The sequence below is a fragment of the Heloderma suspectum genome, chromosome 7, assembly GCF_057233095.1.
Source record: "Heloderma suspectum isolate Gila_16-S chromosome 7, 16-S_ref, whole genome shotgun sequence".
NCBI classification, from domain to species: domain Eukaryota; kingdom Metazoa; phylum Chordata; class Lepidosauria; order Squamata; family Helodermatidae; genus Heloderma; species Heloderma suspectum.
The window spans coordinates 100,962,912-101,197,094 of NC_139464.1; the positions used below are offsets into that span (position 1 = coordinate 100,962,912).

A 234,183-nucleotide genomic window follows, 5' to 3' on the forward strand; every position below is an offset into this window, starting at 1 on the left:
AACTTTTCCAGCTCTACCTGCAGATAATCAGGGATTGAACCTGGGATCTTCTGCATGCAAAGCAGATGTTCTACCACTGAGCCACTTTGGTTGCTATTCAAAGTAATGTTTGAAAAATCCTATAGACAGCTTATTTTGACAGGATCCAGTAAGCTAAAGCAGTGTGACTTTTAAAAGATTAGTTAGGTAATGCAAATTGACTTGAAAGTGAGCAGAGGCCATTTTTCAGACTAGAAAGACCTCTTAATGTATTACAGCCAGACAATGGCAAACGGCAAATTAAGTTATGATTCAGTGTAGCAGGCACACTTGATGCTTTGGCAGCTTTTCCTGAGCTTCACATTAGGAACTCTGGGTCTCCATCTAGAGTGCTGAACTTTGCCAAGCATCAAATACTGCTCTATTGTTAGAGAGGCTCATTACTAGAATCCTAACATTGGCTCCTAAGGACCACACAAGTGATAATTTCTATCTAGACTTGGCAACCTCTCTCACCTTTTGATCATGCCACAGCAAGTGACACTGAATATCTGCCTGGCTCTAATACAGCTGCCAAGGAAATAATAAAGCAATGACCAAAGCTTAAGAAAAATGGAGATATACCAGGCAGGCTTACTGCAGAGTCCAGAGAAACGACTTGTTAATCTCATCTTGTGCTCTGCCTTTGTGAACTAGAAACCTCTACAAATAGAAAAGCAGAGACCAAAACGGCCAAGGAACTGTAACTGAGAGCCAGGAACACTGCCTAAAAGGGGGGGGGGGTAGAATAAATGAAGCAGGACAAAGGCTAATAGAGTTTTGCCAAGAGAACACGCTAATCATAGCAAACGCTCTTTCCCAACAGCACAAGAGGCGAGTCTACACATGGACATCACCAGATGGTCAATATCGAAATCAGATTGATTATGTACTTCGCAGCCAAAGATGGAGAAGCTCTATACAGTCAGTAAAAACAAGACCTGGAGCTGACTGTGGCTCAGATCATGAGCTGCTTCTTGCAAAATTTCGGCTTAAATTGAAGAACGTAGGGAAAACCACTAAACCATTCAGGTATGACCTAAATCATATCCCTGATGAATATACAGTGGAAGTGAGGAATAGATTTAAGGGATTAGACCTTATAGACAGAGTGCCTGAGGAACTAGGGACGGAGGTCCGTAACGTTGTTCAGGAGGCAGCAACTCAATCCATCCCAAAGAAAAAGAAATGCATGAAAGCAAAGTGGCTGTCTGATGAGGCTTTACAAGTAGCTGAGGAAAGAAGGGAAGCGAAAAGCAAGGGAGAAAGGGGAAGATATACCCAACTGAATGCAGAGTTCCAGAGAATAGCAAGAAGGAGAGACAAGAAGGTCTTCTTAAATGAACAATGCAAAGAAATTGAGGAAAACAATAGAATGGGAAAGACTAGAGATCTCTTCAAGAAAATTGGAGATCTCAAGGGAACGTTTTGTGCAAAGACGGGCATGATAAAGGACAAAGAAGGCAGGGACCTAACAGAAGCAGATGAGATTAAGAAGAGGTGGAAAGAATACACAGAAGAACTATACAGGAAAGATCTTAATGTCCCTGATAGCCATGATAGTGCAGTCACTGAACTTGAGCCAGACATTCTAGAGAGTGAAGTCAAGTGTGCCTTACAAAGCATTAGTAACAACAAAGCTAGCGGAGATGACAGTATTCCAGCGGAGCTATTTAAAATCCTAAAAGATGATGCTGTTAAAGTGCTGCATTCAATATGCCAACAAATTTGGAACACTCAACAGTGGCCACAAGACTGGAAAAGGTCAGGTTACATTCCAGTTCCAAAGAAGGGCAATGCCAAAGAGTGTCCAAATTACCGTACAATTGTGCTCATTTCACATGCCAGCAAGGTGATGCTCAAAATCCTACAAGCTAGGCTTCAGCAGTATGCGAACCGAGAACTATCGGAAGTACAAACTGGGTTCCGAAGAGGCAGAGGAACTAGAGATCAAATCGCCAACATTCGCTGGATCATGGAGAAAGCAAGAGAATTCCAGAAAAATGTCTATTTCTGCTTCATTGACTACACTAAAGCCTTTGATTGTGTGGATCACAACAAACTGTGGCAAATTCTTAAAGAGATGGGAGTACCAGGCCACCTTACCTGTCTCCTGAGAAACCTGTACGAGGGTCAAGAAGCAACAGTAAGAACCAGACATGGAACAACCGAGTGGTTCAAAATTGGGAAAGGAGTACGACACGGCTGCATATTGTCGCCCTGCTTATTTAACTTATATGCAGAGTACATCATGAGAAACGCCGGGTTGGATGAATCACAGGTCGGAATTAAGATTGCCGGGAGAATTATCAACAACCTCAGATATGCAGACGATACCACCCTAATGGCAGAAAGCGAAGAGGATCTCAAGAGCCTCTTGTTGAGGGTGAAAGAGGAGAGTGCAAAAGCCGGTTTGAAACTCAACATTAAGAAAACTAAGATCATGGCCTCTGGCCCCATCACTTCCTGGCATATGGAAGCAGTGACAGATTTTTTTTTCTTGGGCTCCAAGCTCACCGCAGACGGTGACTGTAGCCATGAAATTAAAAGATGCTTGCTCCTTGAGAGGAAAGCTATGGCAAACCTAGACAGCATAGTAAGAAGCAGGGACATCACCTTGCCGACAAAGGTTCGCATAATCAAAGCTATGGTTTTCCCAGTGGTAACGTATGGCTGTGAGAGCTGGACTATAAGGAAGGCTGAGTGCCAAAGAACTGAAGCTTTCGAATTGTGGTGCTGGAGAAGACTCTTACGAGTTCCCTGGACTGCAAGGAGGTCAAATCAGTCCATCCTAAAGGAAATCAACCCTGAGTGCTCATTAGAAGGACAGATACTGAAGCTGAAGCTCCAATATTTTGGCCACCTAATGTGAAGAGAAAACTCCCTGGAAAAGACCCTGATGCTGGGAAAGACTGAAGGCAAAAGGAGAAGGGGACGGCAGAGGATGAGATGGCTAGATAGCATCACTGATGCAATGAATATGAACTTGAGCACACTCTGGGAGACAGTGGAGGACAGGAAGGCCTGGTGTGCTATGGTCCATGGGGTCACGAAGAGTCGGACACGACTTAATGACTGAACAACACAACGTTTCAACAGTATCTCAGCACAAAATTTAAAATAAATTGTTGAAACACAATGCATTATTCTGGATATATTTTGACAGCCACCATCCAAATGCCAAGTATTACGTCTTGTTACAGAAAGCTTTCAGTAGTTGTATTGTTATCTCTCCCCACCCCCTCCCACCTTTACCAAGGTTTTCTCAATGAATTATTATTTTTCAGAGATAAGAAATCAAGTCATCCTGCAATAAGCACTCTATACACAGAAAGTACATCTATCCAGCATTGTCTGTGATAATGGCTAGCTAAATGCCTTTGAAAAGTTCAAAGTTCAGCAGAAGATATTATGGAGAAAATCATCTCGTTTGTATCTCTCCCCATGTGTCTGAAAGGCCATTGCTACTGTGGCCAAACTACTAAAGAAGATTGGATACAACACAATTCACAATTGTTTTAGGGCTTTATTATGTTCCTATTGATCCATCAGCATCGTTAGAGATGGTTCTGCATTTTCAGAGGCTGTGGGCAGGAGGGAAGCAAATGACAGTACAGTAACAGCTTTAAACTCCTCAGAGTCAGTGAGATTTTTATTGTGCAGGTGGTACATTTTCATTCAGCACAGCAAAACAACAATACTTGCATGCATTATAAAGATCTGTTGTAGATTGAACTTGGTCCAGAACATGGGACAAGGACTGGCTCCATGACATTGATAATGAAACGTGACATTAAAGCTGATCTTGCCAAGGAGGCACATGTTCCTTGCCATTTTGATTATTTCCCCAGTACCTTGTTCCAAAGTTCCCCATTTTGCTTGGAAAGTTGGTCTATTAACAGGATGAATGACCAAGGCCACAGGAGGTTGAAAGTATACGCTAGCTTTTCTCTGTTAGCATGAACATGAGGAGCATTTACCACCCTCTGTTCAGTAGGCATGGAACCCCCAGAATGTGTCAATGCCCTTCCCCTCACTCAGCACTAATCTAATCAAGTCACATGGCACATCTATTGTAGAAAGGTAGAAGACACCATGCAGGAAGCACTGTGAAACCCATTACTAGAACAATACCAGGGATGCATTAACACCCATTAAGATGATTTTATTTATTTATTATTAAATTTATTAATCGCCCATCTGGCTGGTCACCCAGCCACTCTGGGCGATGTACAACATACAATAAAAACAGTTTAAAACAATAAAATTCTACAATAAAAACATTTTCTAAAATACCCTAACCCACCCCAAATGCCTGCCTGAACAACAACGTTTTTAATGCACGACGGAAGCTCATTAAAGAGGGGGCATGACGGAGTTCCCTAGGGAGGCAGTTCCACAGAGTGGGGGCCACCACAGAAAAGGCCCTCTCCCTCATCCCCACCAGGTAGCTGTCCTGACTGATGGGACAGAGAGAAGGCCATCCGAGGCTGATCTTGTTAAGCGGCCTGTCTGGTGCTGCTGGAGGCGCTCCTTAAGATAGGCTGGGCCGGAACCATATAGGGTTTTAAAGGTCAAAACCAACACCTTGAATTTGGCCCGGAAAACAACTGGTAACCAGTGCAACTCCTTCAGCACTGGAGTGATGTGATCTCGCCGGCGGCTGCCTTTAATCAGGCGAGCCGCCGCGTTCTGTACCAGCTGCAGTTTCCGAACCGTCTTCAAGGGTAACCCCGCGTAGACCGCATTACAGTAGTCTAAACGAGAGGAGACCAGGGCATGTACTACCGATGGGAGCAGATGGTCGGGAAGGAAGGGGCGCAGCCGCCATATCAGATGGAGTTGATACAGCGCTGTCCGGCTCACAGCTGACACCTGAGCCTCCATGGACAGCTGGGAGTCCAAAATGACCCCCAGGCTGCGGACCTGGTCTTTCAAGGGTAGCCGTACCCCATTCAACACCAGGTCAACATCCCCCAGCCTCCTCTTGTCTCCCACCAAAAGTCCCTCGGTCTTGTCAGGGTTCAGCTTCAGCTTATTCCTCCCCATCCAGCCACTCACCGTCTCCAGACATTTGGACAGGGATTCTACAGCCAACCTTGGTGAAGATTTAAACGAGAGGTAGAGCTGCGTGTCATCCGCATATTGATGACACTGCACCCCAAACCTCCTCATGATAGCCCCCAGCGTCTTCACATAGATGTTAAATAGCATCGGGGAGAGGATGGAACCCTGTGGCACCCCACAAGTAAGTGGCCACGGGTCCGAAACCTCCTCTCCCACTGCTACCCTCTGGTACCTGCCGGAGAGGAAGGACCAGAACCACCGCAATACAGTGTCCCCAATGCCCAACCCCTCCAGGCGGTCCAGGAGGATACCGTGGTCAACGGTATCAAAAGCCGCTGAGAGGTCGAGGAAAACAAGGAAGGAGCATTCACCCCTATCCAGAGCCCTCCTCATATCATCTACCAAGGCGACCAAGGCCGTTTCTGTCCCATGCCCAGGCCTGAAGCCCGACTGAAATGGGTCTAGATAATCAGTTTCTTCCAAGTGTGCCTTCAATTGCACCGCCACTACCCGCTCAATCACCTTGCCCCAAAATGGCAGATTTGAGACTGGGCGAAAGTTGTTCAAAACTTGAGGATCCAAGGAGGGCTTCTTTAAGAGCGGTCTTATCACTGCCTCCTCAAGGGAGGCGTTCACCACTGCCTTGATCCCCTCAACCAGTCTCTCTCTGCAGCTCATAATGAGCCAAGATGGGCAAGGATCAAGTAAGCAGGTGGTTGGCTGTACTGATGAAAGCACCTTGTCCACTTCATCAGGAGGAAGACGCTGGAACCGATCCCACAAAACCAGTTTGCCACAGGCCGCCTCTTGCTCACTAACTGTATCCACAGCGTGCAGAGTAACACACCTAATCTGATCAATTTTATCTGCAAAGTGCCTTGCCAAGGCCTCACAGGAGGCCTTAGAATGCTCCAGTGGTTCCAGAGCCACAGGACCGACCAGGCTCCGGACCACTTGGAACAGCCTCCTGGGACAGCACTCTGCAGACGCGATGGAGGCAGCATAATATTCCTTTTTTGCTGCCTTCACCGCCACGTGACAGGCTGAAGATACAGCTCTAGCCCGTGTCTGATCGTCTTTGGAGCGAGACTTCCGCCACCAGCGCTCTAGCCGTCTTACCTCCTGTTTTAGAGCTCGTAACCGCAGATTGAACCATGGTGCAGTCCGAGCCCTGTTCAGGGGGAGAGGGTGTTTCGGAGCCACCTGATCTAATGCCCCAGTGATTGCGGCATTCCAGCCACCCACCAGGGTCTCGACCCTACACCCCAAAAGGTACAGATGAAACCCTTTTTGCACCCTGCACATTTTTTGGCACCCAAGTTCTTCCAGATTATTTGTCTGGAGGCAACCCTCAAGGGTACCATTAGGCTGCTTCTCGAATGGTTAAGTGTAATATGGGGTACAAATGGAATGCTGTGTAAACCCTCCACAATAGTGAACTCCCTTTTTGCAGTACTTCCCCCACTACTAGTTTAATGCCAAGCAGCTTTAGTTTGGACACAGCTTGAGATGTATGCACTTTCAGGCATAAATTGATTGATAGTGGTACCTTTTACATTTTTGCAGCAAATTTAGTTGGTGGTTGTTTTTAGATTTCACAGGGACTACCTCATTATTTATGTTATATTGGATTGATTCAATTTAAATCTACCTTCCTCCTCTGACTGTTATATCCCAACAGAATTGTTAAAAAGCTAGCAAATATACATTTCAAATACAAATACATACCTAGATGAAACAAATATATTCAGAGAATCCTTTAACTGTCATCTAAAATGAAAAAAGGGCTTTTCTTAGAATAATCCACCTCAGTCTGTGTTTCCTTTGGATCTCCTTGATGTGACCCCGCTGGCTAATGGGTATGAGATAATTTGAAATGGAGGGACTACTGTCATTATCTTAGACACAGATACTTTTGCTATCTATACACTAGTTCCTAATGAACAAGGTTTATAGACTGAAATAATAAATCAACATATACATGAGAAGACACAAATAAATGATTAATGTTATTTTCTCCTTAGAATTTGATAAACCTATATATCTCCTTTGATTCCTCTCTCCAGGGCTCCACACAAAACCAGCATAACTGATTATGGTTTATATAAAATACACTTTTAGCAGAGGAAAAGAGCCTTCAGCTTTGGATCATTTAGTTCTTTCTGAAAAAAAAGCTTTTCTTGTGCCCGATATGCATCAAAGATTTCAGGCAAGTGCACAAAACCAGGTAATAAGATGTACATGTTTTGGTCATGATTCAATGAGCTCATTTTCCATGTGCACATTTTGTCTATTTTCTCCTACTTTCCTTTGGGGTTTTTTTTAAATATAGGCATTTAAATACAGGAAGCACAGTCCACTCCCACTGCACAGCTGTACTCTTATTGGAGGGATCGACCTCCAATAGAGCAAGGGTGGCAACTTGTGGCCTACAACTCCCATGATCCTTCAGCATTGGCTGTACTGGCTAGGGCCAATGGGAGTTGTGGCCCTGCAGACTCTTTGGCTAGCAAGTTGCCCACCCTGCATAGAGATTCTACTGACCCCTTTCCTACTGGCCCTCAGCTCGGCACATTTCTGCTGTGCCACAATGTAGCTTGACCGTTATCAATGGTCCTTCTGCTCTTCACAGGAGGCATTCCGTGTCCCATGCCTCTTCCAGTTCCTGGCATGACAAATAGTAGGGATATTATGTTAAGAATCCTTACTTACCTGGAGTAAGCCTCACTCTCCTCTCTTAAATGTTCCTCTGCTCCATCTAGTTATGTTCTGAGTAGACACGTATAGGATTGCACCAATCTTCCATTCTTGCTGCATTCAATACCAAACTTTTCCCCCCGAGAGATATCGCAAACAAATATTCTTAAAGAAGGGGTCATATGGCTAAAGGAGCCAACACTGGAACAGAATGAGCACATATTTTGGAATTAAGTTACAGTCCCGTAAATTTGTTCTTTTTCTGAATTGTTTACTCTATATTGCCACAACAGACTAAAAATATGTGACTAAAATGAGACCAGTACATTGCATTTTTTGAATGTCAGTTTTGAAATCTTACCATTACCATTTGCAAAAGCACAAGTATCTCTACTGGCTATATCGACCTTATATCGATATTTGCCTCCATACAAATCCTTCTTTAGTTCTTGTTATATAGCCTCTCTCGCACCAATAACTTCACTCTCATCTCTTAAAGATACTGCTGTTATTGTACCAGAAAGAGTAAGATTATTCATTTTAAATTAGACACTATCACACGCAGTCTTGGGTACTTACATTTTATTGTAGAGTTCTCAAGTTAAATACAAATCTATGGGCTTTTCCATATGAAATTAAAGACTAGTGCAACTAGTTCGTTATAATATAATTGAGATGTACAGATGACTGCAAGGTAGTTATATTCTTTTCTTATATTATATTTACATTTTAATACACTGCTTACTATTTACATTTCTAAGCATGTAACACAGATATAAATTGGTTATCTGCACTGTACAGTTCTTTTGTCTCAGATATTAGTTAATATTGCATTTATGACAGCAGCACCTTCAGAGACTTCCCTATGAATTCTATGAAATTTCAAATAAGGCTAAATGAATGATATGTCCTGAAAGTATTAACATAAGAATATCTATATTAGATACCAATTTAATTTTTTTCTATTTATAATAAAGGGGTGTAAAAATGGCAGAAATATTTATTCCATGTAACATTTGGTTGGAGTGGCACTTTACCTGAGATACAAAAAGATGTCAAAAACCAAGTATAATTCCTTTTTAAGAGGAAGTTATACAAGGAATCTATAATATGTATATAGGGAAAAGTGCGCATGAGATTATATTAACTGTCGGTAAAAGACCCAATTTTTATAAAACAAGAATGCAAATTATGCATTTAAGAAAATCTCCACCCTCATCTACCAATGTGCTCAAGCTTTTTTTTTTTTCCTCACCCATCCAGATCCTTTTTGCAGCATGATGTAGTAATTTTTAAATGGGAAGCAATACAGATCCTAACAGAGCTTGGAAGGTGCAATAAGTCAATAAGGCCCTTACAAAGGAGAGAGTGTCTGTTTTAGATATTCACATTTTTGTTGCATCTAACACAGCAAATTCTTCTGGACGCATTGCTCATAACTGAAATTCCAATGTAAATAAGGTAATTCAAAATAAATTCTTATAACCATGTATACTGCATCTTATAATTTTTTTCTTCATCAGCAGGTTTTATATATTATACTTTTCTGCTTTTTATATTCTGTTATTGGAAGATGTTTTGTTAGGCACAAGGTGACACTGTAAACCTAAGTGATAGCTGTTATACAGAAATCATATCCTGAACTTAAAATTAGAAATCTTCTGATGTTTGAGAAGACATATACCCTCTAAGAATTAGACATGCTGAGCCACACCACAGAATTTAATCTCCACTACATTATTAGTGTGTAATAACTTTATGACAACCTACAGCAATGCTCTCTAAGGCTGCACTGGCTCCAGATTCCCATGCATAGGACACTGCTGTATAGAAGATGGGAGAAGCAGGAATAAAGATGCTCCCCCTAAAGTAATGGTGCATTATGAACTCCTCGGTAATGCAGCTCCACCGGGTCACCCTTACTATTGACATGGAATCCCTCAATAATTTTATCCCCATAAAAGAGGCCACACTCGTCTGTTATGAAAGTAACAGGGCAATCTTATTTTACTTCATTAAAGCTATTGAACAACATGTGTTGGAAAATGAGGAGTTCAAATGGGGATTATACTGTGTTTTACAGTCTAATTTCCCAAAACAATTCAAATGCATGGCTAAATAGTAAGACACTTGTAAATAATCTGCTAGTTATAATACCTTAAGAAAAATAAACCTTGAGACATTTTTGTAGCCTCTTAGAAACATGCATCTATTATATTTTTAAGTCAATCCTCCAAAATAAATTGGGGGGATGGCATGGCATAACAGATAAATAGCTCCATTGCCTGTAGTTCTTGTATATTCAAGCATATATATATATGGCAAGCAGCAAGCTAACATATATAAACAAGCTGAAAGGCATAAAGAACAACCAAAGGAGTTAAAGGCACACTTGAAGAGCTCCTGAAAACAAGCAATTCCATTTATAGTATAGCCTAATTTATGACCAAGTTGATGCAATCTACAGACTTGAATGATAAAAAGCTTTTCATAGATTATGCCTGCTCTAGTAGATGCATGGTTGCATCACTGAATGCTTGTCCAACAACTCTCCCTTCACATAGAGATCTAGCATATCAGACAGAAAAGTTCAGCCTAGCCTTCTCAGTGGTATGCTAGATTCTTGTGTGCAGGGAATTTTTATCTGTAGAATATTCAAACATTCAGTACTCCACCTTTTGCCTGAAGTGGCACAGCACAGGAAAAGCTTTTATCACTTGACTCTGCTATTTAAATAAACTGGCCCTTACGTTTGGTAGAGCCTTCTATAAAGTATGTAAATAACTTAAAAGTCACAAAAATAAAAGTTTGTTCCATTTTGTTTGCATTTTTAAAATGAGATAAGCTTCTCAGACCAGTTTGCGCAAAATCCTCATGTATTCTATGGAGGTGAACTCCTCTGAAAGGTACCAGATAAATTGACATACTCCTTTTCTACAGGAATGGCTGAGGTTTTAACCAATCAGCCAACCTGATCAGTGAGGACAGCATACTGATCCTGGAACTCAGGAGTCTTCACCAGTTCAACTTTCCAGCCCTTGCCCCATACAGTGCAAAATCCATGCTTATATTCCAAAGGGTGGGACAGCATCATGGCTGTTGGCCATCAGGCAATTGACTCCTTCTGTGCTTCTCTTCCACACTCCAACCAGCTCATGCCTGGTGGTGCTGAGGATAAAAGTTATCAGATGCATGCACTACTTTTCTGTCAAGTGTTCCTATCACGTTAGAAATTCAAGGTAAGGCAATAGCATATTCAAAGTTATTACTGACTGTAACCTAAGACTAAGATTAGGAAAAAAATCTGTGAAGATAAAATGTCTATATACTGAAAAATATTTGATAGTTTTAAAGCATTAAATTATGAATATATTATTATGGTAGAAGAAATCTATTTCTTATTTTATAGTCAGTATAGTTTAGAAACTCTAAAGTGAAACTTATTAAACACTATGTGCACACCACAATGTATAGTATCTGGGGATTTCTTGTGATCATGAATATGGCATTCCTTTCAAGTTCCAGATGTTGTGTTCCATTAAACATTATGTTACTGGTTTTCACTTTGTAAGCAAACACAACATTAAAGGCATTTAAATATTTTGTGTCAAAATAAAATAAAAACAAGCTTGATTCATTTGTCCTCATTTCTATTAGCTCACAAGCACATCAGACACCAGAAATACTTCCATCAAAATAACGAACATAATTGACTAGGAACAAAACTCATGGAGACAAGACAATCAGTCATTAGATACCAATGAACATAACACCCTTTCTTCATTCACATAGTAACTCAATTACCAAAGGAAAAAGGGAGCATGATGAAAAAGAAATTGAACTTGCATCTTCGGTGGGCGCTGAGCATGAAAGTTCACTTTTCAGTCAAGATAGTTTTCACAATAGCTTGTGTGGCTCATTTCTTTGGTAATCCACTAATCACATAACTTCTTGTCGAACTATAATGGAAAGCTTCATAGAAATACACACGTGGGTAAGTGTGTCAGCATAAAGAAAATGATACTATGCAACAACAAGCAGATCAGCCATATATGATTCCTTGTTCTTTCATCTCTTGTAATGGTTGGGAGCATCTGCAAATGCAAACTTCAGTCTGTAGGCTTCTGCAAGAAGAACACTGATATCTTCATTTCCCCAGTGCATTGTGGGCAAGTTCTGTAAAAAGATTAGTAGTTCCTTGTGGGGGAAAGAAGAAAAAGAAATCAGAACAGGAGATATTTAGTAAATATCTTGCATATATTAGGCAGATTAAAGTATGTTTTGTTATAGCAACCAAAAGCTTCAATCAACAATGGAACCACATGCTACTTTGAGCTATTTCTAAAATGGTTTAATCTTAAACATCTGTATGCATACAGCAATTCTGCTAACAGTGCTGTTGATTTTAGGAAGCACGCACACGATGAGAGCAAGTAACATTTTTTGTGAGCTGCCCAGAGAATGTGTGTTATGGGACACCTATATGAATTTAGTAATTAATAAATCAAGAAATACATGAATGAATAAATAATAAATACACACAAAATTCCAAATACAAAAAATATTCAAAGAAAGGATGGAAGCATCATCCAGCTGTTAGTACATATGGAAAGGCAAAAAAGGAAAAAAATAACAACCAAAGATTGGTTAAATCTTTCTCATCTAGAATTTTCTAATCCGGGGCAGTATCCAATGGAGACTGGCCACAAGCAGCCAGCCCCAGTTATTCCATTCTGCAAGCAGCGCCCACTGCTTCCACAATAGAGTTTTTGGGCTTCTGGGGGCAACCTGAAATGAGCAGAAACTCTAGTTTATGGAATGGGGCGTGCTGGCAGAGCTCACATAAAGGCAAGACGTCCATAGTGGGGCTCTTCCTGCTTCTGTTCTGCTGCCCGCCAACCTGCCCTCTCCCTCCCCTCTGGTCTCAATCTGTACAACCACCCAGAGAGAGAGAGCGTAAGGAAAGTCAAGGAAACTGCTCTGTCTTTTTACTCTGGTTCCTGTTTGCATGCTCAGAGAAGGCAACTGAACAGGTAGTGAGACTGAGGAGGAGGAACAGCAGGGCCAGGAGATTCCAGGGGCTGACAGTGGCCCTCTTCCAGAGGATGAGCCTTGGCAGCTGCCCAGTGATATCCCAGATGCTGGCTCTGCCAACTCCTGAAATTCACCTTTAAAATCTTATGTATAATGTCACATAAATGCAGTAGACTTATTAATTATCCTAAATGAAATATAGCTTTCATTTCAGCCTGAAAAAGCATAGCACCCTTTGTTAATGATTTGAGTTTATGGCAAGAACTACAAGAAATCTACTCCGTACAATCAGTGTTACCACTTATTGTCATCTAACAGATAGCACTAAAATAACCATGATTATGAACTGTGTGTCAATAATGAAATCAAGTTTATTGGCGTCATTCACCTTGAATTAAAACAGTTTAATATGCTTCACTGAAATGCAGTAAATTCTGATGCTTATTTAAAGTGTTGGTGTGAGATGGTTCAAAAATAAGTTCTGGGACATACTAAGAGTTTGAAAAGAATATATATTATTTATTAGGGCTGATTCCCACAATCTCCGAGTCAGAAAATCTGTAAACATGGTGAGGCAGTAAGCCCAAGCTTGTACTTCATCTAGAAAGGCTTAAATAATTTTATCCTTGTGAATTCTGATATGAACTGACCTGATCTGCAGCTCCTGAACTAATGTGCAGATTGGAAAGGAGCTAGCCACCAGTTTCTGCACTTCTCTGAATATGGTGGCACAGTTCTCAGCTCAATAAAAATGTGTTTAAAAATGGCTATGTTGAGATAAAATACATTCAAAAATATGTATTTAAATGTCTATTCTCATGCAGATTGAGGAAACAGGATTGTGAAAGAGAAGTGGCCTGGAAACAGACCAATTCATCCATCCCGACTCCAGCCACATATATAACATTACATGATGTAGCCATACACATGATTCCCGTGATCCTGTCCCCACGTTGTACGTAGTGGGAGAGTGTGTATGGAGTCTATTTACCTTACTCTGCCTACTTCAATTAATTTGTTTTTACTGTTTAAATTGTCACTTGTTAAGCATTTCTTTACAGCTTTGATTCAGCATTAGCTGACCCAAAAGCACGGGGTATACTCTATTGAGGTTCAATGGCATATGGTGTAGTAACAGCCAGTAATGTCATCAACTACAAAGAGATAATTCTAGCACTTCGTGAGCTTCTTAAAATGACTGTGTATATTCTGTGGGATATTAACCACATCAACGCTACAGTAAATACCTATTAAATGGTAAAATGATTTAAAATTATTGCCCTGCCTTTTAATAGTACAAGATACTAGCATTACCATGCTGTAAACGATATACCTGCAAACTGACAAGAAGAAACTCTTAGCAGGAATGCATGAAACACTTCAAAATTTCAAAGTTAAGTTGAATTAGGGCACAATCCTATGCATGTTCAGACAGAAAAAAGTCCTACAACTCCCAGTACCCTTAGGAGGATCTGGAGCCACATATTCTAGATATGCAATAAATCAGTGACTGGGTTCAGGGGTAAAAGAAGCCATTGTGGCTTCTCCCCCCACCCATGCTGCAATTTGCATAATTATCTGCGATGCAGCGCCGTGTGGTCAGAACCCGGTGCAGTGCACAGTGGGGATGGCTTTTTACCCACGCCACAACCCATGGCTTTTAGTAGGGGCTGTGGCACTGGTAAGAAGCCATCCCTGCCGCACCAGGTTCAGATGACATGGCAACCTGTGCTACATCGCAGGTAATTATGCAAATTGCGGTTGTGTGCACAGCAGGCATGGGGGCCAGGAGAGAAGCCAGGATGGCTTCTTTTACCCCTGTGATTGTCCAAACACAGCCAGTGTCACTTAGAAACTGAAGTTCATTTAATAGTTCTAATCCCCCCTCCCCCACCTTTCACAGTTTACAAGTAAGCCATCAATACATGCTGGATGACTTCATCATTCAGATTTTTAAATCTTGGCAGTCTGATTTAATGCCAAACTTTCTTACTTTTCTTGGTAACTATTAAATAAACCAAAAGTCAAGGATTATTTTTCCTAATAGTTAGATCCTTCAGTGGAGTCTGAAAGTCTGGCAAGGCAATTGCCTATAAAAATAACATTCTTATTGTTAACCTTTCTTTCACATTCCATGACCTTTTAACCAATGGATCAAACAGAACACAAGTGTGATCCATAGAAAAGATTAAACTATGTGTAGACAAAAAAAGGTCAATCCACACATGGATTGAGAATAGCTAGATGTTAAAGTGGATATGTTTCTCTCTCTCTCTCTCTCTCTCTCACACACACACACACAGTTAATGTATCATAAAAACCAAACTGTCTATGCCATCACATCAGATTCAACGTGATCCTTTGCTTTCACAAAACCTGTTTTTCCTATTTTTACATATCACAATTGTGATGCCTTTTAAAATGTCACCACCCTTTAGAACACTTCAGGACTCTGAGCTGGGACCATGCAGTGTGACTTTTTATCCATCTCCCACAAAATTATCTCTGATCTCACAGACATGGTTCCAGAAACATTCCAAGCTCCAACCCCGAATGAATAAGTAAATACAGTCTTTTTAGCTGATTTCTTTGACAATTCTGTTATTAGTCTGGGGAAAAAACCTGTCAAGTTCTGCAAGAACCCAGCCTCTAAAAATAGAAAAATAAGTGATAGTTATATTGGACTCAACTGCCAGTGTTTAAAATTCGTCAACTAGGGCTGACAGTTCTCAACAAGGTGAAACTGAGAAGGTGACACTTTGACAGAACAATCTTCCATTAATCTTTCGATAACATAGGGAGATATATTGTCCATGTGATTAATTTCAAATTTTTCAGGAGAAACCATTTCATGGAAGGGAATGCCTCAAGGTGCAGAAAATAAAGGTAACAAATTGAGGGGGGGTGTCCCTTTTTATATTTCAAATGGCATACAAAGCAACAGATTTTCAGAGCATTGCACAGCATATTTTGAGCAGTAAAATAAGTCAGATGGATCTCCATTTTATCTAATAGGAATAGATATTTTTACCTTTAGTTCCCAGTCTTGTAGTATGTTTGCAAGAACACTTTCGAAGTCTATTCTAGTCACTTGGGAAAGATTTACATCTTTATAGCTTAAAATAGTTATTATTTGAGAAATTTTCTCCACTTTTCCTCTTAAAAAAAGGAGTCTCTCTTGCCAACATTAATTTAAACATAGCAGCAAATACAAAAAACAAAACCAACAATCAATAACACTGACACAGAATCAAATGCTTGTTATTTATTTACTTACTAGTATGAAGTTCATGGATTTACACTCACAGATATGTGTACAACTTGCTACCTAATGGGACATCAACTACTAACTATAACTTAAGAGAAATGACCAAAAGCAAGGTAAGATATTGGGAACAATCAAGGAGCATCAATCCTGACAAAAGGTTGTTCATGAGGGCGACCAAGGCCATTTCAGTACAGAAACACAGGCCTGAAACCAGACTGAAATGGTCTGGATTATCTACTTCCTCCGAAACTGCCTGGAGTTGAATTGCCACTACCCTCACCAAGAACTTGCCCAAGGAGGGGATATTAATGACTGGGTGATAGTTGTTAAAATCTCCTGAGTCCAAGGAGGGTTTGTTAAGGAAGGGATACACAATTCTGTCTTTCAGGCCAGCTAGTTCCACCCCTTATTTAAAGGAGACACTGACTACCTCTTGGACTCACCCAGTCAATCCTACCCTTCCACTGGCTAATAGTCAAGACAGACAAGGATCAAGTATACGAGTGGTCAGCTGCACCCTTCCAAACACTTTGTCTACATCCTCAGGCCGAATTAACTGAAAACAGTCCCAAACAACCGGACTAGATGGGTCTCTGGACATCTCCACTGGAACTGTGTCAATGACGGTGTCAGGTTTAGGGTGGATACTGCCTTGCAAACTTGCCGTAGCAGGCCACCACATCCAGGTCTGATTTCAACAACCTATTCACCACCCAGAAAAGCTTTTCTGGATGGCTACTTAATGCAATGAAGGCAGAGAAGTACGACTACTTTGTTGCCACCACTTACTGTGGCTCTTGCAATCATTATGAAACTGAAGAGTTCCCCACAGGACAGCTAATAAGCTGTCTTTGGGCATATGGATACAGAGACCCATGCATTTTCACAGAAATCCACACACCCCTTAACCAATGGATGGCCAAACTAGGCTCAAAGTAGGCACGATAATGTGTTTACAGTCATATTCACTGTAAGATTTACGCCATCTGCATTCTAATCATTGTTCTGCCTGTTTCATAGCCTGTAGGTCCCCTGTAAACCAGGGAGCTAGTTGAGCTCAACAGCACTCACCTCAAGACAGCTGTATGCACATACTTTTGTGGTTTCTCTCATGCTGCTTCACAGACATAAAGCAATATCCTGTCATACAGCTGGCAACCATCCTGAAATACATCTCCAAGCCTTCAATGGCTCTATGCAGAGGGGGCTAGTAGTGATAAGAGGCCGAATAGAAGTCATGATTGCCTTTGTCATGACAGTCAGCAGTAGAGGAAGGTTATCTGGCTCAGTTCAGATCATTCATTCCTGAAACCTAGTTTGGCCATCCATTGGTTAAGGGGTGTGTGCATTTCTGTGAAAATGCATGGGTCTCTGTATCCATGTGCCCAAAGACAGCAGATTAGCTGTCCTATGGGGAAACTCTTCAGTTTCATAATGATTGCAAGAGCCACCCAGGGCTTACAACAATAGACAATCTGTTACAAAAGCCATTTCTAGGAAAATTTTAAATCTAATTTGTTTACAACCAGGAGACAAAACAATACACATAATTCCGCTTATTTTCAGAGCTCCTGTTGCAGTGTTGCAATTCTGTTGTAAGATAACAAAATCTACATGTACCAGCATTTACTGAACCATAAGACTAGACGAAAACGAAAAAGTAAATCACTCCTCTTATATCAGCTTGTCTGAAAAGAAAGGCATCTGTCACCTCATTCCATATTCTCCATTTCATACTCCAAAAGCTTTTTTGGTTTCTATTTGTCCTCTTATCAGCAGCTTTGATTGAATTTGGTAGTTAAGCATACAGGGCTCCTGTCATTTTCATTTTCACTGGGGGCTACACACCGATAAAGCCAGTAATTTACATTGTTATTCAGTTTCTACTGAAGAAAGAAACACAGAAAGAAAAAAATTTCTTTAGAGCAAGGCATCTCCAGTGACAGCTATGAATTACCGTCTAAACAGAATTGACTGCCAGGACATTTAAGCAGGGCAGGTCACCTAAACTGCTTAAGCAGCACTAGTTAGATAATTTCCCTCTCTCTGCCTCCTAAAGGGAATTTTCTATATTGAAATAGGGAGAAACACACCATGTAATTCTTCTGTGGCAGTTACTAAAACTAAATGTATACATCACTTGGTTAGGGAAAAGGATATTCACCAAACTGCCTTGACAGTAAATTACTTGTCTGTGGTTTTACCTGACCACCTTGTAACACAGAAATGAGTTTATAAAACACATTAAAAAATTTCAGAGATGAATAATGAAGAGGAGAGTATGGTCTATACATAGCACCAGTATACAGGCAAGATCTCCATCCATGAGTTAGATATTTTAATAAGCATACCCTAGAGGTGAAATACTATACGCAAGAGTACAGATGGGCAAGTTACTCATGGCTTCCATCAGATTGACTCAAAAATAAACCAAGCCATCTCACAAAAGATCTGAAAGTGGCTCAGCTCATTTCCAAGCCAATCTGAATTCCATCACTTACCTCCAATGTGACAGTCAGGGATTGTCTGTAAGCCACCCAGTTCCCTGGCCCTCAGATGATCTGTCTCCTGGCTCTGCAAAGCATTTGAGGTTAACATGCTGTGCATCCCAAAATAGCTGGGAATTAGTGTCCCCCACCACCACCACTGCAGATGACTTGGGCTTCTCCATACTGCTGTTTTTCTATGTCAAAACCAGCCAAGGATCATAGGAAATTTTGCTCCTAGCTATGCAAAGCTCTTGCTTTGAGAGTTCAGGATTGGAAATTATTCTCCAAATCAGATTTTAATCCAAGCCAGTTAATAATTTGGGGGTGTTTTCACTTCTTTTTGTGGTAAATATTGTAAGTCCCTGAAGCACATATTAGGTCCTGACTGGCATTTCCATGCAAGAGCAATCCACCCCATAAAGGAAGAGAAAAATCTATGCTTAACACCACACACTGCAACAAAAGCAGATCTTTCCTAAACTGCTATCTTAAACCACATATACAGAGTGGCCCAAAAGTAGGTGTACAGTTGTTTAGAATGTTGATGGAAGGGGGAGAGAATGTGTGAGTAGAAGATGTGTGGGTGGAGTCAGAATGACAGTTGGAAAGAGTGAGTGACAGGGAGTGACAGTTAAATCAGTTAAGTGTAGAGTGAGAGGGGAGTGAAGCCCTTAAGTAGGTATACAGTTGTTTAGTTGTTTAGTTATTTTTTTTTACCGATATTGTGAATGATGGAGGTGAACTTGAGTCAAGAACAAAGAAAGTGGATTCTAAAGCAGTACTGCAAGACTGAAAATTCTCTTCCCCTCCCATCAACATTCTAAACAACTGTATACCTACTTTTGGGCCACCCTGTAGGCCAAAATTCGTGTGTTTATTAGATGCTTCTATATTACTAAGAAAGGATGACCAAGACAGTAAGATGTTCATTGGCTTGTCTTCCTTGAGGCTACTTCAAATGACGATTGTTGCTATTATTAGTGCACAGTATTTTTCAGAGCCATTTTTTGGTATCAGAGCTCTTTCTTCTGTTTGCACACAGCTATTACAGCCTTCCCCAATCTGGTACCCTCAAGATGTGCTGGAGTAAAACTGCTATAATTCCCAGCAAGCATGGACAATAGCCATGCTGATTGGGAATTATGGCGATGGCAGTCCAACAAGTCTGGAGAGCACCTGGTTAGGAGCACAGAAAGCTGCCTCATACTGAGCCAGACCGTTGGTCCATCTAGTCCAGTATTATTGACACTGACTGGCAGTGGCTCTCCAAGGTTTTAGGCAGGAGTTTTTCCTAGCCCTACCTGGAGATGCTAGGAATCAAACCTGGGACATGTGCTCTACCACTGAGCTATGGTTGGGAGAAGCCTGAGCTTCTGAGTTAGGCCCATAAGCAAATATGAGCACCACATTAATTTGTTTAAGGTGATAGTGGCCCAGTTCAGTCTGCATATAAAGAGCACAATCTAATCAAATTAAACAGTACTTAGTAACAGAGATTTCAGTGGAAGAGTTAAGTATGTGCTTAATTTTGTCCCATTAAAATCAGTGGGACTTATAGGTGCTTAACTTTAACTGGATCATGCCCAATGTTCAAGATAAATACATCAACGTAAGATTGTTAATCCCATTTTATAGGCAAAATGTTTAGAGTAAAAAAACTAAGCTGGGGTTCCCAGGATGCACATGCAGCCGTTGTCAGCAACAGGATTAACAACCTGCTTGTCCCCCCCCCCCCTCCACTATTAGATTGTCATATATAGCTTAGGGTATTTGTTACAAAACTGTGGCTTTAGCACCATTCACATCATTCAGTCTGCCAATGAAAAAAGGATAAAAGAGATGGAGAGAAATCTCTCTCTCTCTCTCTCTCTCTCTCTCTGTCTCTCTCTCTCATACACACATATACATAGAGCTTTCAGTCAAAGATGAATCAGGATAAAATGGGGTGGGGGGGAACCATACAGGGTCATGAAGAATTTCAGGATCCTTCCTTATAAATCCCAGTCACATTTCTACCTACTCTCAATAGCCCATAGCCCTAATCCATACCGCTACAAGTGCTTCTTCCCCTGTCACTCAATGAATAGAAGAGTTTCAGGTGAAAATGTTTATATATGGAGACGTTCCCCTCCACTGACCTGAATAGGAAATCTTGCAGGTAAGAGCTCTATGCACATATATCGGAGACACTGCATCCACAAGAAATTACTGCACTGAGATAAATGAGTCCTTTCCCTATTTATGTTCTCTCCGTTATCCTCTTCTGCAAAAAGGGGAGCATACCTAACATAGTATGGTTGGCAAGGTCTAAAACCATTACAGCCATCTGTAATCAGATAATATAATAGGCATGCTGGATCAGACCAAAGCCCCATCTAATTGTGTCTCCCACTATGGCCAACAAAATGCCTCTTGGGAAGCCCTTATAGTCCAGTTTAAAATTTTATCTGTAAGCACAATTTCACAAACACATGATTTACAAGATTTATTCTGGTTTTTGTAAGTGTACAGAATCTGTTAGCGAGTTCTGGAAGTGGTTTTGGGAACGTAGTCACACTCTTGTACCTGGCGTGGGGGCAGAAAAGAGGACAGAAGAACTACCTCCATCACTTCTGCTGTGGCTCGATGATGCCAGCTCTAGTCAGTCACTGTCCATCCATGCTGCAACTTGAATTTCCTTCCTGGCCAATCAGCTTGGCTGAGGACTATGTATGAGGATTTCGGGAAGGCGGCAGCGGCAGGGAAAGAGAACCTCTTCCCTGTGGACCATGCCTGGACAATATATTGGAAGCCCAAGCTATGTGCCAGCCAGTACCTTCCTTGCCTGTGCTGGGTTCAAACATAAGAGAAGTGCTCCTGCTGCCAAAGGACCACACTCAGCTGCTTTTCAAAAAGCTGAAATCACTGTGGGCTTTGCCCACTGCAGCCCAGGCCCCAGCTTCTTGGAGCCACTCCTGAACGTGTCTTGAGGTGTTGGTGGAACTCATGTCATGGGGTGGGGGTGAGGGGTGCTAGTAGGCAGGACTTCTTAAATCCATTTCATAGACCGACCATATTTTAGGCAGCCAATACGGTCTAGCCTGCCCTGCATGCACAGAACTGAGAAACAAAGCAGATAGATGTGTGGCAAAAATTACCTTGTTGGCAGTCAGTGCACATGTCTTAACACAGTACTTACGTTTTTTTCTGTATTTGCTAAGCCCACGCTCTATAAATGGGGCCAACGCCACGCCCTTGTTGCAGCTGCAGACAAGTCTAAATGATGCTCTACATCACTGTCTAATGCACTTTAATAAGTCAACATTGGCTTAACGCTGCTGAATGCAGAAAATAAGGCTACTGTTGCTTTACTATTAGATATGCATCTGCTAGGCAGAACAGTACAGAGTGAAATCTAAGAAGTGCCTTTGTGTATATAGTCTCCAGAATTTGGAATACCTAACCTATTATTCTGGCCATTAGAAGTCCATACAGGATAATCTCCAAGTAAAAGGGGACAGAACAACTCTTCAATTTTGTTTCGATATGACATGTAAAATTCCTCTTTATAGGTGTGTTTGGAAAATAATCACATTTTCTACTTAAATCAGGTACTTCATTATTTTCAGAACACACCTATAAAGAGGAATTTTACCTACTCTTCCCACGTTTTCCAATTTACTTTTTTCTCAAGGGTGTGTGTGTGTGCGTGTGTGTTTTGCCAAGGGGAAGTCTTAGTATAGTTACATGTGTGTTTGTGCACATGTACACATTGTAATATGTAAAGCAGCTTGGTTAAGTCTCAAGCAAAGATGGGTGCTCAAAATCAATGCAAACGTGTGACAAAAAGTGACCACAGACCTCTGAATAAATGAAATAATTAAGAAAAGTGCCAAAATTCTTTTAACAGAGTAGTTCATTTTGTGATTAGCAGCGATACATTGCTTACTGGTGAGGAAATATGCCAGCACAGGGGAAATGGTAGCACATAAACAGCAAGACTGCAAGGAGAGAAGATAATATGCCTGAATCATCAGCCGAGCATGAATTCAGTCCATTTAGGATAGCTGGAACCACTCCAAACATAACACCACTTCATTTATTTCTGTATATTCTACAGAGATAGGAGGGATGCAGTACAGAGCTGGCAATCCAAAACTGTCCACCTGCTGAGTCATGCTGCTATTCTGCTACATTGATGCCGCTATCACGTTACTTTATGATGGGGCTTTCATTATGGTCAAAGCAAGTGCAGAAATGTAGAAGATAAACTACATGTCAAGACAAACAACACTTGCTTCCCTATATGCCTATCTGAGATTTCATCGAGAGACAATTCTATCAATAAAGAATACTGTAAGTATCTCTCAAGGATTATACCACAGTTTCATAGGCCTTCGCACATGAAACCCATAGCTATTACTCTCACTAACATTATAGCTGACTTTATAGAAATCCTTTCCTAGCCAAAAGCAGCTACATAAGGCTGTGTTTTCCATGCTTTATGAGGAGACTGGCTTATCTTAGTTTTCTAGTATTTCTTATAGTAGTTCTTCATCCATTTCATGTAACAATAATAAGAGAGAGATTTCAAAATGATTTCCAGGAATCTGGAATGCTTGATCATCTTTATTCTTTCAACAGGAGGTGGAACATCCGGGGGGAGGAATAGGGCTATAGCTAAGGAATAGGCACTAAACCTTGCCACCTACAGTTAAGGAGCCTCAACAAACACTGCAAGAAACCATGGAGAGCTAAATTCAAAACCATGGCCAATTAAACAGGTACTCAGCATGACAGGCAGTTAAATTATCATTTGTCCTATCATCATATATACTAATAATAATGAACTGAAATATATGCTATGTAGCCTAAATGGGGCTACCAAGAAACAAAAGTGAGATCATCATGCTTGGGGAAAACAAGCTTTGCAGAAGTAGAGAAAACTCTACTTTGTGTGTGTGGGGGGAATTAAGAGGGCAACCTCCCACCCACAACACTGAGCATATTCCGTGACCACAGAATGCTGGCTGTTGGAGAGGGAAATAGAATGAAGTATCCTGGAAAAGGGCATTCAGAGTATCCTGGAAAAGGGCATCCAAAGCTGGATGGAATAGTGAACAGGAGCACTCCACACAGTAGCATTTTGTTACAGGTCCCATTTGTGAGTCCAAAGCATTTCCACAGAGAAGAGGCTGTCTATTACATCTCTGCATGATTGCCAATGCTGTCCTTTTTTCCTTCCAACCAGCCTGTTCTGGTAATGGGCAATTCTGGCTGTGATTCTGCATCAGGCATGACAAGATCATTTAATCATTCCTGATGCAGAGACACAGAAGAAATTCCTGCCTTTAGAGAAGGCTGTCCATTGCATTTCTATAGGAGTCACTATCACAGGCTTGCCTCCTTCCAAGGAGGAGGCACTCCCAGACCAGAAACATGTAGAACACAGGGGGTGTATGCCTCTATGCCAATGTTTTTTCAACCAGTGGTACAAGTACTATCGATGGAAAAGCATTGCTCTGAAGCCAGGTAATCCTTAGGGCCAATGAGGTGTGACAGCTGGCTAGTTGCAATTCACATATCTAGTTTTCAAAATCTTAATAGCAGCAATGAGAAAGGATCAGATCCTGGCACAGTGAGAGGGGAGTTGACCCTTCCCCTGCTCATAGTCCTAATGAAAAATGCCTCTGCTGCCCACCCCCCAACCTGCTATTAGACCTGGGAGGGAAGCATCAGTTGACACCAACAGAAGCTTCCTTCCTAGGCATAATAGCAGCAGGGTGGGGGGGGGGAGAGAGACAATTTTCATTGGGGCCACAATAGGGGTGGGTGGGTTTAACTCCCCTCTCCATGCACCACAGTCCTGATCACTCCTCCTCCCCCACTCTTGGTCCATCAGTTGGTCACTGTCACTCTGGTCACTTCCTCTGACCACCTGAAGGTATTGTGTGTGTTGGAACTCTGCAGGTGACTGCTGTATTGTGAATATTTTACCTCAAAGAGTTTAGTGTAGGTTAGCAAGCTTGTTACTTTTATTTATTTTCAAGTACCTACTCTGCGTTCCCTTTTTGTCTCTTATTATATTCCTTTAATAAAGATCTTCATTCAGTTTGGACCTGATTCTAAGAGAGGCTTTTCTCCCTACCTGCCTAGCCACTTGGTTCACCTGCCTGTATTTACCTATTTCATGCCTATAGGGAAGAGGAAAGCAGGCTGCCTGCCCATGAACAGGAGGCCTCAGCTGGTCACTACCTTATCCCAGGCAGGTAACTTAGCTCAAAGCTCTGCAGTCCCCTTACCAGGAACAGAAGGGAAAGGGGATGGTGGCAGCATCCTACTGATTAGACAGATGTGTGTACAACTGGCCTGCATCACAAGGCAGTTGTGGCACCGCAAAACATTACAGTGTGGACCCAGGAGAGGGAAAAATATAGACTGGGAAAAAATGCCACACATGTGAACTACAGAGATCAAAAATGCTGAAATAGTCCACTGCTGGAAGTCAGAGCTTTTTGGATATACCCAAGCTTCATAGATTTGTCAAAGGATATGAAATACTCAGTTACGTCATAATTGCTTTGTGCAGTTGCTGAACAATATCACAGTGTGCACAGAAATGCTTTCACTGATTACAGGACAGAGCATAAACAGAAACTGACCTTTAATGCTTGAAAGGACTAGCTAGTTAGATGTGATGAAACAGCCTGAAATGACTGTACTTTGATTTAAATCTGGCTCCAGCCATACAGGTCCATGAGGGAAAGTAAGGGAACCCGTGCGACCATCTGTGTTGTGTGTTTTTAAATTATACCACAATGGATAGCTGTGAAACCTTGCTATTATATACTGGGTTCTGTGGTTATGCTAATGGTGCATAAATGAAATGTGGAAGATATGTACAACATATCCAAAATCTGCAGAACTCCCATTTATATATTGTGACTAGTAGATCAGTTGCACTACTTTCTTCAAGGAGAAGACTTCAACTTTTCATCCTAGAGGAGGAGCTGTAGCTGTCTCAGCAAAGACAGGAGGGAAGATAAGATGGAGTTAGAGTATCAGCTTTGAAGAGAATCTGCAGAGAGGATTCTACGGCATCTGCAGGAGGCCTTACTGAATCTCAGTGAAAAGCTGATGAGACAAGTAGAAGGAGCAATCCCAAGACTAACGTATCTAACACCTAGCCTGAGGAATCAAAGACAAATACCATGTCTGGAATAGCAGTGGTTATTCTAACAAGGTCAAGACTGCTGCTAAAAGAGGTATAATGGACTCAGAACCCAGTAAATGCCATTATATTCATTTGGAAATGCCTGTATATACTCCCAAGTGAATACAGGATCCAGATTTACCTGTGTGCTGCTATGTTAGTGGACATGGACTCCACACCCCTCCACACAGCAGCCCCTCCAGTCCCACCCCCCAAACGCTACAAGGGTCAAGGGACCCTGTTGAATTGGGTAGACTGTGGTGTAGGGAGCGTTTCTCCAAATCAGCCAGAGGAACCTTCCATGAGCGGAGCTCCACTCACAGAAGGTGAATCTCCATGATTTTCACTTTAACACTTGAATTCATGCTGAATGCCTTGATGACATTTAACTGCAGTCACATGCTCAAAGTCTTTCCAGCTACTGGACCCACTCAATGTGAGAAATCTGCTCAACGCTGCCATTCCATTTGACTCATATTCAGTTCATAGCAAACAATTCTCACCCCATCCATTGGAATGACAGATTCTGGGCAGAACTTTGGACAGGTCTTGTAACAAAAGAAATGCTGCTGAGATTAATAAGTCTGACACAGGGGAGAATTATGACGGAAGCAGGCAGTTAGCCTGGATGTATATTATGCAAATACGTGCCCACATCCACATAGCAATGACCACACTTACTGAAATTTTGCACATATGTAGCAAACAGAATGTTGAAAGTGGAACTTCTAGGAAGTAACATGGTAACATGGGCCTGAACTAGCTGAATTAATGCTTTGATGACAGTAACACATTCAGCATTACTGACAGCAGCCTCAGAAGTCTGATAAGCAGTTTGTACGCTGCTTTTGGAGATGGTATTAACTGCGATGAAGCAGCAGAAAGAGGAGCAACAAAAATAGGCATCATCAAATTGGCACAGGTGGAAGCTTTCCTCCTTGACCCAATCAGAGGCCCTGTGGTGGCTGTTTAGAAAAAAGACCCTGGAATCCACATATGTAATATTTAGTCTAGTTAGGTCTATAGGTGGCTGGAAGGAGTTGATGCTCTTGTGGGAAATAACCACATAATCTGCCAAGACCACCTAGTGCAAGATGCTAACAATGTGACATAGATCCTGACAACGGGGAAGTGGTAATGGAGATATAGAGATATAGAAATATATAAGGTGTACAATATATTTTGATGAAAAGTTTTTATTTTCTTAGGAGAAACACTGCAATAATTTACTGTAGTCTGTCCCATTCCACAATATAAAATTCCTTGCGAATTCATGCTTTTTAATCTTTGCAATTGCTCCTAATTTATTCAATGAACTTGTTTACATTTATGATGTTGGCCAAATTAAATACTTTCAGGTCACTGGGGCCATTCCCTAAATTAGACCCATGTTGCTAGTAGTTCCAATTTGCCCTCAGTATGCTAGTACAAATGACTATTACCATAGGAAATCAGACGGCACAGTCTTATTTTACTTTCCTATTTTACTTTCACAACCTTTTTTTATTACTGATTTGGCTTAATGCCAACTTGCACATTTTAGAACTGCCTTTGACTTCTTAAAAAAATAAGGATGGTTCTTTTATTAGTTGCCATGAGGCCTAATTTATTTTTATGTTCTGGTTTCTATAAACACATTAAATGATCAAACTTTCCCCACTTTTCACACTTGTAAAGAAAATTAATATGGAACACCATTCAAAATTACAATTTTCATATGAATACAAGATAACTGAAACTTTATCCACTAATCCAGAAATACCATCCACACTCTAAAAGAGCTCTATAATGTCTTTAGTTTAATCACAAAACAATTTTGTGAAGGAAATCCTCAAATACCAAAAAAGAAACTACAGGACAGGATCTTGTTAAGGAACCATAGAACCATAGAATAGTAGGGTTGGAAGGGGCCTACAAGGCCATCGAGTACAAGCCCCTGCTCAATGCAGGAATCCAAGTCAGAGCCTCCCTGACAGATGGCTGTCCAGCCTCATCTTGAATGCCTCCAGTGTGGGAGAGCCCACCACCTCCCTAGGTCATTGGTTCCATTGTCATATTGCTCTTACAGTCAGGAAGTTTTTCCTGACGTTCAGCTGGAATCTGGCTTCCTGTAACTTGAGCCCATTATTCCGTGTCCTGCACTCTGGGATGATCAAGAAGAGATCCTGGCCTTCTTCTCTGTGACAAGGAGAAAAACGGTCTTGCAAGGACAGTCTTACACATGCCAGTAGAAGTGTTCTTTAAATGTACTGCACATCTTTGCTTAACTATGAACATAGACCATGTTGTAATAGAAGAGAATCATATAAATTTAAGGACAACTGGCAAGGGTGTGGCTGTGGAGGCACAACCTATTTATTTTACCAGAGGTGAAGCAAGAGGCATAGTGAATACAAACAGGCAAACTCAGAGAAGCAAGACCATAAAAAACATATTACAAAGAAAACATAGGGCATAATTCCGAGGCAACTTGAGGAAGAAGGAACTGTTCCTATTTCCATTTTGAAAGAATTTAAATTTAACAAAAATCTATAAAACCAGTCTATTATGGTTTCAAGGACTACTCTGGATGATCCACATATTTGTCAATCTAAATTTAAAGTGTATTAAAATCCATTTAATATATAGTCCTCAAATAGAGGACATATCAGATATTAAACAGGCCAATTCACAGGCCAGGTTGCACATCTGACACCTTAGTTAGGTTGACTGTTACTACCCCATCCATTGGCCACAAGTAAAAATGATGTAGGTGGAAACATTTTAACTTTTATGTTAACTGTCTCTTTCCATTCCATATTATATTAACATGACAATGAGCAAGAGGCTCAAGGTTGTATAAGACTTCTGAATAGGGCAAAATAAGCTTTGAAACACACACACAAAGCTTTTAAAGAAAAGAAAAATATAAATCCTGGCATATACAAGAAAACATAAAATTTTTAGTAGGCAGAAAAACCCACTATCTTAGCTTACGATGTTAAACCAACACTTAATACTTGGATGTCAAAGATTTCACAGTTGTCTAGCCATGTTAGAAAGCAAAGCAAGGGTCTCTCACAATTTGGCAGCACTGACACAGAAGCTTGTCTGTTCAGGAAGAAAAACCTGAAGTTAGACAAATATATTTTTTCTGGAAATGTTGAACCTCCTATAGAAGGGAATTAGGTCAAAACAAATAAACCTTGGGGCATATTAATTACAGAAAAGTTAATACAACAAATGTGCATTCAATAGGTGAGACAGAATCAGATCACTTTAGTGACCAGTACTTGCATATTTGGAAAGTGAACCTTTAAACTCGGATGAACTGAGCAAATACAAAATTATATGTCTGTATTAATTGAAGCAGGAGACATTGTTTAGGTTGAATAATTATAAAACTAGTGAACATACCCAGCTTCGCACAGGTTAGAATAGCCCTTAGTTTGATACAGCAAAGCCTTGGCAGAAAAGTACACAGCTGTCAAAGCTGGACATATTGCACCCAGCCACACACTGGCATCCCCAGGCACTCCACCTACCCTAGGCTTCCTCTGAGGGAGGCTTCCCCACAGGAGAGGGTTATCTCTAGCCCTTAGTTTGCTGCACCAAAGGCTTCTCAACATGAAAGGGCTATTTTTTTCCACATGATTTTCTCTCTAGCACTTACTTTGATGCACTAAACCTTTCAAGGAAACTTGCATTGTCCCCACCCCCTCTGAGTGAAGCCACAGCCTCTTGCACCCCTGTGCCATGTGCCTGCCTTTTTCTGAGGGGGGATTCCCCACTGCAGGGGGTTATCTGTAGCTGTTAGTTTGCTACACACAAGGCTTCTCAACATGAAAGGGTAATTTTTTTCCCCACATAATGTTCTTTGCAGGCCTGAAGCAAAGTTATGCAGTCTAGAGTTAGATACATTGTGCCCACCCCATCTGAGTGAAGCCACACCCACTGGTCTCCTAGACACAACCCTTGACCTAGTACATCCCTAATTTCCACTGAGGGAGGGGGCTGTCCCACAGAAGAGGGGACAGGGCAGGTGTATAACTCTGTCCCTGAGCCTACTAATTTCTCATAGCCCCATTTGTATTGACTGCAAAGCTATGCACTCATTAGGGAAGTTTGCCCCTAGTGACCAAAGACATTACTGCAGGCTCCAACCACACAGACACATTAAAATTAAAATTAATGAATGCATTTTAAAAACAAATAACCCTGAGGTGCATACCTTTAGGGTACCCTTAGTATGCATTCCAAGTTTCAGGTGTCTAGATTTCACAGTCTTGGCGCTGTGGTGCTGATGGACAGACATCCTGTTTTATTGTTATAGATTTAGAAGAGCAGCCTGGAGTGGTTATTTCTCTCCTTCATAGGGAAAAGGATTGTTTCCTGTAACATCCCACCCGGCCAGGTTCCATCCAATGTCATGTGAGTGGACTTCCGCTTGTGTAACACAACTCCTCCTTCCTCTCCTCGCCTCGTCCTTCAGATCTGCTCTGGAGGGTACCCTAACCCTCCAGAGCATATTCTGGTGGCACACAGTGGGCTGCAAGAATTTAGAATCCGTTCCGCCAATGGCATCCATTCCTTTGGCAGATAGACAGTGCTGGATTTCACCCAATAATTTTTTTTAAGGCTTATTAATGTAAGCAATCTTGATGCAAACACACACGTTAAACATTCTCTCCAGAAAGGGCATATACAAATGACTGGTCATTGTGGCCAAATTAAGGGTGGGAATGGACCTCCTAACAAAATTAGGAAATATCACCATAGATATGGATTCAGATGTCTGGCCGAAAGGCAGAAAAGGGCTCAAAGGGTTAGGCAGAAAAATAAATCAGCATTTCAGGAAACTAGGAACAGTTTAGTCTGAAAAGCTACATCTTTCAGATTAGGTAGCCTTGATGTCTATTTTTATCATCAAGATGGCTACAATATTAGTATAAAAAACAGGCACACTTTAATATTTGCCCATACCATCACAAACGGGTTGCAAATTATCTAATGATCCCAATTAAGCAGCAGTAGTATAGTGTGAAAGAAGAGCAAAAAGGTCCTTTTCAAGTAGATGCCTAATTACTGAAGTTAGGGTCCAACTGCACTGTAGCTGTTACCGTGCTGTGAAAGCTAAAACCATTCAATATTTATTAAAATGTCCTGCCATATAAAACACAGAATCCTTATTCACATTTATTTAGTTCTATGTGCAAATGTTTTTCATTTGCAAAGATAACAACTTGCCTACAATCCACCCCCCTGCCGCCGCCACCAAAGTGTTTGCTCATATAAGAAAACCTTCTTTCTATTTATTGCATTTTGCAGATGTATCTTACAGCTTATTGTTCACATGATCAAACAGCCCACTGTAGTTTATGGGCAGCTGCATGGGTACTCATTTCTAATATTCAAGTCGCAACCACAGCTTGGCATGATGTCTGAACATGGTGGGGGTGCGATGTGCAAGGGTTAAACAAACTTCACATAACCCATGACCTGTTTTAAGGTTTACAACCCACCTCTTCCAGGTTCGGACAACGCGACAAGCTGCAGATGCAGCCTGAATATTCAAACGCTGCCTGATACATGCTGCAACCCACTGTGGCTTATTTAGGCCATGGTGATCATGCGAACCAGATAATTCTCTTAAATCATGTTATCCTCTTACTCTGGGGCCGTTCACATGTTATCCTCTTACTCTGGGGCAGGGTGGGTTATTGTGTTGTCTGAATGCAGCCAGGGTGGCTTGTTAACCATGTGCTGTAGCTTGTTAACAACTCTGAACAACCAACAACAAACCATGGGCTCTCAAAGTGGCTTGTTTGAGAAAATAAGCCACCCTTGTTAACAAACCACCCTGGCTGTGTTCAGACACCACGCTAACTCACTGTTCAACAAACAACCCACGGCTCAAAACAACCCACACTCAATTATTGAGTGTTGGTTAGCGTATTGTGTGAACAGCCTCACCATGTTATTTACAAAGCAGTTTTGCTTTATTTGTTTGTTTTATAAATCCCCTTATGTAAATAAGAGTATTTCAGAGAAATCCAATTCTTAAATGGCTAAATGATCTATACTCTACCTTTTGCTAAACTGTTAAGACATGCTTTTAAGACTCATTATACACATAATGGGTAAAATCCAACATTGCATGAGCAAACTTCCACTCGTGCAATGGAACTTTCTCTTCCTCTCCTCCCCCCATCCGCCCCCCATGAGCTCTTTGGCAAACTGCCCCCTCCCCATTCTGCTGATGGAAACTGAGGGGCACTAGTTGGATTCCACCCAATAGTTCAACATTATTGCTAGTTAACTTCCCCTTTGTAGCACCTTATCACCATCTTCATGTGATGTTACATCATGCAATCCCTTCAAATGAAATAAATGCTTTCTAACAGGAGGGATTTAAACTGAATCCTATGGGGAAGGGAGATGTAAAGTTGGGGGTAACAATGCACTGCAACAGAGAGAACAGCTCTAATAGCACCCAATAATAGTCTTCAGACACATGTAGGAAGAAAGCCAGACTATGAAGCACATGGTATACGATGCCTATATATTAATGCCCAGAGTATGGGAAACAAACAGAACAAACCTGAACTCTTAATACAGGATGGAAATTATGACTTGATAGGTATAACTGAGACTTGGTGGGGTGACTCTCATGACTGGAATACAGCAATTGAAGGATATAACTTGTTCAAAAAGAACAGGAGGAACAGAAAGGGAGGTGGGGTTGCACTGTATGTGAAAAATACGTATCTCTGCACAGAAATAAAGGAGGATGAGCTTGGTAGCCCCATCGAGAGCACCTGTGACAAAATAAACGGAGCAAAGAATAAAAAGAACATGGTGGTTGGAGTCTACTACACGCAACCCAATCAAGGAGAAGAAGAGGATGAAACTTTTGAAAAGCAAATAGCCAATGTTTCAAGGAAGCATGATGTAGTAGTAATGGGGGACTTCAATTTCCCCGATATTTGTCGGGAGACAAATTCTGCAAAACATGGCCCCTCCAGGAAATTCCTGACTTGTGTGTCGGATAACTTCCTCCTACAGAAAGTAGAGGAAGGAACAAGAGGATTGGCTATCCTTGACTTGATCCTAACCAACAGAGATGTAGCAGTTACAGGAACTCTGGGGGAAAGCGACCATGTTATACTTGAGTTCTTGGTTCTAAAGGAAGCAAAGGCCAAGTATAGCCAAATGCGTACCCTGGATTTTAGGAAAGCTGATTTTAATAAACTCAGAACAATGATCAGTAAGGTCCCATGGCAAGTGACTCTAACGAGAAAAGGAGTCCAAGATGAGTGGGAGTTTTTAAAAAAGGAAATTCTAAAGGCACAATTACAAACAATTCCAACAAGAAAAAAAAGGCGGAAGTCAACAGAAGAAGCCAATGTGACTTCACAAAAAGCTTAGAGATGACCTGAAAACAAAGAAGCACACATATAGGAAGTGGAAGGAAGGACAAGCTACAAAGGAAGAGTACAGCCAGGTAGCACAGAATTGCAGGGATGCTGTCAGGAAGGCTAAAGCTGAGAACGAGCTGAGGTTAGCAAAGGATGCTAAAAGCAACAAAAAGGCTTTCTTCAGATATGTGCATAGTAAAAGACAGAGGAAAGAAATGGTGGTTCAGCTATTAAATAAGGATGGCAAAATGATAACAGATGACAAAGAAAAGGCAGAAGTGCTCAATTCCTACTTGGGCTCAGTCTTCTCCCAAAAGAGGGTCTATGACCCCCCTGGCAAAGGGGAACTACAGGCTGAAGGGGCAGGATTGCAGATTGAGATCGATAGGCATATGGTCAAGGAACACCTAATTACTTGGCATGTGTTCAGATCTCCATGGCCAGATGAACTGCATCCTAGAATAATAAAGGAACTGGCAGAAGAGCTCTCAGAACCACTGTCTGTTCTCTTTGAGAAATCATGGAGGACGGGGGAAGTGCCAGATGACTGGAGGAGGGCTAATGTTGTCCCTGTCTTCAAAAAGGGTAAAAAAGAGGAACCTGGGAACTACAGACCAGTCAGTCTGACATCAATCCCCGGGAAAATTCTGGAGCAGATGATAAAGCAATCCATCTGGAAGCACCTTGAAAACAATGCCATGATTACTCGAAGCCAACATGGATTTGTCAAGAACAAATCCTGCCAGATAAATCTGATCTCATGTTTTGATCAGGTAACCCCCCTTGTGGACTGTGGGAATGCTGTGGACATCATATACCTCGACTTCAGCAAAGCTTTCGACAAAGTGCCCCATGATAACCTGATGAGCAACCTAGCTCAAAGCGGGCTAGATGAAACAACGATCCGGTGGATCCACAGTTGGCTACAGAATCAGACTCAGAGAGTGCTTCTCAATGGGACCTTCTCAAACTGGGGAGAGGTAACAAGCGGGGTACCGCAGGGCTCAGTCCTGGGCCCAGTGCTCTTCCACATTTGTATTAATTACTTGGAGGAGGAGGTGCAGGGAATGCTGATCAAACTTGCAGATGACACAAAATTGGGCGGGATAGCTAATACTTTGGAAGACAGAAACAAAATTCAAAGTGATCTGGATAGACTGGAGCGCTGGGCAGAAAACAGAATGAAATTTAATAGGGATGAATGCCAAGTTCTGCACCTAGGAAAAAGAAACCAGATGCACACTTACAAGATTGGGGATACTTGGCTCAACAACACTACAAGAGAGAACTATCTTTGAATTGTTGTAGATCACAAGCTGAAGATGAGCCAACCATGTGATGTGGCTGCAAAAAAGGCCAATGCTCTTTTGGGCTGCATTAAATGAAGCATAGCTTCCAAATCCTGGGAAGTACCAGTTCCCCTCTACTCAGCACTGGTTAGGCCTCATCTGGAGTACTGTGTCCAGTTCTGGGCACCGCACTTTAAGAAGGTGCCCAAAACAAATTGGAGAGGGTTCAGAGGAGGGCAACAAAGATGAACAGGGGACTAGAAACAAAGCCCTATGAGGAGAGACTGAAAGAACTGGGCATATTTAGCCCTGACAAGAGAAAACCATGGGGAGATAACGATAGCGCTCTTCAAGTACTTGAAAGCTTGTCACAGAAAGGAAGGCCAGCATCTCTTCACGATCATCCCAGAATGCAGGACACGGGCTCAAGTTACAGGAAGCCAGATTCTGGCTGAACATCAGGAAAAACATCCTGACTGTTAGAGCAATACGACAATGGAACCAATTACCTACAGAGGTAGCGGGCTCTCCCACACTGGAGGCATTCAAGATGAGGCTGGACAGCCATCTGTCAGAGATGCTCTGACTTGGATTCCTGAATTGAGCAGGGGGTTGGACTCGATGGTCTTATAGTAGGGATGGCAGAGAATTCCACCACGGATTCCAGTGAGGCCGGATTCTAAAGAATCCCGGAATCCGTGGTGGAACGGCCTCCTGCCCCCCCACGGAATCCCCCCGGGACAGCACTTACCTGGGGCGGATGCAGCGGATTCGGCAGTGGCAGTTCCGGCAGCGGCTGGTCTCCTGGCTGGCTGTGGCCGGGCTGCTGCGGCCGCCATTGCTGTCCTTGCAGCCGTGATAGGCTATGTAAGAAATTACGTAGCCTATCACGGCTAACTCCCCCCCCCAAAAAAACCCAGCGTATGCAAATGGCGGCGTATGCAAATGGCGGCGGCTATGGCGGCCGCCATTTGCATTCCCTATTTTTCGCCGATTTATCTTATGTAAATATTTACGTAAGATAAAACGGCGAAAAAAAGGGGATCGCAAATAGCGTAGTGGGCGCTATTTGCGTTCCTTTATTTTTCGCCGTTCTAGCCTACGTAAATATTTACGTAAGATAAATCGGTGAAAAATAGGGAACGCAAATGGCGGCCACCGTAGCTGCCGCCATTTGCGTACGCTGGGTTTGGGGGGGGGGGTTAGCTGTGATAGGCTACGTAAATTCTTACGTAGCCTATTACGGCTGCCTGGCTGGATGCAAATGGTGGCCACTACGGCAGCTGCCATTTGTGTCCGCAGCAGCCCGTCCACAGCCGGAAATCTGGCTGCGAATAGCCCTGGCCGGCTGCTCCACAGCCTGGCTGCGGAGTGGAGCTGGCCATAGAGGATTCTGGGTGGGAGGACCGGATCACCTCCCCCCCCACCGCGAAAGATTCCGCAAAAAGGTAAGTCAGTTTCATACATCCCTATCTTATAGGCCCCTTCCAACCCTACTATTATATGATTCTAGGAAAATATCACACATTTTACTAGACACAGTGCCCAGATTTTTGTTTTTGTGGGGTTGTGTTTTCTAAACCTACACGGTTTATGTCCTATATACTGCTGCACTGCTCCTTCCATTGTGTCCCATCTCAACCTCTGCCATTGGCCAACACTGGCCTTCTCATTCTACCCTTCATTAACCAAGCTTAAGTGTCAAAGGGTTATACAGAAGCACTTTGCTCCAAATCTCAAGCTTATAAATTCATCTTCCCCAAAGTCCAAACTCACCTAAGTACATTAATTTGCTAATACTCTTGTCCTGACTGGTAAAAAAGGCTTCAGGCCCGGTTTTGGAATGGAAACTGCCTTGGTTGTACTGTAGGAATGACCTCTGCCGGGAGAGGGATGGGGAAGTGCGACCTTGTTGATTCTCCTGGACCTCTCAGTGGCTTTCGATACCATCGACCATGGTATTCTTCTGGATAGGTTGCGTGGGTTGGGAGTTGGAGGCACTGCGCTGCAGTGGTTCCACTCCTACTTGGATGGCCGATTCCAGAAGGTGGTGCTGGGGGATTACTGCTCTGTGCCATGGCAATTGTGCCATGGGGTTCCACAGGGCTCTATTTTATCCCCCATGCTGTTCAACATCTACATGAAACTGCTGGGGGAGGTTATCCGGAGGTGTGGGCTGAAGTGCCATCAAAATGTGGATGGCACCCAGCTCTCCCTCTCTTTTTCATCAAACCCAGGTGAGGCAGTGGCTGTTCTGAATCAGTGCCTGGGCATGGTAATAGACTGAATGAGGGCCAATAAACTGAAACTCAATCCAGACAAGGCTAGGTGATGTTCAACCTGTTCTGGAGAGGGCTGCACTCCCCCTAAACCATCAGTTTGGGGGTGCTCTTGGACCCAGAACTGTCACTTGAGGCACAGGTGAACTCAGTGGCATGGAGCACTTTTTATCAGCTTAGGCTGGTCTACCAAGTACGCCCTTATCTGGACAGAGATAGCCTAGCTATAGTTATCCATGCTCTGATAACTTCTTGTCTGGATTACTGCAAGGCATTATATGCGGGGCTGCCTTTGAAAGTGGTCCAGAAACGTCAGCTGGTCCAAAATAGGGCAGCAAGTTTTGTTAACAGGAACTGGCCAATGAGCTCATAGTATGCCAGTACTTTCCCAGCTGCACTGGCTGCCAGTCCATTTCCGGGCCCTATTCAAAGCGCCAGTATTAACATTCAAAGCTCTTGATGGCTTGGGGCCAGGTTATCTGAAGGATCGCCTCCTCCCATATGTGCCTGCCTGGACCCTAAGATCATCCTCAGCAGCCCTTCTCTGTGAGCCCCTGCCAAAGGAAGTGAGGCGGGTGGCTACCAGGAAGAGCGCCTTTTCAGCTGTGGTACCTCAGCTGCGGAATGAACTCCCTAGAGAGGTTCGCCTGGCACCTAAATTGTACTCCTTCGGGTGCCAGGTGAAGACCTTTTTATTCTCTCAGTATTTTAACATTTTAGCTTCCTAGTTTGTTAGCTTTGGTGTTTTAAATCTGTATTTTAAACCTCTGCATTGCTGCTAGGTTTTATTCTGGTTGTACTGTTATATTATGGTTTTAAGCTTTCGTATTTTATATTGTTTTATGCTGCGCTTTGTGGTTTTAATTTTTGTGAACTGCCCAGAAAGCTTCGGCTATTGGGTGGTATAGAAATAAATAAATAAATAAATAAATAAGTTTATTACTAGAATTATTTGGCATTTCATAATATAGCACAACTAATCACTTGGGAACAGTGCGTGTGCTCTCTAGAAACAGATTCAGAATACAAATGCAAGGGATTTTCCCCCCTGAGAGTAGAATTACAATGTGCACTTGAGCAAAATGTAACAGCTGAGCCCTAAATGACCTCAATGCCGCAGTCTCTTGTAAATGCATCCGAATGAAAGTAACTGAGGAATGGGAGTCAGAAAAATTCAGCTGCAGTTATTCATGACGAAATATTCTATAAGACCAAGACAAACTGTATTCTATGTGGATCGCCTTGACTTTCACTTGGTATTCACTTCTTATTGCTACTGCCTGTACTTTTTATCCTGTGTCAGTTCATCCAAATAACACAAGGAAAACCTTGGACAAATACAATCACTTAAGAGATATTAACCCATATTAAACATGTTGCCTCGATTAAAAAAAATCATGAATAGAAACAAACCCCTTTGGTTAGCATGAATTTCATTACGTGTGTGCCCATTTCAAGAATTCAGAAAGCATTCCTGGAGCAAATGCCAAGAGCTGACCAACGACATTGCAAGGTTAATAGCGCTGACCTAATCATATTAAAAAATATTCAAGTTTGAAAGAGTCTACTGGAATTTGCATTTTATTAAACTGCTGAACACTGCAGAAAGATGGCATTATACACTAAACGTATGCTTTATGGGATTAAAATGTTAGGATCACAGACTCTGTAGAACGGAGTGAGCTTGAAAATGAAATCTTGCATAAACTAGGGTTGGACGAATTATTGTCAAAGCCCTTAGGTGCAGATTAGACTATACAACTTTTGTCCTTTTCAATCCTTTGTTTTCTTTCAGACCATCTTTTGACCCTGAAACTGCTATAACTGCAGCTCTTTAGAGACAAAATGAAGTAATATGTTGGTGATATGCTTCTTAGGTTGCTATGTTACAATGATTATCTAATTAGCTACCTGCCTGGAGTGAATAATAATGGCAGCATTTAAACAAATCGATAAAATACATCCAATCAGTTCTTGGCAGGCCTTTATGCAAGTTTTATAAATACCAGCTTAGCAAATAACCATTCAAAAATATGCTTGGGCAGCTTCACACAGGGCCTGTACACTGTAAATGCTGACACATAAGACAATCTTTTAAGTGGGCCGATTTAACTGGACTAGAAAGCAAGGTCCATTCTCTGAAAGTGTTGATAAAACAAAGTTAATACAATAAAATGTTAATGCTATTTTTGCATCTTCTCTAAAAGCAAATATAAGTTACAAAAGAGGATAACTCTCCAACAGCAATGATCATACATTTTCTACAGAGTTTCAAGTTAGGCTTCTATGAAACAAAGTAAGTGTAAAGCTAATGCAAGAGCAAAGTTTAACTAACTTGATAGGATGCTCTAGATATTCCTTCTTTATTTTAAAGATTTAACATACTAAATGTGGCTCCAGAGAGCTTTACTGTGACTAAGAAAATTATGTACCAACAGAAATTTAAAGTCATACCCACACAACAAATCAGCAGCAGAAAAACATAAGCAGCTATCTGAATGCACCAGAATTCACAAGTTAGGCTATCATTTTCTAGAGGCCGGTGCGGTGAATATAAAAGTCAGTAAGAGGTGCTCTTGGCCACAGCCACCATCAAAGGCTCCAGAAGCACTTCAGATTCAGAAACACCCCCAAATTGCATTCCTGACCCTGGGGGGTGGGGGGAGAGAGAGAGAGAGAGAGAGAGAGAAACCCCATCCCAGCTCCCAAACCTGTACCTTCTAGTGTGGGCTGAGCTTCACTTTATCCACTCAGTCCACACCATCACCCATTAAGTTCATCACCAGTGCTAGGAACCTGTTTATGAAATGCCTCACCTGGTTCTGTGGAAAAATACTGAAGATACTCAGCTCTAGATTTCTGGACAACTCAGACCTAAAACCACAGGGAACAAGACTGAACCTTGTAGCACCCCCTAGGACATGGATAAACAGCAGTCACCTAGCACCACTTCTGAGACCTAATAGTTAAGCATGGAACTTCTCCAGCTCCCAACCTAGTCAGACCTAGAAGGATATCGCCATTGATAGAATCAAAATCAGCTGATAGGTCTAGAAGAATCAACATAATTGCACTAATTCTTCCTAATTCCTGGCATAGTTCATTCACCAGGGAGAGCAAGATAGTTTCAGACACAAAACTGGGCCTGAAGTCAGACTACTATGGATCAAAATAATCAGTTTCATCCATAAGTCCTTGAAGTTGCACTGCCATCACATGCTGAATCACTTTGCCTAACTCAGAGCAAAGCCAGTAACTGAACTCCATGTTTCTAGAAGTTGTTTATCATAAAAACACTGCCTGGTGTCTGCTAGGATGTCCCATTCATACCCTATCACCACAGTTTTCCCCCTAAATTATTCAAGGTGAATTCTGAAGAACTGTGGCATGATACAGTGGCTGAAGTTCACCACCCCCTTTGAAATACACACCCCTTATGAAATCCGGGATCAGCCAAGAGGCAGTGAGCTGCAATCTCATCATGGTAACCACAGAAAAAAGAAAACATAGACTGGGTTCAGATTATCACAATGAGGAAAGAAGCCACTGTGGCGTCTCTCCCTGCCCCACCCATTTGCATAATCCCCCACAATGCAACATGGGTTGGTGTGTCATCTGAACCTGGCGCATGATGCAGTGGGGGGCATTTCATACCCAGCCTGCAACCCATGACACGCAGTAGAGGTTTTAGGGTGGGTATGAATTAACCCTGTTAATTCTGCTCAATGGCTCATCAGCTTTTGATTCCATGGGATGGGTATTGGAGGCACAGTGTTACAGTGGTTCTGGTCCTACCTACGGGGCTAATTTCAGAAAGTAACATTGGATGACTATTCCTTGGCCCTCTGGCAATTGAACTACGGGGTACCGCAGGGTACCATCTTGTCCCCAATGTTGTTTAACATATATATGAAGTGGCTGGGAGCAGTCATTAGGGGATTTGGAGCTAAATGTCATCAATATGCTGATGACACGCAGCTCTATTTGAGGCTGTGCAAGTCCTGAATCAGTGCCTAGACTCAGTAATGGGCTGGATGAGGGCCAATAAACTGAAGCTGAATCCGGGCAAGACGGAAGCCCTGTGGGTGAGTGGTTCCTGGGTCTGGGAGATAGGCTCATTGCCTGTCCTGGATGGGGTTGCAATCCCTCTGAAACATCAGGTTTGTAGTCTGGGGGTACTCCTAGATCCATCATTGTTGCTGGAGGCCCAAATGGTTGCAGTGGCTCGGACTGCCTTTTACCAGCTTTGGCTGGATCACCAGCTACAGCCTCTCCTGGATAGGGATAGCTTGACCATGGTGGTACAGGCATTAGTAACCTCAAGACTGGATTACTGCAATGCGCCCTATGTGGGGCTGCCCTTAAGGCTGGTCCGGAAGCTGGAGCTAGTGCAAAATGCAGCAGCTTGGCTGTTTTTGGGAGCTGCCCCTTTTCAGCGTGTAACTCCTCTGCTGAGGGAACTGCACTGGCTGCCTATTTGCTACCGGGCCAGGTTTAAGGTATTAGTACTAGTGTACAAAGCCGTAAACAACTTGGGACAAGAATACCTGAGAGAGCGCCTCCTTCTTTACCAACCTGCCTGGTAACTGAGGTCATCAGAGAGCATGTTCCTGGTGGTTCCACATGGACCCATGGCCTGGTTGCAGTCCACCAGGAAAAGAGCATTCAGTGTGGTGGCCCCCTTCCTGTGGAATTCCCTGCCTTTAGAGATCAGGCAGGTGCCAACACTGTGATCCTTCTGGCGCCTCTTGAAGACGTTGTTATTTCAAGAGGCCTTCCTTGCATGGCCAGCCATGGTTTGTTAAATTCTACTTTATCGGGGTTTGTCTTTTTAAACATTGTTTTAACTCTTTTAACCTGTTGTTGTCCAGAGCCAAAGGATGGCTGGGGGAGGCGTGACTCCATCCTCTGGCCTTTGTTTGCTGCTCTGCAATGCCAGGTCTGTTACCCAGAAAACATCCCTCATCCATGACATGATCCTGGATGGGGGTGCAGACCTGGCGTGTATAACGGAGACCTGGCTGACTGAGGCCACTGCTCCAACTCTGGCGGCCATGTGTCCAGTCGGGTTTTCGTAAGCACAGCAGCCGAGGGCTGGGGATCGGGGAGGTGGAGTGGCTGTTATCAACCGAGAGTCCTTGGTCTTCACCAGACCCCCTCTCCAGGAGACCAAGGTTGCTGAGTGCATGTACTGGAGGTTGGGCCCGAAGGGCAGTCTGGGGATTCTGCTCGTGTACTGTCCACCCCGCTGCACGACTGACTCCCTGGCTGAGGTGCTTGAGGTGGTCTCTGATGTGCGTGTGCAGTCCCCTAACTTATTGGTGCTGGGGGACTTCAATGTACATTCAGAGGCCGTCCTCACGGGGGCACCTCGGGACTTCAGGGAGACCATAGTTTCCTGGGATCTGCACCCTATTCCAACTGGGCCCACCCATGTAGCCAGTCATGCGTTGACCTTGTGTTTGTTTCTGGAGAAGCGGGGCGTGATCTGGAAGTCAGGGGTATATCCCCCCCCCCCTTCTCATGGTCAGATCATTATCTGGTGAGGTTGGACTTCTCGGTTCCACAACCCCTCCGCAGGGGTGAAGGACCCATTAAAATGGTCTGCCCGAGGCGTTTTATGGATCCGGATGGATTCCTGAATGCGCTTGGGGATTCTCTGGAGCATGCCAACGACCACTTGGTTGAGACCCTGGTGGGTGGCTGGAATACCGCATCTGATCTGATCTGGGGCATTAGATCAGGTGGCTCCGAAACGCCCTCTCCTCCTGAACAGGGCTCGGACTGCACCATGGTTCAATCTGCAGTTACGAGCTCTGAAACAGGAGGTGAGACAGCTACAGTGCCGGTGGCGGAAGTCTCGCACCAAAGACGATCAGACACAGGCTAGAGCTGTATCTTCAGCCTATCACGTGGCTGTGAAGGCAGCAAAAAAGGAATATTATGCTGCCTCTATCGCATCCGCAGAGTGCTGTCCCAGGAGGCTGTTCCAAGTGGTCCGGAGCCTGGTCGGTCCAGTGGCTCCGGAACTGCTGGAGCATTCTACGGCCTCCAGTGAGGCCTTGGCAAGGCACTTTGTGGAAAGAATTGATCGGATTAGGAGTGTTATTCCGTGTGCCGTGGATACAGTTAGTGAGCAAGAGGCGGCCTGTGGCAAACCGGTTTTGTGGGATCGGTTCCAGCTTCTTCCTTCTGATGAAGTGGACAAGGTGCTTTCATCTGTAAGGCCGACCACCTGCATACTTGATCCTTGCCCATCTTGGCACATTACGGGCTGCAAAGAGAGAATGGGTGAGGGGATCAGGGCGGTGGTGAACACCTCCCTTGAGGAGGGAGTGATGCCATCAGCCCTCAAGGAGGCAGTGATAAGACCACTCTTAAAGATGCCCTCCTTGGATCCCCAAGTTCTGAACAACTTTCGCCCAGTCACGAATCTGCCATTTTGGGGCAAGGTGATTGAGCGGGTGGTGGCGATGCAGTTGAAGGCACACTTGGAAGAAGCCGATTATCTGGATCCATTTCAGTCGGGCTTCAGGCCTGGGCATAGGACAGAAATGGCCTTGGTCGCTTTGGTGGATGATATGAGGAGGAGTGAATGCTCCTTCCTTGTTCTGCTCAACCTCTCAGTGGCTTTTGATACCGTTGGCCATGGTATCCTCTTGGACCGCATGGAGAGGATGGGCACTGGAGACATCGTATTATGGTGGTTCCGGTCCTTCCTCTCCGGCAGGTACCAGAGGGTAGCACTAGGAGAGGAGGTTTCAGACCTGTGGCCTCTCACTTGTGGGGTGCCACAGGGTTCCATCCTATCCCCGATGCTATTAATATCTATGTGAAGCCGCTGGGGGCTATCATCAGGAGGTTTGGGGTGCGGTGTCATCGATATGCAGATGACACACAGCTCTACCTCTCATTCAAATCTTCACCAAGGTTGGCCGTAGAATCCCGGTCCAAATGTCTGGAGACGGTGAGTGGCTGGATGGGGGGGAATAAGCTGAAGCTGAACCCTGACAAGACCGAGGTACTTTTGGTGGGAGACAAGAGGAGGTTGGGGGATGATGACCTGGTGTTGAATGGGGTACGGCTACCCTTGAAAGAAACATTAACAATCTCAGATATGCAGATGATACCACTTTGATGGCTGAAAGCGAGGAGGAGTTGAGGAACCTCATGATGAAGGTGAAAGAAGAAAGTGCAAAAGCTGGGTTGCAGTTAAACCTCAAAAAAACCAAGATTATGGCAACCAGCTTGATTGATAACTGGCAAATAGAGGGAGAAAACATGGAGGCAGTGACAGACTTTGTCTTTCTAGGCACAAAGATTACTGCAGACGCTGACTGCAGCCAGGAAATCAGAAGATGTTTACTTCTTGGGAGGAGAGCAATGACAAATCTTGATAAAATAGTTAAGAGCAGAGACATCACACTGACGACAAAGGTCTGCATAGTTAAAGCAATGATATTCCTTGTAGTAACCTATGGCTGCAAGAACAGGACCATAAGGAAAGCTTAGCAAAGGAAGATAGATGCTTTCGAACTGTGGTGTTGGAGAAAAATTCTGAGAGTGCCTTGGACTGCAAGAAGATCAAACCAGTCCATACTCCAGGAAATAACGCCAGACTGCTCACTTGAGGGAATGATATTAAAGGCAAACCTGAAGTACTTTGGCCACATCACGAGAAGACAGGATACCCTGGAGAAGATGCTGATGCTAGGGAAAGTGGAAGGCAAAAGGAAGAGGGGCCGACCAAAGGCAGGATGGATGGATGATATTCTGGAGGTGACGGACTCAACCTTGGGGGAGCTGGGGGTGGCGACAGCCGACAGGAAGCTCTGGCGTGGGCTGGTCAATGAAGTCACGAAGAGTCGGAAGCAACTGAACAAATAAACAACAACAACCCTTGAAAGACCAGGTCCGCAGCCTGGGGGTCATTTTAGACTCCCAGCTGTCCATGGAGGCTCAGGTGTCAGCTGTGAGCCGGACAGCACTGTACCAACTCCATCTGATACGGCAGCTGCACCCCTACCTTCCCGACCATCTGCTCCCAACAGTAGCACATGCCCTGGTCTCCTCTCATTTAGACTACTGTAATGCGCTCTACGTGGGGTTACCCTTGAAGACGGTTCAGAAGCTGCAGCTGGTGCAGAACGTGGCAGGTCGCCTGATTAAAGGCAGCCGCCGGTGTGATCACACCACTCCAGTGCTGAAGAAGTTGTATTGGTTACCAGTTGTTTTCCGGGCCAAATTCAAGGTGTTGATTTTGACCTTTAAAACCCTATACGGTTCCGGCCCAGCCTACCTCAAGAAGCACCTCCAGCAACACCAGACAGGCCGCTCAACAAGATCAGCCTCGGATGGCCTTCTCTCTGTCCCATCAGCCAGGACAGCTAGGCTGGTAAGGACGAGGGAGAGGGCCTTCTTTTTTTCCCTTTCTTTGGAATATATTTTTGTTTATTTTATTTTTATAAATGAAATGAAAAATACCAAAATTACCAACAACCTAATCAATACTTCAATTTCCCAACAGTACAATATTCTGATGAGGACACCACAATAATGAAAAGAGAAGAAAAAAGAGGGAAAAAAGGGGGGAAAGGGGGAAAGGGAGGAGGAAAGGAAGTGAAGAAAAAAGAAAAATTCCCTCCCGTTCCCTCCCCCTCCCCCTTAAAGAATTGAGTTTAATCTCCAACATCCCCCTGGGCCTCCGATGCCATTCTAATTTTAAAACTATATCTATAACCTTAACAATCTTACAGTTTAATAAACAACCTTACATTTCTATATTGTATCATCAATATTATATCAAAGAAACAGGTCTACAATTCATTCCGGAGGAGAGGGCCTTCTCTGTGGTGACCCCCACTCTCTGGAACTCCCTCCCTAGGGAACTCTGCCATGCCCCCTCTTTAATGAGCTTCCATCACGCATTAAAAACATGGTTGTTCAGGTAGGCATTTGGGGTGGGTTAGGGTATTTTTAAAAATCTGATGTTTAATGTAGTATTTTATTGTTTTAAACTGTTATTTTGTTGTACCTTGCCTAGAGTGGCTGGGTGACCAGCCAGATGGGCGATTAATAAATTAAATAAATAAACAAATATTAACCTGCTGTTTTATTCTTTTACCGTATTGTTCACCACTCCAAAATCTTCTGATGTGGAGCAGTATATAAATATTTTAAGTCAGTCAGTCAGTAAATAAGAAGCTACCCCCATTGTGCTGCATTTGGACATGCCAACCTGTGCTGGGGATTTGCAGGGGATTATGCAAATGGAGGTCACACATGTGGTAGGGGTGGGGGGAGAAGCCACGATGGCATCTTCTCCTGTCGTGATCGTCCAAACACCCTCAACGTGCATACAACCAACTTAGCTGGTTTTATCACATCTGTCACTAATTCAGCTGTTGCCTGAATTCCAACCTTGCCCCTTTAGATAATGACTTATATAGTGCTCATCTCCTAAAGGGATTCCATCAGTAAATCATTCGTAAAGGACTTATCACACTGATGCCCAGACCAGAATTTGGCATCATGGTATCATAGGATCTAAGAAAGAAAGAAAATATCCTGTTATCTGTAACCATTAGCTTAGGTTCAGAACATGAAAGTGCTCAAGGCAGGAGCCTGTCCAATGATCTCATTTTAAGTGGAGGTTCCCATGAGACTGCCACCATCAGCCATTCAAATTGGTGCATGTTTAAGTAAAAGTATCCTTCCCTTTACTACAGAACAGTTGTGTAAATTCTAATCAGATTTTTAAAAGTAAATTTAATGTAGGTAAATGCAGAACGTTTCTAAGTGCAGTACAACCTGCCTCATCATTTGTGTGCAAGATGTAAAATTCATTTAATTTACATTGCCTATGCTTAGTTGATCACAGAGCTAAATGATGACTTTGTATTCATCCCCATGACTTCGACATTAATTTATCTAGTTACGGCTACAATTTTGAGATTTTCATAGAACTGAAGAAAAATAGATGCAAACACTTGGCAGTGCCAAAAAATAAAATAATCATGCATGAAATTTAACATATACAACATTAAAATATAATGAGAACAAATGACTACGTTTTAATCGTATTTAGCTCAGTATAATGGCTGAAACTTAGAAGAAATGCATTTGGTTCAGAATTCACACTAATGTATAACTAGATTTACCTTTCTTCATGTCAGTGATGTATGGTACTTTTTGGCCTTGGAATATCCATTTTATGTTAGCTACTCCCCTCCCCTAACAAAACTGCAAGCTCACAGATGCATATTTAATTGCAGTTGAAAATAACTAGCTTTTTGATCAACAACTTAGTTCTAAAGGCAGATCCCCCCAGCCCCTTTTACATTTCTATGTGTCAGAATCTCTCTCTTTTTTAGTCGAAGCGGCTACTTGATTAGGACTTTCCAGATTTGCTTTTAAGGCTGTCATCAGCAACTACGGTAAATGTCTGAAACTCTATGCAATCAGGGGCTACATCAACGTAGCTCCACATCTGCGGTGGACAAGCAAGCAGGTATTTTTCTTGACAGTAAGGGTAATGGGCAGCCTCTTCTCACATATACCAGTTCACCCTCTGTACTTTCCACGAATGAGAGAGGAGGCATTTTCTCCTTATGTTCCTGTAAGCCTGACTTTAAAATTCCAGTGGGGTGAATTAGCTTTGTATTGGAGAGTAGAGTGATCTTTGTTTTCCCTTCAGTTGCCTTTTTACCTGGAAGAAGTCATGCAGGCATTCTGTCCAATGAGGCCAGCCTGCTCCCAGCAACAGCATTGTCATTACAGTTCAAACTATCCCATATTGTCCCATCTGAAACCATATGACTGATAAAAAGGAAAATGACATACAGCTATAGTTTCTTGCTTCCCCATCACTCCAAATGTAGTAAGAGAAACGCAACGCTATTATCTGTTAAAGTTCATGAAGTTTCAAAAAGAACATCTGCTTATTTTCCCCTGAAAACAAAAAGAGTGTTTTACTTACTTGGAAGTCTTTTTCCTCTAGGATCTCCTTCTTCCATCTGACAAGGAATGCAGCACAGACATATAAGTGGAAATGAGAAAAACCCTCTGGTTCAGACTGTTGAGAGAGTATTTATATATATGGTCAGACATTAACAAGAAAACTCAGTATATATCAGATGATATTCTGTCTTTTTTCTAGTTACCTCAACATTAATTCAGAAAACAAACTTTTTATGGTTATCTATAAAACACAGTTATTAAATTCAGCTGCTGAATCAGATTCCAAATAATATTATCTTTATTTGGCAAAAAAATGAAAATGCTACCAGCAAACAATACCATTCCAAAGTGGCTGGCCTATCCAGTTATATAAAAGGCATGCTGCATCAAGTAAGCTTATAAAGTAAGCATCAAGTAAAGACGCCTGGCTTCAGTCTTGGTTTTGAGAATGAAACTGCCTTGAGTGTGCTTTGTGGGACAGACAGTAGGATTTTGATTCAGTCGATTCTCCTGGTACTCTTGATGGCCTTTGATATCATTGAGCATGGCACCGTTCTGCACTGCCTGCCAGAGCAGAAAATAGGAGTATTGGAATGTAATGGTCCCATTCCTATCTGTCAGGAAGGATGCAGGTAGTGGTATTGGGAGGAAATATCTGCCCCACAGAACCCTGCCTACAGGATATCACATGAGTCATCTTATACCCCATATTATTTAACATCAACACGAGGTCATTAGAGGTTATGGGGTTGGAAGTCATCAATATGCTTATGACACCCAATTATAACCAGGGGAAATCTAGGGAAATTATAGGCTAGACAGCCTATAACTAGTAGTAGGTAAACTGGTGGAAACCATGATTAAAGGTAACATTATCAAACATACTGAAGAACGGGTCTGGCATGACTTCTGCAAAAGTACATTCTACTTCACAGACCTTTCAGAGCTCTTTGAGAGTGCCAATAAACATGTTGGCAGAGGTGATCTAGCAGACACTGTATACTTGGACTTCCAAAAAGCTTTTGCTAAAGTCATCAAATGCTCTTCAGTAAACTTAACGGTCATGGGATAAAAGGATGAGTTCTCACATGGGTTAATTATGTTTAAATAACAGAAATCAGAGGGGTAAGAGCAAAGAGATAGAACTCACAATGAAAGAAAGTAAGCAGTGCGATTCCCTAGTGCTATTTAACTTATTCATAAACAATGAACAAGCGTTACTTTGCCACAGTTGTGTATGTGCTGGTAACTTCTCGATTAAAAGGTAAAGGTGTCCCCAACCAGTCGTGTCCGACTCTAGGGTGTGGTGCTCATCCCCGTTTCTAAGCCCAAGAGCCAGAGCTGTCCGAAGACGCTTCCGTGGTCATGTGGCTGGCATGACTGAACACCGAGGTGCACGGAACGCTGTTACCTTTCCCGCCGAGGCGGTACCTATTTATCTACTTGCAATTTCTTGCTTTCGAACTGCTAGGTTGGCAGAAGCTGGGACTGAAGACGGGAGCTCACTCCGTCACGCGGCACTCGGGTCTCGAACTGCTGTCCTGCCGATCTTCCGGCCTGCAGTTCAGCGTCTTAACCACTAAGCCACCGCGGCCCACTGAAGCCAATGTTTAATCGAACTTCTCGATTAAACTATTGCAATGCACTTTATGTGGGGCTGCCCTTGAAAACGACTTGGAAGTTGCAGCTAATCTAAAAAGCAGCAGCTAGACTGTTTACTGGAACATCTCATAAAGATCATATAACACCAGTTTTAAAGGAATTGCACTGCCTGCCAATACACTTCTGATTAGAATTCAAGGTGCTGGTGATGACATTTAAAGCCCTAAGTGGCTTGGGATCTCAATATTTGAGGGACTGCCTCTCCCTATATGTGCCTGCTTGAGGATTGAGATCCGTTGGAGGGGCCCTCCTCTGCATCCCACCAGTGCGAGACATACGCTATGGTGGGATGTGGGAGAGGGCTTTCTCTGCTGTGGCATCCTGGTTATGGAATGCCCTCCCCTTGGGGGCCCGATTGGTGCAGACATTGGTTTCATTTTGGCACCAAGTTAAAACATGGCTTTTCACCAAAGCCTTTGAGGGCTAACTGAATTCCCTAAAGTTGCACACTGTATTAACCGTTTTATTATTTTAGATTTTTAAATTGGTATTAGCTTGTTTACCGGGTTAAAATGCTTTTAGCTGTTTAAATTACTGTTTTTGTTTTATATTGTTTAAATTGATTTTATCTATATGCTGCCTTGATATCTTAATGATATAGGGTGGGATACAAATGAAACAAACAAACAAACAAACTGGAGTTGAAAGATGAGCAGTGAAGTGGCCTAGTTTCCAGATAACACCAAATTATCCAGGGCAGTGAAAACCAAAGTCGACTGGAATGCCAAAAGGATCTCTATAAATTGGGTTAATGAGCAAAAAAACAGCAAACGCAGTTCAACGTAAGAAAGTGTAAAGTGATATATACACAAAAAACTCTCTGATGGGGTCTGAACTGGCATCAACTAACCAGGAAAGAGATCTAGGCATCAGGGCGGCCAACTCAATGAAAACTTAAGTGCAGTGTGTGGCAGCTGTGAAAAAGGAAAATTCCATACTAGAAATTAGAAAAATGGGTTTATGAGCCTTAAGAACATTAGAACATAAGAAGAGCCATGCTGGATCAGACCAAGGGTCCATCTAGTACAGCATTCTGTTCACACAGTGGCCAACCAGTTCTCGATAGGGAACCTGCAAGCAGGGCATGAGTGCAACAGCACCCTCCCACCCATGTTCCCCAGCAACTGGTGTACATAGGCTCACTGCCTCTGGTTCTGGAGGTATCACATAGCCATCAGGATTAGTAGCCATCAAATAGCCTTTTCCTCCAGGAATCTGTCCAACCCCCTTTTAAAGCCATCCGAATTGGTAGCCATCACTACATCCTGTGGTAGCAAATTCCTTAGTTTAACTATGCACTGTGTGAAGAAGTACTTCCTTTTATCTGTTCTGAAGCTCCCACCAATCAGCTTCATGGGATGACCCTGGGTTCTAGTATTTTGAGAGAGGGATAAAAATGTCTCCCTATCCACATTCTCCACACCATGCATAGTTCTGTAGACCTCTATCATGTCTCCCCTTACCCTCCTTTTTTCCAAGCTAAACAATCCCAGCTGTTGTAACCTTCCCTCATAGGGGAGATGCTCCAGTCACCTGATCATTTTAGTTGCCCTTTTCTGCACTTTTTCCAGCTCTACAATATCTTTTTTGAGGTGTGGTGACCAGGACTGGACACAGTATTCCAAGTGTGGCTGTACCATAGATTTGTATAGGGGCAATAGGATATTGGCAGTCTAATTCTCAATTCCTTTTCTAATTATGCCTAACGTGGAGTTTGCCTTTTTTTACAGTGGCCACACACTGAGTTGACATGTTCATTGAGCTGTCCACCCCAACCCCAAGATCTCTTTCCTGGTTGGTCACTGCTTGTTCAGATCCCATCAGACTATACTTGAAGTTGGGCCTTTTTTTGCCCCAACGTGCATCACTTTACATTTGCTTACACTGAACCGCATTTGTCATTTAGATGCCCATTCTCCCAGTTTAGAAAGATCCTTTTGGAGTTCTTCACAATCCCTTTTTGTTTTAACCACCCTAAATAATTTGGTGTCATCTGCAAACTTGGCCACTTGGCTGCTCGCCCCTAATTCCAGATCATTTATAAACAGGTTGAAAAGCACTGGTCTTAATACAGATCCCTGTGGGACCCCACTATTTACTTCCCTCCATTGGGAGAATTTACCATTTATTCCTACTCTCTGCTTTCTATTCTTATGGATCAGTAACTGGTTAAAGAACACCTGTCCTCTTATTCCATAACTGCTAAGTTTGCTCAGGAGTCTTCGGTGAGGGACTTTATCGAAAGCCTTTTGGAAGTCCAAGTAAACAATGTCTACCAGATCATCCCTGTCTACTTGTTTATTGAGACTCTCAAAAAACTCTAAAAGGTTAGTGAGACACAACTTACCTTTGCAGAAGCTGTGTTGATTCTTCTTCAGCAGGGCTTTTATATGCTTACTAATTTTATCTTTAATAATGCCTTCAACCAATTTACCCAGAACAGACATTAAGCTAACAGGCCTGTAATTTCCCAGATCTCCCCAGATCCCTTTTTGGAAATTTGTGTTACATTGGCCATCTTCCAGTCCTCTGGTATAGAGGGTGATCTTAGCGACATGTTACATACTTTGGTTAGAAGATCAGCAACTTCATATTTGAGTTCTTTGAGAACTGTAGGATGGATACCATCTGGGCCCAGTGATTAATTTGCTTTCAATTTATCAATAAGGTTGAGAACTTCATCTTTTGTCGCCTCAGTTCCTCAGACTCCCTTCCTGAAAACATCAGTTCAGGCATAGGTATCTGTCTTATATCTTCTGCAGTGGGGATGGATGAAAAGAATTCATTCAGCTTCTCTGCAATCTCCTTGTCCTCCTTCAGTACTCCTTTAACTCCATTATCATCCATTGGTTCAACTGCCTCCTTGGCTGGTTTTCTGCTTCTGATATATTTAAAGAATTCTTTATTGTTAGCCTTGATGTTAGCAATATGCTCTTCAAAATGCTTTTTTGCATCTCTTATTGTCTGTTTGCATAGCCTTTGTGCAAGCTTGTGCTCCCTTTTGTTTTCCTCACTTGAGCAAGAATTCCATTTTCTGAAGGAAGCTCTCTTTTCTCTAATAGCTCCCTTAACACTGCTCATTAACCATGCCAGCAACCTCTTGGACTTGGTGCTACCTTTCCTAACCTGTGGTATACATTTTAGCTGAGCTCCTATTATTATGGTTTTGAGTAATCTCCAAGCATTCTGAAGGGAGCTAATCTTCTTTGCTCCCCCTTTTAACTTCCTTTTCACCAGTTCCCTCATTTTAGAGAAGTTTCCTCTTTTGAAGTCAAATGTGACTGTGTTGGCTTCCTGGGCAATTTTCCACTTAAATATATATTAAATCTGATAGCGCTGTGATCACTGTTTCCAAGTGGTTCAACAACATTTACATCTTGTACTACATCCTGGGTGACAACACTTAGGATTAAATCCAAGGTCTCCTCCCCTCTGGTCAGTTCCATGACCAAATGTTCTAGGGCACAATCATTTATTTATTTATTTATTTATTGCATTTATACCCCGCCTTTCTCCCTCTTGCAAGGAACTCAAGGCAGCTTACATTATCCTCCTCCTCACCATTGTATCCTCACAACAACAACCCTGTGAGGTAGGTTGGGCTGAGAGTCTGTGACTGGCCCAAAGTCACCCAGTAAGCTTCCATGGCCAAGTGGGGACTAGAACCCGGATCTCCCGGCTCCCAGTCCGTCACTCTCACCACTACACTACACTGGCTTGATATTTAGGGTATCAAGAAATTTAACCTCTTTGTCGTGGCTGGAACATGCGTTTATCCAATCAATGTGGGGGTAACTGAAAGCTCCCGTTATTACAACACGTCCTTGTTTGGAGGCCTTCCTGATTTTGTTTTCCATCTCAAGGTCACTCTGAGCATTCTGGTCTGGGGGACAATAGCATGTTCCTAGCACTAAATTAGTTTTGGAGCCTGGTATTGTCACCCGCAGTGCTTCTGTGGAAGAGCCTATCCCTTTTAGGTGTTCTAGTCCGCTCAACACTATGCCCTCTTTGACATACAAGGCAATACCTCCTCCAATATGCCCTTCCCTGTCCTTCCTATAGAGTTTGTATCTCTGATGACCATATTGCACTGGTTCTCTCCACTCCACCAGGTTTTTGTAATGCCCACTATATCCAGGTTTTCTTTTAAAATCAAGCACTCCAATTCTCCCATTTTGGCTTGGAGGCTTCTAGCGTTTGCATAGAAACACCTATGCACAGTGTCCCACCCCAGATGCTTCTGGTGTGTGCATCTTTTGCTATAAGACTTTGGCCCCTTTGATTGGCTATTATGTTCTACCATGTACTCCTGGCCTATTTCCTCTCCTTTTACATTTGGGCAATCAAAAACATTTTTTATCTTCATCCCTTTGGGATGATTTGACCCAAACCGGATGCTTCCCAGCTCCTATCAGCTTTCCCCCAGGGTTTAGTTTAAACGCTGCTCTGCCACCCTTTTCACGTTTAGCGCCAGCACTCCGGTTCCATTTTGGTTCAAGTGGAGCCAGTCCCTCTTGTACAGGCCCGGCTTGTCCCAAAACATTCCCCAGTGCCTAACAAATCTGAATCCCTCCTCCCTGCACCACCTTCTCATTCACACATTGAGATTCCTCAGCTTCACCTGTCTAGCTGGCCCAGTGTGTGGAACAGGTAGCCTTTCAGAGAAAGCCAACTTGGTGGTCCTGGATTTCAACCTCCTACCTAGCAACCCAAATTTGGCTTCCAGGACCTCATGACTACATTTCCCCACATCATTGGTACCAACATGGGCCACGACCACTAACTTCACCCCAGCACTATCTACTAGGCTATCTGGACAGCATGTGATATCCACAGCCTTCACACCAGGCAGGCAATTCACCATGCAGTCTACATGCTGATCACAAACCCAGCTGTCTATGTGACTAATGATCGAATCTCCCACTACCATGAGCCTCTCTCCCCCTGGAGGCACATCCTTGCTGCGAGAGGATATTTGCTCGTCTTCCGAGGAATAGGTCCCTTCTAAAGGATTGTTTCCCTCTTCCTCAGAATGACACCCTCCTTCCCTGAGACCCACATTCTCCATGACAGCAGAAGAACTGTCATTGTGGGAGTGGGACACAGCTAATAGGTCCCTGAAGGTCTCATCCACCAACCTCTCTGCCTATCTTAGCTTCTCCAGGTCAGCAACCTTGGCCTCAAGGGAACTAACTTGTTTCCTGACAGCCAGGTGCTCATTACACCGAGCACACACCCACAACTTCCATCTAGCAGGTCATACATGTGGCACTCAATGCAATACACTGGATAGCCCCCATCCCCCTGCTGGCTTTCTACCTTCATAACTGGTTTTTTATTTGGGTGTGTTTTCCCTGGAAAACTTAGTTGTTTACTATGAGAAATTGGGGGAAATATTTACAGTTACTTACTGTGAGTACAGAGTAGGGAGGGCAGAGTTCCTCGCCCTCGTTTCCTTGCCCTGTTGCTAAACTCGCACAGTTGCTTAACTTGCTTGTTTGCTGACGCTTTGTCACTGGGGCTGAGACATTTGAACACTAGGGCTCCTCACGCTCGGAGAGCTGGCTCCCTCGCAAGCATGCCTCCTTATATAGATAGGCCCAACTGCTGCTGTAGTAAATCTGATTGGAGGGCCTCGTTTGAAAAGCAAGAAGGCTATGTGAAAACTCCTGATCAGCACTGGCTTTCAGTGGCTGGGAGTGTAGGTCAGTTGGTCCCCCAGGGAATGGTGATTTCTATTTAGGAAGGAGGACTATTAATAATAGTGAATGGGAGACCTATTGAGGAGAGATCCTCTATTCAATGGGTTATTGGAGGGGACAGCAGACAAAGGGTAGCTAATTTGGGAAGGCTGTGGCTTGCAAGGTCTGGCTCCTCTTTCTGTGTGCTTTTAAAAACTGAAATAATATGCTGACACCCTTAAACTTGCTTTATTTGGTGAACTGTTCTTTAAGGCCTAAAGCCTGAGCCTAAACTGAACCCAATCTGAAGCTAGCCTGCACTTTTTCCTGCTTTAAGCAGATTCTTATTCCCCCTTTCTAAGCTGGGAGTGAGCTTAAAATACGCAGCTGAGATTCTTTTCAACCATTCAGTGGTCTTTGTTAATGCAAGGCCTATAAGCTCTTGCTGGATTCCTCCCTGATATTTAGCTCTCTCTTGTAAGTTTGTAAAGGGTTACCCCCCTGGGATTTAGCTGTGCCTTTGTTTGGGCTTCAGCTGAGCCCTGTATTCCACCTTTTCACTCTAAATAAAGTGTGCTAAAGTGTTCTATAAAACAGCCAATATGGTACTGCCCTTACCCCAACTGATGGTGCAGCTACTCTTTGAATGCTATCAACAGGTCAGGTTGCCCTGTTTCAAAAAGATACTCGAAAAGGTGCAGAAGAAAGCAACTAAAATTATCCAGCAGTTGAAGCACCTTAGCTATGAGGAAAAGGGAAAGAACATCAGGAAAAACTTCCTGACTGTTAGAGCAATATGAGAATGGAACCAATTACCTAGGGAGGTGGTGGGCTTTCCCACACTGGAGGCATTCAAGACGAGGCTGGACAGCCATCTGTCAGGGAGGCTCTGACTTGGATCCTGCATTGAGCAGGGGGTTGGACTCGATGGCCTTGTAGGCCCCTTCCAACCCTACTATTCTACGATTCTATGATTCTAATTTGGGGGTCCTTAGTTTAAGAGAAACTAAGAGAAACCCAACTAAGGGGGACACATGAAAAAGGTTTATAAAAAGCATACATAGCATGGGGTAACAGGAGAGACGTTTTGCTTCCCAAGCATGTAATGCTACAACTCTGAGTCAGTACAATGACTGGCAGCAGATTAAAGAGAGACCAAAAAAGTAGTTCTTCATACAAAGCATAATTTATGCCATGTAGTTGTGATGGCCATTAGTGAAGAGGGCTTCAAAAAAGGATTACACAAATTCATGGAGGAGAGGTCTATTGATGGCTATTAACCATGATAGCTGAATGGAATCTCCATGTTCAGAGGTTTCATGCCACCGGATACTAGTTGATAGCAGGGTGAGGGTTATTGCTTTCAAGGCCTCCTTGTGGGCTTCCTGGAGGCCACCTATGGAAGAGGGATTAAATTTTGGGTTGACCCAGCAGGGCTCTTCTGTTCTGGTAGAAGCAGGGGGAGGGGGGGAGGGGAGAGAAAGCAAGCAGTTCTCTTCAGTCTTAGTCCAACAATGTCTGGACAAAACCAGAGAAGAATTTGAGCACAAGTTTAATAAGAAACGTTGAGTAACCTTTACACAAAACGTCTCCCCACCCCCCGACACTACCTACACAAGCTATATCAAAATGTTCTTAATTTTAAAAGAGAAAGAAAATTGCAAAGCATGCCAAAAATCTGAATTTATTCTTGATATTTTCTTTTCCGCATTGCTTTCCATTTCTTTTTTCCTAGGCCCTTTTAAATTAAATCAAATAGGCTTAAGTATTCAATTCATTAAAGGAAAAATGCATATTCCCTTTAGATTTAAGGATTCATCATGGTTCAGAGATAAAACTAGGCTAGAAAGTATTTCAAATGGATAGTCTTGGACAGTTTTGGAAATTGAGCAAAGCACCTAATGCATAATTGCCTTTCCTAACACCTGCTACCTATTATAACTTTCCATTTACAACCCTTGAAGTTACAACCAGATTCATATTTAAATGTACAAAAAGGTAGGCCAGTAGCTAAAAGCTGCTTAAAAATCAAATATAAACAATGACCTTGATTTAAATATTTTAGCAAAAGATCTTAAAACAGATGTACAGCCTTCCAGAAGACTTATTCTGAACATATTAGGCGTGACTTTGTGAGCATCACCACAGAACCATCTGTCATCATCAATAAAAATCATTTAGATGGTTAACATCACAAATATCACATTGCCTTGCAAAAAGTTTATCGTGTCTGTGGATGTAATCGAAGCCATTATTTTAGACTCTGCCCACAAAAATCTCATGAATTACTTAGAGTCTGACTCTTGACTGAAAAAAGAGAGAAAAAGAAGTAAAGAAGAACACATTTCACAGTTACATCGCACCCCACCAGTTGAAAAGGAAATGCTGTTATCTATGGAATATGGTTCAATGTCGTATTGGTTCATAACTGCACCAAAATCTATTTTCCTATTATGCCAGGAGATATTTAAACCAAACAACTTAAGGGGTCAATTCCCCGTCTGAGAAGAGGCTACAAAGTTCTTACCATTTTTAGATTATTTCTAATAACTTTTAAAGTAATAACATTTTAGAACAGCATTATGAATCTTAAAGGCATCAAATATTAACAATATTCTTTCAACTGTTTTTAAAGTACCACACCATTGTGGTTATTAAGTATTTAAGACAATACCAGCTTTGAATAATTTCTCAACATCAAAAATTCCTACTCTCTGAAGGCAGGAAGGCAGAATACTTTTGGGGGAAACAATTTCATAAGAGTAGTAGTCTAGATAGAATCATAGAATCATAGAATAGTAGGGTTAGAAGAGGTCTACAAGGCCATCGAGTCCAACCCCCTGCTCAGTTCAGGAATCCAAGTCAGAGCATCCCTGACAGATGGCTGTCCAGCCTTGTCTTGAACGCCTCCAGTGTGGGAGAGCCCACCACCTCCCTAGGTAATTGGTTCCATTGTCGTATTGCTCTAACAGTCAGGAAGTTTTTCCTGATGTTCAGCCGGAATCTGGCTTCCTGTAACTTGAGCCCATTATTCCGTGTCCTGCACTCTGGGATGATGGAGAAGAGACCCGGCCTTCCTCTCTGTGACAACCTTTCAAGTACTTGAAGAGCACTATCATATCTCCCCTCAGTCTTCTCTTCTCAAGATACACTTGAACTGATTCAATTAGAAGGTTAACTTCAGGCTCAACTTGATGTGACATCAGGAGATCTGTGCATCTGAACACGATCTGTCACAATCATATAGAAAGAGGGGAGTTGGGGTTTGATTCCAACAGCAGAATGGACCCCACAGGTAAGTGGTACTAAACCCTCTTGCCCATCCACAGTTAATCACCAGACTGTTCCCAGGCACTTTTCTGCTCAGTTTTTCTCTGACAGTGGAAATTATCTCAGCTGGGAGGGAGGAAGCCCTTTTGTTGGGGAAGAGGTGCTTCACGGTGGTTAAGCAGTAAGCACAAGGAAAGTTCTGTGCCTTATGTAATCACACTTACATTTTTGCCATCATTTGCTTGTATTTACAATACCTGACACAATTTTTATTTATTACATCTTTAAAATTGCAGCTGCTGTCAACTGGTTAAGGAAGTAGGAGTCCTATGTGTCTCAAGTTTGGTGGCTATCAGGGAAAGAATACAATTCTAGAAATGCCTTCTAGCCATAAATCCTTATGGTATTTTCTAGTCCAGATAAAGAAGTGTTTAAAAGATTCCTGAGTGAAGATCTGAAAGATCATTCAAAGGGCAAGACTGGAAACTTCAATCAACATTCGATGCACCACTGTGTTTATTTTTAAGTAAAATTGTATAACTGGAAAGAACCTGTGAACTCTCTTTTTATTTTATTTTGTCTTTACCTTTAAAGTAGCAATTAGACTGTCAAGAATATAACTAGTGGGCCAAATGCAAAGCAAAGACAAAAAAAATATTACAATGTAGTTACAGTGGTTCTCTTAGTAGGAGTGTATAAGCTACAATATATTGTGTATACTGTCCAAGATTCAACAAACACTTTGCATGAATGGAAAGCACATTCATGCATGCACTGTCAGATTTCTCTTCTGGCTGCATCCCCTCATACCACAGCATAATGCCACCTATAAAGTCTGCAATCTTCAGGAGTGGTTTTATTGGGGGGGGGGAGAACTGCCATGAGAAGGGGGCCCTGTAAAAAGTCCAGTGAATGTACTGTGTTATGTGACTGGCCATTTGGATAATTACCAGTAATAATACCATCACCACTGTGCCCAGCTTCATCGCTCAAGTAAGCTTCTCACCATCAGAAAGCCTGTAAGCATATCAACATAAGAAATTCCACTCTGGTGCCACCCTACTTCACACAACTATGGAATTTGCTACCACAAGATGTAGTGATGTTCACCAACTTGAATGGCTTTAAAACGGTATCAGACACTTTCGTGGAGGATAAAGGATATCAATGACTACTAATGACAACTATATATTACCTCTAGTATCCAAGTCAATATGCCTCTCAATACCTCCCACATGAGTGGAAGGATGCTATTGCACTCATGTCCTGCTTGTGAGCTTCCCAGAGGCATCTGGTTGGCCACTGTGGAAACAGGATGCTGGATGAATAGGCCTTTGATCTAATTCAGCAGGGCTCTTCTCAAGTTCTTACATCTGTTTAAGTATTTTGAATAGAATCATAGAATCATAGAATAGTAGGGTTGGAAGGGGCCTACAACACCATCGAGTCCAACCCCCTGCTCAATGCAGGAATCCAAGTCAGAGCATCCCTGACAGATGGCTGTCCAGCCTCATCTTTAAAGGGGTGTGGCTCAGTGGCAAACCACCTGCTTTGCATGCAGAAGTTCACAGGTTCAATCCCTGGTATCTACAAGTACAGCTGGAAAAACTCCTGCCTGAAACCTGGAGAGCTGCTGCCAGTCAGTGTCAACAATACTGGGCTAGATGAACCAAGGGTCTGACTCAGTATAAGGCAGCTTATGTTCCTATGAATAAAATACTTATTCTGAATATGTATTACTCTTTTTGTTAGAGTAATGCATGTAAAAAGAGAAGAGAGAAATGTTGATTTCTGTTTTAAGTTACAGCTTGTACTAGAGATGAGGACAAAAGGATGCCCTGTCAAGAACATTCTATTGTGGAATGGATCCCAACAGAAATGTGACAAATTCAGAATTGAATCGCTCTTTTACAAGTGCAGCCAGGCTTTCTCTCCTTTCGTTAATCTTCCCAACGTAACAAAATATTCACTCTCAAAATTATGTGTGAGAGAAATGTTGCTTGGCAGCTTGCCTAGCATAATAGTTAATCTAATCTTCCTCTCTTGCTGTTAGGATCTTGCATGAAAATAAGTTTTAAACACCATAAGGGCAGGACCGGATTAATGATTATGCTAGGCAAGCTCAAAGTTCCAACCAAAACAGGACCATAAACATTTCCTAACTAGAAATTCTACAGTCCAAGGAATACGTCCTTACACTGTACACCAGGTGCCCTCAAGATTGTTGGACTACAACCCCCACCTTCCCTAGCCAGCTGGTTGGGGATGATGGCTGTTGCAGTACAACACATCTGAAGGACACCAGGTTGGGGAAGGCTGGTGCACACCCTGCAGTTCAGAATTATTCCTATAACTAGACAGAGAAGTTGCAGCTCTCTTTTTTTCTTCTGTGAGAAACGTAAGAATTTAGAACCATTTGTTTGGATGGTATGAAAAGCAGTATCAAATCAACACACAATTCCCTTCAACTAATCCTAAGAATAGGGTCCCAATTAGACCTTTCTTCATATTTTTCATTTGTTTACACTTTCTCAGTCTCCTTCAGAATGGGCTGATTGCTTCCTTATTATATGACAGAGACCAGTGGCTACATCCCTGTCCCTCTACACAATCAACAAAACAGAGACTTCAAGCTAATATGGTTTTATATGAATTGCAAGCTTTTCCACAATACAGTTTCAGTGAAACTCAAAGACTGCCCCAATAAATAGTGAATCCTGAATTCTCTATTAGGGAAGGCTTTTGCAAGGTAGAGAAGTTGTTGCCAAATTGACAATAGGGAGCTACGGCAAAACCAGAAAGGCTGCTTAAACCCTCCCTTAGGATGGCTCCCTTTTGCGTTGGCACTGGTGAGTGGCTATTCTGGCAGAGCATCTCAAACCACGCCCTAACTCTGCCCTCTTAGACTGATGACATGCCCTTGTGTTGACCAAGTCACACCCCTTCTCCTCCTCGGAGGGGACTTGGTTTCCCATGGAGTGGGGAAGAGGGTGTGTCAGCCTGGGCCACCTGGTTATCATGGCTTTGGGAAGATTTTTCCCCAACTTCTGGAGACTTCTGGGAGGAATTTCCTCCCCCACTCTCTGGTCTAACTGTTCTAGTTCCAGCTCTGAATCAGAATCTGAATAATCACAAACTACAAAGGCCCTGGGCTCAATCTTGACAATCCCTTGCTCTGGAAAAAAAAGAGAGATCATGCCCTATCAGGCATTATGGGTTTTATGGAATTTTCTGGGCTTTCTGGAATTAGCCAAGCAGGGAAGGAAGGATGCCAACTTCTGTTTTTGAATAATTAATTGTTGCCAATCTTAAATCATTTGAATTTTGAATTGACAAATAAATGGTGTTAAGACCAATTATCATAGCATCCTCTAGATCAAGGGTGCAGAACCTCTGGCCCATGGGCCTAATCTGCACAGCCTCTTGAGGTTCCTCCAGGGGGTGGGGATTAGGCTTCAAGCCCTGCCCCCTGGAAGAATGGGCAAAGTAAGTGGAGCACTTCTCCACTGAAGAAGCAAGGGGGATTCAGTCACTTCTCTTTCACACACCCCATCTCTTTCACTCAATGGGGAAAGGAGACAGGATATGCAAAGTGGTTAAATCCCCTTTTCTCCTCTTAGCCACTTCTCCTTTGTGCACCCTGCCTGGGGGTGGGACTCGATGGCCTTGTAGGCCCCTTCCAACCCTACTATACTATTCTATGAAAGCATGTGAAGTGGATGAAGACAGGGAAGAGACAACCTAGTCTCCATCGCTCCCCATTGGGGCTAGTTCAGTTCAGATTTGCTGTGCAATGGGTTTCCCTAACCGATGCAGCAAAGCCTGGTCCCTGGCCCAAGCACCAAGTGGAAGATCCACTTGACACTTGGGCCAGGAAACAAATGATGTCAGGTGGGTGTAGGCACACTCATCTGACATCATACGGCCAGCAGAGGGCTGGGGGGGCACCTTTGGGCCCTCACCCAAGAATAGTTCTGCAGCCCTGCTCTAGATTATATCAGATTAAGTACAAATGAAGATACCTGAGTGGTAGAGAGTAGGCAATTTAACAAAGAATAATGTAATATATTATCTGAATCATTAAATATTTGGAAATAAAAATGGGGGAAGTGTTTTGAACCAGCCAGCAGACTTTGCAAAAGGAGGAAAGATTTGTGGCATAAAACAAGCTAAACAGGCATGAAAGCTGTGCATAGATGTGAGAGTAAGAGGTAGTATCCAATGTTAGCCCTACATAGAGTAGATCCATTGAAATGAATGTGACTTCGTTGTAACTAACTTAAGTCCCATTTATTTCAATGGGCCTACTCTACATACGACTAACATTGGATACTACTCAAGGATTATAATCCTCTCTGTGCCCCGTTGCATGTAGAACACTGAATGTCAATTTGGCTCTACACATGTCAATACATACAAGAACTATCTACAAAAATGAGGGACCACTACTTTCATAAGCAATTATGTATGTAGGCCCTGGTTCACATTAAGGGTTCAGTGCATGACAGTAGGCACATGAACTCATGACTCATTCTGAGCCCTGCCAAAGTGTACAGCATATATACAGAGTCCATGTGGGAACAGACCCAAATAGTAAAAAAATGGGAATTTCACATGCTTACTCAAAAGAAATATTTCTCAAAGAAATAATTTGATAGAAACACTTTCTCATAGCCATTCATAAGGCTCACCCACCAACTGATATTGTTTAAATTAGAAAGACAAAGTTTCTAGACTCTTGCAAAAGGCCCTACGCTTCTGGAATGAAGTCCAAAGTCATCTTCTACTTTGGAAAATACAGCAGCACCCTAATTTGAGTTTGTCATATAAGACAGTGGGTTAAGAATTCAAGCATCCACCATTATTTTCTTAGAATCCACACTAAACTCAACATTCAGTGTTCAGAGGACACTAAAATGACAAGTTTATACACTGTTATAGGTTTATACATTGTTGCCTCCCTTTTTGAAACTTATTACATTATTTGCAAATTTCTTTGAAATGTTCATCCTCAAATTTGTAAGCCACTTAAAGCATGAGAAGGACACATCTACTGTAACTGATCATGTCTCCAGGGAAAAATATAGATATTTCCAATTGTTAAACCTGCTTCCAACAGTAATGGCATTCATCAGTGATTTCCTTGTGAGCTTTTACAATGGCCTTGCTACTTCACTGCAACCAGCTGTAAAGCTCCTTTATTCTGTTATCACATCCGCATGAAGGAATGAATACCAAGGATTCAATAATCCTGCTAAGGAAGCACAGTCACACAGTTGGAATAGCAATGAGTAGACTCGATTGAAGGCATCCTTTCACACTCCCTCACTTCTGCAGAATGAATGCATGAATGACAAAAAAAATAAATAAATGCTTCTCAGGTGCAGATGCTGAGGCAGATATATAAGCATATAAATAATATATCAAGTAGAGCATGTCACAGAGTTTAAAGAGAAAGGTTTGGAGTCAATATAAATGATGTAGCATCATAATAGAGATAAAATTGACAGGCCTTATTTTACAATTGAGAAGGTACAGCAGAAAAACCCCAGATGGAATACTTAGGCTGCAATCCTGTACACATTTATCTGGGAGGAAATCCCACTGAAGTCAGTGGGACTTACTTCAGAGTAGACATGCATAGGATTGTGCTGCCATTCTATTAGCAATAAAGTGTTCAAAATGGCAACCAGGATTCATCCTTGCTAAAATATAAAACAATTTATGCATTCTTTTTAGAGGGATTGGGTGACCCAAGGAACTTTTGCAGGTTTCTACCTTGAAGCCCCCCTTCATGGATCACTGCCTTGTTGTGGCGAAGGGGCTTGCGTAACCAGTGAAGCCATAAGCTATGCCGTGCAGGGCCACCCAAGACGGACAGGTCATGGCAGAGAGTTCTGACAAAGTGTGGTCCACTGGAGAAGGAAATGGCAACCCACTCCAGTATTCTTGCCAAGAAAACCCCATGGAACGTATCACAAGGCTAAAAGATATGATGCTGGAAGATGAGCCCCTCAGGTTGGAAGGTGTCCATTATTACTGGAGAAGAGCAGAGGGTATTTCCAAGTAGTGCCAGAAAGAGTGAAACGGTTGGGCCAAAGCCGAAAGGACACTCAGCTGTGGATGTGTCTGGTGGTGAAAAGAAAATCCGATGCTGTAAAGAACAATATTGTTTAGGAACCTGGAATGTCAGATCAATGAATCAAGGTAAGCTGGAGGAGGTCAAACATGAGATGGCAAGATTGAACATCGATATCATGGGAATCAGCGAACTAAAATAGACAAGCATGGGCAAATTTAATTCAGGTGACCATCATATCCACTACTGTGGGCAAGAATCCCTTAGAAGAAATGGAGTGGCACTCATAGTCAACAAAAAGGGTGGGAAAAGCAGTACTGGGGTACAATCTTAAAAACGATAGAATGATCTCAGTACGAATCCAAGGCAAACCATTCAACATCACAGTAATTCAAGTCTATGCCCCAACTACTGAGGCCGAAGAAGCTGAGGTTGATCGGTTCTATGAAGACCTACAACACCTTCTAGAACTAACACCAACAAAATATGTCCTCTTCATCATAGGGGATTGGAATGCTAAAGTAGGAAGTCAAGAAATCATCGGGATAACAGGCAAGTATGGCCTTGGTGTACAAAATGAAGCAGGACAAAGGCTAATAGAGTTTTGCCAAGAGAACATGCTGATCATAGCAAACACTCTTTTCCAACAGCACAAGGGGCGACTCTACACATGGACATCACCAGATGGTCAATATCGAAATCAGATTGATTATGTCCTTTGCAGCCAAAGATGGAGAAGCTCTATACAGTCCGTAAAAACAAGACCTGGAGCTTACTGTGGCTCAGATCATGAGCTTCTTGTTGCAAAATTTCGGCTTAAATTGAAGAACATAGGGAAAACCACTAAACCATTCAGGTATGACCTAAATCATATCCCTTATGAATATACAGTGGAGGTGAGGAATAGATTTCAGGGATTAGACCTGATAGACAGAGTGCCTGAGGAACGATGGACGGAGGTCTGTAACATTGTTCAGGAGGCAGCAACAAAATCCATCCCAAAGAAAAAGAAATGCAAGAAAGCAAAGTGGCTGTCTGAGGAGGCTTTACAAGTAGCTGAGGAAAGAAGGGAAGCGAAAAGCAAGGGAGAAAGGGGAAGATATATCCAACTGAATGCAGAGTTCCAGAGAATAGCGAGAAGGAGAGACAAGAAGGCCTTTTTTAATGAACAAGGCAAAGAAATAGAAGAAAACAACAGAATGGGAAAGACTAGAGATCTCTTCAAGAAAATCGGAGATCTCAAGGGAACGTTTTGTGCAAAGACGGGCATGATAAAGGACAAAGAAGGCAGGGACCTAACAGAAGCAGATGAGATTAAGAAGAGGTGGAAAGAATACACAGAAGAACTATACAAGAAAGATCTGAATGTCCCTGATAGCCATGATTGTGTGGTCACTGAACTTGAGCTGGACATCCTCGAGAGTGAAGTCAAGTGGGCCTTAGGAAGCATTACTAACTAGGTGCATTACCTAGTTAGGAACACTACCTACATTACTAGGACTACATTACTAGGACTGTTACACTACCTACATTACTAGGAAGCATTACTAACGCTAGCGGAGATGACAGTATTCCAGCTGAGCTATTTAAAATCCTAAAAGATGATGCTGTTAAAGTGCTGCACTCAATATGCCAACTAATTTGGAACACTCAACAGTGGCCACAAGACTGGAAAAGGTCAGTTTACATTCCAATTCCAAAAAAGGGCAACGCCAAAGAGTGTTCAAACTACCGCACAATTGCGCTCATTTCACATGCCAGCAAGGTGATGCTCAAAATCCTACAAGCTTCAGCAGTATGCGAACCGAGAACTACCAGAAGTACAAGCTGGGTGTCGAAGAGGCAGAGGAACTAGAGATCAAATCGCCAACATTCGCAGGATCATGGAGAAAGCAAGAGAATTCCAGAAAAACATCTATTTCTGCTTCACTGGCTACGCTAAAGCCTTTGATTGCGTGGATCACAACAAACTGTGGCAAATTCTTAAAGTGATGGGAGTACCAGACCACCTTACCTGTCTCCTGAGAAACCTGTACGTGGGTCAAGAAGCAACAGTAAGAACCAGACATGGAACAACTGAGTGGTTCCAAATTGGGAAAGGAGTACGACAAGGCTGCATATTGTCACCCTGCTTATTTAACTTATATGCAGAGTACATCATGGGAAACGCCGGGCTGGATGAATCACAGGTCGGAATTAAGATTGCCGGGAGAATTATCAACAACCTCCGATATGCAGACGATACCACCCTAATGGCAGAAAGCGAAGAGGATCTGAAGAGCCTCTTGTTGAGGGTAAAAGAAGAGAGTGCAAAAGCTGGTTTGAAACTCAACATTAAAAAAACTAAGATCATGGCATCTGGCCCCATCACTTCCTGGCATATGGAAGAGGAAGAAATGGAAGCTGTGACAGATTTTTTCTTGGGCTCCAAGATCACTGCAGACGGTGACTGTAGCCATGAAATTAAAAGACGCTTGCTCCTTGGGAGGAAAGCTATGGCAAACCTAGACAGCATAGTAAGAAGCAGAGACATCACCTTGCTGACAAAGGTTCGTCTAATCAAAGCTATGATTTTCCCAGTAATAATGTATGGCTGTGAGAGCTGGACTATAAGGAAGGCTGAGCACCGAAGAATTGATGCGTTCGAACTGTGGTGCTGGGGAAGACTCTTACGAGACCCCTGGACTGCAAGGAGGTCAAATCAGTCCATCCTAAAGGAAATCAACCCTGAGTGCTCATTGGAAGGACAGATACTGAAGCTGAAGCTCCAATATTTTGGCCACCTAATGCGAAGAGAAAACTCTCTGGAAAAGACCCTGATGCTGGGAAAGACTGAAGGCAAAAGGAGAAGGGGACGGCAGAGGATGAGAAGGCTAGATAGCATCACCGAAGCAATGAATATGGACTTGAGCACGCTCCGGGAGAGAGCGCAGGACAGGAAGGCCTGGCGTGCTATGGTCCATGGGGTAATGAAGAGTCGGACATGACTGAACGACTGAACAACAACAACAACAACAACAACAACAACCTTGAAGCCAAGAAAATTTAGATGAGTCACATGCAGTACTCACATATTTTGCTAATCCCCATTTCCTTCTAAAGTTTATAGCTATAACATAACAGTGATGGACTGCAAGATTAAACTTTTGTTGTTGGCTAGAACTAATTTGGAACATTTGGAACTGATGCATGCAAAGCAATGTTTCATACTGCCACTCCATCTGCAAGGCAAGACATGAATTTCTCTGGTCACCAAGAGGTACAACTCATCCACACATCTGACCAACGAAGAAGTACCAATGATATAAGCGAGAGCTGGGCAAGCCTGACAGGAGACTTGGCAGCACTGGGCACACTACCGATGAAGCCGTTTGTCAGACAGAGTAACTGTCATTTATGCTTCTATATCCTTGGGGCTTGTTGTTGTTGTTGTTCAGTCGTTAAGTCATGTCCAACTTTTCGTGACCCCATGGACCATAGCACACCAGGCCTTCATGTCCTCCGCTCTCTCCCGGAGTGTGCTCAAGTTCATATTCATTGCATTGGTGATGCTATCTAGCCATCTCATCCTCTGCCATCCCCTTCTCCATCCTTGGGGCTAGACTACTATAATTACATATTGATGACAGTTTGGAAGATTAAATCCAAACAGAGTCTGTACAAAAGCTGGAGCAGTAGGATAATCTGCTCCCATTAGGGATCAGGCATACAAAGCAGCAGCCTGACTCCTGATGGGAACACCTTAACATCAGCCATGGTATTCTAGATCTTCTGTCTGGGATGGGACTTGCTCCGGTTGCTCCGGTCCTTCTTGGAGGCGCAATCTCAGAAGGTGGTGCTGGGAGATTCTTGTTCAATGGCATGCCATTGACCTATGTTGTCCCTTGTCGTTCCATCTTGTCCCCCATGCTATTTAAGATATACACTGGGAGAGGTCATTGGCGTTTGGTGCCATCAGTATGCTCATGACACCCAACTTTATCTCTCACTTTCCTCTAAATTGAAGAAAGCTGTTCAAGTACTAAATCAGTGTCTGATGGACTGGATGAGGGCAAACAAACTGAAGCTTAAGCCAGACAAGATCAGCTGGTCAGCTGAACAGAAGATAAAGGACTAGGGATTCAGCCTGTATTGGATGGGTTTACACTCTCCTTGAAGACTCAGGTTAGCACCTTAGGTGTAGTCCTAGATTCACCCCAGAATCTGGATGCCCAGGATTCAGCAGTGGCCAGGAGTAAGTTTGCACAGCTAAGGATAGTACACCAACTGTGCCTGTTCATGGAGAAGTCTGATCTGGCCACACATACCTTAGTTACATTCTATTTGAACTACTTTAACACTCTCCAGGCTAGGCTGCCTTTGAAGTGTTCAGAAACTTCAGCTGGTCCAGATTGCTGCAGCCAGACTATTAACCGGGGATGATTATAGGGAGCATGTAATTCCCTTGTTACAACAGCTTCACTGGCTACCTGTTCATTTCTGGACACAGTTCAAAGTGCTGGTTATGACCTACCAAGTCTTACACAAGTTGGGAGCAAGCTATCTGAAAGACTGCATTTGCCTATATGAGCCTGCCTGGATTTTAAGAACCTCGGGAAGGGTCCTTCTCTCTGTTCCATCACCACTGGAGGCACATTTGCCAAGAAAATGAGAAGGGGCTTTCCTGATGGAAGTTCCCAGGCTCTGGAACTCCCAGCTAATGGAAGCCAGGCTCACTCCATCTTTGTTGTCTTTCTGCCAACAAGCAAAGACATTTTTATTCAGGAAGGCTTTTGGTTTTTGACTAGTGTGCTGCAGTAAGTTTGAACTGGTGAGTTCTGTTTATTTATTTTTCACTGATGGGGTTTTAATTGTTTTTTAATGATTTGGTTATAATTGTGTGTTTTATCTGTGTTTTATTATTTTTAGCTGCCCTGAGCACTATTTTTAGTGTAAAGGCTAAAAACATAAGTATTTATTGCTTATTTAATGAATAAAACAAGCAAATAAAACACATTACCCACTGAGCCAACATCTGCACAGATTCTATACTAGCCTTCCCCAACCTAGTGCCCTTCAGATGTGTTGGACTACAACTCTCACCTTGCCCAGCCAACATTATGGGAATTGTAGCCCAGTACATCTGAAGGGCACCAGGTTGGAAAAGGCTACTCTATACGGCATACTGGAATTAATTCAAGGTGATGGGTGTGGTCTATAAATCCTTAAATGGCTTAGATTCTGCATACTTTATGCTTATGCTGGGAGGGTGCGGGGAGGTCATGGGAAGCAGAGGTTTAATCAGTAGCAAAAGGGAGCTGCTCCATCAGTCACCTTCAAGCAGTGGCTTCTTATGGAGTAGGCTTCCCTCACCTTTGCCATTCCTGTTGGGTAAGCCAAGGGAACTGCCACTTCAAGGTGCTCCAGGCACTTGGTGGTGGTGGCTCCAACAGCCACCTTCCTTCACCTCTCGCCTTTCCTGAGGGGTGGAGCTACCGGGGGAGAGGAGATGTGGCCAGGCCCTCAATAAGCTGGTTGGGAAGGCTTGGCCAGCCAGATCTGGCCTAGCAGCCAGAAGTTTCCCACCACTGATGGACAACTACACTAAGAATGTCAAGCTACAACTGTAAAGTCCCTCCACCTACTAGCTCAAAGCAAGAATTTAAATATTTCCCAGAAATAAAGCTTACTTTGGTTGATGTCTGGCAGTCAGGGATAGGGGAGTATAGTGACAGATTTTTACTATTTGCTGGATTTTAGCTGATTTTATTACGTTCACACAAATTATGTTTCTGCAAATAAAACAAAAATTGCTGTACATTCTTGCTTGTAGCAGCAAATCACCTCTGAAGCCCTCACTTGCAAATCAACATTAAACGTCACATTTTTATATTACTGCTGGTGAGTCATTAAACAGGTTTTGTTCTCATCTTTTCCCTTCCTATCTACCTGTTAAATCTTTTTGAATATTATTCTTCTGAAATCCATTTCAGTATGACAGCAATCCATGTTTGCCTTTTGCACTGGAAAAAGCACACAAAAGAAAGGCTAACAAAATCTAATCTTTAATGGGTTTACTGGGTGTGGGGAGAACATTGTAACAGAATACAATTCTAGTGTGATTAAATTAACACAAATCAGTTTTGGCACCATTTGTTGCCATGCGAAAGGCTGACAGCAGCATCCACAGATGAAATAAAATTAAAAGTGACATCAACATGCCTTTTCAGCTTCATTTCTTGAAATAAAAGTCACACAACTCCAAACAGACCCTACTGAACAGGGGTCCCCTCAACATCCCATTGAAGTGGCACAATTCCCACTTGATTTAATGAAGTCAGACTATATCCTAAAATCATAATTTGTAAATACATGCAGATTCTGTTGTTTCTGGTGAGAGACCAACTGCCTTTGGCTCTTACTCAACTGTCACCAAGTAGCAGCCATTCTATCTGGCTGCAGAGCAGAGGGAGAGAAAGAGAAGGGAAGCTGAGAGACCACTGGGTTCCATTGGACTCCTATCCCTGAACTGTTTCCATACCATGTGGTTGTTATAAGAACTCTGTAACTTTAAGAACTAGTATCTGAGCTTGGGTTTTTCTTCCTCTTTCTTTTTGTGTCATGTCTTTTAGACTGTAAGCTTGAGGACAGGGATTATTTTTACATGTATTTTCTGTAAGCCGCTCTGGGGGCCCTTCCAGCTCAAGAATGGAGTAGAAATTAGAGGTGTGCACCAACCACAAGATTCGACCTGGATTTGGTGCTTCAGGAAATGGCCTGATTCGGCTTGGCCCAATTTGGGTACCAAACCAGAGACAAGATTCAGAAATATTTGATCTTGGAATTGTTGTGGATCACAAGCTGAATATGAGCCAACCATGTGATGTGGCTGCAAAAAAGGCAAATGCTGTTTGGGGCTGCTTTAATAGAAATATAGCTTCCAAATCCCAGGAAGTACTAGTTCCCCTCTACTCAGCACTGGTTAGGCCTCATCTGGAGTACTGTGTCCAGTTCTGGACAACACACTTTAAGAGGGATGCAGACAAGCTGGAGAGGGTTCAGAAGAGGGCAACAAAGATGATCAGGGGACTGGAAACAAAGCCCTATGAGGAGAGACTGAAAGAACTGGGCATGTTTAGCCTTGAGAAGAGAAGACTGAGGGGAGATAGGATAGCGTTCTTCAAGTACTTGAAAGGTTGTTCCAGAGAAAAAGGCCAGGATCTCTTCTCCATCATCCCAGAATGCAGGACACGGAATCATGGGCTCAAGTTACAGGAAGCCAGATTCCGGCTGAACATCAGGAAAAACATCCTGACTGTTAGAGCAATATGACAATGGAGCCAGTTACTACCTAGGGAGGTGCTGGGCTCTCCCACACTGGAGGCATTCAAGATGAGGCTGGATAGCCATCTGTCAGGGCTGCTCTGACTTGGATTCCTGAATTGAGCAGGGGGTTGGTCCCAATGGTCTTATAAGCCCTGTCCAACCCTACTATTCTATGATTCTATGAAATCCAAGGTTTCGTACCTCCCATTGACTTCCATGTCAATTAGAGACGTGACTGAAAGGTTGCCTGCACTCATAAAGCCCACTGACAGGTATCCCTTTCTTCTCATCCATGTGGGAACAAAGGATACCGCCAAGCGGAGCTACGAAGAAATCACGTCAGACTTTGAAGCTTTGGGAAGGAAACTCAAGAACTCATCCATCCTTCCAGTAGTTAGAAGAGGGATGGAAAGGGAAAGAAAAATACTCCGGGTGAATGACTGGCTACGAAGGTGGTGCCGGCATGAGAGATTTGGATTCTGGGACCAAGGGCTATACTTCCTGGAAGATGGGCTGTTGGCAAGGGATGGGTTGCACCTCACAAAGGCTGGGAAGAATGTGTTTGGCCACAGCATGAAGAACTTCATCACGAGGGCTTTAAACTGAATCCTACGGGGAAGGGTTGTAAAGTTGGAGGTAACAATGGATGAAGGCTCATGCACCGCAACGGAGAGAACAGCTCTAACAGCGCCCAATAATAGTCTTCAGACACAAGTAGGAAGAAAGCCAGACTATGAAGCACATGGTCTTCGATGTCTATATACTAATGCCCAGAGTATGGGAAACAAACAGAACAAACTTGAACTGTTAATACAGGAGGGAAAGTATGACTTGGTAGGTATAAACTGACACTTGGTGGGATGACTCCCATGACTGGAATACAGCAATTGAAGGATACAACTTGTTCAAACAGAACAGGAGGAAGGGGGGTGGGGTTGCACTGTATGTGAAAAATACATATCACTGCACAGAAATATGGGAGGATGAGCTTGGTAGCCCCATCGAGAGCATCAAAACAAATGGAGCAAAGAATAAAAGGAACATGGTGCTCAGAGTCTACTACCCACCACCCAATAAAGGAGAAGACGAAGATGAAACTTTTGAAAAGCAAATGGCCAATGTTTCAAGGAAGCATGATGTAGTAGTAATGGGGGACTTGAATTTCCCCAATATTTGTTGGGAGACAAATTCTGCAAAACATGGCCCCTCCAGGAAATTCCTGACTTGTGTGGCAGATAACTTCCTCCTACAGAAAGTAGAGGAAGGAACTAGAGGATTGGCTATCCTTGACTTGAACCTAACCAACAGAGATGACTTAGTGGATCAAGTAGCAGTTACAGGAACTCCGGGAGAAAGCAACCATGTTATACTTGAGTTCTCGGTTCTAAGGGAAGCAAAAGCCGAGTGTAGTCAAACGCATACCCTGGATTTTAGGAAAGATGATTTTAATAAACTCAGAACAATGATCAATAAGGTCCCATGGCAAGCGACTCTAATGAGAAAAGGAGTCCAAGATGGGTGGGAGCTTTTAAAAAAAATTCTCAAGGCACAATTACAAACAATTCCAACAAGTAGAAAAGGTAGAAGACAACAGAAGAAGCCAATGTGGCTTAACAAAAAGCTTAGGGATGACCTGAAAACAAAAAAGGACACATATAGGAAGTGGAAAGAAGACCAAGTAACATATGAAGAGTACAGGCAGGTAGTACAGATTTGCAGGGATGCTGTCAGGAAGGCTAAAGCTGAGAACGAGGTGAGGTTAGCGAGGGATGCTAAAAGCAACAAAAAGGCTTTCTTCAGATATGTGCATAGTAAAAGACAGAGGAAAGAAATGGTGGTTCAGCTATTAAATAAGGATGGCAAAATGATAACAGATGACAAAGAAAAGGCAGAAGTGCTCAATTCCTACTTGGGCTCAGTCTTCTCCCAAAAGAGGGTCTATGACCCCCCTGGCAAAGGCGAAGTACAGGCTAAAGGGGCAGGATTGCAGATTGAGATCGATAGGCATATGGTCAAGGAACACCTAATTACTTGGAATGAGTTCAAATCTCCACAGCCAGATGAACTGCATCCTAGAATAATAAAGGAACTGGTGGAAGAACTCTCAGAACCACTGTCTATTCTCTTTGAGAAATCATGGAGGACGGAGGAAGTGCCAGATGACTGGAGGAAGGCCAATGTTGTCCCTGTCTTCAAAAACGGTAAAAAGGAGGAACCTGGGAACTACAGACCAGTCAGTCTGACATAAATCCCTGGGAACATTCTGGAGCAGATGATAAAGCAATCCATCTGGAAGCACCTTGAAAACAATGCAGTGATTACTCCAAGCCAACATGGGTTTGTCAAGAACAAATCCTGCCAGACGAATCTGATCTCACGTTTTGATCAAGTAACCTCCCTTGTGGACTATGGGAATGTTGTGGACATAATATAGCTCAACTTCAGCAAAGCTTTCGACAAAGTGCCCCATGATATCCCGATGAGCAAACTAGCTAAAAGTGGGCTAGATGAAAAAATGATCAGGTGCATCCACAGATGGCTACAGAATTGGACTCAAAGAGTGCTTATCAATGGGACCTTCTCAAACTGCGGAGAGGTAACAAGCAGGGTACCGCAGGGCTCAGTCCTGGGCCCAGTGCTCTTCAACATTTGTATTAATGACTTGGAGGAGGAGATGCAGGGAATGCTGATCAAACTTGCAGATGACACAAAATTGGGCGGGATAGCTTTTTTCTTTGGAAGACAGAAACAAAATTCGGACTGATCTTGATAGACTGGAGCACTGGGCAGAAAACAACAGAATGACATTTAATAGGGATAAATGCCCAGTTCTGCACCTAGGAAAAAGAAACCAAATGCACAGTTACAAGATGGGGGATACGTGGCTCAACAACACTACAAGTGAGGAGGATCTTGCAATTGTTGTTGATCACGAGCTGAATATGAGCCATCCATGTGATGTGGCTGCAAAAAAGGCAAATGCTATTTGGGGCTGTATTAATAGAAGCATAGCTTCCAAATCCCGGGAAGTACTAGTTCCCCTCTACTCAGCACTGGTTAGGCCTCATCTGGAGTACTGTGTCCAGTTCTGGGCACCACATTTTAAGAAGGATGCAGACAAACTGGAAAGGGGTCAGAGGAGGGCAACGAAGATGATCAGGGGACTGGAAACAAAGCCCTATGAAGAGAGACTGAAAGAACTGGACATGTTTAGCCTTGAGAAGAGAAGACTGAGGGGAGATAGGATAGCGTTCTTCAAGTACTTGAAAGGTTGTTCCAGAGAAAAAGGCCAGGATCTCTTCTCCATCATCCCAGAATGCAGGACACGGAATCATGGGCTCAAGTTACAGGAAGCCAGATTCCAGATGAACATCAGGAAAAACATCCTGACTGTTAGAGCAATATGACAATGGAACCAGTTACTACCTAGGGAGGTGCTGGGCTCTCCCACACTGGAGGCATTCAAGACGAGGCTGGATAGCCATCTGTCAGGGCTGCTCTGACTTGGATTCCTGAATTGAGCAGGGGGTTGGACTCTATGGCCTTGTAGGCCCCTTCCAACCCTACTATTCTATGATTCTATGAAAAGAAAAGAAGAACCTCCACTACATTTGCCAAACTTCCTGTGCCCTTCTTTGGAGGTGTTTTTCTATATTAAGTTCATATGGTTGAATATTTAAGCTTTATATCACCATTCTGTTACTGAACAAAACAGAGGCTTGACTAGGGAAATAGAGTTTAAAAAAAAGAGTTCCTCAGAGAAATTGTATCAAGTCTATATAGAACAGAAGAGTGGACAATGTAAATGTGATAAGGAGCTTACAAATGCCAAAAGATAACAAGAGTACTCAATTTTCTAACTATCTTATAATTTTATATCCATCAGTCATTTTCCTCTATCCATCATCAATTTTCTAACCTAAGCATAAAGTCAAATGTCAATCCAGAATTTTTGTAGAATAGCATGTTTAAGCTATGCTACCACAGAACAGGTCTGAAAGCATCATTATGTGACCATTAATTTCTTTTTAATTTATTTATTTATTTATTTATTTATTTATTATTAAATTTATTAATTGCCCATCTGGCTGGTCACCTAGCCACTCTGGGCGATGTACAACATACCATAAAACAATTTAAAACAATAAAATTCTACCATAATTTTTTTTTTAAAATACCCTAACCCACCCCAAATGCCTGCCTGAACAACCACGTTTTTAATGCACGACGGAAGCTCATTAAAGAGGGGGCATGACGGAGTTCCCTAGGGAGGGAGTTCCACAGAGTGGGGGCCACCACAGAAAAGGCCCTCTCCCTCGTCCCCACCAGTCTAGCTGTCCTGGCTGATGGGACAGAGAGAAGGCCATCCGAGGCTGATCTTGTTAAGCGGCCTGTCTGGTGTTGCTGGAGGCGCTCCTTAAGATAGGCTGGGCCGGAACCATATAGGGTTTTAAAGGTCAAAACCAACACCTTGAATTTGGCCCGGAAAACAACTGGTAACCAGTGCAACTCCTTCAGCACTGGAGTGATGTGATCTCGCCGGCAGCTGCCTTTAATCAGGTGAGCCGCCGCGTTCTGTACCAGCTGCAGCTTCCGAACCGTCTTCAAGGGTAACCCCATGTAGAGCACATTACAGTAGTCTAAACGAGAGGAGACCAGGGCATGTACTACCGATGGGAGCAGATGGTCGGGAAGGAAGGGGCGCAGCCGCCATATCAGATGGAGTTGATACAGCGCTGTCCGGCTCACAGCTGACACCTGAGCCTTCATGGACAGCTGGGAGTCCAAAATGACCCCCAGGCTGCGGACCTGGTCTTTCAAGGGTAGCCATACCCCATTCAACACCAGGTCAACATCCCCCAGCCTCCTCTTGTCTCCCACCAAAAGTACCTCGGTCTTGTCAGGGTTCAGCTTCAGCTTATTCCTCCCCATCCAGCCACTCACCGTCTCCAGACATTTGGACAGGGATTCTACGGCCAACCTTGGTGAAGATTTGAATGAGAGGTAGAGCTGCGTGTCATCCGCATATTGATGACACTGCACCCCAAACCTCCTCATGATAGCCCCCAGCGGCTTCACATAGATGTTAAATAGCATCGGGGAGAGGATGGAACCCTATGGCACCCCACAAGTAAGTGGCCACGGGTCCGAAACCTCCTCTCCCACTGCTACCCTCTGGTACCTGCCGGAGAGGAAGGACCGGAACCACCACAATACAGTGTCTCCAATGCCCAACCCCTCCAGGCGGTCCAGGAGGATACCGTGGTCAACGGTATCAAAAGCCGCTGAGAGGTCGAGGAGAACAAGGAAGGAGCATTCACCCCTATCCAGAGCCCTCCTCATATCATCCACCAAGGCGACCAAGGCCGTTTCTGTCCCATGCCCAGGCCTGAAGCCCGATTGAAATGGGTCTAGATAATCAGTTTCTTCCAAGTGTGCCTTCAACTGCACCGCCACCACCCGCTCAATCACCTTGCCCAAAAATGGCAGATTTGAGACTGGGCAAAAGTTGTTCAGAACTTGAGGATCCAAGGAGGGCTTCTTTAAGAGCGGTCTTATCACTGCCTCCTTGAGGGCTGATGGCATCACTCCCTCCTCAAGGGAGGCGTTCACCACCACCTTGATCCCCTCACCCAGTCTCTCTCTGCAGCTCATAATGAGCCAAGATGGGCAAGGATCAAGTAAGCAGGTGGTCGGCCTTACAGATGAAAGCACCATCTTTTTTTAAATTTGATTGTTTCTTCTTTTAAGATGTGACAAAAAAATTAAAGAACTGTTCTCATTCCTCTGCCGCCATGAAAGAGCAATATGTTCCCAGTCAACTGGAATAATTCACATGCATCTATTATTTGGAACATTTTGTAACATAACTTTGTCCAGCAGGTATTGTGTGGTCCCCGACAAAAAAGATTTAAATATTTTCTATACAACAAATGTAGCAAATGGCAGGCAAAGGAATTATGTCCAGGAACTGCACGGCAGTAAAACCACCAATGGAGCCATGCTGAGGGGAAAAAACACATGAAAGAGCAATTGCAGAATACAGAGTGATTTATTGGCACAATAATACTGGAGACAATTTTGAAGAGAAAGATGATAGGCTGTAAAAGGGAGTGAGGAGGAGAATCATTATTTGAGGACATGTTCACAAAAAAACGGTACCTTAACCGCTGCTATCCTAAAGTTATTATTTAGCTCCTAGGTTGCATCTTATAGGCAATCTTTTTCTCGCATACACTTCCTTCCTTCCCCTACGGGGGATGCTTTTGATGGTTTAACGTAATAAGGTTTTGTTTTTCTTTTGTAAACAGCAGCTATTTATAGGATGCACTGTATTTATATTTTTATGCCACCGTTCCCGCAAAAGAGCTCAGGGTGATGCACACGGCCCGTCCACCACATTTTATCTTAACAACCCTTTGCAAAAGGATAGGCTGAGACACGTCCGAATTGAGCTTCATGCCTGAGCACAGATTTGAAAGTATGTCTCCACAGTCCTAGTCCAACCATATATTCATTATGACTCTCAGTTGTACCAGTATGTTATACATGTTTCTTCTCCTAACTGGACATTATTGGGAAGAGGTCCCATAAAGTGTTAAAAATGGGTACAAATATTTCTGCATTAACACTGGGTTAGATCCAGATTTAGTCAAACTCATTCATTCATACTACTGAAATCAAGTCCTTAAGTCAATTGATTTTAATTAGTCTACTCTAAGTACAAGTACATCTGGATTCAACCCACTGGGTATGAACAGCAGAGCTATTTACCTTTGGCCTACCAGCACTGTGGACTGCACCTAAACATGGCCAACAGTCCAACTTCTCTGAGAGGCAAAGAGAATTATGTGGGTACCACCATATCTACATTTAACTCCTTTGGGTTTCCCATCATTCTATTTCAATGCAGTTAAGCTCATTGTCAGTTTATTTCAAGGTAGAATGGCTTAATATGATAGAATACAAGTATATAGAATAATCCAAATCAGCTAGTCATCTCTACAATTCAACTTCATAACAAACGGGGACAGAACCCTGGCAGCCCAAGCCATAAATTGTGAAACTTTGTCAGACACAAATTTGCCTTCAATCAAGTTGTGATTGGCCTTTCTCCAATGGTCACTCTGTTGCCCTTCTCCTATTGTCCCAGACACCGACACCTAGAAGTAGCAGAGTATGAGAGCCTCTGCTTCAGTTGGTACATAGAAGCACTGAAAAAGGAAGCCTGAGCAAGTACCACACTCTTTTCCTATTCTTATGAAGTCATATTTGAAGGGATAAAGCCAATGAGATCTGTGGGTCCTACTCACGTCTTCCCACAGGTGATATGTAATATTCTCTCTGCATGTTACGCCATTCGTGTGGAAGGGAAACTGAGATTCACTTGATGTTTCTGCATAACATACAATGCTACCCAATGTGTAAATATCCTATACAGAGAGAAAATCTTCTTGCAAATACAGGTACTTCTGGGCTATGAATCTAGCTTTGGCAGACAAGCCATTCATATGGATGAACCCATTTACACTTTACATTTTCATGGGTATCTAGTTGTGAGGATCAGTCACAGGAGTGCAAGTATGATACGCAAGTCAGCTTTGACACACACAGGAATTTGCATGCACAGGACTGAATATGATAAGATCCTGTACCAACTGCTTCCATGCATGATCGAAAGCAATTTAATATATAATCAAACTAAAAGTAACTCAAAGAAAAAAAAAGATCAAAGAGACTATTCCAGCCATCTCCAACCTGATGCCCTACAGATGTTTTTGGACTGCAACTCCCAACATCCCTAACCATTTGCAATGCTGGCTGAGGCTGACAACAGTTGTAGTCCAAAACATCTAAAGGGCACCAGGTTGAGGAAGGCTGGGTTATTCTATATTAACGAAAGAGACAAAACACCTAAGTGATGTGATAGGGAGAGAAACAGCAGCACTAAGATATAGCTTAGATGTGATAGCAAATATGATGCACAGTCAAGAATGACCCTCAGACTATGAACTTCAGTCAGAGATTGGGCTGTTATAAATTATAGAAGGTAGGGAGTGAAGAGATGGGGGACAGAGAGAGCCATGAGTACTTTAGCTCTTTTAAATTGAAGCTGTCATGAGCCATCTAGGGAGAAAATGTCAGACAGGCAAGATGGAACGAAGTTTTGAACAATACAATCAAAATCACAAGAGTACTAGAGAAGGGTGAAGATAAACTATAAGTCCCAAACTTGCTAATCCACTGATGAAACGCAAGCCCCAAATAAATAAGCTTTGCTCTCCTCCTGCTATGCTAAAAGGTTTACACCAAATAAAATTGTAAGTTGCTATAAAACAGACTGAGGCTATGGAATAAAAGGATGGGATTCTTCAGTGTTTAGGATCACAGCTTTAAAGCAATGATGTAAAAAGATATTCCTTTTGTAATAGATTTTGAGCTTAGCGGCTTTTTGTTCAAGGCTGAATTTTGTCAAGTAAATTAAATCCACGTTCCAATATCCTGCCTTCAGTATAGCCATCATCTGTTTCTAATTATCTTCAGTTTAATTACATGCAGAATAATTGACCTGTAGGGCATTCTGGCCCCAACACAATCTTCTAAACTTACTGTACCTCATGCCACCCTAACCACAACCCACCTAATAGCTACTCAAGAGGTGCTCACATGGAGATCCTCACATGAAACAGAATAGGTGTACTTTGTGCTATGTATGGAACAAAGAGATATTGATTTCTTTTAGCATGTTCTACCCCTTCCTCCTCAACCCACCCACACAACTTGCTTCCCAATGACTCACCAGCTAAGCCCCTTGCCCGCCTGCATAAAAGAGCTCAATATCCCACAGTTCAAAGGTCATTGGAATCTACCTCTAACTCAAGGTATGTACATGGGAAGGGGAGAAGAGTTTAAAAGCTGGCTCTATGTAAGTGCCTACGCAGGAAGGTAAGCTTCAAGCAGGCCTGTGGCTTCTTGTTGCGTAACTGGTGTCACTCATGCTGTCTGAGGCACAGTCAAGGGGACCAACCACAGTGAAAGAGGTAGTTCTTTGGTTACTGTGAAAGGAAAGGCGGGGTGCGGGAGAGAAGAAAGAAGGGCAGCCAGGCTGGTACAAACACCAGGGATGGACTTAGCAGTGCCTGCTTGACTAAAGCTTTTGGTGGGTGGAGAGGTGAAAAAGCAGCTCTCTATAAGTAGGTAGTCAGGACCTATGAAGTGGAAGTGAGGCGAAAAGAGGAAGTAGTAGGGTTGCCTGGTCATTCCAGGCAGCAACCCAGAAGACAAGAGTTGAGAACATGCTTCCTCTAGCTGCAGGCTGCAGATCTCATCTCACTCCCACTCTCTTGCTGAGCTTAATGGGGCAAGGACTCTATGATGACAAGGTAATGGGAGAATGCTGGAGGGAGGGAACAATTCCCTTTGGGAGCAATATCAAGGGAGTGACAGCAATGGTTCTGATCATTTCTGGAACCTCAGCGGGGCGGGGGGTGCACGCGCGCCCATACGTACACTCTCCCTAACGTCAAAGTTAAATGTAAAGAAGAACAAAAATGGAGCGGCATCTCTATTTATGGTTTGTTTTGTGACTGCTTGGATTAATGAATGTCGTCATGAGGAGCACAGCCATGTGTATTTGTGTATTTCTATATAATTATACCCAGATTTATAAACTACATTTTCCATGTCATTAGCTGCTGAATGTTTTAACTGTCAATTTAAGAGTGCAATTTTACTCCAGTGCTCACCTTTAAACTACTTAGTACCTTTAAATCAGACTTAATAAAACAATCCACATTTCCCTTAATTGGGAAATTGCTTGTATCCAGGTACTAAGCTAATCCACAGCTACTGTGCCTCTAACAAATTATATGAAATCAAATCTGCACACATTCAAAGAACAAACTAGCAGAGAATACCTGAGTCTATTTGTCTTTGGATATTTAATAAATCAAATATGACGTAACAACCCAAGCTAGCAATTTGGATATGTCTCAATTTCCACATTTCAGCACTCTCTTCGGAGGTTTGGAAAGAATGTGTTTATGCTGATTATCTGATTTCTACTTAGTGAACTGTTGAACACTACCAGAAAAGGAAGTGGAACATTTGCCAAAGATATGAACCCAAGAACAAATCACAGGTTACAACTCTGGATTGTCTATCACCCAACAATCCGCAATTCCAGGTTCGGACATCATGCTAAACAGCCCAGGGATGGAGCTTGTTTAGCTCAGTAGCTTTAGCGGGCGGGTTCCCATTTGTTTACAACTACCCAGGGTTTAAACAGCTCATAAGTAGTTAGTGCGAACCCTATCTCCACCTGTACGAAATTTTCATATGTACCTGCCTGGACCCTAAGATCATCTTTAGAGGCCCTTCTCTAACTGCCCCCGCCAAATGGATTGGGGCAGCTGGCAATGAAGGAGAGGGCCTTTTCAGAGGTGGTTGTGGAGTACCTTCCCCAGAGAGGCTCACATGGCATCTACATTGTGGCCCTTTTGGCACCAAGTGAAGGCCTTTTTATTTCCCCAGCCTTTTCAGTTTTAAAAACATGTTTTGGTGGGTTTTACAGCTTGGACACTATTGTTTTCTCTGTTGTTGGTTTTATTCTGATGCTGCTTTAACTTGTATTTGATTTTCTGTAGCATTTTTATATTTTATGGCTTAAAGAAAAATGTGTACACTACCCAGATAACTTATTAAGAGGTGGTATAAAATGCTGTAAATACATGATTTTTTTAAATGAGACTGCCTTCTCCTAAATTAAATCTACCCATGCTCTCAGTTCATTTTAGGAAGTCCTACTCTGTGTGTCCCCATCCACCCAGTGAATGCTGGGTGGCTACATTTGTGGAGCCTAGTTTGTAGAACTCCCTACTTAGAGTGAAACTTGCTTGGTTTCTTTATTGGTGACTTTCTGGGAGCAAGTTACACACTTATTTAATTATAAACAATAATTAACTTTTCCCCATTTAACTCTGTTTTATTCCTGCCAGTTTTATTGTCAATGCATATGTTTTATTGCTTTTAAATTTTAGTTTATATGATTGTTTAGCTGCATTATGAACCTGGTGGATAGAAAAGCATGTGTAGAGGGTGTATAGATATTTTAAATAAAATAAAATGTTGACAGAACAAGACTTCTGTGAGAATTCTTTAGGATGAACAGATCTCCTGTAACCACCCATGGAGAGGAGCTCAATTTTTAATATGAGAACGCTTTCATCCACAATACATTTGGGGCAAATATATTCAGGCTTGCCACTGATGAAATATATTAGTTTGCATGATGAAGTGACAGGTGACAGGAAATTAGCATACATCCCAATTTTAAGAAAAGATATTTTATGCAGTGCCATCAATATACATGGTACTTTATAGAGTAACATAAGCAAAATAAAAATAAAAACAGGTCCCTGCCTGAAATGGGCTTACAATCTAGTTTTTGATGGTAGGATCAGAGGAGGAGGAGGCCATGGTAAACAAGGAACATGCGTACATGTGTAAAACACATATACTGAGGCTTCATTTAAGCTGGGTCTGAGAACTACAGGTTAAGGCCAAAAACATTAATACTCAAGCTTTATATGAAAATTACTGCCTAGAGGCATTTTTAATGTTGCTCTAAACTCTTCCCTTGCAATATCTAGGTAGCTGCAACATATTGAGCTTATATTTCCAAGGATCTGCCCACAATGGTCTGTGGGGAATTACAGATGCTCAGTAATTTCGAATGATAAATACTTATTCTACCAAAAGCAGATAACCATATGCTTGTCAACTTTGGTTGTAAATATTAGGGCTCCTGTACATAAAAATCTCAAATACTGAGAAGCTCAATAAAGATCAACTAGCTTAGTTTCTTAAAATTATGATGCTTCAAACAGCACTATGTGGCATAATGCAGGCTCAAAACAGTTGTTCACCTGGTATGTGTCCCAAAGCCTTATGGTGCACCGCAGGGGAACTTCTCTCATCAACAAGTTATTCATCCAGCGGAAAGCAAACTGAAGGTATTTCACTTCATGTTGCTCTAAGTGTCTGTGTACTTGCTCTGAAAAGAAAAAAAAATAGAAATAGCTTACTGGTGGGGTTTATACGACTCTAATCAACAAACAGTAAACTAACACATACACACACACTATTATATAATTTTATTTTAACCAGCAAATAGATTCCTAAAAGGGGACATACTAATGGCCCAAACTGTTGGCAGATACTGTGATGCGTATTTAAAACAGAGTGACAATAAATAAATATACTTAACCTACAACTAGTTACAAATCGTGTAGCATTGCTATAGAAATTGTGTAGACAATGCAAACTTGTCTTTCTGGGGAAGCTATTTCACCATGACCCCAGCTACCACGTGCTTTTCAAGTAAGCATAAGTTCTTTTCACAGGTGGTTACCAAGTAGCCAAAACTACACAAATTTAGTTTACCCAGGTAGTGGATTACTTTTCATTCGCCTACAATGAGTAGGTGGATGTTACATTTCTCAAGCAGATGGTAGGTAATTACAGCAGGCCCCTTATCTCTTCTAGATAGTGCTGGCCTCCCCACTTGCAAAACCCCTCCACATCAATAATTATAAACTACTTTGACTTCAAGCCTAGGGGGAGTAAAAATGGTGAAGAAAAACGAGATGGGTGACAGATAAAAATTAAAAATTGTGGAGCGTCAAACCCAATCCTCTTACCTCAACTGGAACACGAAGTAACCCCCCATCTACCATATGCATTAATGCAACCATAATTTCCATATTTTATGAGCCTAATTTCTCACACTTGTTTACAAACAATTCCAACAAGAAAAAAAAGGCGGAAGACAACAGAAGAAGCCAACGTGGCATCACAAAGAGCTTAATGATGACCTGAAAACAAAAAAGCACACATATAGGAAGTGGAAAAAAGGACAAGCTACAAAGGAAATGTACAGACAGGTAGCACAGAATTGCAGGGATGGTGCCAGGAAGGCTAAAGCTGAGAACGAGCTGAGGTTAGCAAAGGATGCTAAAAGCAACAAAAAGGCTTTCTTCAGATACGGGCATAGTAAAAGACAGAGGAAAGGAACAGTGGTTCAACTATTAAATAAGGATGACAAAATGATAACAGATGTCAAAGAAAAGGCAGAGGTGCGCAATTCCTACTTTCGCTCAGTCTTCTCCCAAAAGAGGGTCTATGACCCCCCTGGCAAAGGCGAAGTACAGGCCGAAGGGGCACGATTGCAGCTTGAGATTGATAGGCATATGGTCAAGGGACACCTAATTACTTTGAATGAGTTCAAATCTCCAGGGTCAGATGAACTGCATCCTACAGTAATAAAGGAACTGGCAGAAGAACTCTCAGAACCACTGTCTATTCTCTTTGAGAAATCAGGAGGGTTAATGTTGTCCCTATCTTCAAAAAGGGTACAAAGGAGGAACCTCCGAACTACAGACCAGTCAGTCTGACATCAATCCCTGGGAAAATTCTGGAGCAGATGATAAAGCAATCCATCTGGAAGCACCTTGAAAACAATGCTGTGATTACTCGAAGCCAACATGGATTTGTCAAGAACAAATCCTGCCAGACGAATCTGATCTCACGTTTTGATCAGGTAACCTCCCTTGTGGACTGTGGGAATGCTGTGGACATCATATACCTCGACTTCAGCAAAGCTTTCGACAAAGTGCCCCATGATATCCTGATGAGCAAACTAGCTCAAAGTGGGCTAGATGAAACAACGACCAGGTGGATCTACAGTTGGCTACAGAATTGGACTCAAAGAGTGCTTATCAATGGGACCTTCTCAAACTGGGGAGAGGTAACAAGCGGGGTACCGCAGGGCTCAGTCCTGGGCCCAGTGCTCTTCAACATTTGTGTATTTAAATTGTTTTATTGTGTGTTGTTTGGATTTAATTTTTGTGAACCGCCCAGAGAGCTTCGGCTATTGGGTGGTATAGAAATGAAATGAATAAATAAATAAAAGAATGACATCAAATTGGGCGGGATAGCTAATACTTTGGAAGACAGAAACAAAATTCAAAGTGATCTGGATAGACTGGAGCGCTGGGCAGAAAACAACAGAATGACATTTAACAGGGATAAATGCCAAGTTCTGCACCTAGGAAAAAGAAACCAAATGCACAGTTACAAGACGGGGGATACTTGGCTCAACAACACTACAAGCGAGAAGGATCTTGGAATTGTTATAGATCACAAGCTGAATATGAGCCAACCATGTGATGTGGCTGCAAAAAAGGCAACTGCTCTTTTGGGCTGCATTCATAGAAGCATAGCTTCCAAATCCCGGGAAGTACTAGTTCCCCTCTACTCAGCACTGGTTAGGCCTCATCTGGAGTACTGTGTCCAGTTCTGGGCACCACACTTGAAGAAGGATGCAGACAAACTGGAGAGGGTTCAGAGGAGGGCAACGAAGATGATCAGGGGACTGGAAACAAAGCCCTATGAAGAGAGACTGAAAGAACTGGGCATGTTTAGCCTTGAGAAGAGAAGACTGAGGGGAGATATGATAGCCCTCTTCAAGTACCCGAAAGGTTGTCACAGAGAAGAAGGCCAGGATACCAGAATGCAGGACATGGAATAATGGGCTCAAGTTACAAGAAGCCAGATTCTGGCTGAACATCAGGAAAAAAAACTTCCTGACTGTTAGAGCAATATGACAATGGAACCAGGGAGGTAGTGGGCTCTCCCACGCTGGAGGCATTCAAAGTGAGGCTGGACAGCCATCTGTCAGGGATGCTTTGACTTAGATTCCTGCTTTGAGCAGGGGCTTGGTCTCGATGGTCTTATAGGCCCCTTCCAACCCTACTATTCTATGATTCTAGGAATATACAATTTCTTAATATTTGTTTGTATGTCTGATGATATACATTCTCATATTTACAGTGTTATTTCAGTCATAGGAAGTTCTAAGTCCAGTCCCTCAATATCTTCTCTCCTAGTTTTGTTATCCAAGTTTTCCTTCATTTGTCCCTTTCCACTCCTAGTCCTCTCCTATGCTGCCTTTTATACAGTTTTCACTCCCTAGTGAATTCCTCTTTTCTTTAAAACCCCTGTTTAAAGCCCTACTGTTGCAAAAGGCTTTCCTGAAGCACCACAGCCTCACCCTTCTTGCATAATCCACTACCCATTTCGCACTCTGCTCTCTTCCCCCAATATTCTGTTGGCCACGGCTATCTCCTTTCATCTTTTGACCTGTCCTGCTAGCAAGATCTCAAGAAAAGGGCTCTGCGTACCACAACACACTTAGCAACTTGCAGTAATACGCACATACATACAAATAAGAAATGCTGCAAAATTTTCTAAAAAATAAATGCCTTTTGACATCTTAAAGGCCAACAAATTTACTATGACATGAAAGTTCATGGCATAATACATTGGTTAGTCTTTTAAGGTGCCACAAAGGCTGTTCTTGCTGCAACAGACTAACACCGTTAGTCCTCTGGAAATCACTACAAGTGTTACCAATATTACAAGTTTCAGGAATGAAGCAGCTTTGGTTTGTTGTATATAAGTGGGTCTCCAGGTGGAATTAGGCATAACATTTGTCTGGCAGCCATAGTGGCTTTATAGAGCTTCTCCATCTTTGGTAAAGATTTAGCAACACCATAAGCTTGCTAATCAATTGAAAATGCATTATCACCCTCAAGATGTTAATTGTTTTCATGCAGTAGTCTCTGAAAGCTCCTTCCATGAGTGAATGAGTTAAAAAAATATGTTCCTAATTGCTGCCCAACCACAGTTGGCCACTGAGTCTGAATGCAGCAAGCTCTACAAACCAAGATCAAACTGTGTTTTGGCACCCTGGTTTGAACAACCCATAGTTTCCCAGGATTGTTCCTGAGTGTGCAGGTAATGGCAAACCATGGTTTGAATGCAGATATAATCTCCAGCTATATTGGTGAAGCTGAGAAACTTTGTGCGCTTTAGTCAGAAGCCCCTAAAAATGCACAACTTTTATCTGATTTGAGGTTTTGTCATAAGGGAACTAGGTAAGTCAAAATAACCCATTATCTGTTGTACTGTTACATGCAATAGCAATAAATATTACAATAACTTATCTGACACAATCTTATAGTTGTAAGGGGAGAAACCATCAGCCAATTACAGACAACATGCTATGCATGCAGAAGGTTATAGACAGAGAGATTGTCTAGGTTTTGAGGCTATTTGACAGGAAATTTTGTTTGTGTGTTTTATATTTTTTGACCATCTACACTGAAATCTGTCAGTACCTAAGTGATATATACTCCAGCATACAGTCTAAGTGACATACTTTAGTGTTAAAATTGGTCACACTTCGACCAATGTTGATGAAATTCTGATATCAAGCTAATATTAAGCCTAGCATTTATCCCAAAAGTTTTTAGAAGATTAAGTTGGGGGGAAAACCCAAAATGATGGACAACTGAAATTTACTTTGGTCAACAACACAAACTCTTCACAAATTATGTTAGGAAGGCAAATGTTTTAGTCATAGATTACTAAATGACACGTTGTCTGTTGAATAAACCAGCCTTCTGTGACACTGATACTGAGAAAATGGATATTTAAACATCTGAAATGACTGCAAAAAATGCTACATCCCAATTAAAACCAAAATATAAATTTCATGGATCACTGCCTTGTTGTGGTGAAGGGGCTTGCGTAACTCAGTGAAGCCATAAGCTATGCCGTGCAGGGCCACCCAAGATGGACAGGTCATGGCAGAGAGTTCTGACAAAATGTGGTCCACTGGAGAAGGAAATGGCAACCCACTCCAGTATTCTTGCCAAGAAAACCCCATGGAACGTATCACAAGGCTAAAAGATACGACGCCGGAAGATGAGCCCCTTAGGTCGGAAGGTGTCCAATATACTACTGGGGAACAGCAGAGGGTATTTCCAAGTAGCGCCAGAAAGAGTGAAACGGTTGGGCCAAAGCCGAAAGGACACTCAGCTGTGGATGTGTCTGGTGGTGAAAAGAAAGTCTGATGCTGTAAAGAACAATATTGTTTAGGAACCTGGAATGTAAGATCAGTGAATCAAGGTAAGCTGGAGGTGGTCAAACATGAGATGGCAAGACTGAACATCGACATCTTGGGAATCAGTGAACTAAAATGGACAGGCATGGGCAAATTTAATTCAGGTGACCATCATATCCACTACTGTGGGCAAGAATCCCTTAGAAGAAATGGAGTAGCACTCATACTCAACAAAAGGGTGGGAAAAGCAGGACTGGGGTACAATCTCAAAAATGACAGAATGATCTCAGTACGAATCCAAGGCAAACCATTCAACATCACAGTAATTCAAGTCTATGCCCCAACCACTGAGGCCGAAGAAGCTGAGGTTGATCAGTTCTATGAAGACCTACAACACCTTCTAGAACTAACACCAAAAAAAGATGTCATCTTCATCACAGGGGATTGGAATGCTAAAGTAGGAAGTCAAGAAAACGCCAGGATAACAGGCAGGCATGGCCTTGGTGTACAAAATGAAGCAGGACAAAAGCTAATAGAGTTTTGCCAAGAGAACACGCTAATCATAGCAAACACTCTTTTCCAACAGCACAAGAGGCGAGTCTACACATGGACATCACCAGATGGTCAATATCGAAATCAGATTGATCATGTCCTTTGCAGCCAAAGATGGAGAAGCTCTATACAGTCAGTAAAAACAAGACCTGGAGCTGACTATGGCTCAGATCATGAGCTTCTTATCGCAAAATTTCGGCTTAAATTGAAGAACGTAGGGAAAACCACTAAACCATATGACCTAAATCATATCCCTTATGAATATACAGTGGAGGTGAGGAATAGATTTCAGGGATTAGACCTGATAGACAGAGTGCCTGAGGAACAATGGACGGAGGTCTGTAACATTGTTCAGGAGGCAGCAATGAAATCCATCCCAAAGAAAAAGAAATGCAAGAAAGCAAAGTGGCTGTCTGAGGAGGCTTTACAAGTAGCTGAGGAAAGAAGGGAAGCGAAAAGCAAGGGAGAAAGGGGAAGATATATCCAACTGAATGCAGAGTTCCAGAGAATAGCAAGGAGAGACAAGAAGGCCTTCTTAAATGAACAATGCAAAGAAATCGAGGAAAACAACAGAATGGGAAAGACCAGAGATCTCTTCAAGAAAATCGGAGATCTAAAGGGAACGTTTTGTGCAAAGACGGGCATGATAAAGGACAAAGAAGGCAGGGACCTAACAGAAGCAGATGAGATTAAGAAGAGGTGGAAAGAATACACAGAAGAACTATACAGGAAAGATCTGAATGTCCCTGATAGCCATGATAGTGCAGTCACTGAACTTGAGCTGGACATCCTCGAGAGTGAAGTCAAGTGGGCCTTAGGAAGCATTAGTAACAACAAAGCTAGCGGAGATGACAGTCTTCCAGCTGAGCTATTTAAAATCCTAAAAGATGATGCTGTTAAAGTGCTGCACTCAATATGCCAACTAATTTGGAACACTCAACAGTGGCCACAAGACTGGAAAAGGTCAGGTTACATTCCAATTCCAAAGAAGGGCAACACCAAAGAGTGTTCAAACTACTGCACAATTGCACTCATTTCACATGCCAGCAAGGTGATGCTCAAAATCCTACAAGCTAGGCTTCAGCAGTATGCGAACCGAGAACTACCGGAAGTACAAGCTGGGTTTCGAAGAGGCAGAGGAACTAGAGATCAAATTGCCAACATTCGCTGGATCATGGAGAAAGCAAGAGAATTCCAGTAAAACGTCTATTTCTGCTTCATTGACTATGCTAAAGCCTTTGATTGCGTGGATCACAACGAACTGTGGCAAATTCTTAAAGTGATGGGAGTACCAGACCACCTTACCTGTCTCCTGAGAAACCTGTACGAGGGTCAAGAAGCAACAGTAAGAACCAGACATAGAACAACCAAGTGGTTCAAAATTGGGAAAGGAGTATGACAAGGCTGCATATTGTCACCCTGCTTATTTAACTTATATGCAGAGTACATCATGGGAAACGCCGGGTTGGATGAATCACAGGTCGGAATTAAGATTGCCGGGAGAATTATCAACAACCTCCGATATGCAGACGATACCACCCTAATGGCAGAAAGCGAAGAGGATCTGAAGAGCCTCTTGATGAGGGTAAAAGAAGAGAGTGCAAAAGCTGGTTTGAAACTCAACATTAAAAAAACGAAGATCATGGCATCTGGCCCCATCACTTCCTGGCATTTAGAAGGGGAAGAAATGGAAACAGTGACAGATTTTATTTTCTTGGGCTCCAAGATCACTGCAGACGGTGACTGTAGCCATGAAATTAAAAGACGCTTGCTCCTTGGGAGGAAAGCTATGGCAAACCTAGACAGCACAGTAAGAAGCAGAGACATCACCTTGCTGACAAAGGTTCGTCTAATCAAAGCTATGATTTTCCCAGTAATAATGTATGGCTGTGAGAGCTGGACTATAAGGAAGGCTGAGCACCGAAGAATTGATGTGTTCAAACTGTGGTGCTGGGGAAGACTCTTACAAGACCCCTGGACTGCAAGGAGGTCAAATCAGTCCATCCTAAAGGAAATCAACCCTGACTGCTCATTGGAAGGACAGATACTGAAGCTGAAGCTCAAATATTTTGGCCACCTAATGCGAAGAGAAAACTCTCTGGAAAAGACCCTGATGCTGGGAAAGACTGAAGGCAAAAGGAGAAGGGGACGGCAGAGGATGAGATGGCTAGATAGCATCACCGATGCAATGAATATGAACTTGAGCACGCTCCGGGAGGGAGCGCAGGACAGGAAGGCCTGGCGTGCTATGGTCCATGCGGTCACGAAGAGTCGGACACGACTGAACAACTGAACAACAACAATCAGAACAATTAAAGGTTTACAACTACAGAAATGGCACCCAATATTATAACAATCCTTTATGACTTCCAGTTATTTTTATACCTGCTTTTTATATCTGCTTTTTTATCAGCAAGTTAAATATTTCTATTGAAGATATAGCAGAAACAAAATAATAGGATTCCATGTAAAACAGCTGTATATTTCCATGAAGTGTTAATAGACTCTCAACCAGCAAAAGAAAAAACTAGAAGTATATTAGGGATTCAAAAAAATGGATTCAAACAAGTAAAAATTACATTTCAAGGGAAAACCTTAAAACAGCTATATTTCAGGCATTTCTCAACATTTTAAAATTTGACTGTTGAATGTCTCTCTGTGCAAGCTTTCATAAGGTGGAGAGCAAAGTTTTTATTATACTATGATTAGAATTTTCCAGCATTATCATCTGCTTAAGCAATTGTGGAAGAAAACTTCGAATTCCACATCATCAACTGAACCTTGAATGACAATGAATTCTCCTTCAGACAGGTGTGTATGTAGCAGGTACTTTCAGAAATCATGCTGTGTTACTCTTACAAGCCAGCTATTCTTTTAATTTTCAACTGCATAACCACTGACAATAGAACTTCACAACCTGTCACTTAATGTTATTTCAAAGTGTAATGGCCTTAACTAAAGGACCACTTTCATAGCCAAAGACAATGAAAACTCTCTCATGGACTTGTCCCTTACTGCTTCAATCTCCAGGCTTCACTTGCTTTATTAGTATAAACTGCCGCCATATCACTTGACAGCATTACTTGAGAGGTGCCTTCAAAAAGTGGATCTTTTTGTAGTAATTTATCAACACTGTTGTGTCCTTTAAGTCATACTCCAATAGCACCAATAGCTTCCTTGTGGTGGTCACTGCTTTCATACCATCTTTGTTCTATTCCCCACTGAAATATTAATTTCAGAACTAGATGTGACAGCACCCATAATAAAAGCTACATTTCTGTCACACCACTACCCCTTTTCAATTTCCCATCATTTTCAAACTTTTATCAGTTCTTGTTTTTTGACCTGATTAGATGAGACAATACCTATTGAATTGTCATATGACATGTGATCCATTTTCAAATGATGTTTAGAGCCACAATATGTTTCTCTAATTTGTTCATGTTTTGAAGACAATTTGCCTGACTTTGTGTAGCTGCTGTGACCAGAGCTGCAAAAAGGTAGCATTTGTGGAACTGCACTGAAGTGTAGCTTCCATAGTCCCCATTTGTTCGGCTCTTATGAAGTGAAAGATGTCTACCAAATCCATATATTAAGCTAGAGTCCCACTTGATTTCCTCTTCCCACCCCAACCCTTTTTGCTTTTGTGTCACATTTATTAGATTTTAAGCCTGCAGCCAGGCACTGTCTTGATGTTTTAATCTTCATATAGTGCCTACAAAGATGTTATTTGCTTAATAAATGATAAATAACAAATAATATTAATGTATCCAATGTTTGTGCAAGGGGACGGAAATTGGTGAAATTGACCTCTCTTTTCCTACAGCCCCCTGTGTCCCTGAAGGGCTTCTACAGAGGGCAAGGGTCTCTCCCAGTGTGGACTGCATTGCTGGGGCTGGTGGAGGAGGAGCAATCGTCCCAAATTGGGCAGAGGCAACTCACACAAAGTGTCTTCACCCGATTTTGGCAATTCCCCCATCCTGCTGCATCCCTCCATGATGCAACCCACAATGTTCAGTGGGCGCCCTACTATTCAAAAAGTCTTTTTAGAGGGTGCAAGGGGGAGGAAAAATATTGGTTCCGTAAGCCTCTTTCTGCTTCTGCAGTCATCAAGTACAATCTAATAATAATGAAAATATGTTCAGTTTTATTGGCAGGCCATCCTACGCTTCTTGGAGGAAGGGCAAGACACAAGTGTAACACATAGAAATCAAACAAGGTCCCCCTTGCCCCCATCCTACTATCCAAGATTCTTTAACTGCAGCTATTGAACCTGGAGCGTCTAACAGCACAGCATCTGTTCTACAACTGAGCTACAGTCCTTCCCCATAGTGTGAGAGAGAAAACAAGCATGGAAAAAAAAGACAGAAAACTACCTTTGTTTGCAGCATGTTTCATGATATACATGCAGTGAAACAAACTTGTATGCCTACCCTTACATGTTGCAGAGTGCATGCAAATGCATACATGTAAAGTCTCAAATGGATACCTGCCAAAAAAGTAACTGGTGAAGCTGCACTTAGCCTCACAGGCCTCTGGATTTCCATCCTCCAAACAAGAACTCCTACTCATGGCAAAAACAAAACAAAAAATATTGAGAGACTGTCTTTGCCCTTGGTACATCTGGTAGGTAATTCATAACCAGAGGGATAAGACTGAATGTTTAACTTATTTAAGGACATGTCATAAGCAAGCAGAAATATTGTTGGTTGACAAATGTACTACATCGCTTTAGATTTAAATGTTATTTCAAGCTAATCAAAGCATTTACTTATAGATATATACAGCAGGTACTCATAAATAGTAACTTCTACAGCAGCTACATATTTATATAGGATTATTGGAAAGCATTTTAAAGTAATGCAAAGCAACAAGCTGGGGCAATTCATAGCATTTCAATGACATTAAAAATAGAAAATAAGCACAATGAATTTCCCGTGGGCTTGTCTTTATTTTTTCCTAACACGCTGAAAAATGGACAGCTAAGTGCAAAGCTTTACTCGCAATTTATTTTATAATATATGCAGAGAGACAAAAAGAAAATGTACAGCCTGAAAAGATTCATTCCTCTTTTTAAAAAATAAGTAATTGTGAGCAGATGTTATTTCACTGATAAAGGTAATTTGGCTGGCAATAATTCTAAATTTAAATTTTCCATTTCACTGGTAGTAAGCATGCAGACGTAATGAATGACTCGGCAGATGTAATTATTGTCATCTTTCAGACTTAAAGTATTTTTTCATAAAATACTTATACAGCAGTTTGAAATAATAAAATTATGCTAAATCTTCAAGAAATAATAGTTCTTGTATCAAAGTGAAAAGGAATAAGGAGTGAAATTGTTTTAACAGTCTTCTCAGCACTTTTAGAACTTATACAAATCTATTGAAAATGTTGCTGACACAGGTTCTCCATTTTTTTAAAAAAAGCAAGTTATATATGCATATTTTATAACAGGGATTTACGTGTATTCAGTCTTATTAAATAACATGTTTATGCAAAGTGCACTATGTGTTTGTACCAACAATTAGCATAATCATTCCATTACTCATTCTTAAGTAGACTACCAGGAGAGAAATAGTGTTTAGGAATGATACACCTCTTCTAGATGCTGAGAAAGTTCATTCACTTCATAAAATGCATCTATAGATTCCCATCCTTCCCAAGCTCCTGGCTGAAGAACATGATAACTTTCATACACTTTAAGGCAGAAGTAGGCAATGTGGAGCCAGTGGGCACCAATGTGCCCCCAGGTACCTCTCTTGATGCCTGCCAACGTGCCATACCTCTCCCACCTTTTTTTTTTAGTTAACACTTCTTCTTACTAGCAGCTGGGATTACTGTGAAATAGGTATCCCGTGGTTCTGAAAACTGTGGGTTCAAAGGGGTTGTTTAGTATACTGGGGTTTAGACCCTACCTCTGCCTTGTACTCAGTCCTTTGGGTATGTTACTTATCCTTTGTCACACCTCCCATGGCAACCATTTTGTGGTGGTTCCCAGGACAGTTTCTCAAATTGCCAAATATGTCCACTGTCCAAAAAGGTTGCCTACTGTCAGGGTTGGATCGGAGCCCAGAGAGCCCCAAAGCAGTTCTGATTCTGAGGAAGAGTTAGAAAGCGCGGGAGAGGAACCCGCGCGCGTTTCAGAGGAGCAGCCAGGGGGAGAGCCCCTCCCGGTACACATTCCTGAGAGTGATAGTGACCCTGGCAGGGAGAGGGCAGAGCAACCGCCGTTTCTGGACATTAGGTGCTGGCGCAGCGTCAAACGTGAGATGGCGGGCGCTGAGAGGTGGTGCTCAGCCTGCTTGGCGCGAAGGCAACAGCAGCGCCCTGGTACAGCTGTCTCACGCATTCCCCTCCAAACAGAGATCAACTGATTCCTAAGGTTAGAACCCCGAGTAGGCAAGTCTCCTGGTCTCACTCGTAGGATCAAGCAATTAGCATCTATAAACGTCATTAGGTTGAAGGGAATAATGCCCTGGAAAACAGCCCCATTATCTGCGTGTTGATTCTGGCTACCTGAGGATTTCAGAAGGCAGCAGGGGCAACCTCCTGACAGCTTGATCTCCGTTCCTTTTTCTTTTCCTCCTTCTTCTTCTGGGACAGTGCCATGGAGCAGGTTTTGACCACTCTTACGCAGGAGAACCAGGAACTACATGAGCAAGTCACGCAACTGGCGACTGTCGTTAAGGCCTTGTAGGCTGCTGCTCAGCCCGTTCCGCCTCCCATTCCCCCCTGACGCAAGTGTTGGGTGGCCTTGCCGGAGATGTTTTCGGGTGAGAGGGGTCATTTTCGCAGCTTCCATGCCTAGGTGGAGCTGTACATGCGCCTACGGCCTGAGAATTTCCTGATAGATCAAGTTAGTGTGGTGTTTGTCATTAACCTGCTTTCCGACGTGGTAGCTATTTGGGCTTCGTCTCTTCTTCTCGCTAATGACCCCTTGCTGGGAGACTATCCAGGTTTCATGACGGCTATGGCGGAGTTTTTTGGTGATCCCCTTCGCGCACAGACAGCTACTCGGGACATTTGCCGCCTCAAGCAAGGCAAGGATTCAGTTTCCCGCTATGCGACTGCTTTTCACTTGCTGATGCAGGATCTACAGTGGAATGATGCCACTTTGGTGGTCCAATTTTTGGACGGTTTGAACGCGATCTTGGATGAGGTGGAGCGTGCGTCCCTCCCGCCTAATCTGGTGCAGCCCATCCAATCCTGTTTACAGATCGACAGTCACCTGGAGGGACGCCGACAGGCCAGGCGGAGCTCCAGTGGCCAAGATTTCCCTCCTCCCATTCCCCCCCCGGCTGCTGTCCCCCCTACCCCCCCACCCCTGCAACGGGGACAGAGGAAACCCCAATGCAACTGGGAGCCGCCTGGGATGCAGTGTTGCCAGAGGAGTTGGACAGGCAGTGCGCTGAGCATCGCTGTTTTTGGTGTGGAAAGCAGGACTACTTTGCCAGGTCCTGTCGCTCCAAACCAACGGCCCCGCTTCCTCCTCCTCCTCCTTGCCCTCTAGCCTGGCTAGACTACCCTCCAAGCCTGTTAGGGGTCTCCAGTGCGGGGGCCTGCTCCGCACCCGGGGGGCACCTTCCTCGAACCCCCCCACCCTCCCATCTGCTCCTTCCTGTACACCTCCAGTCCTCCCGGTGTGTGGGGGCGGGGGGAGGTCCTGGCACTGGTGTACTCTGGGGCTACTACCTGTTTCATGGATGAAGATTTTGCTCGGCAGCACAACATTCCTGCTTTACCCCTCCCTACCCCGTTGAGGGTGGAAACCATTGACGGGCGTCCCCTCTCTTCGGGAGTGGTTACTCGGATTACAGCTCCAGTCACTCTGCGTTCCCAGGGCCATGTTGAACAGGTTGAGTTTGACCTGGCCAGGGTTCCTCAATACCCTATCGTGCTGGGCATCTCCTGGCTCTCTAAGCACAATCCTCAGATTTCTTGGGAGCTTCATCAAGTGCAGTTCTCTTCTCCGTACTGCTTGCAGCATTGCTTCCCAGACAGGGCGGCAGCCCCAGTCTAGGCCTTAACCCTTTCCACCCCCTCCCCTTCTTCCCCAAGCGTTTCTTCTGTTCCAGTTGTTCTCCCAGAGAAGTATGTGGAGTTCCGGGATGTTTTCGACAAGAAGGAGGCCGACCAGCTCCCCCCCCCCCGACCGCTCCTTTGTGCCATTAACCTGATCCTGGGTGCCACCATCCCGGTGGGCCAGCTGTATTCCATGTCAGAGCCAGAACCTCAAGCTCTGTGGGAGTTTCTGGACACCAACCTCTGCAGGGGGTTCATTCGCCCCTCCACCTCCCCCGCCTGCACCCCGACGATGTTTGTTTGCAAGAAGACAGGAGAGTTCAGGCTGGTGCATGACTATAGAGCCCTCAACTCAGTCTCTATCCCTGACAAATACCCCCTCCCCCTGATATGCTTGAGCGCCTGGGGTGAGCCAAGATTTTCACCAAATTGGACCTGCGTGGCACCTACAACCTGGTTCGTTTCCGGGAGGGGGATGAGTGGAAGACCTGTTTTGGAACCTGGTATGGGGCGTACGAATACTTGGTGATAACTTTTGGACTCGCCTGCACCCCCCCCCCCAACGTTTTCGTGATTTATGAATGCCATTTTCAGGGACTACTTGGACATTTTCCTCATTGTTCATTTGGATGATAATTTTACTTATATTTTCTGCTGACCCCCACGACCATCGGCGCCATGTCACAGCAGTTTTGCAGCGCCTCCGCGAAAACCGTCTCTTTGTCAAGCTGGAGAAACGTGCATTTGACTTGACATCCTTGGACTTTCTAGGCTACATTATTTCAGCTGACAGTATCAAGATGGATCCTGCAAAGGTCCAGGCCATCCTTTCCTGGCAGGCTCCATCCACAAAGAAGGACTTATAGCGTTTCCTGGGCTCTGCCAACTTCTACAGGAAGTTTCTGCCTGGCTATGCTAGACTGACATCTCCTCTCATGGACCTCCTTATGGGCAAGAAATCTCCTTTTCATTGGACTGCCTCTGCCCACCAGTCTTTTGAGGAGTTTCAGAGGCTTTTTAGTTCTGAGCCAATCCTGTTGCACCCTGACCCAAGGAGGCCTTTTGTAGTGCAAACTGATGCGTCTGACTTTGTGGTCGGGGCTGTGCTTTTCCAGCCAGATCAGGCGGGCGGGGGGAGTTCAAACGCTGCACCTACCACTCCAGGAAGTTAAGCATGTCCGAGCTGAATTATACCATCTGGGAGAAGGAGCTGTTAGCGATTAAGTCAGCCTTGGAGACGTGGTGTCATCTTCTGGAGGGGGCACAACACCCTGTCGGAAGTCAGAATTGATCATCACAACTTGGAACACCTCCAAACAGCCCACGCCTTAAATCAGTGGCAGATTAGGTGGTCTTTGTTTTTTTCCCAATTCAATCTGAAGATCCGCCATGTGAAGGCTGCCGATAACCAGCAGGCTGACGCCCTCTCTCGTAAGCTGGACCTTCAGCCAGGGGGTGAGGAGACTCCCTCCCCCACTCTGATTCCCCCCCCAAAAAAAAGTCTGGCAGCGGCGGCGGTGCCTCACTCTTGGGAGGAGCTTCTTCGCTCCCAACAAGCTCGGGATTCTTTTGTCTGCGAGAAGGTGGAGGACTTGGGGCTAGCCTCTGCCCCCCCGCTTGACCCCCATTTCCCTGAAAGGTGGGTTGCTTTACCATTCTGGTCGGGTGTATGTGCCTTCTAAACCCATCCATGAAAATGTCCTCCATCAGTGCCACAATTGCCCCACCGCTGGGCATTTTGGCTTTGCCAAGACTCTACACGGGGTGATGCGGGATTTTTGGTGGCCCCGAGTGTTTCGGGACGTCAAGACCTATGTTGCCTCCTGCACAACCTGTCATTGGGTGAAAGCCCCCTCGGGCAAACCCACGGGCTTACTTCACCCCCTGCCTACCCCCTCAGGCCCTTGGAAGTTGCTTTCCCTCAATTTCACCACCAACTTGCCTCATTAATGGTAAGACTACCATTCTGGTGGTGGTGGATTTGTTTTCTAAGATGGCTCACTTCATCCCGTGTGCCGGTTTACCCACGGCCAGGGAGACAGCAGAGCTCTTTTTGGCACATGTTTTCCATCTCCATGGATGGCCAGAGGGGCTCATTTTGGATAGGGGGGCCCAGTTCACAGGCCATTTCTGGAAGGAGCTACTGGGGCTACTCGATGTGTCGCTACACCTTTCCTCTGCTCACCACCCCCAGACGGATGGTCAGACCGAACACACCAATGCAACTCTAGAGCAATTCTTACGCTGTTATGTAAACTACCAACAAGATGACTGGTTTACCCTGCTGCCTTTAGCAGAATTTGCTTATAACAATGCCTGCCATGGTCATCTACCTGCCAGACTCCCTTTTTTGCCAATTATGGGTACCATCCCAAGGCCTTCTCTTCCTCGCTTGGGCCTTCCTCAGTGCCCGCGGCCCATGAGTTTTTAGAGGAGTTGCACTTGGTGCACCACCTTTTACGGGACTCCATCGACCAAGCAAAAGTGGTGTACAAAGACACTGCAGACCGGCGTCGCCAGCTGGGTCCGTCCCTGCAGCTCGGGGACTGGGTTGGTTGTCCACCTGCTGTCAGGGTGGAAACTGAGCCGATAGAACCCCAGAGCAGTTCTGATTCTGAGGAGGAACAGCAATCCATGGGAGAGGAGCCAGCTCATCCCTCACAGGCACAGGAGCTGGCAGAGATTCCTCCTGCCGGCATTCCTGAGATAGTGACCCTGGCAGCGAGAAAGTGCGGGGGGGGGCTTGCTAGACGCTCGACGCAGACGCAGGGAGTGATGAACGATGGAGGGCGTGGAAAGGAGGTGTAGCGCCCGTTTGGTGCGCAACCAATGGCCGCGTCCCATGGACCCAAGGGAAAGAGGGAGGATCTCTCCCTAGCCCATAAGTTCAGGGTCTTCAAGTGATTCTCCTTCAAACGGGGATCAACTGCCTACCCGGAGCACAGGCTACTCTGCTGTTCATTGCTTAGTCGCTGGTGATTAGCATCTGAAAGAGTCATTAAGTTGTAAAAGGATTAAAGCCTTGAAAAGAATCCTTTCGTCTGTGTCTTGAGTGGGCTATTGGAGTGTACTGAAAGAGGCCGCTAGGGCACTCCTGACACCCGCTACCTCCCCTCTCACTCTCCCGTGAAAAAGCTTGAGCCATGTCGCACAGGCCCTTTCCAGATTACGGCCCAGATTAACCCTGTCGCTTTTCGCCTGGCATCCTATTTTTCATCACTCCTTACTTCCCCCCCAGTCTCAGATGACCCCCATCGCTCAGTCTGCTCCCCCCTGCCCCTGGTGCTGGGGGGGGGGGAGTTTGAAGTCACTGAGATCCTGAACTCACGCCTTTCCCACGGGCGCCTGCAATATTTACTGGGCTGGAAAGGCTATGGGCCGGATGAACATTCCTGGGACCCCGCTGGCAATCTGCATGCCCCTTTGCTGCTGCGACGCTTCCACCAATGATACCCCCACAAGCCTGGGGCTCAAGGGGGGGCACGAGGGGGGGCCTCATGGAAGCGGGGATGATGTCAGGGTTGGATCGGAGCCCAGAGAGCCCCAAAGCAGTTCTGATTCTGAGGAAGAGTTAGAAACCACGGGAGAGGAACCTGCGCGCGCTTCAGAGGAGCAGCCGGGGGAGAGCCCCTCCTGGTACACAGTCCTGAGAGTGATAGTGACCCTGGCAGGGAGAGGGTGGAGCAACAGCAGTTTCTGGACGCTAGGCACCGGCACAGTGTCAAGCGCAAGATGGTGGGTGCTGAGAGGTGGCGCTCAGCCCACTTGGCACGATGGCAACAGCGGTGCCCTGATGCCCCACAGGAAAAGGGTGGACTCTCTCCTCCTAGCTCATAAATACAGCCGTTTCCCATGTTCCCCTCCAAACGGAGATCAACTGATTCCTAAGGTTAGAACCCCCCGAGTAGGCAACTATCTTAGGTCTCACTCGTAGGATCAAGCAATTAGCATCCGTAAATATCACTAGGTTGAATGGGAATAAAGCCTTGGAAAAGAGCCCTATTGTCTGCGTGTTGATTCTGGCTACCTGAGGATTTCAGACAGCAGCAGGGGCGACCTCCTGACACCTACCCCTTCTCTAAAGTCTCCTTTAATACCACCAAACTCAGCCTTTCCTTAATCATACTTGAGGGTCACATCTATGGGAGGAGACAAGGAGCCCATAATGATAATCAACCTACTGCAGGGCAAGCTCTCTAACTTGTTGTTGTTTATTCGTTCAGTCACTTCCGACTCTTCATGACTTCATGGGCCAGCCCATGCCAGAGTTTCTTGTCAGCCGTCGCCACCCCCAGCTCCCCCAAGATTGAGTCCGTCACCTCCAGAATATCATCCATCCATCTTGCCCTTGGTTGGCCCCTCTTCCTTTTGCATTCCACTTTCCCTAGCATCAGCATCTTCTTCAGGGTATCCTGTCTTCTCATGATGTGGCCAAAGTACTTCAGGTTTGCCTTTCATATCATTCCCTCAAGTGAGCAGTCTGGCTTTATTTCCTGGAGTATGGACTGGTTTGATCTTCTGGAAGTCCAAGGCACTCTCAGAATTTTTCTCCAACACCACAGTTCGAAAGCATCTATCTTCCTTTGCTAAGCTTTCCTTATGGTCCTGTTCTTGCAGCCATAGGTTACTACGAGGAATATCATTGCGTTAACTATGCAGACTTTTGTTGTCAGTGTGATGTCTCTGCTCTTAACTATTTTATCCAGATTTGTCATTGCTCTCCTCCCAAGAAGTAGATGTCTTCTGATTTCCTGGCTGCAGTCAGCGTCTGCAGTAATCTTTGCGCCTAGAAAAACCAAGTCTGTCACTGCCTCCATGTTTTCTCCCTCTATTTGCCAGTTATCAATCAAGCTGGTTGCCATAATCTTGGTTTTTTTGAGGTTTAACTGCAACCCAGCTTTTGCACTTTCTTCTTTCACCTTCATCATGAGGTTCCTCAGCTCCTCCTCGCTTTCAGCCATCAAAGTGGTATCATCTGCATATCTGAGATTGTTAATGTTTCTTCCAGTGATTTTAACTCCAGCCTTGGATTCATCAAGCCCAGCATGTCGCATGATGTGTTCTGCGTACAGGGTGAATAGGTAGGGTAAAGTATACAACCCTGCCATACTCCTTTCCCAATCAGTCCATTGTTCCGTGGTCTGTTCTTACCATTGCTACTCGGTTGTTATACAGATTCCTCAGGAGGCAGACAAGATGACTTGGTATCATACCACAAAGAACTTGCCATAATTTGTTATGATCCACACAGTCAAAGGCTTTAGAATAGTCAATAAAACAGAAATAGATGTTTTTCTGAAACTCCCTGGCTTTCTCCATTATCCAGCAGATATTGGCAATTTGGTCTCTAGTTCCTCTGCCTTTTCTAATCCCAGCTTGTACATCTGGCAATTCTCGTTGCATGAATTGCTGGAGTCTACCTTGCAAGATCTTGAGCATTTCCTTATTGGCATGTGAAATAAGTGCCACTGTTCGATAGTTTGAACATTCTTTAGTGTTTCCCTTTTTTAGTATGGGGATATACTAAGTTGATTTTTTCCAATCTGGTGGCCATTCTTGTGTTTTCCAAATTTGTTGGCATGCTGACCATATTTCCTTGAGACAAAAACGGGATATTGGGATGACATAAATGGGACGGGGTTATGTAATATTCCGCATTCATGAAAAACCACAATATAACAAAACAACTGCAGCTCCCTTTGTGGTCTCTCAGGCTATAAGAGACCTAAAAAACAACCTAAACTCACTGCAAAAGAACATGGAAAGCGGTGCAAATGAATAACACTGATTTATTGCATATACACACAAAAAAACACTCATAAATATACATATATAAAATACTTATAAAATATCATATGAGCAGTAAACAAATCTGTATGGCATACCACACTGAACACTCTAATGCAGAACTGCAGTGGCCAGACTGCAAAAAAATCATAAACATTCACCAAAAAGAAAAAGAAAAAAGGAATGAACACCCCAACTGCTATCACAAGCCAGTATATGCTAATGTCCCACCAGAGAGTTCTGGGGTAATAAAAAAATAGCTAACAGCCTGTTGAACCGAAATATGAGTCTGAAAAGCCCGAATCAAACTACATGTAGGGCAGAAAGAATCTCTGTGGGCGGAATGATGGTAGAAATAACAGTAAGACTCAGCCTCCTGGCTCCCACATGCTGAATAGGGCTTAGCGGCCGCCTCTTGAATTCCCCGCCACTGCAGACAAGCAAGGGGGCAGCATCTGATCATCACTAGCTCAAGAAGCCTGGCCCTAACTGGATAAAGTAAATGGAACTTCCTCTTTCGTCACGCTTCTAGTTTTACTGCACGCATTGATTAGCATAGAGCCTTATGATAAACGTGTTCAGTTTTTTACAAAAAATTAAAAACGGGACAAAATTGACATTTATATTAAAACGACAGGACGGTCGGGAAATATGAAAAAAACGGTACTGTCCCATTTAAAGCGGTATGTATGGTCAGCCTATCTCTAACTGGCCTGGCCCTCTTGGTGGTTACAAATGACCTTTTAAACATACATCTACACCTGATCTGTAGTAAAATACTTAACATTTGGCAAGATGACATGGAAACCAATGTAGTCTGGGAGGAGAGCACTCACACCAGGTTTGATCATTTGTATCATCTCAAGCCAGGGGTGGGGAACTGTTTGTCGGTGGGGATGACCCCACCCAGCCCTCTGCTGGCTGAATGACATAACGGCAGAGTGATGCCCCCTGACATCATTTGGTCCCCGGCTGAAGTGCCAGCTGTAGCTCCTCCAGCCGACAGCTTGGCCAAGAACCCTGCTTCACTGCATAGAGGCTTTCTCCTTCATTCATTAAGAATGAAGCAAGGAATGATCATACTAACTATTGGTACAAACACATGGTGCATTTCCATAAACATATTAATTGGAGTAAACTCACATAAAACCATGGTATAAAATATGCGTATGTAAACTTGCTCTTTTTTTCTCGTTTTTTAAAGGAGGGCCTGTTTCAGCAACAATTTCAAGAAGTTTGTGTAAGTTTTAGAAGTACTGAGAAGACTGTTAAAACAATTTCACTTTTGGGAGGACACAGGGCAGGCAAAACTAGCAGGGAGAGGGAACTCCGCCTGATCTCCGATCATTGACTGGAGATATCAGCAGAGATTTCCCTCTCCACTAGCCTTTAGTGGACAGGGCTTCAGGGAAGGGCCTTACCTGAGAAGCCATGGACTGGAGGGGCTGGTGGGCCAAATTTGGCCCATGGTCCAGAGGTTCCCCAGCTCTGCCCTAAGTAGTAAGGAGGGGTTTACCACACATCGGAGTAGATGCTTAGTAAAATGGTCATCTGCAGATGTTTGAGACTAGTTAACGCCCAATCCAGAAAAAGCTGAAAGAATGTTGAGACGAGATGGTGGATATGGTCCATCCTTGTAACCAAAGATGACCAGGAATTCCATACAGGTGAGTGCACAGAAATCTATGTAGGTGAGTGAGAGGGCTGCAAAGGAAGGTCAGATTATTCCATCTTTCCTCTGCCAGCATACTTAGTTTCTGCGTAAACTGTAGAAGAAGGGAAGTCTTTTCCTTCACAACCAGCACAGAAACACAATGGGGCTTGTAGAGTGGAGAAAGATCACTCCTTGTCTCTTTGATCAATCCACTTGGTAGAAGGCTTTTTTTTAAACTTGCCTGCTACATGCTAGTAGCCTGCATTTCCATGCAGCCACAGAGGAGGAAGCATCACCTCTTCGGTGGCCAGCCGGGAAATGCAGCCTAGTATCTTTTGTAGTCTTGTTTACAAAGCTGATATGGACCCCTTTTATTGATGGGGTTTGTCTTCATCTCATTACTCAGTCATGTGATAATTCTATATTCCTGAGTATCCCTGAAACTTCATGTTGCAGTCCTTACCACTCTTAGTCAGCACCACTGAAAGTTAAGGTTACAGTTCTTGTGTTATTTTTCTCCAAGTGTCCAATTATATTTAACACATGGTACTATCAGACAAATAATTACCATATAATTTCAAACTCAAATAATTTTAGGCTATATTGGATTTCCCTAGATCACAGAGTTATATATAGATTTTAGGGTCTCATTAAACAATTGTAAGAAACTGAACCACCGAATTCCATAAATCACTCAGGAAGATCACATAGCATAAGCTTTGGGGAAGAGGCGTGTTATTAAATACAAGGAACTGAATTTGGATTTTGTGCTGTAAAACTGAGCCTCTAGACCAGGCAACTTTAAAACACCTTAGAAAAGTAATTAAAATTGTTTTTCTTGTAATGCTTGGTATATGATTTAAAAGAGCTTTACTGAATTACGGTAATCACATTTCTTATAAATATTGTAAAACAACAAATCCTTTGAAATTAAAAACTTAATCCATAGAGTTGGAAAACAATTCCCTTAGAAGATGAGATGAACAGATTCTTTATTCTGAAGTCCCTGCGTTTATTATACTACATATGTGATCCCACACAAAGCAGGATCACATTTATTATACTACATATGTGATCCCACTTCACATTCTTTAAGAGAAGAACTTTTATGGAGCATTGAAATTGAAAGGACAATGTCAAAAGGGAAGAGAGGTTGGGGTGTTAAATCCATATTAAGAAAACTTCCACATTAAAGTGTTTCAACATTTCAACATAACTGATTGACATGTTTATATTAACATTAATAAAATAGCAACAGAAATAAAAGTACCCTTATATTCATGGTTGGCATCCTTGCATTTGCAGAAGGGCCTTTGATTCAGTGTAGGTTCCCACAAATGGAAGGGAGATGGTAATTTTTTATGATTCCCTCCTCCCCCTGCCCCACTTCTGATGCTGTTCAATAGAGGGTTCCTCAACCTCCAGAGAAGATTTTCAGAGAGAATGAGAAAAAAATTATTCCCCACTTCCATTTGTCTCTGCTGGATTGAAAGCCCTACTGCAAATGGAAGAATTCTTCTGGATCCAACCCAAAGTGTTCAAAACCACAACAGTGCAGTGACAGTAGGACTCAACTTGATGCAGCAAATACACATGTTCGAGAAAAAGAAATATGTAAGAGTACAACAGATCATGTGAAATGAAGGTTTCAAGGCACAATTGTAAGTTTTAACAAGGACAGGTTTGAGACAGGCAAAATGAACAAGCTTGTGAGAAATCTAGCTAAGTGGCTTGCAGATGAAAACATGTTATCCATGTTTTCCAGATGACTGCCTACATCTAACAACCAAAAAAATTTCGACCTTAAATATTTAGCAAACACTAGTACATATTATTTATAATTCCTCTTTTGCATTACAGGCTTCAGCTACCAGTTAACCACTTCTGCACCCCACCCACACCTTCCTCCCAGCTTAAATTGTTTTAACACTGCACATTTGTTACTAATTCCCTACTCTTCACTAAACTTGAATCAAACCCTGAGTCAGGGCTCTGCTATCCAGTGATGTATTAACACCTCTCTAGAGATGTTTAATATTTGACCAAACGAAAAACCAAGTTACAAAAATTATGGAAAAATACATAATGCACAATTTGAACCCATATACACACAGATGAAGCTTGAAAGAGTCTGAACGGAGCATTCTTCTTCCACAGTATGAGTACACTGCATCTGCTATTTTCCAGAGCAGGAGGCCAACATGCTTCATGATATTTCAGCCATTCCTTGTTTTCCAACCCAAGGCTTGAGCCAGAATTCATTCCAAGCTTGAGTACAATAGTGGTATGGAGAACCAGGAAATACTGGTCTCCTGTTCTGGGTTATGGTTGGCAACATAGGAAACTGCCTTGTACTGTTTCAGACCATTGGTCCATCTAAGTATTGTTTACACTAGCTGACAGTGGCTCTCAAAGGTTTCAAGCAGGGTCTTTCCCAGGCCTACCTAGAAATGCCAGGGATTGAAGCTAGGACCTTTCTCACACAGTGTGCTCTACCACTGGGTATGGCCCTTACCGTGCAATGCATTTATTACCATGCAATGCATATACCAAGGAGGGCCATTCATAAGGAATCACACAAATGCTCTTTGAAGATAGACTCCTGACAACAATTGCTTACTAGCAAGTTATTTACATGCAATAAAGTTCCTTCTGGCCTTTCAAACAACTAGACATATTGGATAGCTTTACATGATGGCAACTCACCCATTTCATAACCGCCAATTATATGAATGTTAACCTTTAAGCATATCCAATGTCAATATCAACTGTTTAGAATGCTAAAACACAGGCAAGCAAATATTAAATTTACTGTGGTGCAACTAAGCTTACATTGCACATAATGAAATGATAGAATTCATCTTCTCAAGGAGCTTATCAAGTATTAAGCTATTTGTGCAATAGCATTTCTTTGACACGCACACATACCCATAACTGACAGGAAGCATCACAAATATATGCTTAGTTCTGCTCGGCATCACTTTGCTCATTAATTTAATGAACTATCAAGAGAATACATTTAGAATGGGCAAGCACTATCTCTCGAATTTCATTTAATTAAACTCTGCTCTAGCAATATGACAGTCAGCATTTCATGATGGGAATTGTTTTAAGGATGAAGGTAGAAAATGTTTCGAAGTGGCCCTGCTAAAAACATGAAAGCATAATCTAAAATTACCCTTGCACCTGCTGTAATTTATCTCTAATATTAAAGATGTTATTTCCAAAGTTGGTAATTAATTGGATTCCACAGAGAAATTATTCAGACATTCCTAAAAGCAAATGATGCACAAAGGCACAAAACACAGTGCCAAAGGACAACTACAAACAACCACTGTGACTCTCCAGAATTACTACAATCATTGAGCTTAATGCAAAATGAATGTTGGCTGCCTTTTGTACATGGCCATTAGTTTGCAGCAAAGAGATTGACATTGGATTTTGATTACATTGCCTTAATAAAAAGTAATGAGAGTGGCTCATGCTCTAGTGGCTTTCCTTTAAGTGATAAAGTCCAGTAAGTTGGCAAAAAGGCCACTGTGCCACAAGCTGATTAAGGATGACACCTTACCTGTGAAAGTCTGCACTAGGGTAGAAGCAGACTGTTGAACTGTCATTGGCAAGGCAGCTAATAAAGGTTTTAACTAAACACTTTCAAGCAAGCCATATTTAGAGGCTCACTTAGCTTTTTAGACTTACCATCGATCCGGCTAACAAGTTCTTCTAACATTTTCACTTTCTTCTGAATACCTGGCTGAGCAAAGGTGTAGTTATCCTAAGGAGGCAAGATCATCAAACATATATGTTGGCAAAGAGGTATGAAAAAAGGCACTCCAAACACATACACACACACACACACACAGAGAATGAATATCATGTTTCAATTACAACTCTTGTCTTCAGTCTACCTCATTCTTGCAGAGTAACCAACTAAGGATCACAGAATCATAGGGTTGGAAGCGGCCTATAAGACCATGGAGTCCAACCCCCTGCTCAACGCGAGAATCCAAGTCAGAGCATCCCTGAGCATTCATAGAAAAAAGAAAGAGTTTGTGATAATATAGCTGAGTGTTTTAAATATAACCACTTTACTGTTTGGCAGACTTGTCATTTCAATAGGGGCTCTGACCAACCTATAGGTAAAACGTATTTTCTCTTATTGGTGCATCAACAACAAAAAGAAACATGTATATTAGGAATTATCATGCCACTTGGAGGAAATATGTACCAGAAACAGAGGATAGAATTTGGAAGAATGCAGAAAAGGATATCTCTTGTTTCAGTACAGGGGCTGGTGAGACATCTCTTGTATTGCAACAACAGAAATTCCCAAGAAAGCACCGTTTATAGTAAATCAAAGGCCATATATTACAAAAACCTGGAAAGTGCCTAGAGTAAGCCTTTTCCATACAGTCCCTTTCTCCCATTCTGTCCCCAGATTTACTTTCCTAACACTTCAAGTCAGATATGCCTCAAGAAGCATACCACAGAGTCAATCTTCATGAACTAATTCTTAAAGAAGAAATGCACAATGAAATGTTTTCTTTCTTCAAAGTCCCTCATATTCTTGACAATGCATCTGTCTTCTATGTATGACAACCTGAAACATTATAGAAAATATTTTCTTTACAATTGGAGTGGCTGAATATTTTTGTGTTCTGAGAAGGAATAATGGCTACAAAGAATTGGTAGCTCTTATGGAAAGTGGTGAGATAACTGTACCCTCTTCCCAGGTAGATAATATCCAGGTTCTCCTTTCAGTGGGTCAAAACATTAGACTATTTCAGCCACATTAAAGCTTTCACTCTGCTAACCACTTATCAAACCTAATTCCCATCCTATATCTCATTGGATTCTTCAGGGCATGTTTCAGGTGTCAACCTTTTGACAGGTGAATGCATTTTATGGTGATGAGGAAACTTCTGAAAGGAATGGTAACAAAAACAAAAACATTTTAATGCAGTCAATGAAGAACAGCAGTTATTAAAAACAGAAAACTACACCTGTCAATAATGTAATAATACTAGCAGTGAAACATAGGACACTCACAATCTCCCTCTAGCTCACAGGGTCATACAACCTATTCACAAACTAAGCCCTTTTAAAAAGTAAAATAGATGCTATCTGCCTAAATTGAAACTGTCTTATGTGCATCTCTTTTACCTACCTGAAAGTAATTCCTCAATAGTCAATTCAGCTTTGGTTGTGTGCATTTTCATGGTCACCAGTGGCAGCTGCTTGAAAACTAGCCATGAAAAAGCCCCTTCCATGAGGTAAGCCAATCACATTGAGGGGATTGCCAGGCAGGCTAGGGCATTTTTTCCAAATGGGCACAGTCACTACATGGAGTAATTCTTCATGTGTCAGCTGTCATATACACTGCTGGACACAAACGACTGGCAACTGCAAACTTGCAGCTACGCCTGAACAACTCACTGTTCAGATATTAAACATAAATGTTAGGGAGCCACGTACCAATTCACAAGTTAGAGGGACCACTGATCTCAGCCTTGATCAGAATACGCGCAATAAAATACTAAAATCCATAATAGGGCAATATCTTTATTATGCCAACTCAAGGTCACAAAGTGGTATCCAAGCTTTCGAGCTCCCCAGAATAGAGGGAACTCAAAAGTTTGAGCCATGTTTTTTTATCTTGAGTTGGCTGAAAGGTATTGCCTTAATACAGATTTTGGAATTTTTCTTATGGCTAACATGACTACCTTTGATTTTGTGTGATTTCAAGAAAATACCAAACATGTAAAAATAGAAATAATGTCAAATCAATCTTTTTTTAAACTGTCCACTAACATATGGAAAAGCAGTATTGTTTCAATCAGTCATAGAAATATTTCACTGCAGACGAGGACTAAGTTCTTAAAGCACCTCAGAAATAACAATACCCAGTTTTAGGTCAAAGCACAATGGCTATACTGCTGTGAAAAAGACTTAGAATTTTCTGTTCAAGTTATCTCAGCAAGTTTGTATCCATTTACCAGTATGGTGGGATACTTACTGTTCCATCCTACTTGCCCGGTATATTCTTTTTCAACAGCCTCAATGCAGTTCCAAACCTCAACACTAATCAGTTATCCCCACCGGTTAGAGAAGGAGAAATCAATTTACCTGAATGCCATCAAGCAGTTTGCTCATGCACCAGAAACTGTCAGCTTCAATGTTCTGCAGTACTTCGGCAGGCAGACTGGAAACATCAAAATTTTCCACTTCTTCTTCTGTTTGGTAAGAGCAAGAAAGAAAGAGAGAAAAAGACATGTCAATGAAGTGCACAGAATGAACAGAAGGTTCACCCCCTAAAAATTTAGTCATCAGTCACTTAATCCATGAACTTTGAACTGTACATCCTTTACCAAGGACTAAAAGCACTATTTTAAGATATTAAATGTTTTCAACTCTGAAGTCTATCTGATCAATTATAGTAAGTGACAATGAACTTCATTCATGCATACCAGATATTAGAAAGGCATAAGCACTACAAAATAGACCAAATCCATTGTGAAATGGCATCCCATTGCAAAAAATCTGAAATGGCAAGAATCCATCCAGAACAAGTTCCAGCCCATTTGCACCACAACCTCTAAGACCAACTTCCCTTTTAAGATTACGTATGTCTCGAGTTAGGATTGTGGAGGCACAAAGAGAGGCAGACAGCTCCTCAAGAAGGTTATCACATGTATGTGGATACATCTTTGCTATAGCACACAGAAAGTCCTATTGGCAACTAGCTACACCACAGGACTACTTTTGCATAGTTCCACACACCAGTTTTGTGCATTACTGACGTCTCGGGATTACTGCCGCTGCTCCCTCTACAAGCTTCTCTTGCCTCCTGGTTTGCCCATGGCACCACTCAGATTGGATTCAGTACAGCAGCCACCAGTTGCTGTTCTGCCCTTCATTCTTTCTGTTTCCAAATATACAGAAGGCACATAACAGGAAGGTGCAGCAAAATCATGACTCATTCAAGTGTTTCCTTAGAATTTATGGGGAAAAGCCATCACACCCCTTTACACAATTACCTCGATAAACAAAGCTGTGCCGACACTACTGTTTAAAAGTACAAAGCAGTTTTCAGCCTGCTCCTTAATGATAAAGGAGCCTTCAGAAATCTAAGACTTCTTTTTAAAGAAACCTAAAATTAAAAATTGTTGCAAATTATGAAAGCCTCCCCATGCCCCATACCGACTATTTGTATTGGAAGGCAAGCCTCCATTGGCACATACCATCATAAGATAGTAACGTATTGCTGATGAGGCTTCTACCATGCCCTATCAGCAACATATGTTTTTCTTTCTAAAAATCGAGTTGAAGGGGAAAAAATGTAACTTGAAACCTAGCTAAATTCTTAGAAATGTTCAGTTGGTCCTAATAAAAAGTATTATGACATTTGTCCTGTTTGGACCCTTTCCTGTATTTGGCAACTCTTCCTTTAGCAATGACCTCATTGCAGAAAGAGTAGCCAAAACCAGTGGTCTCACTGACAGGGAAGCAAACACTATATGAATGCCCCTAAGGAGAGCATGATGGTTTCTGCTGAGGTCAATATGAGTTTCCAAGGAAATAAATTGATTCATTTCATGTATGCACCAGAAAAAGTCCATGGTAGCTTAAGATATTAATTAGTTTCTATAGATCAAACAGTAGATGAGCTCCAGAAACAGAGCAAGTTCCAATTACATTTCCTAACCCAAGTCCTAATAGACCACTGAACCAGAGTGTTCTGGGGGAGCAACAATTTATTTGTCTTTGAAGAAATTTCAGGATTTTATTCACTTTGTAACTGCTGTGAAACTAAAACAATAGGAAGTTACATCCCCCCTTCAATTGCAATATGTCCCCCCCAAATGGAAAGATAATGAATTTTTCTGAAGTTGTGCTTGCTGTTTAGCTTAAATTTATTTTTCCTAATAATTCCTAAATAGCTTCCTAAAGCTATCACAACCAGTCTTAGTTGTCACTTCATTTAAAGCAAATTAAAGTCACAATCCAACCCAGAATTAAGCACACAAGTGGCTACACATTTTGCAGTGACATCAACAGATTGGCTTAAGTGTACTTAACTTGGTAATGGTCTGTGGTCTTAAAATCCTAGATCCATCTTTCAGCCAAATCGCAAAAATCATGGTGCCTCAATTTTCATACACAAAGCTAAGTCAATTAACAGTTACATGATTTTCCTATGTCACAGAGTGATGGTGCATTCTAGAACAATTGTGGCACAGTATTGCTAGTGTGTGGGCTGAGCCCCAAGTAAAAAGTAGACCTAGTTCTGTTTTATACTCAGTGCATCTCCATTCCGGAACATCAAGGATAATCAGCTGAGAATGGTTTAGTTAACAAATCAATGTATAATTTGGGCAGGGCACCTTTCTGGGTTTCCCACCTCCCAGCTGAGCAGAGCAGAGCAAGCTGGTCCAGCTGGTTCAGGGACTACAGAAGCAAGCAAGCTCCCAGAGAGCGAACGACCAGAGTGAGCGAACAGGGGCAGCAAACACGAGTTGGCAAGGGGAGTTGCAGTGGTAGAAGAGACAAAGGAGACAAAGGCTAAGAGTGGAACTCTGCTTTTAACCTCTACTGAGTAGAGGAGCAGGCACAGGCTAGTCTAGAACAATCACAAACCTAGACACAAAAAGGGAAAAGAGGCAATGGAAGGACAAGACTCTCCAGTGGTGGTGACCTGCAAGGTGTGTGCAGTGTTTGCTTTCTTGCCTGAGAACAACATGGCCTACACCTGCAACAAGTGCAAGTTGATCACACTGCTGGAAGAAAAAGTAAGTGGACTGGAGTGGCGACTGTCGACCCTCCAGGGAATAAGAGAACATGAAGAGCTCTTGGACAGAATGGGGGAGCTACGGCAGCAATGGGAAGACCAGAGGCTTGAAGAGCAACAACAAGATGAGGCAGAAGTGGGAAATGCTGAGGTGAAGAAAAATGGAGTAGAGGATACTCCTTGGAAAAGGGTGACAGGAGAAGAAGAACTAGACGCCACTCTGCACCAGTGGAAGCAGTGGAGGTGTGGAACCGATTCCAGGTACTTGCGGATGAGACTGGAGGACAGCCTGCAGAGGAAGAATCACAGGAGAACCTACATGAGAGTGAGCAAGAGGCTGAAGGTCAGTCAAACAGAGGCGATGAAACCCAGGCCTACAACAAGAAGAAGAGAAGAGTGGTAGTAGTGGGAGACTCCTTCCTGCGTGGGATCGAGACCCAAGAATGTCGCGAAGACCCGTGGACTCGCCAGGTACGTTGTCTCCAGGGAGGACAGATTAGAGACGTGACTGAAAGGTTGCCTGCACTCATAAAGCCCACTGACAGGTATCCCTTTTTTCTCATCCATGTGGGAACAAATGATACTGCCAAGCGGAACTACGAAGAAATCACGTCAGACTTTGAAGCTTTGGGAAGGAAACTCAAGAACTTTGGGGCCCAGATAGTTTTCTCATCCATCCTTCCAGTAGTTAGAAGAGGGATAGAAAGGGAACGAAAAATACTCCGAGTGAATGATTGGCTACGAAGGTGGTGCTGGAGCGAGAGATTTGGATTCTGGGACCACAGGCTATACTTCCTGGAAGATGGGCTGTTGGCAAGGGACGGGTTGCACCTCACAAAGGCGGGGAAGAATGTGTTTGGCCACAGCATGAAGAACTTCATCACGAGGGCTTTAAACTGAATCCTACGGGGAAGGGAGCTGTAAAGTTGGGGATAACAATGGATGAAGGCTTATGCACTGCAACGGAGAGAACAGCTCTAATTGTTGTTGTTGAGTCGTTCAGTCGTGTCCGACTCTTCATGACCCCAAGGACCATAGCACGCCAGGCCTTCCTGTCCTGCGCTCTCTCCCGGAGCGTGCTCAAGTTCATATTCATTGCATACAGCTCTAATAGCACCCAATAATAGTCTTCACAAATATGTAGGAAGAAAGCCAGACTATGAAGCACATGGTCTACGATGTCTATATAGTAATGCCCAGAGTATGGCAAACAAACAGAACGAACTTGAACTCTTAATACAAGAGGGAAATTATGACTTGATAGGTATAACTGAGACTTGGTGGGATGACTCTCATGACTGGAATACAGCAACTGAGGGATATAACTTGTTCAAAAAGAACAGGAGGAACAGAAAGGGAGGTGGGGTTGCACTGTATGTGAAAAATACATATCTCTGCACAGAAATACAGGAGGATGAGCTTGCTCGCCCCATCGAGAGCATATGGATCAAAATAAATGGAGCAAGGAATAAAAGGAACCTGATGGTCGGAGTCTACTACTGGCCACCCAATCAAGGAGAAGACAAGGATGAAACTTTTGAAAAGCAAATAGCCAATGTTTTAAGGAAGCATGATGTTATAGTAATGGGGGACTTGAATTTCCCCGATATTTGTTGGGAGACAAATTCTGCAAAACATGGTCCCTTCAGGAAATTCCTGACTTGTGTGGTGGATAACTTCCTCCTACAGAAAATAGAGGAAGGAACTAGAGGATCGGCTATCCTTGACTTGAACCTAACCAACAGTGATGACTTAGTGGATACAGTAGCAGTTACAGGAACTCTGGGGGAAAGCAACCATGTTGTACTTCAGTTCTTGGTTCTAAGGGAAGCAAAAGCCGAGTGTAGTCAAACGCATACCCTAGATTTTAGGAAAGCTGATTTTAATAAACTCAGAACAATGATCAGTAAGGTCCCATGGCAAGCGACTCTAATGACAAAAGCTTAGAGAGGACCTGAAAACAAAAAAGGACACATATAGGAAGTGGAAAGAAGGCCAAGTAACAAAGGAAGAGTACAGGCAGATAGCACAGAATTGCAGGGGTGGTGTCAGGAAGGCTAAAGCTGAGAATGAGCTGAGGTTAGCGAGGGATACTAAAAACAACAAAAAGGCTTTCTTCAGCTATGTGCATAGTAAAAGGCAGAGGAAAGAAATGGTGGTTCAGCTATTAAATAAGGATGGCAAAACGATAACAGATGACAAAGAAAAGGCAGAGGTGCTCAAGTCCTACTTGGGCTCAGTCTTCTCCCAAAAGAGGGTCTATGACACCTCTGGCAAAGGCGAAGTACAGGCTGAAGGGGCAGGATTGCAGCCTGAGATCGATAGGCATATGGTCAAGGAACACCTCATTACTTTGAATGAGTTCAAATCTCCAAGGCCAGATGAACTGCATCCTACAGTAATAAAGGAACTGGCAGAAGAACTCTCAGAACCACTGTCTATTCTCTTTGAGAAATCATGGAGGACGGGGGAAGTGCCAGATGACTGGAGGAGGGCTAACGTTGTCCCTATCTTCAAAAAGGGTAAAAAGGAGGAACCTGGGAACTACAGACCAGTCAGTCTGACATCAATCCCTGGGAACATTCTGGAGCAGATGATAAAGCAATCCATCTGGAAGCACCTTGAAAACAATGCCGTGATTACTCGAAGCCAACATGGATTTGTCAAAAACAAGTCCTGCCAGACAAATGTGATCTCATTTTTTGATCAAGTAATCTCCCTTGTAGACCGTGGGAATGCTGTAGACATCATATACCTTGACTTCAGCAAAGCTTTCGACAAAGTGCCCCATGATCTCCTGATGAGCAAACTAGCTCAAAGTGGGCTAGATGAAACAACGATCCGGTGGATCCAAAGTTGGCTACAGAACTGGACTCAAAGAGTGCTTATCAATGGGACCTTCTCAAACTGGGGAGAGGTAATGAGTGGGGTACCGCAGGGCTCAGTCCTGGGCCAAGTGCTCTTCAACATTTGTATTAATGACTTGGAGGAGGAGGTGCAGGGAATGCTGACCAAATTTGCAGATGACACCAAACTGGGCGGGATAGCTCATACTTTGGAAGACAGAAAAAACATTCAAAGTGATTTGGATAGACTGGAGCGCTGGCCAGAAAACAACAGAATGACATTTAATAGGGATAAATGCCAAGTTCTGCACCTAGGAAAAAGAAACCAAATGCACAGTTAGAAGAGGGGGGATACGTGGCTCAACAACATTACAAGCAAGAAGGATTTTGGAATTGCTGTCGATCACAAGCTGAATATGAGCCAACAATGTGATGTGGCTGCAAAAAAGGCAACTGCTCTTTTGGGCTGCATTCATAGAAGCATCGCTTCCAAATCCCGGGAAGTACTAGTTCCCCTCTACTCAGCACTGGTTAGGCCTCATCTGGAGTACTGTGTCTTGTTCTGGGCACCACACTTTAAGAAGGGTGCAGACAAACTGGAGAGGGTTCAGAGGAGGGCAACAAAGATGATCAGGGGACTGGAAACAAAGCCCTATGAAGAGAGACTGAAAGAACTGGGCATGTTCAGCCTTGAGAAGAGAAGACTGAGGGGAGATATGATAGCACTCTTCAAGTACTTGAAAGGTTGTCACAGAGAAGAAGGCCAGGATCTCTTCTTGATCATCCCAGAGTACAGGACACAGAATCATGGGCTCAAGTTACAGGAAGCCAGATTCCGGCTGAACATCAGGAAAAACATCCTGACTGTAAGAGCAATACGACAATGGAATCAATTACATGGGGAGGTGGTGGGCTCTCCCACACTGGAGGCCTTCAAGACGAGGCTGGACAGCCACCTGTCACGGATGCTCTGACTTGGATTCCTGCATTGAGCAGGGGGTTGGACTCGATGGCCTTGTAGGCCCCTTCCAACCGTACTATTCTATGATTCTATGATTCTATCCACGGCCAGATGAACTGCATCCTAGAGTAATAAAGGAACTGGCAGAGAACTCTCAGAACCGCTGTCTATTCTCTTTGAGAAATCATGGAGGACGGAGGAAGTGCCAGATGACTGGAGGAGGGCTAATGTTGTTCCTATCTTCAAAAAGGGTAATAAGGTAGAACCTGGGAACTACAGACCAGTCAGTCTGACATCAATCCCTGGGAAAAATCTGGAGCAGATGATAAAGCAATCCATCTGGAAGCACCTTGAAAACAATGCTGTGATTACTCGAAGCCAACATGGATTTGTCAAGAACAAGTCCTGCCAGACTAATCTGATCTCATTTTTTGATCAGGTAACCTCCCTTGTGGACCATGGGAATGCTGTGGACATCAGATACCTCGACTTCAGCAAAGCTTTCGAAAAAGTGTCCCATGATCGCCTGATGAGTAAACTAGCTCAAAGCGGGCTAGATGAAACAACAATCCAGTGGATCCACAGTTGGCTACAGAATCGGACTCAAAGACTGCTTATCAGTGGGACCTTCTCAAAGTGGGGAGAGGTAACAAGTGGGGTACCGCAGGGCTCAGTCCTGGGCCCAGTGCTCTTCAACATTTGTATTAATGACTTGGAGGAGGAGGTGCAGGGAATGCTGATCAAATTTGCAGATGACACCAAACTGGGCGGGATAACTAATACTCTGGAAGACAGACACAAAATTCAAAGTGATCTGGATAGACTGGAGCGTTGGGCAGAAAACAAGAGAATGACATTTAATAGGGATAAATGCCAAGTTGTGCACCTACGAGAAAGAAACCAAATGCACAGTTACAAGAGGGGGGATACGTGGCTCAACAACATTACAAGCGAGAAGGATCTTGGAATTGTTGTCGATCACAACCTGAATATGAGCCAACAATGTGATGTGGCTGCAAAAAAGGCAACTGCTCTTTTGGGCTGCATTCATAGAAGCATAGCTTCCAAATCCCGGGAAGTACTAGTTCCCCTCTACTCAGCACTGGTTAGGCCTCAGCTGGAGTACTGTGTCCTGTTCTGGGCACCACACTTTAAGAAGGATGCAGACAAACTGGAGAGGGTTCAGAGGAGGGCAACAAAGATGTTCAGGGGACTGGAAACAAAGCCCTATAAAGGGAGACTGAAAGAACAGGGTGTGTTTAGCCTTGAGAAGACTGGGGGGAGATATGATAGTGCTCTTCAAGTACTTGAAAGGTTGTCACAGAGAGGAAGGCCAGGATCTATTCTCAATCATCCCAGAGTGCAGGACATGGAATCATGGGCTCAAGTTACAGGAAGCCAGATTCCGGCTGAACATCAGGAAAAACTTCCTGACTGTTAGAGCAATACGACAATGGAACCAATGACCTAGGGAGGTGGTGGGCTCTCCCACACTGGAGGCGTTCAAGACAAGGCTGGACAGCCATCTGTCAGGGATGCTCTGACTTGGATTCCTGCATTGAGCTCGATGTCCTTGTAGGCCCCTTTCAACCTTACTATTCTTTGATTCTGGTTGTTCCAGGAGAAGTCAGTTATGATTGAGGTCTGTGTCAATAAAGGCCAGAGTGGCAGCTTAGTCCTACTTGCATGTTCCTACAAGATGTAAGATGGAATAGACTGACCATTCAAAGGGCTTGCCTGGTGAGTACAATAGCGTGGCTGTATAGGAATAATTGCTTCACAGTAACTACCAGAATATAGGCTTGATCTTGTAGTTACATCCCTCAGTTTAATTAATTTCCATGACTCTATGAATGATACTAAAAGCACCCTGCATTATGGAGGTAGGATGAAATAGGTTAGCAAGAAGTTTTAAATTACACACTGGACTCTAGTCTGCAGACTTGGCAACATAACCATCCACACTGGCTGTCCACTGCCAGAAACAGGATGCTAAACTAAAAAAAAAAAAAACACCTTTGGTCTGATTCAGCAGGATTCCAATGTTCTTACACATCACAGCCAGACATACAATGAGCAACCACCTCCCAATCTGCATATCACTGAAGAAAACTCTATCATGTTATCAGCTGCTTTTAATTATGCAGAGCCACTTGTTGACATTCATTTACAGAGAAATGAAAAGGCGCATTTGAGCTTGGAGATGTTTTAGAAACAGTCTGGTGATACATCTAGCATTCATTTAATACTATCTAAAATTTTTGCAAAGAGTATTCTTCTGGCTTAAAAAAATTATCAAACAAATCTTCAAACCTACAAGATTCCACATGTGCTGGATTAGTATGATTACTTGTGTTGTTTCCCATTTTGCTTTCTCTCACCATTTCAACCCAGGCTGCCAACTATTCCCTGGGAGAACCCATGTCTTTAACTGGTACATAATAGGCAAGAATGAACAGGTGAAACAGTTTCATCTTCTGGCATGGAGATTTAATGATGAGGAAAAGCTTTGCCTGATGGTTTCTGGATATTACATAGCAAGTAAATACAAAAGAACCCTACCAGAAAAGAGGTGGCAAGTGTAACTTCACTAACAGATCCATAGAGCATTACAAGAGTGGGGGTAGGGGGGAGAAGAACTTGATCAGAAATCCATATTGGCCAATTAATGTTAAAGAATAAGGGAACAGTTGAGAAAACAGAATGAAAACAAAGCAGTTATTGAAAGTGCATGTACACTGTCATCCTATTAGGAAGTAGGCCATTGCAAGCAGCACTTTAAAAACTGACAAGATGAATCCACAAAAGTAGCAGGATATTAAACAGTACATAGATTATTTTTTTTAAGTAGCAGGACAACATGCATCTTTGTCAATATCTGGATGGATGGGACAGATACCACTGTACAAAAATTCCCAATTACAGTATCTCACAGCGATGTCTCTCATTTTCTTCAGTTTCCTGTGGCGATTCTCATCATGCTGTCTGTGTAAGTGTAGAAGATAGCAAAATAGTTGCCTAAAGAAAAACTGCTGTGACATGAAGTAAGTGACATGCTGATCCAAGTGCTGTGGTTGCTGCAAGCATTGCTATTAGCTGCTGTTTACTCTTTCACAGCATATTGTCCGATTCTTGTGAAAACCTCCTCTGAGCAAAGAAGAGTAATTCATTTAGAAAGGTTCCAACGAGATGCATTCTCCACAGGTGGCAGCAACACAACCAAATGAAAAAGGAATTAATTACAGTTCGTTACACCTTAAGATGGTACACTCAAACAGTATGGTCAGATTAAGAGCAAGTTCAGCGATTGTCTTTTGGTTGCTTTTAAAGGCCACTAAACAGTACAAATAAATACTTTACTTGCTATCTTGCTTTACAGATATGTTTCACCTCTGTTCCAGGATGGCCACCATCACTGATTGAAGCTGAAGATAAGGTTTATATCTATTTGACTAGATTACACAATTAAAGTTTAGTGATCTTGTTTTATCAGTAAGGTAAAATTTAATTGGTTAAAGATTACATTCATGAGGGCATAATCCAAAGCTCCACCCAAGCAGGGGCTTCTAATTCTGTTTGAAAGAAAAATGCTCTGCTAGCACTCAGGATTTCCTACAGCCTGCATCCCTGCTCAGAGTCACAGTACAGATAAAAGCCACAGAGTGCTGTCCAAATTATCTTCAAAGAACAAACAGTTTATAATGTCTGTAAGTAAGGCATTGTTAGTAGTCCAGTACACACACAAAGTTGTCGACGGAAGAACAAATACCCTATATGACAATGATCTGATAATCTTTTTTAAAAAGAACATTCTTAGCTATGGATGTAAGCTTCTACTCTCACAGACCATAATCTAACATACATGTAAGTTATATAACAATATTCAGCAGGTTGTTCAGAACCCACCCCAATCCCATCTGCACACATACAATTCTTTGTGCATAAAGGAAGTTGACTGAATCATGACCAAAGAGTAGGAAAATGCTTTTATCATGTCTTCTTGTGCCTAAATGCTGATACAGCACACGTCCCTCTTATGTTCAATAGAACTTTAAAGTGACAACCTGAGTTATTCCCATCTTTAGCTTCCTTTTGATTTCCTTGAATATTCCGCATACTCAACAGATCCTGTTCCTCAGTTACCTTTGATATTTCCCTTGTTAAATATTTTCCCTTTTAACTAATTATTTTTATGGAAGACTAAAATGGTTGGGAGGAAATGTCAGAATGTCTAGGTTTGGCCTGAAAAGAAGTAGATTTAAAAATCATTTATATCAGTGCTTCTCAAGAAGAGGAACCCACCTGTAAACTTACTCAATCTTCTGAAACACACTTGTAAACTAAACTCCACCAGTACTTTCCCCCTTTACAGCAGAGCACGCAATAGTATCACATCAGTGGTTAACACTGAAGGGGTTGGATCCAGGATCTACCTTCCTCTCACAGAAGGTCCCTCACCTGATTTCAGGGGATCCCCGTACCCTCACACCACAGCTCAACCCATTCTCCTGACTCTCTGTGCAGCATTTTCAAGGGGCTGCCATGAAAGAGTGCAGAATCTACCTCCATCAGCACAACTGATTCAGTGTAAATCTCGACCCAACCCGACAAGTGATTTTTTTTTCATTTTTTATGTTAAAAGTATATATAGGCAAAATGTATTTGAGCAGAATTTAAGCATGATATATAAGGGAAGAGAAAGCAAAGATGTCTCTAAAAGGGAGATGAAAGGTCAGTGAAAGAAAAAAGCCCCTGGAAATGAAAGCACCCCTTCATTGTGCAACCCACCCAAGAACTCATTGGGACCCATTTGTGTGGCACAACCCACAGTTTGAGAAGTACTGATTATATGCTGCTTTGAATCAGTTCCCCAATTCATTTTAAAAACATGTTATAAAATGTTTTCAAAAATTCACTACCAATACAACAAAGAATAAAATGTCACTTCTGTTGTGGTGATACTAAACCACAGAAAAGGCTTTAAGATGTGGAACAGTATGCAAACAATGTACTATGAGAGGAATTCTATTTTTAGATGCCATTTACTAAATTCCCTTGACCACTGCTCTGCAACAGGCATACCAGACTAGAAATCTATCAGACATATTCAGCTGACAATATTTAGCTAATTAAAGCACCTTTGAATAAGTGAAACTGAATTGAGATAGCTCCTCTATTATGAACAATAAATCAAAGAATCATAATTCGGATTTTAATTTTCATAAGGAATTACACAGCATGGAACAGACTGTTTCATTAGCATAACCTAATTACAAAACAAGTTATTATCCCACAAGTCAGTGTTAATACTGTTACTAGGATTATAAACGTGTTTACAAAATTTCGTGTTGGGGAGAGAAATCAGTCAAGAATTACTTTGCCATCACCCTCAACTATTAAACTTTTGTAATCAATCTGTGCTAATTACTACTGAACTCAAAAAGCTACAAACAATACTGTGGTTTCAATTAAAATACTACAAAGCTAACCCTTTCATGGTTGCAATTAATTCTTATTTGTTATTTCTCAAAATGGCATTGTTTTATTCTAATGAAACAAGTGCTTCCAATTTTGATAACATATACTAAACTGTTCAGTTAATATACAAGTAGCAACTGTAATGCTGGTAATATCAAACTCATTCACTTCATTGCAGCATATCACTAGGAATACTTCTTTTGTCTCACTATTCTCTAACAATTATTATTCAACGATGCTAGAAATGTTGCCACAGAATCCACTGAAATGCTTTGTACATTACCTGGACTTCCTGCTTTGGAATATATGGTATAATGTGAGTTTGTTGAATACCATGTTTCATAATGAGCAAAAGTGACCACTTGATTCTAGCTAACACACATTTTATGTAAGGATAATTCAACCAACCTGTTCTTGCTGTATAGATATAGCATTCACATTGCTCTACCTATGCCTTTGTCTCACACTGTCCCCAACTGTGCAGAGTCACATTCTGACAATTTAGCTGTCAGTGATGTTTTTGAGCCATGGTGTAAGGAATTTGGGAAGCCAATAACCTAAGTATCTGGGGAGCAGGGGGAGTTGCAGGAGTTTAGATTGAGCTTTTTGAATGCCACAAATCTTGCTGGTCAAGCCAGAAGAAAGGGTTCCTTTCATGAAAGTTACAAATATAATTTGGGAGACCCAGGTTACAATCGTATATCACACTTAGCTGGAAGGACATCCCAATAAACTCTGAGTAGTGGTGTACAAGATTGCACTGCAACATTATTTTACCTACATACCTTACACCCATCAGAATTGCTTGTTATTTTTATAATTGTATGTTTTAAATCTTTTAAAGTATTCCACCTGGAATATTTCATAAATAAGTAGGATATACATTTTAATAAGAAAATAAATAAAAATCATTTCTTGCACCCTTCTCTGTTTGGCATATGATACTGCTCATAGTTTTGCCAGGGCAGGAGAAAAGAAATGGTTTGAAGAATAAATCATTTTCATTTGCAGCAGATGCAGACAGACAGCTGAAACAGTATGTTGGATGGCGTGTAATTCAACTGTGTTTATAGAACAGCTGGAATCTAAATATGGCTAAGGGGGCAGTTCTCTCTTACGCTGATTGGGCTGTTTACCCAAGGATCATGCATCAATATCTGGGAGGTTCTCAACTTCTTTGCTTTGAGCCTGAAGATTTCACTTTTTATGGTGTATTGCAAGCATTAATGATTAGCTTCCCAAGCTTTTAAACCATTGGGCCTGCTGTTTTACAGCTCCATCAATGGATCAGAATTTCATCTTATATTCGGTGCTAAAAAAATCTTTGACCTGAAGATAAATGGAATACAAAAACCATTCTCACAATATATGCACTTGTTTCAATCACTAGTTCCCACTATAGCACTGTAGCTGCAATCCTTAATTGTAGGGTGGCCCCCGATTGTGGAACCTCTTCCCAGTAAGGTCTGCCTGGTGCCAGCATTGTCATCTTTTCAGCGCCAGGTTAAGACTTTCCTCTACTCTCAGGCATTTCACAGCACATTATAAGGGTTGTTTTTTTTTAACAGATCCTTGGATCTTTATTGCTGATTGTTTAAAATTTTTACATTTTGTATGTTAATGGTTTTATATTATATTACCATATTGTATTTTTTAGGTTTTTCTTTGTAAACCACCCAGAGAGCTTTGCCTATTGGGCAGTATAGAAATGTAATAAATGAAATGAAATCCTATACTCCCTAAGATGGGAGTAAATACATAGAATTGTGCAGTAAACAGCAAAAAGGCCATTGTTTAAGCCAAGAAGAAGTGCTTTATAGCCTTTAATACCTTTAAAAGTAAACTCCATGAAAGACCAAAAGGCTCTGAAACAATGCTTTTAAATAATTGTCCCTACAATTTAGATTAATTCTGCTGTAGTCTATACAGTGCCAAGATGAATTGGTGTCTGCATCTCACCATTTCAAGAAAAATAGTAGCGATCCCAGACTGCTTACTTCCTCTACCCCTTTTGGAATTAAGATACAGACTATCCAAGGCAGATAGTATTATTCCCAAACAAGATGAATGCTAGAATCTCTGCTTTATCAAATTAAGCAGGTGATTCAATGGTCTAGGATTTGAAGGGATGCTCTTAACTACTACCCTGACTGACCAGAATTTCACTGGCTGACCAGTGAAATTATGTTTACCTACTGCCTGCTGAGAAATAAGGGGGGTGTGGGTGTGTTTTAAAGCTTCCTTTCTCCAAGACATACTTCCTTATCAGAGCTGTTCATCATTTCTATCCAGAATTGTTTTATCCTTAGCATCTCCACCTGCAAGTGCATAAAGGCTTTAGGAAAATTACAAGAATTCTTCTAGTTCAACCACTCCCTTCCAGTAGTTATGCACTGTGGGGGGCACTTTGCACAACACAAGGACGGTTAATAAGCCATGGTGGCTTGCTGACCACCCTGTGTGTGCTGGCCCGATTTACATAATTACCTTGGCCAAGCATGGCTTCTTATGTCATCTGAACCCGGCAAGGGTGGCTTGTTGAGGTGGTTAACAAACCACCGAGAACCCATGGCCTGTTGCAGAATTGTGCAGTGGTTTGTTAACTATTCCAACAAACCACCCTCACCAGGTTCAGAAGACATGAGAAGCCACGTCTAGGGGCTTGAAGGGGCAACCTAGCACCCATGGGTGCAGCAACCCACCATGGCTCAAATAAGCCCCGGTGGGCTGCAGTTATCATATAGACTAGGTCACTGTATCAGTAATATTTTGGAAGATGGTGTAAGGAATCACCTAGCTTGTTAGACACTGTTCAAGGTGTATTGAGATACACAGGGTGGCTGCTCACCTACCCATCTATCCCTACCCCAGTTTTCCCTTTTAATAATCTCTCTTTCAAGCCATCAAACTGCTTTTTGAACCTCAAGAAATTAAGTACTGCTTGGGCCTTCTGAAGAAAGCACCTTCTCAGAGGGGAACACTCATTATGTGGATACACGTGGCCTCTAGATTGTAGCCAGAGTTACTAATACCGATAGTGAAAAGAAAACTGAGGCTATTTGTGTGTTTATTTTCAATTGATTTCTTATTGAGAACATATTCTTTTAAAAATATTAAAGAGATAAAACTGCAGATTTTCAAAACACTGTATGTTTAACTGTTGTGCACTTTAAACTGAAGAGGGCATTTGATTGGGAGTAGTTTTCCCCAATTGGTACCACTTCATTTCTCACTTGCAGTAAAAATAGTAATTTTGCACTGTTTGACCTACTTACTTATAAAGAGAAGCTTTATGAATTATAATCATTGAAGTGAAGTTTGTTCATTTTAAAAGCCATATTGACTATGGAAGTCTCACTGCTCTGTTTGCACTCCAGATGTAATTTGATATCTTGTCAGCCCCTTCATCTTCTTCTGCATATATATTTGTGTAACACTTTTTTTTTTGCACGTGATAGTTGTTGATAATGTAATTTATTAGGTTATTGGAAAGTTTTTGTACAAAAAGACTAATTAATCTCATTTTTAAGATGGATTTCCTATTTAGCTGTCTATATTAAAGTGACTTCTGGTTATCAGTATTGTTTTAAAATAAAAGAATTTGAGACATGTACCTGAAAACCTCTTTGAGAATCTTATTTACAAACCAAATATTTGGATAGTAATTATGGTGCCATGCTATTTCATCAGAGTTAATTTCTCCTGATAGGAGTATTCAAGTTACACAATAAAGTCTATGCTTTACAGGAGATTGCTCAAGAGTTAAGAGTAATAATGAAAATAACTAAGAACAGACTAATAACAGTAATTTCTCGATTTAATATCCTGCTAACTAACACAGGTCTGGTTAACACATAGTGCTAAAACATTTATGTGAACCTCAGCATTATGCACATGGACCTCAGGCTTATGTGCTGTGACATGTTGCCCTCCCCTCTCCTCATGCCATGAAAAGAAGACTGGAAGCTTTCACTACTGTTTTCAACTAACTGCGGTTTGTTATTTATGTCATAACCTAGACAAACTGTGGTTTACTGAAACAAGCCAACTTCAACCTATGGTTAATGATCCTGGCTTGCTTTAATATATCACCATTAACAGTAGCTATAGTTTGCTCGGGTTCCTACGTAACAACAAACCATGGTTAACTGAAAACAGAAGCAAGCATATGCTGTACCACTTAGCTATGTTCAATACGTAGAAGACCTGCAAAGAAGAGGATTAGGGCAGAGACAGAATCCTAGAATATTTGGAAAGAGATTATATTTGCAGCAGAAAGATGACATCTAGTCTCATTGCCCAAGGCCTTGTTACAGAAATGTCATTTCCTCCCTTTTGACTAGTAGCAAGATAAGGCATTTACTTCTTGAGGGCCAAATTCTTGAGGTTTGAAGGATCATCAGCATAAACACAACTTCTATATTTTTTTCCTTTTTTAAAATATACTTTTATTTATCTTATCTTTATAAATGAAATATACAATACCAAACATACCAACAACCTGATCAATACCAGAATTTCCCAACAATACAATATTCTGATGAGGACACCATAACAACAAAAAGAGAAGGAAAAAGAAAGAAAAAGGGAAAAAGGGAAAAAGGGAAAAAGGGAAAAAGGGAAAAAGGGAAAAAGGGAAAAAGGCAAAGGGAGGGGGAAAGGAGGTGAAGAAAAAGGAAGAAGATTCTTTTCCCTTCCCCCCTCTCCCTCTCCTTCCCCCTTAAATAATTAAATTTAAACTCCAATACCGCCCAGCCCCCGATGCCATTCTATTTTACAAACGATATCTATAACCTTAACAATCTTACAGTTTAATAAACAACCTTACATTTCAATATCATATCATCAATCACATATCCAAGAAACAGGTCTATAGTTCATTCCCAGTAGCCTAGATTATTATTAATAATAATAATAATAATAATAATAATAATTTTTTAAAAAGGAATATAGTGTTATATAATAAAACTTAAAATAAATCCTCAACAGTCAGTAATATATTTTATATTTTATACTAGATATATAAGTACATATTGTACCCTCAAACAATTAATTTAAATACAGCATACCATATCTATTTTGACATAAAAAATATAAAGAAAAACAAGAAAAAACAAAACGTGAAACAGAATAAATGAATATATATATATATAATCATTTATCTTCTGACCTAGCCTGGATCATGTAGACTAAACACGAACAGTTAACAAAGCTTGTTTAAAGATTCCAGTTCATGAGGTTGTAACAGGAATCTCGGGCATTTTTACGTTCAGCCATGCCTCTGCCATTTCATGATATATAAACTTCTTCATCTGACCTTCAGACATGATAGAAAGTGTAGCAGGATATTTTAAGTAATATTGTAAGTTCATTTGTTTTGCCATATTTTTTGCTTTGATAAATTGCCTTCTTTTATTCGCCACCTTTGATGTAATCTGGAAATAACATAACTTTATCTTGTTTCCAGCTAAGGCTTCCACCCCCTCTTGCCAAATGGAGGATATAATTCTTCGCGGAGACTTTTGCAAATTGGACTATGATGGTATAGAATCATAGAACCATAGAATAGTAGGGTTGGAAGGGGCCTACAAGGCCATCGAATCCAACCCCCTGCACAATGCAGGAATCCAAGTCAGGGCATCCCTGACAGATGGCTGTCCAACCTCGTCTTGAATGCCTCCAGTGTGGGAGAGCCCACCACCTCCCTAGGTCATTGGTTTCATTGTCGTATTGCTCTAACAGTCAGCCAGGTGTTCAGCCGTAATCTGGCTTCCTGTAACTTGAACCCATGATTCCGTGTCCTGAACTCTGGGATGATCGAGAAGAGATCCTGGCCTTCTTCTCTGTGACAACCTTTCAAGTACTTGAAGACGGCTATCCTATCTCCCCTCAGTCTTCTCTTCTCAAGGCTAAACATGCCCAGTTCTTTCAGTCTCTCTTCATAGGGCTTTGTTTCCAGTCCCCTGATCATCTTTGTTGCCCTCCTCTGAATCCTCTCCAGTTTGTCTGCATCCTTGTTAAGGTGCGGTGCCCAGAACTGGACACAGTACTCCAGATGAGGCCTAACCAGTGCTGAGTAGAGGAGAACTAGTACTTCCCGGGATTTGGAAGCTATGCTTCTATGAATGCAGCCCAAAAGAGCAGTTGCCTTTTTTGCAGTCACATCACATTGTTGGCTCATATTCAGCTTGTGATCAACAACAATTCCAAGATCCTTCTCGCTTGTAATGTTGTTGAGCCACGTATCCCCCCTCTTGTAACTGTGCATTTGGTTTCTTTTTCCTAGGTGCACAACTTGGCATTTATCCCTATTAAATGTCATTCTGTTGTTTTCTGCCCAGCGCTCCAGTCTATCCAGATCACTTTGAATTTTGTGTCTGTCTTCCAGGGTATTAGCTATCCCACCCAATTTGGTGTCATCTGCAAATTTGATCAGCATTCCCTACACCTCCTCCTCCAAGTAATTAATACAAATGTGGAAGAGCACTTGGCCCAGGACTGAGCCCTGCGGTACCCCACTCGTTACCTCTCCCCAGTTTGAGAAGGTCCCATTGATAAGCACTCTTTGAGTCCGATTCTGTAGCCAACTGTGGATCCACCAGATCGTTGTTTCATTTAGCCCGCTTTGAGCTAGTTTGCTCAACAGGAGATCATGCTGAAGTCGAGGTATATGATGTCTACAGCATTCCCACGGTACACAAGGGAGATTACTTGATCAAAAAATGAGATCAGATTCATCTGGCAGGACTTGTTCTTGATAAATCCATTGGCTTCGAGTAATCACTGCATTGTTTTCAAAATGTTTACAGATGGATCGCTTTATCATCTGCTTCAGAATTTTCCCAGGGATTGATGTCAGACTGACTGGACTGTAGTTCCCAGGTTCCTCCTTTTTACCCTTTTCGAAGATAGGGACAACATTAGCCCTCCTCCAGTCATCTGGCACTTTACCCATCCTCCATGATTTCTCAAAGAGAATAGACAGTGGTTCTGAGAGCTCTTCTGCCAGTTCCTTTATTATTCTAGGATGCAGTTCATCTGGCTGTGGAGATTTGAACTCATTCAAAGTAATGAGGTGTTCCTTGACCATATGCCTATTGATCTCAAGCTGCAATCCTGCCCCTTCAGCCTGTACTTCACTTTTGCCAGGAGGGTCATAGACCCTCTTTTGGGAGAAGACTGAGCCAAAGTAGGAATTGAGCACCTCTGCTTTTTCTTTGTCATCTGTTATCATTTTGCCATCCTTATTTAATAGCTGAACCACCATTTCTTTCCTCTGCCTTTTACTATGCACGTAGCTGAAGAAAGCCTTTCTGTTGTTTTTAGCATCCCTCGCTAACCTCAGCTCGTTCTCAGCTTTAGCCTTCCTGACGCCATCCCTGCAATTCTGTGCTACCTGCCTGTACTCTTCCTTTGTTGCTTGGCCTTCTTTCCACTTCCTATATGTGTCCTTTTTTGTTTTCAGGTCATTCCTAAGCTTTTTGTGAAGCCACATTGGCTTCTTCTGTTGTCTTCCACCTTTTCTTCTTGTTGGAATTGTATGTAATTGTGCCTTGAGAATTAACCTTTTTTAAAAGCTCCCACCAATCTTGGACTCCTTTTCTCGTTAGAGTCACTTACCATGGGACCTTACTGATCATTGTTCTGAGTTTATGAAAATCAGCTTTCCTAAAATCCAGGGTATGCGTTTCGCTACACTCGGCTTTTGCTTCCTTTAGAACCAAGAACTCAAGTATAACATGGTCACTTTCCCCCGGAGTGCCTGTAACTGCTACTTGATCCACTAAGTCATCTCTGTTGGTTAGGATCAAGTCAAGGTTAGCCAATCCTCTAGTTCCTTCCTCTACTTTCTGTAGGAGGAAGTTATCTGCCACACAAGTCAGGAATTTCCTGGAGGGGCCATGTTTTGCAGAATTTGTCTCCCAACAAATATCGGGGAAATTCAAGTCCCCCATTACTACTACATCATGCTTTCTTGAAACATTGGCTATTTGCTTTTCAAAAGTTTTATCCTCGTCTTCTCCTTGATTGGGTGGCTGGTAGTAGACTCTAACCACCATGTTCCTTTTATTCTTTGCTCCATTTATTTTGATCCATATGCTCTCGATGGGGCGAGCAAGCTCATCCTCCTGTATTTCTGTGCAGAGATATGTATTTTTCACATACAGTGCAACCCCATCTCCCTTCCTCCTGTTCTTTTTGAACAAGTTATATCCTTCAACTGCTGTATTCCAGTCATGAGAGTCATCCCACCAAGTCTCAGTTATACCTATCAAGTCATAATTTCCCTCTTGTATTAAGAGTTCAAGTTCGTTCTGTTTGTTTGCCATACTCTGGGCATTAGTATATAGACATCGAAGACCATGTGCTTCATAGTCTGGCTTTCTTTCTACATGTCTGTGAAGACTACTATTGGGCGCTATTAGAGCTGTTCTCTCTGTTGCAGTGCATGAGCCTACGTCCATTGTTACCCCCAACTTTACATCTCCCTTTCCCGTAGGATTCAGTTTAAAGCCCTCCTGATGAAGTTCTTCATGCTGTGGCCAAACACATTCTTCCCAGCCTTTGTGAGGTGCAACCCATCCCTTGCCAACAGCCCATCTTCCAGGAAGTATAGCCCGTGGTCCCAGAATCCAAATCTCTCGCTCCAGCACCACCTTCGTAGCCACTCATTCACCCGGAGTATTTTTCGTTCTCTTTCTATCCCTCTTCTAATTACTGGAAGTATGGATGAGAAAACTATCTGGGCCCCAAAGTTCTTGAGTTTCCTTCCCAAAGCTTCAAAGTCTGACGTGATTTCTTCGTAGCTCCGCTTGGTGGTATCATTTGTTCCCACATGGATGAGAAAAAAGGTATACCTGTCAGTGGGCTTTATGAGTGCAGGCAACCTTTCAGTCACGTCTCTAACCCGTCCTCCCGGAAGACAACATACCTGGCGTATAGTCAGTCCCTTTAGCAGTTGGCACACGAAATGCCTGCTCAATATCAAATAAATAATCAGATGGGATAGGGAGTATCCCATGCAAAAGTTTATCCACAAAAATAAGCAATTTTACATCATTAGCCAGATTTTTAATCCCAGTAATGCATACATTGGATCTTCTCGTGAAGGCCTCCAGCTGAGAAATTCTGTCAGAGGTATTTTTAAAACAAATGTGTCGACGTTTCATTCCCTGCTACTCGGTCTTCCAGCTCGCTAATTCTCGTCTCCATTTTTTGCCATGACGCATTAATTAAATCGACGGCTCCTTGCAAGGCGGTGATGGAATTTTGGATTAAATCCAACCTTCTGGCTTGCTCCGTAAATTGCGAAGATGAAGTCTTTATCAGGGTAACTAATTCCCCTATATCTTGTTTTCAAAACTTTTGACACAGAAGGTACGGGGAGAGTTGGCGGTGAAGCCATCCCCTTTCTTCTCCTCGGTGCATTCATGTTTCTCTCAAACAGATCTTACAGGTGTTCAGATGTTCTCAGATGTTAATATTTCTTAAATCATCCCACAGGAGTTATTGATATTTCTTGAAACGTATATTATTATGGAACACGTCAGCCCTGTTTTCTCCTATGAAATAGGAGTCTCATCACAGCTGTTGTCCAGATGCCGCCTTGTCCCCCCCTTTAATTCCAGGGGGGAGATGAAAAGGCTTTTCAACCTTTTAAAAAGCTGTTTGAGAAAGCTCCCACGGGAGAACCTGTGGGAAGCTGCCAGAGCAACATCGGTTCCAACCGGAAGTCAACGTAAGTTCTATATTGAGTGAAATAAGACCGCTCTTAAGAGAGGATCTTAGGCTTCAGAATGTTCAGATAACCATTTTCTGTTCTTTTAGTTGCCAATTATTAGGAGCTTTATGGGCTCCCCCAAGATAAACCAATGTATGCCTCCAGCTGGAGGTGCTATTTCCCTACAGGCTACAGAAAAAAAATCTTTCCCAGTTAATTAGGAAGGCTGACAATGCCTCTGACACTTTTGGAAGACCTGCCATCATGTAAGCCATACAAATGGATCCCTGAGATCTGATAAAAAAGAAACGAGGCCTGCTTTTCAGGATGCATGCCACCTTGAGCTCATTCGAAGAGAGGCAAGATAAAATTAATAAATCTAAGACTAGTGTGGGCTTTCCTTCCAATACAGAAAGAACTGTAACTAACTGACAGTTCTCAGCTGAAATCAGTGTTTTGTCCTTTAAACTGGATCTTCCACAACTACTATAACATGAATTTGCTTAATTCTAAAGCCATTTTTGGTGAGTTATTAACTACAGTACAGAATATACTATATTCCCAGTTGGCCATTCCTTCTAGCAGTGAGCAAGAGGTTGTGTTTTATCAAAATGGCAACTTCACATTTCTGCAGAGTAGCTTCTTGTTTCCTTTAAAAGGGTGCCTCAACTGAGGTTTTGCAATATTTAAATTTCAGTTTAACCAATTAAGATCCAATTTATTAATTAAAAATAGTTGACAGCCTTTGAAGTTAAGCAACAGTCAGAGAGAAAACATTCAATTGCACTGAAAGCTACTGGTCACTTTCAAGATAAAGCCTTGAAGAATTTAGTAAACTAGCAGCACAATACTTCTAAGCATCAATAGCATATTCATACATTCCAATGCTGGAAAAAATTGCTACTAGTTCTACCTTAATTAAGTACCGTGGGGTGGGGGGGAGGTCATTTGCCAAAATAAATTAGGGCTGAATTTTATCCTTAGAGCAAAGAGTTTTCAAGAAATTTCATGCTCAAGAAGTGCAAACACCTCTGCTTTTCTATTCTAGAAAAATATAATTAATTGTAGCTAGACAGAGACCAAAGGGAAAGTTAGAAGACTGCACATGCCAAAACTGAAGTATGCAACTCCCTTTGGAGTACATTTCTCTCTTCATAATTACATTAATTGTAATTAGCTTTTCACTCTTCATAATTCTTTAAATTCTGGCACCTGAATAATTCCTATGGCACGCTCAGTTTTGCTGCTGCCGCCATTACTCAAATGTTTATTTTCATTTGCTCTTACAATAATTACTCCAACCTTTTAGGACTGTTCCACTTTAGAATGCAAATTGGAAAGTGATGGGTTGCATTTTTACTATTCCTCCAAATAAATAAAATCCTGTATTTCTTTAATTTAAACCATGCCCTATCCTGTTCCCTCAGAACAACTTAAAATATTGTAATACTTCCTCCCCCTTGGCAGCTTTCCACTCAGACTTCTCCTGCATCCATAACTTAAACAATAAAACGTATTTGCACCAAAATTCTTCCCTCCCACTCCATTCTCTTCTACTGATATAACAAAGTCCATATCCACAACTCCAAGTATTCTTCCTTGATCATACTTCCTGAATTAATGTCACACAAAAGTCCATACATTTCACACTCCCACTCAGTAGCCAACAACTATACTGCCCCTTTGAAACTGCCTGAAGGGCATAGTTTTTGTGGGTAGGTTGGAGCTTCTTGGTCACAAGTTGGAATTTGTTGGCTTGTTGACTGCATCAAGAGTAGATGGATTTGGGTTGAGGTAAGATGAATAGGTTCCAGGCTGTTGCCTCTTCTCCTAACTGAAGTAGATTCCAACATGAGTGGCTACATGAAGACTCTCAGTTGAAGTTGAATCATAAGATGGGATAGGTGGCTGTCTGCCTCTTGTATATGAGAATCTAGCTTCAAGGAAAAGGCCACCTTAGAACTCCTGTCCTTGACATGCTCGCTTTCAGTGTGCAAGTTGTTTCTGATGTGGCAAATATACAATCCACTATCAGCATTCTGAAGTGGTAAGGGCATAAGAACATTCCCTTACCAGCACTGAAGTTGGTAAGGGAGCATCCTTCATACTCTGGAGCATGCAGAAGACAATCGGTGTTTCCCTTACTTTTCCATCTTCCAAACAACACGATTGCTTCCAAGAATATGTTCAAGTTCTGTATTTCTTGGGTGGTTACTTTTATAGAAGACAAGGGCCATGTTCAGACATCATGATAACCCATGATGGGTTAATAAGCTACACACAGTACTTTATGTTTTAAATAGTCCATGATCCCCTGCCACATGAATGGGCCAATAAACTATTGTGTGTAGCTTATTAAACTACTATGTCTAATTTCTCACACACACACCCCTCACCTCGTGTTCTGTTGCAGTCCTCCTGCCTGAGCAGTGGTGTTGTTTCACCTCTAAAGTGCTGGACGTTTGTAGTCAGGAAGCACCCAATCCAACATCAAAATCCTGTGTGACTACTCACCAAGGAGCAAAAATCCCAAGTGCATCAAAAAGAGGGGGTGGCTATAAAACCTTGGGAGTTTGCATGATCGGGACCAAGCTTCATCAACAGCCTTCCCCAGTCAGGAGGCACTCAATGGACCATCAAAACCTTGCACAATCACTCACAAAGGAGAGAAAATCCTGGGTGCACCAAAAAAAGGGGTGGCAGCTATAAAACCTTGGAGGACTGCAGGATCAGGGTCAAACTTCATACATAGCTGTAGCATTATTTTGCTCATTCGCTAAAGCATTATAGTGAATGAGTGAAAAAAGTGCTACAGTTGTGTATGAAGTTTGGTCCCGATCATGCAAACCTCCAAGGTGTTATAGCCACTATCCCCCTTTTGGTGCACCTGAGATTTTCGCTCCTTTGTGAGCAATTGCACAGGGTTTTGATGGTGCATCAGGTGCCTCTGGACTAGGGGAGGCTGTGTGTGAAGTTTGGTCCTAATCCTGCAAACTTAAGGTACTCCCAAATGTGCATTTCCTCCCTATAGACACTGCAGAAATAGCCTGCGTAGGCTATTTCCTTAACACTAGGGATCTCAAGAGCGCCTGACTTAGTCCAGGAGACCGGGAAATCCCCCACACCTGGCCGCCGCTCGCTAAACTCCAGGGCACTGATGGGCCCAGCCGACGAGTGCCCTGGTGCTCAGCAAGCAGCCGGGAACAGCTCGGACTTGGCTGCCCGGTCAGCTGTCCTTGACAGAGGAAGAGGAGGCGGTGCCCCGTCCACTAGCCATCTCCTGCTCATGAACAAGAGACAGCTAGCGGCTGGGGTGTGCACTGCATCTCCTCCTGCTGCTGCCCAGTCAGCTGTGGGTTTGCACATCCCTACTTAACACAGAGAATGCCTGCAGGAGCAGAGCTGCAGTGATTTGAACTGCTCTTGCAGCATAACTCTGTAGGTGACCAAAATAACCCATGGTGCCTGCCAGATGACACAATAACCCACGGTGGATTAAATAACTCCTACTGCAGACCATGGGTTATCAGAGTGGGTTATTTTAGGCAATTAAGCCATCGTGCATTTAAAAATTCCCGACTGACAACACGATAACCCACAATGGGTTAAATAAACCATCTTGGGTTATTTAACCCATTGTGGGTTATCATGTCGTCCGAACTCAGTCAAAGAGTCTTACATATTACACACACTTTAAAACTAACAAAGAAGTGAAACCAAAACAAAAGTGAGATCATGAATCCTTGCATCTTTGTCTATATTTGTGTGACTGCCCACTTAGTTGGAAAAAATGCCTAGAATATGAACAGTTATCAGGTTTCAAAAAACCTCTAAGTATGTGTGCTTATACTACATCAGCTTTCTGATAATTTACAGTAGAAGACAATGGTCTAGGCTGGTGAGTCCATAAAACAATTAGTCAAGAAAATTATTCTGGCTATTGTCTACCTACCTTATCCTCCCAGTCTTTGGGTAGAGACATTAAGAGCAAATACCAGAAATAAAGTGGTTGCTTTTTTGTACTTCCTGATAAACCTCAGTAATGGGGACAAAGCAACACCTTGAACAACTTAAAATGGAGGAAAGAAATTGGCCATACTGTTAGCAGCTTGGACAATAGCTTTCAAAGATTTGCGGGGGGGGGGGCACAATGAATGAGTGAGTGTGTATATCTTTGGATTGGGTGGATGTACTGAAAACTACAATGTATAAGTTATATTCAAGTACACAATACAATACAAGGATTGTAAAATAATTGCACAGTCAGTAAATAAACCCACAGACATGAATAGCAATAACCTGATTCATCATAATGTTGTTAATTAGACTTTCAGAAGAGGGGGGAATTTTTGGCAGCAATGGGAGAAAAAGAATATCACTGGAATAAAGACATGCCTGATTTTTCATCAATGAGACATTCTCAACACTGATTAAGATGCTGGAAACATATGATACAAACTGTCTCCAGTAGCATAACATACAATCAGCAGGAAATGGGCAAATGGGCTATTTGTTTATATGATTTTGGGCAATTCAGAGTTTTTCTAGACAAATTTAATTAGTGTTTCTATATTACATGACTTAACCTAATCATTTCCCCTGAATGGAAAGAAAAATTAACCAGTATATATGATCAAAATGCAATGAGTAGGCTTTGAAACTTAACAAATGGGAACAATGAAAGCTTACCAATTAAAGGAAAGAGATTGAAAACAAAATGGTCAGTATACTGCCCAGTGGTTACATCCACACTCAGAATAGTGTGTAAAACTATGATTACTCCTATCTAATTGGAAATAGCATAGCTAAACAATATAGAAAAAATGGCAGCTTTCATCATTCACATCCACAATTCCCTTGAAGATGCTTACTAAAACTACCACACTCATGAAATTCATTTTAAAGATGACAAAGGAGTTACTCCAAGTGCTCTTTCACGTCTCCATTTTGACACTAGTGCAATAAACCATCCTTTAAAAAATGGCAGCTATGTTAGATCCCTTTTGTCAGCATCTTTTTTATTAGCAACAATGCACTGTCATTCCATAACCTCTCATGCATCATGTTCACAAAAGGGCTATCAAACACCATTTCAATGAAAGCATGAGAAGAATACAGCAAACATAAGGAAGCGTGCTGATAAAGAGTGGCATTTGGAAGCAACAGCTTTTGTGAAGGCCATATTGGCTTTATAAATATCTTTACTGAAATCTTACCAAGCTCAAATAGAACATTTTAGCACACTTATGTATTTAAATCATTTAACGCAATGCATTCTTAGGGTCTAATCCTTCTGTAAATTCTGGTCCAGTTTTCTCTTGGGAAACAATGGAAGTAGTCCCAGTTCAAATGATCCCTTGGCATTTCCATGCGGCTGATTGAACTGCCACAGAAACAACCTGCTTCCCCAGAAGAGCTATGTTCCCAGGCAAGCCTTATGCATGCTATAGATCAGATTCATCAGAAAGCAGAACATGCTGCTGCAGCATTTGAAATTACTCCTGCTGGCAGCAGAAACCTGATTTGGACACTGCACCTTTGAGTACACTTTTTCGGAACATAAACCAGCTATTTTAGCTTTTTGAATTTCTGCCAACAACTCTATGGGCCAGTTCAGATGTTTCAAAACTTGCTTCATGCAATGCGTCTCTACTATCCCCAGGAATTAATTTGTGCTGACAAAGTAATGTGAGACTCAGGCCTGCTGTGGACACAAGTCACAACCATGGAAAAGCATGCTTTCCTGATCATAGAAAGCTGCACCTGTATACACTAATCGGCCAGGCCACAAATTAACTGCACAAATTAATCTCTAGAGATGTGTTGTACAAAGAACATTCTAAACTAACTGAACTTATGATCACTAGAAATCTGGATATAGTGAAGGAGAGCAAGCACAGAAGACAGGATAACAAAAAGAAGGAACACAGAAGTCCACAGTGCTGAACAGTAACATATAACCAAGATAAATTCAAGCTGCGCTCAACCAAATGCCTTTTGAGTAACTATAACGAAGCAGGCTGAAGTCCAGCTTAATCTGTCCTCTATTGGCTGCAGCCTCTAACGGAACATTAATAAATAAGTCCTTTGCTGGCAGATATGGCTGTAACCAAGAATGAGAAATGCATCTACTTTTTCCTATTACTTCTATGGAAAAATGAAGACTGCTTTAAAAGTATCCCATTAAGAAGGTATCCTAGCTGTTACTAAATTACTGAGGTTATTAGCATTAGAATAACTATGGTATTAGTTATGATCAGTAATAGCAGTTAATTATACTACTATGGCCGGTACCACAAAATCATGGAAGGATATGTATATCTTAGAGCAGGGTTTCAATTTTCAAACAAACACGGTATCTTTCAATAGACCCACACAATTTATTTCTATAGAAATTTATATCCTACTTATATTCAAATTGGGTGCTCTGTGTCATAACTCCATAAGAATGTTAATAAAAGTAACTACAAACCACAATAATACAATAAGTAAAAGTTAATTTTAAAAGTTTAAGTCTTCCAACTGAAGATTACCCAGCAAAAGACCTGGGGGGGGGGGGGGTGTTAGACAATCTCATGAAGCACAATAAGGAACAGGATTTGCTCTAAGAAGCAGATACCATCCCATTTTATATCAGAAAGGAGCGGTACTTTAAGCAGGGCCTTTCCAGAGAACATGCCATAATATCCCAGAGGTTACACACACACACACACACACGATAAGAACTAAAGAATACTTAAAAGCTTCAATGCCCTGAGAGGATTTTCTTTTTCCTCCAGTAAATTTCTGGGCAAGCCCTCAATAAAAAATCAAGACAGCTAGTAATCCTAGATATGGTCACCAGCCCTTTCACCACTGAGAAAAGACAGTGACAAGCACCTTATTTTCCCCCTACTTGCATCCATTAACATACATAAAGTGTGTCATCACTGACATGCAGAACAGAATTGTATCACGTTGGGTAGTATCCATGTAGGTCTCCCAGCACCGATCATGTTGTGCTAGCAGGCACTTCCGCAAGCTCCACTAACTTGTCCTGTACCACAAGCGCTAATTCCCAGTTGCACTATCAAACGCTAGCTTCTCACTGGACTAGCAGTCATTCCCACTAATGCAGGGGCAGTGTTGGATACTGCCCCTTATCAGGAATCCTAGGTTAAATTTAACCACTACATAAAGTAACAAGACACAATCATATAGCATGCTACAATGATGTACTCATACTGAACAAGTGTTTAGAACAAATATTTATTTGATTAAAGCCTCTAAAGGCTAATTTTGCACAGAAATGTGTTAAGTTTTATGTTCGATTTATTCAGCTCCCGAGAATGTTGTTAAACCTATGGGAAGATCCAGTGTCAGTCCATGAATGGGACGGCCAATGGGAGATGGGGATCCCGCATGTAAAGCAGCACGCACAGGAAGGGAAGGATGCAGTGAGACTGGATCACCCTTACTCCAACTGCATGTAATAAAAACTTTCCAAACCTAGGAAAAGTATAGCACAGCTTATGTAGTTTAAATACCCCAAAACTCAGAGGCATCTTGACTGCAAACAATTATGCTAAATTCTGTAAGGGTTTAACAGACCAGTCAACTTGAGACAGGAAAAACGGAAAGCAATCTAAATTAAATGCAAATAGTTACAAGGTCAGCTTCATAAAAATCTAATGTATCAACATCGTAACTATGATAGCTTTTCTTCCTGTGAATGTCATCCAGTTTTAATTTACACTCTGATAATTGGCATATGTGAAAAAGATGCCTACATCACTGAAATGCGTCTAATAGTAAATTAAATGCATTAGTGCCTTGCTATCTCCCAATGGGCCAATGTAACTTTACTTATCACAAGAATACTCTAATTATTATTAACATAGTAGTTAATACAACAATTTTGCCTTCATGGGCTGTGTTCAGAAACATACACTGAAATTCCCATTTATCAGAGGGATTTTGAAAATTCATTAAAATAGGAATCAAACAGTGTCACAATCTGAGAAAACAGTCATGAATTACCCTGATTTAAAATAGTTGTGCAACTGCTTTGAGAAAGGGTAGCCCCCTCCCACTCCAGAACATAGAAAATATTCTATTGTGTTGTATTTGAAGGACTGGGAAATGGTAGTTGGGATTTTAGAAATTGTGGACGGAAATATGTTAGAGGACTTGTCCAAGGCCCCATAGGGATGTTATTAGCGAGCAGGAATTTGAACCTGGGCTTCCTGCATCGAAGTGCAAAATGCGGGAGCTAGACTGCTGACCAGAACAACACATAAAGATCACATAACACCAGTCTTAAAGGAATTGCACTGGCTGCCGATACATTTCCAGTCGGAGTTCATAGGATCATAGAATAGTAGGGTTGGAAGGGGCCTATAAGACCAATTCAAGGTGCTAGTGATTACATTTAAAGCCCTAAGCAGCCTGGGATCTCGATATTTGAGGGAGCACCTCTCGCTATATGGGCCTGCCTGAGGATTGAGATCTGCTGGAGGAGCCCTCCTCTGCATCCCACCAGTGTGAGACGTACGGTGGGATGTGGGAGAGGGCTTTTTCTGCTGTGGCACCCTGGCTGTGGAATGCCCTCCCCTTGGAAGCCCGATTGGTGCAGACATTGGTTTCATTTCGGGACCAAATTAAAACATGGCTTTTTATCAAAGACTTTGAGGGCTAAATGCATTCCCTAAAGTAACACACTATTTCAATTGTTTTATTGTTTTAGATTTTAAATTGGTATTAGCTTGCTTAATGGTTTAATATGTTTTTAGCTGTTTAAATTCTTTATTGTTTTATACTGTCTACATTTATTTTTTGACTTGAGCACGCTCCGGGAGAGAGCAAAGGGACAGGAAGGCCTGGAGTGCTATGGTCCACGAAGAGTTGTACACGACTCAACAACAACAACAAATTTATTTTATCTATACACCGCCCTGAGACCCTAATGATATAGAACAGGAAATAAATGTAATAAATAAATAAATAAATAAATAAAATAAGTGCATCAGTTGATGTGTTGGCCAACGCCTGCTTCCTTATTAAGATAAATTTAAGTGAAAGCAATAAAAGTTAAGAGAAAATGCTCAGGCTTACTTGCTTATTGCAGATCAAGTATTAAATTTATATACAGAAATAAAAACTTACTGATACAATGAATGCATTTCCTTCTAATAAGAATGGAAGCCTGTTGCATTTGAGAAAATATACACGATATTGTGACTTTTCATTAGAAAAGTCTTTGGAATTATTTAAACAATTGTCAGGTGGTTTAACCTACCATACCTAGAAACCTACACAGCCATCCTGAAATCTTCATCAGTATTTCACAAGCCAAACACTACAATTAGCCTGGCACTCCTACTCAAATTCTATCCTAGCCCCTTGAAAACATGGAGCTTCCCATATTTGGGGCTACATGAAACACAGCTATAGAGAGACTGTTCCACTATCAGCTTGCTGTTTCTAAGAGAGGGGTTGAGATGAAAATCACCAAATGTGTATTAAAACTACTTCTGAGTAGATCTAACAGTAGCTCCACTTGGCAAGCTTGGTTTGCCAAGCTGAACTGAATTTTCAAGCAACTACAGTCCTGCAATATGTGCATATGAATGTGTGGCCTCCTGCTCAGAAGCAGACGTCATGAAGTTCTGCCCATTGCTGGAGAAGACAAATCCTGCTTCCATGCTTATTTATCTAAAAGCTGCAACACTAGAAGCTATACCTATGTCCCAGGGCATAGTCTGAAGGCACATGAGGCAGCCACCTTGCTGAAGCTAAGCAGGTTTGGGTCTGGTCAGTGCTTGGAGGGGAGACTACCTGGGAACCACACGTAGCCACCTTGATTGAGTTCAGTGATGGAAGAAAGGTAGGATATAAATGTAACAAACAAACAAACAAATTCAGTATCCAGAACAGCTCTAAGCCACTCCTAAGTACCTGACTTGGATTTCCCAAACCATGAAACTAAGAAACACCACCTTGAGACCCAGTCTTCCTACTAACTTCCTATTTACCACTCAGAAATGTGTCCCATTAGCTTAGCCAGCCAAGACAGCTGGATCCACTGTTTCTTCATCAAGGTACCAAGAGCTTGTAGCCTGCAGAAGCTTATGGTGAGCCATGAGACACAGAACATAATTAACAGGAAGACCAGTTGTATAACCAAGTCCTCTAATATGCACCTCTCTACTACAGAAATACAACAATAACTTCTGTTCTGAGGGTAACTCAGTGACAGCCTTTCAGAGACATTGACACCAATTGCCACAAGTGGCTATTTGATTATTACTCTCTGATCTGTTGACAGCAAATTTCACAAAATACAGTCAACTCACTTAGGACTTGCAATGTAAATTGGTGGTGAAGTACTTAAGACAAACGTATTTACTATATTAATTAAATGGTCTATTTAACATGGAATATCAATCCCCTAATCACATCTCATTTAAACTTATTTCAATTAACAACTCTAAAGTATACCAACACAGATCCCACTGTTCTAGGCTCATTAGGAACATTTTCATTATCTGTCAAATGAGGGAGTAAGAGGCAGAAACTGTAAACACTCTCTAGAGTAGCCCCCTATCCTACTTAAAAGATTATTAGGGGAGCAAGCAACAGTAATTCTCATTAGTTGCTCAGTATGGGGAAAAGGACTTCTATGAATTGAAGCAGAGCACAAGAGGAGTTTCCATGCAAGTCAGTAAATGGGCAGTCTTTCATCCATTCAAGGGTAATCGTCCTTTAATAAACATAATCAATCTAATTTACTATATTGAGGACACATGTAAAGCAAAGAAACTTATAGTTAAAACACAGCATGGGGGGGGGGGAGAGGAGAAAAGAGAGGAATTGAAGGAGTTAGTGATACATTAACTATGGCTGGGTGTCCACAAAACATTTTTCTTGAAATATATGCCTTTCCTCAGCCCAATTTAAATTGTTCTGAAACATCTTTAAAAAATTAACTAACCTCCTAATTCTCAAAAAAGACCATACACTGATATTCTTAAGTATCAGATTACAATGATATACATATTGTGAATTTTCTTACCCGTATATTCACAAGCGAAGACAACAAAAAAAGGAGTAACAAGGTCATTGATGCCCTGAACGTATCCACTGGCTGGATGACGTATTGCCCAGATAAACAAAATTCTTTCAAAGATCTAGAAAGAAAAATGTAAAGTACTGTGAAGCAATGTAACCAGAGGTCACAAAATATATGGATAATAAAATATAAGTGAACAGCATACATAATTATTAGCCAGTGTTAATTCAGTTTCTTAGTTATATTAAGAAAACATTTAAGGATTACTAGTACTACACTAAAGTCAAATTTGTATACAAGTTAAGTTGCAATAATGATGCATTTGCAAGTAAGATTTACCTTCCTACACTTCATGGTCAGGATCCAAAGAGCTTCTTTAGACACACCCAGGGGTTTAGAAAAGCCCATGGGGCTCTTTCTCATTAAAGGCAGTCTCATGCCATATGAAATGGATTTTGAAACTCCTCTCAGTTTCAAAAGCAGTTTGTCATTTAGAAGCGACAAAGAATGCTGTTTAAGCCCTTTAGGATCCTAGACATTTCTTTTCTTCCACCTCCAACACCATTGTAAAACATCGTATTTCTAAGAAATACAAATTGGCTTTCCACAAGGAAGATTCTTTCTTGAGATTCACATCTTTACTCCAGGTATACATACTACAGAAATTACATCGGAGAGAAGAGTGTCTAGTAAGCTATATGGCCATGATGATACAGAAAAGCGTGGAATATGATCTCCAATCATGTGAAGTGTCACTTTTATTTATGTGTAAAGTTTCTAACCCTTGTTGCTGCAGAAACCTGGGAACAAGTTAAATAGTTCCTGCTGAGTTTAAGGCCATTATGCTCAACTTACTGTGCAGTAAATTCACCTTTGTTGTGCAAAATCCTCAAATCTCACCTCCAACTGTGATTCCCTTGAGAAGTATTACATTTACCAAAGCTCAGTATTTTGCAGGAAAATGGCTGAAGTATTTTTTCCAGTATCAACATTCAACTTCAAGAAAATATTTTCTATTAAGGTAAATAATTCACAGTGCTTTCCTATATCTGTCTAATCAAAAGTAAACACCACTGAAATCCAGAGTTGGAGGGAGCAATCCTATGGCCGCTAGACAGCAGCTAGACGGCCATAGGATATGCTGTTTTCCGAGAACCAACCTTGGGGCCCGTACTCCAAGGTCGGTTCCTAGAAAACCAATCTCCACCCACGTCTGCGTTGCCTCCGAGGCAGCACAGAGAAGCCTCACCCTCCACGCTTGGAAGAGGAGTGCAGAGTTGGCTGAAAAGGGGCAGGGCTGGGGGCGTTCCGGGGCAGGGAGAGCAGATTTGCGTGTACGACACATCCTATGTGTCATACAACAGCCTCCTCTCCCACTTGGCCCCAAAAATGGCTGACTAGCAGAAAAAGCACGGCAGGAGAGGTGCGGAGGGAACAATCCCCCCGTGCTTCTTCTGCCTTGCTTTGGATAGGCGGTTGCCTCTGAGTTCGGTGACTATCTAGATAGGATTGCACCCTAAATGTGTATAGGACTGTAGCATTACTAACACAAACAGTGAAAAATGTTTTTCCCTCCACATAGTAAAAAACACAGTTTGGCTGTTTTCTCAACTATTTTCACTCAGGCTTAAGTAGAAGAGGGCTTATTTAAATATAACTTTCATTCTGCCTCGTTAGAAATACATCAGAGTGAAAGAGAAGCTGTTTAGGATAAATATATGGATAAATATAAATAAGGACCCTTCCTTATATCGTTTAGGATAAATATAAATAAGGACCCTTCCTTATATCGTCCAAACACTGGCCCATCCAACTGAATACTGTCTGAGTGCTAGCAGCTCTCCAAAATCTCAGGAAACCCCCCCCCCCCCTTCAAGGTCCTTTTAACTAAAAATGCCAAGGAATGAATCTGGGATCTTGTGTATCAAAGCATGTGCTCTCCTACAGAGCTATGGCTGCAAGTACATTTTTTAAAAGCTGGACTATGGAACTGAATCAGTCACTAAGGCAAATTAAACCTGTAGCAGTGTTCCATATAAGTGGAGCATTTGGCTGGCTTATGGGTGAGAAATCTCAGTGACCTGAGATGAGGCTTGACTGAACATGTATTAAGGGAACTGTTTCAGTAATAGTAGTTTTCAGATGTCAATAAGTACATTAAAATAAAACATTCAAGAACCAAGTGCAGTTCTTACAATCAAGAGCACCTACTACAGCATAGAAAGGAAAAAGATCCTAATTCTTTTTTTTTTAATCTGATTTGTACCCCCACCTTTCCACTAAGAAAATGGAGCTCAAGGTTCCATTTAAAATATATGTATAATACAAAAAATAATCCAAAATTATATACATCATGAATTAAAGTACTGTTGACAGACGCGGTACAGCTTTTGGTTAACTAAAGCGAATTAGACATTATATTGTTTAATGCACTTTCTGTATGCAATTATTTGCAGGATTATGAAAAAAGAGTGAATAGTTGTGAAATCAGGAATTCCAGTGTTCTTTCAGAGAGTGTTGAGAGAACAATCACACTAGGCAATGGGGAGGAAATAGTCTGGAGGTAAAACATTTCTCATCCACACAACTTTTTGGTGACCTGGACAACTGAATTCGCTAGTAGATATCCTCATTAAGGCCTCATTCTCATGAAAAGACAATGAGTTAGTAAACCTGTGCAGGGCTATATTATTTCATACTGCAGACTAGAGGTTCACATATTTGAATGCTCCCCCAAAGACAAATTCCACACATACTATGATGCCAGGGAAAAGGCTAGGTTAGAACCTTTCTTCCTGACATCTAATTTTACTTGTAGGGCCACTTTGTATCAAGATTCATTTAAACATGGGACAGCCCAGGCACAGGTTTACTAACTCACCTGCTGTTTGTGAGAACTAGACCTACATGAGTTCCCAAAATAAATCAAGGCCACTTTGCTCCCTTATGAGGCCAGGCCAGGGCAACTGGTTTGCATCCAAGCCTTGTCTGGAGCAAAGAGTAATATTAGCTCTGGCACTGCCAAGTAGCCTGCATGCATGCCATTGCTTTTACCATTTCACTGGCTCCTGTTGCATTTCTTGTGTGTTGCTTTATGTGCTGCAGATCATTTGTTCTCCTAAGTTTACCTTGATGTTCACTCTTGGCTATGCTTGCAGAGCTGTCTAGTTTCCTACTGTGTTTCTTATTCAGTGCTGTGCTTCTGCTTCATTTTGGAATCAGGGAAACATGTTTTAATTTAAAAAAATGTATATTTGATTTGTATCCTGCCTTTCTACCTAGAAAAATGGCACTCAAGGCAGCTTGCAAGCATAAATAAAACTTGATTAAAACAAAAATAAAACAATGCATTAAAACATAATAAAAACACAGCATCAGAATAAAAGCAACATCCAACATGCTTTAAAGAGAAAGGAGGCTTTGTGGACAGGACTGAGCTCCAGCACTTAAAGTTCAGTGTCTGCAAGAAATCAGGACCAGGGGAAAACCCACTAATAGTGCTGAGATTTGGAGAGGGTTGATTAGTTTCACTCACCTAGCTCTGAACCTCAGTAATCTAGTATGTAGTACAATTCCTTTACAGCACTCACTGCAAAGAGGTTTAGGGTTAGGTGAGCACACAGGGTAACGTGCAGGGATGGGAGTATTTTTTTTACTTCCCCTCCCAAATGCCGAATCGGTGAGTTGGAGTCATATGGATGCCTCATAAAAGCACCTTATTGTGGATAAGGGGTGACATCTGAAATCCCATGGGTCTGGGATTAATTAGAATACAAGGAGTGTGTTTCTCTTATCCTAATAAATCCCTCTTCTAAGTTGTTTTCAATATCAAAGATTTAAGAGTCTTTAAAAGCTTATAGCATTATGGATTTGTGGGGGAGGGGGGATTAGGGTCAGGGGATGCATTCCCCACTCCAGGATACTATGAACTGTCTGGCTTAAACTCACCAATTCTTCCTTATTTCCCATCCCACCCCCTGCCTGACACACAGCTGCTCTCACCAGTGTGTGGCTCCAGAAAGGCAATAATCATGCTTCGTCCTCATTGGGGTCATTTCCCCCAACTATGCAGAAATGACTGCCTTGTCACTGCCCCACTGATATGCATAAGAGATAGACAGATAATCTCAGACTATGGGTCAGGGTAGAAATTCTGATATTAAACAGTACACATATAGGCTGAAATAAGCCACTATAGCATTTTTGCAGTGCTGCCAATCTTGGTATCAACCTCTCCCTGGCCACTACATGGATTCCCTGTCATAGCAATGAAATAGTATGACCTGGTTCACATGTAACGGTGATAAACTGTGGGTTAGTTAATTAACACACAATGTGATGTGCTGCGTGCTTCCACTATTTTACCTATGAAACCTCCAACTGGGCTGATTGGTCCATGTCATCCAAACCCAGACATTATGGCTTAACCGTGGATTGAACAATGCACAGTTAACCTACAATTAGTTGTTAGGTTAACTGTAGGTTAACCTAACAAGTAATAGGCCTGAATGGAGGTTGCATATTCAGAATGGTGGCAGCATGCACCTGGCACACACCACGGCTCCCAAGATTTGCTGCTGTTACGTGCAAGCGGGCCCACTGTGAGGTATATATATGAATGAAAAAACACAGTCTTCCTATTTAAAGCTGCCCTCGTTTTGAAACATGTACATATAAATATCTTAATGGAGGTCTTAATGTGGGTAAATGAAAGTGTCAGACTCCCCACCTATGCAGCTAGCTGTGTTATGCATCACCGAAAAGGTTTCTGTACTAAAAAAATCTTTTTACCTTTTGCAGAAAATAAATCCAGAAAAGCAAATCAGTATCATGCTAGGACTCAAATATTGAACCAAAACAACAGCCAGCTGTTCTTATTTTACATACAAAATATCTTGATGGCATACTTATGTTTCCCCTGTGCTCAAATATAAAAAACCAGCTGAGCAAATCTACTGCAGAATGGGTCTAAGTTTCAAAAATGAAATGTATAGGACTTATCTGATTAGACACTTTATTCTTCACTCCTTATACCAAGTCATCCAGATGGCATAGGTTTACCAATGAGAGGGTTCAATGCGCAGAAGCCAAGTATGTGATTTGGATTTCAGTCAGACAGATGGGCTGTATGGATCCATCAGATTCCTTCTCATGGTCAAAATTCTGTTTTTCAGCTCTGTACTTATTCTAAGAACATATGCACAGCAGGGAATCGGAACTGAACCAAGCTGCTTTGCCCACCAGCTCTATCTTCCATACAAAAGTTGGATTTCACGTTTGCATGGGGTCTATATGGATGGCACCTAATGTTTGTAGGCCTCAACTGCACCATTTGTTCTCTGCTGTACAGGTTATACACAATGAGCTCTATACCAGCAGGGCCCTATGAAAACATGAAATCCAACACTTTGGATAGCAGATGGGGTTAGGGGTATGCAGCCTAACATGACCCCAGTCCCCTAGCCATCTACACAGAGCTTTAAGTTCTCTATATTCTCCCACATTATTGTACACTCATAACTAAACTTTAAAAAGTATAAAATAATTTAATTTTCATAAATATTTACTAGAAGTGCAATTGCAGCTCCTATGGTTAACCATTTCTTGGCTACTGAATGACACTTACATTTCCTATACTCTCTTAGTCATTCCATATGGGCACATTCAGAGCAACTTTCTTTCCAATCTTATTACTTCAGTTATTTTCCTCTGCACCTCTGTAGATTCTACACTATTTTATCTCTTACAATGAGTTCTTGGACCCTTTGACAAGGGTTTATAACCCTTGCTCCATCACAAGTCTCGGGGGGGGGGGGTCAACACATAATATTCCTTATGTTGTTAATAGGCTAAATAAAAGTGTGGTTTTATATCACATTTAAGAAGTGCTCTCAAAAAGGAAGTATGAAAATGTTTGTTCCACAAGCAGGTAAAAGTTGATGACCCAAAGGCAACTGCAGCATAAAACCAATTCAAGGCTGTTTTAGCTTCGCTGCACATCAAGTTTGTATGTGATTGTTACCTCTACTGGGCTTTAAAATCCTTAGGCCCAGAGCACATACTACAGCCACCAGGGGGATAACTCTGAAAGAGCATCCTTCGGAGAGCGAGCCCTGCCCAGGCTTTAACATCGCAGATGTAGGGTAGAAACAGAAAATTCACAACACCACAGTATATTGAATCATGTAGCTAATATTAATGTTAATAAACATTACAGACCCAGCAGCAATCGCTTGACAAGAAAAGGCCGTTTCCAGAGTGGCATCTCTAGGGCAAATATAACATGTACCCTGAATTAATACATATACAAACAAATCAGATAATTGGATTTAATATCTGGCAGTAATACTTGCCTCTGTTACTTTGGGTTGAAGAATTAAAGCCTCTGGACTCATACGAGGAATATCTATATGAATCTGAAAAAGAAACATTTAAATTCAAAACACTTCAAATAAAGCAAATTCAGACAGCTGCAAATATCAACTTGGTTTCAATAAAATAGTGAAAGAATGCAGGTTTCCAGCTTACTTGGCTCTCTTTACAAGGCTTCACCATAAACCTTTTAAGAGAGGTGTGTGTGTGTGTGTGTGTGTGTGTGTGAGAGAGAGAGAGAGACACAGACAGACAGACAGACAGAGACAGAGACAGAGAGACAGAATGAATTTTAAAGCAATTACAACATATGTACTACACAAAACTGTCAATACGGTGAGCACTGGTTATACCATGACTTAACCTGTATGAAATACTTAATACTTTCCAACAATTATCCTCAAAATGGGGATGAGATAGGTTAATATTTCCCCTGTCTATGTGCTACATCTTTTCTACATCTGCAGTGCTTCTACAGGTACAAAGCTATAGAATCACTATTTCTTTTGTGCTACACTTTACAATTCCTTGAACTGTGTTAAATCCATTTTGTTGCTGCTCTCCAATAACAGAAAGTAAAAGGCTGCTTTCAATCAGTTTTTTAAAAAATCTATTAATTAAAAGCTGTCATTTCCACAAACTCCTTCAAAATGAAGATAAAGCGTAACACATACATAAAGGACAGATTAGGAAGCTGAACGGAAGATCAGGTTTACAAAGGAATTAATGGAGGATCAGGTTTACAGGGAAACCTCTTGCTAAGAGGATACACTTTGTAGAAAATAAAAGGTGTACTGGGCTTTCAAAATAGACCGGGATTTCCTCAATAAAGACTTCACAGAGACCTCAATTATCAATTTCTTTCCACTGTCTAAACGTATTGTTTTTCAAACTGTATTCCTTGGAACCCTGGAGTTCCTGAGAAACATAACAGGGGCTTCACAGTGAGATAATCACTAATGGCAGGCATGCTTCCAATAAAGAGCTTGCCCACCACTACTGATCTTCACCAGCAATGAGCAGGCAGAAGACAGTGCCAGCTATGTTCTGAGTGCATACTCAATTAATGTGGGATAATGGAGCTGGGCCTCTGCCCCTGGCTTGGCCAGTGTTCTGTACAAACTAAGTATACACTGTACTAATGCTGGCGCATTCTCTGAAATGCACAGGAGTCCTATGGCCTGCACCCAAGGATTCCCAAAGTCAAAGGGGAAAGTATTCTCTGAAGGTAGAAGATATAGAAACCATTGCTCTAAAAACTTATGCAGGCCATATCCAAGGTTAACTGCAAACTCAGAAAGAAAATCAGTTATGACACAGTTACAGGGGATAGGGCTGGGCAGCCTGGTCCAATGGCCCTTTATGGGCTCAGGAACTCCCACAAAATCACACACATCCCCATTCATTGGGATGTCAGGGTAATGCCACATCCTCATCTCTACACCAATTGTGAGGATATTATAGCCAAGCAAAAAGGCTATGATCTCCAGAAGCTCTCTAATAAAAGTCCAACATCCAAATCGGAAAGCTCCAAAAAATTCTGTCTACATTAGGAATATTGTGATGCAATATCAGAATAAACATAAGAATAGGTTAATAACTTTATACTGTTGATCTAAACTACTTGTTCTCACCTGGCATGTCATTAAATACATATGATTAATAGGCTCAAGCAGGTTGGCATGGTCTCAGCAGAAAATGTTATGTGGACAGACTTCCCATCCAATAATATGCCTGGCAAAACAGTTTACAAGTTAAACACATGTGTGCAGTTGACCTTACTGCAGACATTTTTCACCTGTCTGTATGTATCCTGGTGAGTTTCTTCATTTCTTGAATCATAATATTGTTCAACGAAAGCAAAATACTCTTTTTGTTTCCTTTGTAGAGTGCCTTCTCTCCTATCTACATTTGCAGGAAGGTAACCCTAGAAAGAGAGACACATTCAAGTTCTAGCACATTTGTTTATCAATAATTCCTGAAAAAAAATCAGCACAGTTATTTCATATGTTCCAAAATTAGCTTCAGTCATTCCAGCAGTAGCATGCAAGGGGGAAAATGTTTTATTTTTCCTATTCATTTTAAACTCTTAAGTTATTTCATTTTTCATTTGAATTGAATTGCATTGTATTGCATTTGTTTCACTTAGCATTCATTTTTCCATTGATTTCAATGGAGATCCAGACTGTGTACTGCTACCTGTAACTTTGCCACTTCTCATTCAGGCATTCTACTCCTCCTCCAAGGCATCAGGCCTGCCAAATTTCAGACATATTGGACAACAGGTCCCCATTTTATAGGCAATTTTTAAAAGTACACAGACACAACTTAACTGCTATATAACCAAGTAGCTATTTCCAATCTGTCAGTTTCATCACACCCCTCACCCTCTCCTCCTTGTGATCTGCTCCAGACTATGGTTTCTTTCAGACATCCATTCCCACCTTCATAAGCCATGGCTCCTCCCTTCCTTCTCATGCCGAGATCCTGGTTGGTTTTAAACAGGACTTCCCTGTTAGGTCTAAAACAGGCAACTCTAGTTTAAAACAAACCATAGTCCCTTCCAGACATATGCCAGCTTCGGCATGGAAGGGAGGAAGGAATACTGAGTCCAATTCTGATTCCCCACTTCATCAACCATGGGTAGGTACATCCAAAATGGGCTTATACATCCAATACAAGAAACAGTGCCTCCAACCCAAAGTAATAGAAAGCGAATGCATTTTCATTTGTTTTCTCCCATTCATTTTTTAGCATAAAATGAATAAAAATGAATGGCGTGAATTCTTTTTGTTTTTCATTAATTTAAGAAAGAATGTACACACTTATCTGGCACTACATTACTTCAGAAGAGTTCATTTACTTCCAGGTGCTATTCATTTTCTCTCTATTTATATGAGCCACGTATTAGGACAAGAGCATGTGTGGAGGAGGCAAGACAGTGAAGATGAAGCCCAGTAACTTTCAGGCAATTACAGAAAGAAAACTAGGAACGTGCAACACCCCTGGCCTCAGATGTCTATACACTAACTCACAGAGTATGGGAAGCAAATAGGATGAACCTGCAATCGTAATACAGGATAGTAAGTACCATCCTACTATTCTATCTGCATTGAGCAGGGGGTTGGACTCGATGGCCTTGTGGGCCCCTTCCAGCCCTACTATTCTATGATCTGACAAGTATCATTAAGACTTGGTGGGATGAGTCTTCTGGTTGGAATAAAGCAACTAAAGAGTATACCTTTTTCAGAAGGCATAATTCCAACCAAAAAGGAGGGGAAGCAGCACTATTTGTAAAGCATTTATACATCTGCATGGAAATCTGAGAATGGAAACCCTGTTGAAACCATCGGAGCAAGGATAGAAGGAAAGAGATACAAGAGTGATATTGTTGTGGGAATATACTACACACCACCCAGCCACACAGAAGACATTTCCTTCAAAGGATGGCAAAAAACTTTCACAGAGGTGAGGCATAGTAATAACAGGGGATTTCAACTATCCTGAAATTTGCTGGAAGAATGGAACATCCAATAAATTTCTGACTTGCCTTGCTGACAAATTCATTTCTCAGAAAGCAAAAGAACAAGAGGGTCTCCAGTCCTGGATTTAATCCTGACCAACAGGAAAGAACCGGTTGATGGAGTGAAAGTAGCAGGAGTCTTGGGGAAAGTGACTGTATCATCTCGGAATTCATGATAGCAAAAAGTTGGCTAGAAATTCTGAAGGAAAAAAAATATTTCTAAGAGGGATAAGAGATTCTGAAAAATGTAATATTGAAGGCACAAACTATTTCTATGAGAAGGAAAAACAGGAGACATCTAAAGCCAGTGTGGCTGCACAAGGAGCTCTCTGTTGAGCTGACACATATAGGAGATGGAAGGAAGACATGCCACCAAGGAGAAGTACAATAGAATAACACGAGCCTTTAAAGTGTGTGTCAGGAAGGCTAAGGCCCAGAAAGCTAAGGCTTGTGAGGAACACTAAAACATTAAAAAGGGCTTCTTTGGCTTTGTTCAGAGCAAGAACAACAAGAAGAAAGGGGTAGTCCCTCTGCTTAGGAAGGATAGAGAAGTGTTAACAAATGTTAAACTCGACTTGAATCCAATAAGACACGGCATAGGGATCATTTGAAACCTATGAGGTGGCAATACATGCAGTGAAGAGAGCTTTCTACTCTGCACGTATCACGTCTGCAAACTCACACCCAGCTGAGCTGTTCAGTGTGGTTAGGGAGCTGAGTCAGGCCCTCCCCACACTGAATCCAATTTTACAACCTTCAGTAGCTCGCTGTGACGTCTTTAATGAGTTTTTCATGGATAAAATCTCTTGGATACAAGCCAACTTAGAAGCTGTCGTGGGGACTGAAATCAATAGTGGGGTGTCCAGTAGCTCTGCTTGCATGATTAAACTGGATCATTTTCAGCTTATGACTCCTGATGATGTGGACAAGCTGCTTTGCTTGGTCAAAAAGACAACTTGCCCTCTCAATCCCTGCCCATCCTGGCTTGTAGTCTAGGGAGGGGAGAGGGTAAAGCAATTTTTGCTGAATATTATTAATGCCTCCCTAAGGGAAGGTAATTTTCCATCATGTCTAAAAGAAGCAACTGTTAGACCACTTCTGAAGAAGCCTTCCCTTGACTTCGATAATTATAGGCCAGTAAGTAATTTACCATTTTGGGGCAAGGTAATCGAGAAGGCGGTGTCTTTCCAACTCCAAGCAGTCTTGGATGAAATTGATTATCTGGACCCATTTCAAACCAGCTTCAGGGCGGGATACAGAATTGAGACTGCCGTGGTTGCCTTGGTGGATTATCTTTGCCTGGGAATCGATAGGGGGAGTGCATCCCTGTTGATTCTTTTGGATTTCTCAGCAGCATTCGATACCATCAACCATAGTATCCTTCTGGATCACCTGAGGGTGTTGGGGGCACTGCTCTGCAGTGGTTCCGCTCCTTCCTCTCAGGACGGTTCCAAATGGTGTAGTTTGGGGATAGTTGTTCCTCAAAAAAGGAACTATTATGTGGCGTCCCTCAGGGCTCCATTCTATCCCCGATGCTGTTCAATATCTTCATGACAACGCTGGGAAAGATCATCAGGAGTTTTGGGGCTGAGTGTTATCAGTATGCTGATGACACCCAAATCTATTTCTCCTTAACATCTTTATCCAAGGAAGGTATGACTCCTCTGAATGACTGCCTGAAATCAGTAATGGGCTGGATGAGGGAGAACAAGCTGAAATTGAATCCAGGCAACACAGAGGTGCTCATAGGGAAGGGTCCTAATTCAGATTTTGAGGTATGTCAACCAGTTCTGGAGGGGTTGCACTCCCCCTGAAGGAGGAAGTTGGTAGCCTGTGGGTGCTTCTTGACCCAACCCTGGTCCTGGCATCCCAGGTGGAGGCAATGGTGAGAAGTGCCTGTTATCAACTTCTGCTGATACACCAGCTACGCCCATTCCTGGAACATGTGGACCTGGTAACAGTGGTGCACACACTGGTAACCTCTAGGCATGATTTCTGCAGTGTGCTGTACTTGGGGCTGCCTTTATATTTAGTTCAGGAACTTCAACTGGTACAAAATATGGCAGCCAAGTTGGTCTCTAGGACATCCCGCGGAGACCATATTACCCCAGTTTTAAAATCTTCACACTAGCTGCCAATTTGTTTCCAAGCAAAATATAAAGTGCTGGTTCTTACTTTTAAAGCCTTACATGGTCTAGGTCCAAGGTACCTTAGGGAGCGCCTTCTCCCCTACATCCCAATCCGCCAACTAAGGTCCTCCGAGGGCTACCTGCTACGGCTACCTAATGTGAGACTGGCAGCCACACACAAGATGACCTTCTCCTTTGCTGCCCCTCAATTGTGGAATGATCTGCTGGTTGAAATGCACCTGCTGACTTCGTTGAAGGTTTTTAAGCAGGCATTAAAGATTCTCTTAGTCCGGCAGGCCTTCCCTTTTTAGAGCTCTTGTTCCTTGTGCTGACTCTTGCATACTGTTTAAGCTGTGTTGTTTTAAGCTGTGTTGTTTTATTGTTGGATTTTTAAAAAAATGCTTTTTGGTTCAAAGTTGTTTTTAGTTATCTGTTGTTTGTCCGTATGTCTTATGTAAATGGTGTTTAAACTTTGTATATTGTATTTTAATGTTTTAACTTTTGTAAACCACCTAGACAGCTTTTGGCGGTATAGAAATTTAAATAACAACAACAACCAACAGAGAGAAGATGGAACTACTCAGCTCCTATTTTTGCCTTGGTGTACTCAAACAAGGAGAGTTGTGTTCATCCTGGGACAAGTAGAACAAATGTTAGAAAGAAGGATTTGCAGCCCAGAATAGGTAAGGAGGTGGTTAGAGAACATTTAACTACTTTAAATGAGTTCAAATTTCCAGGTCTAGAAGAATTACACTCCAGGATGGTGAAAGAGCTTGTGGGCATTATTTCAGAGCCACTGGCTGTAACCTTTGAGAGTTCTTGGTAAATGGGTGTGGTGCCGGAAAACTGGAAATGGATAAAAGATGTCCCCATTTTCAAAAGGGTGGACCTGGGAAACAACAGACCAGTCAGCCTGACAGCACCATTAGCAAAAATTCTAGAACAGCTTATCAAGCAGTTGGACTATAAGCATCTAGAACATGATGTTTTGATTATTAAGAGCCAGCATGGGTTTATCAAGAGTAATTCCAGGACATGTACAGCCTCACCTGATTCTGGGCAGTAGAAGTAACTCTAACCCCCTATTTAGGAAGACTAATACTTAGTACTTTTTGGTAAGCAAAATGAAAGCCCTAAAATAAACGTAGATGAAAAGAGAGAAGCATCAGAGCAGTAAAACAAGATGTTACACACTGGAGCATTTCTGAAGAAGTTTGAACAAGATTGATACACTGTACACTGTAAGATGACGAGAATGTGGGAGCCTTAGCGTGTCAAAAGAGACTTAGCTTGAATTATGCAAATATTTGTGTCTGCATAGCAAAGCACCAATACTATTGAATCAAAGATTCAGATATACATGGTAGAAAGTTTGCAACCTTCAAAACAAGAAGGATACAATGTATGAAGTAGAGGGAGTGAAGTGTTCCAAACAATGGAACAGGTTATTAAAAAGCTTTGGCGCAAATCAAAAAATCATATCTGGAGCTAAGCAACCACGCATAGGTGTCTGGTATGCAATGCAGAAAGCGTTTCTGCAAAACCATCTGTAGAAAGTAAAGTGTACACATCCCAGCAAAGGTGTTGAGAGAACTCAGCTAGTGTACAAACATTGCACACACATATTAAAGAAAGTCTGGCACAGGGAAGCTTTCAAAGATAAAGCTGCATTTCTGAAAGACGAGATCAAAGATAGCTATTTCCTATGCTCATGGGATCCTTTGAGATATTGCCCATTCTCTTAATCTCTCACATGGACATATAGTCAAGGAGACAAAAGCCCTGCAAGAGAACATGAAGGGGTCAACTGTTCACATTCTCAATCCTTTCATTTGAAGTAAAAATCAAAGCAAAGAAATGCATATTCTCTATATGAGCACCATTGTGTCTGTCGATGCAAGTGTTAGCTTATGACACAAGAATGGGGTTCTGGCAAGGAAGACAAATAGGATGAGATTAATTTAATGAGACACAAGGAAGACTAGATGGTAAGCCTTAAATGAAGAAAAAACAACCATGGTTTATTAGACCAAGAATAGGTGTTGTCCCTGAGCACACCCATCTTCCCGTTCCTCATGTGTCATAATGCAAATCTTCCAAGCTTTGTTAAATCATATTTTGCCATTTCACCTGCATCATGAAAACTGTAATTTAATCTCTGCTTACAAGCCAGGATGTGAAATGCAGGATCAAATCCTGGGTTTTAGTCAGATATTAAGCCAGTTTCCTGGTTCAGGTATAATCAGAAATGGCCGTTTAATAAACCCTGGAAGATTTGCATTACAGCACAAGAGAGAAGTGAGGAGAGAGTGTATGGGCACAACACTTGCTATTAGTCTGAGATCATTAGGTCTGAACTCAGCCAGTGACTTGCCCAAGGGAAGCAGTGAAATTTATGGCTCACATGGGGTTTGAACCCGTGTCTCCCTAGCCTAATTCCAACACTTTATCCACTGCATCAAACTGGCACTGAGGACAAAAATAAAAGCTTCTCTGCCAATATAAAAGATTGTGATTGGAGGGGTATGGATATAGATACAATCTGACATTTAATATCCTCTCAACACTTTCCGTAAAGTTAAATATTGAATTCTAGCCTGCATGTCTTGTCAAGAGTTTGCATTTTCTGTAGGACATTATTAGTCCCATTAGAAAACAATTTAATTTATAATACTAAATGTAGCTGTTCCAGGGATACCAATATTTTCCTTAAATAGTGGTATTTTCTACTAATAAGTTGTAAAGATTAATACAGCTATCCTATCTTTTGGACAGGTTCAATATCCTGTTTTCTTCTCCAGCCAAGTTTTATTTTTGCAAATATTAAATCACACATTAGCCACGAGTTTGTATAGTTTATATCTCCCTTTGAGTTCAGAACACACTACAGCCTTATTTATAATTACACTTCAAGTACCCACCTCCACCTTTAGACAAGTCAGAAGATGCTCAGAAAAATGGGGCAAACATATTTTGACTACATTTGTGTCAATCTAATGGCAATGCAAGCTTTGTTGTTGTTGTTCAGTCATTCAGTCGTGTCCGACTCTTCGTGACCCCATGGACCATAGCACGCCAGGCCTTCCTGTCCTGTGCTCTCTCCCGGAGCGTGCTCAAGTTCATATTCACTGCATCGGTGATGCTATCTAGCCATCTCATCCTCTGCCATCCCATTCTCCTTTTGCCTTCAGTCTTTCCCAGCATCAGGGTCTTTTCCAGTGAGTTTTCTCTTTGCATTAGGTGGCCAAAATATTTCAGCTTCAGCTTCAGTATCTGTCCTTCCAATGAGCACTCAGGAATGATTTCCTTTAGGATGGACTGATTTGACCTCCTCGCAGTCCAGGGGACTCGTAAGAGTCTTCTCCAGCACCACAGTTCGAAAGCATCAATTCTTCAGCGCTCAGCCTTCCTTATAGTCCAGCTCTCACAGCCATACATTACAACTGGGAAAACCATAGCTTTGATTAGACGGACCTTTGTCAGCAAGGTGATGTCTCTGCTTCTTACTATGCTGTCTAGGTTTGCCATAGCTTTCCTCCCAAGGAGCAAGCGTCTTTTAATTTCATGACTACAGTCACCGTCTGCGGTGATCTTGGAGCCCAAGAAAGTAAAATCTGTCACTGCTTCCATTTCTTCCCCTTCTATATGCCAGGAAGTGATGGGGCCACATGCCATGATCTGAGTTTTTTTAATGTTGAGTTTCAAACCAGCTTTTGCACTCTCCTCTTTCACCCTCAACAAGAGGCTCTTCAGATCCTCTTCGCTTTCTGCCATTAGGCTGGTATCGTCTGCATATCGGAGGTTGTTGATAATTCTCCCGGCAATCTTAATTCCGGCCTGTGATTCATCCAACCCGGCATTTCTCATGATGTACTCTGCATATAAGTTAAATAAGCAGGGTGACAATATGCAGCCTTGTCGTACTCCTGTCCCAATTTTGAACCACTTGGTTGTTCCATGTCTGGTTCTTACTGTTGCTTCTTGACCCTCGTACAGGTTTCTCAGGAGACAGGTATGGTGGTCTGGTACTCCCATCACTTTAAGAATTTGCCACAGTTTGTTGTGATCCACACAATCAAAGGCTTTAGCGTAGTCAATGAAGCAGAAATAGACATTTTTCTGGAATTCTCTTGCTTTCGCCATGATCCAGCGAATGTTGGCGATTTGATCTCTAGTTCCTCTGCCTCTTCGAAACCCAGCTTGTACTTCCGGTAGTTCTCGGTTCGCATACTGCTGAAGCCTAACTTGTAGGATTTTGAGCATCACCTTGCTGGCATGTGAAATGAGCACAATTGTGCGGTAGTTTGAACACTCTTTGGCGTTGCCCTTCTTTGGAATTGGAATGTAAACTGACCTTTTCCAGTCTTGCGGCCATTGCCGAGTGTTCCAAATTTGTTGGCATACTGAATGCAGCACTTTAACACTATCTTATTATTCTCTCATTTAATACTTTTCCATTTTACTGCTGAATTTAGGAAAATACAGCATTCTCCCTATTGCATGCTAGTTGCTGGCAGAAAGCAAATCATAAAGAGAGTTCTAGTGCTTTTTAATTTTGATCTATGTTTAGATTATTTCTTTTGGCAACTTGAAAATGTATACTGTTTAAGACCATTACAACAACAACATATTTAGGGATCAGGAAGCAAAATGACATCAGTCCAAATGGTAGAGAAGTGCTTAATAAAAGAACTAAGAGAAATGCATCTTAGGAATTTGAGTTTGCATAGAAAACGTTATGGCTTCAAGGAAGAAGGGATAAGACAAGAATGTCTAATATATATCACTTCTGCTATGCCTCCTAAAAACCACCCCAATCTAATCAAAATAAGAACCTTGCAGCCAATGGGGCATATAGCTTTTCTTCTTCCAACTGATAGCATAGGTTAAATGGATGGTCAAATTCAGCTTGAACTTCAGGATGAAACATCAGCATTTTAAATGTATACTTTTTAAAAACAACTATTGCATTCTGTGTACTTAATTTTAATTGTAATAGTCTATTTATTAAATATTCACTGTTAAGAGCTGCATCTGAATTTTGGATTAGAAACCACTACGCCTGGAAATTTAACGGGACTCATTAGCAAGAGAGAATCTTTTAAACACTGGAAATCAGACCTCTTCAGAAGTAAATACTTCACATTCCCTACAGATTTATCCCCCACAAAAAGGAAGACGAAAAAACACAGAAAGCTGCTTTAAGCCTTCCCTCTGAAAAATTCAACAGTACTAAAGAGCTGGATGTGTAACTTCAAAAGTTAAAAAGCTAACACAAAAATGTGCTGATAAAGCAACATCCATGTTCTCTTGCGCACACACCATCAATACATACAGAAGTGAACCTTCTTCCAAACTTTTTATGCCAAAGCAAGGAAACAATCCTAGTTAAACACCAATATCAATAAGCACCAGACTTTCTAATTTACACTCCTATTATAAGACACACACACGAACTGGAATATACTTAAGTTTTCTGTAAGAAACTAAGTTTTTATTTAACATTACAGAGCATTTAGGAGTTAGTAGGGAGAGGGGGGAAAGAGAAAAATTTAGCACTTGCCATGATTTACTACTCTATTCTCTTAGGACAAGCCAAGCTTGAAATTGAGAATAGAACAGCATTCTTTGTGTCACACTGTTTTGGAGTGCTGCTGATTAGCTATGACTCAAGCAAAATTATATGTGGCGACAGAAACAACACTATCATCATTGTAAAATCTGAAGTACTTACTGAAAGAAGCTTCCATGTAATTGGCCGTACTGGTTTCGGAATTCCTGACCAACTCAACTTCCGCAATTCTTCTACTCTCCCCCCACAAAAAAGAAAGAGTAGACTTCAGTAAGAAAATAACACCAAAATACATTCAGGTTAAGGTTATCTGATAGAAAGCTTAATTTTTACATTAGAACGTCAAGTTATACATCATACAAGGTACTGTGCAGAAAACATACAAATGGTGAACCACAAATTATGTGTCTAAATATTGTGATTTAACAAAAGAAATTCTCAAATGGATCAAATATTACACAATCCTCAAGAACATAAGGACTCAGTGTCCCAAGATAAAATTAACAGCCTGATCCTACAGCAGTCCAAGGAAACTCAATCCAGCAGTGGCAGGAAGCTTCAATACAGTAAAGGAGCACTGAACTTCGGATGCTTTGGGGCAACTGGCCATCCCCTAACCTCTAGGGACACATCCAGTGGGCAATGGGACTGGACACTTTCCTGCTCCTGCCTGCTAAGCTTACTGGGGGTGGGGTACCCTCCAGGGTGGCATGGGGGGCTGGGGGTCCTCAACCCTGGTGCCAGCTCTGCTAAGTGATTGAGAAGTTGAGGAAATAGCTATCGAAAGAGGAACTTGGGAAAACCACAAAAAGTTGAGGAAAGGGCTTAAAGTCCAGGAACTAGAGATCAAATCGCCAACATTCGCTGGATCATGGAGAAAGCAAGAGAATTCCAGAAAAACGTCTATTTCTGCTTCATTGACTACGCTAAAGCCTTTGATTGTGTGGATCACAACAAACTGTGGCAAATTCTTAAAGTGATGGGAGTACCAGACCACCTTACCTGTCTCCTGAGAAACCTGTACGAGGGTCAAGAAGCAACAGTAAGAACCAGACATGGAACAACCGAGTGGTTCAAAATTGGGAAAGGAGTACGACAAGGCTGCATATTGTCACCCTGCTTATTTAACTTATATGCAGAGTACATCATGAGAAATGCCGGGTTGGATGAATCACAGGTCGGAATTAAGATTGCCGGGAGAATTATCAACAACCTCCGATATGCAAACGATACCACCCTAATGGCAGAAAGCGAACAGGATCTGAAGAGCCTCTTGTTGAGGGTGAAAGAGGAGAGTGCAAAAGCTGGTTTGAAACTCAACATTAAAAAAACGAAGATCATGGCATCTGGCCCCATCACTTCCTGGCATATGGAAGGGGAAGAAATGGAAGCAGTGACGGATTTTACTTTCTTGGGCTCCAAGATCACCGCAGACGGTGACTGTAGCCATGAAATTAAAAGACGCTTGCTCCTTGGGAGGAAAGCTATGGCAAACCTAGACAGCATAGTAAGAAGCAGAGACATCACCTTGCCAACAAAGGTCCGTCTAATCAAAGCTATGGTTTTCCCAGTAGTAATCTATGGCTGTGAGAGCTGGACTATGAGGAAGGCTGAGCGCTGAAGAATTGATGCTTTCGAACTGTGGTGCTGGAGAAGACTCTTACGAGTCCCCTGGACTGCAAGGAGGTCAAATCAGTCCATCCTAAAGGAAATCAACCCTGAGTGCTCATTGGAAGGACAGATACTGAAGCCGAACCTCAAATATTTTGGCCACCTAATGAGAAGAGAAAACTCTCTGGAAAAGACCCTGATGCTGGGAAAGACTGAAGGCAAAAGGAGAAGGGGACGGCAGAGGATGAGATGGCTAGATAGCATCACCGATGCAATGAATATGAACTTGAACACACTCCGGGAGAGAGCGCAGGACAGGAAGGCCTGGCGTGCTATGGTCCATGGGGTCACGAAGAGTCGGACACGACTGAACAACAACAACAACAAAAATAATTAGCGTACTAGCCCTGTGAATGTTGTTCTAATGGTAATAGATCAGTACTATTTTTCCTGATTTTGATTTCTTAAAATACAGACTTGTTTAGCAGTATCTTAGGAGACCAATCAGAGGAATAACCTGTATTTATTAATCTGGATTTACCATCACCTTCTGATAGATATTCCACAATATTATAGGATGGACTACCCCACTTTATCCATGAGTACTTCCAGACGGAAGGCTCCTAGCACTACCAAATGCAAGGCATTGTGCAACAATTCCATCTTTTGTTTCTTTAACAGATTGTCTGTGGTAAGAAAAAACAACAGACAAAGTGGTGGGAAAACAGAGAATTACAAGCGGATGACAATATTGTCTGGCTTCCTCCCCCCATAAAATCCCATGAATGAGGCAAGGCGATGGCACTATAAGAGTCTTCTCTGGAAGCATACCACATGTTTGCTTAACAGGAATTTGACTGCACCACTGCTTGCAAATGTAAAGGCAAACTGCACATGCTCAGAGATTCGGAACTGATATAAAAGTAGAATCTACAAGTCAAAAAGGCTGCTTCTCCATCATAGCATCTTTACCGTCAGCCAGTCTGCATCCACCTGTAGCTCATACATATATGAACATAAGAAGTTGCCTTATACCAAATCAGGCCATCTAGCGTACTATTGCTGACACTAACTGGCAGCTGTTCTCCAGGGTTTCAGGCGGGAGTTTTTCCTGCCCTACCTTGGTATGTCAGAGATTGATCCTGGTATCTTCTACATGCAAGGCACTCTACCACTGAGTCTTTTCCTGGCCCAATAGCTCCTTCCACCCATTTCCTCCAGAGAGAAGAGGCTAAACTTGGACTATTACATCAACTGCCAGAGACCAAAAGAGAATGCCATAAACATCTCCATAAATCCCTAACATATTGTACTTTTTATGGAATTTAATTACAAGCCATTTTGGCAGCCAGTCTTGGCTGAAATGTAGGGCAAAAATAAAATAAAGAATTATGGTTTGAGGCAATCCAGTTGTTTAATTTGTTTATTGCTGCACTTTCTGGAAGATACCACAATGATGAAGCTATCTCAGTGCTTTGTACTATCTGCAGATACAGAGCAGTTTTGGTCTTGTATGGTATGAGGGAGCAGGTATCATCATCATTTTTGTAACTGGTAAACCATGCTCAAAGAGGCTCACAACATTAGGGAAATTTACATAATACAGAGACATTTCAAGATAATTCACTAGCAATTACAAAACAGTACACAATTTAAACAGTAATACAAATATTAATAGACTAATCAAAACATCTCATATTCATATACACTAAGAAACTATCTGCTAATAATTCAGACTAAGGCTGAACAGAAATACAAAACACACTTCAAACAGAAGCAAAAGTACATCATGTGTTGGATCCAGGATCTCCCTCCTGCAAGAAGGCACCTCCATCCAATTTGGGGGATCCCACAGACACTAGAGCTCACCCCAGTCACCAGGGTCTCCTGACTCTCTGTAGCAATTCCAGGAGGCTGGAGGGGCTGTCATGGGAAGGAGGGGATGGCGAAGTCCACTTCCACCAGTGGAGTTTATCCAGCTTAAATCTGGACCCAACCCCTTATCTAAAATTAAACAATGACCCCCAGCAACAACCCCTAAACATGACCCCACATTGATGGTCTCTAGCTGCCTTGTGCAACAGGAAAAACATTTCTAGCTGGAGTCAATCAGGGTCCAGACCTTCCAGGCAGTTAGAAAAGAGCCAAAGACTAGGGACTAGGTCTTGAAGGACTCACATATAATGGCCTCTATATTTGCATGGTAAGGGAGTGTTAATATACCACAGTTATTAGGAACTAGGGATTAAGCCTTTTGTGACTTTTAGTACTTTGTTGTGGATCATAGAATAATAGGGTTGGAAGGGGCCTACAAGGCCATCAAGTCCAACCCCCTGCTCAATGCAGGAATCCAAGTCAGAGCATCCCTGACAGATGGCTGTCCAGCCTCGTCTTGAATGCCTCCAGTGTGGGAGAGCCCACCACCTCCCTAGGTCATTGGTTCCATTGTCGTATTGCTCTAACAGTCAGGAAGTTTTTCCTGAAGTTCAGCTGGAATCTGGCTTCCTGTTAACTTGAGCCCATTATTCCATGTCCTGCACTCTGGGATGATCGAGAAGAGATCCTGGCCTTCCTCTCTGTGACAACCTTTCAAGTACTTGAAGAGTGCTATCATATCTCCCCTTACTCTTCTCTTCTCAAGGCTAAACACGCCCAGTTCTTTCCATCTCTCTTCATAAGGCTTTGTTTCCAGTCCCCTGATCATCTTTGCTCCCCTTCTCTGACCCCTCTCCAGTTTGTATGCATCCTTCTTAAAGTGTGGTCCCCAGAACTGGACACAGTACTCCAGATGAGGCCTAACCAGTGCTGAGTAGAGGGGAACTAGTACTTCCCGGGATTTGGAAGCTATGCTTCTATTAATACAGCCCCAAATAGCAGTTGCCTTTTTTGCAGCCACATCATATGGTTGGCTCATATTCAGCTTGTGATCAACAACAATTCCAAGATCCTTCTCGCTTGTAGTGTTGTTGAGCCATGTATCCCCCATCTTGTAACTGTGCATTTGGTTTCTTTTTCCTAGGTGCAGAACTTGGCATTTATCTCTATTAAATGTCACTCTGTTGTTTTCTGCCCAGCGCTCCAGTCTATCAAGATCACTTTGAATTTTGTGTCTGTCTTCCAGAGTATTAGCTATCCCACCCAATTTGGTGTCATCTGCAAATTTGATCAGCATTCCCTGCACCTCCTCCTCCAAGTCATTAATACAAATGTTGAAGAGCACTGGGCCCACGACTGAGCCCTGCGGTACTCCGCTCGTTACCTCTCCCAAGTTTGAGAAGATCCCATCGATAAGCACTCTTCGAGTCCGATTCTGTAGCCAACTGTGGATCCAGCTTTGGGAAGTTCAGCCAGCTTTGACTTAGGTGAGGTGTTCGATGTTTCCAATAAATTACTTATGACGGGACAAGAGTAATATATGATCCGCCTGTTTGGTAAGAAAAACACAAGAGTGCTGCCAGGGGGAGTGGGGTGTCACATTTAGGCTATCACAGGCAGCAGTATCTTGGGCCAAGTCTGGTTCCGTTTATGACTTCATGTGCCTAAGGTGAGGAGGAGACTGCTGTAATTTAACAAATCTTGAATACTCCTGGATTTATTTCAGATTACTTTGGGGGGCTTTTTGTCAAAAGGCATGGTAGAAAAGTTTTGATTAAATAAAAGTTAATCCCATAACCAGTAATAGTCAAAAGGACACAACTCCTATATCAAGTTATAGATGAGTTACATCTGTGTGCAGAGTGAAGGCAAAATATATATTACACATATACAATTTTTTGTACAGCAATATGAAGCAGTACAAGAATCAGAGGTCTCCACAGCCAGCCCCACCAATAATGTATTAATTTGTCACCTGCAATGAAGACTCACAAGTGAATAAAGAAAGTCATTATTTGTAATACATTGTATTTTGATTCTGAAAATTGTCTTGCAACCAAAATACTGTCTGGCCTTACTGATTCAGCAGCTGGGCTGGTGAATAATTCATTCTAAGTAATGTCACATATGACCTGTTTGCACATACTGAAACTGTGTTCCTGACAGGATATCTGCTAGAAGTTTTCTTCCCTAGATAAACTCTCTGTTCTTACTGGATGTCACCCATGCATCTGTTACTACCGACAAGACTACTATCTATAACATCATCCAACTTCAAGCCATAAAAGTATGATTTAAAAATGTGTATTTTTTCTTCTGCAAGTTTAGAGCCAAAGCAAATCCAACTAAGGTTACGTTTGGAAAAACATGGTTGTGCAAGGAGTTTTGCACAACTCTTCTGCAGCCTGCTTGTGCATTCCACTAGTGGAAACGATTATGCAACTGCTTGCAATGGGTTGTACATCTGATTGTACAACCGGTTGCGCAAGCGTAATGCGCAATCGCTTGTGCAATAGAAAAATTCAGCAAAGCTCTGCTACCCCTATTTGAGTTTGTGGAATGTCACCCTTGGATACTTCCCAGTCCTTTTAAGTGTTGTTTCCAGGTTCATCTCACAATAACATAGATCTTATCAGACTAATTTCCTTGACACAGTAAATCGTATCTTATAGGTGAAAATAAGGTTGAATTGTGTTTTTGATATTGGGGGAAAATAGTTTACTGCTCTCTACTTTTCTGATTTCAGCTTTTCTATCTCAACTCCAGAAAATCACAGAGAATACAGATAGCATTGTGCCGAGCAGAGTTTCTTGGGGCACCACTACTTAATGCATGCTGTATCACCTTTTAACACCCAGCAAAATGCTCAAGACAGATTCTTGTTCTAAAGTTTAAGACTGATGTAATCTTCTCCTGGGCAGGTTGGACAACCTCTTACAGAACCCAATACAGAAGTCAAGTTGCTCAGTCCTACTCTAGCAAATCATGTACTAATAGAAGTATTTCAGCACCTTAAGCTGATTATACTTTATTCCAACTACTTCAATAAGCATTTAACCGCTAGTTGCAGTTTTTAAAACCATTTTAGCAAGCAGTATATTAAATTGCATCTTCCTTGCCACAAAACTTGAGACCATCCCAAACATCAATTCAGCTTCAGTATACATAAAGGTGTCCCCAACCAGTCGTGTCCGACTCCAGGGTGCGGTGCTCATCCCCGTTTCTAAGCCGAAGAGCCAGCACTGTCCGAAGACGCTTCCGTGGTCATGTGGCCGGCATGACTGAACACCGAGGTGCACGGAACGCTGTTACCTTTCCCACCGAGGCGGTACCTATTTATCTACTTGCAATTTCTTGCTTTCGAACTGCTAGGTTGGCAGAAGCTGGGACTGAAGACGGGAGCTCACTCCGTCACGCAGCACTCGGGTCTCGAACTGCTGACCTGCCGACCTTCCAGTCTGCAGTTCAGCATCTTAACCACTAAGCCACCGCGGTCCCTCCCTATAAATAGTGACGTTTATGGCAAAGGGGCACCTAGGTCATACTGCAACACACACTCTGGCCTTGTTACAAACGGAGGACTTGCCCCAATAATTCAAACTGTCTTAAAGAAGACAACCACCCAATAGAGCTCAGGAACTTGAATAAAGCTTGCATAATAAACATCAATATTGTCAACTATAGCTATTTCGTCCATCCAAGAAAAAAAAGCTATAAAAGCAAGTCTGAAAACATACTTAAGCAATAAGGCAGCAAGTCAATTCCTCAGCAGGCCATCTTATATCTGAATTTGGCAGTGGCTTACCTTTCTGATGTGTCATGATGCCATCTGCTAACAAGAAAAGGCCTCTGCCCTTATCCCTGCAGGGCTAGTCATATTCTGCACACAGACAACCTCCTGTTGCACATGGCCACAATCCAAAATATGCAGTACAAGGCTGTATTCACATGTAGCACTTTTCTTCATTTTTCAGTATAACAGCCCCACCCTATGACTCTTCTTTTTTTAAAAAAAATTGGATCAGATTGGCAATTTGCCAGAGGCCATCCCCCACCTATCCCCCAGGAACACTGCAGAATTGCAGAAACACACATGTGTGCTCAAAGAACCGACATGCACTATTTTGCCAGGCCCATGGATGTGTGAAAGCTCCAAGATATGGCTGGAAATTCACTGATATGTAAGGACAAGTATAGCTCAAGATTAACTTGTTTTCTTCTGAGGTTTGTCTGCTTCATAGCCTTGTCATAAGCCAATGGCCTGCTTCACACAAAACAATATCCTTATAAAATCTTGGGTTATTTATCCGGCTTGTTGTGTGGAGAGACAAGCCAAGAGGTCCAGGTTCTTACATAATGTTAACCAAACCACAGAAAAGAAGTCTGTGATTTGTTTAGCTGTTTCCACTTGCAGCAGGAGCAACTGGGCAGTATGCCTCATTTCTGATAACCCAGATTTTTTTTTAAAAAAAAAATCTGAATTCTTGTTCCTTATGAACGAGGCCATTGTCTATCACTGCCATACATTTGAGAGTAGAGATGTAAAATTTCCAGAAATTCTGAGGCCCTGGGAATAAGAAAAGGTTTGTCCAGGGGGAGGGGGGTATTCAGGGAAAAAATGGAAATTTGGGAGAAAATTTAAAATAATAAATATTTCAGAATATAGGAACATAAAAGCCATGCTGGTTCAGACCAAGGGTCCATCTAGTCCAGCATTCCATTCATACAGTGGCCAACCAGCTGCCACGGGAAACCCACAAGCAGAACATGAGTACAACAGCACCCTCCCGCCCATGTTCCCCAGAAACTGGTGTACATAGGCATATTGCCTCTGATACTGGAGGTAGCATATAGCTATCAGCACTAGTAGCCACTGATACATTTTTTAGCACTCTTTACAGATCTACAGTCATTTTGTTGCTTTAAGACACTCTTCCCCAACCTGGTGCTCTCCAGATTTTTTGGACATCAGCTCCCATCAGCCTCAGGCAGCATAGTCAATGGTCAGGAATGCTGGACATTGTAGTCCAAAACATCTGGAGGGCATCAGGTTGGGGAAGGCTACTTTAGGTCAATAAAGCAGCCTTTATGTTCAGCTTAAATTGAAGAACGTAGGGAAAACCACTCAACCATTCAGGTATGACCTAAATCATATCCCTTATGAATATACAGTGGAGGTGAGGAATAGATTTCAGGGATTAGACCTGATAGACAGAGTGCCTGAGGAACTATGGATGGAGGTCCGTAACATTGTTCAGGAGGCAGCAACGAAATCCATCCCAAAGAAAAAGAAATGCAAGAAAGCAAAGTGGCTGTCAGATGAGGCTTTACAAGTAGCTGAAGAAAGAACAGAAGTGAAAAGCAAGGGAGAAAGGGGAAGATATATCCAACTGAATGCAGAGTTCCAGAAAATAGCAAGGAGAGACAAGAAGGCCTTCTTAAATGAACAATGCAAAGAAATCGAGGAAAACAACAGAATGGGAAAGACTAGAGATCTCTTCAAGAAAATTGGAGATCTCAAGGGAACGTTTTGTGCAAAGACGGGCACGATAAAGGACAAAGAAGGCAGGGACCTAACAGAAGCAGATGAGATTAAGAAGAGGTGGCAAGAATACACAGAAGAACTATACAGGAAAGATCTGAATGTCCCTGATAGCCATGATAGTGCGGCCACTGAACTTGAGCCGGACATCCTCGAGAGTGAAGTCAAGTGGGCCTTAGGAAGCATTAGTAACAACAAAGCTAGCGGAGATGACAGTATTCCAGCGGAGCTATTTAAAATCCTAAAAGATGATGCTGTTAAAGTGCTGCACTCAATATGCCAACAAATCTGGAACACTCAACAGTGGCCACAAGACTGGAAAAGGTCAGTTTACATTCCAATTCCAAAGAAGGGCAACGCCAAAGAGTGTTCAAACTACCGCACAATTGCGCTCATTTCACATGCCAGCAAGGTGATGCTCAAAATCCTACAAGCTAGGCTTCAGCAGTATGCGAACCGAGAACTACCGGAAGTACAAGCTGGGTTCCGAAGAGGCAGAGAAACTAGAGATCAAATCGCCAACATTCGCTGGATCATGGAGAAAGCAAGAGAATTCCAGAAAAACGTCTATTTCTGCTTCATTGACTACGCTAAAGCCTTTGATTGTGTGGATCACAACAAACTGTGGCAAATTCTTAAAGTGATGGGAGTACCAGACCACCTTACCTGTCTCCTGAGAAACCTGTACGAGGGTCAAGAAGCAACAGTCAGAACCAGACATGGAACAACCGAGTGGTTCAAAATTGGGAAAGGAGTACGACTAGGCTGCATATTGTCACCCTGCTTATTTAACTTATATGCAGAGTACATCATGAGAAATGCCGGGTTGGATGAATCACAAGTCGGAATTAAGATTGCCGGGAGAATTATCAACAACCTCCGATATGCAGACGATACCACCCTAATGGCAGAAAGCGAACAGGATCTGAAGAGCCTCTTGTTGAGGGTGAAAGAGGAGAGTGCAAAAGCTGGTTTGAAACTCAACATTAAAAAAACGAAGATCATGGCATCTGGCCCCATCACTTCCTGGCATATAGAAGGGGAAGAAATGGAAGCAGTGACGGATTTTACTTTCTTGGGCTCCAAGATCACCGCAGACGGTGACTGTAGCCATGAAATTAAAAGACGCTTGCTCCTTGGGAGGAAAGCTATGGCAAACCTAGACAGCATAGTAAGAAGCAGAGACATCACCTTGCCAACAAAGGTCCGTCTAATCAAAGCTATGGTTTTCCCAGTAGTAATCTATGGCTGTGAGAGCTGGACTATGAGGAAGGCTGAGCGCTGAAGAATTGATGCTTTCGAACTGTGGTGCTGGAGAAGACTCTTACGAGTCCCCTGGACTGCAAGGAGGTCAAATCAGTCCATCCTAAAGGAAATCAACCCTGAGTGCTCATTGGAAGGACAGATACTGAAGCCAAACCTCAAATATTTTGGCCACCTAATGCAAAGAGAAAACTCCCTGGAAAAGACCCTGATGCTGGGAAAGACTGAAGGCAAAAGGAGAAGGGGACAGCAGAGGATGAGATGGCTAGATAGCATCACCGATGCAATGAATATGAACTTGAGCACACTCCGGGAGAGAGCGCAGGACAGGAAGGCCTGGCGTGCTATGGTCCATGGGGTCACGAAGAGTCGGACACGACTGAACGACTGAACAACAACAAATGTTCCTGAAGTTATATTATGTATAACTTGGTTTGCTCATATAATTATGAGTTAGTACATTTGTAATTATTGTCTGAATAAACTATTTTTTGAAATTTAGTATAACAAATATGATAATGTTATGAGCAAACCAACATATATGTTAGGTTCCTATTTAATATCTGACCAGAGGGAACATCAGCAAGTATTCCTTGAAACATCTGAATCATCCTAGAACCCATAAGCAGCAGGAAGAACTGGAGACAGAGGAAGACAGTTGTATAGCATCTGTAACTAGTCTTTCTATTGAAGTGTTCCTATTACATAGTTTTTAGAAATCATTTTGCAGGGAGGGCTGGATAACAATATATAAACACCTTATCTTAAATTCTAAAAGAAAATGTTCAATAATCCAAAGTTGTTCAATTTGGGGGGGAACCCAAAAAGACTACTTGAGAAAAAAAGAACACCCACCACTACTTCCACCCCATTTTTTCCAGTATTTTTCCAGGCTTTCATATCTCTATTCGAGAGACACCTGCTTTTCAAGTTACTCATTCATTTTGTCATAAACCCAGAAAAGGCTAGCTTTTCTTTCTTTCATATCTGTACAAGCATACCATTAAAACAGAACAAGGCCACTGTTCTATTTAGAATGTTGCATTTTTAAAAGTTAAAGTAACTCAAGTAAGAAAAAAAAAGCGTAAATCTTGTGGCAACTTAAAGGCTAACAAATGTCTTATGGCATAAGTTGCCACAAGACCCGTTGGTTTTACTCGTGTTTACACTAAAACACCTACCCCTCTGAAAATTCAAGAAAGGCACCATTTCAAAGGTTAATTTTAAGAAGTCTGATATTTTAAGAGCCCAGATCTGCTAACTAATAGCTGATAATATTCTATGTTTTAACGTTTTGGTTGATTTTGACTGTTCACTTCCCAAACCCACCGTTCTAGTACTATTTTTTAAATTATTAATGTAGTAGCCATACTGTAGGATCACAAAAACCAAGACAGATATAATGCTGTCAACAGTTAAGTGATCTTGAGTAGCCTGGAGCAAGTGGTTGACCTGCTCTTGCTGTTAACAACTGTTTTGCATTATATGCAAGATAATGCAAGCCATGGCTGCCCCATAAAGCAGGGACTGAAACTCTGATTCGGAGTTTTGCAAACTACTGTTTCCAGGAAACTTAATTTACATTACCCACTCTTTGAAACTATATACACATAATGCAAAACCATGATTAAAAATGGAAGGATGCTGAAAAGGGGAGTTTTGCAAGAAGCTATGTTATGTTACACTGGATCAGAGTGCACATACAGTTCATGGTTTACCACACCCTAGGTACCTATAAAATCAAAAAGGGTTTAAGCTCACTTTACTACGCAACTAAATGGAAAACAAGTTAACTCATTAGTGACCATTTTCCATTCCATTATCTTATATCTCTAATGAATTCTCACTATACAAAGAGATCAAGAAGTCTGTTTCTAGTCAGAGAACCAGCAAAAGAATTCAAGTATTTGCTAAAATGCTCTCAGAGCTTTTAATGCGATTGCTGTGCTTTCCAACTGCTCCGCTAGTCATTACAGAACATTTATGAATATATATTGTTTACCTGATCTAATCTGTTTATATTGATACATTCTGTTTGAATGGAGAGAGAGAGAGAGTGAGAGAGAGAGAGAGAGAGAGAACGCAAGAGAAAGGCTGTTGAGGAATTTTCTTGCAAATATTTAATTCCCCTTTTACATTTCATTTCAAACATTTGCACACAAGCTGTGCAGTACAGAAAAGCACAAACATTAGAACTATCTTCTCTGACACACTGCAACATTCTTCTTTTTTAATTTCTCACAAATATGCCAGCATGTCTGTATGTTTTAGACCAGAGCTAGCAAAGTCCTAGCCTGAGACCACAGTGACTAGATCCAGTTATTTCAGTACCTGGAAGATCTTTGGATGTTGCCAAGCCAGGCTGATCCTCTAAACTCTTAACGATACATGAGATACTGCAAGCACAGGGGCATAATGGATCACATCAACAATTAGAAATATCAGACCCAAAAAAGAAGTTTTGCAGCTTCAAACACTCAATGCAAAACAAATACTTAAGTGAGAGAGAGATGCTACAGCAGCCACAATCCAACACAGAGATGGCATGCACAGGATTTCTAGCCGGTGATGGCATGACCCTGGCAGCCAAGTACTGTGGACCATTATGAATGATCTTCTCACTCCCTCTTCCACTCTCTCTTGTCTCTTACCAAGAGAGCCTAGAGTGCTCTAGCTCACCAGAAACTGTGTTGGCTGCAGATTGTATTCCCATTCGCTGCAGAAACAATGCCATATTCTCGTCTCCTCCTCCTCCAGCTATCCTGAGCTCAGATGCTTCTCTTGGCTGGTTGGGGTGGGGGGAGGACTGAGAGCATGGCCTTCCAGGCTCAGTTTGGTGGGACAGCCTTCTTCCAGTCCCTGGCTGTGCTGAAGCAAGAAGAGGCAGAGGAAAAAAACAGACATCAGCAGGTCCAGACTGGTGGGTTGGCAAGGAAGGAAGGCAGAGAGTTCTGTGCACTCTCTTTCACTCACATTCTCACCCTAGCAGTATCAGTGTGCATTTAGCTTGTCCTTTCTACTATACTGACATTTCAGTGTTAAAAGAGAGAGATGTAAGTGGGGAATCCATAGGAAGCTGCCTTATACAAAATCAGACCATTCATCAATCTAGATCAGCATTGTATAAACTGACCCATAGCATGTCTCCAGTAGTTTTTCCCAACCCTAACTGTACATCCCAGGGGTTAAGAATATTTATATCCCACCTTTCCTTTTGGATGCAAAGCATGTGGTCTACCACTGAGTTACAGTCTTTCCCTAGTCATTTTGGCTTTCTGAACTTGTCCCAGAAATTAAGAGGTTTATCCCTCTTTTCTCTCAAACATAAAACCTGATGAGCAATACTGACAGAGGCACACTGCATTTCAAAAAGTGTTTAAAAGTTTAAATTAGGGCTTCAAAACACTCCCCAAAATGATCTGATATCAAATACTATCATCTCCCCCAACTATGCTTCATGTAAATAAACGCAGTTTTGTCTGAAGGCTGATTCACAATCAATGCTAAAGGAACACTTCCAAAAGGTCTAATTACATACACTACTCTCTCAATAACATTGATTTCACAGCCAATGTTCTACAGGATTTAATTAGGAAAAGGTTAATGCTGTGTGGTTGTCAGGGTCCCTCTTTTTTTCTCTACCCCATGGCTAGAATAGTAAGTGTCCATAGGTTGATACCAATGTTTTCTTTTGAAGGAGAGGGGAGAAGCAAACAGGTATCTAAATATTGGTCAACACACTGAAAACGTAAGGAAGACATTTTAAAGAAGAGACTGGTTGCTTCTTGGTAAGCAGTTCAACTCCCATATTAAAAAATCCGCGTTGACTACATTCACCAGTACATTGAACATGCCACAGCAAGGAGATTTATTTATTTATTACATTTCTATTCTGTCCAATAGCTAAAACTCTCTGGGCAGTTCACAACAATTAAAACCATAAAATACAATATCAAAAATTTAAAGTTTAAAAGTACAGTATAAAATATAAAATAACCAAATAGAACCTAGCAGCAGTTTTGAAATATAGTACCAGTTTAAAACAGTCTGAAAAACCAATATGCCTAGGAAAATAAAAAGGCACCTAGCACTGAAAAGAGCACAATGTAGGCACCAAGCAAGCCTTTCTGGGATGCTCATTCCACAACCAGGGTGCCATAGGAGAAAAGGCCCTCTTCTTAGTAGCCACCTATCCCACTTCCTTTAGTGGGAGCTCCCAGAGAAGAACCAAAGAAGACGATCTTAGGGTCTGGGCAGATGGGAACGATCCTTCCAGTAACTTGGCCCAAAACCTTTTAGGGCTTTGAATGTTAATACCAGCACTTTGAAACAGGCCATAAATAGCCTAGCAGCCAGTGCAGCTGGGAAAGTACTGGCATAATATGATCATGTTGGCCAGTCCCTGTTAACAAGCTTGCTGCCCTGTTTTGGACCACCTGAAGTTTCCAGACTATTTTCAAAGGCAGACCCACATATAACAACACACTGCAGTAATCCAGATGAGAGGTTATCGAAGCATGAATAATTGTAACTAGTCTACCTTTGTCCAGATAGGGATGTAGCTGGTATATCAGCTTAATCTGATAAAAGGTGATATGTGCCACTGAGTCTACCTGTGCCTCTAGTGACAGTGCTGGGTCCAAGAGCACCCCCAAACTACAAACCTGATCCTTTAAAGGGAGTGCAACCCCCTCCAAAACAGGTTGAACATCACTTAGCTTGGTACACAAACCACTCACTAACAGTACCTCCATCTTGTCTGGATTGAGTCTCAGTTTATTGGCTCTCACCCAGTCGATTACTGCATCCAGGGTTCAGAACACCCACTGCCTCACCTGGATTTGATGAAAAGGAGAGACAGACCTGGGTGTACACTGCATATTGGTGATACCTCAAGTCCGTATCTCCAGATAACCTCTCCTAGTGGTTTCATGTAGTTGTTAAACAGCATGGGGTATAAAACAGAGCCTTGTGGCACCCCATGGCATAACTACCAAAGGACAGAGCAATAATCCCCCAGGACCACCTTTTAGCATTAGCTATCCAAGTAGAAGCAGAACCACTGCAGTGCAGTACCATCAACTCCCAGCCCAGATAGCCTATCCAGAAGGATACCATAGTCAATGGTATCAAATCAACAGGGTTGCACTCCCACTCTGCTTCTCCTGGCAAAGGTCATCCCACAAGGCGACTAAGGCAGGTTCCGTTCCAAAACCAGGCCTGAAGCCCAACTGAAATGGATCTAGATAATCAGTTTCATTCATGAGTGTATGGAGTTGGCTGGCAACCACCCACTTAAGCACCTGGCCAAGGGGATATTGGCAACTGGCCTATAATTGTTAACATCTTCTAGGTCCATGTTAGGCTTATTCAAGAGTGGCCTAATAACTGCCTCCTTTAAAGCGGCTGGCACCACTCAAGGAGGAGCTGGCAACCTCCTGGACCCAGCCGGACATCCCATCTCTTTTAGATGTAATAAGCCATGACGGACAAGGGTCAAGCACACAGGTGTTTCAGTTGTTGAGGCATCCTTGTGCCTCAACAACTGAAACACATCCAATAAAACTGAAACAGATAGTGCTCTGGACACCTCTACTAATGGAACTGCATTAACTACAGTGTCCAAATCATGATGAATGCATGCAGCTTTATGTTCAAAGTGTTGTGCAAACTTGCCACAGTGTGCTACTGAGGTTTCCACCATCTCTCTCCCTGGCCCAGAGTGCAAAAGGCCATGAACCACTTGGAAAAGATGCAATGCTGGTGGAAAATGAACTCCATCTTTACCACTCTCACCATCACTGAGTAGGCTCAATAACGAGCTCTAACCTGTATTTGGTCAGACTTGAAACGAGTCTTCCTCCACCTATGTTCTTCCTTCTTGCTTCATTTCCCTCCACTCAGGTGAATACCAAGACTCAGTGGCACATATCTCAGGTGAAGACCCAGGTTCTGCTCAGAGGGAGAGGGCACTTGACAGCAATCATGTCAACTGCCCTAGTCATCTCTGCATTCCACAGCGTAACCAGGGCTTTGATAAGACTGCCAACCATTCCAACAGGAAAATCCCCAGAGCTCTCTAGAATCCATTAGCCTCTGAGGGCAGACCATTTTAATGGTTCCCTCACCCTTGCAGAGGGGAAAGGCTGTCGAGAGTCTAAATCTCAACAGGAAGTGATCCAACCATGACAAGGGGATAGATGTTAATCCCACACTTTCAGATCACTATCCTCCTCCGCAGTTCAAAAAAAAAAAAATCAAGTGTGTGTCCTCCTCCATGCATTGGGCCAACAACATGTTGAGACAGCCCTATGGTTGTCATGGTAGTCATGGATCCGCCATGACAACCTGAGCCGCCCTGGATCCGATGGCCTCACCATGGAAATTGAGATTCCCCCAGAACCATCACCTTAGGGGTCCTCAACAGCAAGTCCAAAACCATCTCTATCAGCTCAGGCATGGAGACTTATGGGTAGCAGGGTGGGCTAGCAGAATCCCTAATATGTCCCAGGTACCCAACATAAGATACAAACATTCAAGACTGGTACTCAAATGGACAGGAAGCATAATGAGGGAGATAGAATTTCTGTAGACCACAGCAACCCCCTCCCCCTCCCCCCCAACCCTCAAGTCAGTGTTGGTGCTGCACTGAATACCCAGGAGGACACAGCTGGGAGAGACTAACCCCTCTGAGTTCCCCTGCTCAGGTCTCAGTAATGCACACCAGGTTGGCCATCTCATCTCATTCATAATTAAATTATGAATGAAGGAGATTTTATTTTGGGCCAACCTGGCATTCAGCACCAGACCCAAGAGCAAGCTGATAAGGCAGCCAAGAACCATCTGTCTGGGAGAAGAACCAGAAGAGGGGATAGACGTAATGTGTCTAACCCCCACCCCCTTTCTCCTCAGCTGGCCTGTTAATCCCCCAACACCATACCTCTCCCTACCGGTAACCATGGTAACTTTATAATAGTTATGGCCATCACAAGGACAGAGTCTTAAAGACCCACCCACCAAGCAAATAAGGTGTATATTCACAGGCAAAAACCAAGCCCACACCTTGGTTACTGTCCCCACAAACTCAGCTCTCACCAGAGCTTGGACTGAAAGCCAAGACTCGCACCCCACTCCTCAGGCACTCCTTGCTCTCACCCAGGAGAACCCACAACTAACAGCCCACATAAACACATTTACTCTACAGGGGGATGTGTGCTTGATGTTGGCAGAGTGACAGCTCCTTGGAAGCAGGGAACCAGATGCACTCAATTCCAAGCTCCCTCAGTGTACTACTGCATCTCGTGTCCTTCCTCCCACTGGCTTCCCACCTCAGCTGAGCGCCACAGAATGAGAGCCCTTGAGCTCTCGCCCTTCGGCTTACACCTTTGTCCATGCTCAAGCTTTACAGTACATGGATGGGAGGAAGATAAAATAGCCTGAACCAGGAGTCTAAGGCAAAATAAAGTGGCCAAACACACCATCCGACTAGTTCCTCCCTGGCTAGAGAAGACTGTATGCAGGCGAAAATACTCAACACATCATCTCTTTATTAATTCTACCTGTATCCTGGAATAGGTAGAAGCAAACATTTCACGTATTGGAACACTAAAATGAAGTTAAAAAGATGCTCTAAAGGAGACTGAAGTGAGAAATAATATGATTCTAAATTAATTACTTCTTATACCAGAAATGTCAATAGTACCACCAGGAGATGTATGTGGTGTTAGCCACCTCCAAGTACTGAACGTAGGAGGAGATTTGGGGGAAGGGGGAGTGAGCTAGCAGGCTGCATCCAGCCCATAGGCAGCCAGTTCACATCACCATTTAATATGATGGCATACATACTATCTTTGGAGAAGATCCCTGTATTACAGGTCACTTTTCCATGGGGATATACATTATACCATATAAAAGTGTTGTGAAGAAAGCCATAGTTTTTAATCATTAAAACCAAATAGCTGAGATATGAGTGTAGAAGGCATCAAATCAATAAAATTCACTGGTACCACAGTAAAATTCCACTGTTAGCAGTGACTCTTCTTCCAGTTGCCTATAGCGGAGATATTTAAATTCCCAGGCACATGAGGAACAGAAGTGCTCCAGTTGTTTTAACTAAAAAGCCTAGAATTTCAACCACACTCTGTTCTCCCCCTTAAAAAAAAAAAAAAAAACAGCTGATGCATTTCCTTCTCTCTATTTTTTCTTTAGATTTGACACATTTAATGAGCCCAGGCACTCTAAGCAGCATCAAGAGGGTGGGGGAGAAAACACTTTGAGGGCAGAGACAGGGAACATTACGAACACTACTCTACCCTGATAATACCTAATGGATACAGAAAACCTGATGATTTAATATTTTTTAAGTATTAAAACTTAAACAATTTTAAAAGATTTGTTTGCCATTACAATCTGGGAATTTAATACATACTCAGGGTTTCTAGCGAAAGTAATGCATGGTGTGGTAAAAGTGGAGAGAGAGAAGTTGTTTTCCGTCCTGGAATACTCAGTTCCAATCGATGTCTACCAGGCCCCATCATTACAGGCATCCAGGCAGGCCAAAAGACGTATTTATTTGCCTTGGTCTATAAATGAGCCAGGACGTTATTGGGTGCCTTTGTGTACATAGTGATCTGGTTTTTATGGTTAATTTTGATATTGTTTTTATCATGGTTTTATTATTTTAAATTTTGGTTTTGCCTTGGTAGGGTTTTCCTAAAAGACAGCTTATAAATCTTTTTAACAATAGTCATCTAATAAATCTGATTGGATGGAGATTCAGGACAGAGAAAAGGAAGTACTTCTTTACATAAATGCATAATCAATGTGGTAAAGGCCATCAGCACTGACAACAATAAAAGGGAGATTAAACAAATTCATGGAGGACAGACCTATCAATGGCTATCAAGTGTGGCAGTGTACAGTGCTCATATTCAGGATTCCAGCCAGCCATGCCCCCTTCCAGTATCCATTGATTGCAATCAACCTCCACTCTTCCCTCCATAACAACTAAGAACACAATGATGATGATATCAACAATATCCATAGCACTACTCAAGTGTCCAGAGTAACCAGTATGTCCTTTTGTGCAAAGCTAACTAAAACTAGATTTTAATAGAACCTGATTTTGTTTAATATGATACGAGGCATTATTTTAACAGAGCAGGACAAGGCTAACTTACCAAACTGTGGGCCACTAACACAGACTAATTGCTTTTTCAAAAACACACTAACCAACCTTACTTTGTAGAAAGATCTACAGCTCCATTAAAGCACAAGTTGCTTAAGAATGGGCCTTACAGGAAATACAAGCTAACAAGCAGCTCAACAATGAGAAATTCTTGGCTGTAAGAGAATCAAAGAACCATGTCCTCACACATTCTCATATAATGATGAAGTGCAGCACAATGACAAGTGCAAAGCAGCTACTAACAGGATTGAAAATGTGAAATACACTACACCACTGAGGCTGCGGCTGAAATCAATTCTCAGGTATAGGGAATACAAGAAATAACCAGATATTTAATGCCATTAAGAGCCTGGTTACATGTTACAGCCTCTCACACACGAAGCAGCCAGCTCTGGCTGTTCAGAATATGATAGTCTCACTCCCACAACTAGCCCAACAGGAAGGAAAGACTGGGGATGGCTGAAAGAAAGATGAGAACTCACCTTTCTCTACTCCCCCAGAAAGGGGAAAAAAGAGTCCCAGAGAATCAATGGACAAAAGAACAGCTCCTTGCCTAAAGATGGAACCATAACACTTAGAGGGAGGAAGAACAGAGAACTCTCCAACCCAATAAGTACTGGAAGGATTTTTAGCCAGAGGCAAGGGGATGGCATGTTCCTTCCCTCCAGTAAGAAGCTATTCCTACTCCTCTGACTTAGGGCTCTCTGTTCTTCCTGGGAGGGCAAGGAAAAGTGACAAGTAAGGCAATAACTTGAGCCTTCCCAATCTTCCCTTCTTGTTGGGATACTTGTAGGCGACAGATCGCTGGGATTTTCAACAGTCAGAGCCAATTTTTTTCCACGTGAGCAGTTGAAACATGTACATGAACTCATTAGTGTTACCTCTAACTATACATGGATAGGATTTATCAAACCATAGGCCCAAAACATTTCATCCAGGTAGAACTAGGTACATCAATTATGTGTTGCTGCAACACAGTCTTCACTTATTTGTGGTATGTTTAAATTGAAACAAATATCATAATATTGTATAATAGCATACTGATTCACAAAACTATAATTTACCACATAGTTGCATGACAGAATGTCCACCTCAAACATTAGACTCTAAGGATGGTGTGGGCATTCGGGAAGGAGTTGGAGTCTGATGGACTGCCCCCCGCTCACCCCTCCAGACCCCACTCACTGAGCCGCCGCCCCTGCCTGCCCTTGCTCACTGGGCCATGCAAGCTGCTGGAGGGCTCGGTGAGTGGCCAATGAGCATTGAAGGGCCACCCGTCCCCATAGAGAGCCACGATGATGCACAAAATGGTGGCTGTTCCCTGTTCTGTATAAGACCTCTTGACTTCCCTGCTTATCTGATGCTGTAACTTTGCTGTATCGGGGCCACGCGATCAGGGAATCACGATCCTTTTCTGATACACGTGTTACTTTGGAGCTTCTGATGCTTGTGCTACTTTGCAGCTTGAAAAGGGGCTGGAAGCAATAACTCCCAAAGGAGCAGAAATCCTGTGTGCACAAAAAAGGAGGTGGTGGCTATAAAAGCTTGGAGGTTTGCAGGATTGGGATCAAGCTTCACACATAGCCTCTCCTAGTTGGGAGGCACTCAATCCATCATCAAAACCCTGCACACTTAACCCAGAGGAGAGAAAATCCCAGGTGCAGCAAAAAGGGAGTGATACAAATAAACCCTTGGAGTTTGCAGGATCAGGTCAAAACCCTCAATTGCTCATTTCACCACCATAGCCATTGCTGGCATAAAGCCTTTATTATCTCAAAACTGCTATAGTGCTTTAGCAATACAGCAAAGTTGCACATTCCACCTCTTCCCAGATAATACTGGAGACATTTCTATTTGCTATAGCACATTCACGCTATAGCAAATTTGCACAAAAGCAGAATTCTGCATCTGCCTGCCCCAGCCATTTTCTTTCTTCTTGGAAAAGTGACCAGAGAAGAAGAAGAGGGTGGGAGCTATAACTCCCTGACAGTTTGCTGGAGGGGAGGGAGGGCGACACTGCACAGGTGGAGTGCCCACATGAGGAGCCTTCAGATGCTGGAGTGGACAATTGCACGATTTTGCTTGTTCATGAAAAGTGCATAGGAAAGGAAAAAGAAGGTGGGAGCTATTAATCCCTGACTGTTTGCTGGACTGGGGCAAAACTGCATTGGTGGGATGCTCTCATAGGGAGCCTCCAAATGCTGTACTGGATAATTGTTGATTTTAGCTTCTTCATTCAAAAGCAAGCAACTCTTCTCCTATTCCCCCATTTTCCCCTATTCCCCACCATTTTGCACATAATTGCAACTCAGCTTGCTTTGGGGATAAATGTCCCTGCAGTGCTCCTTGGCTGCTTGCCGAGCCCTCCAGCAGCTTGCACAGCGCCACGAGCAGGGACAGGAAGCAGAGGCATCTTGGCAAATTAACAAGGAGCAAGGGCGGAGGTAGGCCTGTCCATCCCTACTATACCCAGCTTCAACCTAGAAGTCATTGTCAGCTTGAAGGCCTCCTTCAAACCATAAATAAATATTCAAGATATTTTGCTTGAAATAGAAGAATGTATTCCACTTCCCTTTAAACATAATATTTCTGGCACCATAATTTTAAGGAGACCCACAATTTCTGCACCTACATTATTCATCTTGTGACACAAAACAGTTATTTCACTGAGATGACTGTAAATCGCTACATGAAGTAACGACTTGCATGAACAATTAAATGATAGACATGATAAACTAGATTTATAAGCTTCACATTTTTATAAAAAAACTAGCATAATTTAACTATGAAGAGCTAGAATATTCTTCCAAGACAATACACATTCATGGAACTGCAGCTCCCCCAACAGCATCTGGGAAGTTAGACGGCATATTCAGGGAATGGCTTTAATAAAAGGCTTGATATCACTGTGGTAACCACAGCAACCAGTTTCCAAAATTGAATAATAGCTCTCTTAGGTACTTCATTTAAAAAAAATCCAACCAAATAGTGTCTTTAATCTTCTCAATGGAACAAAAGAATTATCTGAATGCATACAGAAACTGAAAATAAGCCCAATACAACAGTGTGCTGAATGAGTTAAACCCTTCAGAAACACATCTAGACACAAAAAAACAAGCTAGATTAGCCAAAAGTTGGAAAATGTAACACGAAAATAGATGACGTGGAGATGTGAAAGCAACAGAAAATAACTGCAAACCAGATTAAGAAATGAACAACAGCTCAGAATGTTTAGGAGATCATTAAGAGAGAATTTTAAGTATGAATGGTCATATAAGGGCAAATGGGAGCAACTGAAATAAATGAAAACTGTTGATCTGCAAAGCATTAGTACTTCACAGATCTTCTGTCCTAGTTGGGAGAGGGGGTTCTATAAACAAATATAACTCCTTTAGTAATGATTTGTATGGAACATTTCAAAAACTGCAACACTTTCACCAGTGTGAAAATAAGTTAACAAAGAAAATTGTCTAATGATACCCATTGCATTTTGGATCCCACCCACTGTTCCCTAAGAACCTAGCTACATGTTACACTCACCATCTTAGCACACACACTGTTGAAAACTTCTGAAAGCTCACCTACTAAGAGTCAGAGAAAAAAGCTAGGAGGAACAGAAATTACACACACACACAAATAAAGGAGGAGTCTGTCCTCCATTCACTCTTCACCTCTGCTTCTCTCTTACACTGGTGGCGGATTTTCCCTGCTGCTCCCAATTTCTATGGAAGACTAGCCATCAGGACAGCCTTCCATAACCAGGTGTCCTGCAGATGTGTTGGATGACAATTCCCATCAACCCCAGCCAGCATGGTGCCAGTTGTCAGGTATGATGGGAGTTCTATTACCCAAACAATGGACAGGGAAAGGCAATCAGCAGCTTCTCCTTCCATGTGTACATGTGATTTTGATCTATCAACTGATTATAACATACACAAGTAGCATGATGCAACTACAGCAGTTCTGAGGGAGTTTGGGAGTTGGGGCTTGTTTCCAGATGCAAGGATTTTTACCTTCAATAAAGATAGTGTCTGCCTGGCCAAAATCCCCCCTCCTTCAGAAGGCCAGGGCACAAAAATATCCATTTTTGTTTGGTATTTTAAAGACATCAGTAGCTTGATTCCTTAATTTTATGAAATAACATGAAATTTTATGAAATAAATATGGGTGACCAGCCAGATGGGCAACTAATAAATTTAATAAATAAAAAATAACATATCCTTCATTTTAGCACTGGTAACCAACAATTATGTGTCAAGAATAGCAAGGTAAGGGGAAACAGCATTGTGATGCTCTCACACACAGTTATGTCATGAGTCACCTGTAAGGCGCCACAACTTTTGTCCCTCCTTTCCACAAGCCAGAGAACTGAGGACAGGGTCTAGTCTTCTCCTAGAGACTCCAGAGAAAACAAGCAACATGAACTTCTTCTCCCTTTTGCCCTCCCCCCATCTCCATGCCTGTGGAGAAAGCAGGAGCTACAATTATCTCTTGTCTTCTTAGAAACCTTCAGGAAATGAAACAAGATGCTTACTCTGCATCAAGTCTCTGCATGTACAGGTATGCGAAGGAGGCATTTTGAGTTGGATTTCTGCAGAACGGATACCATTTATTCAAACCCATTCCACTCTGATTTCCTGCCTGGTTTTGAGATAGAAACAGCTTTGGTCATCCTGGGTGGAGGACTTATGCTGGGGAATGGATGGGGGTGGGCGAGAATGCAACCATATTTCTTTTCTTCTGACCTGTCTCTCTGGGCTGGGAAGCATGTTGTTACAGTGGCTATGGTCCTTCCTAGGGGGATCGATCCAGAAAGCAGTGCTGGAGGACATTTGTTCCACCTCATGACCAACAGGGTGCCTCAAGATTCCATCCTGTCCCCCATGCTTTTTAAAATCTACATGAAACTGCTGGACAAAGTCATCCAGAAGTTTAGGCAAAAGTGTCATTAATATGCAGATGACACACAGCTCTCCCTCTTTTTTCCATCTGCAAGTCCCAGGGAGGCTATGGAAACTGCAAACAGGGCTCTGGAGATGGTTTTGGTATGGATGAGGGCCAACAAATCAAGGTAAGACCTAAGTACTGTGGACTGGTAAAGCTGATCTGAACAGAGGTTTGCAACCAATTTAGGACGGGACTGCACTCCACCAAAAGACCAAGTTTGCAGTCTGAGGGTTCTCCTGGACTCAGCACTATCTGTGGAGGTGCTGATGGCATCAGCAGCTAGGAGTACCTTAAAACAGCTTAGGCTGTTTCATCAGCTACAGCCCTATCTAGAGAAAGCAGACTTTGCCTCAATTACATATGCCTTGGTTACATCTAGACTAGACTACTGTAGTGTAATCTAGACAGAACTGCCTTTAAAGATGATTTAGAAACTTCAACTGGTACAGCAGGAGTGGGCAACTCATAGCCTTCCAGATGTTTTGGCCTACAACTTACATCAGCCTTAGCCAGCATAGCCAATGGTGACATATAATGGGAGTTGTAGGCCAAAACATCTGGAGGGCCACAAGTTGCCCACCCCTGCTTGTGGGAGTCAGGCGTTCAGAGCATATAACACCAATACTGTATCAGCTGCACTGGCTGCCTATTTGTTTCTGGGCTCAATTTAAAATGCTGGTCTTGACCTTCAAAGCCCTAAAGGGTTTGGGACAAGGCTATATTAAGGATTGCCTGCACCCATGCAAGATTGCCCAGGCTTTAAGATTGGCCTCAGAGGCCCTGCTTGCAGGCCTGCCATCAAGATACATCAGACTATCAAGCACAGGAGACAGGGCTTTTCACTGATGGCCCCACATTATTGGAACTTCCTCCTGAAAGAGAGCTGGTTGGTAAGAGGACTTTAAGCTTGTTTGTTTCAATCCCTGTTCAATTAAAAGTGTGAATTGTGTTTTAATTTGCATCTGGTTTTACCTTTTGTAACTGAGTTGTTTGATTTGTTTTGTTTAATTACTTTATGGTCTTAATTCTCTTTTATAACTCACCTTGGGAGGTCTTTGGCCCTGAAAGGCAGCATAAGTTCATTTATATTTAATGAAATAGAGGCAAAGTAACACAAGTCTCTCATGCTGCTTCCACAAATGTAACACAAAGGAAGACACACACCCCGCCCTCATTCCGTACAGTTCACAGAGAATGTGTGGGAGGGTCACTTTCCACTGGCAACAAGAGTTACGGAGGCCTGAGGCTGGCAAGCTAGGGTTGGTGAGGCAATTAAGTATATAGAATCCTAACCTCCCATTCACAGACTTCTTGCATCTCAAATCAGTGAAAAGACTCATCTGGTCCTCATCGTTCACCTCATTCTAGCAAGTTTATTTCAGGTCTTCTTATATCTTCCCCCAAACCTTTGATAGCTGACTAAAGCAATTTCTGTTCCTAAGCTTAGCCAGTATTGCATATCCCAGTTCCTCCAAAGTCCTTGTGCTTTGCCATGTACTGCCCTAACCTTTCCCCAGCTCTGCATCTTCATTAATGTCCAGGTTTGGTAATTAGCTTCACAATTGTTCTAGAAAGAGCTGAAGAAAACAAGTCATGGAGGGAAGAGTAGCAAAAGGTATCACTCGGGGAAACTGGAGAGTGAATGCTATGGAATACAGGTAAGCAAATCAAGAGAACAGATGAAATTTTGATGTTATGGATTTAACTTGGTAGTAAAGTAAACTTCAATTTCAGATTGTTACTCAAAGACGAACTGCCTAGCTTGGAAAGGATCAGAGGTGACAGAGCAAAAGAACGTCTTTAAAAGAGAGAGAACTGAAATAGACAGATGGAACTCATAGGAACTGAACATAAATGAACCCGTTCTCACTGTTCAGAGTAAAGATAAAGCGACGAGTAAGAAATGACAAATATCATTTCAGCAGAGAGAACATATAACAGCCATTTTAAGAAGGAGAAAAAATATGTGAGACAAAAGAAAAACAAACAAACCCTTCATGTGTAGAATGGAAGACTTCACTCATTCGGACAGTTTCAAAAGGAAACGTTAGTCAGAATTGTATTGCAATACAAACAGCACAGAAAAGGAGGGAGGAACTGCTGTTAAAGATATCTCATGCTGGATCAAGCTCCACAAAACCAGAAAATTGAAAGCTAAGGCTAATGCCTTAGCAGATGTACCTCCTGATCATAATGATGTGGTGCAATGTCAAATTTTGCTTGCTTACAACATACCATCCATGCATCCACACTGTTCCTTGGTCTTTCAGGCCCAGATGGGGAGGATGGAGTGCCCAGCAAAGATGCCCCACATTGTCTTGGGCTTATATTGCCTTATGAAGCAACTGAGCCTTAATGCATTGCTAGAGCAATCATCTTGTAAGTCGACCCATGCCTGTTGGTTGCTTACATCAGTAGCTGGCAGTATGGGTTAAACAGTTGGAGATGGGAATCTATGATACAAGTAGGGGGGAGAGTAGTACTGCTGCTAATGACCTGAGGTATGGTGCTTGTAGCTGTGTTTCTTAAAACCACGGGATTGATGATGGTGCCACAATGAAAAATGTCAGAGAAAGTTCTGAAAATAATCTACCCATTTCATAGATTCTTAAGAGGCACTAAGAAATGCTGCATCTTGGCAGTGTGGGATGTACTGATTTTGGGAAGGAATGGATTGCTTAATTATTTGTATTTCAGTTCATTTGTAGGTCAGTGGCTTTTCTCCTTGAAAAGGTGCTCACAGGAACTTACAAAGAATATCAAAGCAGACAATTGAGCTCATGAACCTTAGCCCACACATCTTTGCAAATTGGGAGGAAAGAAGTGGTGGACTAGAAGCAGTGTCAGCTCCAAGTTTTTGAGAGTTCTTGGGCAAAACACCTTCAACAGGCCCCCTCCCTCAGTGAGTCTACCTTCTCACTGCCATTACCATCAGCTGCTATTGCTCCCCATCATTGCTACCACTTGCTTGCTTATCAGAGCCAATGAGTGTGCAGGCAGTGGCCCATCTACTGCTCCTGCTCCTCACCACCACCATCACCACCTCTGTCTGGGCCAGAGCAAGAGGCACTTTTCCCTTTAACACACACACAGAACCAAGCCACTAGAAATGTGCATATTCATACTTCACCAAGGAGCAGATTCCATAGTTTTGGAGTCACCAGAGAGAAGCCCCTGTCCTGGTAACAGACACCAAGTTGGTGCTTTGTTGTTTCGAAGTACTTACCGAGGTTTGTGTTTGGGCCAGTAAGAAGCTGCTTGAATTTATCTAATCGTGATGCTTCTCTTTCAGATAGTACAGGAACACCTGAGGTATTGTAGTCTGCCACTCCACCCACCAGAGCAACTGCTGAGGCTTGCGGAAGGGACTGAGATCTTGGCACAGAAGCACTTTCATTAGCATTATCTAAAAGACACAAATTAAAAACAAACAGTCATGGAGTTGTCCAAATTTATTTTAAACACACAGAAAGAATTAGCATTTGGGCTCTTCAAACAGAAAAATATTGGAAAATAAGTATTTGTAGTAGTCATTTGACGATCGATAATGAGCGTCAGTATATATATCCTGTCTCCAAAAGGGATATAAAAAAATAGACTTGACCTGCCATCACGCTGATAGAAAAACCCCTCATGTTTGTCAAGAAGCAGATGTAAAAAAAACTGATATTCATCTAATTTCTTTGCCCAGGATACAAGTAGCAACATTTTAAATTGTTCTTAGAATATGTTCTTCTTCGTTGTGAAAATATTTAATAGAAGAGGGTTTTCTTGTTTTTCCTCTCAAGACCATGAGGTACAGAGAAACACATCTCAGGAAGACTTTTCCTAGGCCTTGCCAGTTTTAAAAACAGCTCTGGACTAATTTCTTTTATATTACTCTGAAGTCTGAAAAAGACAGTGGGTTGTATACAGTGGCATAATTCCATTTGTGCAAAGCTTCTACCACTTGCAGAATACCTATTTTCATCTTCATCAAGTCGCAAATCCAATACTTTGAATCTGCTTACGTGATTTCACATCTCATTATGACCTCATTACACTAGATGTTGCTTGCCCTAGTTGTGTTAGTTGCTCTGCTAGCAGAATACCGCCTCTTGTACTTTTCCCACTAGTGTTATATTGGGTTCAGTCCTAAGCATTTATACATGACTACACAGATAGAGGTTCTGTATGACATGCAGACTGAATCTAAGTACGTTTAATTTTAATGAAGTGTTAAATGGTGCTTACTGCTAGCTAAGCCTGCAGCTAAGCTAAGCATTGCCACTCTTATCCATGCTCTGGTAACCTCCAGACTAGGAATACCACACTGCATTGTACATAGGGCTGTCTTTGAACATGGCCTGGAAACATAAGTTGGTCCAGAGGTAGTAACTGTGAAGTTACTAAAAGGAAAGGGAGTTGGGAACATATCTCATCAGTGCTTACATGCTCATGGTTCCTTTTCCGAATCGAACTCAAAGTGCTGATGCTCTACACAACTTCCAGCTGGGTTCCTGAAGAAATGCTTTCTCCCGCATCAATTTGCCCAACATTTAGGTCACCTACAGAAACCCTCCTCCAGATGCCATGTCATCCAAAGTGAAGCAGGTGGCAACCGGAAAGAGGGCCTTCTTGGTTATGGCACCCCTTCTTTGGAGTGATTACCTGATACATACACTGATAAAAAGATTTGGCTGGTGCCAAAAGAACAATGTCACCAAGATTTTTAATTCTTTTTGTTTTATGCTGATGAGTTTGAGATGTTGATGTTTTACTTAGTTCGTTTTTTTCTTTACTGAAATTATGCAAGACACCCTGGAAATACAATGCATTAAATAAATAAAATAAATGAACCTGGATCTATCTCCTATCTGGAATATGGCACATCTAGGTTTTTTATGTTAAGTAACCTATTATCAATTGCTCTTTGCCAACTGTTTTTGATTTGAAGCCTAGATGGTTATTGATCACCATATATGACAAGTAGTTAAATACCACTATTTGGATTAGTCCCACAGAAGTCAATGGGATAAATTCAGAGTACACAGTCTGAGAAGTGTTAGCCTACTTTCCAACATTTTAATATTTGTTTTGAATGTACTATCTAATCCTTTCAATTAGTGCTTGGTTTAGAAAAAAAACTGAAGGCATTCAAACAATCTGAAGCAACCTATGCACCACAGCATTCAAAGAAATAAGGTAATTTTGGGTGGCAATGGAGTTTCTGAAGTTTTATATACCTGCGGAACTTGATGCGTTGCTTTCACTGACAGATTTAACCAGCCTGTTGTCACCACATGCAGCTGAGGGCAGGTCTGAAAGCTGCTGTGGTTGTTCTCTTTCCACCTGTTCCTCCTGCAATTTGTGCTGTTCTTGTAATTTACTGTGATTCTGAATTACTCTGTTGGCCGTTTCCATGACTACATCAGAGTTAAGGCTTTCCGCAGCCATTGCTAAGAGTTCATCATCATCATCCCCAACATCCCAGGCATCGCTTGTGTTGCTTTCAAATTCTTGAAACGTGCTGACTTTCTTCAGTTTCACTGGGGTTGTTGGTGGCTTGGCTCCTGGTTTTAAGCTGTTTACAGAAAAAACATGCACAGCATTTTATATCGATAGCTGTGTTTATTATACCATTTAACTAAAGAACTAGTTAATCCTAGCTAAAGCAAAAAGGTACTTTTTTATTATTATTATTATTATTAAATTTATTAATCCCCCATCTGGCTGGTCACCCAGCCAGCCATAACTCATTCTTGATCAAAGAATGCTGATATTTCCTTGGCTTACCTAACTTCTATGTTTGATCTGACAGTAGTAAATTTCTGTTTTAAAAAGTGAGAAAAGAGAAGGAAGAAATAGGTCTCAAGCTGGTGCAGAAAAATACCAGTATCGTGAAGGACGCCCAACATTTTTTGGCCAAAGGTGAAAAGTACAAAGGGTCTTTGTACCTAAAGTACAAAGAGTCTTCATATGACTCGTTCTGGTCCACCATAATGCTATCCTTCACTTCCAGCATCAGTTAATTAGCCTTCAATTTGGAACAGTACATTATTTTTATGAGAAAGTGATTTTTCAAAGAATTCTAAAACTAGGTGACTGAAACATGAGTTCCTGAACAAATTGCACATGGTGAACATTTTGTAAAATTCTTTCCTACTAAGATTCTCTAGTGTGCTAATTAAACATTAAACATCAGCAGAATAGACTTTAGCCTGTCACCGTGTCTCGGCAGGTAGACAGCTGGACTTCAGATCCAACAGGCGTGTAGGTCAGAATACTTGCTCAATGCACACACTAAAGTGAAAGCAGTTCAATGAGAAGGTTCAGTCTGTTTCCCATAAACATTTTACAGACAATAGATCATTCCAGTTTCTATCATCGGGCTCCACATATAAAACTCTGTATATAGATAAACTCAGATGTTCCAGTCAAAACTCTTCTCCAGCTAATGCTCCTCCCTTCCCCCATAACACTACTTCCTACTTGTTCTGAGCACAATCCTCTGGTAAATTATGTGGAAGCCTCAGTAAAATTAATTGAGCTTAGCATGTTTCAGTGGGGCTTGCATAGGAGAACTTCCCAGGGTATTTGTCCTTTTTATGTTGAAAGGCTTATAAAAGGGAAAATTTTGCTAGTGGAATAAAAAAACCCCACACAGAAATAGGACAGGTTTTATGAGGTAAGCCAAGAAGGGAGAAGAAAGGTAGGTAGATCAAATGGTGTTTGTTATTACTTTACTTCTTTCTCCTGCATTCCCAGACCTATTGTTTCATACAGTCTGTCAAATACAGAGTTTCTTCACTTTACACATAAGTAATCCCCATATTTGTGTGTATGCTTTAAAGGTTAAGGAAGTTACGAGCTATTCCCTTTTAAGGAGCATATAAATGGATTTTTATGCTAAGAAAAACGACAAGATAGAAGAAGTTGTGGGGAACACAGGAGAATAACAGATAGAAGACAGTGACATCCAGATCCCACCCACCCGTAAAATTTGGTGAATGAGGTAGGGTGATTGCTGGATAGAAGGCTCATCTGGGAAACACCACTATCGTTTCATACAGTCTGTCAAGTACAAATACAAATTGTTTCTCCACCTTACATATTAAAAGAGATATTTCCATTGTGTGCATTTGCTTTAATGGGTAAAGGAAATCATGAGCTATTCCCTTTTAAACAGCATATGAACAGTTTGAATTGCGGAGACTGCAGGTCTGAAGGAGCTTCCTTATCTCAAAACACATTGAGCTAACATCCAGAGAAGCAAGTGTTCTGTTAAAATTCAGTCAATAGCTAAATGTTTTCAAACTACTTAACCACCCAGTACTATAAATACTTACTCCAAAGTTAGCCCCACTGTGTTCCACCTAAGTGTGCACAGGATTGCTGCCTAAGGCTCAAAAAATGACTTATTACATATAGCCAAATTTTCTTGCTCTAGACATGTTAATAACATAACCCTCCTACCCATTCTGAAGATACTAATATTTGAATCGAAGCGCATTTGACTGTGTTGTGTACTATATAGAAGAAAGATGTTTATATTTTAAAGAACACCCTTTCAGATTAAAGTTTGCATCTCATAGGAATTACTGGAGGTAGGGGATGCTCTGTTTTACACAAGAAGAAGAGACATAAGCAAGGGTCACTTCAGTATTTTGTGTGTCCACTGAAAATGTTATGAAGGTGTAAAGTTTTCACTCCTTTAAATGACAAAAGCTCAAGCAGCTTTGAGCATGTGGGTTCACAGGACCACTTTTCTCCCTACATTCTATTGCCGTAGTTTTGATAAGCATAAAGCAGGTTTTTAAAAAACAGCTTGCAAGAAAGCATTTCCTTCTACAGGTACTAGCAGATTATCCCATTTGAGAATAGGAAAGCAAAAGCTAGACATGTTATTCTTTTAAAGATAACTGCACCATATCTGTTTAAGCCTTACTTAAACTTTAAATAAGGATCCCAGCAACAGAAAGGCTATAATACGAGGTGATGCACAGAAAATTAACGTGCAACTTGCATAGCCCTGTATTATAACCATGAAATAACCGAGACTTCCCCAAATAGTGTTATGCCAGAAAAGAAGGAATGGGAAGGAAGAACATACATCACTACCAGTTACAGTTCCTAGTCTTGGGCTTGTCATTGCCCTTTGAGACAACTTATTAGCTACAGAATATAAAACCCAGTTAGAAACTACTAACTGGCTCTTTAATCTGCCACTTCAAAAGAAAGAAAACTAACTTTCATACAGCTTGTCTGGCTCATCATCAGGATCACATTCTAACAGGTGAACAGGCAAGCAGCCCTTTAAAAGCCTGATGTAATGCTTACACTCTAATTGTTCCTAATACAGAAATCCTAGAAGTACTTACCAACAGCCAGAATGACCCTCTCTTCCCTTCCAAAGTCAGATTTAAAGCCACCACTAGTACTGCCTCCATACTGTCTCCCCTACAATCCATCACTTCAAGCACCTTGCAACTGCACACCAGTCTTACAGAAAATACCTTTGTATAAGCACAACTTTAAAAAAATAGCAGACCACATGTTGAAAATTTTCTGCTAGTCACTCTCAACCCTATTATAACATATAAAACCCAAATATCAGCCAGCAACATCAGTTTCCCAGAACTGAATACCCAAACCCATAAAGGTACTATACAGAGGAGATGACAAATACAACACTGCTAAGGCTACACAATTATGGAACACACTGCTTCAGAACAAAAAAGAGGTACTTCCACATTAAATATCCATCAGCATATGAAATATTCAATCTATATAAGACAGACAACATACCTACCATACATCTCTTACTATAATATTAATAAGTTGCTGCAGATGGAATTAAGAACTATGCCAATGCTAGAATGCAAAAAAAGAAAGGAAAAGGTGTTCACCTATGGGCATCCAAATTGCAAATGCAGTTCAATGTAAGCAAGTGTAAGCTGATGCACTTTGGGGCAAAAAACCCCAACTTCAAGTATAACCTGATGAGATCTGAGCTACCTACCAGTGACCAACCAAGAAAGAGAACTTGGGGTTGTGGTGGACAGTTGATGAACATGACAACCCAGTGTGAGGCCACTGTAAAAAAGGCCAACTCCATGTTAGCCATAATTAGAAAAGGAATTGAGAATACTGCCAATATCATACTGCCTTTATACAAAACTACAGTGCAACTACACTTAAAATACTGTGTACAGTTCTGGTCATCACACCTAAGAAAAGGATATTGTAGAGCCGGAAAAAGTACAGAAAAAGGCAACTAAAATGATCAAGGGGCTGGCGGATCTCCCCTATGAGGGAAGGTTACACCAGCTGTCATCTAGTCATTTGCTACATGAGATTCCCATCTTACTTTCCTTCTAATTTCCTTCATATCCACCAGGCTCTTTCGAAACTAACACTCCTCTATACCTAAGAAATTAACTGTTCATGATTAATCACGGTTACCTCTAACCACCTTTCTTCTTAATCAGGGTTTTCAAACTGGTTTCACGCTGGTTAGCATTAACCATAGTTAGCATAGTTTCAAATGGTGGTAAATAACTATACAAATGGGAAGGAAGGAGAATTCATGCCAAAGAAGGAAATGGAACAGTTAACAATTAAGAGATTAACATTACATCTGCACAGAAGTACTCCAATTCCAGACACAATTATTAAGTCAGAGCTAGCATGAACAGGAAGTGCTTAAATCCACACAGTAGTACAGTTCCCCAAAACTTTACAGTTAACTATGGCAAAAAGATGCATTCTCAGAAACTGGTTCTCTCCTCCAGCTGACCAAAAGCAAGTATCTCAAATAATTCACTTCCTGCTATTTCTCAGTTTACATCTTGCCCAAACCAGTTCTCATGTGTGAGAAGAAAGCTGGAGTGATACTGGGTATCACTAGTGAAATCAGAAGAACAAGGAGGACTCATTTAAAACTGGTAAGCAATTCAAGGCAAGTAATATTATAACTGAAAACGTACCTATTTTGTTCTATAAGCCCTTAGCATTGCTACAGAGAAAGAGCTGCAAACTGTCACTTGCCACTACAGAGACCATACATAAAACTTCTTTTTTTGCACACAGGTCTAAAAAAAGCTATTTGAATAAAGATGTCTGGAATGGATAATAAGGTGCCTAGGTTTTTTCCAGCCCCATAGGAAGCACATTTTCCTTTATAAAAACAAACAGTAGTTTTATGAACTAGACTGCCTATCTCCCAGTTCTCTTATTATGGATGAATCCAGCCATAGTAATAGCCACTCCCAAATATAACCTGGCATCAGCACATGAAGTGTTAGTATATTGTCATTATATTTTTAATCATCTATATCAAGGGTGGGCAATGTGTGCCTCTCCAGCTATTTGGACTACAACTCCCATCATCCCTCACCATTGGCTATGCTGGCTAGTGCTGATGGGAGTTGTAGCCCTCCAGATGTTTTGGCCTACAAGTTGCTAACTCCTGATCTATACAATATTAAGAGAAATCATAAATATAGAGCTCTTGAACTAAGTCAAAAGGACAGGCAAGATGTGACCCTAACTTTTTGACTAATGTTTTTTACATTAAAATATTTTAATATTTAATAGCACTACAAACCAATAAGCTTATTCCGTACAATAAAAGGATTTTAACCCCAGCCAAAATAGTGTTCTCCTTTTTTTGCCATAAACTTTAGGAAGCCAGTGGGGGGAGGGGGCAGGAAGGAACAGAGCAATGTGGCCAGAAGCAGAAAGAGAAGAGAACTAAAGCAATATTTCAACAAAAGATCAGACAGTGAGGAGATTTTAGATGAGAATTTAACTCCCTGGTCCATTTTTTTTTTTAAACTTACGTTCCATGCAACAGTGGATCAAAAGGAGGATGCTGAGCTCCATACACATGTTGAATACTAAAAAAGAGAAACAAAGAATGTTTAGTACAATTATAGCCAATCCTATGCATGTATACTTGGAATTAAGTCAGTGATCTGAATGGGGCTTACTCTGTAATAACTGAGTTTAGCAAGCTTCAACTATTACATGGCAAGCATGGTGAGAAAAAAAGCCTTTTCCCAAATTTCAAGTTGCAAGGATAGTCAGGAGGAATCATCTTAGCAACTTCACAGTGATCCCCACTTCTTCCCAAGCTCCAAGGTTGGGAAGAAAGCTAGGAGGATTGGAAACATGCTCCCCACATCTCTTTCCTGCAGGATCAAGAGTTGTGCAACGGAAGGCTCCTGAAGCTGAGGTTTGGCAGAGGAGTTCTGAGCTCCACTGCTGAATGTCAATGGAAGAAAAAAAAGACCTCTCCCTGTCCCTCTATCCCAAAGAAGAGAAGTGGACAGGGGGATGCTGGGGCAGTCACTGTTCAGCAGAAGAGCCAGAGCCCCACTTCTGAGCATCAGCTGAAGCCCACACTCCCCATAGAAAAAGGAGCAGAGGGGGGGAGTGTCCTGCAACTGCTTCAAACTCCTTTGCCAAGCATTGTCTGAAGCCAGAATAATCCCCTCCTGCTTTTCCCACATGAAAAATGGGGTGGGGCTTATTGTTGGGTAGAGGCATTTACCTCCATCAAGTGGGAGTGAAAACCTGGTGACCACAAGTTTTGACTGGGATAGCCAAGAGAGGTAGACCCCTAGTGTTTAGAACTACAGCTTTAGACGTTGGCTTAGATCCTAACTTTCCTTTGATAAACAGAACATATTTCATGGAAACAGGCTTTCCTGACTCTCCCTTCCTTCTGCAGCATTTTGAAAACCCTCATTCCTGAGAGTTCCTTGCAGGAACCCTCAGGAATGAAGTGAGAAGCTGCAGATGGGAGGGGGGAGCTGGTGGAAATCACCTCCACCCTTACATGAACAGAGGAACTACTTAGGATCCAAGCCCTTCACTTTACAGAGGCCAAAAACAACAACACACTTGTGTAACCCAAAATGGACTTTCCTGCTTAACTGATCACAAAGCATTTCTTTCAAAGTTCCACCATTTGTTTTAGAGAATAGTATAGAAAAGTGCTTGAAGGTCTAGTTTACCCTTCAAGAATGTCAGGGAGTTAATAGTGCTTAGTTTGTTAAAGTGTTCAAAGTGCTTTACATTCGTTGCTTCAGTCAGTAATCCTTCCAACAGTCCTTCAAAGTAGGCCAGCATTATTCCTATCCATAATAAAGTGCTTTCAGACACTACATGCTTGTCAGAGGATAGACCTTTGGAGGTTATTATCAAATGATAGGAAGAGACTCACCCATTCCCATTAGAAAAGACAGCTTCTAGAATACAGCATACATCTTAAGGAACAAGGCTGATGACCGACCTGAAATTCCCTGTCACCAAATTCATACTCCAGCTCAAATTATCATCTCAATTTGATATAATTCTAGTGTAGCCTTCCCAATCTGGTGTCCTCCAGATGTTTTGGACTACAACTTTATATTATATTATTATTATTATTAATAACAACAACAACAACAACAACAACATTTCTATACCACCCCATAGCCACAACAACAACAACAACATTTCTATACCACCCCATAGCCAAAGCTCTCTCGGTGTTTTACAGAAGTTAAAACATTAAAAACCATATAAAAAGTTTAAAGGCCATTTACATAAAAGCACACAGACAATGTACACAAACAACATACAGTCAGGGCCAGAAATATTGGAACAAGGATAACTGTTTTGGCAGTTGGCCTCTGTACACCACCACATTGAAGTTGAAAGGAAACACACCCAGATGGGAGCGAAGTCAGGACTTTCAGCTGTAATTCAAGGGGTTTGACAAAAGTGGGGCACTAACCGTTCAGGAAGGACAGCCAGTGGCATATACACACACACCCATCATTGGTAGCTCATAAGTAATGGAACAAACCAACCTCATTTCAAACTTAAGGATCGCCTTTAATACCTGGATGAAAATCCTTTGCAGTCAATGACTGCCTGAAGTCTGGAACCCATGGACATGACCAAATGCTGAGTGTCCTCCCTTGAGATGCTTTGCCAGGACTTTACTGCAGCTGCCTTCAGCTGCTGCTTGTTTGTGGGTCTTTCTGCCTTCAGTCTTGTCTTCAGTAAGTCAAAAGCATGCTCTAATGGGTTGAGATCAGGTGACTGACTTGGCCATTGAAGAACATCCCACTTCTTTGCCTTCAGAAACTCTGGGGTAGCTTTTGCTGTATGTTTTGGGTCATTATCCATCTGCAATATGAAGCGGCATCCTATCAGTTTGGCAGCATTCAGCTGAATCTGAGCAGAAAGTATAGCCCTATACACTTCAGAATTCATCCTGCTGCTTTTATCAGCAGTCAGGTCATCAATAAACACCAGTGACCCGGTTCCATTGGCGGCCATACACGCCCATGCCATAACACTGCCTCCACCATGTTTGACAGATGGTGTGATATGCTTTGGATCATAAGCTGTTCCTTTCCTTCTCCATACTTTTCTCTTCCCATCATTCTGGTACAAGTTAATCTTGGCTTCATCAGTCCAAAGACTCTTATTCCAGAACTGGGCAGGCTTTTTTAGGTGTTTGCTGGCAAAGGCTAATCTGGCCTTTCGGTTGTTGAGCGTTACCAGTGGATTGCACCTTGTTGTGAAGCCTCTGTATTTACATTCATAAAGCCGTCTCTTGACTGTAGATGTTGACAATGACATGCCTACCTCCTCAAGAGCATTCTTGACCTGGCTAGATGTTGTGAAAGGGTTCCTCTTCGCCATGAGCAGAATTTTGCGGTCATCCACTTTAGTGGTCTTCCATGGTCTTCCAGGCCTTTTGCTGTTGCTGAGCTTGCTAGTTAATTCCTTCTTTTTCAGGATGTTCCAAACTGTTGTATTGGCCACTCCCACTGTTTTTGCTATCTCTCTGATGGGTTTATTTTGTTTCCTCAGCCTAATGATGGCCTCCTTCACTTGCATGGACACCTCTCTGGACCTCATGATGGGAGTTCCAGTGAACAGCTACCAAATGTAAATGGAACACTCAGAACCACCTCCAGGCCTTTTATCTGCTGGATTGGTCATGGGGTACCCAGAAAACAGGCCACACCTGGCCATGCAGCTGCTTGTCAGCCATTCATTCCATTACTTATGAGCCACCAACGATGGGTGTGTGTGTGTGTGTGCGCGCGCGCGCACCACTGGCTGTACTTCCTGAATGGGTAGTGCCCCACTTTTGTCAAACCCCTTGAATTACAGCTGAAAGTCCTGACTTCGCTCCCATCTGGGTGTGTTTCCTTTCAACTTCAATGTGGCAGTTGGCCTCTGTACACCACCAAAACAGTTATCCTTGTTCCAATATTTCTGGCGCTGACTGTATAACATGAACTGTCAGTCACAACTAAAGTCACATCCAGGACCGATTAAAACTCGCCATATGCTGCCAAATGCCTGAGGAAAGAGATAGGTCTTAACCTGGTACTGAAAAGTTTTTATTATATTTAAGGTAAAGGTGTCCCCAACCAGTCGTGTCCGACTCTAGGGTGCGGTGCTCATCCCCGTTTCTAAGCCAAAGAGCCAGCGCTGTCCGAAGACGCTTCCGTGGTCATGTGGCCGGCATGACTGAACACCGAGGTGCACGGAACACTGTTACCTTTCCCGCCGGGGCGGTACCTATTTATCTACTTGCAATTTCTTGCTTTCGAACTGCTAGGTTGGCTGGAAATAACACAAATGTATAAATAAGACTCCCATAAACTCCAGCTAAGACAGCCAATGATCAGTAATGCTGTGAGTTGAAGTCCAAAACATCTGGAAGTCACTTGGTTGGGGAACGCTGTTCTAGGAACTAAAGGGTATATTCCACTCTGTACCTCACTCACTCTACTTCCAAAATCCAGTGTCTAAGATTCTCTTTAATAGCTAGGTGGATTAAGGCCAAGTGAAGCAAACCAACTAGACTTATAGAGTCAAATGACCTGTTTGGTCACTGTACCTTTTGCATATTTGTGATGCTTCCAAATGAACTAACGCCTCCCCCAAAAATGCAAACAAGCCATTATGAAAACCACAACTCTGCTTCCAGATGTTATAGTATCACCTTCGTGGTTGAAGGTGTGTCTTACTTAAAGTAGAACTAAATAGAAAATATCCGACCCAAAACAATGAAGTACAGTTTACTAATGCTGACTAGAACACTTTGAAGACTTACTCATTCTGACTTATTCTGAAGCAGATGATAAAGCAATCCATCTGGAAGCACCTTGAAAACAATGCCATGATTACTCGAAGCCAACATGGATTTGTCAAAAACAAGTCCTGCCAGACGAATCTGATCTCATTTTTTGATCAAGTCACCTCCCTTGTGGACTGTGGGAATGCTGTAGACATCATATACCTCGACTTCAGCAAAGCTTTCGACAAAGTGCCCCATGATATCCTGATGAGCAAACTAGCTCAAAGTGGGCAAGATGAAACAACAATCCGGTGGATCCACAGTTGGCTACAGAATCAGACTCAAAGAGTGCTTATCAATGGGACCTTCTCAAACTGGGGAGAGGTAACGAGTGGGGTACCGCAGGGCTCAGTCCTGGGCCCAGTGCTCTTCCACATTTGTATTAATGACTTGGAGGAGGAGGTGCAGGGAATGCTGATCAAATTTGCAGATGACACCAAATTGGGCGGGATAGCTCATACTTTGGAAGACAGAAACAAAATTCAAAGTGATCTAGATAGACTGGAGCGCTGGGCAGAAAACAACAGAATGACATTTAATAGGGATAAATGCCAAGTTCTGCACCTAGGAAAAAGAAACCAAATGCACAGTTACAAGATGGGGGATACGTGGCTCAACAACACTACAAGCAAGAAGGATCTTGCAATTGTTGTTGATCACAAGCTGAATATGAGCCAACAATGTGATGTGGCTGCAAAATAGGCAACTGCTCTTTTGGGCTGCATTCATGGAAGCATAGCTTCCAAATCCTGGGAAGTGCTAGTTCCCCTCTACTCAGCACTCGTTAGGCCTCAGCTGGAGTACTGTGTCCAGTTCTGGGGACCACACTTTAAGAAGGATCCAGACAAACTGGAGAGGGTTCAGAGGAGGGCAACAAAGATGATCAGAGGACTGGAAACAAAGCTCTATGAAGAGAGACTGAAAGAACTGGGTATGTTCAGCCTTGAGAAGAGAAGACTGAGGGGAGATATGATAGCACTCTTCAAGTACTTGAAAGGTTGTCACAGAGAAGAAGGCGAGGATCCCTTCTTGATCATCCCAGAGTGCAGGACACGGAATCATGGGCTCAAGTTACAGGAAGCCAGATTCCAGCTGAACATCAGGAAAAACTTCCTGACTGTTAGAGCAATACGACAATGGAACCAATGACCTAGGGAGGTGGTGGGCTCTCCCACACTGGAGGCATTCAAGGCGAGGCTGGACAGCCATCTGTCAGGGATGCTCTGACTTGGATTCCTGCATTGAGCAGGGGGTTGGACTCGATGGCCTTGTAGGCCCCTTCCAACCCTACTATTCTATCTATGACTCTACTCAAGTCATGTCATTTCCCACTGAAGATCTAATCATCACTTAGTTGATGATGGGCAAAAGGTATGATCTCCAGATATTTTGAAGTTCAACTCCCAGAAGCTCCTGCCAGCATGGCCAATAGTCAGGAATGCTGGCACTTGACATCCAAAACACCTGGAGATCTACTTTCTGCCCACCCCTAACTGAGTTGATATACTACCATGATCTAAAAGTTCATATTCAGACTAGGAAAACTGGTCAAGTCTCACCTCTACCCTGAACTCACTATATAACCTTAGCCAAGCCATTGCTGGAGCAACCCTGTGTCCCCTGCAATTTAGGGATAATACTGACCTACTTTTTAGTGTTGTTATAAAGATTACAAGATAACTCGCGTACAAAGTGTTTGGAACTTACTAAAACACTACAGAAGTGCTAGGCATTACTACTAACAACAGCCACCACCCTCGATAGACCTCTCCTCTATGACTTGGTCCAATCCGTTTTAAAAGCCGTCACTACATCCTGCGGCAATGGACTCCACAAATATACGTGTTGACTCCGAAGTTAGTCCCCAGTTCTATGGGGCTCCGCCCAAAATAAGCGTGTATAGGGCTTCAGCCTTAATAGAAGCCAGTGTGACCCATCCTTCCAATACGCCCCCCCGCCTTAGGACCCCCTCGCAAAACCTCCGGTCACTTACCTGCCCGGCACCCGGGAGACGTTCCGCTTCCAAAACTGCTTCCTACCCCCGTCGCTCGCCATCTTCCCATCACCTCATAGCCCTTCTCTTTCCCAACGCGGGAGCCACAGCAACCTGAAGCACGAGAGCGCACAGGACCAGGCCGACGCCCCGACGGACGCTGCCCCCACTCTTCCTCCTCCAAGGCCGACTTCTTCGGGACTTACTCCGTCCCTACCCGTTTTCTTCCTGTCAGAGAGCAGCGCGCTGCCATCTTGACACCTCGTAGCAAACCCTCTCCCCATTGGCTACCGGAGATCAGCTGTCGCCTACGCCCAATCACAAGTGAGCGTCCTGCCGGGTGCCTTCAAAATCACCCAATCCGCATCAGCTAATCCTGTTTGAGGGTAGCTGGAATTTCAGCCAATATCAGCCCCAACCGGCGACTTTGCTGAGAGAGCTCCGCCCCCGGTCGGGCGGAGGGTAGTTTCCTGGCCGCCCGTTGGCTCCCGCTGGACGCCCCGGCGGCGCTTGACCCCGGCTGGGGTGGAGTGAAGTCGCCCTTAGTGACGCTTCTGATGCTGGCAGCCGCTACGCGACAGAGTGCTAGTTATGGGCCGCCCCTGGAAACCTACCGCCGGCTTCACAACATCGCTATAAGAAGCGTTTCTGGTCTGTTCTGGATTCATGTTTTGAGTCTGTTCTTGAAAACAAGCTACTTAACCAAATGTCCTTAAAATCATCTCCTCCTGAAGCGCTTGATGTCTGATATGACAAGTGACGAAAGACTTGCCAAGACAGAGCAGTAACTTAACATCACTTGCTGTCTGGCCTGGTTACGAGGCTTTCTAAAGTGCAGATGAATTTGGCCTCCAGCTCTGAATTGATTACTGGGCTCTAGGCACTTACGTTGTTTAATGGCCCAATCCTATGCGTGTGTAGGCAGAAAGAAATCCTACGACACCCAGCATGCCCTGTTGAGTCATGCTGGCTGGGGAATGCTGGGGGTTGTGGGACTTTTTTCTGTCTAAACATGCATAGGATTGTGCCCTAAGTGTCTGTTTGCACAAGAGGGCATCATAGTTTTGACGTTATTTCTTAGCGAGGTGGCTGTTCTTAGTGTCAGCGTACTCATTCTTAGCCACCCTGAGTTATTTGTGAGGAAGGGTGGGGATAAAAATAAAAATGAACGCAGTGGTCTTGAATTTATTTGAATTTGTTAATTCATATTATTTAAAGTATCTGTATTCTGTTCCTCAGCCAAAAAGGCTCTTAGAGCAGCTTACATATAATCAGTAATACAAGAGAGTCCCTGCCCACAGGCTTGGGGCACAGTCCTATGGCGATGCCTGTAAGCCTCCGAACTTGGAGGCCTCTGGGCATCTTATGCAGAGTGGGAGGAGCAGGAGGGAAGGAGGCTGGGAGGCCTTGGGATACATCATATCCCGGCTTCCCCAGTTCCCTTCCTGCCCACCAGCACACCCCTTTACTCCCTCTCCTAGGCTGCCAGTGCAGTTCTCTCCATGTCAGCAGCAAGGAGAAGGGGAACGCAGATTACTGGCTCCGTGGTGGGGGCACTGGCTCCAACCTTGGATCCAGGAATCCCCATTATCCTATGCCCCCCTAGACTCTGTATAGGGGGACATAGGGTTGCTCCCTCCCAATATAAAAAGTACAGCACACAAGGAAAAAGGGAAAGGGGAGGGAAGAGAGGAGAAAGTAAGTCTCAGCAGGGCTGGTGGAATGGCCCCGCTTCCCCCTCTTATCTCCCTCAGTACAGCCTTTTACTTTAAATGTCAGTAAAATGAATAGGTCTTACTTCAAAATGACTATGGGTGCTTCCAGACAGAAGACTGCTAGCGTTACCAATCACATTCATTATGCAGCTACACGGGAGGGTTACAAGTGGAAGACAATGACATCTGGACCCCCCATAAAATTCAGCGAATGAGGCAGAGCAATTGCACGATAAAACCTTGACTAGAAGCCCCTTATATTTCCACTTCTTTGGGCGCAATCCTATGGGGATAGGCGGCCGCCTCCGAACTCGGAGGCGACCGCCTATCCAATGCAGGGCAGGAGAAGCATGGAGTGGATCATCCCCTCTGCACTTCTTCTGCCCTGCATTTATGGCTACGGGAAGGCAGAGCGGGGGAGAAGGCTGCCATATGAGCCAGAGCGGGGGAGAAGGCTGACACATAGGATGTGTCGTACTGGCATTTCTGCCTTCCCCACCCCGGAACACCCCGTTTTGGCCCATCCGCACTCCTCTTCCGAGCGCAGAGCGTGGGGCAGTTCTGCACTGCCTGCGAGGCAATGTGGAAGAGAGGGGAAGGATGGTTCTCTGGGAACTGACCTCAGAGCACAGGCTCTGAGGTCAGTTCCCAGAAACCCACATATCCTATGGCTGTCTAGCTGCTGACCAGTGGCCATATGGGATTGCTCCCTCTGAGATATTTTTAAATGCTTAGAGATTTTTAAAAAATATATATAAGTGGTGTATAAATCTATTATATAAAAAATAAGAATAATTAGGATGGGTGGAAACCTATTCAAAAGTGAAATTACTGAAGGAGAAAGCTTTGAAGTCAGGCTGCTTACACTGGAATAGTCTTACTTGCAGCCTGATTTTATTCAGATTTAGGAACCCCTAAGCCCATTGCATATGATTGGCTATTATCTCAGTGCTTCATTATAATGTGGCTATGAGTCAGAGGACATCCCTGTAGCAAATAGATTCAATTTGCTTTGTTGCAATGTATTTTATTCTGTTGCATAGAGTCAGTGTAATGAAAATTGAAAGACAGGGCACAGATTTGTACATTGTTCTGTAACTGAAAGTCATATCCTGTTTACCAAAACACTAGCCGTTGAACACATTCTTGTCAATTCAGAAAGGGAAGAAAAAAGACACACCAAGAAATTCTTTTATTATCCTGAAACTGATTAGGAAATTTTAGTCTGGACAGGGAAGCTAGGTCATCAACTATCCTAATAAACATTCTGACTGAGCAAAATTGCAGTAGCATTCTTAACGATAGTCCAGAAAACAGAAAATTCACAAGAGCATATGAAGATTTTGTGTGTATATAGCATAAGTACATTGCTGTGCAGCTGTGTTTTGGGAAGTATTGTTTCTTCAAATGAAATGCAAATTATAATTATCAGTTTAGTTCATTGTGTTTCTCCAGTGTAAGTCTAAAAGTGCAATTCAATGCATGTTTACTCAGAAGTAAGCTCCACTGAGTTCAGCAGGGTTTGCTCTCAAATATATATGCATAGGATTCTAGTCGGAGGTCGCAATCCTGTTGAGATAGGCAGCTGCCTCCAACTTCAGAGGTGACCACCTATCCAATGCAGGGCAGGAGAAGCGCAGAGGGGATCATCGCCCCTGCATTTCAGCCGCCCTGCATTTACGGCTAGCCGTGGGACCTCGGAGCGCGGGAAGCAGCAGCCAGCCGACACGTAGGACGTGTCGTACTGGCAATTCCAGCTTCCCCACCTCGACACGTCCCCAGGAACACCCCATTTTTGCCGCTCCACACTCCTCTTCCAAGCGCGAGGCCATTCCACACTGCCTATGAGGCAGTGTGGGAAGCGATGGAGGTCTGTTCTCAGGGAACCGACTTACCCTATGGCTGTCTAGCTGCTGACTAGCGGCCATAGGATTGTGCCCTAAGTGTTGAATAATCCTTTGAACTTACAGCTAAGGTTGTGGATCTAAAAAATATTAAAAAGGGGGCTGAGTGGGTACCTTTCACTAAACATTCGGTGCCTATTGAACTATATTTATTGGAATATAAATAAAGAATACATCAAATATGATGAAATTCCCACCAAGTGTACTTGCATGTAAGAAATAGCACATGAAACCCACATGTAGACCATCATGTCATAGTTACACATATGTGGGATTTGCTGCTTGTACCCAAGGTGAAACTCCGCAACTGGTCACAGCTTTCCAGTGAGATTACATGCAGAAAGTACATGAATGTGCAATTATCGCTCATGGCCATCTCATGTGGTTACACACTTTTTCCTAAATAGGATTGCTTTCTAGGAATGTATGTCACATTTGAACAATAAATTCAAATGAGACAATAAAGACAAAACAGAAAGAAACTGAGTTAAAAAAAAAAAAAAAGCAAATGCAGATTCCCAAATTCCCACAGAATGTTATTGACAAAACCAAGACTCTCTTGATTTTTTATTCTAGAGCCACATTGCTCAAAACAGGGAGCTCCAAGTTTCATTGCTACTTGGTCTTATCAGAATGATCCACCAGAAGAATGATTAGTGCTATATAAAAGTCTAGCTCACTTTTAGCCACAAGCTGTGCTTCTTTGCACAGCCCTATGACATCGCTGCGCAAGCTGGGTGGGTGGCGATTACTCCAAAATAGGTGCAGTTGCAATTGGGAATGAGATGAATAACTCTTAGCTAAGCTCTCTCCTGGATGAAGGGGTGAAAATGTCACAGGGCTACTATTGTTAGTAGTACTCCTACTCTTTGTGCAATGCATTGTACAAAATATAAGCCAGAGGACTTACAGTTTACAGTAGTGACTCACTTGTGAGTTAATTTATGGCAAACATTCTATTTTTGCCATTAAAAAAAAAACCTGTTGGAAAGACACCACACGTGTCCTATTTACAAGGGGCAGTCCTCTATTTGAAGGTCTGTCAGAAGACAGTCCTTGGTTTGAAGGTTACCTCTGTTTGAAGGGCTGTCCAGTCCAAGGCTTTCTTCACATGGAGCTTTTATCCTGTGACTGAGATTGCTCCTTCACGGATGTTTGCGGGCTCCTTGCATGACACTGTGAACTTCCAAAGCATCTCCTGCACTAAATGCCCTTTGTTCCGTTTTTAAATAGATCGCAGATAATGAGCTATCCTGTTGTGTTCTGCTTAAGTTCCCTCCATGAAAAGAGGGAAAGCGGCAAGAAGAGGAGCGAGATCAATGAAAGATAATGGAAGACTCAGATACGGGAAGAAGGAGGGGGAAAGGGGAGGGGGGGAAAGGAAGCATATGAAAGAGGGAGTGGTTGTGATCCTGCATTTAAAATGGAAGCAGAAAGCCCCGTTTTAAATACAGGATTTTAGGCTGGTGTAGAGAAACCCCAAGTCTGGTTTAAAGATAAAGAACCATAAGAAGGCAGAGCTGGGGTCTGGAAGTAGCTCATCAACAGTTAGCACCTGGATGGCAGACAGCAGGCATATAAGTCACCTGGTCCCAGTCTTCCCCACTATGGCAAGATGTATTCTATTTCTATTTAAATTGTAGCTGTGGCTCTGAATTCACGTCTATACATCTACATCAGCATATGCACATTTTATTCAGATCTTGTCCTGTTGTCTGGTGATGTGGAAGTGGCCACCCTAAGCCTACATACATCAGGCCCAGCGTCAGAACCTTGCATCCTCAGGAAGCTGCTGAGGTCCCACAGGTGCTGCCACCTGCAGATTGGCCAATGTCATCCCCCTCCCCCGCCCCCAGCTCATTTTTCCCCCTTGCAGTGGGCAGCTGCAAGCCACCTGCCATTTTAAATTTGCCCAGAGCAATACTTCACTGGGGCGTTGTGGGGAATGTAAAATGGTACACTGCTTACAGACATCTGCTGCAGATCATAGATTCATGGCACTGCCACTGTTCACCACAGGTAAACACATTGTGGAGGGGTGCTTACATTGTGGAGGCGCCACATGGCACTCTGCCAGGGGCCCTCAAACCCGAAGCTGCTCAAAGAAAGGCTGAAGGAATTGATGTGAATTTTACCTAACTCAGGTTAAGTCTCATGGCTTTCTTCTTTGTCCTTCAGGCAGAGTACTTGCTTATCGTTCTGGCTCTGTAAGCTCACTATAATGTTTGCTGACCTTCCATATTAGCAGATTTGCAGAGGTTATACAAGAGGTTTAATGAAATATGAACTGCCTCCAGTAACTGAAACTGGAACCTGACAGGGAGTGACTGACAAGGTCATGAACAAATAATTATGGAGTCTTGCCTGTATAAATTGAAATTAAATCCAGAGGTGTCACTGTCCACAAAAACCTGAACTATATTTGACAGTAAACAGTCCCGGTAAAAGAATAATACATAAAATATTCATTTAGTATACTCTACTTTGATGAAATACAGTGTGCTTTGATTTATTATGGTATCATCAATGTAAAGAGGCTGTCACTTCATACCCAGTATCAACTCATGTAGACTCCTGGTGTGGGTGAATTGTGTGGTTCTGTCAACTGGATCCCTCTGATCAGATGCCTTGTAGTCATGACACACTACAATTTATATGGGATAATATATTAGGGATGATTGGCAGGGATGGAGAAGGGCATAAGACTACTCCCTCTCCCTGTGTAAAATATACACATCAATTTTCCTCTTGTGTTTTTTGGCCTACATTTGTCTGAGAAGAGCACAGATTTAAATAGTCTGGGCTTTGATTTATCTTTTTAAATGAACTATAAAATTCAAACATTCACTCTGACCAAGGAAATAAATGTTTCATAGAGCATCTCTACACCAGCCTAAAATCCCGCACTTAAAACAAGGCTTTGTGCTTCTGTTTTAAATGCAGGATCGCAACGGACAACCTTTACACACACTTCCTCCCCCCCCCCCCGCACTTTCCCTGTCCTTCTCCCCCTTATCTGAGTCTCATTTGTTTCATTGATCTTGCTCCTCTTCTGGCTGTTTTTCCTCTTTTCAGGGAGGGAACTCAAGTGGAACACAAGCAGGGTAATTTGATAGCTCATTCTCTCCGATCTATTTAAAAACAAAATAAAAGGTCATTTAGTGCAGGAGACACCCTGGAGGTTCATGGTGTCATCTAAAGGGCCCGCAAATGTTGGGGAGAGAGCAATGTCAATAGCAGAATAAAAGCTCCATGTGAAGAAGCCCTTAGAGGCCAGCAGTCAAAACTTTGGCCAATAAATTCCAATTAATATATGAAACTCAGCCCGCTCCAACTGCCACCTACCTCTTTAGCCTTCCTGCCCCACAAGACCTCCCAGTCTCCAAAATGCCCCCTCCTTTATGTCCTCATTGCAACAGCAGTGTCCTGTTCTTAAGCTGCATCTGAGAGATTCTCCTTCAGCTCCACTTTCCTGATGTTGAGGCTCCAGTCCATTGCCTTAGAACATAACTCCTTCATAGCTTCCATATAGAGATCCTATGCATTAAAATGGGGGCTGGTTTCAGTCTCTTTCCCACAACAAACCTATTAGTGTCTCCTCAGGTTGATGAGGCTTGCCTTTGAATGCCCACACCAGAACTTACAGAGATTCCCCCTCAATTGAAATGTCACACTTTAAAGCACAATTCCTTAAGTGTGATTTAAGCAACCAATGGGATCTAGAGGCTCTGAATAATTGCCTTAGGAAGAAAGTACTCCACAGCTTCCTTATAGATATCCTGTGGGTTACAATGGGGGCTGGTTTCTGTCTTTGTGTTTACTGCTCTCTTTCCCACAACAAACCCATTACTGTCTGAAGTAACTCCCATTATGGTCAATGAGGTCTTCTGGGTTAAAATGGGGGCTGGCTTCCCTCCTTGTGTTCCCCCACCCTTTCCCAGCACAAGCATATGTGTGTCTACTCGGAAATAACTCCCATTGTGCTCAATGGGGCTTGCTCCTGAAATGCAGCTGCATCTGAACTTTCAGGGGAAAAGAGAAAGCAGGGACAGGGGGAAGCCTCTCTTCAGAGCAAAAGTGATTCCTTTTTAAAAATCCGATACTCCTCCATTAGCTTCTCCTTCCGTTGTCCTGGAAACACGGCCAAGGAGACGGGAACACGGATGAAATAATCAGACCCAACCCAGACTCCACTCAGACTCCACCCAGCCATCAAGAAAATAATTCGATTAGAGCTCAGTGGAAACAGCACAGAGCCCCAGGCTACAGCGATGATAAGCTGGGTCTTTAAGGGCTGTGGAAACAGGAAAAGGAGAAGATGCGATTGGGGAAACATCGCAACAAAGTTGCAAACAAAGTGAAGCCAGGGTGTGGGGGAAAGATGCAGACAGGAAAGTGCAGGGATGGTTTTTTTGTATGCATATGCTTTGAACCTTTCCTGAGGTGGAGTGGCAGCTATACCATACTGCAGAATTCCTCCACAACATATGCTCAGTCTTAGGGTTCTTCAGTTATGCTTCCTGATGTTGATGCTTCTAAGTGGGGAGGTATACACACAGGAGAACTCAAAGTAATGCTACTCCTGCCTCTGCCTTATCAACTGAACACTGTATAGTATTTTATTTTGTCTCCTTCAAAAGTAGAGGTGGCAGGGACTTTAGATGGAGAGAGTTTGTAAACAAGCATTGCCCTCCAGGAAAATGCCAGTTGTTGCTCAGTGTTGTTCTCCCTAGATGAGTAATCAATGTGAGTAATTTTTTTTTAAGAAATGCTGTCACTCAAGTGCATAGCAGTGCTCATGTTTACACTTAATGCAATGTTGATTTTCATAGAAGGAGCTCATTTTTCCCACCTTTTAGTGTTGTCATGGATCAAACTGGCACGGTGACATGTCATTTTGAGTGGTAACCTGTACCAGCCCACTGTGTTCCAATGAGCATTAGCTCTTTACATTCCATTATAAGAAACAGCCTTTTCTTAAATTCTGCAGCAACTGGGTGAAAGAGGCTGTAGGACACCGGAGGGAGGGAGGAAGGAAGGTTCTTAAGTGGAAGTTTAGCTAAACCAAATGGAATGACCCTCTTTCCCACATACATCTTTTTACAATTTTACACATGCCTCTTTATTATTAGCCTGAAGCACATGTGGCAAAAGTTCAAGTGTTATATTATAGAGTAGTACAACTTCAGACGATTGCTGAATTAAACCAACACATGCTCAGCTCAGGAGGGAATAGGGAGAATGATCTCTTAACACTACTGGAAACAGTACCCAATAAAAATGTATTTTTAATGCACATTAACAAGTTAGAGTAGCTTCTAATTTACAGTGGTCTTCAAATGCCTATCCTGGCCTACATGAGTGGAGGGGTGTGAGTGCACTTGAACATGAGCACAGAAACCTCTGCAGTGAGCTAGAGTTCTGTGGCAGATGTGTAGGGATTCCTCAGCAGAGAGGCTGATGTGAGAAAGGTGCTGTGGAAGTTACAAATTTGAAACATCATTAGGCTAACTGACATGGGTACTTTTTGCTGTACCATCAGTTTGCTTTACTTGCTCCCACTTTGCAAGTTCTGTGGTGCCATCAGGGCAGGACCTTGGAGCAAATATCCAGAGCCTCATTCAGCAGAAAGAGCAAGTCTGTTTTTCCAAATTTCGAAGTAACTGAAATAAAACACATGACCATTACCAGAGGGCCTCCACATAAGACCATTAAGTCCAGAGTAGCAATTATCTATCTTCACTACAGCACAGAATGGTGAGGAGTTCTAGAGCTTTACAGGGTCAGGTTACTCTGAAGGAAACTGCAGCTAAAGCCGATCCATTCTGCTAGAATGGCTTTAAGCAGAGAGGGGGCGGTGGGGAGGCAGGGAGCAAATTCTATTAACTCCAGGGGATTTGGATGTTACAGTCAAGCTTCCAGCCTATTAGTACTTTGTGAAGTTTGGTTTTCATGAACCCTCTGAGTGTCCTTAGAACAATGAACAGCCCTTCAGTTGTGTTATGTAGAATAATGTCCAAATTGTAGGCAGATACTGGAAAACAATAAGCAAGTGTTTCCTATTAAGTCAATCATGATGCACAGTTATTTATTTATGTGTTTGTTTATTTGTTTATTTTAAAGTCTAGAAGTAAGCATCAAAGAAAAAGACTGTGCTGTAGGAATCATGGGCAACCATCATTCTAAACAATTCAACAAGTGTTTTGACATATCATGATGAAGCTAGAAGAGGCTAAAAAGCATGGTGATTTGTATATTTCATTTCAATAATTATTTTGTTGGCACAGTAAGTCTTACAGTCCAAAAGCTATAGCTTGTTTATGAACTAGCCTATTTGTTTTCCTGGGAAGAGCAGTTAAATGGAGCACAGGAAATTTGGATTAGTTTGTTCACATTAGATTTTCTAGCCATGCAATACACAGAGAGATTTCTTGGGAGACACGAATGAATCTGAAAAGATTGTCAGAGGACAGAATGGATCCATTCCATTCTGCTCCCAAATCCAGAGTGGATTACAGCATTCACAGTAGAGACACGGCATGTATTGCCACCTGCTGTTCATGTTGGAGGCCTCAAAGTGGGTGAGGGAAAGCCTAAACAGCCCAAGGCATTGTTGCTAGACCTTGCCCCATCTCTGACAAGGCTTCTAGAATGTGGAGTGATAACACTATCTGTCAGTATTCTCTGCAGGCCTTGGAGGAAAACATGTAGGTTGGACATGTACCCTACTATTCTATGATTCTATGCACAGAGGGGCCTGGGGAAGAGTGATAGGCCCCACTGTATCTCTTCCAAGGCCTCTGGGGCAACAGAAGCCTTGGAACAAATGAGGCAAGGGCCAGCATTGCCAAGGGGCAACCCTCCAGGCCTCCCATCTGCTCAGAAGCCTCCTGTGTGCTAAGCAGGTGACAATATCTTCACTCTATCAATGTGCCAGTGAACTGTTTGCTAACACTCCTTTGGCCCAATTCTTCCTACACTGTGGCACAAACTTGCGGAGTATTGACTGACAGGACTTGCCATTACTTTTCTATCTGGCCATAGATTTTCTCAGCTCCTTTTAGATGATTTATTCAGTACATTTCTAATCCACCCAATAACTAATATTCTCTGTGCAGATTACAAAGAGTTAAAAAATTAAAATGCCATATAAGAGTTAAAAATATAAACTACAAGACAAACAATTAAAAGAATAAAATACAATATACTGCAAAACAATAAACAGCACAGAAATCAATGAAACAGCCATAATAACCTAGAACTAGGTTATTATAAATGGATTATAATTACAGGATCCAATTATAAATGTATCCTGTGTTCATACAACAATGGACTACCCCCTGACCAAAAAACCAGCAATTATCCTTAAGCTTGTCTCATTTTCTTTCCCAACCCCATTTATGGGGATTTAGTTTTACCACTCCCATAAGTCATCTTTTAATCTCATAAAGAATGGTGCTAAATTCACAAAGTTGCATAAAAACTCAGCAAAACAAGGTACTTTCAAAAATAGAATTGTTTATTTATTTTAAGTATATCCCACTTCTCAAGGCAAAAATCCACCATGAAGTGGCTTACAATATAGCTGACCATGCTGTAACAATAGCTTTTTTGTAGCCACATCTTTTGTAGCTTGTGATCAACTATAGTCCTGAGATCCTTTTCACATATACCATTGCCAAGGTATCCCCCATCCTACGTCTGTGCATGCTATTTTATATTTATTTGCACCTAAGTGCAGAACTTTGCATTTGTCTCCATTAAATTTCATTTATTAGTTTCAGCCCAGTTTTCTATTCCTTCAAGGCCATTTCGAATTTTATTCCTGTCTTCTGAGATGTTCTCTATTCCCTTCCAGTTTAGTGTCATCTGCAAATTTGATTATTCCCTGCACACCTTTATTTAAGGGCCTGAGACAGAGCCCTGTGGCATCTCTCCCAAAACCTCCCTCTGTATTAATATGTATGGAGTTTAGAAGTAAAAACAGCAGTAGCAGGGAAGTGGAGTTTGAAGGAGGAACAGGAACTGAGGAGGAGGAGACAGAGTGTTAGAGAGCCAAGGAAAGCCTATAATTGTTTCGTAAGAAACCATCTTAATAAAGCACACTATTTATATGAAGTTAGGAATGGCTCCTTTGATTAAGTAAACAATGTCACGTGAAACGTGGTGGCAGCTGAAAGTGTGTTAGGAAGCCCCAGAGGAGAGAAACATCAAGGCCTAGCAGTGATTAAAACAGATTGTAAGAAGCATGGAATGCCTGAGGTCTCCAGAACAACTGGATTTCAGTGCAAAGAGCCTGTCACAGACATGGAAGCAGTGGAAGCAAGAATTCAGTCTCTATACAGAGCTAACCATGGCTGATAAAGAGGAGAAAACGAAGATAAAGTTGTTTTATTATTTACTGGGAGAAAAAGGCTGGGAAGTGAATGCCACACTGATTCCAGGGGACCCTGAAACACTAAAACAGCTAATAGAAGTGTTTGATGCCTACTGTGAACCAAGAAAAATGAGACTTTTGAGAGATACCAGTTTTTTTTTTACCTGAAACTAGGAGGAAGAGGAAGGAATAGATGCCTGTATCACAGCACTGAAGACTCTGGCATCTACATGTAACTTTGGAGACATAAAAGACTCCCTAATTAGGGATGGGATTGTGTGTGGCACATAGGACTCTCCCTTGAAGGAGAGACTACTTAGATCTAACCCTGGAAAAATGTCAACAAATTGCAAGGGCAGCAGAATTGTCTAAACAAAGGGTCAAAACTATATCGACAGCTATATGTACAGAGCTTGTCCGCAAGGTCAAGGGGGTGCGGGAAGTACAAAGTTGACAAACTACCTGCGAACACGAACAATATGATTCAGTGCATGTGCTATGGAAGGCTCCATGAAAAATGGAATGACAAATGCCCTGCCTATGGAAAAGTATGCAAAGGATGTGGAAAATGGAACCATTTCAAGAGCCAGTCTTGCAGTGGCCCAAATAAGAAAAAATAATACTCCATGGAGTGATGAAAGACCAGGAGATCATAGACAGGAGGAGATCTTTGGTGTAAATTTGACAGCTTCACAGGATACAAACTTTACAGGAAAAAGGGCAACAGCTCAGCTATATTTGCAACAATGATGCTGGAGCAAAGGCTTATGCGATTCCAGGTGGATCGTGGAGCCACTTGTAATGTCCTATCTGTGAATGTATGGAGTAGCAGCATCAAAATCGAAAAATGTCACCAAGTACTGTTAATGTATAACAAAACAGCTGTGAAGCCACTGGGCAAGTCCCAGCTGTCTATAACAAGTCCATGCAATGAGAAACAGTACCACCTAGAATTTATAGTGATTGACAAGTTGGACACCCATCCATTTCTGTGCAGCTGAGGAGCACAGGTTGTGGAGTTTATTACAGTGCAACATTACAATATCCTCTGGGTTACTGAAAAGCAAAGATAGTCATTATGTTCTGTTCCCAACGTTCTATAAAATATGGAGACATATTCTAGGGCACTGGGAAACATTGAAGGCAAAATGAAGTTAGAAATAGACTCACAAGTGCAACCGGTGTGACTACCAAAACGCAGAATCCTGCTAGCCCTGCTGGAGCCACTGAAGAAAGAATTGACAAACTTACAGAAAAAAAGGCATTATCGAAATAAGTACTGACTGGATCAGCAGCCTAATAGTTGTAAGGAAGCCATCTAGCAAACTGAGAATCTGCATTGGTCCAAAATCACTTAATATAGTACTCAAAAGAAGCCACTACCCACTGCATAACCCAACAATTGAGGATGTGCTACCAAACTGCCTAGAGCAAAAGTGTTCATGGTTGGTGATGTCAAGAATGGATTTTGGCATGTGGAGCTAGAAGATACATCCAGCCACTTGAAACCCTTTAGCACAGCCTTTGGCGGGTATTGCTGGTTAAGGATGCCCATGGGGGTTAATTCTGCTCCTGAAGTTTCTCAGAGGAAGCTGAATCAAGCACTAGAAGGGCTTCTGGGCATCGAGATGGTGGCTGATGATATTCTTGTCATAGGAGAAGGGGACGATAAGGAAGAGGCAATCAGGGACTATGATGCCAAACTACAGCAACTTCTCAAAAGGTGTGGGGAGAAGAACATTAAACTGAATGCTGATGAAACACAGCTGAGAAGAGAAGAAGTACCTTATGCTGAATATCTGTTGACCTCTGGTCTACAACCAGACCCAGAGAAAGTTAGTGGCATTGTGGAGATCCCAGACCACAGGGTATCAAAGGAGCCCAACGTCTTATTGGGATAGTTAACTATTTGTCCAAATTCTGTGCACACTTGTATGATGCTTGTGAGCCACTGAAGTTGTTAATGCACAATAATACAGCCTGGGAATGGGCACAGAACCAGGGGCCGATTTACATTGCGCCCACCATCGCAATGAATTCGGTGTCCCATCGGGTTAAATATTCTCACATTAAAACATGATTATTCACACTCACCCATTTTCCCCATTGCAGTGCTTCATTGAATGCGTGAGCTCGGTTCACACTTGAGCGCTGTGCTGTTTTCCTGCGCGCGCTTGTCTGATCTCGGATGCTAAGCGGGGTCGGCCCCGGTCAGTAGTTGGATGGGCGACCGCCTGGGAATCAGGCTTCTTGCATTGAGGGGGTTGTTCTATCCCTTCAAATGAGACTACGTTTTACCCCCTCCTATCCCCCGCTCTGGATGTTTTTTTTTTTTAAATTAAGGCGTTATCCTCGCAGAATTGGGGCTTCTCCGCGATGTTTTTTTTTTCTAATTCAGGCATGAACTTCGAAGATTCAAAGTTGTGAAGCTTCACAACTTCGACTCCTTGAAGATCATGCCTGAATTAGAAAAAAAAAACATCATGGAGAAGCCCCGATTCTGCGAGGATAATGCCTTAATTTTAAAAAAAACATCCAGAGGGGCTAAAACTTTGAAGGGATAGAACAACCCCCTGCTCAGTGCAGGAAGCCTGATTCCCAGGCGGTCGCCCATCCAACTACTGACCAGGGCCGACCTCACTTAGTTTCTGAGATCAGACAAGCGCGTGCACATCCAGCCGTTTGCTTGTTGTTTAGGAAACGGGCTGCTGAGGAAGCTATGTGATCAGTAGCTGGAAGAAGACATGGGGTCATCGACAGCTGTGATTGGTCAGGAGGGAAATACAAACACTGCCATATATGGACAGGCGGGGGAGGGGACTACGACCAGATACAGTAGCGAAGGTGGAAAATCAGAGCACATTAAGGGGAAGTACTCGGGCATTAGGGTATTGAAAGTGGGAGCACAGAAGTGGGAAATTCCGGTTCCAATTCGAGGCGGGTACTGCATAGTGTGAAAGGCTGGTGGTGAAACCTCAATGGAAGCGAAAAAAGGCGGTAAGTGTAGATCCAGCCCAGGAGGAGGTATTCTAAAGAATGAAAAAATTCATCAGCAAGGCCCCCATACTGAAGTATTACAGTCCAGTTGAGCAGCTAGTGCTGCAGTGTGATGCTTCAGAAGGAGGTCTTAGAGCAGCACTGATGAAAAACCAGTAGCCCATAGCTTTTGCTAGTAGAGCAATGACTGAAACAGAAAGGAGGTATATAGAGATAAAAAAAGGAGTTTCTAGCAGTATAGTTTGGACTGGAACAGTTCCGTAAATTCACCTTTGGACAGAGCATAGATGTGCAATCAGATCACAAACCTTTAGAGATCATAAGGAAAAAAAACTTGCTGAGTGCTCTTAAGAGACTTCAATGCACACTTTTGAGACTCCAGGCAGGGAAATGTCTGCAAGTTGGAGACACAGCAGAAGCATACCTTCCAAAGATCAACACAGATGGTTCTGTAGAACAGGAGGTAGAGTCTATTAATATGGTACAAGATCTTCCCATCTCTAAAAGCAGTCTCAAAGCAATACCACAGAGCACAGAACATGATGCTGTGCTTCAAGCAGTTAAACAAATCATCCTAGTGGCCACAGCACAAGGCACAAGTACCACCAGAAGTTGCCCCAAATTTCCAATGGTGGGATGAACTATGTACACAGGATGGAATCCTGTTTAAGGGAGATGGGATAGGGATCCCTGCAGCTTTGAGGAGAGACATTATGAACTGAATCCATGCCTCACACCTGGGAATAGACTTATGCCTAAGGCAAGCATGAGAGTGTATCTACTGGCCAGGAATGAATGCCCGCTTGAGAACATTGTTTGAGGTGTGCAAGGAATACAGTGACAAACAGCAAAAGGATACATTATACCCTCAGGACATTCACTCCCATCCCTGGGAGAAGGTAGGAATGGACTTGTTCAGCATCAGTGACCATACACAGTAGATTACTACTCCAATTTTTGGGAAGTGGGTTATCTCGAAGACACTCAAATAAGAACAAATAAGATCAGAAAGCTTACGGTTCATTTTGTGAGGCATGGGATACCTGATACTCTGTTCTCAGACAATGGCCCACAATACACCTCAAAAGAATTCCAACAGTTCTGTATTAAATGGGAATTCTGGCATAAGGTATCATTCCCTAGGTATCCTCCAGATTGATGAGATTTTATTATTGACAAATCCATGCCATCTTCTGCTAATCACTGCATTGTTACCAAAATTCTTACACGCTGAGTAATTCTATCATCTGTTCTAGTCACTTCCTTGGTAGTGAAGTCAGAGAGTAGTTTACCAGACCCTCCTGCCCCCTCCCCTTTTGGAGATGGAGGCAACATTTGCATGTGTCTATTCTTGCAGCACCTTGCCCATTCTCCAAGATGCCTCAAAGACAAGAGAAAACCTTGATGGGAGCTATACCCTTTTTTGTCAAAGAAGAACCGACAATCCTTCAGCTTAAATATGTTGGGCCTTTCCAAGATGCAAGAGATGGGGAGGCAGGTGTGCTGTAAATCCCAGAAGAATGGGCTTTATTATTTAAGTCCCCCATCCTTATTTGTCAACAGAATCATTTTTATTTCAATGTTGCTACTAGACTTTGCATCCATTGTAATGGGGTGTAGAGAGGACTTTCTAGGGCACCAGAGGAACAACTATTGCACTGAAGAACATGATATTTGTGTAACTTTCCTTATATCCTTCCCAACATGTGATGGAAAATAATGCAAAGGAGAGATTAGCTTAGTTCCTAAATCTTAAAAATTAAATTTCAAGTTCACTTGAAAGAGCTTGACAATTGCTTCAGCGTCTTTCTATTTTATTACAAGACATGTCCTTGGGATACTGACGAAAGACCACCAGGGAATCTATGCATCCTGGAAAAGGAATGGTTGGACAACCGGAATGCCTCAGAAGTCAGAACCATTCTAAATGGAAGAGCTCAAAGGATTAATCTTTTCTAGTGAGACATTGAAGTACTGTAAATATATTTCTGGCATTTATGATCATTAAAATGATATTTCACAAGTAGCTGGAGGAAATGAATATGTCACTCATCATCATCTTTGAGAAACTTCTCTTGAGTGCCATAGTCAAGTGAGATAAGTTTGAAATACAAATAAAGATTCTACACTGTTTAGTTACTTTCTTTCCTGACCCACCGTTTGCTGAATGAATTGTTTGGGAGGGGTTAGTTTCAATCTTTATATAGTCCTCTTATACTGCATGAATTAGTTTGTACTGTAGTTCCTTATATTAGGGCCAGGATGAGGATCACTTCCCACCAGAGGCCCATTTTGGCTTCATCTCGATAGGAACTGCCCAAGGGGGTGTTTCCACCAGCAATTTCCTCCCAGCTGGCTGCGTGTTGAGGTCATTATGGATACATGACGTCATACCATCCAGCAGCCACCCCGGAGCTTATCAGGGAAAAAACAGATTTTCTGAGACTCCTTAAAGTCCGATTGTTTTCCTCACATTGCTTTCTCCCCAGTATATTTGCTGTCTGGCCCCCATTGACCTTGGGTATGCTAGCCCTGTCCAGGGGTGTGCCTTTCACTGTGACCCAAGTCAAGGGGTGCTTCCTCCCATTGTGTTGAATGAGGTTTGCCCTCTGAATGTCCACAGAACTTATAGAGATCCCCCTCAATTGACGTTGCACAGCTCTATCTGGAGGCTCCATTTCTCCTTTGTTTGGTTTATTGCCTACTTGGACCCTTAGTTATAGAGATGCTGAATGTTAAAATAGGGTCTGGTTTCCTTCTTTCTGTTTACTGCTCTCTTTGCCACAACAAACCCATTAGTGTCTCCTCAAAAGTAACTCCCATTGTGGTCAATGAGGCTTGCCCTCTGAATGCCCACAGAATTTACAGAGATCCCCCTCAATTGACATGGTACAGCACAGTCTCAGGGCTCCAATTCTCCTTTGTTTGGTTTATTGCTTTAGGAATAATGTTGTTGTGGAAAACCAGCCCAAGACACTTTGGTGACTAAGGGCATCTCTTTGTTGTTGTTGTTCAGACATTAAGTCGTGTCCGACTCTTCGTGACCCCATGGACCATAGCACGCCAGGCCTTCCTGTCCTCCAATCTCTCCTGGAGTGTGCTCAAGTTCATATTCATTGCATCGGTGATGCTATCTAGCCATCTCATCCTCTGCTGTCCCCTTCTCCTTTTGCCTTCAGTCTTTCCCAGCATCAGGGTCTTTTCCAGTGACTTTTCTCTTCACATTAGGTGGCCAAAATATTTGAGGTTCGGCTTCAGTATCTGTCCTTCCAATGAGCAGTCAGGGTTGATTTCCTTTAGGATGGACTGATTTGACCTCCTTGCAGTCCAGGGGACTCGTAAGAGTCTTCTCCAGCACCACAGTTCGAAAGCATCAATTCTTCGGCGCTCAGCCTTCCTTATAGTCCAGCTCTCACAGCCGTATGCTACTACTGGGAAAAACATAGCTTTGCGTATAAGAACCTTTGTTGGCAAGGTGATGTCTCTGCTTCTTACTATGCTGTCTAGGTTTGCCATAGCTTTCCTCCCAAGGAGCAAGTGTCTTTTAATTTCATGGCTACAGTCACCGTCTGCAGTGATCTTGGAGCCCAAGAAAATAAAATCTGTCACTGTTTCCATTTCTTCCCCTTCTAAATGCCAGGAAGTGATGGGGCCAGATGCCATGATCTTTGTTTTTTTAATGTTGAGTTTCAAACCAGCTTTTGCACTCACCACTTTCGCCATCAACAAGAAGCTCTTTAGATCCTCTTCGCTTTCTGCCATTAGGGTGGTATCGTCTGCGTATCCGAGGTTGTTGATAATTCTCCCGGCAATCTTAATTCCGACCTGTGATTCATCCAACCCGGCATTTCTCATGATGTACTCTGCATATAAGTTAAATAAGCAGGGTGACAATATGCAGCCTTGTCGTACTCCTTTCCCAATTTTGAACCACTCGGTTGTTCCATGTCTGGTTCTGACTGTTGCTTCTTGACCCTTGTACAGGTTTCTCAGGAGACAGGAGAGGTGGTCTGGTACTCCCATCTCTTTAAGAATTTGCCACAGTTTGTTGTGATCCACACAATCAAAGGCTTTAGCGTACTCAATGAAGCAGAAATAGACATTTTTCTGGAATTCTCTTGCTTTGTCCATGATCCAGCGAATGTTGGCGATTTGATCTCTAGTTCCTCTGCCTCTTCGAAACCCAGCTTGTACTTCCGGTAGTTCTCGGTTCACATACTGCTGAAGCCTAACTTGTAGGATTTTGAGCATCACCTTGCTGGCATGTGAAATGAGCGCAATTGTATGGTAGTTTGAGCACTCTTTGGCATTGCCCTTCTTTGGAATTGGAATGTAAACTGACCTTTCCCAGTCTTGTGGCCACTGTTGAGTGTTCCAAATTTGTTGGCATACTGAGCGCAGCACTTTAACAGCATCATCTTTTAGGATTTTAAATAGCTCCGCTGGAATACTGTCACCTCCGCTAGCTTTGTTGTTAGTAATGCTTGCTAAGGCCCACTTGACTTCACTCTCAAGGATGTCCGGCTCAAGTTCAGTGACTGCACTATCATGGCTATCAGGGACATTAAGATCTTTCCTGTATAGTTCTTCTGTGTTTTCTTTCCACCTCTTCTTAATCTCATCTGCTTCTGTTAGGTCCCTGCCTTCTTTGTCCATGATCATGCCCGTCTTTGCATAAAACGTTCCCTTGATATCTCCAGTTTTCTTGAAAAGATCTCTAGTCTTTCCTATTGTTTTCCTCGATTTCTTTGTGTTGTTCATTTAAGAAGGCCTTCTTGTCTCTCCTTGATATTCTCTGGAAATCTGCATTCAGTTGGATATATCTTCCCCTTTCTCCCTTGCTTTTCACTTCCCTTCTTTCCTCAGCTACTTGTAAAGCCTCATCAGACAGCCACTTGGCTTTCTTGCATTTCTTTTTCTTTGGGATGGATTGAGTTGCTGCCTCCTGAACAATGTTACGGACCTCCGTCCATCGTTCCTCAGGCACTCTGTCTATCAGGTCTAATCCCTTAAATCTATTCCTCACCTCCACTGTATATTCATAAGGGATATGATTTAGGTCATACCTGAATGGTTTAGTGGTTTTCCCTATGTTCTTCAGTTTATTTTGTTGTTTTCTTTTATGCTGCTGTGTCTTCCTTTCTTGTTCTTTATTATATTCATGTAATAAATACTGCTTTTTAATTTGGAATAGAGGTTTGCTTTCCAACCAAATCCAAGAAAGGTTTCTTTCATTCTCTTTCTCTCCCCCCATCCCTAATCTGGTGCCCTCCAGATGTTTTGGACTTCAGCTCCCATCAGCCCCAGCCAGCATGGCCAAATGTTAGGAATGCCAGCAGTTGTCCTTGAAAACATCTGGAGGGCACCAGGTTGAGGAAGGCTGGCCTAGACTCTTTGGTTACACGTTACGGATGGAGTTGAGACAAACCAAGGACTCACCAGTGGAGACGGGAGGTTTGGCCATCTGTCTACCTACCCTCAAATAGTATATCCTGATAGCTAGAGGAAATCCCACTTGTACCAGCCAAGGAGGGTGGGGGTTAAGTAGGAGTAGGTAATGGCAATTTCTTCTGGTTAGTAAGAACCGTGTGACACTGGCCTAGTTCGTAAGGCAGGTGTAGCACAGAGAAAAATACCAAAAGAAAACTGTCATAGAAGCACTGTTCATTAAATCCTTTAAGGCACAGAAGGAGATGGAAAATGTACTGTATTAATTCTGGCAGGAGAAATCCAAGCTATACATCTGAATTCCTTTCTAGGGTTACCAAGAGGCATAAAGATAAGGTTCAGCTATGGCAGGGATTACTGCATCCTTGTCACTTTGGATCCGCTCCCAACAACAACAAGCAATAAATATGCAACTTGGTATATGTCAGAGGTCTGATAACTGAAGCACACTTCTCTCTGAATCAAAAAGAGAGTCTCTCTCTCTCTCTCTCTCTCTCTCACACACACACACACACACACACACACACAGGTTTGTTTTTAGGGTTTCTAAGAATAAGAACGAATTGGCCTCAGAATAGCTCACCTCCTGTGTTTGTGCATGAGACACCATTCTGGACATGTGGCAGGTAATAATTGTGCTATGCCTCTGTGAGCATCTCTACACCAGCCTAAAATCCCTCATTTAAGAGGGAGTTTTCTGCTTCCATTTTAAATGCAGGATCACAACAGACTCCCTTTACACGTGCTCCCTTTCCCCCCTCCTTCTCCCCGTATCTGAATCTTCGATTATCTTTCATTGATCTCGCTCCTCTTCTTGCAGCTTTTCCTTTTTCATGGAGGGAACTCAAGCGGAACACAAGCACGGTAATTTGATATGTCATTACCTCCAATCTATTTAAAAATGGAATAAAGGTCATTTAGTGCAGGAGAAGCCCTGGAGGTTCACAGTGTCATCTAAAGGGCTCGCAAACTTCCGTGAGTGAGCAATCTCAAGGGCAGGATAAAAGCTCGGTGTGAAGGAGCCCTGTGTCAGGAATGACTGAATGGTTAACTTATACCGAATGCAAAGAAGCGGCACAATTACCCACGCCCAGAAAAGGCTGCTTCAAAGCTAGGATTGTCAAGTCAGCTGGGTGGAGGACAAGGTTGAAGTTGGTTGCTACTTCTCACTTTCTTCTTCCAAGCAAAGTTCAAAACAGCTGAATGAGCAACCTCAATAAGGAACTGAAGTTTTTATATATCGCTGTACCTCAGCATAAGCTTTGGGCTGCTCCATATCATGCACCTCCATTATGGGGGGGGGGAGCTCTTTAACATACGATGACCCCAGACACTTACAAATAAGGAACTGAGGGTGTGCACCTGACAATAAGCTTTGGCCACCCCAAATCATACATCTCCGAATATTTGCTGTCACTGCATGGTAAGCCATGTTCCGAATTGGTTCTCCACCTTGATTCACCAGGTGTGTAACTACAAAAGGAAAAACTATTTCAGGCAGTCAAGCAAAGCAATGCTGAGAACAATAAATACTTAAAAATACAACACATAATTAACTTATGGAATCCACTATCATGTGGTGTGGATATGGCCACTAGCTCAGATGGCTTTAAGAAAGGAGTGGAGAAATTCATGGAAGACAGGTCTATCAAATGAGGGTGGCCCAAAAAGGGGGAATACATCACCAAATAAGAGGACAAAAGATGATGCAGATTTGCATAAAAATTGCATATGGCAATTATATGTATAGAGGCAAATTTTGAAATCATTAATGCAATTTAAATAGAAATACCATACATCTCACCATGGCTGGAAACTGGGAAACTTCTTCTGATGGGAGGTTGTAGTCCCTTGACTCAGCACTGCACCAAATGCTGACCAAAGCTTACATCATGTGCCTTGTTTAATTGTTTGTATAAATACCAAAGTCACCTATTGTTCTGGGTCCAGTCCCGAGGGGGTACGTTGGCAACTCTTGACTGCACCACACCTTGGTGTTCTGATAATAAACATCTGTTCAAACAAAAGTCAGAGTCTGTTCTCTGGCCGAGCCCGGCAGAAGGGTAAAACACTGCAACAGAATATATATTTATGTTAGAAGTGCCAATTTTTTCCTGGGTCTTTGGCAGTAGCTTGATCTGCAGACATTAGCAAGTGATAATGCTTATTTCCATGCTGCAAAAAGCTTGACCAGCTGGTTTCTGCAGATCATGCTGCTGTTAAGAGCACAAGAGCAGGCCAGGCCATTTTTTTTCTGGTGAGCTGGCAACCCTAATCTGTGGAGATACATGTGTTTCATTCCTTCATTTTTCTGAGGCAGGTTTAATTGACTGTGGCTAATTATGTATGCTGTTCCCAATGTCCTTAGACATCCATCGGATGTTATAAGAAAATTAGCAAGAAAACCAGTCTACTCAGCCTAACATGTGTGCTGAGATGTCAAAAGGCACAAGGTGGAAATAGCTTGGCTCTGCAGATTTTATGCAAAGCGATGGAGCTCATTTGCATTCTCATAGCAGCCATTTAGACAACTTCATACCCAGCTGTCATCTTCTGTACTCCCTTATTCGGCTGGGCAACAAAGTGAACATTATTCAGTTCAAACACAACTTCCTTTAATTTATATAATATCTGATTATTCCGAGGTGCAGAATGTAACATTAATATGGGACATATTATTTAGTTTGTCATTTTAAGGCTCTCCTTTAGATTTACTTGGACTTCAAAACAAACAAACAAACAAACACTAATCACAGTCATTCTATCAATGAAGATATACGTGACTTTGCTTAATTTTGTTTCATTGAGGTGTTTTACCAAATGTTTAAAGTCAAAACAAAATCTGCACTTGTCATATGAAAATCTAAGTCTAAACAAGAATTTGCATCCTTCTTCAGGCGTCTCACCAAATGAGGTGAGGCAGGTGACTACAAAGAGAGGGCCTTTTCAGTGGTTGTGCCCTGGTGATGGAATCCCCTTCCCAGAGGGGCTCAGCTGGCAGTTACATTCTGGTCTTTGGGTACCAGGTGAAGACCTTTTTATTTTCCTAGGCTTTCCAGTGTTAAAAACATGTTTAAGTGCTTTTTAGACCTTGGGCACCACCGTAGCTGACTTTCTTCTGATGCGGTTTTAATTTGTTTTTAACATTTGTTTGTTTTGTATTTTTAATATTTTGTTATTTTCACTATACACTGCCCAGAGAACATATTGTTAATGGGAGGTTAGAATGTTGTTAAATAAATAATCAAACAAAACTGAACATTCTGTTCTAGTCATTTAGCACTCTCAAAGGTATGTTGATTTGAAATAAACATGAATAGTCTCTTGCTGTTTAATATTTTATAGTACAGTCTTAGCCATGTCTACTCAGAAGTAAGTTCCATTGAGTTCAGTGGAGTTTACACTCAGGAAAGTGAGTACAGGAGTGCAGCCTTAATCACCTATATCTATCTGGATTTTGGAGGGATTTGCAGCTCTCTCGTTCTCTCTCTTAATAAACTGAAGCTCAGTCCAGACAAGACTGAGATGCTGTTAGTGGGTGCTTCTTCTGAACAGATGGAGAGTGCTCAACCTGTTCTGGATGGGGTGCACTACCCCTGAAGGAGCAGGTTCATAGCTTAGGGGTTCTCCTGGAGTCATCTCTATCACTTGAGGCTCAGGTGGCCTCAGTGGCACAGAGTGCTTGCTACCAGCTTCAGCTGGTGGCCCAGCTATGCCCCTATCTGGACAAGGATAACCTGGTTTCAGTAATGTATGCTCTAGTCATCTCCAAGTTAGATTACCACAGTGCACTCTAAGTGGGACTGCCCTTGAAGACTGTTCAGAAACTGCAACTAATAACTGGGACCAGAAGGTCTGAGCATGTAAGACCGATTCTGGCCCGCCTGCAGTGGCTGCCTGTATGTTTCTGAGCCTGATTCAAGGTGCTGGCTTTAACCTTTAACCATGGCTCGGGACCGTAATACCTGGCAGAGCGCCTCTTCCAAAATGAACCAACCCGGACACTACGGAACGAGCTCCTCACAGAGGCCCACCTGGCGCTAACACTGTCATCTTTTCAAAGCCAGGTTAAGAGTGCCCTCTACTCCAAGGTAATTAATGGTATTTAATGGCATATGCTGGGGCACTTATGTCAGCTGTCTTAAACAGGTTTGTTACTGAAATTTACTGAAACTGTTTTTAGCTATAGAAATTGTTTTTAAATTTCATATGTTCAACCATTTTTAGAGTATGTTTTATTATAATGCTGTAATGTTGCATAATGTCTTAATGTCATCATTTGTATTTTTTTCTGAGTGTGAATTGTTATGAACCACCCAGAGAGCTTCGGCTATTGGGCAGTATAGAAATTATTATTATTATTATCATCGTCATCATCATCATCAACTGAATTTATTACCTGGTTGGGGTTCTAGCTTGAGAAAGATAGGTTACAAATGGAATGAATGAATCTTTTGAATGAATTAGTTTGGACTCGAATTAAGTTCTATGAGGAAAGACTGAAGGAACTGGGTATGTTTAGCTTTAAGAAGAGAAGACTGAGGAGGGAAATGATAGCACTTTTCAAGTACCTAAAGGCTTGTTGCACAGAAGAAGGCCACAGCCTGTTCTCTCTCATCCAAGATTGTAGGACACGAAATAACAGCTTAAGTTACAATGGAACCAACTGCCTAGGGAGGTGGTGGGCTCACCATCACTGGAGGTATGGAAGCAGAGACTGGACAGTCACCTGTCCAGGATGCTTTAGACCAGATTCCTGCACTGAGCAGAGGGTTGGACTCGATGGCCTGAATGCCCCTTCCAACTCTATGATTCAATGATGGGTAAGGATAGAATACAGAGAACATGGCTACATTGAGCCAAACTATTACTCCTGTGTCAGTGCTACCCACAGTCTCAGATGGTGATTATGAGGAATTTGTCTTCGGTTGCATCTGGTCACCAAATGGGATAGAGAGCAGTCAGCACATGACAAAAGTAGTGAAAGTAGATACCTCACATCAAACTCTAAATCATGCCCCTTTTCAAAAAGTGACAGGTGCCCCGCCCCCTGAGGGAGACCGGATGTCCCGCCCTAGCCAGGAATGGACCAATAGGATGAAGCTTTAGAGCCCTAACAGATATGGGTGAGGAAATGTCCCAAAGGGCCATTTCCAAACCCTCCCCATATTGGCCCCGAGGGCTCATGTGACCCCGTTACAAACTCGTCATGCCACCATGGACCAATAGGACAAGGCTTTAGAGCCCTAACAGGTACGGGTTGCAGAAATGGCCCAAAGGGCCATTTCCAAACCCTCCCTGGATTGGCCCAGACAGGTCATGTGACCCCAGACAGGTCATGTTCATTCTAAGAACTTGCCCCATCACAACGAACCAATAGGAAGAGGTTTTAGCCCCCTGACATTTGCAGGGACCCTGGAACTATACACGGTCACATCCCCACCCCCCAACAGGCCAACAGGAACAATTTTAGGCCCAGAAACATCCTACCCCATCAGCCAGTCAGAAGAGGTGCAGCCAGATTCAATCAATGTAGCCATTTAGCTTGTCCAGACATGTTTCCTGCATAGAGAAACGTCAGGCACCCTTGAATATTGAACCCCAGAAAGGCTGTAAGCCGAGTAATGCCTACATACTTTTTAAAAGAACTAGAAAGGGACAGCCTGCTATAGCTCCTGCGAATGTAAGAAGAAAAGATGCAGCTGTGGCAGAGAACATATCTGTAGACATTTTTACAGAATTCCTGGAAAATTTGAGGAGGCTGTAAGCAGCCTGTTAAAACAATGAAGGCCATCAGCAATAAGCAGTTCAATAAAACTTTAAGAAAGAAAGGAACTTTCCATCTATATAGATGTACTGCCACAAAAGTTATAATTGTAGTTTTCACAGAGCTACTAGGGGGCAAGCCTTATGGAGACAGAAAAAGAGGTTTCCCAGTAAAAAAAAAAAAATAAGCATTTTATATTGGGCTGTCTAGCAGCACCCCACCCTTTTTTTCTTTCTTCCTGCAGAACACTTGTTTTTATGTTTAAAACTTACTACAAGCTTACCTGCAATCTGCCCTATCTGGACATATTTAGAAAGCGGTTAAGGTTTCTCCCCAAAACTATGCTCACCCCGTAAAGTGACTTTTGAGATGGAGAAGACACAGATCAAGCAAGGGACTACACTGAACTGTCAGGATCCAACTACTACCCCCCCACACACACGCACACACTTTTGTTAGAGAGTTCTGTGTTAGTCTTGCTTAGCAGCATCCCACCCCTCCCTTCCTTCCTTCCTTCCTTCCTTCCTTCCTTCCTTCCTTTCTGCAGAGTACTTGTTTTTATATTTAAAACTGACTATAAGCTTACCTGCAATCTGGTCCTTTACCCTAGACACATTTAAAATGCTGCTAGGGTTTCCCAAAAAAGATGCTCACCCCTGTATCGTTAACCCCCACACTGAGATGTAGAAGACAGACACAGATAAGGAAAGGAGTCCACAGAATGTCAGGATCCAACCACTACGTTCCCCTTTGTTGTTAGAGAATTTTATGTTAGCCATACACTCTAGACACATTTAAAATGCTGCTAGGGCTCCCCCCAAAAAAGTATGTTCACCCCTGTAAAGTGACTTTGTATCATTAATTCCCATTTTGAGATGTAGAAGCCACCCCACAGATCATCAGGGTTATATTATTCAAAGTGTAGCAGCCTTTTATTTTCCCGTTGGGAAAAAGTAAGCATTGTATAAAAAGCAGAAAAACAAAGGTTGCAGCATTTCCGATCTGAAGCAAAAGGATCCTTTTACAACAACTCTGTAAGGAAGACAAAATTAAGCATTTTGTAAAATCCATAAATATAAAAGTCACGGGTTACAACAGCTCCTCAAGGTAGACATGCTTTAAATACCACTAAGATTTTGTAAAATTAAAATCAAAAATTGGGGGTGGGGCCAGAATCAAGAGGTGCTGTTTAGCAAGAGTTGGGGTAGGGAGACTATACTCTAAAATGGAAATAAATTCTCATTTTAAATGTGCTTTGCCTGTTTTCCTTGTAAACTAGCTGGTAGCAGTATGGTAAACTTAGTAAACCAAGCATCTGATCCAGGAGATTGTGGAGTTCCCTAATTCCTGAGAGACAGAAGATTTTGCAATAACTGTTATGTACATAGGAAACAAAAGTGAAATTTTAATTTAAAAAATAGATGGCGTGCGGAACATCTATTTATATGTAGGGGGAAATTGTACCGTGTAGAACAATGCAACTGGTGCTTGGAGACTCTGATTAGCAAGTCAGGGTTGGGTGGGGTTTGCAGGCATACACACACACACACACACACACACACACACACACGTAAAATAGAGAAGATCCTGCTACATTCAGTAAGCAAAGGTATCTCCAAAGGTATCTCCAGTAGCTATGCCTTAAGCCTGTCAACTGTATTCATGGGTGCCTGGGAGGTGGATATGGTGGTAAAGTTGAAGTGGGGAAAGCAAGCATTTTTGTAAGAATCACAAGAGTTGCAACAACTCTGTAAGGTAGACAAAATTAAATATTTTGTAAAAATCAGAAAATAAAGGTTGTGAGGGTTACAACAACCCTCAAGGTAGACGTGCTTTAAGTTTGCTGGGGCCAATCATCACTCTCTGTGTATTCCAAAAGGTGGTCATTAAACACAGAAAACACAAAGGTTTCCAAGTAAAGCCTATGACAAACATCCTGTGCTGTAATCCAATCATCACCCCTGTGTACGCCAAAAGGTGGAGGTATATGCTGGTAGAGTTGCAGGGGAAAACTATTTTTTCTTTCTTTTTAAAGATATTTAAAGCATGTCTACCTTGAGGGGCTGTTGTAACCCCTCTGACTTTTATTTTTATGGATTTTACAAAATGCTTAATTTTGTCTTCCTTACAGAGTTGTTGTAAAAGGATCCTTTTGCTTCAGATCGGAAATGGTGCAACCTTTGTTTTTCTGCTTTTTATACAATGCTTACTTTTTCCTAATGGGAAAATAAAAGGCTGCTGCACTTTGAATAATATAACCCTGATGATCTGCAGGGTGGTTTCTACATCTCAAAATAGGAATTAATGATACAAAGTCACTTTACATGTGTGAGCATACTTTTTTGGGGGGGAGCCCTAGCAGCATTTTTGCAATCCATGGCTAACAAAAAAATTCTCTAACAACAAAGGGGAACGTAGTGGTTGGATCCTGACATTCTGTGGACTCCTTTGCTTATCTGTGTCTGTCCTCTATATCTCAATATGTAAATATCTATAGAATATCAATCAGCTTCAATATTTTCTTTGCCTGATCATCATAGGCGGGAATCTCAGCTCCCTTCAAGGGGAGGTCTCTAGCCAACCTGCTTCCGGGTTCCAGGATGGCAGAGCCAGCCTGGGAGAGATGATTTGCCTCTCAGCCCTGTTTGCTCAGGTCCTAACCAGCAAGGAAATTACAAGAAGCAATAAGAGCAAGATCAGATGGCGATTTGTCCAATTGCATCAGCAACTACAAAGAACATAAAACAGTTAGGGCACAATCCTATGCATGTTTAGACAGAGAAAAGGCCTGCAACTCCCAGCATGCCCCAGCCAGCAATGTTTAGTGTTTGACTTGGCCTAGGACAGATGTTCTGTTAGAGCAGCTGCAGCTCCAGGTCTCTCATAACATCTCCTTAAATCCTAATCAAGTAGCTTACACTGGAAAAGCCATGTTTCCAGGTTTCATCCAGCCTAAACAGGTTCCCAGATTAAGCAGGGATGGAATAAATGGATTATAGTGTATGTATTAGTAAAGGATAATAGCATTAGCATTTTCTCTACATTTACTAGCCACCTGTAATTTACACAGGAAATCAATTGATTAGCTCTTTAATCCTGTAAAGAGCTTTGGTTAATCAGCTAAACTTCATTTCTAATGTAAGCAGCAGGAGTTCAAATCATGTAGGTTCAACTCTAGCTGTAATTCTATACTGATTATTAACATTCCTTTGCCCGCCATGTTTCCTTGGCACAGGAGAGACAAAAACACCAGCTCCTTCTGCATCACATCAGGAGGAGAAAAAGCAAGAAGTGTAAAGTATGCCACAATCTAAGGTTAAAAACTTGCATGTCCCCTCATTTAAAGGCCCTGTCATTTTTTCAGATTGTCTTTAGTGTGCTGTGTGGCTACTGGAAATGGAAACAAACACACGCAAAAACACCCATTCTCCATTCTGAGGGCCTAAAAGCAAAGCAAAAACCAACAGACCTTTTGTGACAGAAGGGAAGCCAGGCTTTCTATGCTTTTCTAAGGTGCTCAGTTCTATTATATTTTAAAAGAAACAATTGAATAAGAGACTTTCAGCAAATTGATACTGGTAAGGCATTTGAAGAATGCACTTGAGTCAGCAGTGGATGCCAAACTGGTGGCATACGATTGTTTCAGTATTCGTCTGTTATCAACATTTATTTTGATCATTTTATTCACCTCTGTGGAAAAGTAAAACATACGTCCAGTTCAGCATAGTTGGGGAATTCATGAGGAATAACCTCTTAGCTTATCCCGGATAGCCTTTCTGCTTTGCTCCATACCAGTTTTGAGGGTGGGGTGGGAGGGAGAAGATTTAAATTACTGATGTCCTCTCTCTTTTCCACCCTTTTTACTTTTTATAGCAACATAATGCTAAGAAACAGAGAGAAAGAGAAGAAATCAGTAATTAAAGCCTCCACTCCTTGCAAAAGCTGACACTGAAGCAATTAAGACTGCAATCGTATACATACTTACCTAGGAGTAAGCTCCACTGACTACAGTGGGATTTACTTCTGAGTAAACAATCATAGGATTGCACTGTAAGAGCATTTCTACACCAGGCTAAAATCAACTTTACTGGGGCATTCTGCTTCCATTTTAAATGCAGGATCATGATGGGCTCCCTTTACATGTGCTTCCCTTCCCTTCCCCCACCCATCTGCGTGTTCTCTATGTTTAATTATAGAGCCACTAGATGGTGCTGTGGTCTAGCTCCTCTTTTTGCAGGATTTCCTCTTTTCACCAGGAAACTCAACAGGCTGTAATTTGATAGCACATTATCTCCAACCTTTAAAAAATGGGATAAAGGTCATTTAGTGCGGGAGACACCCTGGAGGTTGACCACATTGTATAAAGGACCCACAAACATCTGTGAGTTACCAATCTCAATAGCAGGATAAAAGCCCTATGGAAAAGCCCTAAGAGAAGCTATTCAAGGGGCAATTTGGATGCCACCCATCATGAATCCCCCTGCTGAAATCAACAACAAGAAATAAAACAAGCAGGGCTTTCAAATAGGAAAGTTTTAATTGACATTAGAAAGACCTTTTGCTGAATGGGGCTTACTTGGGAGATGGATGGATGGATGTCTTAGACATAGGGATTTGGCACTGCTGAATCCTATAGCAGAGCTTTCCCCAACCTGATGCCCTCCAGATATTGTGGACTCCCAACTCCCATCCACTCCAGCCAGCATGGCCAACAGTCAGGGATGGTGGGGTTATAGTCCAAAATTTCTTGAGCGCACCAATTTGGGGAAGGCTATGCTATATGATGTTGCTAATTACAGAAAGTCAATGCCTCAGCAGTACTCAAGGGCTATAGTGTGGAAGCAACCTCCAGTGCATTATCCTCAAAGATTTGATCTTACACATATTGATCTATGCACATGCAGCTGGCAGCTACAGATAATAGTAATTTGAGACAAATTGTTGAAATTAGTACAGGCTTGTAAATAGTTGCTTACCTGGTCACCATGGCAAGGAAGAACAATACCAGGGAAGGAAGCTTTACAGCTGATCCCTTTGCTTTTTAACGTCCACAAATGTATTTGTTCATTTATTTATTCAAAGCATTTTTATCCCACTCTTCAATCAAGACTCCCAGAGAAGGCAGAATTAATAATTCACTAGTCCCTGCCCTCAGGCTTAGTCTAAAAAGACACAAGGCACAAGGAGAGGGATTTGGGGGGTGGGGGGCGAGGAGGAATAATGATGGTGCTGCTTGTTTCAGTTGCCCAGATGGATGGGAATATACCAACTGAACTCAGGTTTGCACTGGATCTTATACAAGCCT

General features: G+C 42.3%; 1 protein-coding gene across 1 annotated transcript; it reads right to left on the minus strand.

Moving 5' to 3' along the window:
* Positions 1–8,351: 8,351 nt before the first annotated feature.
* TBC1D22A (TBC1 domain family member 22A) lies at positions 8,352–202,959 on the minus strand. Its single transcript, XM_084810971.1, has 13 exons — positions 202,671–202,959; positions 196,362–196,418; positions 190,764–191,101; positions 188,765–188,944; positions 161,276–161,346; positions 151,688–151,816; positions 149,871–149,933; positions 143,521–143,635; positions 110,800–110,906; positions 108,373–108,448; positions 83,614–83,741; positions 47,709–47,804; positions 8,352–11,979 (listed from the first exon to the last, which is right to left on the minus strand). Exons 1-13 carry the CDS (start codon positions 202,730–202,732, stop codon positions 11,851–11,853), a joined length of 1,551 nt encoding a protein of 516 aa, XP_084667097.1. The 5' UTR covers positions 202,733–202,959; the 3' UTR covers positions 8,352–11,850.
* Positions 202,960–234,183: the final 31,224 nt, after the last annotated feature.

Excerpts from the sequence above, each read along its gene's own strand:
- TBC1D22A (XM_084810971.1), bottom strand. The coding sequence starts at position 202,732 with ATGGCGAGCGACGGGGGTAGGAAGCAGTTTTGGAAGCGGAACGTCTCC. Across the intron at positions 196,419-202,670 it reads GTCTCCCGGGTGCCGGGCAG|TATTCAACATGTGTATGGAG; the intron begins GTAAGTGACCGG and ends TCTCTTTTTTAG. Across the intron at positions 188,945-190,763 it reads CAACGCATCAAGTTCCGCAG|ATAATGCTAATGAAAGTGCT; the intron begins GTATATAAAACT and ends TGTGTCTTTTAG.